This window comes from Notolabrus celidotus, chromosome 8 (assembly GCF_009762535.1).
Source record: "Notolabrus celidotus isolate fNotCel1 chromosome 8, fNotCel1.pri, whole genome shotgun sequence".
NCBI classification, from domain to species: domain Eukaryota; kingdom Metazoa; phylum Chordata; class Actinopteri; order Labriformes; family Labridae; genus Notolabrus; species Notolabrus celidotus.
The window spans coordinates 30,075,730-30,364,087 of NC_048279.1; the positions used below are offsets into that span (position 1 = coordinate 30,075,730).

The 288,358-nt window shown below is 40.5% G+C and overlaps 4 protein-coding genes and 1 long non-coding RNA gene across 23 annotated transcripts; 3 read left to right on the top strand and 2 right to left on the bottom strand.

Annotated features, from left to right (window-relative positions):
* The first annotated feature begins 1,251 nt into the window (after window positions 1–1,251).
* Window positions 1,252–21,079, top strand: etfdh (electron transfer flavoprotein dehydrogenase). The gene is made up of 13 exons (XM_034689732.1): window positions 1,252–1,485; window positions 2,181–2,339; window positions 4,086–4,315; window positions 5,203–5,284; window positions 6,781–6,899; window positions 7,433–7,510; window positions 8,022–8,168; window positions 9,098–9,238; window positions 11,076–11,219; window positions 13,556–13,724; window positions 17,699–17,881; window positions 18,299–18,520; window positions 20,403–21,079. Exons 1-13 carry the CDS (start codon window positions 1,455–1,457, stop codon window positions 20,564–20,566), a joined length of 1,869 nt encoding a protein of 622 aa, XP_034545623.1. The 5' UTR covers window positions 1,252–1,454; the 3' UTR covers window positions 20,567–21,079.
* On the bottom strand, window positions 21,070–30,710 carry ppid (peptidylprolyl isomerase D). Its single transcript, XM_034689733.1, has 10 exons — window positions 30,552–30,710; window positions 28,783–28,923; window positions 26,961–27,067; window positions 26,388–26,576; window positions 26,172–26,294; window positions 25,052–25,158; window positions 24,570–24,711; window positions 24,261–24,347; window positions 23,078–23,120; window positions 21,070–21,568 (listed from the first exon to the last, which is right to left on the bottom strand). The coding sequence occupies exons 1-10, from the start codon at window positions 30,634–30,636 to the stop codon at window positions 21,480–21,482; spliced, it is 1,113 nt and encodes a 370-aa protein (XP_034545624.1). The 5' UTR covers window positions 30,637–30,710; the 3' UTR covers window positions 21,070–21,479.
* A 1,440-nt stretch (window positions 30,711–32,150) lies between these two features.
* Window positions 32,151–40,909, bottom strand: LOC117817195 (uncharacterized protein C4orf45). 2 transcript variants are annotated; one of them, XM_034689734.1, is made up of 5 exons: window positions 40,492–40,909; window positions 36,492–36,721; window positions 35,378–35,607; window positions 35,025–35,083; window positions 32,151–33,096 (listed from the first exon to the last, which is right to left on the bottom strand). In XM_034689734.1, the coding sequence occupies exons 2-5, from the start codon at window positions 36,661–36,663 to the stop codon at window positions 33,027–33,029; spliced, it is 531 nt and encodes a 176-aa protein (XP_034545625.1). In that variant the 5' UTR covers window positions 36,664–36,721; window positions 40,492–40,909; the 3' UTR covers window positions 32,151–33,026. The 2 variants fall into 2 exon arrangements, with proteins under 2 accessions (XP_034545625.1, XP_034545626.1); XM_034689735.1 differs by lacking the exon at window positions 40,492–40,909 and adding an exon at window positions 39,121–39,140.
* On the top strand, window positions 40,266–182,841 carry rapgef2 (Rap guanine nucleotide exchange factor (GEF) 2). Of its 18 annotated transcripts, XM_034689714.1 has the most exons (30): window positions 40,910–40,978; window positions 83,028–83,098; window positions 88,344–88,400; window positions 100,930–101,013; window positions 118,563–118,638; window positions 122,486–122,653; window positions 150,953–151,084; window positions 156,179–156,356; window positions 158,633–158,769; window positions 159,597–159,755; window positions 160,393–160,545; window positions 160,663–160,827; window positions 161,109–161,216; window positions 161,307–161,510; window positions 163,137–163,245; window positions 163,656–163,932; window positions 164,822–164,979; window positions 165,970–165,984; window positions 166,432–166,672; window positions 167,108–167,491; window positions 167,616–167,827; window positions 168,332–168,455; window positions 168,898–168,921; window positions 170,174–170,397; window positions 170,861–171,028; window positions 172,289–172,438; window positions 174,774–174,975; window positions 175,263–175,792; window positions 176,792–177,082; window positions 179,549–182,841. In XM_034689714.1, exons 1-30 carry the CDS (start codon window positions 40,910–40,912, stop codon window positions 179,572–179,574), a joined length of 4,896 nt encoding a protein of 1,631 aa, XP_034545605.1. In that variant the 3' UTR covers window positions 179,575–182,841. The 18 variants fall into 18 exon arrangements, with proteins under 18 accessions (XP_034545603.1, XP_034545613.1, XP_034545612.1 ...); XM_034689712.1 differs by lacking the exon at window positions 165,970–165,984 and having other exon boundaries at window positions 40,266–40,978; window positions 176,792–177,213; window positions 179,549–179,842; XM_034689715.1 differs by lacking the exon at window positions 165,970–165,984 and having other exon boundaries at window positions 40,322–40,978; window positions 179,549–180,664.
* Window positions 182,842–195,816: 12,975 nt separating this feature from the next.
* On the top strand, window positions 195,817–198,426 carry LOC117817600. Its single transcript, XR_004632165.1, has 3 exons — window positions 195,817–195,914; window positions 196,009–196,137; window positions 197,885–198,426. It is a non-coding gene; the product is annotated as an uncharacterized LOC117817600 (long non-coding RNA).
* The last annotated feature ends 89,932 nt before the right edge of the window (window positions 198,427–288,358 follow it).

Consider the following 288,358-nt stretch of genomic DNA (forward strand, 5'->3'; position numbering starts at 1 on the left):
CTTCCAGTCGTTGATGATTATGGGCAACGTGAAGAAGAGAGGACAGGTAGGGAGGTGTCTTGCCCAGGATTGACTTATATACCAAATGAAGCCAGTGGTGAAGCCGCCAGGTATGAAGGGTGGGCCACCTCGCCAATTTATAGAGCTCGCAGACTGTGGAAGGGTGCATTAGTGGCAAAGCGGATAGCTGAGTGATAAAGAGTGTCCAGTTTCTTGATACAAAGTGAATTGCCCCTCGGGGACAATACAGTTATACTCTACTCTAATAAAAGTAAAAAACATGACTAGTTAAGACAATAAAAAAGGTAAGGATAAAAGTCTAGGATAAATAAAAGCCCTAAAATAGCAATGACAGCTACATCTAATTTATAAATGTCTTCTTGGCTCGGTACTGGTCTGCTTTCAGTCCCTAAAGTCAGAACGAAACATGGTGAAGCAGCGTTTAGTCATTATGCACCACATATCTGGAACTCACTCCAACTCTCACCTCTTTTAAATCAAAGACTAAGACTTTTTTATTTGCCACTGCCTTCCTATCTTAGCTCATTTTAACTCACTTTAAATTACAATTTTAAAGTAATTTTTAATATATTTCTAATTTTCCTTTTCTTTTCTTTTTTATTATATTTGTCATTTTAATTGTGTTCTTTTATGCTTGTCTGAATGTTTCCAATGCTTTTAATCTTTTAATGTAAAGCACATTGAGTTACCATCGTGTATGAAATGCGCTATACAAATAAAGCTGCCTTGCCTTGCCTATACTGTATGTTCCATGTTGTTGAGCTGTGCTATTTATTTTGACGTGTGCTGCTGACCTCTTGGCCAGGTCGCCCTTGTAAATGAGGTCTTGATCTCAATGGGACTCATCTGGTTAAATAAAGGTTAAATTAAAAAAAAAGAAAAATAGTAATACGATTATACAAATTTAATTTAATTAAAATAAGTTATAAAAACCCTACATAAAAGTCAGACTACACATATGTGTCTTTAATTGACTTTTAATAGGAATAAAGCAGATATTTCACACTGTTTCAACACAGCTATGGTTTATTTTTGTAGTCTCACCTCCAATTGTCTGTCTCTTTGATAAGACAACGTGTACACCGTTACCTTAGACGACTTATTTTAATGCAGCAGCTGATTCCCAAGCTGTCCAGTCTCAGATTTACCTCAGCTGCCTCAGACTATGTGGTATACAGATCTACAGTCACGCAGTTACCGCTCTGTTCTGCTCACAAGCGGTTCAGTTACATGAGCGCCGCCGCCGCAGCTTTTGACGCTCGCTGGTGTGTGTGTTATGAGACGTATTTTGTAAGGTGTCGCTGCACGTTATTTGTTTTCAGAGAGAGTCGGTTACACAAGCCGAGCACCAGCAGCGTCGTGAGGATACTGCGACTTCACTTTGTCCACAATAAGAGGCACATCTCTGAGCTGGAGAGCTTTCACTAGCTGTCATGTTTCCAGCCAGCAGATACTCGAGTAAAGGTACGTCAAGCTAATGGCTAGTTAGCTGGGCATGCTTTGCTAGCAACTTAACTTACAGCGTTATCAGCTGTCACTGAAAATGTCTACATTTTAACTGCTGCCACTGTTTCTCCACATGTGTGCAACTTTATTTTAAGGTTTTCTAACAGCACAAGTGTTAGCATTATCCCAAACAACATAGCATGTCAGTTAATGTTAGCATCAAGCTATAATGTAGGTGAAAGTTGAACCAGAATATAGGTCGAGTGGACGGTGTCCTTGTCCTGGGTTATATGTCTAAAACACACGTTAACACGTATTCCCATATTACACATACATTGCCAGTGTTTCAAAACATTACAAGCAAGTTTGAAGTTGTTGTAGGAGAAAGTCTGATGACTTTGAAGTTAAGGTTAGCTTCGCTCTTCTTCCTGCTGGCATGGTGCTGCAGTTTCAACTTCACAAGTGACAGCTGCTTGACGCACAACTGTATTCCCTTGAGTATCTCCCACTTAACTTTTAATATTCTGCTTAATATTTGCTGAGGTAACACTTCTTCACAAGTCATCTGATTTATTTTTTCACATGTGAACTTTATTGAATTGTGACCAATCTGTGTGATGTAATTTAGGAACTAGCACACTTCTCAGCTGATAAAAACACATGTCCACTAGTCTCAGCTGGTCTTGACTGGTCTTGTTGTTTCTCTCCTGCAGCCCACAGGTGTATCAGGGCATTGAAGACAGTGCAAACAGAGTATGCCACCCCACAGCTGTACACCAGACTACACAGACGGGCATGCTCCTCTGTGACCACACCCCAAATCACAACACACTACACCATCCACCCCCGAGAGAAGGATTCAAGATGGGAAGGTAAGCTTCTGCAGGGGTTCCCAAACTTTTCTGCCCACAACCCCCAAAATATAGGTGCCAAAGACTTGTAACCCCCACTGTCCCTCCAAATGGCTAAATGTTGCCTCATACTTCATAATTAGTTAGCCATGCACATGTGGTTTTGTTTCCTGTGCTGCTGTGGATTAACCTGCTGCAACTTATCCTTTTGTTAATGAACTGATAGCTAACCCATACTCTAACTTTAGGAGTAAGAAAGGCAGAAGACTGATGAAATGTTCTTATTTGCAGGGTTTTTATTGCAAATGTAACCACTATTTTTGTCTTAATTTGTACAATTATTGGTAAAATAAGAAAATTTAGATTACTTAAAAAAAAAAAAATAATAATCTGGAAGACATCTCGTGACCCCCCATTGGTTTCTCGTGACCCCCAGGGAACCCCTGAGCTACTGCACATTAAAGAAATCCATCAGCACTCTTAAATTGGTTCACATTTTAATCTGCAATGTATTGAGTCAATATAGTTTATACATTACTATCTTTGCACTGGATCTAAGCCTGCACACTAAATTGCAAATATATCAATATAGCATTAAGCATAGGCTCACAGTCCTTGGTCTTATGTCCTTGCTTGTACACCATTTCAATCAGTCAAATGAAGCTTTCGCCAGCTGTCAGCGGACTTCATATTAATTTATAATATTTTAGTGATTAAAAAACAACTATTTGGATTTATCTTGGATTAAGGAGAAACGTCACAAACACAAGTAATGTGTAAAAAATGAAGAATAGCAGACAGACACAAGAAACTGTGAGTTATGTTAGCTGATACACACTCTAGTATGTTTATTTAATACACTTCTTATTGATATCACAATGTTGAACAGTGTTATTGCATATGGGTTATTTTATATAGTATTATAGTATTATATTTTATATAAATCCTCCTCCTCACCCACAAAGCCCTCCACCACCAGGCCCCTTCCTACCTCACTGACCTCCTCCACCATCACACTCCTTCCCGTAACCTGCGCTCCTCACACGCCAACCTCCTGTCCCCACCTCACAGAACCAAGCACCGAACCCGGGGGGACAGATCCTTCTCAGTAGCCGCTCCCACCCTCTGGAACTCACTCCCCTCCCATATCCAAAACTGCTCTGACCCTTCAGCATTCAAATCTCTTTTAAAAACTCACCTTTTTAAGTTAGCTTTTCATTTGTGATTGTACTGTTGTTTTGTTTGATCTGTGTTATTTTTTATTTTTTTTGCTTGTATTGATTTTAACAACTGTACAGTGTCTTTGAATTTTTGAAAAGCGCTATATAAATAAAATGTATTATTATAGTGCAGACCTGGTGACAGATTTGCTGAACCAAGTATGGCAACATGGGAGATGCTTTTTTGTTAGAGGAAAATAGACTTAAAGTAAATATATATATATCATTATGATTGTTAGTTTGTATTTGTATAAGTAAATTAAAAACGCACTACATTTATATGGTTCAATTTGCTGTATATTTTATACTTCAATAAATATCTCAGAAAGAAATCATCTCAGAAAGAACATTTTTTTAAATATCCTGCAGCCTGAACTCAGTCACAACAAAAGTGATCCCTTACAACTGTTGAATAATTTAACAAAAATCTCAGGATTAAAACTGATTATTAAATGTACAGGATTCTTAATGGTAATCTTATTTTTTCATTGACTTCTTCTGTTTCTGAGGGGAAGGTCTTAAATCTCTTCCTTTTGTCCTTCCTCAGGTATGGAAATGGAGAGGTTTGCAGATGAGGCAGATGTGGTGATAGTAGGAGGGGGCCCTGCCGGTCTTTCAGCAGCCATCCGTCTGAAACAGCTTGCCAATGAACAAGAGAAGGAGCTGCGGGTGTGCCTGGTGGAGAAGGCCTCTCAGATTGGAGCACACACTCTGTCAGGAGCTTGTCTGGAGCCCACTGCCCTCGACGAGCTCTTTCCTGACTGGAAGGAACGAGGGGTGAGCGTTCTACAAAGGTGTATTGACTTAAAATCGTTAGGTCAGGAATAAACTGTGCAAGTTGAGACCGATTCTGTTCCAGTTTTGAGTCATGTGATTGCTTTGGTAGTCAGGCTGTGATCATCCCTATCGTGCAGTGTACAGGGTTCAGACCAGTCAGATTACTTTCTGGCATGCCGGATATGTTGGTCCGTTGACTGCTCTGTCATTGAACATAGATGCAAACTGATCAGCCTCAACATTATGACTCCCTTTGCTGCCTAATACAATCTAACACAACAGATCTACTAGAAATTGTACTTTTGCGATGCTTCTACATTATCTATTTTTGTTGACATGACAGAACAGTGATAACTGTTGAAGTCATATTCAATTTCAACTTTTCGTGTGTTGGACTTTTCAAAGGAAGCTTTATTTTCGATTGTCAAAGCTCCGTCCTGATTTAACACATACAGTGGGAGCACTCAGGTGGTGTTTGTCAGGTAGACTGCACCACGTGAGCACACAAATTAACAGCTACAGGTGTGTGTCGTAAATGACTCACTCGTAAGGTGCGAGTTCACTTCCTGCACCACATTTATAGAATGGTACAGTTTATGCCCAGCCTTAGGGATGGTTACATCAGGTGCTCCAGGTTGTCATTGTTTGTTGTGTCATACACTGTGTGACTGTCAGGAGAGTTATAAATAACATAGACACAACACTTGTCTTAGTAGAACAGAGTTCATCATGTGTGAAGCTGCATGTATCTGTGTAAATGTTGTACGAAGTAGATCTGAATATTGATACAGGGTTTTGTAAATTTAAAGTTATTATTTGTTTTATTTCAACTTTCAAATCCTCTTAAAGTCAAACTCTCAACAACACAAATTGTGCTCTCGTCACAGGCACCCCTCAACACTCCAGTGACCGAAGACGTGTTCAACATTTTAACAGAGAAACACAGAATCCCTGTCCCCATTTTACCAGGTAAAAGCCTGCTTTATTCTCTACACTATTAATCTGAGAAGATGTTTAAGACTCTGACTGAAACCACTGAAATGTCAATGAAAGGCCATCTTTGAAAGGCAGAGGTCGGAATTACATCTTTAACTTTCTATGTTATTTGGCCTTAGAGGAGAAAAAGCTGCAGATAGGTGAGAGCGTAGAGAACATGCTTTATGGCTCAAAGGTGAAGGCTGAATGAAATCATAGGCGGCACCTATGAAATTGCAAACAGATGAAACTCGCTATCAGGAAAATTGTGATCAGTTGTAAACACAGTTCTTTATATCCATGTGTTCGACCTATTGATTCTGTTATGTGGAGACTGTTTGTAATCTGTCAATGTTAGTGTGTTCAAACCTTATTTTTCTGTACATTTTCAATTATAGTGTCATATACTTACACATCACACCAATTTTAAAGTCTCTGCATTGGCTTCCAGTATCTTTTAGAATAGATTTTAAGATTGTTTTATTGGTTTTTAAATCTCTTAATGGTCTTGGCCCTTCTTATTTATCAGATTTGCTTTTATCATATGAGCCAGTGAGAGCACTCAGGTCTTCAGGTAGCGGACTTTTAATTGTACCAAACATAAAAACTAAGACCTACGGTGAGGCAGCTTTTTATTATCACGGCCCACGCCTGTGGAACACCCTGCCTGAGGACCTGAGGGCTGCCCAGAGCATAAATATTTTTAAAGGCAAACTCAAGACCTACCTTTTTAGTCTTGCTTTTAACTAAGTTTTATTTTTATTCTTAACAGTTTTATCTATTTATTTATTATCTATTTCAAATTTAGTCACTTTTATTCTACTTTATTTATTTGTTTATTTATTTTATGTCTCACATCTTATTTTATTTTAATGGTTTAATATTTTAGTCTTTTATTATCTTAGAAATGTATTTTACTTTGGTGATTTTAATTTCCTGTTTTGAGTTTTAACATCTTATTTTACCTCCAGTGTTTCCTCATTCAGATAACATGAGAGTGTTTCCTCAGTTCGTTCAGCAAATTATTTAGATTTTTTTATTTATTTATTTTATTTTTATTGTTTTCAATACTATTGTTGCATATTGTGTTGTTAACCTTAGGATTGTGGGGTCGGGGCTGGGGCTGGGATCTTTTTCTTAATTTATTCTATTTTAAGTTATTTTTCTTGTACAGCACTTTGTGTTACAATGTCATTGTATGAAAAGCGCTTTGTAAATAAAGTCTGATTGATTGATATATTTTTCCATAAAGAGAACTGATGCATGCAGGAATATGACAATGTTTCATGGGATGTTATGATATACATGGAGCTTTTTTTTTAAACCTGACTATATACATTTCTTTGGTCATTTTAATGACAAAAATATGGAATAATTACAACTGAAAATTGGTCTGCAGGGTTATACTAATGTTATCAATTTAGAGGATGTGTTGATCAATCAGCAGTGCTGTTATAATTTAGTGTGTTTTTTTTCCTCCTTGTCCGTAGGTCTGCCTATGGTGAACCATGGTAACTATATTGTGAGGCTGGGGAACTTTGTACGCTGGCTGGGGGAGCAGGCAGAGGAGCTCGGGGTGGAGATTTACCCTGGTTATGCTGCATCTGAGGTGAGTCATCCTTAGAGTTGTTGTGTCTTTTATTTATAAGCTGCATGCAATATAAATGTGTTGGAACATTTTTATTTTCACTGTGTGATAAAGTCAGGTAAGTAGGGGAGCTGTGGATATTTAGATCATCTTACATCTAACACATTTTCTCAGACACAGGTGTTCTGATATTGCAGAGCCTTGTGCATTAGTTGTCTCTGGCATTTAAACTGTGTTTTATTTATTGTACAATGTGTGTTTTTAGGTTTTTGAAAACCTAGAATAACTTACACCACTGTTGTGACTTTGAGTCCTGGAACAATTGCAAAAAAGTTGCTTCTCAGACTTTGTGCAGCAGTTGACTTATCGATCAGTAAATTTTCCCATAGTGTCTTTTATAAATTTTACCAGTTACACGCCTTACGTTTCAATCGATCTTCGGCCGGTCAAACAGAGACCACTGTCAGAGTTTGTTCTTGGTAAACTCTTCTAATCAATACAGTTTCTCTCCTCTCGCCTCCAGCTGTTTACCTTGTCTGTATTTCTTTGTCTAGGTTTTGTTTCATGAAGATGGAAGTGTGAAAGGAATTGCCACCAATGATGTCGGCATTGCCAAGGATGGTTCACCTAAGGTACTGACAACACAAAAGTGTGTTTGTTATACAGGTCGGCTGTTGTCTGTCAGAGTTTTCCATCCCACGCTTTGGTTACATGGAAAATAACAAATAAAGGCCAGTCTGTACAATGTTAGAACCATAAGTGGCGTAGATACAAAAAGCCTTTTCTGAAAGACACAAAGGGGAAACAACCAACAGCTCAAGCACTTAACCAACCTCTTTTTTCAGAGAGCATGGAAAAACCGTGCTTGTGTACAGCAGCAAGAATAACTGACAGGTTGAAGTCTTACAGCAAAGATGTTCTCTAACATCTTACTCACATTAATTGTACAGACCATTTTAGAGTATCAATTTGAAAATCAAAACCACCATAAAGGGAAGTAGTTTTTCTGTTTTTGGTTGAAAAGGTTGAATGTCATGTTTCTGTCTGCTTATTCTAAAGGGGGATGTTCTCAGTTGTATTAATTCAACTTGTGCTTTTCATTCATGAAGTACATTCATGTCTCCTCTTCTGCTTCTGCTTCAGGATGTTTTTGAGAGAGGAATGGAGCTCCATGCTAAGGTCACGCTGTTTGGAGAGGGCTGTCATGGTCATTTGGCCAAACAGCTCTACAAGCAATTTAACCTGCGAGAGAACTGTGAGCCGCAGACCTACGCCATTGGCCTGAAGGAGGTAAGTAATGCATACCGCCCACAATTATATAATACTGGTTAGAGCAGGGGTTCAGGGGGTCCCGAGACACAAATCAGGGGGTTGTGAGATGTCTTCCAGAATGTTGTTTTTTTTTAAGTTACCAAAAAAAAGTACATTTTACCCATTATAGTCAAGAATATCTACAGAAACAGTAGCTAAACTTGAATTAAAACCTTGAAAATAGAAAATGTAATGAGTTTTCTGCCTTTCATGTTGCCACGCGATTCCTAAGTTTATGGTTAGTGAACAGTTAATTATCAAAAGCATCAGTAGCAGCAGGTTAATTCATAATGTCACAGGAAACACAGACACATGCTTATATAGATGGGCTAATTTTCAACAGACCAGCTAAATGAAGCCGCATTAAATCACTTTGAGGGACAGTGGGGGTTGCAAGACTTTGGCATTTATATTTTGTGGGTTGTGGGCTGAAAAGTTAGGGAACCCCTGGGTTAGAGGGTTTGTGGTCTTTAATTTGGTTTTGCCCTGATGTGGTATGACTGATCGTGCCAAAGGACTAAAGTCCAACCAGAGGAGCTGAGCAGGCTGTAATGTTTATTTATTTACCAACTAAATGTACTTTAATCTTTACTAAACCTGAAGTAGAAGTAGTAGTTGTACAAAAATAAGTATTGTTGCCCTGTGATAGCTTACAAATTGCAGATAGTTTGTTTAATCTTGACGTTGGTTAAGGTTCCTTTCTGCTGTGTTTCTTAACAAAGCAACTTCTCCATGTGTTCCAGTTGTTGACATAATTTAATCTGCTTCCTGTACACTATAATTTCATGAACAAAGGGACCCATCACCTGGCCTGTCAGGGAGTGAATGGAGAGGAACACAAAAAAGAAGTGGTGCTAAAAGAGGAACTGTGGTTGATAACTCTTGTCCCCTCCGTGTTTTTTTTAAAGGTGTGGACGATCGATGAGAAGAAATGGAGGCCGGGTAGAGTGGAGCATACGGTGGGCTGGCCCCTGAACAGGAACACGTATGGAGGCTCTTTCTTGTACCACCTGAATGAAGGAGAGCCACTGGTGGCCTTGGGTTTTGTGGTGAGTGCCTCTTTGTATACATTTTGTCAGTGATGTAAACAGATGTGGCAGCTGGGTATCGTGCAGGCAGTCGATCAGCTCCGGATGATTCTTCCGCTTCTGAATAAATTGTGAAGTCTGGGCTGTCCGCCGTTATTAGAGAATTGTTCATGAAGATTGAATTGATTTCTCTGTATCTTTAGTGCATATAATCTGCAGAGGAGAGTTTTCAACCCTTTTCATCTTTAATGGATTTGATCCAAAGCAGTTTATGCACGTCTCTATAGGTTATTTTGATGTCTGTCTACTCACAATGCCAATTAGAAACGAAATGAAATCGCCTGTGGACGTTTGGCGTAGATATTTAAAAAACTCTTCAGTTTAAGACGGTGAGAATCTCTGAAACTGACAACAGCTCAAAGTCTTCTTTTCCTTTGATTTTCCTCTGTTCTTTAACGTTCATCACTTTACATCAATTAGAGCTAACACAGCTTCGTCTTTGTGTCGCTGAAAGACGCTGAAAATTGAATCTCAGATTTTTTGCCAACTTATCCTTGAGTGTTTTCCGTCTGGCTCCAAGACGTCTGCACTCAGCTTTGCTTTGGTATTCTCTGCCAGGCCCTCCTACACCACGCAGGCACAGATGATTATTTGGAAAAAATTGGACTGAGTCATAACCCACAGATAATGAAAAGGCATAATAAAGACAGGTCTTAACAATTTTTCTTCCTATGCTTCTGTACAGACACTAATTACTAACCAAAGCTGATTTCACTTTATTGCAGCAGCTGATTTGTATTTGCCTTCTATGCGTTGACATCCCCACTTCATGCAGATTTATTCTAAAATGCAGAATCTGGGCGCTGATGGCTGAGCGGTCTAAGCACCCCACATACAGAGGCTATAGTTCTCGTTGCAGAGGTCGCCGGTTTGAGTCCCGGCCTCGACCATTTGCTGCATGTCTTCCCCCACTCTACTCCCCACATTTCCTGTCTCTCTTAAGCTGTACTATCTAATAAAGGCACAAATGCCCCCAAAATATAACTTTAAAATACAGAAGATGAGACAATATCTTAAACTCCCTCGTCAGAGTCTGAAGGTGGATGCTGTGGTGGCTGAAATTCTGAGTGCTGCTCTTACCCAAGGCAGTGTCAGCGGTGGCAGAGCAGGGACAGACTGAGCATGTTGCAGCTTAAATAGATCCCCACATGGGAAAATACATTGGTCATGTGATTTTGAGGATTATGTATGTGACATGTGAAATCATAGTGGCTCAAGTTGCCTGCCTGGACTAGCTTGCAGACATCGTTCTATTGATTTAAGTCTGAGTAAAGCTGTAATTATGCTAATTAAAAGCCTCCCCTTGGCATGAAGCTGTCGTCACTATGTTATGTTTGTAGCCAGGTGATGAGTCATGAGGTTTTCTACAGGATTTACTGTCCAAATTAGTTTAGTAAATTAGACTCATCTGTTCAGAGTAATTAAGCCTCATAAATCACTTTCAGTGTTCCCCTCCCAGTCCAAGACCTTTCTTATCCAGTCCAAGAATTTGTCCGGACGTCAGACTGAGAGAGTCTCAATGGTTACAGTTTTCTTCTACTTGGAGACATGTTGATGCAGGTGTAAATGACATCCTGTGATTTTAATTTACATATATGACCTCCATACTTTGTCACTTATTTAAGGTTTTACATTAAAAACTAGTACACAAATATGATGAGTGATTCAGCTCCATTTAATTCTTCTCACAGCAGCTCCAGAAAACAAACGAACACATCCTACATTTTCCACTTTGCATTTGACTTCCATATGTATCATACTTGTTTTTTCTAAAGCAGCAGTTTTTCTCTCACTCCAGGTGGGTCTGGACTACACCAACCCGTACCTGAGCCCCTTCAGAGAGTTTCAGCGCTGGAAGCATCACCCCTCTGTCGCTCCCACACTCGAGGGAGGCAGCAGGATAGCATATGGAGCCCGAGCACTGAACGAGGGAGGATTACAGGTATAGAATATTTTTATTTTAACAGTAAGGACTCTTGTTTGGTATAAAACTTGAAAATACAAACTTTCTTGTTCCTGTTTTCATAGTTAAAACTTTGAGCTGTGAAGAAAACAGGCTTGTGCTACCTCATGTTGAACGAAACAAACTCGAACACTGACTGAATAGAAATGTCAAAGTGTTGCTATGTTTCTATAAAAATCACAAATGTTCTTATAGTTTGTGTTTGTGCAGAAAAGGCAGACTTATATTTTATTAAAGTCATCAGCAGAACTCTGCATTTAGAATCAAATTTACTTAGCAACCACATGACTGATATTACAGCAGAGAGAAGAGAAGTCAAGCCATGAAGTTAATCAACAACTCACTGATAAGTAAGTGTGTCAGGGTTATTTAAGTTTGAGCAGTGAAACACTTATTTGTCTGCATCATTTTATCATGGGCTTTTTTATAAAACTGCAAATCCTAATGTAAGAAAAGCTAATCTCAGGGCGCCGTTGGCCTATTGGTTTCAGCACACGGCCCATGCACAGAGGCTATAGTTCTCATCACAGAAGTCATGGGTTCAAACTCCTGGCCTTGACCATTTGCTGCATGTCTTCCCCCACTCTCTAGTCTCCACATATCCTGTCTCTCTTCAGCTGTCCTATCAAATAAGAAAAAAAAATGCCCAAAAATATGATTTTTTTTAAAAAAGAAAGAAAAGCTAATAACCTCTGATCCATTAGTTCCATAATATTACTCCTAACTAGACCAGACCATATTTACAGAGAAGAGTTAGGGCCACTGAAAAATAAAAAATCAGGGCAGGCGAGAAAAAAAAAATAATTACGGTGTAATTTTTTTAAGTTCTGAGACTTTCCTGACTTTAATTTCAGAATCCTGACTCTAATCTTAGAACAGTGACTTTAAACTTAGTATCCTGACTTTAATCTTAGTATCCTGACTTTAATTTTACATTCCTGACTTTAATCTTACAATCCTGACTATAATTTTACAATCCTGACTTTAATCTGAATATCCTGACTTTAATCTTAGTATCCTGACTTTAATTTTACAATCCTGACTTTAATCTTACAATCCTGACTTTAATCTTAGTATCCTGACTTTAATTTTACAATCCTGACTTTAATCTTAGTATCCTGACTTTAATCTTACAATCCTGACTTTAAATTTACAATCCTGACTTTAATCCTACTATCCTGACTTTAATCTTAGTATCCTGACTTTAATCTTAGTATCCTGACTTTAATTTTACAATCCTGACTTTAATCCTACTATCCTGACTTTAATCTTAGTATCCTGACTTTAATCTTAGTATCCTGACTTTAATTTTACAATCCTGACTTTACTCTTAGTATCCTGACTTTAATCTTACAATCCTGACTTTAATTTTACAATCCTGACTTTAATCCTACTATCCTGACTTTAATCTTAGTATCCTGACTTTAATTTTACAATCCTGACTTTACTCTTAGTATCCTGACTTTAATCTTAGTATCCTGACTTTAATTTTACAATCCTGACTTTAATCCTACAATCCTGACTTTAATCTTAGTATCCTGACTTTAATTTTACAATCCTGACTTTACTCTTAGTATCCTGACTTTAATCTTAGTATCCTGACTTTAATCTTAGTATCCTGACTTTGATCTTACAGTTCTGACTTTAATCTTCGAATTGTGACTGTTATTTCAGATTTTAAGTACACCTTAAAATTTTTTTTTCCTTGCCTGCCTTCTAAGGAAGTTTTTTTTCAGTGTCCCTAACCTCTCTAATATAAATTGGATTATGAGTATACATGACTTTATTAAATAATTAATAATTTCTTATGTATATTCTACACTTGTGTCAGAATCCACTGCCTTACATAACAGATAAGTTACCGTTAACTTAAGACAGGCGGGTGAAGTAAGAATAGCAAGCTGATTGTAAATCATGATGACAGTTTTTCTTTCAGGTGTTAATATAATTTCTGACACTGCTGCAGCGTAGTTTCATTGTGTTCATAACAAGTTTTCTGCTGAGGTAAAATACTTCAACATGTTAAAGGTTATTTGTAAGTAACAGGAGTATTCTAGAAGAAGCACGGTCACTGCTCACTCAAATCACACGGGTCAGTTGAGGTAGTCAGGAAATAAGCTTGTTTCCTCTGGAGGATTTTCATGCCCCAGTTGAAGAAGACCCAAAACAAGCAGGGATCATATATCCCACATGGCCTAAGAAAACCTCAGAATCCTCCAGGAAGAGCTCAGTATTTGTTCAGGATGCACTTTAACAGACGTCATGGTTCTTAGGTCTAAGTTAACATTCTCGACATCTCTCCTCTTGCTCTGCAGTCCATCCCAAAGCTGACGTTCCCTGGAGGCCTGCTGATCGGCTGCAGCCCCGGCTTCATGAACGTCCCAAAGATCAAAGGCACTCACACGGCCATGAAGAGCGGCATGTTGGCTGCTGAGGCCATCTTCCCCAAAATCACAGCTGAGAACCTTGAGTCAGAGACGACAGGTACCAAATTTAACACCCTCTGATTATCATGATAGAAGCACCTGTAGCTGCTTTCAATTCCCTCCAGTTACTCCATGAACAGTCATAGTGGACAGAGGACTCACCTGAGCTGAAGATCCATGAGAGACAGGGTGTAGACAAAAGATAATTAACATGTGAGATGCATTGAAGACTTACTTCTAAGTTACATAATCACAAAGCACCGCAGCAAGTCTTCACTGTAGCAGATGAACTGCCAGGTCGCAGCATTTGTCAGTGTAGAAGATTAGACAATAAAGTTGTCTCAATATGCTTTCAAGACGTACAATCAGGCGGAGCGAAACTGGATGAAATCTTCAATCATCAATCAAAACATTATACAGATGTCAGCAGGAATCACCTCACAATCATGCTTCATTCAAGCTGCTTCCATAGAGAACAGCCACAGAGGGAAACTAACCATCAGGGGCGTTTTTAAAAATGTGTAAGTTGTTGGCGGCAGCATATGATCTATTTTTCATTTACATCTAGTTCTCTGAAGCATGATGGAAAAATAAAAATGTGATTTATTTGATACAAATTTCCTATAATCTGGAAAAGATGAGTGGACAGGTGTAATAATCTTAAAGGGTTAAATCCCCCCAGTTCTGTCATGATAGATCAATTTCAAACTGCGATACAACACCAGTGAAAAAGTAACTATATTGATACATTTCTTGTTGCTGGGGTATCAAAACGTGTAACTCCTGGGCACTGTTACAGATCTAAGCTGGGGAATTTTGGAAATATTCCAAGTTGGAAACTTTCCATGGGAATTAATGGGAATTTAATGGAAAAGTCTCATAAATATTTGTTTGGTTATAAGCAGACATCCATCCAAAATAATCCAATTAAAACAGACTTATTTGTAAGTAGAACTTTATCAAGTGTTAAATATTTGATTGAACAATCAATTCTTATATTGAAGAATAAAAACATGAATGTTGAGTTAAATATTAATAATCCCCCCCCAGACGCAACCCATTCAAAAATGAACAAAAATGCAATCCCAACAAAGTTCCATTCAAAATGTGAAATGAAAAGAGCTCCTCTCCCTCCAAAAAAAGTCCCATTCAACATGCAAATACAGAAGCATCTTCCCTCAAGCTTCTCAAGCCTAGCCTCTGCAGGTTTCTAGGAATCATCTGTGCATGTGATGGAAGTTTGCATCCACTTGTGATTTAAAAAGTTAAGAAGTGCTTTATGGTGAATTTAATAATTTTCTCAGAGTTCCCCCTATCAAAAAAGAAGAGAAAAGAAAAAGTGGAATGAGCGCTGTGCATTATGGGAAACAGTACGTAAGGTAGACTGGTCCGATGCATACTGTGAGATTTTCCCGAATCAGTAGACATCCGGGGAGTTTTGGCATACTGCAGATTTTGCTCTTGTTCACATACTACATAGTACATACTAACTTTTGGCCAAATCAGTATGTACTGCTAGTATAGTAGGTGGTTTCCAAAACAGCCACTGACTCTTCATCAAAAAAGGAATTAAAATAGCATATAAAACTAGGGATGCTCCGATCGATCGGCCACCGATCATTATCGGCCGATTTCTGTGAAAAAGTATGTGATCGGTGTTTGCCGATCAAAGCCTTTCATTGCCGATCACAAAAAAACATCACCTGTGGCTCATACTTTGCAGCCTGCAGCCCGAAGAGGACCTGTGTGTAATGTGCCCCCTCCCCCTTTCCTTCACACTGCGCAGGCGCCCAGCGGCAAACCACAACAAACATGTCTGCCGTGTGGAACTTTTATACAGTCTGTGAAAGTGATGTAAAGTTTGCATCCTGCAACACATGCAACGAAAAAATACCTTGCAGGGGAAGCACGTTAAAAAAGCCTCAACAAAACCAATTTAATAAGACATTTAAAGAGCAAACACTTGGCGGAGTATGGTGAGGTTTTGAGGCTCACGGCAGTGAATGAAAAGAAGACAGCCTGAGCAGCATCAGTCAGACGGCAGCTAACACAGCCCACGGTGGCAACACTCGCCTGTATGAGCGTGACAGTCAGAAGGCTAAGCAAATAACCCGAAAAATAATTGAATCGGGCTAGATGAGCCTTTCTCGGGTTCCGCCGACTGCTCTCTCACTTGGAGTCCCGCTACGTGCTACCGGGATGTAAATAATTCACAGACGTAGCGCTGTCAGAGCTCCACCAGACAGACAAACTTGTGAGACATATTGTCTTTTATTTATTTGACTTTCTGCACTATTTAGCCTGTTGAGAGCCTTAATGTTTCCAATCTGTTAAAGATTGGGTTACTGATAGCAGGTACATTTAAGTGTGTCTCAGTTGTCCTTTCGACTGAATAGTTGCTGCATTGTGCTTGCAAGTTGTTTTTTTTGTATTTTTTCTCTTGAAGAAGTTAGTAAAAAGACCTTTTTTTCTAAATTAAGGTGATTTTATGGTTCCTTTTTTCCCAGATGATGTAGCACTCAACATAACTGAATTGAAAAATGTACAGAAAATCCATGTGATCGGTATCGGTGATCGGCAGTGATCGGCACTCATGGCTGATCGGTATCGGAATCGGCAGCATAAAATCTGATCGGAGCATCCCTATATAAAACTATACTGTACTATGTATAACTTTGCCTCATACACAACCTGCACATTGTGCTGGAACAGAAACAGTCACAGGAGCAGACCAACATTCATCAGACCCTTAATCATAATAACAAGCAAACATAATGATTTTTCTTCAAATTAACACTAACTGAAAATCAAACATTTCCTCTGAACTATAATTCATAATCAAGTGGAGGTGTGTGGTGCCTGTACCTGCAGAGTGTGCACACTGTGTTTCTAATTTACTCACAGGTAATTTTATTCATTGGGCATCAGTCATTGTGTAGTGATGTGAAGCTCCCTGATAACAGTTAACAGAGTGCGACGAATAAAGAACATGGAGACCTCTCCTCTCGGTCTGCAACACACATCAACTCATTAGACGCTGAAAGGACTCCACGAAACGTCAGCACCTGCAGACGTGTGAGGAGAGTTAGTGATGAAGTGACTGAGGAGAGAGCAGAGAGACACGGCACGGCAAGACTTCAGAGGCACATTTACAAAATCAGCACGATACTGATTGTTTGTGCCGAGGTGTGGACGTGTTTTAAAGTTCTTCAGAGAGACGCTCCTGTGAAACACTCTGACAATTAACTCTCATTTTCACTTTGGCTGCTTTTTACTTTATCAGCGTTTTCTCTTTGATCTTTGTCTCTCTGTCGATCGACCACCCACCCACGCTCACTCACGCTCTTCTGTTGAAGACATGGCTGGAGATTTCATTTATCAAAGGCTTTGGTGCTTTGTGATACTGTCGGACAAAAAAAATATGCTTCAAAGCACATGGAATCTACTATCATCCTTAGCTTTTTTCAAACAGTTCTAAATTGAATACAGGAAGCCTGTGTATGTTGGATTTAGTTTTTTATCTGCAGTATATATTTATACAAATATGATGGTTCTAGTTTTATGAGCCTGAGTTGAAGTCACTTCTGAAACAGCTAACGTGAATGCCGTTCAGTGAGTGCCACTATAAACTTTTCTGTCACAGTTTTGGTTCCTGCTGTATTTCTTTCCAGTGTGTGTGTGTGTGTGTGTGTGTGTGTGTGTGTGTGTGTGTGTGTGTGTGTGTGTGTGTGTGTGTGTGTGTGTGTGTGTGTGTGTGTGTGTGTGTGTGTGTGTGTGTGTGTGTGTGTGTGTGTGTGTGTGTGTGTGTGTGTGTGTGTGTGTGTGTGTGTGTGTGTGTGTGTGTGTGTGTGTGTGTGTGTGTGTGTGTGTGTGTGTGTCCTCGTAGATAAGCACAGTCCACTAAACTGAGTGTGAAACGTTCATACGGGTTATTTCTTCAAGTGGAAACCTCAACACTCTTTGAAATGTAGCGTGGGGGAGTACACCTGACCGCATTTGAGACACTTAATTGAATATTCTGAATCCTCACAGGACTCCATATATCTGAGTACAGTGATAACTTGAAGAGCTCGTGGGTGTGGAAAGAGATGCAAGCAGTCAGAAACATCAGACCGTCCTTCCATAATTACTTCGGCCTGTACGGAGGGATGGTCTACACCGGGATCTTCTACTGGATCTTCAGAGGGAAGGAACCCTGGACCCTTAAACACTGTGGTCAGTATGAAGGAGCTGAGTCATTGTCTTGAAGTGCATGCAAAGAGCTGATTCCCATAAAGATTAGAGAAGAGCAGAGGGAACACAGGGATCATGTATTTCTTGTAAGCTGATTCTGAAGGAAGAGATGTAATCAGCAAATTAAACCAAATAAACAAAGAAGGACATTTTCTGTTTATCCCACTAGAATATTTCATCCCAAAGATTTGTATTCCTCTTGTGAAAACTAAATATAAGTTTGAAAACAAGCACTCAGAAATCCAGTTTTGACTCTAGGCGTATAGTATGAAAAACCTATTAAACAGCACAGCACTAGAGCTCAATCGCAGTGGTTTGTCTGAAGGTCATGTTTGAGGTCATCTTATCAGCGAACAAAGAATCAACATTTCATAACCAACTGTGCTCCATCTGTATCAGGCCTTGATGCACACCAGCTGAAACCGGCCAAAGAATGTACTCCGATTGAATACCCCAAGCCCGACGGCAAGATAAGCTTCGACCTGCTCTCCTCTGTGGCCCTGAGCGGCACCAACCACGAGGGGGACCAGCCCCCCCATCTGACCCTCAGAGACGACAGCGTGCCGGTCAACAGGAACCTGGCTGTCTTCGACGGGCCTGAGCAGCGCTTCTGCCCCGCAGGTAACAACACGGCGACCCCTGAGCAGAGTCCTTCTCACTATTGTTATGTAGCAGAGTGCAAAGTGAGGTTCAGCAACAGTGAGAGAGAAAGTTCTCTGTCTGTTTACACTGCAGGGTTTCGTACGTAGGAAGCAGGGTTGACTGAGTTTCAGGCAATTATCTAAGAGTTTAGGAGGCTGAAATTAAATCTAACTATAGATGAAATGACTCATGAGGAAGCGGAAATTAATTAAGGATCTTTTATAATTATGCATGTCTTATCAAGCAATACAGCTAATCCTGCTGTGCTTTCTGCCGCCTCACCTGTGACTCAGCTTTTTGATTTGGACCTTTTAGAAAGACCAAACACATCGTCTGTATTTATCAGCTTTAATTAGAGGGACTACATACTTTTTATTGTTTCCTGACAGATATACCAAGCAACTGATCAGGATCAAATTTATAGTTTGAAAGAATACCTTAGTATCAGCCCCAAGATCTAAACTGCTACATATTATGGAGGTGTAGTCTGTGCTTGTTTCCAAACATTCAAACTTTGGCGCTCATGCTCGGTAGACCCGGCTGCAATTAGCCCAGACCACGTTTCAATATACTTCCAATTAATCAGTTTATTAAACAAAATCCTGATCAAAATTTTCCACAGCTCAAGGTCAAATAATCACGTTCTCTCTTTTGACTAAAGCAGAACCATTTTTTTATTTTCTCACACACACTTTAAAGCTCCTGTGAGGAACCTAGTGTCGACCATGTGGCACCTGCTGTCATGTGGCTGATTTTGTCCTGTATGTTTCCTCAGCGGTGTGTTCCGACAACAAACTCATCTTGCCTTCTGTGAACAGTCGAGTGCATCACACACTGTAGATATTAGCTGTGGAAAAAAGTTTTTCAAAAAGACACTTGTGCCGTTAATGATTCTGTCTGACACCTAACCCCCTGGTGTTGCTCATGTTAGTGAAAGTTAATGACCGCTGTCAAGGGGTTTTGACCTAAGGAATTGTCATTAATGACAGATCTGTAGTTTTTTCGCTCACACACATAGACTGTATAAATAATGGAGGTAGTACCCGTGACGTCATCCATCTGTTTCTGAAGCACTGCTTTGAAGCCAATCGTTGGCGGGAGCCATATTGAAAACCCTGAATTCAACCAAACTTCTGTCATAATCTTAATATCTTCTGAACTGTCACGTTATAAAAAAAATTCACCCCTGTACAGTGTGTGCCGATAGAGAAATTAGTTACGTAGACCGAAGCTGTTTTTTGAACCAGGCTATAAACATGTTTATTTCTGCTGCAAAGATCGTCTTTCTGAATGGGTGTGTATGTGGTTTCTGGTGTTTCTGCTGCCAGCCTCAAGCGGACCCTCGATGAACTGCAGTTTATAACACTTCCGCATGGGCTTCATATTTTGACACCGGAGGTTGCCGCTTGCTCAGACACTAACGTAACAAATGTATTATTACAGGCTTCCCTTACTTTCCAAAGACCTTTTAAGGACTTCCTGTTAAAGTTGAGGAAGAATAAAGAAATAGTTGAAATAGTCGATAAATGAGTCTGTCTGGAACTGCTGAAGGTCTTGAAATCCTCAGGTATCGTCATTTAATATGCAAGTGCTTCACAGTGACTCAGTGTTGCATCATTGTGAGTCACTTTGTTAGACATTGAGCAGATTCTGAGTGGGGGGGCTGTATTTGGAACACATTTAAACCTTGTCCTTGTACCACCCTCATTTTTGTGATTAAAAAAACTGGTTCAAAGTCAGGAAAGTTCTCTTTGAAAGAAGAAACACTATCCATCAATGGTTCAATGTCTTTTAAGATGTGTTCATAAGTTTTGAAACTCTTGCTAACATGTGAACTTCCTCTCTCTACCGTCCCTCTCAGGTGTGTACGAGTATGTTCCCATGGACACAGGGGACGGGATGAGGCTACAGATTAACGCACAGAACTGCGTCCACTGTAAGACCTGCGACATCAAAGACCCGAGCCAGAACATCAACTGGGTTGTGCCTGAGGGCGGCGGTGGACCTGCCTACAATGGAATGTGAAAGTCTTGTTTGTTTCTAGAGTTGTGTCGTGAAAGATGAAAGTATCATGCATTCAGGGCTACAGTATTGGCCAGTGAGTGGCAGATGTGCCTCAGTATGGATCTGAAAGTAACTATATAGCTGTTTTTAAACTTAAGAATAAAATCTGCAAAAATGAGGATAGAGCTGCATTTTTGGATAGATGGATTCTTAATGTATGCAGAGGAACAATTAAGTTATGTGGTAGCGAGCAAATTACAGGACCATGACCTCTGAACAGAAGTCAGTTTATAGTTCTGTATGTTTTTCTTCTATGAATTTCACAATGAGCATTAGAGACAGAAGAGGAGGATGTTCATTTGTTTGTTTTTGCGGGTGCTAATGGTTAATGTATTCACCAAACTGTAACTGAACAGGCAACATGTCCTCAAATCCAGACTCATATCAGGTACAATGACAGCATCTGATCTGCGCAGTATTGTACATATCATTAGATAATGATGACAGTAATTAATAAAGAACACTTCACTGTTATTGTTTGTTTTATTGACCTCTGTAAAAAACATAAATAAGAACAGACAGATGTTTATCAGGGCACTGTATCGAAATCCATTCCATGAAACGATACACAACTTTACCAGAAAACACTCGAGTGATAATCAGTGTTGAGTGTTTACCTTTTCTTTTTTTTTAGAGCAGTGGATTGAGCTGTGCATCACATTAACACTCAAACTATCATTACAGTGAAGATACTTGTCAGAATTAGACAGGTCCAAGCTTACAACACTTATTCCCTTGTAATACAGACTGTGAGACACATGTCACCTGGTTTCAGACTCCATGTCAGAGGAGGTGCAGCTTCCCACGCCGACATGACTTCAAATATTTAGAACCGTTAACAGGCAACAGTTCATTGCATCGGGAGGTAAACTGTTCAAGCAAACATTTTGGCATAGATCTTCTTCTCTTTCTCCTTCTCCTCCTGGATCTTCAGCTGCACCCTCTTCACCTCGTTGGCGATAGCTGTCAACAAGAAAACAAAAACTCTAAGTTCAGGTGAAACAAATGCAATTATCTTTACACTGAAGCTTGTCTTTTAAACATTTTCACTCAGTCGAAGACAAATGGAAGGTGTAAAGCTGCTGACAGCTCCTCTCTCATAGCAAGAAGCCAATTAAGCGGAGCCCCAGCTTTGTAGTAACCTCACAAACCTTGCGAACACCAGCTTTTCAGTATTCAGGGAATATATTACTTTCACATTGTACCTTTAAACCTCAGAATAAACTAAATACACCAAGTAATAAAGCAACCAAGAGTAAACAATACAATATATACGCTTAATAGGCAGGCTCAATTGGAAAAAAAATACCATGGGTTCCAGCTTTTTGCATTAATTAGGCTGTCATACAAACTTTCCATCACCCTATGCTCTCATTAGCATGTTCCTAACTTCACTTCTTACAAAGGTTTACACCAATTATGAATTGTATGTTAAACTGTGTGAATATGGTTACTTTCACGTGTCGTTTAAAATGCTAAGTTTTCACACATTTCAAAGAAACTTGTGAGCTCAAGCTGACGTGTCTCTGAAGAACTTTTTCACAAGCAACCCTTGAAAGCTGGGGTTGGTAGTCAGATTTAGATCAAAGTTTTTGTTAAACTGGTTAAAATGATCTTTATGTCCCGATGGTAATCAATACATAATGTGTTCTTAAAAAAGAGAGAGAAAAAGCTGCTATCTACAGCTGGAGTAAACCTGGGATTATGAAACCAACATTTCACGACGGAGTCCTGAGGAAATGCTACATTCAAATTAATGCTAGTTTTCTGTGACTACCAACCCTAGCTTTAAATTAGCTCCATAAAGTGTCTTCTGCTCACAGAAATTATTCAGTCAGTTAAAGGGGATTTTGTCTCTAGGTGGTTTCAGTTGTTTTGGCTTGTAGCTGGTATATGAGGCCATTTTTGTGCAATATTCAAAATAATGAATAACTGAACATTTCATCCAGAGGTAATTTAGATTCTTATTTTGTTGCATAACACTCATGAGGAATGAAAAGTTAAGTCAACATTATGCTTACAGGAAGTTATCTTGGAGGTTTTCCTCCAAGGAAAACTGTTTTAACAACAGCAGCTGTTTTTACCTTAACCCATATACACTCAGACTGAAGCTTAAACACCAGCAGTGTGTTCATTTCAACACACGACTGAAGTAACAGATTTTTCTAACACTTAACTTTCACCAAGCTCGTGATTTTCTTGTCCAAATGGGAAGAACATGAACCTTGACTTCACTTGACCCCCTGTAGCCTAGCTTGAATCAGTCATTAAAGTGAAAGTAATGAGATTAATTGAGGTCCTGCTTTTGACTCTCGGTGAGTTACTCGTCTAATTGTTCTCAATTCAACCTCAATTGAGCCAATTATGAGGAACAACAAACGTAGAAACAGTCTTAGTTGGAGTAGTGTGTGTGAATAAATGTGCTGCATATTTAGAGACAGATACAAGCTGAACTAACAGAACATGACGTACCTTTGTCCTCTGGAGTTATTCCCTGAGCTTTTTTCAGATCAACCTGAAAAAAAGAGCACAAAAACAGTTTCTTAAATTCAGCTGACACTTGACTGTTCTACTACCAAACATCTTTATATACAAACAAGAACCCATATAGACTGTATAACCAAGAAGATAAAGGGCTCCCCCTACTGACGGGCTGAAGTTAATACCTCTTCCATCTGATCAGATTGGACATGGGTTCAATTGTGAAATCATAACTCAAGTCAGTTTCTTCAAATTTGGTTTCTGTCATAATAATTTGTTCTTAAAGCGGGACCGACATCGCCTGCATGTGTCAACAGGGCTGTCAATCAATTATCTTTCTAACATCAAATGTTTGAGAAAGTAATTTGTCTTGCATTCTGATTTTCTAGTTTGACCATAGACTGTATAAAATATGGACGTAGTATCCGTGACGTCACCCATCTGTTCCTGAGAGCTGTTTTGAAGCAAATCGACGGCAGCAGCCATATTGGTAATGCGGAACTCAACTAGGCAGAGTGTGACGTAGTGTGAGTCTCTTAGCCAATGGCTGTGTGTTCCCGACCGGGAGTCACGTCAGTCATGTCCTTATTTGGGCAAAACTCATAATCTTAATATCTTCTTAACCATCACGTTAGAAAAAAATTCACCCCCCCGTACAGTGTGTGCCATTAGAGAGATTAGCGTTGTAGGGCCAAGACGTTTTTTGAACCAGGCTGTAAACATGTTTATTAATGCTGCAAAGATCGTCTTTTTCCCATTCATATCTATGTGGTTTCTGGTGTTTCTGCAGCCAGCCTCAAGCGGATTTTCGATGTATTGCAGTTTATATCACTTCCGCATTGGCTTCATCGTTTGAGACCGGAGTTTGCCGCTTGAGTTTGACCCATGTCCCATCTGCTAGAATGGAGGAGGCAGGCTTTAAGACTGATACTGCAGCCAGTCACCAGGGGGAGCTCTAACAGTTCTGGCTCCACTTGGGATAGCTGTTGTTCTGTGATGGGGAGGAATTAGCATTATGTCTGTATTACAGGAGGGGGCAGAGCCATAGTGTCTGAACCAGAATACAGTATTGCACAGAGTCAATAATAAACATGTAATTTCTATCTGTTAGTATTGAATATTTGAATGTTTCCATCAGTGTCTTTGGAGGAAGAAGTGTGTGTGCAGACGTTACCATGGCTGTGCTGTAATCTTTTAACCCCTGCCAGGCCTGAGCCCGGCGGAAAAGTGCCTTGGTGTTGGCTTGGTCCAGCTCCAAAGCCTGGAAGGCAAAACACAAAAAACACATCTAGTCCTTTTTCTTTGTTTGATTCAAGAGTTTATGAGTGTACGATCTTCAAAGGGCCCAAAATATTCTCCCTACCCCATGATCAGAAGAACAGGTCTCAAGAATATTAAGTACCCTTTACATTCAAGTGATGTGTGCAGTCATCTTCATCCTGCCAGAAATAAACCACCACAACAGGAGTATTATTAAACATACCTCATTGCAGCTCTCCAGAGCGTCCTGCCACAGCTGCATCTTCAGCTTACATGCTGCTGTGTTGAGGAAGCAGCTGAGAGCAATGGGTTCTAACTTCAGCTGAGCCTCCTCCTGAAGCAGCTCTCCACTCATCTCCAAGTACCTGCAGAAGAAGAGAAGCTCATTGTTGGTATAAAGGCGTGATGATGTCGTGTACTGCACAAAGTCTGAAGTGAAAAACAACGGGACCTGAAGTTAGAGCTCGACTTGATCTTCTTCTTTTCCTACTTCTATTGTTAAAGTCATAATGTTCAGGATGTTTGAAACAAAACCCTTGAAGTCTAAGAGCCTGCCTCATTCTACATGATTGTACATCCTGCATGTGATATTCTTTAGGACATTCTTCAAGGACATTATTTACACCATTTCTAGAATTGCTTCCTAGATTCTCTTTCACACTAAACAAAGCAGCTGTGATGAGATGAAAACAACACATATATTACCTGAGGGCTTTGCCGTACTTCTCGATGGCTCCTTTCCAGTCTTGATTCTTAAAAAGACTGTTTCCAATATTCTTCACGTCCTCAGCAACAGACAGAACTTGGTCAACCTGAAAGCAAATACAGATAAAAATGATTGAAATGATGAATATAAATATATAATACTCTCACAACTTTCATCTCATAGTTGATGTTATTTAAGATCAGTTTAAGATATCAGTTATTATATGACAGCATGATAACAGTGTTTAAAGTTCTGTCTGGGACACAGAGAAATTACAAAAAACAAAGTTCACTTGGCGGGAAACTGAATCCTCCTGACATCCAGACAGTTTGTAAACACGATGTTTAGCCCGGCTGTCTGAAGGACTATATTTGGAGGAGGGATCGAAAGTCAGCAGACTCAAAACACTGAAAAGAATCCATCATCCTCAATTTTCAGAAACAACTCTTAGAAATGTTGAGTTGAACAGTTTTTTTATGCACCCGGTGTTTGCTGTGCCGGTCCTGAATCTTGATATTGAGTTGGTATTGATCTTCAGACATGGAGTGGCATCTAACAGAGGAGGCAGGGCAGTCTGATGCTTGCTGTCTAAAGGCCGGTTTATGCTTCTGTGATGCCCATACGCAGCAGGGGGTTGACCCGCGCGGACATGAGCACCACATACTTGTGCGTCGAAGTGTCCAACTCGAGGGCAGTGTGGTCTCTCTGATAGCTGGTCGCCTACGATCTCTGTTATCTTTCCACAGCGATTCAGAGCGTGTTATGTTAATCTACAGCTGATACGTGTTGCTGTTTATCACACAGACATAATTACATGAAGAACAGAGAGGATGTGTAGGTACAGGAGCTATGCGGACCTCCGGCGTAGGCTACGCCGTCGATTCAACGCAGAAGTATAAATCAGCCTTTAGTCTGGTTGCATCCTTGAAAATCCGAGGAGTGGGGACCCGTTGGCCTAGAGGTCTAAGTGCATGCCCCAAATACAGAGCCTATAGTTCCTCGTCGCAGAGGTTGGAGGTTCCATTCCAGCCTTGACCATTTACTGCATGTCCTCCCCCCTGCTGTCCTATCCATTAAAGGCGAAAATGCCCAAGAAAATCAGAGGACTCAGATACTTACATCTTTAAAGTCAACCTCAGAGTCCTCAGGGAAGTCTGGGTGGGCGTCTCCTGATCCATCAGTTGCTGGGACACCCCAGCTGTCCCCGTCCTTATGCTCACCACAGTCTCCGATGGCACATGGCTGCAAAGGGAGACGTGGAGGAGAATACTTAGACACAGCGTACACAAATGTACAGACATACAGAATATGAGGCATTAAAGTGTACGTGCTTACCTTCACAGGAACATCCTCATTGGTTTCAATGGTCTCCAGCATCTTTACAACCCCCATCCCTTTCAACACCTGTCCGAAGATTACGTGCTTGCCATCTAAATGTGGCGTGGGAACGGTGGTGATGAAAAACTGAGAGCCATTGGTATTCGCACCAGCGTTGGCCATGCTGAGGAGGCCCGCTTTGTCATGCTGCACAAAGAGAGGAATTCATACAGAGGGCCAATTTATATAAGACTGCACTGATACACAGAAACAGTGAGTAAATATACAGCTGGAGGTGGAATGATTGATTCTTTCGGTCTGCCTCTTTTGGGCCAATTAAGCAAACGCAACAGAGATTGAGAGTGAGTGGAGAGACGGTGCAGTTTAAAAAAATGACAATCATTTGATGGGTAACTTGTTGGATGGCGAAACCCCTTAAAATGTTCCAGCTCAGGGCACCGGTTTGGCCTCGCAGTTAACAAAGCACCCTATGTACAGAGGCTATTGCCCTCAGGTCTGATTGAGCTGCCCACTCTCTCCCCACTTTCATTCTAGCTCTTCATCAGAATAATCAGGGCTCTAAAAGTTTACCTTGTAGTGGAAGTTTTCGTCCTCAAACTTCTCCCCGTAGATGCTCTCCCCACCGGTGCCGTTTTGGTTGGAGAAGTCGCCTCCTTGGATCATGAACTTCTTAATAACTGTCAGAAACAATTAAAGAGGCAGAAAACAGTGTAAATTAAACAGCCTGAACATCAATAGTGGGTCGGACTGACTCATTAAAACACCCAACGTTTCAATTAACCTATGATGATCCACTGAGTGAGTGCATTTTAACTAGGACATTAGTATTCAGAAGGCTTTCATAGGTGCCTTTACACACACAATATCCTGTTTACCTCCTTTTTAATTATCAATTGTGACACTTTTGTAGATTTTGTGTCCCGCTCTTATTCTGTTTATAAGCTTACGAGCTACATGCTCTTTAGTGTTAACTTCTTGTCTCTCTTCTTTGTGTATATCAGTCCTTTTGGGTCCCAACTTAAAGCAATGATCTCAAATCTGTGACCTGTGATTACAGTCAGATCACCTCAATGCAACGCAACACGACACCCTCTCTACTTTTAAGATCAGGCTTCAAACTTTCCTTTTTGATAAAGCTTATAGTTAGAGCTGGATCAGGCTTTTACCAGGTCTTGGTTATTCTGCTATAGGCAGAGACTGCAGGGGGGAACTGGTGCACTGATACACTGGGATCCTGTTTCACCCCCTTCCCCCCAACCCACCCCCCTCACTTACTTTAACTCTTCCTGTCCCATTGAAAGTTATTAACCATAGATCTTTCTGGAGTCCCTGAGCTCCCTTGTCTCGCAGGTTCCTCTGAGCTGCTGTAGACATCCTCCTGCTACAGACGTGCTGGTGGCAATACCAACAACTACTGCTGCTGCTGCTGCTACTACTACTACTCGTCTTATCACTATCACTGCTCCCTCTCTCTCTCTTATTCTCCTCTATCCCTCTTTCCAACCCCAACTCGGTCGAGGCAGATGCCTCTAACATGAGTCTGATCCTGCTGGAGGTTTCTGCCTGTTAAAGGAAGTTTGTCCTTGCTGCTGTAACTTGCTAAATGCTGCAAAGTGCTCTGCTCATGGTGGATTAAGATGAGATCACACTGAGTCCTGTATGTAAGATGGGACTGGATCTGATCCTGTCTTGGTGTTGGGTCTTTGTTAATAATTTAACATAGAGTACGGTCTAGACCTGCTCTGTTTGTAAAGGCGTCTTGAGATAACGTTTGTTGTGATTTGGCGCTATATAAATAAAGATTGATTGATTGAACACAAAGCTATTAAAAGTCTGACATGTATTCAGAGTTCTTCTTAAAGATTGAAGTAATCCAACAACAATCGATGGTGTTGATTTGAAAAAAGTAGCTCATGTCCAAGAAGCTACAGACGCTCAAAAGTGGTCAGAACACATTGACATTAATAAAAAGGATATCTCCTGCAGATTTCATTAAAAGTTACTTTTCTATTTTATTTGCAGTTTTTGGCAGAGTCCATTTTAGTTGTGATAACACCTGGGGACACAGTGAAATTGCTTAGCCAAAGTCCACTTGGTAGGACACTAAATCATCCAGACGTCCCCACTGTTTGTAAACAGAAAGTCCAACCAGACTGTCTAAAGACCTTTATCTGGAGGAGGGATCCAAAGTTAGCCGACTCTAAATATTGAAATAATCCATCATATCCCATTTTTGAACATCCATTAAAGATGAACAGAGTTTTATGCTCCAAGTGTTTATTGTCTCGATACTTCCTTCACATGCACGTGTGTGTGTGTGTGTGTGTGTGTGTGTGTGTGTGTGTGTGTGTGTGTGTGTGTGTGTGTGTGTGTGTGTAACGTGCATATTTACTTCTGTGGAACGGGCATCCTTTGAAGTGCAGAGGTTTCCCGGTGGATTTGCCCGTGCCTTTCTCTCCTGTGCAGAGCGCCCGGAAGTTCTCAGCCGTCTTAGGAGTGATGTCAGCGAAGAGCTCAAAAACTATTCGTCCGGCTGTGGATGTAAAACAAAGACAATGAGGGTGGAGGCCATACACAAGTTTCAAGTCACCTGGGGAGTGGGATTTATTGATTTGATATTAAAGTCAGTAAACTGTGAGAAGCTGATGGTTGTTTCCTACTCTTACAATGATCCTCAAATACAGATACACAGATGTCCAGGATGCTCTCACAGAATTAAGGAACCAGAGAGTAGTCCCTGTTTGCTTCTCTTAGGAATATTGCCAGCATTATATATATATATATATGTGTGTTGTTTTTTGTTTGTCTTCCTTGTTTCTGTTTTAGTTTTCTGCATAAGCCAATTACAGCAAGCTTGCATTTCACCATTGATAGATGATATGTAATTGTACGTTTGCTACTATGTCTCTAAAATGTGGTTTACATACATTTCTCTTAGTTACCTGAAACCCACTTCCCTCAGTGCATAGGTGTGTGTGTGAGTATGTGTGTGTGTAGGTTGGGTTATGGGTTTTAATTCTAGTTTAGATCAGTTGTCATCAAAAATATGCCTCTAAAATAATGTTTAAAAAGTACTTATGTACATAATACGTCGTTTTTTTCTGACGACTGCCAGTTTTCACTGCTGTTCAACTCACTAATTAATCTTCACAGCTCTTAAATGACAAACAAACATGGCAAATTGTTGTTTTCTGTTAGTCTTCCTTGTTTGTGTTTTTGTTTTCTGCATGCAAATCACTGCAAGCTTGAAAGTTTGCATTGAACCATCAGTGGACATGAAATGTGCAGATACATGCATCTTAGTTATTTGAGACCTACTTCCCTGGGTGCATGAGAGTGTTAGTATGTGAGTGTATACATAAATCTGTAGGTTGAGTTATGAGTTTGAATTTTAGTTTAGCTCAGTTGTCATAAAAAATATGCATCTAAAATAATGTTTAAAAAGTGCTTATGTTGTTTTTTTCTGAAGACAACTAGTTTTCACTATGGTGCAACTCACTAATTCACCTTTACAGCTCTTTTATGAGCAAAAAAAACATAGAAATACAGCTTCTTTAAACAAGATCTTCATGGATCTGTCACATAGACTGTATAGATAAGATCTGTCACTTTTAAAGATCCAGCTGAGATCTGTGAGGACTATGAGCCACCTGACTCAGCTCTATTTATTCTTCACAACAGGCCTCTCAGGCTGCAGTGACTGACCATGTATTGTTTCTTCCTTTAAATGTGCAAAACCAGTGCCAATGTTGTAAAAACCCTACTTCGGCTAATAGGAAGAAGCCTATATTTACAATCATGTCCACGCATGCTATGGTCACAAACTCTCCCGTTACGTTACAATGACTTGAAAGTAAAGCTATGGTTGAAGACAGCTAAGTGAAAGGCTTACTACAACCGCACGTGGTTAACACACTCGCTGCACAAGAGACAAGCTCAGTGAAAGAAACATTTAGCTGACTCAAAACTAGATTAATATACACATAATCCACCTGTGTGTGATGATACTGTAAGTTAGTAAACCAGTTAAATGAACCAGTCTGTGGAAGTCACCACAACGAGCCTCGTCTGAGCTAAGCTAACAGGGGTAACGGTCAAACTAGCCCCCAAAGAAATGTTAGCTGGCATTAAAAAAAGACATGAAATGAAGAATATCCAGACCTTTCTCTCCTCCTATGTCTACATCGAAGAAGACACGAGGGTTTTCAGGCTTTGAAGGCTTCTCGGACGGTGCTGGGTGAGACATTTTGAGGGTTAGAGGGTTTAAGACACTTGTTTCTGGTAACCGAGCGAAAACCGGCCGGTTCAACGAGGAGGAATGAAATCATTGACTTCCGGTTATGATTTTCACAATAAAACAGCTCTGCTTAGAATGAATGGGGTAGTGTGCGCAGTGTATGTATTTTTTACAGTCTATGTGTATGACCTATCAAAATAAAAAAGTTAATGTTGCATTTGAAAGTGATCAAATCAAAATACAATCAGTTGATGTATTGATTTATTGATGTATTTATTCATTCATTCATATATATATATATATATATATATATGTATGTATGTATTTATTTAATTATATCTTTTTAATTCTGTTTTAAAGCTGCTGTTGGTAGGAATGGTGTAAAAATCATTACTTTTTTCGTGCTGGGTTTGGGAAAAAAGTCATAATTCCCATCAAGAGGTAAATAAATAAAGAAAAAGAAAAAGAAAAGAAAGAATAAGGAAAATAAAATAAACTAAAGTAGTGGAATAAAAAGAGTTAAAGTTTTTTTGTTTTTTGTTTTTTTCCTCTTTATCTCACTACTTCCTTATTTCTTAGTGTGTTTTTTGGGGGGCCTTGGTCCACGGTATCCTGTAACCTCTTGAGTCCTCTGCCTCCCTCCTCCTCCTTCCACCACAGATCAACATGGACAGAAAAGGGTTACAACACCCTGAGCTGTCCCACCAGGTTCAAGAATCACCTTAGCCTGAGCCTGTACACGCCGACCTGTGTTGGGGGGCTAAGAGGAAATCTAGTGGGGAGGGGTAGTGTTGATATTCAAAGTCCCTCTCTCTGAACAGATGTTTACTCTGTGACTACCTACAGCAGCTTTAATGTGATTGACAGTGTGACTATGTGCTTTATGTTTAATGTATTTATCTGTTTTTAATCCTGCTACTTTGACAATATGTGAAGCATTTTGATAAATCATGTTGTTTTTAAAAATGTTCTGTATAAATGAAATTGATTGGACTTGTTTGGATGAAATTACAAGAACATACAGTATATTGTATTTGTTTCCCCCCAAAGTGCCTTTTGACTGGATATTATGGTACATCTCAGTGTCTTTTGTGGTCCTACCAAATAAAACCACATCCAGTCAACAAAAGCAGAACTTTTACTTTGACAAAGCATATTTACTTGAGTATGTAAGACCAAACAAAGAGAATACAATCCCATATGGAACCCTTGTCATAGATTTTAGTGACATTAAACTGTGCCATATAGGCGATAAAAGCAACACATTTTCTTGGTAATCAACTAATATTTTTTCTTCTTTGGCAAAACTTTGATTTTTCTATTTGAACAAATGTAATACATGACCAAAAAACACTAATTCTAAACTCTAACAAATGAAACATTTTTGAAGTTATTCCTCAATGATAATTGGCTGTGATGAAGAATTTCTTGCACTATACAAAACACTCACTCAATTCAACATCCTGTACGATAGAAATGTTCTTCAAATGGATCCTCATTTGAAAAGATTTTGAACTGAGTCAAACCTTTTTAGAGGTTTTAATATTTCATCTGTTGATGGTAAACATTAAGATGATTAGACCCCAAACAGGGCGTCACAAGATGTGTGGTGGATCAGATAAGATTAAGAGAACAGGAAAGAAGATATGAAAACTGTACATCTATATGAATACAAGGTATTTACCTCAACATGCCTCAGACTGAACAGGAAAACAAGTGAAGGAAAACAAATACACTCAATGTTCTGTCTCAACAGAGTTAAACCCCCAAATCCCTGCAGGTGGGCGTCAGACTGAGAGCAGCCCATTGCAGAAAGTATAACCACCAAATAGAGTCTGACCTCAAGAAATGGATGTCTGTGGGACTCATTATATGAAAATTGGTGTCTCCTCTCTCTGGGTAAGAAAAAATAGAATAAATTGTACTGTTATCTGCACCAGACATAAATGGGTATGATTGCTAGAGCGGAGGGGAAGGATTACCTGGTGCCCCAATACAGGAATCAAACATCTATTTGTGACCCTGTGAGAGGTCAGGGGAGCCTCTAATAAACAACACCAGCCTGTTCCTCTTATTTTGGAGACAATGTTCAGTTTGATGACTTGGTGACATATCTGACATGTACCTCTGCTCCAAGCAGGCGGCAAAAACTTTAACAAAAGAGAATTCATCCTTTTTTTTCTGTGTGGATATCTTCAGATGTATTCGAGTTCCTGATTGTGTTTAGTGAACTTGTGATTTTTCACATGCGCAAACAGTTCAATTGTTCATTCTATAATTGATATCAGAATGTGTGTGAGGTAAGGTCTGGATGGATTGGGAAATAAAACAATCAACAAGATGCTGGATTACAAGGAGCATCCCAGGTTTGTGTCATGGGAAGTAGAAGCCATCTGCTGTTAGCTCTGATGGCCTCTTGGACTCTTGGTGTTGACTTGGAGTTGGAGGGATTCCTCCATTGTGTTGTTTCTGTAAAGGAAACATACAGGAAACTATAAGAGGTATTTAGAGTTTGAAAGGTTTCAGTTTAAAATATTCCATATATTTATTGTAATAAAAAATGATGTTAATTGTTGCAGACTCAAAGTGCCATGGATAGATAATACTTGATTGTTAAAGGTGCCTATTTTACTCATAATGATGTTCTGTCTGATAAACACGGTGAAACATTATCCATCATTTTTTGATGTAGTTTAGTTAAAATCTACAGATTATGACAGACATTATAGTATTCTAGAAAATTAAAACACAGAACAATTGAATATGTTAGAGATTGGTTCTTAAAATCTGTGTGAGCCCTTGATGCTTTACAGAACCAATCCTCTTCAAATGTACTCTTTCTTTAGTGTGTGTTTGAATCATATGGAGTCTCTGAAGTCCCAAAAAGTACATTCATTTATCTTTTGCGTCTAAAATATTAACTTGTGAGCGCAAGATAATTATAATGTGTGATCATCTTTGGGAGCAATGAGTTTGACATTTGGGTTGCTGACTCCCCCTGCTGGTTTGAATGAGTGTTACTTTGACTCATGATTTCTTGTGCTCTCTCCTGAGGTGTATCTGCTCCGTCCTGACTCAACGTAAACTAATAAACCCAGGACAGGGATGTTGGTATCATTCTCTACTCTACCTTCCTCTGCCTGTGGGAGCTGTCTGAACTGCTGTTGCTGGTTCTCTGTTTTATTCCGGTCTTATTCTCTGATCATTGATTAAGACTCATCTTTAATGGATTTAGTCTCTGTAGATTGAAGAACCCTCATCCTCCCACATTTGTCTCTATGTGTTGGGGTGGTCTTGGTGGTAGTGTTTTCTGTTGATCTTTTTTTTTTTTTAAGTCTTTAGTACTTGTATCAATTGTTTCTATTTTCAGATGTTATTTTCAATCTGTTTGTTTCATATTACATACTTCGGGCTGCATGCTCATATGAAAAGTGTCATATGCTGCATATAAAGTTGAACTGAGTTGAGTTGAGTTTTATCATTCATTATAAAATGTATTACTTTTCTGCAAACAGGCCCTTACGTGATAGGATTGCTTTCATTCAATAACCGTCTACTTTTTTATTCATTCCTTGTCTGTGTAAACTTACCTGATACCTGATAGTAAACCTGATTCTGCTTCTTGACTCATAAACGACTTCTAAAGGCTGTTATATTGTTTGATCGGGTTAAGATCTGGTAGTATTACCATTGCTTCCCTTGAAACATTGCAACATCTGAGCTTGTCTTTCTAAAATCCTTGGTTCATCGCTTTGCTTCAATTTTTTCCCATCTTTAGTTACTGTCTCTGAACTCTCTGGTTCTTAATTCTCCAAACTAGTGTGACACAGGCTCTGGATTTGGCCTGATGGAGGTGCCAGAGTAAATGCCATGGTATCACAGGATAAAAGGATACATACTTTTTACAGTGGCTTTTTGAGTGCCCTTTCTTCAGGATCAGCACAGGCTTCAAGGTGAAGACAGCAATTATTCAGAGTTTTCCTTAATTAATTAAAAGCTGAAAGGCTCCTTAAGAGGAAAATGAGGGTCATATAATTAATGTTACATCCTGCTGAGAGAATACAAGCTATTTTAGAATTATTTTTATTAAAGGAACTGGTCTGAATAGTGAGAAATAAACCAGAAACAATGATTTTGAGGATATTTTGTGTGTTCAACAGTGTGCCTGTGTCTCTGCTGCAGGACGCGGTGTGTATTCCTGTAAGAGTGGAAGTGTTGCATTATAAATTAGGGGAGCAGATAACCAGCAATGCAGTCACTCAGCACTGAGCACACCTGAGATGTTCTCACTAATCCATTTGACAGAGCACACAGCCTCATGTAACACGATTCCGATGGAGGGAAACTGAATACACTCCACATACATGTCCATTGTGAGGGTTAAAATGTTGTCTTACTGTTTGTTCTGGAACCTCTGAGTCACCCTGTCCTCCAGCGCTGCCCGTATTTCTGTTTTCTGTTAGAGAATAGGAGTTTAATGCCGTTTCCTTTTATTTATGCAGCATTTAAAGATATTATAACTTAAGCACTGAGAAAAACAGGTGATTGTTTATGTCTGGTTAAGAATTTATGACGTTTTTGAAGTCCTAAAAACAACATTCATGAGGTCATGGGTCAACAACATGGGAAAAAAATGGGAAAATAGAATTTCTGCACATTATCAGAGTCAATTTAAGCGTGTTTAAGTGTCACATTAACTCAAGGATAGAGTTTCTACATGCCTATAAACAGTATAGGTACTCATGGTTACCTTAATTTGCATATCACTATGCAGTGTCCCACTGTTTAGCAGCTGGTTGTACTGCCAGCCCCAGCCCACCTCACCCACATGGCTGTGCCTGGCCGCAGGATGGGGGGCGTGTGGTGCAGCTCGACACAGGTAACTCAAATCGCCTGTGGCCTCAGGTGATGAGACGCCCACACCGATGTACCAAGGGAAATAATTAGATCTCGGCCTGTAGTCTCCGATTCCATCTGGACCTTGTTAGAAAGAGTGGAGGTGTGAGAGGAGAGGATGAACACAATAATACAAATCCTTCGTTCAAAATTAAAGGAATGTGGTGAGTTGCTGATAAAAAGAAAGACAGAAGTGAATGATTGTGCATCTTACATTAAAAAACATGAGAGTAGTATCTTTGCAGCGTCAGTAGCAGATGTGTGAATCCAACAGAAATGTAATTAAAAATGAAGGACAAAGGACTAGGTTATTTATCATGAGTTGCAGAAATGAAAGTGCTTTTCCAGTAGTTCTACACTCCGCCTCGGGTGATTTATTGAAATTAATTATCTTTAAGAGTTGATTCAGCCGAGAATCACACTTCTTCTCTCCTTCCTTTTTGCTCACAGTAAGAGCCGTGACATTATTCAACCTTTTAAAATGTTCAAGGGCAGTGTGTGGTTATATTATCATCATATATATCAGTCAATAAATCATGCTGTGAGTTTGCTTCATGCACGTAATGTTCAAGTTTAATCACTCATCTCTCAACAGTGAAGTGTTGTTTTGCATACAAAATAAGTTTCTGCACACTAACAACCTCCCGCAGGAACACAGGCGCTCCAGCAGTTTGTCAGTTTCCATTTCTCTCTGGTTAGAGTGCCATCATGCGTCCAATCACAGTTATATTTGTTTGGACATACACCATATGCTTGGATATCATGTCATTGTGGAACAATGCTGTGAGGAGTTCCATATGATCCTATGAGTCAGTCTCCATATAAACCATTTTCATCTTGAAAACAGAATATCTCAGATTTATTAACAGAATAATTACATCAATTTAAATCTAAAACATATTTAACCTCTTCAGTTTCAGCCTTATATCACATTAAAGCACTGCACATCCCCTCCATGTTCCTCCTACCTGTAAAAATCATCCTCTGTCCATACTGGGACCCTCCTGCAGCTGCGTTGCTGTTTTTCATCATCTTCTCCCCTGATATGTATAGACAGGTAACAGGCTGGATGCACCTCTGCAGTAGATGCCCCTGGATGAAGAACCTGAGCCCAGCGGTCTCCTCTGTCCGTGGGGCCATGGATGGTTGTCATGCAACAACTGGTTGTCATGGTGTGAGTGGTTGTGTCCTGGTTACACTGTAAAGACAAGGGATGCTGCTAATGATGCATGACCACTGCATATCACTTATGCATTGTAAACAATCCTACTCTATTTACTTCTCTATAAGTGAGGAGTCAACTTTTGAAAGTTATTGCACTGTTTTTAAAAACTGGGTTGTTTACATGTTTTAATTTGTTTTTATCATTTTGTTCTTAACCCTTTTTGTTTTTGTTTTTTTTACCTTTTCTGCTTTAATGATGTGTCTTGTAGCACTTTGAGATTTGCTCCAGTGCATTATAAATAATGTGTATTATTATTATTATTATTATTATTATTATTGAAATGTTCTGGTTTTTTTTATGTGTTTCTTTTATTGTATTGCACATATAAAAGAACAACACAAAACATTACTTCTCAATAACATGAGCCAAGATATAGAACAGGTAAATTCAATAATAAAAAGGTAAATTCAATAATAAAACTAACCACTAACTTTAGTGACATGTAATGTGCAGAAGGAGCAATAAAAACCCTAACAGGCTTGTTGAGTGGCCCTCCTAAAGAAAAAAATCAACACAAAGACAAAGCATCAATGTAGAACAGAATATCTTCATACAACTAAAAACAAATCATAAGGGTTGATAAGAGGGATTAATATTAAAAACAATGATGTCAATCATTAATGTGTGTTGGAGTGCACTATATGACTTGTTTTGCATATATATATATTCATTACTCACTTAAAGTAATAGATATAATACAGAATAATACTGTTGTTGAATGGTGGTTATGTGAGAGGCATGTCTTCATCTCCTGTCCAGGGACTACAGATGTAAATTAGCTAATATCTAACTCTGGTACAGCTAAATGGCTGTGCACTGTCCCTGTTAAATAAATAGTGTCATAATAATAGTCTAATTCATGTGTCATCAATGCCATATGCTCTCCTATGAGCTTTAAACGTCACCCCCTGAATGTCTTTAACTTTCCTTTGTTTCCTTTTCAACCCAGCAGCTCTCTGTTTGTTTCAGCTCAAAGCTTTGAGGGAAACCCTGGATGGGCTTCCTCTGGAGGATCAATAAAGACTTATCTAAGCTGATCTAATCTGACATTTAACACCCGATGCTGTATCTGTGTGTTTAAGTCAGACCCTGACAGTTCTTGTTGACTTGAGTTGTAATTATTGCAGCTTCCCCTAAAGATGAACTCGGGGTTGTTTTTAAAGCTGACTCTCACAGTTCATTGTTTCTGTTGGTAACTTTGTGCGCCTGATAATTTACATAACCTATACTCTGCACTTTTATCTTATTATGCATAATATGTTGTGTTATTATTCCATCCTTGCCTGATTAAATATCCAAGATAGTGAAAAGTTTCTAAGTTCATTTTAAGGTCTCTACTCATAAACATGATGCACTTGAATTACAGCTTCTTTTTTCATTTTTTAAAATTGAATTTAGAAGTCAATACTGATCTTTTACGCAAATTGATTTATTTTTCAACACTTGTTGTTATGGAAAATTGAGGAGGTGGTAAAACATAAATTGCATTTAGATTTATTGTTATGGACTCTGCAACATTTTAGTATATCACAGGGCGCAGCTCTCCGGAACCTGGTGCAGCATTAGTGATGTTTGCACGTTAATGCATCATCTATAACCTATGTTATCTACAATCTAATGTATTATCTATAATCAGATGGTAGAATATAGTGTATTCATTGATGGGCCATTATGCATGTTGTGTACTTTTTGTACTCTTTGTACTTTAACAATGTTTTGATGCAAATACTTTCATATTTTGACTTAAACAAGGACTCTAACTTAAATGAATTAGTTTTGTTGATCTGAGTACTTCTTTCATGATTGAGGATTACTACAAATGTCAACAAATCATGCAACATTATAGTTGCATTTTGTGTCAGCCAATGTATGTAGTACCTGATAATGTCAATAGGTGGCCCCAAAGCATTACTTTGCCACATGGCACTCCTCCCTCCCTATCCCACTTTTTTTGTTATATGGACTCGCCCATGAGCCGCCTCTTGTGACTGAGCCTCTATCATGTCAATAACAGTTAGAGAGGATATACAATTACTGCGCCTTCAAAATAATGTGACAGAATTAATGATACTGAAAATGGCTAATTAAAGGGACAAAATGAGAACTTAGCCATTAAAGCCACTAAAAGTATCCAGTAAATACCCAAACTATTTGAAATCAGACTAAACAGAATGGAGTGGTTTCAAATGAGACGTTCCAATGAATGATAGACTAACTGCTTTTCATGTGGCCATCATTAAGTCATATATTATTTAATCAGACCGCTTTGAAGTGAAAGGCAACAAATGTTAAATGCAATTATTCAATGTTTTATGTATTTAGTATTTAATAAAGCAGGCTTAAAGCATAAAAAAAGCGTGGGGTGGCCTTACTTATTCAGGGCTTGTATGGAGTAGGCATGCAAAAACATTAATGAGAAGCATACATTTGGCCCTCTGGTCCCTGCTAATTCTATGTGTTTGGACTACACACTTCAAAGTTTCATGAGATTTTATATATCCGTGTTTATTTTCTTATGCACAAAAGTAACATACAAAGTGGCAACTTAAAACCCTCTATGCTTAATTATCAAGGGACTGTAAAAGAGGACATTTGTCCAAAGTCTCAATTCTAAAAATGTTGCACACAATTTTTGCTGGACTGATATCTCTTCCAGCCTTTTAAGGTATATGTGTTAAGTATTTGTCTCACATTCAAAGTAACAACAGGAAAAGTATGCTACAATTAGGACTTAATGCAAAAACTAGCAGCAGCCTGTTGAAACACAGTCCAAATAGTTGATTTTAAAGCTAGGGTTGGTAGTCATGGAAAGCATTTCCTCAGGACTCCGTCTAACCCCCCCTCCCCTTGGAGCTCCTCCAAAATGACACCCCCGCTCACATGCATGAGCGCTGCTGATTCGCGACCATATGATCGTGACTCATCAAAACCTGTCCTCAGCACATCGTTTGTGTTTTGCACAGCGTCAATTCATGTCTCACTCAGCGGTAAGAAAACACCAAAACACTATCATAGTGAAAGTTAAAAACACAAACAAACATGAAATGTACGCGCAGGAGGCGGGCAGAACGGCAGGACGGGATTTGATTGGTTTCATAATTTTGCTCCTGATGGCAGGGATTGGTTGGTGTTTTCCCAAGTTTACTCCGGCTGTAGATACCAGCTTTTTTTCACTCTTTTTTAAGAACACATTATATATTGATTGCCATCGGGACATAAAGACCATTTTAACCAGTATAACAAAAAGTGTATCTAAATCTGACTACCAACCCCAGCTTTAATGCAAACACTGCCAGCAGCCTGTTGAAACACAGTCCAGATAGTTAATTTTAACATAGGTCTAAATTGTGCATATGACCGGGCATTGAAACGTGTAAGATTTTAGGGTGGCACCAACATTGGCCAATCAGATAATAAGGAGCCCTTTGCCACCCCTGACCAGCTCTATACACGCCTCTGCAGGCTGCTCTCATACATCCTTGTATTCATGGATTGGTCCCTTGAGAGCTTTATTTTGAAAAGCCTTCCCGGAAGTAGAAGTAATGTCTCCAGCTGACTTGACTCTGCTGTGTCAGTCACCATGGTGGCATACAACAGAGCACAGCGGCGGCGGACCTGTCTCCACTTTTCGACCCAGTAAAAATGTTAAATTGAGGCTTGATCTCAGTGAGTGTGCCCGGGTCTACCTCTCATGATGGACGCCAGGTTGTTGTTGACGGGATAACCATTAGCCCTTAGCTTACTTTTGTGTTGGTGTGCTCGTGGACCCTGCACGGGATTTCTTCTTCGTCGGTAGCAAAAATGCTGAAGACACAAGGAATGGTTTTGATGAAGGCTGGCTCGAATAAAGGAGCGTTTTTTACACCGAGGAAACAACTCCAGGAGACAGTTTGAGTCCTGCTTCCTAAAGAAAAAGTTTCCTCAGACGGTTCAGGCTTTGGTAAACACACAGAGAGACAGACTCTCCGAGGAGACTGCTCGGGTGTCTGGCTCCAGTCGTGGCCTGGCTCCGGGCACTCCCAGCTTATCCGTTAGCTACGGAGCTCAGGCGACGGGAAGAAGGCGAGGACAGCAGGGGGCTTCTTTTGTCTGCACCAGTGTCTCTGGATATCTATAAACATTCTGCAAGATAAGACATTCAGCATCCTCCAGACAGAAACAATGGCGTCTTATGTGGATAACAGCTTTCGGCAGGCTGTGATGATGAATCCGGCTGAACGGACGCAACAGGTCAGAAGAAATGTTCCATATGTGCATGCGTAATTTGTCCTCATGCGTAAAATGAAGGGATTTCCACTCTGTTGCTCCATTGCCACACTTAAACATTGCAACCTTCTTAACCCTCCTGTTTGTGTTCGTTTCTCTGGAACAGCAATAATTTTCCTGGGTCAATTTGACCCAGGGCATATTGAATTATCCAAAAGTGTCAGAACCCCCAAAAATCCCAATACACATACTCCTTCACTAACCATTTAAATCAAGATTTGGCCCATTGGTGTTCTTTAATTCTCACAGATCATTTTTCATTCAAATTCATGTTAAAACTTTTTAAAATGTACATTAGAAAGCCTTAAATACAAAAATACAATAGTTTTACATGACAGATTTTTGTTTATTTTTTATTTTTATTTATTTCTATGAAGTGATGATGATAAATTAACACAACTCCTCTTCTGTTACATGCTGCCCAGATTTTGATTCTGCATTTATCTGCTTTGGAAGGCACATATTGCCTAAAATAGACTTTAAAAAGGGCCAATTTGACCCGCAACATAACAGGAGGGTTAAATTGCAACAGTGTTTTCTGTACATGCAACTGTTGCCATCCAGGTTGTGTGAGTGTGGCTACATCCCGCTAAGCTCTCTATCAGCACAGATAATCAAAGCTACTTAACATAACAGGAGCTGCAGCCCTGCATGGGAGGCTAACCTTAAACAGCCTCACTTTTGTGCCTCATGTTTTTGCATGGGACACTTGTGTATTTCCCGTTTCGGGGGAAACTTACTTTTGCATTTTGCAAATAACATCTGAAGAAAAGGTTAAGTAAACATCAGGGACATAATGCTGCTTCGAGTCCTAACATAGCTGCTAGATAGCACTAGCCTACCAAAACAAAACCATCATGATGTTGAAGTTTATTCTGGGGGTGAGGAAATAAAGAAAATAAACTATAATGCATAAGAAATAGAAATATATTAACACAAACATAAAGAGCCCAAAACACAAGAAACAGAGGAGCTTTTAGATGCAGGAAGGCAACATGAGGGGAGTCAGATTGAATAAAGAAGAGGAGGAGTAAAGATGTGAGAGCTAAATAGAGCAGAGTTTTAATTAAAGGAACAATCCCTAGAGATTGCAGGGTAACTTGGGATATTATACAATACCTACATGGCCCACGATTAGAATAAAAATACAGCAATTCTGCAGTACTGATAAATTGCAATACAATCTTATAATTGTACATCACACTATCTGATATGCTGAAGAAAACCAAGCGCCCTTACAAGGTAAAGTGCAGGATTAATGTCATTCCCCCACCAGAGGAGTCAGTTGCAGTGGAGCAGTAAGTCTGTGTAGAGCTCTGTATTAATTTGAAATTAAAATATTAATATTTAGTCCCCCTGATCTGCTTGTTAATAATATATTGCTGTATTTATTTTTTGTCCCACTTTTGGATTTTGCACACCACATAACAAAAACACCTCAGTCTTTTGATGTAGCACTTTTCTTTCTGTCTTTGTTGATGATTAGGACATTACTGTAAACTTGTATAAAGGTAATATGTTATGACCTTTTTCACCTTAAGACCTGTAACAGCATTTTCAGACTGAATCATACATTTTAGCACATCAACAACAAAAAATACATCCTGCAGCTGATCAAAAAGATGATTTCACTTTGCTCTGCTATTACTGGGTTATATTGATATATTGTTACATCATCTCTAATGATTCCTCTAAAAATAGAGGGACTATGGAATATGATGTAGTATGTGTCAGCACTTATTTTGTCGTTCATAAGTCAGTGAACAATATCTCTGTTGTTCTCTCTGATCCATGCCATCAGGAATGTTTGCTGGGCCTCTGGTTTGGCTTTGAACATGCAAATCCTGCGTCCTGTACTTATCGTTAACCCTGAGCTGTTCCCATACACAACAAGCTTACATGGCTGCAGACATAAGCAGTTATGCTTTGCAGATATACGCACAATAAGTCCATCTTGGCAATTCATTTTAGCTCTGCTTCCACTGTTTGCAGCTTCTCACACAACGGACACGCGATCAATCGGCCACCGCTTAAAACCAGTGGACTACCGTTAGTGGCACGGCCCTCTGCTCGTCTATCTGACATTGAGGAAACAATTATGGTGTCATTGGCTGCTTGTTAGCTGGAGTAGGCTCGTAGTCTTTACAGCTTTATGAAGGCTATAATTTAAGCGAGTGACACATGCCATCATGGTTATGGAAACAAAGAGTGGGATGCAGGATTTGGTTCTTGGCATCTGTAACAGCATGATCCTCTAAGACTGGGTTTAACGGTGGAAGTTAACACAAGGGCTATACAACTGGTGGTTATTTTCACGAGTGATTGATCCGGTGATTGATTTATTGAAGAGTTTTGTCCATGATGTCAGAAGAAATCTTAGAAATGGAGCTTTTGAGGGTGGGGACATCTTCACCGTGTTATTTTCTGCCTTTTTTCAGTCTTATAATGTTGAATTAAGGCTGGCACACATTACAGGATTCTTCACACATTAGGAGACCACACACTTGATGATAAGAGACAGATCGCACAAGATCTCTCTCTTCTGATCTTATAGTGATCACTAACGGATTCTTCAGCAGAGTATCAGGTTCTTCACACTCAATATTCCAAATCCCACGTAGTAAAACGTGACTGGCGGATGAACAGGAAGAAGCACGATGATTGTTTTCAGGGCCTCTTACTTTCCGAAAACACACACAAACAAGTGTTGGTCTTCCATTTTGGACGTCCAAGATACTTTTGTTTTCACCGGTGCCATGTTTTTGTTTGTTTTTACTTTCTCTTCCGTCAGTCAGCTGAGTCAGCTCGTGTCTTGATTGGCTTTTGCTCCGGTACAAGTGACATTACACACTCTCAGAGCATCCCACACACTACAGGATTTCTAGTCGCAAATATAAAACATGTTCATTATTTCCGATCTCTCCTTCTGAGGCCTTCCAAACATCAGACGATCACGCCTGTGCTGGCTCTGATCGTAACGGGGAGATCAGGGCAAAAATCAGCCCAATTATCCTGTAGTGTGTACCTGCCTGTAGTGTTTCATAGAGGAAAGTGGAGGTGATCTTTATAAAAAAAACAACTTGCTGGTAAATGGAAAAGGTGGTCAGAAAAAACAGCAAAGTGTTTTTCAGCAGCGTCCCTTGTTGTTGTGTGGTGTGATTTTAAAGGTGGCAGTCTCTAACACCTGTGTACTAACCTGTCTCATCCTGCTCCAGCTCCCCCCTGTGAAAGGATACATCAGCAGTGTCATATTAACGTCTGAACGCTTTCCAGCCCTGACAAGAATATGTGAGGGGGGGAATTAAGCTCCGGGCGTTTCTGAGCTGGAAAATAGTCCGATTAAAGAGATACTGAAGCGTGCATGAAATAAGCCCAAATAGGAGATTCAGGGAGAAATATCATCTGTGGTCCTTCGTCAGTGTGGAGCATTTATGTGAACCCATGCAAACATTTGAATCAGGACGTCTTTGAAGTGAGGAAAAACAAATGAGGATGACTACTTTGTTTGAGAATGATTCAGCCAAAGGTAAAAGTGTGAAGCCTCAACAGGATGAGGAGGAGTGCTCACTCTGCTGAATCATCAAGGAATTCCCACTTTTTTCACTCCCATAAAAGCCTGAGGTTATTTAGAAAAAAGAGAACCTTTGGCATCAGTCTTTGTGGTTTTATTCAGCATCATGTGACTGTGTGGCCCTCTCTGTCTCCAGCAGCACCTTCAGTGTTCTTTTCAAATGTCTGGCGGCTGACACAGTTTATCCTAATGCTGTTGGCAGGGTCTCTCTGTCAGGATTAGCTAACGGTCTCAGGGATCTGTCTCTATCGCTCAAGACTGACCACAGCGGGATTTGACCCTGCACCTCAGCCCCCATTGTCACATGGCAGGTTAAATGACTGACCGCTTGACAGCGAGTGTTCACAGCCGCTTTGTTTGTGAGGTCTTGGACTTTAACTGGAAGTGCAGAGAAGACAGTGTGATAGTGAGGAGAGCAGAGGGAGGAGGAGGAGGACATGTTCGTTTTTTTTTTAAGCGAAGCACAGCTGCACATTTTTCACTGCTGATATGAATTAAGATAACATGACATGGCTGTTTGATTTCTGGCTGCATGTCCAAATTCATCCTTTTGGTTAAAAGAGAATTCCTTAATTGCTGCAGTGTGGTTATCAGAAGCTCCATGTTGTGTTGTTTCATTGAATTTGTGCAGAGTTTTAATTAGTACCAGCATTATATGATTACCTACCCAACTATTCTGCAGCATATTCAATCACATTTCCCCCAACCCAGCCTCACATTGAGGCTGTGTTTTAATCTAATCCTGAAGGGTTGTGGAGATGATGTATTTCATCATGTAGAGACTTAATCAAGTAAGGAAGGGTTCATGGGGTGTTCTCTTAAAATAGCTTCTCCTCCTCTGTCTCGCCTGAGGGATGTCTTCTTGCTCTCTGCACAGATGTCTGCAGGAGACCGTACCAGGACAGACACATTATCAGATTTATGGACAGTGACAGCGAGCCCGCCTCAGCAGCGGGACGCTGATATGAGCTTATATTTAAGATGTCATGCAGTCATATTTAGAAGATTCTTAAAACTTCACATGGCATTAATCAAAGATGTGGCTGTACTGAGTTTATCAGGCAGATACATTGATATCAAATGATCTACTTTTACCATAATCTGTTGATCAAACGTAACAATTATGAGTGGTTGTTCCCCTTTATCTCGTATTAATTTATATTCATCACCCTGAGCTTTGACTTCTCCTCTAAAACCATCCATTCACATTCTAAACGTGCTGAAATCATCCTCTAAAGCCAATTCTATCTGCCTCTTTAGACTGTGTGTCCATGATTTATGTGAAGTTGGTCTTTGTGCGTCTGAGAGTGGCATCCAATGACACGTTTGTTTGTCAGGTCACTCAGTGGGGGATGGGCTTTCTTCTGCTGTCTGCTTGCTGTCCATGCACTGGACCCTGAGATCTGTCCCCTCCTATCAAGCTGTAGAGTATAAACAGAGACTGGTAGTACATGTAGAGAAGCTTGAGTTTGCATACCAAGTTTTTCCATCTCCTAAAAGTGTTCTTGCTTGGTATGATGGTTGAATTTGTATATTGAGAGTTGCTTGTGTACCCCAGATTTAAAGACTTTATTTCAGAGCATACAGGCATTTAATGCAGCATCTAAATATGTATCCATCATATAACTCCTGTACATGAAGGACCCTAACAGCCAAATTCTACCAGATCCTCGTCCAGTCCGTCTCTGATCCGTCACAGCATGGCACCGGATCTGAAAGCTTTCTGTTTTAGTCAACGTGTTAACTTCCTCTGGATCCGCTCTGTTGCGTTCCAGCTCCATCTTGCTCCGGCTGCGTCTCTGACCCGGCAGATCAGAGCCCTCCTGATCAGATACGCAAGACTTCTATTTTTGTCGGATGCCAGCGCATGACGCATCAATCTCAACAGAGCAGATCGAGCCGAACAGGAAGTCAGGCACCAAAATAAAATGAAAACTTCTGGTTAATTCTCAGAATAAAACACTCTGTGTTATCACCAGATTGTATTTCACTTAACTACATCAATAAACCGTCATGATGAGCGTAGCCCGGCCTGGAGTCAACAGGTCAGAGGTTTTCAGATAAAGACAACATGGATAATCCTTGATTCAGTGATTACTGCGGCAACATGACTCCAGCTGTCCGGCGGTCCTGCTCCATGCTGCGTTCTTAAAACTCAGAATGGATGAGAGAGAGCACAGAGCAGGACTGCAGCGGATCGTAGATGGACCTGACACCAATCTGGTGGAAGTCCCTTGTAAAAAAGCAGCCCAAATACGCACCACTGATTTAGCATTAAAGAAGGACTCTCACCCTCCCTCTCAAGTCGTACAACCTCTGCACACATTTGTCTCCTCCTGCTGCATAGATGAATATTTCTGCTCTGGTTGCTTTGTTTATCTGCAGCAGGTAGCCTGACTCACTGCAGACTTCTCTGCTGCTGTTTAGCTGCAGGTGGCAAAGCTTAAAGGCCACAAACAAACAGTCCTTGGTTTGCAGTGAACCTGTTTTCAGGGCCACATCACTGGAGGGATAAGCTGCCTACTTTACATTGTTTCCACATATTCAGGACCAGGATGAAGGGACTAGGGCCCTCTGAGACTTGTAGTGTGAGCAAAATGAACCTAAGATCCTTTATTTGGTCATTACTCAAACTCAAACAAGACCAGTGAGCAGCCAAACAGTAAAATAACATGTGTAATGAACAAGCATAAGCACAGATCTGCCATATATCTATAAAATGTTGACTTGGGTGAAAATGTCTGTAATTTTGCTCTGTATTTTACAGTCCTAAAGCACTGCAGGGTGTTTGTAATAAACCAATAGAGGAGGCAGTTTGGACTGTGTGTGATTGATGAGCACAAAGCCGCCCTGTCTCCCAGTCTCCTGCCCAGTGGACTCAGCAGGAAGAGGAAAAGCGTCAGGAAGCTTTTGAACATAAGCCGGAAAAATGGCATCCTCCCTCTTCCCCACCGACGCTGGATTCATTTAATGAACCTGGGTGTTGTTTTGCGACAGTTTCCTATTTTTGTCCGCCCATCAGAAGCATGTGAACGTCTATTTCAAACATAAAACATCTCTGCGTCAAGAAGTCTGACGGGAAGTTTTTTTCTTCTGGAGTCGTGATTGCTTTATTTTTCCCATCAGGCAACACAGTGTTTTCTACTTCACCCAAAAAACTCCCATCCTTCCTTTAAATTTAGACGCTGCTTGCCTTGGCATTTTGCTAGTGCTGGAAGTTAAAGTGATGTCACATGTTATTCTTGTGTTGGAAGCGGAGGATGGGGTGGTTACACACACCGCAGTTTGTCACAGTGACGTAGTCGCCCCAATTTAAATACAGGAGAACATTTCAGGAAGAAAGAAGCCCAGCTCAGCTCCTGATTGGCTCATTCAAACAAACCCTTTTATTCCACATCAACAAGCCGTGATGGCAATAAAGCATAGCATTGCCTGCTGGTCAGTGAACCCAAAAAAAGTATTGATCAACGTATTAAAAGTATTGACTCCACAGCATCATGAGTGTACAGGGAGCAGCAGACGTATCGGTTAAATCTTGAATCTTACGCATAACTTCCTCACCCCTGAGTGATGACATTTATGGCTGTTTTACAGTTTTAATTGCTGCAGATAAAAGTCTGAAACCATGGTCGACTACGAGCCAGTAAGCATTCCTGAAACATTTCCTTACTGGACAGCATCAGGATGTTTGTGTAGCTCTGTGCGCCTGCTGCTCTCTGAAATCTAATAATGAAAAGACCAATCCGGTGTAGTTTGTGTTTGAATGCACCACTAAGATTGAAGTTGAACACACACTGGCCTGATTTATGACTAGTGGAGCACAAAAACAAGGTTAAGCTTCCAAATGTTGGCTCGCGTTGGCTCTGCTTGGTGCTTTGATACGTCTTTAACGGTGGGTAGAATTCTGTATGATTTTTTGAAGGATAGATTAGACTCTTTGTATGTCAATGTCTGACACCGGTTTTAGATGTTTGCTTCTTTTACATTTCATTTTTCTGTGAAGGACATATCTTCAAGTGCACATATATAGAATTGTTTCCGTCTAAAATAAAGGCCCTGTGAGGAGTTTTGAACTGGCTGAGAAACAGAATGAAAATGATACTAATGCCTCTTTATGACCTTCAATAGCAAACAAGACCATCAGCAACACTGACACCTTCTCTGTTGTAATTTTTAATGCCTGAAACCGCCCTGAGGGGGTAGGTGTCAGACCAGATGATGGATATCTTGCTTCAGAAACAGCCTTTATTTGACTGTTTCATGGAAACTAATCACATTGCCTGATAAAGTTGACTGGTAAAAAAAACAACAGGATGAGTTTTTTGTTGAAAACACTACTTTTGCATGTTTAGGACAAGAGATAAGAGGTATCACTTTGTACACAAGGGGTGCCAGAATCGATACAAAACAGAAGTTCCTCACAGCAGCTATAAAGTTTTAGAGAATGTAGTTTCATAATGTTGCCTGCTTAACTCTTGTTTCTATTTTTATGGCACTAGAAATCTGCAAAGATTGTATCGGTTGCATGCCTTGTTGAGCGGCAATTATAGGCAATCAGCTTTATTTTAGCTATTATCTATACAACATTTCTCCCTGTTTGGCTGTTCCATGATGCACATACTTGAGTTGCAAATAATAATTGTACTTTTATGAATTCTCAGGTGTTATCTTGATCAAGTTGTTTTAAAAATGTAAGAAAACAGTGAGAAAAGGCCTCTTGTTGTTTAAAAAGAACATGACATACTCTTACTGGATTATGAACGTTGCACTGACCGAAAAGCAAGGTTATTGAGCTCAATGTAAGACCTTATACTGTATAAATAATGGACGTAGTATCCGTGACGTCGCCCATCTGTTTTGAAGCCGATCGTCGGCAGGTGTCATATTGGAAATGCTGAACTCAACCTAACTTCTGTCAAGCTAGTGTGAGGTAAAAAGGCGGGCTTTGAGCCTCCTCGCCAACAGCTACAGTGTTCCTGCCTGTCATTCAAGTCAGTCATGTCCTTAAATGGGCAAAACTCGTAATCTCAATATCTCTGAAATTGCCGCATAGGAAAAAAATTCACCCCCGTACTGTGTGCGCTGATAGAGAAATGAGCTATCCAGGTTTAAACCATTTTTTGAACCAGGTTGTAAACATGTTTGTTATTACTGCACAGATCGTCTTCTTTGAATTGGTGCCTCATTTGATTTCCTGTGTTTCTGCAGCCAGCCTCTATACAGTTTTTAGCACTGCCGTATGGGCTTCATATTTTAAGACTGGATGTTGCCGCTTGTGTAAGGCCAAAGAATCAAAGAATCTCCTAACCAGTCTTATACAATGTGCTGAGTGAGTGAAGGTAGAGTCTGAGGGCCCGGCAGAAAACTGTCAAGTCACAGTTTTGGTGCAGTTCTCAGAGGACTATAAAAAAAGTTTCTCTACGATAATAGAAGATTTGTTGCTAGCGTTCGAGATGGATCCCTCCTGAGTTTGCAAAAGTATCCTGTATATGATGTAGCTCATTCCTATCAGAGTTCCCTCATGTAACAATAGAGGGTGAGGCGGTGTTTAAAGGAACATCGTTTCTGAATTATAAAACAAGAGACGACCTCATGCTGGATTTTTACTTGCTTACTCTGCAGTCTCCTCTGCTCTGCTGCTACTTTGATACTCTGATCTTGGTTGGCATATTGAGGCCTCACTCCAGGTTAGATTGTTAATACACTTTTTTTATGCGTCTGAAACTTTTTGCATGAAAAGTGAACTCTTTATTCTGACAGGTTGCATGTATTGTTCCTGAGCTGTAGCACTCATGTCTCCACATATAGAGTGAATGATTGGTGCTTTCCTGAGGATGTATTGCCGTCAGTCTTCTATCAGGATGCTGCCCTCAGGGTCACACTGTACATTTGTTGCATCTGAATCACACACATCATAATGTCAAAGGCATGTTTCGGTTCCTTATGTTCACATTCCTTGAGATATTTTTAAAGCAAAGAAAAACAGCTCTGGAGTCAAGGCTTCAAAAATTCCATTGGCCTTCACAGCAGAAGGCAATAGACCTCATGCCACTGAGCGACCACAATCTTTACATAACTTAGTCCGAGACCCACTTGGCTGCCAAGGAGGCTCAGAGAATAAACTGTTCCCTGACGTGCATTATGATCATGGCTGCTATTGAGTTACGCTGCTTGCTGTGGCTCTTATTAAGAGCCTCATTCCTAGATGGGATTTTGGAAATTCCAGCTTTTGGAAAAAGTGACGCTCGCGGTGAGGACAAGAAAAAAAATGCTGGTAGAAGAAAAAAGTTCACTCGGCTTTGATTCTAAAAATAGAGCTTTGAGGTAATATGTTTTATATCTGTAAGGGTTGTAATGTTGTTGATGTAAACAACTACCTGACTTCTTTGAGTGAATTTGCCCTTTAGTCTCGTCAGCCTCCCACACTGTACCGGCTCACTCTGCTGTATAATCTGCTGTATAATCCTCCCTCTTGGTGAACTGCTCAGACATGAAGTGGATCAGATTAATTTGTGTGATTAGAGATCTCTAAATCCCAGAATACGGGTTACAATGCAGCTAATACTTGTTTACAGTATTTGTAACAATGGCACATAAAGACGGTTTCTGTAGCAGGAGCAGGGTTGAGATCAACGGGAGATCTTTTATGACAAAGGTAGGTTAGAAACAACATTTGAATGCCATTGTGTTTGCAGGTTTTTAAACACAGGTTTTTACATTTTCAGGGTTTAATAATTCAAAGGGAGGTGGGATGAATTAATGCAGTAGAACTTGTGTTTGTGTAGGTTGAATACGATTCTCTCTGACATAGAGCATCAATCAATCAATCAATCAATCAATCTTTATTTGTATGGCGCCAAATCACAACAAACATTATCTCAAGACGCTTTTACAAACAGAGCAGGTCTAGACCGTACTCTATGTTGTATTATTAAAACAGACCCAACATCAAGACAGGATAAGACTTGATCCTATCTCATCTTAATCCACCATGAGCATTGCACCTTGCAGTATTTAGTTAGTTACATCGGCAAGGAAAAACTTCCTTTAACAGACAGAAACCTCAAGCAGAACCAGACTCATGTTAGATGGCCATCATGCAGAGAGAGAGAGAGAGAGAGAGAGAGAGAGAGAGAGAGGAATCTGGACTCCAGAAAGGTCTATGGTTAGTCACTTTAATGGGACAGGGAGAGTTAAAATAAGTGTTTAGGGGGTAAATCTGATCCTGGTGCAGACCACACAACTTTTTCTGCAGACCTGATTTTAATCACTAGCGTAACTTTTTATCTCCCTCCTTGTGCCCTGCTATAGAATCTGAACCAGGCTCATTAGCACCACGACTCTATGTATCTGACACTTGCAGCGACCAGACTCAGTTTCATTAACAGTACACCTTCAGTGAAATGCTCGCATGCTCCAGTTAAAGCTTTCAAATATTCATCAGGGAGGCACAGGTAGACTTCCCCAGTGTAATGAAAGCACTCTGAATATTCTGCTGCACATGTTTGAGACTCTATCGTGAGTTCTATGCGCCCATCCTGTCTTTTAAACATTGATGAACATACTGAAATTAAACATAATCAGCATGAGATAATAGATTCAAATGAGTGTTTCACATTTATATCCACCTGCGAGTATTTCATTGGTTTGGTACTGACTGAGATCAGAATTGATGTTACTGCAGCAATGCCACAGGTGTGTTTATGTGGACTTAAGTATCACAGTTTTTACCTGTTTTTTCATCCCCTTTTTGTGTTTGTGCATGTTAGCATCATATTCCAATTTCAGAAACCAGGGAAACTCCAGTGACATGGTGACGCCTCCCCAAGTTTCTGAGCTATCCACCAGCTAGCTTCTGTGCAGGCGCAACCTCGGCCAAGTTGACCCATCAACAAAACAAACTCCCTGCAACTCGAGATGGGCATTCAAGCCAAAATACTACTCGATAGTCACTGGCATGTATTCAGCGATTAGACGTAACCAAAGCACACAGTCCACTCTGAATCTGTGAACTCTGTGATGATGACCCTGTCCCACCAGTCAGGGCATAACCAGTCATACCACACCAGTCATAACCCATTGCTCCCTTGTCCTACCCTGTGGCAGTGACAGTCAGAGTTGAGGCTGCCGCTCTTTTTCCTCTCTGTGGAAATGAGGTGGATATGCCGTATCTGCAACATCATGTTGACATTTAATAGTGCTAAGCTCACAGTAAGCTACAATGGGTCTCAGATTTCAAGATTGCAGTGGTTTGTGTTGTGAGAAATAAACATCACAGGTACCTGCACAAATATATGCAATAATCAGAAACAGGAATACAAGTATTTATGGAGTCTACAGGGGTATAAATACATATGCAAACACCATATCCACAATATGATCAAAACCAGGATACAGCTTTAACTAGTATTACTCAAGTCCATGTAAACACACTATGTTGTACTGGTAAGACTCTCTTTGAGTACCTCATTCATTTATAATAGTTTTCTAGACTTCTAGACACAACATCCTGTTTGGTGACACACAAATAGATCACACTCAGACAACTTGTACAGCATTTATTTTCATGAAGGTTTTTAGAGTCAGAGACAAACCTGCTAAGCCTGCCTTAGTGGCACTGATGTTATTATGACAAAAAATAATTACCCTGAGTTACAACTGTGCTTCTGAGTAGACGCTAACACCAATTTGAGCCCACGATGTGTTCAGACATGTTTCAGCATTCTGTTAAAGCATACTTGAAATCATTATTTGAGGAAAAGGAATATTATCATCTTTTAATGTCTCCTAATGATTGCAGGTTTCAGGTAGCTGAACGTTTGACATCATTATTTTCTGATGCACAACCGTCTGAAACAAACACTGGCCCCATTTAGAAAAAAAGATAACACAAGCTCACTAGATACGGGTCTTCTTCTCATCTTTTTCTGCCACCCTTGAACCTATCACATCAAAGCAACAAAGTTAATCTCCTTCCAGCAGCCAATTATGTGTCTGTATGCAAAGGAAATCCACCCTCCTCCAGTGTAAACAAACACACACCGCAGAGCAGAGGAGGGCTGCGGTGTGAAGTGAAAGTGTGGCACGGTTGTGTTGAAAAGACGTGTTCCTGATAACACTTTCAGTTCCAGCTCCCAGCCCACATATCTCTGACCTGAGGGCTCATTTGAAGTCTCTCCACTCTCCCCGTGTCAAGCTGTACTGTTGAATCCAAACAACACTGTTTGCTGGTTACGTTTCTGATCCTCATGCAGCCCGTCACGCCTCATACACACTGTGGTTTATTAACAGCTGTGCTGGTGGTAGGCAGGTAATTACTTGGCCATGTGAGCTAAAAGAGGTGATTCATTACAACGCTGCTATGAGCAAAAACAGCTGTCTGTGCTAATGGATGCTGTTGTCAGAAGAAAAAGTGCTGCAGCAGCAGTCCTTGAGTTGTGCCAGTGGGAAAGTGATGCATGGTGGACAGCCCAAAAAGAAGGGGAAGAGGGGGAAATAACCGGACAAATAAAACATCATGATTTCCCCCCTTTATAAATGAGTGATTAGGGATACTGTTGGTTCTCTTCTGTGTTCAGTGGAGCACATTGCTGTACAATATCTGTCTTGTTGAAACCTTATCTTTGTAATTGGTCCCTGAGGGTTTGTCTAACCTGTGGTTGGTCACGTTCCTAGCTCTGCAGCTTTCTCTCCCTCTGCTGCCCATCAGGGGAAAATGTCCGTTCATTACCCGAGGCCTCAACCGTAATCTGATTCTCCCTGGAATGTTTGACAGTTTCTCCATGCTTCCTGCTTTTTGGAAAAAGGGGATAATTATCTTTTCTTCCCTGAACCAAGCCACCGATTACATTTTCTTCCCTCCAGAGTCCGCCAGTGGTGCCAGCCTTAGATTATGAGGATGCTGTCTCCTGCTCCTAAAGGGGGAGGAATGTGTGTGCCCAGATTTTTAAGGCTTTTACCTCTGGGACACATTTGTGGAAATATTATTTATTGCCGTGATGCAACATTCCCTGTTCGGCCCAGATGACTTTTATTTCACCATGTTGACATTGTGGTATGCTTTTCTCGCACCATGCAAGCAGTCATTTCTCACTAAACGCTGTGATGTCACTCTCAGCTAAGCATTATTTATTAAACTGCATTAGTTCTCTGGCGCCTCAGACCTTGACCCGGCTAATTGACACTTGCCTCGGTCGACCTCAAACTGCCGTCCTCTGCCAGACGTTTTCCCATATGGCTCTATATTTCCTCCGCACTTAAAGCGTTCCTGCTGAGAGCAAACCCTCTTCATTAATCATTCTTGCCACGATTAGTATGCAGATCTCCTTTATGTGTTTGGAAGCCTTCTTCCTGGTGAAAAGACCAAGTATCAAAAAACAGGCTTACATAACGCCACATTAGCAGCTCTTCAGAGGGGCTAATGTGTGTGAAATCTTCTTATGGCAGTATTTGCTTACTTGTGATTGAGTAGTGGGGTTAGCTCCTCTGCTATGTTTGTCGGCAAACACTCAAATGAAAAGGCTGCACAGTACTGAGAATTAGGACATGAGTTTGAATTGTACAACAGCACACAATGGACACGAATCGACTGCAGCAACAAAGCAGCCTTCAACACGAGTCTGAATGAGAGAGCTCTAATGAGCTGGAAAGTTTATTTCCTGTGAAACCTTGGGGTGTTTCGCAATTTGATCATCCATATTGTGAATGTGATTCTCCGTCGAGAGTATTTGTAAGTGTTGCTCATCACGGCCAAATATTCCGACACTACATACAGTATGAGTGAAGTGAAAACTCAAGATGGTGTGCAATGATTCAGCCCGAGGGGGTTATGTGTAATGCTGTGTACAAATCTCCCACTTTGTGAAAGTTCTCCCTTTAATCAGGGATGTGATTCTTCAGGGTTTATCTGGGTTTTCAGGCCTGAAGAGGTGACCCATGAGTCACAGATATGTGTAAAAATCAAGTGGCAACTTCCGGTTTCAAAATATGAAGCCCATGTAGAAGTGTTATAAAATGCAGTTCATTGAGCGTCCACTTGAGGCTGGCTGCAGAAACACCAGAAACCACATACACACCCATTCAAAAAAGATGATCTTTGCAGCAGAAATAAACATGTTTTATAGCCTGGGTCAAAAAACAACTTCAGTCTGAAGAGCTCATTTCTCTATCATACACTGTACAGGGGGTGATTTTTTTTTTTATGCGACAGTTCAGAAGATATTAAGATTACAAATTTTGCCCAAATAACGACATGACTGGTAGCTGTTGGAGAGGAGGCTCAAAGCCCATCTCTTCTTTACCTCACACTAGCTTGACAGCAGTTAGGTTGAGTTCAGCATTTCCAATATGGCTCCCGCCGACAATTGGCTTCAAAACAGTGCTTCAGATAGACGGGTGACGTCACGCATACTACGTCCATTGATTTCAGTCTATGGTAAAAACACATTTTAAAAAACAATAAAGGGGTGATAAGGTTACAAGTTTTGCCCAAGTAAGGATATGACTGACTTGATTGACAGGCGGGAACACTGTAGCTGTTGGTTAGGAGGCTCAAACCCCGCCTCTTTTCCTCACACTAGCTCGACAGAACTTAGGTTGTGTTCAGCATTTCCAATATGGCTCCCGCCGACGATTGGCATCAAAACAGGGCTTTAGACAGACGGATGACGTCACGGATACTATGCCCATTAAACATACAATCTATGGTAAAAACTCGTTTTAAAATAAAGGGGTGAAACTGTCTCCACTAAAACTGTTTAGTGAAGTGAAGAGAATTTCTGGACATCTACAGGTTAAAGTGTCCATGCTAATGTTTGGGTTGAGCTGGGACCAACTGATTCATTTTTATATTAAAGAAAAGTCAGAAATTGCAGTTTTAAGCCTCTCAGATATGAATATGTTCTGGTTTCTCTATGGCAGTAAACTAAATATACAAGGGTTGAGTACAAAATAATACATTTGAGTGCTTCATATAACACACTGGGAAACAAAATGATAGCTCAAACAACTAGAATCAATCAATTCTCCTCAACAATGTTTAGTTATAAGACAACAAAACTCTTCTGACTGACTTTCTTACTTCAATTGAAACAGACTCCGAATGAGCTCTGCAGTAAACGTCATATTTCTGATGCTACTTATGAAAACCAGTTAACAGTATAAAGAAATATTCACAACTTTAACATTATGAAACAAAAGAAACTTGGAGAGAGCTTGTCGTTCTTGGTTTGTATTAGTTTATCAAGATGCTCGTCGTGTCTCTGAATCATTTATGGCGTATCAAAAGTGAGTTTGAACTGACAAATACGAACAATCAATGTGATTGTTTCAACTGTTCTGAAGCAGTTTGAGTAAACGCTAAATGTAATTTAAAGCGATGTCTCACACTATGACTGTGCATTGTGCCATGATCTCTGAACCTGTCTGGATGTTGTTTTTTGTAATCATCATGAAACGTGTGACTCACTCGGGGACATCGCTTTAATGCGCCGTCTCTGTTTTACCGCCCCACAACTTTAGGTCTGACTGCCCGCGGCTGTGTTATTATTGGGCTAAATGAAGACTGCATTTGATTATAATTGGAGGGAAAGATGCTGGCCATTCATGCATGCTTCCCTATAGGATGGGGCGCTTTGAATTCAGCAGTAAGTGTAGTGCAGACCCAACACAATAACCCCCTGTTCCAACCAGCTTCTGCTTGTCAAAAACACTTAAAATCACACCAATTATTTAGTCGCTGCTCTGGGAGGAGCTGTTTTAACTAAATAGTACCAACTGCAGTTGTACACATGCCAAGCAGACTTACACAAAGACTTGTGTTATAGCCAGAAACCCCATGAATTACAGGCTAACAGCTAGCTTAATTTTATGGAACAGTTTGTGAAAGGGTTAATTGGAGAAAAAAAAAGAAAAAAGAACCTTTTTTTATGAGGACGTTTAAATAACTTTCACTGTAGATAAACTCAATTCATTGGAGAGTTAAATGAGGAAAACAATTAAGTTGCAGAAAATGTTTTCATCTTAAAGAGATTTAATTCATTTAATGAGCATAAGCATGTTGTCCAGGTAAGCTAGCTGCTTACATTTTAAAACAATGAATATCAACTTTTCACAGATTTGCCACAGCAGCCATGACTAAGCTTTGTTTTTATATATTTTAAAAACGCAATAAATCTAACATTAAACTAAACATTTAGAGTTAAAAGCTGTTCAATCATGCAAATTTGAAGCATTACACGCTTAAATACAAAGAAAAAGATCTGTGCTACTTTTCCCTTTTGACTTTCAGTAGTTCAACCATACAAAAGGAGGGAAAACTTAACTTGTGACTGAAGTCCTAAAAGATCACAATGGTTGGCCATGTTTTCTTTTGTAAAACATCCTCAGGATATAGCCTGAAATCCCCGTCCTGCTGGAGCTGAGGCTGTTTTTAGTGTGAGGGAAGTGAAAGGTCTTGGGTGGGATCATAAGTCAAAACTGTAAACAGGAAACTTCCATTCAAGACCCGGCGAGCTGCTGGGCGTACCAATCAGATACATGTGCTTAACACAAGAACACTGTGATCACTAATGCATCTGTGATCAGCGATGCATCTTTCAGATCCTAAACACACCTTAAGACTCGACAATCCTAACACCACAGATGCCTCACATAGCAGATGTTGATGTTTATTCCAAGATTGAATTAAGGGTTACCATACACGACCTTCAGGCAGCAGCCGTGGTTGATCTTATAAGCTTAAGTGGCTCTTTGTCTTTGTTGTAAACCTTATCTGGCAGTGAACCAGAGACATCATCAGCTCACAAAGATAATTCTTCCTCAGGCTTTTGATATCAACACTTTCATTGCCTCCTTTTAGACGGATCGTTTACAGTGTGACAATCAAAGCCACAGAGATAAAAGGTGAGGAATCGCACCTCACACAGGCAGACGCTCAGAGCACCTCTCCATTGTGATGGGAAACTATGAAAGAGCGTGATGGCGCTGTCGTGTACTTACTAACAAAGGCGTCGTGCTGACTCTCTCTCAGCTCAGGGGGAACATGCTGTCCATGTGCTGATATAGAGACCCTCTGGAAACACTCCAAACATGAGACCACTGGCACTGCCAGGGCTGCATTCAAAACTAATTTAGGAAGCTAGCTCGGTAGAGCAGCACATTGAAAACAGAACATGTATTGGCTCAGGTTGATGGATGCACGTTTTTATGCATCCAGTTCATTTTGTATGCTTTGTTATGAGCTGTTTGCTACACAGTAATACTGATTGTACCTTATGGGACTTAATGCACCAGTCTAACGTTTGAACATCGGCCTTGTTGACAGACACATCAGCAAAAAAATGTGCCTTGTATCAAAGTCAGTAGCGGATGATCTTCTGTATCTTAAAGCATCTTTACCCTTGATGAAATGCTAGTACAGCTAACTGCTGAATTAAAGCAGGGGTTCCCAAAGTGTGGGTCGGGACCCCTTGGGGGGTCATGAGATGTCTTCCAAAATGTATTTTTTTAAGTTAGCTAAAAATAGTACATTTTACATGTTATAGTAAAACATATTGACAATAATAGTAGCTAAACTTGAAATAAGACCTTGAAAATAGAAAACGCAATGAGTTTTCTGCCTTTCTTTTTACCAGATGATTCCTAAGTTTAGGGTTAGTGAACAGTTAATTATCAAAAGCATCAGTAGCAGAAGGTTAATTCATAGCAGCACAGGAAACACAGCCACATGCTCATAAAGGGAGGCTAATTTTATGCAGACCAGCAAAATGAAGCCACATTAAATCACTTTGAGGGACAGTGGGGGACCTAAGTCTTTGGCACCTATATTTTGGGGCTGAAAAGTTTGGGAACCCCTGATTTAGAGGAGAGGATTGGCAGAAAAGTCACCTGTTAGACACACTTTGCTTTGTTGTCACAATCAAACGTGGAAGTAGATGTTCTTGGTGAAGTCTCTGAGAAAGATCAGTGACCTGCCGTTTGTACGACGTGTTCCAGTGACATTTTAAGAAGAGGGACTACTTGCAGCAGAATACATCAAATCCCATAGCTGAAAAATATCACTACTGTCAAGATTTGAAACTTTACTATCCTTCCTGATTTTAGCAACCTGTGCATTTTTTAGACTTAAAGTGTGCCGAAGGCCAAAACTTCAGTTCCTGAACTTATCCTGCAGCTAAAGAGCAAGGTTGTTGCAAGCTCCCTTTCACTCACTGGACACTGTATCCTTGTGTGTATCCTCGCGTGTATCCTCGCGTGGATCCTCTGTATCTATTTTGGCTACTTTTTTCCTTTACAAAGTTCAAAAAACAAATTTTGCAACATCAACATGACATGCTCCTGAACTACTGTGCTTCGAATTTCCCCCAAGATGCTTCTCATATACAATCAAACTCCAGCTTTCCTCTGGGGACCCGGGAGTTTTTGTGGCTTTGGGGTCCTTGAAAAGAAATCCGGCTCGTGTGAAAGCCGCTCTGGTGGTGAAAGAGTTTCTCCGGTTGTTCCCTAGCAACTGGTCACAAGAGTAGAACTGCAATGCTGGAATGACTTCATACGGAGGGCCGGAGGAGAAAGCAGCAGAGATTTAAAAATTGATTATTGAATTTCATAAATGTTTGAATAGGATTAATGGCTGCTCCAGAGTCTAGGACTCAGATGAAATGGATGCAGTCACAGTGAAATATTGAACTGGGGCGTCGTTGGGAATCTGTGTTATTTTTCTCCCATTGTGAGACTCTGGGGGATTTCATTTGCAACTCTCCTCCTGCCTTTGGCTTCTATTTGTGTCAAGTTAATTGGACAGAAGAGGGGGGGGGGGGGGGGGGGGGGGGGGGGACGTTGCATTTTTGGATCATTTAGGCCACCAAGCAAGCCATTTGTCCCAGGAAGATTAAAGCACATCCCCAACCCCACTTTATCCACCCTACTCCTCACTCCTTGTTTTTCCGCTTTGAGCTCCCATGAATTGATCTTTATATGATGTTGCGTAACTTTGTGATGATTGCGCTGCACCTCTTTGAGGCCTTTGTTTGAGCGAGATGGAGCGGGTTTCATTTGGCTGGACAGTTGGCTTTGTTCCCGGGAAAGAACCTGCTACGATGAGGTTCAATGACAGAGCTGAGAGATCCCTTTGTGCTCCATGCTGGTCAGAGTCCACCGTGGAGTCCACACGGAGCCATTGTTGTTGTTACGGCCTGAGTGAAGTAGAAGCGGTGACTTTAAACCCAAGGTATCATGAGGAAAAGTCTTTATTAGAGTAACAATAAGAAGAGTTGTGTTGCTTTTACGCAAAGTATGTCAGTAATTATTCTCAAATATTATGTGCAACCAAAATAAACTAAATCAGTACTGTAGATTAGATTAGATTAGATTGGATTAGATTAGATATACTTTATTCACACCCCCATTGTGGGAAATTATTGTGTTTCGGCAGCTTACAACACGGGACAGGATAATACAATAATGTACTTAAAAAAAAAATCAGAAAAAAAAAATTATATATATATATATATATGTACATACATATGTATATAATAATGATAAAGGTAAAAATTAAAATTAAATTAAAAAAATATATTAAATGAAATACAATAAAATAAAATGAGATAGGATAAAATAAAAATAGATATAAAAATGAGATAAAATAGTAATAAAATTAAGATAAAATAGAACTAAAATGTGATAAAATGAAATAAAAGTAAGTAAATAAAATGAAATAAAATACATGTAAAAATAAGATAAAATAAAAATAAATATATATGAAAATAAGATAAAATAGAAATCAAATCAAGATAAAATTGAGTTAAAATAAGATACAATGTAATACAAATAAGATAAAATAAAATAAAAAACACAAAAACAAGATAAAATAAAATAAATAGGTATAAAAATGAGATGAAATAGAACTAAAAATAAGATAAAATAAAATATAGAAAATATTACAGATACACTATGTACACTTCTACACTTCTATCTTATGAACTGATAGTAAAGTAAGTTATTGCATGGATAAAATTGAACTAGGTTTTTATGAACACGCACACAGTATAAAAAAACACACTCAGAGCCATTCAAATATGGGATGTTTACAGTCAGTCTGTGGATGTGAATCATAAATCATGACCCAGGAAGACAGACATACAAAGGCACCAACTGTTAGTAAATATGTCTTGATTTAAAATGTCTCTTGCACTCCATTAATGCTGCAACTATCAGTGAATGACCAGTAGGTTTTAAAAATCAAGAAAACTAAAAAACTTACAAAAATACCCAAATTATAAATAAACGTTGGGACATATTACTGTTAATCTCCACATCTCTGGACTGGCGATCAATCACTTTGTAAAATCATGATGTTTAAACTCCTTGTACTGCAGTTTATAGTGTTATAAAGCTGCGTCTGTCTTCAGTCTATAAACTGAGATCGAACACATGACTTTCTCCTTATTGTTATTACTAATTGTGCAGCTGTTGGAGCTGCAGTGAGAGTGTTGCAGCTGTGTTTACTGCAGTGTACAGTGGTTGACTCTGAATGAGGTTGTGGTCAGAGTCGTGGTTGTCATGGTGCAACGCTGCGGTCACAATCTGTGTCAAGAGGCTGCCGTGTGTTTGCTTACACTGAGTGTGTAATTTGTGTATTTGTGTAAAAATCATGACTTGTCCTACTTTCCTTTGTTAAATAGGATTGGTTGGATTAGCGCTGAGCAGTATCGCAACCCCTACTTTGTTGAAACTCCAAACAGTTAAAGGAACAATGACACATTTAGACCACTGTTTCACTTACTCCCCTCCTCTCTCTGCTGCAGAGTTCATGGGTAATGTCTCATCCCAGATCTGTAACTTATTCCTGTGAAGCTGTTAATAGCTTTGACTTCTTGCCCTGTGTGACAGCGCTCTGGCATTATGGGGTGTGACTGAGCCTGCAAATATCATACAGTGCTAATTAGATCGCTGTGAGATCCTGTATTAGTGTGGCATGACTAATACCATGTGTGTGATGCTAATATGACACCAGACGTTCACACAAAACTTTTATGACATAACTGAGCTTGTTTTTACTCTCAGGGCATCAGGGCAGTGTTGTCTTCTTGCATTGAATTAGGTATTTGTAAATGTGCTGTGTAACTTTACTGGGAACAATGCTCCTCTCCCTTAATGCTGACCAAACGCTTCCTCCTTATTCTCCTGATAAATTATATCCTCTCATTTTCCTCACCTTTGAAAATCTATCCTGAAACTAAGGCACAAGCTGGTAACTCATATTGTTCTCCTTCTATTGAACCCTCCATTCTTCTTAATATCCTCATTCATTGAAAAATGAGAAGACAGAGAGAAGGTAGTGACATAAAAACTGAGAAATGACATTGCATTACAGTGATATCATCCTGTCTTTTCCACTGGAGGGTAGTGGAGGGGTGGGCGTTGTACTCCAGTGTCACGATCAGCCACGACATGGATTCTGCAACACATTCATCACCAGTTTAAACGCGTGTTTTGATAATTGTTCATACACATTTTGGTTTTAGTGCACCCATGACAGAGATTTACTTCCCCTACCACGTATCAGTCAAGTGTAGCGGGTCAGAACAGCAGCGTAGCAAAGTAATGTGTGACCGACAACAACGCAGAAGTGACCCTGGTCCTCTTTGGTCCTCTCTGTCCCTTGTTCTACTCTGACACATCAGAGCAGAGCCGTGCTAATCAAAGAGCACCGCCTCCTCCTTCTGTCAAAGCAGGTGATGTTTTTTTAATCGATGAAATTGAGTCGTGGCTCAGCAAGACAAACCTCCATGTTTGATGTCGGCAAAAAACAGCACGGCAGGGATTTGCATCTTTGTTACGACTGATCTACCTGCTTGAGAGTGTGTTTCAGCTGATGCCTCGGTTGCCTTCATGATAAGAGGAAGTGGATTGTGGGTGTTGTCTTGTGGTCAAAAGAGTGACTGTGACTGTGACTCCTGTCAAACGCTGCAAATATGTCCCTGGAGAGTTACTGTAGGGCGCGTATAGCAGATGTTTTTTGTGTGCCGTGTCTGGCGATGCACATGTGAGTTCTACAATAACATTTAGATCATGGCGTGAGGTCTACGTCAATTAGGGATGGTCAGTGATTAGCGAATATTCAAATATTCGTTCACTTAGTAACAATCAAGATTGAGAGATTATTCGAATAATCGTTGAACAGAAACCAAAGATTATCGAATAGTATTTTGGCTTGAAATGCCCCCTAACGTCAATGTCCCATTTATTATTTTCTCACTATGTATACAGTTAAAGGTGACATATCACGCTTTTTTCATCAATATATATTGGTCTAAGAGGTCCCCAAAACATGTCTTTAAAGTTTATGCTCAAAAAAACACTTTGAAATCAGATTTTGGCATGCCTGTAAAGCCCTCTTCTTCAGCCCTCCTCAGAACACTCTGTTTTCTCTCTGACCACGCCCCCTCAGGAAGTGGATGTGTCCTCGGCTCTCCAGCACGTTGATCTAATGTTTACATGTTGGCTGAAACACGGTTGCTCACAGATCACGTTACTTCAACCCTCTGAATCGGATCCAGAATCTGATCCTGACGGAGAGGCGCCTGCAGCAGGACCTTTCTGAACGATTGGTCACATCACATGTAGCTATGTGGCTATGCTAACTAGCGCTAGCACTTATCCATGATAAATAAAAATCATCCACTAGATCTTCAAATCTGCAGACGTGGGGAGTAAAACCGACCTCTGCCAGAAAGGCAGCGGGACCTTTCTGAAGGATTGGTCACAGATTTAGTGTTTCTTGTTGTTTTATTTGTCAGTATGTCGACCTGTGTCTTGGTACACAGCTACAGCTATGAACATGTAGCTATGTGGCTATGCTAACTAGCGCTAGCACTTTTCCATGACAAATAAAAATCATCCACTAGATCTTCAAATCTGCAGACGTGGGGAGTAAAAAAAAATGACCTTTGTGTTTATTAAGACAGCCTACAACTAGCATGCCTCCCTCCTAAGCTCCTTGTTAGCACACGTGTGCAGGGAATGAAAAACGGAGGGGGGATTCAGTATTATTTTATACAGTCTATGGGCTGAACAAGCTCCGAGCTCTGACTCCGTGACAGACCAGATATTGTTGTGACGTAACAAAAACACGGGAGTCTGAAACGGCTCGTTTCACACACATTTACAGAAAGGTAGAGAAATCAGAACAAGGGCAAAATGGATTTTTTTCATTCTCGGTGGGTTTGTAGACATGCCAGGGACACATATTTCAGGTGGAGAACTGTTAAAAAGTCGATTTTTGCATGATACGTCACCTTTAAGCAAACTCAGAACACTCAATTACACTTGTGCGTAAGCCTTCAGTTGTAAATTGTGTTCAGTGACAGCGGACGTAAATGATCGGATGAGATGATTGGCTCAAATGCCGATCAATTAAGAAACGTCCAGATCGGCTCTGATCCGATAGTTGAGATCGGAATCGGGACATCCCTAGTAGTAATGTGACACAACACAAAATGGTAAAATAAAACAGATGTCTAAAATATAAAAACAGGTACGTAGGAGGAAAACAAAAACGGATCGTATCACGGATCGGATCATTTTTCGGATCAGCAAAAAAAAAAAGAAAAAAAGACAAATATAACTTTGTCCTCCATTTATTTTTTAAAACACTTTTGCCCATTAAATAAAAATAACATTCAATTCAAAATGTACTGCATGTGCAAAGCACCCTATCTGTGGGCCCAGTCCTGCCTCACTGCATTTCATGGCATGGCAAGTGAAGGAGCAGAGGAACCTCAAAAGTTTCACTCCATTCTTCTTTCAATCGCTGATTTTCACCTCCCACTTTTCTTTGAGCTGCAAACTTGGAACACAGTTTTCATGCGCTCTAGGGTCCTACAGCTGGCAAAGTGCCAATATGTGAACTGCTCCAAAAACGAAAGTGAAACTTAAAATTGCATCGCAGCATTGGACTCTAAGTGACCCAGTAACAGCCTGTCTGCGTATCGTTGACATTGAGACAAGTCCTGGTAAACAAACGGTTACCGGACCAAAACACAGAGTCAAGGAATAATTGAAGCTCTCTCTTCGTTGTTCGTTTTTCAACTTTTTTTCATATCTGTTTAGTTCTCTTTGTATGTAGAGCCTGTCATGTCTTTTAATGACTCATTTGTTAGCCATTCACACCAAACTGGCTACAATTGCAGTGGTGTTTTTAGTTATTTTTGTTCCTGTCTGTGTCTGGAGATCCTGCGTGTATCCATGGTAACATTGTTTACATACCAGATCACCTGTTAGCTGCCCGTAGCATGTTGATGCTAAACGATGCTAGGCCTGATGTTCCCTGCGAGCTGAGGAGAAGGAGGCAAGGACGACGTGCTGGTTCTGAGGTGCAAGCTAAGAAAAGACGACATGGACCTGTCCTTCCACCCACCGTTATGGGGAATGTAAGATCTATCTACGATAAGGTGGATGAGCTAACCCAGCACCAGAGGAATACTGGCAGAGTAGCATCATGCTAACAGAGCTAACACCGGACACGAACGCCACATTGGAAGTATTAAACCTGCTGTGGGCGGACAGGATACAGGAGAGCAAGACTGAAAACACTGGGGAAGAAGGCCAGCTCAGTCCTGGACCCTGTGGAGGTGGTGGCTGACAGGAGGATTATGGCCAATCTGTTGTCGCTGATGAACATTTCTATTTTAGATATATATTCTGATAGATTAGATATATATTGACATAGTGGTCTAGACCTCCTATGTTTGTAAAAGCGTCTTGAGATAACGTTTGTTGTGATTTGGCGCTATACAAATAAAGATTGATTGATGATTGAGTGATAACAGTTCGGGGGCCACAAATAGGCGGCTGGATGCAGCCCGCGGGCCACCTATTGAGGGCCTCTGGTCTAGTGGGTGCGGGACTGAATTTCATACTGTGGCTCAAGCACATTCAGCATTCACTGTATTTCACAGGGAAACCAAAAGGCTCCCATACATGTGACATAACAGATGCAGGAGGTTTTTCAAGTTCCTCTGCTCCTTCACTTGCCATGACCACCGCTGCGCTTGATGAGTGAGTGGGGATTGAACATGTGGTCATCACGTGAACACTCGCAACTTTTTTTTTTTCTCATCAACCAATGCGCGGACCACATCCGTGCCGAACTATGGAGAGGCATCCTTACGGATCACGGGTCAACGATGATCCGTTGCACCACTAGTGAGAAGCTTCAACATCCCTAGTATTAATGTGACACAAGTGAAAATAGTAAAACAAAGTAGATGTCCAAAATTGAAGAACAGAAAAACTCAGATCACACAGATTCAGTAAGAAGCTTCAACATACTGAGAACTGAAGGAGCAGTGGTTTATAAAAAGGCTCTCTCTTGTCTTTGGCACAGACGTGAGTTGAGTACAGCATTGCAGGCTTGTTTGACTGATAAAGAAGGGTTCTAGCAGGTGAACATGTATTCACAAGCATGATCTTCTTCATTTGGTAAGACAGTAACATAAAACCGTCACTGTAAAAACAACAACAAAACAGTGATCTAATGTTTGATGGTATAGCTCTGCAGGAGAGGTTTGAGAGAAAGATGATAGCTTCTCTCATTCTCTCATGGAAACATTATTTTTGTAATCCCTGGCTGTGGTATGCGATGCATCGTGCAGCCATATGAGTGAGACAGTAAGCTGCAGCAGTAACTTCTTCTTCTCAACACATTCTTAACACTGTGAGACATATTTTGACATGCCTCGATGCTGACACCAAAGCTGACTTCTAATATAACATGATCTTTATATAAGAAGAGCTTTCTGAGAATTTGGCTGTCTCTTAAAGACACACACACTCACCTCCAAACTAACATCTGTGTAAGCCGTCTGCAGCGCTCATCAAAGCAGACAGGTTACAGAGGTCAGCATTCATTTACCGCTAAGTCAAATTAGCTTTCTCCTTGTGAAACATGCACATTCTCTGTTTCTTAAAGACCTACGTGTTAAGTCTCTATAGGGCGCTTCCAAGAAAGTTCCACTAAAACTCAATCTTTCTCTCCTCCTTGTGCAGCCTTGCATGAACCTAATTTGCATGCCTCAAGAGACCGAGTTCTTGAGGGTTTTATACTGGCAGGCAGCTCAAGTAGGTGCTGCTAAGCTCATTCACATGCCTGCCCTGATTCCTGTTCAGCCAGTCCCCTTGTCCACCAGCTGCATGGCCACGGTGGGAAATAAACAGCAGCTCCAAAGTGCCTTTAAATCTAGTCTTCGACTGCCCCACCAGCCACTCCAGCCACACAGCATCATTCAGAGGTGCAATTCTCCTTAATGAAGTCCTGAAGAGAAAGTTGTGGATGGCTGGGTTTTTTGTGGAGGCCTTCCTGTGGACAAAAAGAGGCCGGTGTTGTTGAACAGTGTGAAGTGTGATTGTTAGGGATGTAAGGATATATCGCAAGACGGTAAAAAATCGATACAAATAAGGGTGGATTAAAATTGATTCAACAAAATGTGTATCTGGATGTTATTTTTAAACAGTAGAAGGCGCCATCTGCATTTTACTCCGCTTGTTCAACATCATTAAGTCTCTTGCGCTGCTCTCTCTCATCACTCACTGAGTGGAGGTGTTTTAAGTTTAAAGCATGTTTCAGAATCAGCTGACTAAAGGTGTTGCACACAGCGGAGACGCTCAGCTGGGGTCTGCAGCTGAGTGACCGGTCTCCATGAGCGCTTTTTTTCTCCATCGCTGGACTGATTCTGACCCGGTTGCGCTCCCGGGTGACACCTTACTGCGTTTAAATGATTATTTTTCTCAATAAGAACGAGAAACTGGACAGTGTGAGTCTAAAATATGATTCTGTTCAGTTGTTCTGTTGCAGTAAATCCACATGTTGTAGTCTGAGTCTTCACTCTATGACCATGCGTCCACAGAGATTATTCATAAGCCTGCTCCTCACATATTCAGCATGTTAACAATATGATCCGTACCTCTTTAATACCGTCAGTAATATACACTGTGTCATCAAGGAAATTTGATTTAGGGATTTGGCATTATTTAAGACAAGATAAACTTTTACGTTTTTTATATGACTAATTGATAATTGATCGTTAACATTTCCAAAGACCGATCACAGAAAACACTTGAAATTTACATCTATTTATATTTAATACTTTCATTTGGGAATCAATCACTTCCCATTTCTCTATAATTGTTCTGAAATTTTCCAACAAGGTATTTTTGTATGGTGATTTTAGTTTTTTTGCAAGTTGTGGAAAAAAAGTGTGCTGTGGTTTTATTTGAGTTACAACACACCTTAAAAATGAAAAAGGATTACTTTGTTTACAAAGAAATATAAGAGAACAAATGAAGAGTTCATTTGCAAAAACAGTTAGTTTTTGGTAGGATCAATCAACTGAGGTTGGATGGCTTTGACAAAGTCAAAATGACTTTATTAATCAGAGATATCTTGAAAATGTAACTTTATTATGAATCTATAGAATCTATATGAATCTATTTTGCAAATGAACTCTTCAAATATATATTGCAACTGTCCGTATCTGAGAATTTAAATAAAATGATAGTAATTTAAATTTTGAGTTCAATCCAGTTTTCTTGAAAATCATTATAGCATCGTGAGTGAATCGTAGCATGATCCAAAAATTGGGATTCGAATGGAATGGTGGATTGAGTGTATCCTTACATCCCTTGTGATTGTTGTTGCTAGACTTAATTCAGTATTTGAGACAGTGAGGAAGAATGAGCAGGGCCATGTGCTCTGCTAGCTTAACACCAAGCCCTTAATGATAATAAGGGCTGCTAATTAGCTTTGTGTGGTACATGCCAGCTTCATTCAGTGGGCACATGGTTTAAACACAGATCGGTTAAGCTGTGTTGTTGTTTCTTTCATTAACAGTTTTAAAGTTTGACGCGCTGCTGTTGGAAATATGTGGAAATAGTTGGAGAACAGCATAAATCCTCCTTCTACTGCCCTGCTGTCTTTAATATGCAGGAGTGACTTTCTGCTTTATTCAGATGAATGTGTCGTTTTGGAAACAGGCTCTTTCACCCCGTCATTGAACCTCTTTTCTATCCTCCCATGCTGGGTCTTTGTAGCAGCGAGCACCCAGACCCTGACGTTTGACCAGAGCAGTCACAGATAGCACTGTGTAGCGGTTGCTCGTCACTGTGTGACCTTGTTGTAGTCCACAAAGCCTCCACCTGCTCTCTCACGCAGGCTAATGGATAAAAATACCCAACAGATCCCACACTCTCTGTCAATAGAGACTCAAGGACAGCTGCCTGGCCACCCTGTTAACACTGGGAATGTACAAACAAAGGCAAGGGAATACACACACACACACACACGATAACACAAACATAGACTGACGTGCACACACACACACACACACACACTGGCACTGGCACATCACACCACTGCCCCCTGAGGTGTATGACGAACACCGTGCACATTTGGAATAAACTGCCGTCGCTGCTGTTTTGTCTGCTCCAGGAGGGCCGGTGGTGGGGGTGGTGGTCGTCTTCAGTCCCACTTGGCACACTGACACAGACATGCTGCGGCGTTTGTGCTGAGATGACAATATAATGCAATATATTGCCATTAGCGGATACTGCACCGTAGGCAACATGACCTTCCAACCTTCAACACGGGCTGTCTGACTCCCGATGGTCTGTTTACCTCGTTACACGGCTCCAGGCTGTTTATCTCCTCACACAGCAGCTCTGTCCTCTTCATTATCCTCACACACTCACTTTTAACTTGTTATTCTGCAAATGATGCAGCCATATGCTTTTATTACAGCACCACACATCAATGAGAGTGACGCTTTTTTAATGCAATGCTGTTTTCCAAGTCCAAGCTGGAAAGTGTCCGTGCTGGAGTCCAGTTTTCTGGGAGTAGTGGATGCATGGGAGGTTTTTCCATGCAAGTGACATTTAGCAGTTTAGCTAATGAACCCTGTTTGACCTGAGGGGTGGTGTGCTTTGATAAATCCCAGCTGCAACCAACACTTGCATTTCTTGTAGGGATGGGCATTTCAAGCCAAAATACTATTCAATAATCATTGGCAGCCGCGTTAACCAGCAGCAGGATGAGTTGCTGCTAGTAGCGGGCGCTGACAGCGTCTGTCTCTACCTTCATGTCGGCGTTTCTGTAACGTGGCGTGGCATGTGTGTTTACATTTTACAGCCATGCTCAGTCTCTGGAAATCCGTGTGTAGTACTGTGAGATTCAGAAACAGTACAAATCACAACAACTGTCTGTTAACTCTTTTCAAACAACCCGAACTGGGTTGTATTTCCGGGCTGGTGCTCGGGCTGGTTCAGAGCTGGTTGAACCAACATAGCACCTGTTTGTTTTCCGCCTTCTCAAGCCCGTGGAAGAGGCATGTCATGACTATAGACTGTATAAAATATGGACGTAGTATCCGTGACGTCACCCATCTGTTCCTGAGAGCTGTTTGGAAGCCAATCGACGGCGGCAGCCATAATGGAAATGCGGAGCTCAACCAGGCAGAGTGTGACGTAGTGGGAGCCTCCTAGCCAATAGCTATGTGTTCCTGACTGGGAGTCACATCAGTCATGTCCTTATTTGGGCAAAACTGGTAATCTTAATATCTTCTGAACTGTCACATTAGAAAAAAAATCCTCCCCCGTACAGTGTGTGCCATTAGAGAGATTAGCTTCATAGGGCCAAGCCGTTTTTTGAACCAGGAAAGATCTTCTTTTTCCCGTTCATGTCTATGTGGTTTCCGGTGTTTCTGCAGCCAGCCTCAAGCGGATTCTCGATGTATTGCAGTTTATAGCACTTCCGCATTGGCTTCATCTTTTGAGACTGGAGGTTGCCGCTTGTTCTAGACCAGCAAAGAGTTGAAGCTGCTCTGGAACCGATTCAGTCACAGTTCGAAACATGACACAGTTCTCAATTGAGCGTTGGCTCTGAACCAGCGCTGAAACTGCCTTGGTCGAAAAGGGGTATCTGAGGTTTTCTTCTTCTTTTGCTATTGAATGCATTTAGCATTCTTCTTCTTCTGTTTGCTAATGCGGTTAGCAAACAGCTTTAAGACGCTCTGTAGCCACCTTCTGGCGGGAATACTGTATTACAACCAGGCACCGGTAGAAAGGATGAAAATTTGTATTTTTAAAATGAGAAAATATTCAAAGTAACTCATCTATTTTTACTAAGTGAACGAATATTCGAATATTGCAAAATCATTGCCCATCCCTAGTATCTTGTAGATTCATAGACTGACGTTTTAAATTCATCGCATTTTTCCAAAAACCACAAAATAAAAAAAGCAAAACGTCAGAAACACAAGCTCTAAAACATATAATTGGCGTTTCTAGCAGCCATGTCAGTGTAAAAATCTGAACATGTCATGCAGCCTCTGTTTCTTTGAAGCTTGGCAGTATCCCTGCAGGTCCCCACACATGCACATATGCATCTCACACAGTTGGCCCAGATGGCTCCTCCTCTTGGTATGCTTTATGGTACCTTCATAGGTTAGCGAGCAGCAGGGGGTTAGACTGAGACGGCCTCTTCCATGTGTCTGTTGGTGTGCAGACTGAGACGTTATCTAGCCGGTGTCATCTGAGGAATGCACGCCTCACCCCGACCTGACACACAAGACGGCCCCTCCGCTGTCACGGTAACAGGATCCAGGAATACCGACACGTCACTGAGTGAGGGGTCGCCGGTGTAGAAAAGCAGAGCTGGAAAAGGTCAAAACTTCAAAAGGGGAAGTGTTCTGGATCACGCCGTGGTGCGGAGCTGCATGAAAATGAATTCATAACCACATTTAAAACGAGTGGATTCCATTACACAAGGCTTAATTTGTTTACGTTTAAATATGTTGCTCCATTTTTTGATTACACTGAAAATAAGCTAATATAGAAAATCCAACGCCCACATGTTTTGCAGTTCAAACAGAAAGTATAATCCGGCTTCTTTAATCATGGTTATGTCACCCTAATGAGCTGCTTTTGCATCATGCATGAATCTCAACCTTGAAGCGGCCACAGCGAGGTTCGGAGGGTGAAGGTATGTGCAGTTTAAAGCTCACCCCGCAGTGACAAGTGAGCAATTGTTGTAGAAGTAGGTCGTCCTCGCTCCAGAATCGCGGGGGATTAATTTGTGCTTTTCACAGCTATTTTCTGAAACAGAACGACAACAAATCCTCCCCGCGCAAAGTGCCGTGATTAGAACGGCCATTCCTTCTTTGACTGCCAGGGATCAAGGTCGTAAGCATCTTAGTCGGGAAGGCTGTAATGAGCCGACTGGAAAGAGAGATGCAGCTTCTCCCCTGAATGCAGCGTCTTACAAACAAGAGGCTGGAATCACAAACTGCAGATTTAATTTGATGTTTAATTGTATTCAAGCATGATGCAAGATTTCCCCCAAGTTGTGTGACCTTAATCTGCACTTCCCTGTCCTGATCTGCTGTTTCCATCGAAAGTTTTAAATCTCAGAAGGATTGAAAAGTTGGCTGATGATGGTTAGTTCATCACATGTAATGGTTTGTCATATTTCAACCAGCAAATGACAGCCGCAGCGGACAGACGGAAGGGACACAATTGCCATTTTACCCAATTTGCTGGTGAGATGTGACTCAGTGTGAACATTCATCAGACAAGTTGCCTGCCAGTGCTGACAAAAGTACATATGCCTCACAGTCGGTGGCCTCCCTGGTGTCTTCTTCACTCTCTCTGCCTTTCTATTCGTCTGCCTGTTGGTCGGATAAGAATAAAGAGGAGTGGAAAGACACTTGTGGCGAGGGAAAACTAGACATGAGGACCATTTTCTTCTTTTGGACATTTTATATTTAGTGATAGGATTTTATCTGACTGAAGAAGTCCTAGATGAATTGTATTTGATGTGTAACTTTGATTTATACAGCTATGCAAGCTCTCTAACATGAAATCTAGACATGCTTGGAATCGCAACAGACTTCACTACTTGGTAATTTGCTTTTTATTGTAACGAAATAAAACGTACAGAAATTTCAGTCATAATTTTCTACTCCCTCTGTTTGTATCATAGCTGACTTAATATCTCCATAATTTGACTTTTAATGCACATTACAGGAAAATGAATCATCAATCAATCAATCAATCAATCAATCAGACTGTATTTGCAAAGCATTTTTCATGCAATGACATTGAAACACAAAGTGCCGTACATAAAAACAACTTAAATTAGAATGCATTAAAAATATTTAAAAAATAAAAAGACTCCCCCATCCTAATCCCAACCTCAGCCTGACCCCAAATCCATCCCCCAATCCTAAGGTTAAGAACACAATATATGAAACAATAATGATAAAAATAAAATAAATAAAAATTAAAAAATGAATGAACTAAGGAAACGCTTTCATGATATATTAATGAGGAAACACTGGAGATAAAATAAGATGTTAAAACTCAACACAGGAAATTAAGCTCACCAAAATAAAATGCTAAGATAATAAAACCCTGAAGGATTAAACCAGTAAAAGAAACGGAGACGCTATACTTAAAAAAATGACTACTATTTGAACTAAATAATAAATAATTAAAGTAAGGTGAAATAAAACTGTTGTAAGAATAAAACTCATTTAAAAGCAAGATTAAAAAGGTTGGTCTTAAGTTAGCTATACAAAGTGTTTGCTCTGTGCAGCCGTCAGATCTTCAGGGAGGGTGATGAAAAGCTGCTTCATTGTTCTAACTTTTAGTACATCATGCCAGCGGGACTCACAGAACCTGTGGCTGGTGCGTGTCACAGCATCTCAAGTTCAGAGTCTATCATCTTTGTTGCAGTCCGATGGTACTGGGCTTTCTCATATTTACACACAAGAACCATAAAGGTTGAAATGTTGCTCAATGTCAACACTTACTACTAAACTTTTCCCCGACTAAATGTGGGCAACGTTTCAAACTGTGAGGTAAAGGTGTGTTGGAGTAATCCCTGGATGAGACTGCAGGCTGCTCTGATCGGCTAGTTCAAAAAGTCAGGTGAGAATTAACGTAGGGAGACACGAGGCTTGTTCAGTCTATGGGGTCACTGATCGGGGAAGCTCCTTCAAAGAGGAGAAAAACAGAAACATCCTGCTCTGACCTCTGTCACTGAGGACTTTCTTGTTACCTTTCCAGTTAGCATTTAAATAGAGAAACACCGGTTCACTCATTACAACTATTTTAAAGCATTCAGCTCTCTGAAGAAAGGAGGTGCTAAAATGGTGCATATCAGATAGACACTGAAATTAGAGCTGGGCGATATTAAAAATGATATTAAGCAAAAAAAAATTCATATTGGTCGATATTGATAATTATCACGATAAAAATCTTATCATTGTTAATTTAAGATTAAAAGCAGATTTTTGCTCCTGAGTGAAAGTTGAGGACGGTTTGTTAACTTCTTGAATCCCTCATATCTGACCGTGCAAACAGGAAGCAGGTCTTCTGTGTAAGAGGAGGATTTTGTGAAGTTTTAGTTTGTAGATTCTTATTATCTCAGGTTGAGATAATTTGCATAATCTGATTTATTTACCCACATCCTGAAAGTATATTTAATTAAGTGTATTAAGGTAATAGTTAATGCAGAGTCCACACAGTGTCAGACTAACGGCTCTGCTTTGAGTTGGCTGGTGTTGAGTTTTCCTCTCTGTTGCTGTCGCTCGTTTCAGCTGCGTTTACATTCTGCTCCAAACGTCTTTAAGCCCCTCCTACCTCTTACCCTGCGACATGATTGGCTGTCTTCTTCGTCTGTTAGGTGGCAACTAGCGTTTAAGATGCATTAAAGCCCCCTCCCTTTCCAGTGGTTGGTGGTTTTAATTACAGGTTTAAATATATCACATTTTTATCAAACATTTATGTTTACATTGACAAAAATTTACCACGATAATTATCACTATTGAATTATCGCCCAGCCCTATCCGAAAATCAAGATTTTAAAAGACACCAGACTGCCATGAATAGAGATTTTGAGCTGTAGATCAGCAGACAGCTCAGAAACAAAATGTATAAATTCTACCAATATATGTAGCACCCATAATGCTTGGCTATATGAGGCTTTTGAGTCTGCAGAAGTCTTGAAAATGCCTCCCTTGTAGCCACAAAAACGTACAGTACATCAGCAAATAATAAAAAAAAACATTAAGGCAAAGGGCAGAGAAGAAGAGAAGGCAAAATCTTTATTAAACTGTGCACTTAGGTGAGAAAAATACTGTCCTTATTCCGCCTTTGTCTCGTATTGTAGTGTCCACAGCTCTGCATTGCAGTAGCAGGACCTTTCTTGCAGAGACAAACATCAACAGACCTCCATTGATGCTATGTGTTAAAGATAGAAGTCAACATGTCCTCCTGCCCTGACAGAGAGTAACAGGCATGAGATCAGGATAAGGATTACCTCGACAGCAGTCAGACAAGCGCCAGGCTTGCATGCACACATGCAGACGTCTGGAGATGCTAATGTTGTCAACAAGGGAGACAGGATCATTGATTTACTGAGCTGGATGACTCAGTGAGGGCAGAGCATCACTGAAACAGCCATCCAGTCGGCTTTTATGACTTTATAACACTTAATCGCTCATTCCAGCACCTTATACAAACATAACCTCATCATCTGCTGTTTGCTCCATCGCTCCCTTGACACACATTAACGAAGTGCTTTTTCTGCTTTGTGAGTTATTGCTCAGATTAATTGGTGCTGAATTCCTTTTGACATTTCTTGAACTGCTGCAGAAATATGCAGACAAGATAATGGCGGGTGAAATGCATTAATTGAATTAAAAGTAATCTTGATTTTTGATTCTAACTAAACTCGTGCAAGGTGTCAAAATATTGAAATCTTCGCTCATTCATCAGAAACAGTGGTGGTAGAGGTCATCAGAAAGGTCCTCCTCCTCCTCACCTGAGACTCCTTTGTTTGTCTCTCTCACAGTGTCCCATTGTACTTGAAAGGTTGCAGCCGCTCTCTTTGATGTTTGTCTGCAGCAGGGTGATAGATGCATGCGAAGGTCTGCTATCTGCTCTCAGCCACAGCCAAATGAATAAATGGATTGACCATTTGTGCCACAGTGAAAGGGCCAGAGCAGAGGGAGAGCATGCTATCTGGCAAACAGACGCTGTGGTGTGTTAGGAGATAAGAAGAGAAAAGGTGGTTTGTGACTGTAGTGCAGGGTGACCTCAAACTGGTGAATTGATTTGAACAAATACTGAATTACAGAATCTGTAATATTCTGATCATTGAAATACACGGTGTTCTTTAAATACAATAGAAACCCACGATCAGTTATTTCCACTCATTCATTGAATGTGTATTGATAATATCTTAACAAGTAGATAACATGCAGGGTAAAATGTGGTGAGAACACACTGGCTGTGGGAGGTTGTTGTCTGTATAATCTAAATCTAAACTCTAAATCATAATGTCAGCAGTGTAATCTACAAAAAACAGCATTATTAAAGTTGTAGAGATTTTAATGCTCCTGTGAGGAACTGTCGATCTGCAAGATTTTTGCGCCCCCTGTGGACAGAGCAGTCTTTGCCGATTCTGTCTTATATGTGCATTTAGTTTCTTCATGCAAAATCTCACCCTGCTTCAAATGTATCACTCATAGAGAGTCTTTGCCATTGAACATGTGAAAGGCTTTATAACAGTGTGCAATTAACCACTTGGTCTGACACCTACCCCCGTCATTAAATATCACAATAAGGAAACAGACGATCTTCTTGTTGACAGTCTAGTTAGCTTTTTGGGGTCATTAAGAGATGTAAGTATTCATTTCAGTCCATTTCACAACAGGCTAAAAACTCCTCACAGGAGAGCTTTAAAGATATAAAGTGTCTGAAAAAATGACATCAGATTAAAAGACAACAATTGTAGGAACTCCACTCAATTCAACTCAACTTTATTTATAAAGCACCTTTCATACGTACAAGCATGCAGCCTACAGTGCCTCATAAAAGAACAGAGACCAAAAACAACAGAAATGTTAAAATAATAATAGACATGATCATAAATAAAATATAAAAAAAAAAAAAAAATCAATACAGTAAATACAGTAAAATTATTAAAATAAGTAAGGGTAGAAATAAACATAAAAAAATATTTTAACTTAAAAAATATTGTATAGATACAAGGAATAAATAGATAATAATAATAATAATAATAATAATAATAATAATAATAATAATAATAAATATATAATAATAAATATATAATAATAATAATAATAATAATAATAATAATAATAATAGTCCAGGGATAAAAATAAATTACTCAAAATTAAAAGCCAGATTAAAAAGCTAAGAACTGTACTTCTGAGAAAAGGAACCTAAACGTTCTGACCTTTATAAGTACTTATTCCCTCAGACCCTGAACATTTGGAAGAGTTTGAATAATGTATTTGCTGTAAAAAAAAAAAAAAAAAAGTTTAAACTGGCAACTTTAGATCAGTTTGTTTTATACATTTACTAGATGAAATTTGATGAAAAACTTATCAATTTTAAATGTTTTCATTTTATCTATGACAGCATTCAATGTCATTTTGTACTGACTATGCCTTGTTGCCTTTGTTAAACCGTTTTTTTAAATTGCACGGATTATTAGATGGAGTATTTGAAGATCAAACATTAAAAAGACACAATTTTATGCACTTGACAGACCTTTCTGCACAGTTCTAAAGTTTGACTTTAAAGGTATTTACATCTATGTGGATTAGAGGCTGGACGTCTGCAGGTTTCTTAATGTTGTTGGACAAAACAAAGCATCTCAAAGTTGTCTCTGGCTCTAGAAAATTGAGAAAAGTAAATAAACTTCTTTAGCCCGATAAATCCATTTTAGATTCTGATATTTTTAGAACAAACACAACAATCGATTCACTTTCTTCCCTCGTCTCTCTTTCTGTTAAGCCGTGTTTGTTTTGACTGCATCCTGAAGCTCCTTTGTTTCCTCCTGCGTCTCAATGAAGACAATCAGCACAGGAAAAACATCACAACTTCCTTGACCCCTTTTTGCCCACTGAATGCTTTGCCACTCAACATGCTGGCACTGTGCCTAACACTGCACCCTCTCCCTCTGGGGCCTAACATAATAGGTGGAAAATGGAGGGATGTTTCGGTGTGTGTTTGCATGTGTTGCGGTTGTGTGTGTGTGTGTTTGGGCTACAAACAGGGGAGACAAGGCGTACTATTGTTTCATTTAAGAGAGGAAATGCCTCCACTCGTTTGGCTGCATTGCACTGCTCCCATCTGTCTGACACACTGAGGTGTTCAGTGATGACAGCGCTGCGCTGCATCCAGGAAACGACTGCAGGAGTTTACAGAGAGGTTGTATTGACGGTATGTATCTGGTATGAGAGGAATGCAGTCGGTAGTTTTCAGTAACTCTGAATGAACCATGAGCTTTTATCAAGAACAGCATCTTGGTATGTTTTTCCTTCCGCGGGGGCCACCTGTGTTCCTGGAAGGATTAGTCCAGAAAAGGAAGGAGGAGGGATTAGAGGGTGTTACTAGTGTTGCGTTCATGGGAGTCTGAGTCCACCCAAAAGCCCAAAAGCCAGCAGTAGAAAAATAAATAAAAAATGAGTGCGCTTTGTCTTTATTCAGCAGAAACAATGAGATGAATTCTGGCTGGATGCTGCCTTCATCAGCATGTCCTAGTTTCTGCCACTCATGTTCTGATCTCCTTCCTGTTTCTTGTCCACAAGAGGCTGTTCCTGCTCCCAGGCAGAGACGTGAAAGAAAATGAAGCAGGCATCACCTAGATGATCAAACACCCTCTGCTTTTGATCTCTGCACAAACTCAGCTGTTATAGTAACTTAAGTCCTTTATTTTTTGCATGTTTGAATGGCATGAACAGAAACGCTCAGAGACCCAGTTTTGAAACCGAGAGCTTTGTTGTGATTCGATGATTATGTCTCCCCTCACTGTGCACTTTGTGGTAACTTTGTTTGGCTCCAACCAAAAAGAGGGCAGACGGAGAAAAAGAAAAACTGACCAGAAAATGTAAGGCCCCAGGAGTGGAAAAGATGGGGTCCTGTACATTCCTTCCATACAGTCTATCTGAAATATTTGAGACCCAAGCCACAATTGATGGTTTTGCATATTTCTCCGTGTGAGGCTGCTGTTTGAGTGCTGCTGCTTTATTCACTGTGATGTCACGGGGGAGTAAATAAACTTGCAACACTGCCACCTAGTGGTGATCTTATCTGTGGATTGATGCTTTGTGTAAGAAGGGTGTTTCTTCCTTTGTTGGCCAACACAGCCAAAAACATATATCTGATGACACTTTCCTTTTTTTTTCTTTTGTTTTTTGCTCAAATTCTTTGAACAAATCCCCCAAAACACACGTCACACTGAGACATTGGTATGTGGTGAATTTTTCTTTTCATACATTTTGTCTTCATAGCCCAGGAGAGTTTTAGGGTGTGGTGGTGACATAAGACGGGATATTATAGGCTTAGGTGAAAATATTTTCTTTCTGGTGAGGTTGTCTCTCCCCTTCTTGTAACAAAACACAGTTTTTTTCACATAGCATTTTAGGCCTAAACTCTGTGATTGAGCTTTACAAAAAAAGCATTAAATTGAAAATATTTTAGTACTAGAGACAGACTATTAATCGGTCTGTGCATTCAGCATTTTTAAATAATCAGTGTCAGCCAATGCCATCATTCACAAGGCCAATTAAAGAAAGATAGATAAACAATAATATCTTCAGACGCTGCAGGCAGCATCGACAGTGTGGCTGCTTTTGAGCTGCTTAAGTCAGAATAAAAAATACATAATATATTCTGGGGGTGGAAATTCAGTACAGTATGCTCTTAAAACAGTATGTAAATATCAAAATATTAAAAAAAAGAAGGAATGAAATAAGATATAAATACGAATAAAATAAAACAAGATAAAATAAAATATATAAATACGAATAAAATTGAATAAAATAAGACATAAAATGAAATATATACATATGAATAAGATAAAATGAAATGCAATAAAATAAGATATAAATACAAATAAAATAAAATAAGATATAAATATGAATAAAATAAAAATAAAATAAAATAATTATATGTTCTTGAGCTCTTAATATAAATTATGTTATGATGTCTAGAAATGCAATTAAATATTACTCCTGACATAAATCAACCAAAGGTATAAGAATCCCTGAAAGAGTACTCAACACTAGTTAACATTGATTGCACTTAAAATAGACTCGTAAATCAGGGCCAGCCTTCTTAATGAGTCATTGATTAATCCAACAGTGACTTCTTCTGATCATTCAATGACCCTTTTGGGAGAAATAATATAAGAAACCATCAAGAATGCATAAAAAGTCTCACTCTTCTTGTTTCCTTCAGCACAACAGGCAGTCATGTTTGAAAAGTCAGAACCAGTGATCATCATTTACATTGAATGAAGCCTGCAGTTCCTCAGAACCCCAATAGGTGGCAGTAAGCACCTTAACATGGCCTCTGTGAAAGCATTGCACTGAGTCTGCCGTTTCAGTGACCACAGACACATTGTGCATAAGGATCTGGTTAGTGAGGATATCACAGTGTGATGTAACAGGGCCCGGCTGCCCTGAGGACGCTTTCTCTCTGTGTCCGCTTCATAAAGGCTGAACCCAAATAACAAAGGAGAGTTTAATTCAAGAGACCAACACCCAGTTACGTAACACAGTTTGGATGTCACTTAATAGTCTACAGCATTGTGTCACATAATAGTTCTTAACAGGTGGGGACCACAGATCTTTTTAATCAAGTGTGAACTTTTGTTCTTTAATGTTGAGCTAATAGGGGAGCTCTAATTTAGCATCCAGAGACTTGGGGCCTGCTGTGATTGTGGCTCTTTGTTGTCTCCTGACACCGTCTGAAGAAACCAAACCAGCTCAAAAAAAGTGTTATTTTACTTAGTGTGGTCAACATTTCATAAAATGTCAATAAGCTTATGATTGCTGCCCCCTGAAACACAACCCAGAGACAGGCCGGCCATCTGTGTGCTGTTCCTGTGTGTGTATGTGTCTGGCGGGGTCCTAACACAGGGTCTCTGTTGTTGCTCAGCTCTGCTGTCGCCACATCTACCTCCAGTTGCAGCCGACAAAGGCATCCCAGTAGCTGCGACCAGCAACACACAAACACACAGAAGTATACACACACACACACACACACACACACAGACACACAAAAAAAAATACACAGACAGATTCAGTGAGCCTCAGTGTGTCCCAGCAGACAGTGGAGGAGCTGTGCTGGCTGCCAGCTCGCAGAGAGGGCCACTTTGTTTCACCTCTGACTTGGATTCAGGCCAAACAATCTGAGAGTCGCTCACTGGGTCACTTGATGAAGTAATTGAATGGGGAGTTCATAGTTGTGCAGTGTACTTCCTTTATTTCTCTCTGCGAGGTGCTTTATTGCCCTCTACTCTGATAATGAGTCGCACAAATCAACCTTGTGGAGGTTTTCTGTGGGATGAGTAGTAGAGAGTTTGTCCTCTACTGCGGTGTGAGCGATCAGTATTTGAAGCATCACTGGGACTTTTGGCTATATTTGAATTCTTGAGTGTGTTTTTGTTGTCTTTTTTCTTGCATATTGATGGAGTATAGTAGTGTTCAAATCGTGTGTTAACTTTGGTGATCAAAAATGATTGGAATATTTTGGTAACTGACTTTTTCAGTGGCCAAACATTCCTTGCTTTTGCATTTCTTCTTGCTCTATATGCTGACCAGTTAGATGCAACTTTATCTGCCTGACATGTGATGGTGGACAGGTAGAGTCCAGTGGATTATTGGAGCTTGTAACTTAAAACAGCTGACTGCTGCTGCTAGAAAGAGAGCAGTAAGAGTGAATTATCACAGTAACGGTTATAGTTGCGGGCCCAATAACCAGAGCATCACTGAGTTGCCCTAAAACAGGGGTTCCCAAAGTGTGGGACACAAATGGGGGGTCCTGTGATGTCTTCCAGAATATATTTTTTTAAGTTATCTAGAAATAGTACATTTTACCTATTATGGTAAAAAATATTGACAACATTAGTCGCTAACCTTGAAATAAAACCTTGAAAGTAGAAAATGTAATGAGCTTTCTGCCTTTCTTTTTGCTGATAACTCCTAAGTTTAGGGTTAGTGAAAAGTTGATTATCAAAAGCATCAGCAGAAGCAGGTTAATTCATAACAGCACAGGAAACACAGCCATATGCTCATATAGGTAGGGTAACTTTCTGCAGACCAGCTAAATGAAGCCACATTAAATCACTTTGAGGGACAGTGGGGGTCGCGAGTCTTTGGCATCAGTATTTTGGGGGTCGCGGGCTGAAAAGTTTGGGAACCCCTGCTCTAAAATATCATAAAACTGAAAGAAGGTCATCATTTTCTGTTATTTTGTCTTCTCTCATACATTGTCTGTGTTAAAAACATGTACCTGTGAGGTCTAGCTCTTCTCTCCTGTATCTAACAACCCGTCTCCTCTGTTCCTCAGGACCTGGAAATCGTCTACTCATATCTCCACGGGATGGAGGCCTTATCCAACCTGCGAGAGCACCAGCTGAGGTGAGCGTCTGCACACATTCCTGGTTTTTAATTAACACAACCTCAAGCTTCTTCTCCCCGTCACGTGAATTGCAAATGCAAATTGAAACACAGTGTCATCTCCCCAGTGTGCGCTCTATAACGGCTTGAACATTAACACCAAGCCGCCAGCTGAACGGCGCTGTAGTCGTCTGGTTTTCTAATCCAGGAGCCACTTTGCCCTACGACTAATCACTGGAATTATTCTCTCTAGAAGGCAAATCTGGCTGCTAAAAGTCAAAGTGATTGAAATCTAGATTTCCATGTGACTGGCGTTTGTAAAAATACATTTACCTTTTTACTCTTAAAGATATAGAAACATACATGAGTACATTAATGACACAGAGCTCCTCAGGCTTATCACTTTCAGGGTCAAGTCTATGCAGATCCTGGTAAGGGTCCCAAATCTGGAAGCACCCTTAAAGCTGAGGTTGGTAATCAGATTTAGATACACTTTTTGTTATACTGGTTAAAATTATCTTTATGTCCTGATGGCAATCAATACATAATGTGTTCTTAAAAAAGAGCGAAGAAAAGCTGCTATCTACAGCCAGAGTAAACCTGGGAAAACACCAACCAATCACCGTTTTTGGGTTCCAAAATTTTAAACCATTCAAATCCCGTCTTGCCGTTCTGCCCGCCTCCTGCGCATACATTTCCCCGGCGTGCACTCCGAGTCCCTGTCCCCTGCTTCTGCTTCCCCTGACTCTATTTACTGACCCTCTCGCTCGACCTCGGGCCTGTCCCCTCTGACCTGATGAGGTGCTTGCTCAGGACCGTAGAGTCTAAAAAGCTCTCACCACGGGGGCTCTGACAAGCAGAAGAATGAATGACATTTAGTAAGTCCTACAGAAAATGTAGATGTACTGTAGCGTCTGTCCGGATGCTGTAGGGATGACAAGCTGATTGGTGAACACGTTGAGCTTTACTTACCGGTCACTGTCGGCCGTGATCACACCAACCAACAAAACAACAATCAATGTTTGAATGAATGAAAAACTTCTCCTCTTGTCTCTCCTCTCTCCCGCTCACACACTCTACACCTCTCTTAATGCCTTCACTGACTGTCAACACTGTAGGAATTAAGAACATCTACACTGAACACGTTTAACAAACAGTAGAGCTGTTACAGTATTATATATGTGTTATAACTTTTCTCCTGATATCGTGTCACCAGTACAACTGGATAATGCTAGCATGACAGTTGTGAGTACTAACAGCAGCCATGTTTGTTCGTGTTTTTAACTTTCACTATGATAATGTTTTGGTGAGGACCGGTTTTGAATCAGTCACGATCATATGGTCGCAAGTCAGCGGCACTCGTGCATGTGTCGTTTTGGAGGAGCTCCGAGGGGAAGAGGGGAGGGGTTAGACGGAGTCATGAGGAAAAGCTACATTCAAATTCATGCTAGTTTTCCGAGACTACCAACCCTAGCTTAAGCCTAGTTTGTACTTCTGCAACGAACCTACGTTGACACGGACGCTAGCACTACTTACTTGTGCGTCGATGTGCCCGATGTGACACGCAGCAATTCTCCGCCGAAACTCTTGAGGGCAGTGAGGTCTCTCTGATAGTTGGGTCGCCTGCTTCCAGCCCTGCTACGATCTCTGTTTACTTTTCCACAGCGGTTCAAAGCGTGATATGTTAATCATGTCACTGTTTATCATACAGACCTGATTACAGGATAGAATAGAGAGAAGACGGACAAGGAGATTAAATACACGGACGATGTGCATGTATTTCCTGGATGTGCTGTAAATGCGAGAAATACAATGCAGCCGAGTGGACCAATCACAGGTGTTGTGGTCTGTGTCGATTAGACACGTAGTTACATTGTGGAGGAGGTGCACGTCAGCTACGTGCGTAGGCCTCTGTGAAGGTACGGGAGCTACGCAGACCTGGCGTATGCTACGCCATCAATTTGACACAGAAGTATAAATCAGGCTTCAGATTCATTAGTGTGTTTTCTAAGGCGGCTCCGTCATTATCAAAGAATTAGACAAAGAACTTGACACATGCCCCTGGGTGCTGTTGAAAGGGGAAACTCCACCAATTTCACACATTGAGGTCTGATCACAAATATAGAGCAGTGATGTATCAGTGAAAAGAGTCATATAAATCTTGCAGTTCCAGAAAATGCTGCATGAAATCTGTTAAATTGCCTCCAGTGAAGTCGTTTTAGTAACTTTTGTGTTCTTGTTATGAGTCCAATGCAGTATGGGTTAAACTAATAAAGTGGACTAATAACTAATAAAGTGTAGTGTAGACTCAGTCCTGGCAGATGACTGTTCAACACAAGTCTGGTTCTGCTTAAGGATTCTGCCTGTTAAAAGGAAGGTTTTTTTGCCACTGTTGCCAAATATTGCCAAAGGATTGCTCATGGTGGGACATGATGTGGTCTAACAGCATCTGAAACCCCCTCTCAGATGATAGGATTTGGGGGCAGCTGTGTATGGAAATCCATCAGAAAGGTGGAACAGCATTCCTTTCTTTCTGTCTTTGAGATAAGGGACAAATTCCCACTTTTAACAGACTGTAAAATGTGTTACTTCCTCATTACAAGAGCTCTTCTTTGCACGTTTTCATGACAGTTTGATTGTTAATTTAATTTCTTTGGGGCTTTAAAAGCTGGAGCTGCAAAATAAGGAGTGAAGAATGTTGCCTTGATCTTCAGAGACCAAATGATTCATCACAATCTGAAAACCCACATAAATCATTTCAGCTCTCACATTTACAAGTCCAAATCTGACCTTGGACTTTCATTTAGGCAATAAAAAGCAGATTCATGGCGTCCATCTGGAGTATTTATTTCTGCTGAAGCAGACTTAATGATTGAGACTGAAAAAACAAAGTACACCCTCACTGAAAAATCACACACATGACCAAACTATCCCGACGTGAACATGCAGTTTGAGTTTCTCTTCATGCTCCTGCCTTTCACTCTCCTGTCACCACATCAGCTTTCCAGTCTTTTCTCCCTGGCGCAGGTTTCCCAAACACTGCGGGTCAGAAGTCTGTTCCCAGCATGCCTTGTGTGCATACATGTGGATTATGCTGGCGACTGAACAATGTAGCAGTGCACGATTCGCGAGCTGGAACATTCCACCGTGTGACCCCTCTGAGGCCTCCCACCCCACAGTAACCCTTCTCCCTCTTCCCTGTTTGGATCCTGAGGAATGTCCCCATGGTCCCACAGAGCAGCACAGCGCTGCGGCCAACTTTGGTTTTCCTAACTTAAAAAAAAAGAAAAAGAAAAAAGGAAAAACTCCCAGCCAGCCAGACATCCCACTAACTATGGGATTATGTTATAGTTCTTTGTTTCTGCACTTTTCATCCGGGAGGAATGTGTTGTTTTCCCTCAGTTCTTCTCTTTCACAGCCACTTGTTTTTTAAAGCCAGGATTGTTTTTTGGTCGTTGTGCAATTGGGGCTGCAGCAAGAAGGCCGCCCCCAGCTATTTTTGAAGCCTGTTGTGTTTTGATCAGCCACTGTTTACTATAGCTGCCTGTCTTATGTTGACGTGCACTCAGAGGCGCCTTCAGAAAGCCTGATGTGGAAGACTTTTTCACACTTTGTGTTTGGGGAGAAAAGGGGGGTTCCAAAATCAAAGATGTGTGATTTGAAAAACATGTCCCAAAATTTACCCTTATGAAGAAATGAGTGTAATGTGTAATGTCCTTAAAAAGCTTTAAAGTTGAATAGTCGACTACTACTTGAAGAAAAGAAAGCCCAGTGTTTTACTCATGTGGGAGCACAAAGAGAGGGTGTGCTTCATTAAGGAACTGCTGAATAATCAGCCTAATCAATCACCTGAACCCGTGCTTTGTGAACCTGGATTAATAACACTTCTTTTAGGAGCAGAGGGCTACCTATTACTTAAATTCCACATGTGATGCTACACCTTTATAAGTGCAAATTTTTTCATCTGTTCCTTTATTTTTTGTTTCTGTGAAACAATATGAAGAAAAATTGTTTTAAAATGTTCTGCCCAACCAAACCAAGGACAGATGTGCAGATCAAGCATAACTTCATCCCTGAATTATATAACGTCTTGTCTAGAGGGCAAAGATCTTTGGTTGCATAGTTAATAATAACAATAAACTTTATTTATGTAGCACTTTTCTCAACAAAGTTATAAAGTTCTTCACCACAAAAAAAGATCTGGTATTTATCCTCTGGCCTTTAAGGTTGGTCGATTCAAAAAATAATCCAGAGGAAAACAGACTCTGTGAGTTGTGTGATTTCATAGAGTGGAAACAGAGTCCCATTTTTTTGCACTGGACAAACTATGATGACCTCAGAGAGATTTTTTTCCCCCAGAAATTGCCTTTAAAAAGCCTGAAATAGGGGCGCAGGTAGCCTAGTGGTCTAAGCGCCCCACATACAGAGGCTACCGTCCTCGTCGCAGGGGTCGCCGGTTCGATTCCCGGCCAGTCGACCATCTCCTGCATGTCTTCCCCCGCTCTCTACTCCCCACATTTCCTGTCTCTCTTCAGCTGCACTATCAAATAAAGGCAAAAAGGCCAAAAATATAACTTAAAAAAGCCTGAAGTATTGTGGTGGACAGATGTGCAAACTCAACTAGAATGGATGTTTAATTCTGCTGTGTTTAAACTTGCAAATTCTGTCTCAAAAGCCTGGAAAACTCACTCCATCTCTCTCTTAACATGTGCAATACATTTTTATACCAAGCTTCTGAGTTCTAAATGTTGTTTTTTATTCACCTATGTTACTTCTGTGCACATTTCTTACGGTATCTCTGGTTTTGTAAATATACTGTAAATTTGCTTGTTTAGTTATGTACATAATTTTCATAAGATATGCTATTTTACTCTTTTTAATTGCTAATATTTTTTAAATAATTACTACTATATATGCTCTTGTTTACTCTACACTGCTTTGCACTGTCTTTTGCTGCTCTAACACTCTAAATTTCTCCATTGTTGGATGAAAAAAGGAATATCTTATCTTATCTTAAAAGAAGACAAAATAGTCTTTTTAAGAAGTGTGCAATTTTATTTTTATTTTATTCTGTTATAATTTGCTTCCTCATACCTTACAATGAATGACCGTGCTGGGCGCTCTGACCCTGGACTGCATGAGTTTATGGTGTCTTGTAATATGATCATATGCATGACACACTAATAAAATCAAAACTTCAAAACTTCAAACCTCTGTGATATTTCCTCCTGACATGTTCTGACCGTATCTCTTCTCTTCCCTGCAGGATAATGTGCGAGACGGTGCGCTATGAGAGACACGAGGCCAACGAAGTGCTCTACTAGTAAGTACCTTAAAGCCTGGGCCTGCATGGATGTGGTGACGGCTGTGTGTAAATAGATATTTATGAGGCTTGGTCAAATGCTTACATCTCTACCAACATAAAAACATATATAAACAATAAGAGGCAGTGAGTGTAACAATAATTCAGTGGTGTGTGGTCGAAGCCCACTCTGACCGGGGCCGTTACTCACAGTTATTGATGAGCGATGGCATGCCGGGTTCACACAGCGGAGCGACCTCAGTGCCTATAAATGAAAATAAATGTTCACGATGTACAGAAGCAGTCAGACGATGCCTTTATAGAGCTGTGTGTGTGTGACACAGAAACACACATAAACCCTGCTTCAGAACCACTTAAGACAGAGAACCAAGAAAGGGTTTCCACTTTGATTTCAGTTTGATTCAATAAGTCTTTTTGCACCAGAGTGACACAGGAAAACTGGAGCTGAAGCAATTCCTTCAAGAGGGAGAAAGCTGGCGAGTCACAAGTGGGTCTTTCTAAGATGCTTTCCCCTGAAAGTGGGAGCTGAGGAGGTTTAATATGATTGGAAAGCTGTATTGACAGCTACATGACAGCCTCTGCGTGTGTTTGGACCCCTCCTGAAAGGCTGCCACAACTGCACTGAGCAGAGATCACACACAGTGTTTGACTGCTGTCACATGTTGACGTCTCAAGAACACCCATGGTGAGAATTAAGACTGTTAATTAACTCTATCAGGCTCCGAAGGGGTTAGAGAGGGTGCATTGTCCCTTTTGCTGCCTCCTGATCCCCCGTGTGGGACTCTGTGTGTGTGTGTGTGTGTGTGTGTGTGTGTGTATATGTGTGTGTGAGTGCTGGGGGTGATGGGGAAAGAGTTAACACCTCATTAGGAGCCCACTCAGAGGTGTGGGAGCTGATTAAACAAAAGGAATGCAGATTAAGTCGTGGTCATATTATAGACTCCAGCTTCAGCAGGATTCCCTCGGGTGCCAACCACCAGTTACTGCACACTCACATGTGCGTAAACACACACACACACACACACACACACACACACACACACACACACACACACACACACACACACACACACACACACACACAAACACCAAGTCTGGTATTTAGCTTGTGAGCACACTGTTTTAGTCAAATCTTTTGTTAAAAAAGCTCACATACAGGAGAAGTAATTTGAATAATTTGTCCACATAAATGATTTCAGAGTTTCCCATAAACTGAGATAACTCACAGAGGATCAGTCACATAATGGATGTTACTACAGTCAACAAGCCAACCTTCTGTTGCCTCTCTTCTCCTCTGATTACTTTCTTCTTATGCCAGTATAGCGAGCTATACCATTGTGTTGTCAATCTTTAATCCAGTGATAAAGGAAAAATTTGGAAAAATCAGGACAACTAAATTGGCTTTACCAAACAACAAGTCCTGTGTGATTGGCTGTGTTGACTTAGTAAAGGCGGGATGGAGAGCTTAGGGTACTAAGAGTGTGAACAATCTAAAGCCTGGTTACATTGACTCTACACATGCCATGGTGAGATCTACCTACTTGTGCATTGGAGTGTCAGTGTAACTCTGCAATACTCCACCTTAATGCTAGTAGGCAGTGTGATCTGCTGGTTCTGCTACATTCTCTGCTTGTTGATGACTTAATCTGAACATATTACGTTGGAGTTGGAGCTGACACATTTTAAGAAGGATTTGATCATACTGCAGTTATTGGAAGAAGAATGGAGAAGCAACTGAATCAGTGCAGGATATGTTGTAAACGCAGGAAATTACAATGCTGCCCAGTGGACCAATCACAGGGCTTGCGGTCTGCGTAGTTTTGATGAATGGTTATTTTTATTTTAGGGCTTTTAAACCTTTATATTTATAGAGGAGAGGACAGTGGATAGCGTAGGAAACTGGGATAGAGTGGGGGAATGACATGTGGGAATGGAGCTGCAGGTTGGAATTGCACCCAGACCGCCCGCTACATGGGTGTGCAACTTAACCATTAGGCTAAGTCCACGCCCCGATGCATGGTTACATTTTTGAGGAGTTGCACGTCAGGCATTGTGCATAGACTCCGGCATAGGTACAGGGGTATGAACCTACGGCATATGCTACGGCGTAGATCGACTCAAGGTGTAGACCAAGCTTAAGACTGTTAAACTAACTCGGCTGTGTTTGTCCCACTACTTGGTAAAGGTGGCATGAAACAAGAAATTAAACACACTAACTATTGTCCAATCTAAAGAAGGTGTAAAAAGATGGAGATCATTTTTCCTGTCATTTGGGAGCTTCACAAACTAAAAGCTACTCACAAAGAGAGCAAGAAAGAAACTAATCAGAGAGAGGGAGCATGAAGGAGCTTTAATGAACAGGAGATTATTAGAATCAAAATGTTGTTTTTGAGTGATTGATGGGTTACATTGTAGTATTTTTACCTACTCTAATCAGGAATATGCAATGATCTGCATAACAGACTGGTGCATCTATTTCAGCATGGACAGAAACAAATCAATCACTTAACGGGTTCAATGCAGGGTGACCATGCATTCACTCGACTTCATGACCCGAGTAAAGGAGAGTAACAAAGTCTGCTCTTTTCTAAGTTACCCTCCGGGCTGCAGCATCAAAACACAGCAGGTTGTTGTCTTTGTGGTTTATTGGTTCATTTAATTTTACACAAGTGTCTAGTTTCTGTTTGTCCACATGTATTTCTCTCACTGTTTACCAGTGTACGTGTGTTTGCGTGCACGCATGTGTGAACCTATAAAAGCCTGCTGGGGTTCTCCCTGATAAGAGCCTGGTGTTAAACAGCAGCAGATCAGATTGACTTTCCTCCTCCCTGAGATCTTTATCAACCCTCTCTTGTGAAAATACAAGCTCTTAACAGTCTGTCTTCATTTCCTGCTCTGTTTATAACAACGGCAATAATCTGCCGGGAAACTACGGCTCTAAAAGTCAATGGGGGAATTTAATTGTGATAGTGACTCAATTAGGTTGTAAAAATGGTATGGCCTTCACATCGAGACATATTTTACACAGCTGTAAAGAGAGTTCAGCGCTTTAAAAGGGAAAATCCACCCTCAAGTGAAACATACTTCTGTGGATGCTACTATTACTTTAGTCTGAAATCACCTTCATAAGCAGGCTGACAAATCCAAATAATGGTCTGGTTTGAGTTTGAGTTACTGTGTACAAAAACTGGATAGAGCTCTTTCAAACACTAAAACATTTCAGTCCACATTAGCATTTATAGTTGACATTCCTTGTCACAGTATAACTCCAGTCTCTGCTTTACTTGGTCCTGAAAAGATGCAGCATGATTCACTCCCTAACTGTAACCTAAATTACACAACTTCTTCCAATCTGACAACTTAATAGCTAACCTTTCCCTCCGCTCGGCTCCCGTCTACTGTCACTTTCTGCTACTCGCTCTCTTTCTCTTGCTATGCCCACAGAATACTCAGCAGGCAGTCTGTAGTGTGATCATGACACCAGTAAGTCTCGTCACATTGGAGGCTCACGTTGCCCGGAATGTACACCAAAGTGATACCCCCAAAATAGCTGTGCTCTCCTCAAAAACGGAATATTGTAGTAGAAACCAAAAAAAAAGAAACCAAGTAGAGTCAAGGTGAGATGAGCTGTGATGGGGTGAGTTGCAAAATACATTTTGGAAAGGAAGAGTTCAAAGGTGAGGTGTTATTTTTGCGATGGGGGCTCAGCAAGAACACAGTTTCAGTCCATAAAAGTTTAAAAAATATATTATTCTGATTTCCTGAAGCAGTCATTCTAAATGATTTTCTTGTCCATTCAGCAGTCCACAACCCAAAGATATACAGTGAACTCTCACATAAAGAGACAGAAAAGCCTTAAAGGGATATTTCAATTTTTTTAAAGTGAGGTTGTATGAGTTTTATTTTTTTGTACTATTTTCAGACACTACACAGACATGCTCCTCCGCCTGCAGAGCACTGATCAGCTGTTCTGGTCTGCAGCTTCAAAGTGACAGAACTACAACTAAATTTAATAATGAGTGATTCTGACCGCGCCAATGTCATGCCATTTACTTCGGACACATATAGAAGACTTTATGAGCAGGAGCTTACAGAGGAAAATGTGATTCAATGCACCGGAGGAAAAAATAAAGAAACTTCTGAGCTAAACTGGAGAGCAGGGGAGATCCAGAGTTACCTGGTGGTGCAGTCTTAACTGCTAGTTAATGCCTGCATACCGAGAAAACTACTTAACAGAGTTAACAGCAGTGCCTCTGGACCTTTTTGGAATTAAGATAAACCAGCCGATCAAACAGGGCTGCAGTCTGCGACACTCACCAACCAGAGTCCACAATTACTACTGACATAAAACTCAAACAACCCCACTTAAAAAAAAGTGAAATATCCCTTTAAATCCTTTAACTGAGCAGCCGTAGGCCTAACTGGTTTTCCCTGTTGATGTCAAGCAACTAAAAGGTGATTCATCTAATTTTAATCTTTTCATTTAATTGGAGATTTTCAATCTTTAGTAAAAGCCTGGCAGATTGTGTGTCTCAATTTGAACACATGGAAAAAAGACAACCTTTATTTGCCAAGGTATGAATGTGTGCTGTTTTTGATTCACATGAACCAGAGCAAAGCGTTCCTGTTTGTAAGCCACATTTCTTCTGATCATTTCTGGATAATGACACGCCAAAGAAACATTTTACATAGAAGTCGATCCTGGCAAACATATTTACGAGGTTCTCTCTTCCTTCCAACACATGTAATGTTGCCTGAAACTACTCAGATCCACACTAAATGACCTAGTTAATGACCCGCACACTCAGAATCTCACTCTGCCGATCTCGAACAGTTGGCAGTCCTGGAGTAATGATAGGAGGATAAGGGTAATGGTTAGAAAAGTACTCATCTTTCCTGCCTGGAGCTCTAGATTGCTAGAGTGCTAACACTTCATGCATGGGCACACACACTCAAACACACACACAGAGACATAGTCACACACACAGTCACACTTGATATCTCATGAAAACATCCCATACTGTGAGAGGCTGAACCTCTCAGGATTTACCACCCAGAGATTATAGAGCTAAAGCCCTCCTGAGATGGAGGCTGACCCGGCACATTTTACACTGACTGCTGGAGAGGGTTCGTAGCTTCTGGTTACTCTTTAACCTTTTACATGTCAGCTCTTTCAATGCAACGCTTGAACTTTGACCTTCATTGGATGGCTGTGGTCCAACTGAGAACTCTTTACTCATAAATGAGTTTATAATGCACAGGTGTTTTTCTTCATTATTGAAAGTGGAGCATTAGCTTGTTTGGAAGTCTTGTGAACAGTGAATTAGAGACATGGTGAGTCAAAACTGTATCCAATAAAAATAGAGGATATATTTGAAATGTTAAAATATTTCAGTAAATATTCTGAAAATCATTTCAAAACAAAGTTGCTGAAATGTGATGGGACTCACTTTCTTTTTCTTTTTTTCACTTTCTTTTTATTGATTTTTAGGCATAGATAAGACAAAAAGAACCAAGGCAAACACTAAGGTCATAATGGAAATAAATAAGCAAATAAGAATAAAAGAAAGATGCTGGACTCACTTTCTTTTACATAAATACATTTTTACCATTTTTTTAGTTTAAATTTTTTGGTTTTTGTACTTTTGAATTGATGACGGTACTTAGAGATCTGGAGATTTGCTTTTTCTTTCATTTCTTTCAACGATATTGACAACTTAAATAATTTGGTTGACAACTGGTTCATTCATTGGTAGTAAGTTGCAGCCCTATATTTATCTAATAGTTATTTATTTTCTAATAGATTTTTTAAGTACTCTCAGTAATGCATTTAAGTTCCAAAATTAGTGCATTGTTATTATTATTTTTTTGTGATCAAATGTTTATTATCATATATGCAGTTACATACAGACATATCAGCAAGTGTCATAGAGAATACAAAATAATAGTAACAATAAAAAAACAGCAAACTAAATATAAACTAGTCAAAGGTTGTTGTGTATGCTGTGGTAATGTATTGAAGTGATGTGGATGTAGTGGTGGGTGTATGTGGGTAAGAGAGAGTGGGTGGGGTGTTTGCTCAATGCAGCAAGTTCTAAAGATCGTCCAGTGTTACAGACCATAGCTGAGTCATGTCCTCTTTTGCTCCATGGATGCGAGCTGTGGAAACTTCCAGATACACAACATCAATAAACCTAAGCAACCATTGTTTCAGGTGAGCAGTAGTTGGTGTTTCCCTCTAATGGCAACCTTCTTCTAAGCCAGCTAAAAACACACATGCTTCTGAGCTCTATGAAGCTGCAGCTGATGCAAGTCATTTAAAATCAAGAGGGAAGGAGACAAAGGGATAGGCATGTTTAACAACCAGGACAAATTTGCATTAACCATTTTTACTTTTTAAATTTCATGCTATTTTCTCCTTTCATTGAAATTAAGCCACCACAGTGTCTTCCTGCTTCCTGTCATGAAGGAAAATAGCAACACCACAGCGCTTTTGAACGCCATCTTTCACTTTTAAATCAAGAGTGATCATTAAATCATTAAATGGAATCAAAATATCACTAAAGTACTTTGAGTTTGAGTGACCCACCAGCTAAGCAGAGGGGTGTTCCTAAGCAGAGTGATGTCAGTGGGCGACCACATGACAAAAGCCAAAGTTTGAATGTGTCACGGTGTTATCCTTTAAAAAGATAGAGGTATCACTTCAAAGAGTAAGAGCTTTGAAGCTGTCCCCTGCCTCAACCTCATGGTGTCAGACCTCACTGATGAAGCAGAGCAGCATTTATTTGAATAATAAATCTGAAAGTCAGGGTCACAAAGTCAATTCACTGCATCCATCTGATTCCCACTTATAATGAAGTCTCGTTGGAGGAATTTAAATGTTAAACTTGCCTTATTTAAACTCTAGTGGAATGCTTTGAAATGTACCTTTAGTGTGTTTCAAGACAAAGAAGCAGCTTGATGTTCTGATTGCATAATATCTACTATTTTTCTTCATTGTTTGATAACCACTGGAGGTCAATACCCCCGTCCATCCTGTGTTTGTTGACTTTGTTGTCATGAAAACTAATATTTTACACACCCTCTGTGACTGCAGCCCCACCTCAACCTCACACTCAGAGTGAAAAATCTGAACAGAGGAAGAAGAAATTGCCTCTTTAACTGCTGATGACATGGTCAGTGTCAAACAGCTGGAGTGAGTTGCCTTAGAGATAATAATAATAAAAATAATCTCACAGCTCTTACTGCAAGAATCAGGCGTGGCAACCAATCTCAAATTGGCCACCAAGCGCAAAAAAAAGGCCAAAAGTCTCTCGTGACGGTACTAAAGAAAACATTTCACAATCTTTGATATTTGAATCCCTCGTTGAAGTGCAGAGTGAGTGACGCTCCTGTGCAGCTGTTGGAAAGTTGTTTGCTTCATTCAGCACCCTGTGATGACATCAAGCTTCTTGAGACGGCACTGAAGAACTCTTCACATCCCAAAGACCAGCTGCTTTATATAATAGTGAATCTCAGAAATGGAGACCTTTATCATATGACAAATATCAGGCAGCTTCTAGGACTGGTTAAAAAGGTGTAGCAATGAAAAATGATGTCATTAGAAAGATGTCATATGAAGAAGACAGACAGTTTTTGGACCTGGTGGTAGTATGATGCAAACTTGGCCAAAGCTGTTGAATAAAAGTGACAGTAAAACCATAGAATGTATAAATAATGGCCGTTGTAGCCCTGACGTGACCCATCTGTTCCTGAGCGCTGTTTTGAAGCCAATCATCAGCGGGAGCCATATTGGAAATGCTGAACTCAACCAAACTTAGTGTGAGGTAAAGAGGTGGGCTTTGAGCCTCCTCGCCAGCAACTACAGTGTTCCCACCTGTCAGTCAAGTCAGTCAAGTCAGTCATGTCCTTAAATTGGAACGCAAGCTAGGCTACCGTTTCTGCAGAAGGGGTCATTTCTGCCATGTAATTTAGCTGATTTTGAAAGATTCCAACCCGAGCACTCACTTCGGTTTACGCTATACTTGTTTTTTTTTTCAGCACTTTACTTTGCCAGAAAACCAGTTTGTTTTTGCACTATTTGCAGACACAATGCGCTGCAGGCGGAAGAGTACGTCTGTGTTGCGGACGCAAATAGTGCAAAAATGAACAGGCTTTCTGGCACCTAAACCGAAGTGAGTGCTCGGGTTGGAATCTTTCAAAATGAGCTAAATTACATGGCAGAAATGACCCCATCTGCAGAAACGGTAGCCTAGCTTGCGTTCCATTTCTCCCTGCAGTTTCTCATTACAGGGGATGAGCTGAGCAGCATCCGTGGTGGCTAGTACAATTACTAGTGATTTACAACTCATACAACCCCACTTCAAAAACACTGAAATATCCCTTTAACATCTTCTGAACCCCCCGTACTGTGTGCCGATAGAGAAATTAGCTATTCAGACATTTTTTGGCGGCAGCAGAAGCTCAGTCCATAGGGACTTGGCTTGGGAACCGAAGGGTCGCCAGTTCGAGTCCCAATATGGACAAAGTTTGGTAAGTGGACTGGTGGCTGGAGAGGTGCTGGTTCACTTGCCTGGGCACTGGTGAGGTGCCCTTGAGCAAGGCACCGAACCCCAAACTGCTCGGGGTGCGCTGGTTGATGGCAGCACATCCTCACTCTGACATCTCTCCTTAGCATGTTCACTACATGTGTGTGCATGATTGTATGTATACTCTGTGTGTAGCATGTTCAAAAAATAGCACGAGTGAAAAATTAAATATCCCCCCCCTGGGGATTAATAAAGTGCCTTTCTTTCTCTTTCTTTCTATAAACCGTTTTTTTGTACCAGGCTGTAAACATGTTTATTTCTGATCTAAATATCGTCTTTTTGTAATGTTGTAATGAATGTAGGGAGTACAAAAAGTTAAGTATTTTGGAAGAGTAGGTGCGTAATCTGCTGTATTAGAAATCTGTCATCATGATCTAACTGTGCCAATCCTAAATATGAACCAGTAAACTCTCAGTCCTCTCCCACCCTCCCCTCCTGATCTATATTTGGTCTTTTGAACTATTGCAAAACTGTTCTGGATGTTTTGTTGTGTAACGTCACCCAACATGGTGCTGCTCACAGTCCCTGGAGGTCTTCATGGTGAAACATCTCTACAGTAGCTTTCAGTGGTCTTGGTTTAGATTGGACTGCAGAATATGCATGGCAGACACACCCCTCTTATTTGAAACTCAACAACCCAATCACTCCAAATCCTGTGCACACATTTTTTGTATCCTGTTCAAAATATCACTACGTTTCTGAGCCTTCGAAGCAGTCTTTCAACCAGCGTGCGGCTCAGTTTCAAATCCTTTAAACTGCATTTCATTTTAAAATAGAACTCTTGATTTTGTAAAAGTAGATCCTCATCGCCGGAAAGTATTGATGCTACATTCACCCTCATTTTACCCTCTTTCACCCCCTCCAAAGCACTCAGATAACCCGAATCCACGCTGTTAAACACTCTCCCTGGGGGGTTTTGGTGGATGATGTTTAGCGTTAGACGAGTGCTTCCAATACGCATGACCCAGTTCAGTCAAGCTGTCTTGGCGCATAAGAGACTCCTATCTCCTGCTTTTTGGGGTGTTGTATCTTCTCCTCCTTCTCTTCCTCCTCCTCATCATTAGCCGTAAGAGGTGCTCCCCTCGCTCGGTGCATGTGCGTGCCAGCAATTAATAATTTAGCATTTCGTTTGTGTCATCTCTGAATGTGTGGAAGAGCCATGAGAGGATGGAAGGAGCTCAGAGGGAGGCGTGCGGAGATCAGTCGGAGGAATAGGAGAAGGAGAGCGGATGCTGATGAAGATTTTGCTCTGTGTCAGTAGGGTGTGCTGCTGTCTACAGCCTCATTAGATCTGCAAGGAAAGTGTGGAGAGGAGGAGGAGGAGGAGGAGGGGTGAGACTTTGTTCTCAGTGATTAGGGGAAAAAACTCGGTCAGCACAGTGATGCAGGGTGTGAGTGTTGGTGTCGGTGTGAGGGCAGGTATAATAAGAGCATCCATCCTTTACCTCTCTGTAAGCAAAAACCAGTCCCAGCATGCTCATACATGACCGGTCAGTCGTTTAGTTTATCTGTCCCGCCTGGTTTCACTTAAAGAGTCTCTGAAATCAGACAACGCTCTACCTTTGTGACACCAGCACACCTTCAAGCTCAGGTTTTGATTCGTGCTTGATGAGCAGCCTGCGCTCTCTTTCTGCCACGAGGTGTTTCAAAGAGCATGCAGATGAACTGACAGGTGGAGGATTCACACAAAGAAACATCCCTTCCAATGTTCTGAGAGGCTGATGCTGTGTGATAATTACAGGTTGTCTGTACCCTCAGGTGGAAAACTGATGCTAACTCACTATAAATAATTAGATATCTCATTTGTTGAGGCTTTATTAAATCATGTAACGACTCTTCCTCTAACATTTGAAAATATGTTGTTTATTATAGTTGGGTAAGAAGATTCAGTGATCGGCTGCAACTAACATTTACTCTAATTGTTGATCAATGTGAATTTTTTCATAACACTGCAGTTTTGAAGATATTAAGAGTACATGTTTTCCATAATGAGGCACAGCTGACTTGATTGACAGGCGGGAACACTGTTGGGGAGGAGGCTCAAAGCCCGCCTCTTCATCTTACACTAGCTCGACAGAAGTTAGGTTGAGTTCAACATATCCAATATGGCTCCAGCAGACGATTGGCTTCAAAACAGCGATGACTATGATCTATGATCAGAACTGATACTCTCATAACTGCATACAGACATTCATAAACCCCCTTCATAAATCTCTCTTCTCCCTCATGAACAAATCTTATTTCTCTTCTTGTCTTTATCTTTTCTTTTTTCCTCCTTTCTCTCCTGACAATTGAATTTAGTTCTTCTTCTTCTTCTTCTTCTTCTTCTTCTTCTTCTTCTTCTTCTTCTTCTTCTTCTTCTTCTTCTTCTTCTTCTTCTTCTTCTTCTTCTTCTTCTTCTTCTTCTTCTTCTTCTTCTTCTTCTTCTTCTTCTTCTTCTTCTTCTTCTTCTTCTTCTTCTTCTTCTTCTTCTTCTTCTTCTTCTTCTTCTTCTTCTTCTCCTTCTCCTTCTCCTTCTCCTTCTCCTTCTCCTTCTCCTGATAACTTTCATTGATTACTGTTCTCCAACACTCCTTTTTCTTTTTTTAATTCCTTTTATTGTCTTGCACTTGTAAAAAAAAAAAAAAAGAATCATCAGAAGAAAACCAAAATAGTTTTTGCTCCCTGGCATGATTATTTTTGTCCTCCTGTGAAGTAACATCTCATATCACGTGACCTGACTCAGGTTTTGTGACATGAGTTTAGTTCCTCATGTTGTTTTCTAATTCCTCTTTACTGTCAGAAAGCTCACAGGTGGAAAAACTAACACACTGCTGCTTCATTTAACTCTAGTAAATAAATAAAGACCTCAAGCAGTCTTCTATCAAACAAAGTCCAGGTAAACACGAGGCTCAAACTGGAGCAGTGTCTCTGTGATGTTTGATCTGACCTACACAAGCACTGCATATGTTGTACTTGTCCTTTAAGCCCTCTCTCACCAGATGCATATAAATGAAATCATGCATTATGTTTTTGATCCGTCTCCAAAGCATTTATTTACATTCTGGATGCTTTAACATACACGGCCTCTTAGATAATCCTGCATACGGAGCATATAAAAGATTCAGAGCATCTCAGCCTGGTGAGATTATCGTGCTGCAATCCCTCTGATAGCCATGAAAGTCCTCAGATAAGCTAGATGAGAAACCCAACTGATGCATTAAAACACACTGTTGTTCGCCATGTTTAATACACTGACAGCCTGCATTAAGATTCAGCACTTCATATGTAGTGAGTTGTTAAAGTGAGGGCAGACTCTCCTCAGAGAAGGTTCGATGTGTTCTTAGCCTCCGGTTCTCTTGTAATGCCACAAATTACATCAAACTAAAAATGAAATGTCTAAAAGTGCCGTGTAAGTCTGGTGGAAGTGTGTATGTGTGTGTAGTTGTGCGTGAGTGTGTGTGTGTGTGTGTGTTTAGCAGTTATGTTGTAAGAACTTGACAGCCAGCAGCATCATCCAGAGGTCAGCCAGAGTTTACATCGTCTGCGATGCCCAATTTCCTCGTCTGTGAGTTTCAGCAAGGCCACGGGTGTGGGTGGATGAGAGATGATTCCTCGGTTCATTCATAGTTCTCCTCGTCTCTCTCCACTCTCTTGTTTTCCTCCTTTTCACTCTCTTTTTTTTCGAACTAGTGATCTTTATTTGGCACAAGGAGCAGTGTCAGTTTGCTGATGCATTAAGTCGCCTCACCAAAAACAGAAAATGACAAAGCAAATATCAAGATTAAAGAAAAAAGACGATGTTCAGTATTGAGTTATCATGCCTTCATTGAAAATGAGGACACCTTAAAGGCTGATATCTAGCCAATTTCCCTTTCTCCTCCTAAATAAACAAATGAATGAGACACTTATTTTCTCTATTTCCACTGTATTCTCTAATCATCCTTTTTTCTGTCTTCCAGTCCTGACGACATCGGGAGCTGCTGGTACATCCTGCTGTCTGGCTCAGTCTTCATCAAGGAATCAATGTTCCTGCCCAGAAGCAGGTAAGATAAGGTCATCCGCCGGTTTGGTTCGGGGTGCGGTTTCAACTCTTGACTCTGAAACTTCCAAAGAGCAGCTTCCTCGTCCTCGTCCTCCTCTTCAAAGCTAACTGAGGAACATGAAAAACTAATCCTGGGGACATCGCTTGAGCTCAGTTAGACACAGAGGCAAAGACCTCACCTCATAAGCTCTGGGTTTACCTCCAACCCTTGGCCATTTGGTGCATGTCATCACAGGTCTTACTTCCTGCCTCTTATCAGCTGCATAGTGAGAAAGAAGAAGGCTGATTTATTATCTGTGAATACATCAAGTTAATCCTGGACTGGAAAAAGAGAAACATCAGCTCTAATTTAAACATTCTGAACCTGCTGATAGACTTATCAAAAGGAGTCAAAAAAAAGTGTTTTGTGTCAACTTTTATGTCCAAAGGTAACAGACCAAACAAAATACACATGTGTTCACATCTTCAATATTTAACAGCAAACTGGTACACATGATTCCAGTTTCCTCATCTTGCTGGCATAATCCTAACACACATGATATCCCAGTTTGTCCAGTACACAGTATATTTGCTTCTCTCAGCTAATAGATGACTGCAGGAGATTGTGCGATGCATTTCACTGCGAGGAACCAGAAATTCCATCAGCATTACTTTCCCACGATTCTGGAGAAACAAAGACATCCACAGTGTCTGATTGCTGTGACTTTCCACGGAGAAGTCCTGAATGAATGGAGATAAAGGAACAACATAGCATGGCATGTGCAGCCGTATAGCTAAAGCGATGCACAGAAGATCTCAAAGAAAAACAGACTTTCTTTGCAGAAATATTCTGAATGTGTGTAACACTAGTCCCAAAGTGATCTCTGCAATCCTGCAAATTCTCAGCACTTCACTCTTTGTAGTGCAAACAACTTCCCTGCTGCTCTGCAAATGAGTGAAAACAGTTATATGACAAGGAGTCACTGCACATTTATAGATATTGTGTTTAAAGTGAATTAACTTCACATTATTAAATAAACAGAGCAAAGAGGATGTGAGCCAGTTCAACAGAAGAGATGCTTGATGCTAAATACTGAATGTCAAATAAGGGGTTATGTAAGGTTAGCAGGTTTTAGTAGCGTCCAGTAACCTAAAGTTTCTCTCGCCTGCTCCGCTGCCTTTGCTAATATTGCTTATTGCTGGACAGGATCCAATATGAAAATGTACATAACCTGCCGTTTAGCATGCTAACCAAAGCTAACGTTTTAGCCGCATTGTTTTGATGCTAAAAGAAACTAACCATTTTACATTACCGTATGGTCTATGGTGTCAGCAAGCAGAAGCAAAAAATGCCGGATTGATTTGACATGACGTGTGATCAGTTTCCCTCTGGCGTAGCTTGTGTAAGTGAAAGTTAATAACCATGGTCAAGGGGTTTTGACCAATCAGGAATCAAGCATCTTACACAGCCAGAAGATCAGTAAGAAAGCCGGGTAATAAAAGAGACTTTTTAAAAAAAATTATTATATTTTCAGGGCATTTTTGCCTTCAATGGACAGCACAGCTGAAGATAGACAGGAAATGTTGGGAGTAGAGAGTGAGGGAGGACATGCAGTGAATGGTCGAGGCTGGAATCGAACCTGGGACCTCTGCGATGAGGACTATAGCCTTTGTACATGGGGCGCATGGTTAGACCACTAGGCCAACGGTACCCCAATAAAAGAGACTTAAAATGTCATTACAGATATTTAGAACTACATTATAACGTATTATTAATTAATCATTTATTACCCTGCTTTCTTGTTCACCATGTCTGAGTTCTATTTCCAATAACTACCTGCTAACCATACATGATCCATTACTTATTTAAAGGTTATTAATAAACAAGCAAAATAGATCAAGTTACATTAACCGATTCACCTGAATATATGTCCCTTTCATACTTTGGAGGATCATCACACCACTTTTAGTTGGAAGTCAGGTTAAAAGCATGGTGATGTATAGTGAAGTGGTGGTTCTGCTGAATAGAATCCACATCCTACTCTGTTTAACCTCCAGCTGATTACACAGTATCCCTCATTTACACAGCACTTCTTCTCAAATATGTGATGGTCAAGATTTTTTCTGTCTCTTCATTATGTAACGAGTTCATTGTTATCAAATATGTAAAATGACTTGAATTTAGTATGTAGTATGACTGTTTTGTTGGATCTGATCTGCAGTATGCTGGGCCAGACTTCACTGGATTTCCGGTTTTCGGAAAGCAGAAGGAAACAACGGCCAAGCTCACGGCAAAACTGCTTCTTTGGCATCACTCATAATTTAAATAGCTAAGAAGTGGATTATATGGAATTTAATTATTTTCACAGCACCTAAAAACGGAGTTCCCCCATCAAAAAAGAAAAAAAAAAGGAGAAGTGAGATGTTAGCGCTGTGTATTGTGGGACACAGTATGCAAGGAGACTGGTCTGCTGCATACTGAGACATTTTCATGAATCAGTACGACATCAGGAAGTTTTGACATACAGCAGATTTTGCTCTTTTTCACATACGTACATACTACATACTGAATTCTGGCCAAATCAGTACATACTGCTAGTATAGATGGCAGTTTCGAAAACAGCCACAGAGTTGCCACCACAGTAACTCAGGGGATTCATGCATTACTTCATCTATCATTTTCTGAAAAGTTCTGATGTTTCCAAGAAACAAATATTTGAAGAATTTGAAGAAAGAAGGAAGGTGGAGATTGATGTTGTCACCATAGCTCAGCTTTGATGAAAAAAAACATATCGATGACACCCTGAGAGGATTCAAGGTTCCGGTTCCCCTCTCCTGCTCTCAGCTCTCAGCTCACAGCAGTGATCAGCACCTCTGAAGCCAAGATCCAAATGTTAAAAAGCTGTGATTTCACAAGCAGATCTGTTACATGAACCATCTCTGTGGGCTTCTAGAAAACAATGAACTTTTCATCCATTAGGCTTGCATAACACACACCTACGGCCACTCAGAGCTCTGGGGCCGTCCCAGCAGCACTGTGGGGGTCGGCTGCGGTCATTCTGTGGATTCAGATGAACGTGGGAGGCATTTAAATCGGAGGACTCGATCGGAAATGTGCCACAGAGCTGCTCTCTTCTTAAATATAACCTTCTCAGTTTTGACAAGGTGAAAGTGTGTGAGTGGGATGCTGAAGGGGGATTTGCAGGTATTGGCAGATTAAAGTTAATGCCCCGCTGAAGTCGCTGGGGACAGCCGGGCTCTGGAAATGTTTACGAAGCATATGTTGTAAGGAAGCTTGGGTAAGAATCCACTCTGCTGCTTAAGACTACACTTTGTTTAGACTGACACTAATGGCACTGCACATGACTTTCTTGCTTCTGTCAACTGCACTAAATTATACATTTGGTGCCTGCACTGCACTTTGAGCATTTTCATCCCGAATCACTTAACTCACAATACAGAGCAGGACAGCTTTTCATATCAGTTTGACAGAGTGTAGCAACAGCTTGAGCAGCAAAGTGCTAACAGGCACAAAAGTCAGAGAAATACTGAGACATCTGCATGTTCTTCTATTTGTAATTATTCATATATGCTATACATGTGGAGTCTGTCTTTGATAGTAAAAAATGACGCCAGCTGTTCGTTGAATCTTTTAAGTTTTCTTCACAAGCTTCATGTGAACGTGTCATCAACCCCCTCCTCTTTGAAACAAAGGTAGACAATGTGATGTTATATTACTGTGCATCATTAAAACCTCTTTGTTGATGATTTTAATCAAGTGAAATGTGCACAAAGCTTGCATCTGTATCCTACAAACATTTAACATAACCACTTTAACACATCAATCAATCAATCAATCAATCAATCAGACTTTATCTATAAAGCGATTAACGCCTCTGTGCTACTCGTCGTGCTTTACATGGATGGCGACTTCACCCCCCAGCCCCTCGCCCCTGACGTAAGCAGTTCATGGTTCTAGACCAGCAGAGAGTTGGTGCTGCTGTGGAACCTGTTTTCCTGGCCGGGAGCTGATGTCTCTCAGTTTGTTAATGTGAGATTTCAAATAATCATTTATTGCAATCTTCCTCGACTTTTCCTTTGTTAGTTTTTCTATTCACACTTATTGTGATGTTGGTCTCTACCACATCTCTTTGTTGCAATACCATCATTCTGAGTAGAAATGGAGTGAGACTTCCTCCCCCAGTGACAAGAAAAGTCATTTTTTGAAATGACACTCAAAATGACACATTCTGATTCAAGTGTTCAAGGACGTCTGGTGTCATGAAACTCACTCGGCTTTCAAATGACAGATGAAACTTTCAACTCAAGGAGAAACAGAAGTCTGTGAAACCATTTTTCAACATGCTACAAGATTAAGGATGTGCAGGTTCAGTGAAATAAACAATCATCACGTCATCACACTTGCTAGCTAGCACTAGAATCACTAATCTGGAAACGAAATGATTAATATTTGTGTTGTTGTTGGCTTGAAGTGTTGAGCATTGGTTGGTAATGAGATTAAGTATTGTCCTCTCAAAGCCTAAACCACTGACTTGACATCACTTCCAGTTTACAGTTATCTTAACATCCTCTACCCTCGCAGAGTTCCTCCCATCATCATTTCTCATCACCTATTAGGTAAAAAAATAAGTGAGGGGAGAATGACTCAAAGGGGAAATTGGTTGTGACACGAGGAACTGAACGGAGTCCAGCGGGACTTCCTGAAGCTTTTAAAGATCTGGTGGCGTTGGGTTTCAGAAAGGCCCTGCCCAGAAATGGCTGCTCATATCTAGTCTGGCAGGAAGGTTGAAAACCTGATATGCTTCCATCATTCTCAGGGTGCTACTCTCTCTCTCTTTCTCTCTGCTGCTCTCCTCTCTCTGCTCGCTGTAGTGAGATGTGATCTGGGGGAAGAGAAATGACTCAGTCATTAAGCTGCAGCTCTGTTCTGTATTTAACCCAGCAGCCTGTGTGAACTTTAACACAACCCAAATAAATAAATCTTAGTTAACAGGTGACACAGATTTAAAACCAGTAGGAACATGTGCTGTATGAATGAACTAACTAAAGGAAATCAGTCAGTCAGGGCTCTTAATGATTACATGACAACGCTTTTATAACATAAGACAAAAATAGAGTGATTCATCTTCTCCATGACTTTTAAAGGAGCCACAGTATACTACAGTTTGGACTAAGGCCAGCACACACTGTATGATTTAATGCATGTCACAGTGGAAAATGAACTCACACTGTACGAGTGAAATGTTCATAATGCACGACGTTCAAAGCTCATAATTTATATGCTAACAGTGTCAGGCAGGACCTGAGTGCTCACAATGAAGTGTTACATGTTATGTGTTATGACTTCAATCATAAATATGACTTACAATGGACACCTTTCTGACGTGACAACACAAGCTGAAAATGTAGAAGCTTAGTAATAGTGTGTTACAGACTGCCCTGAGTAGACGTATGAATTAATATAATAACCAGCCCTAACACAAAGAGTGAAACCATAGAGAAGAATGAAAGGAAGGGACTGGTTCTCATTAATGGAAGTGACTGGGTCAGCTCACCTGCACTGGATGGCGTGGCAGTGGGTTCAAGTTTCTTTCTTTTTTGGTTGGGTTAGATTTTAAACACTAACGGCAGACTGGTTCTCCAAAGATCATGGTCTATCGGTGGTTGAGTCTTGTCTTAGAAATACCTGTCGGCGTCTTCACATCACAGCTGCAGCTCATCACCTCAAACGTGACATAATTTAAAGGAGACCAACCCCTTCTTGGGGCATGCCCAAGCGGCAACCTACGGTCTCAAAATATGAAGCCCATGTGGAAGTGTTATAAACTCCAGTTCATTGAGAAACTGCTTGAGACTGGCTGCAGAAACACCGTAAACCACGTACACACCCATTCAAAAAAAACGATCTTTGCAGCAGAAACAAACACGTCTCTTCAGTCTGAATAGCTCATTTCTCTATCGGCACACACTGTAGGGGATGAATTTTTTTTCTAACGTGACGGTTCAGAAGATATTAAGATTACAAGTTTTGCCCAAATAAGGACATGACTGACTTGGCTGACAGGCGGGAACTCTGTAGCTGTTGGCTAGGAGGCTCAAACCCCGCCTCTTTACCTCACACTAAGCTTGGTTAAGTTCAGCATTTCCAATACGGCTCCTGCCTTATTGTCCCCCAAACCCCATGTCCCACATGAGAACCAAACAAGGAACAAGTAACCTAACAAGTACAATTAATGGTGGAGCTGATGTAGTGGAGTACATAAGCTTTCAGACGCCGTCTTGCATTTGCACGGGCACAATCAGGAAGAAAAACCTGGTGAACTCTCGTAGCCCGGCTCTCAATTTACAAGAGTTTGCGGTCAGACGACCAAAACTTCCAACATGCCAGAATTTCTTCAACCGGTCAGCATCAGATGATCAGTTTTTTAAAACTCGAGTACCCTAGAATGAAATACCAGTGAAGACCAGTGAAAATCTAGTTCATGGGTTTTCTTAAATGGGCTCAAACAAAGCAGTTTTCACACTTCATGTTCATTATCTGTCCAGATGTCAAACATCCATTGGGTCTGTATCAGGCTGGTATTGTTCAGTCTCATCTGGGTATAATTTGTCACAGTTATTCGGAAAGAGGACGACCTAAAACTACAGATATTTCCCCCAGAGTTGCCTTTAGTTGGGAGGTTGAAGAGTTATTTATAGATGGATGTTGCTGACGCTGCAACTCTGTTTTCTGCAACTCTGCAGTTTTTGTAAAGCAAGGACAGACCCCTTTAAATATACAAAACACAGAGCCAGTACAAAAACAATAGATGTCTTCATCACCCCACAAAGCATCAACATTACAAGTGTAAAAGTCTGTTTTCTAATGTTAAGTAACACACTTCTTCAAACATATGAATGTAGTTACAGTTTAACTGTGAGGAACTTCCCCTATGACATACACTTGATTAACCCTTTACTGGTTTTACTTCCCCTCCTCTGTCCTACTGCTGCCTTCATGTATCATCACCGTCAGCTGTCAGGACTTCACCTCCGGTCATTCACTGAACTGTGTCCTGATCATGAGCTGTGTATTTGCTAACCAGAACCACAGCCCCTAACTGAATTAGCTCATATCAGCAGTTGCTTAGCGGAGGGATGTCGGCTTCATTGTTTGTCTTTGTGTTTACTGCGAGGAGAAAAGGTCAGTAGAGCTCAAATCAGTTCTTGACAGACCCAGACGGATTCATCTGTGACTAATGCTGACAAAGTGATCCAGAGATAATGTATTTTCTAATCACACTAATACAGATCTTACACATGTCTTTGCAAAATGAATCCTTTACTGTATGTTCTGTGAAATCTGGCAGACTAACAGGCTTGAACGTTTCATTAATACCTCAGATTGTCTAAGAAGACACTCAGTATCACTTCCAGTTTTGTGGTTTGTTCATTTGAAACTTAATGAGGTTGGTGTCTCTCCTTTGAGGACGTGATATATGGTTCAATGATGCCTCAAATAGTTAAAAATAACTTTTGTGGTTGTTGCAAAGAGCAGTTCATATGACTAAAGCATGATCATAAATCCATTCACAGTCCTCTGTGTGTCTAACTTCTACAAAAGGGACAGTCCACTGATTTTTACACATCCAAATCAGTGTAATAGAGATGGTGGTACTGTCTATCTCCTGGAATCAGCTGTACATGTCTTTGAACAGTTTCGTCTGAGACAGAATAAAACTCTAATTAAATCCGTTGGCATCATTTCAGTAGAAAGCCTGCAATCTAAATTGTGATTGTAGAGATGAAGTTATTTACAGCACATACCAGGAAAGTTCAATAAAGACACATCGTGAAGCTGCATTCTGGGAATTGTAGGAGAAACCTCTTTGGAGTTTCTGCCACATGAGAAAGTAAAAGTAGGGATATCTCACTCTCACACTATGACTGTTTTTTAAAAGGTTATTTTCAATCAATAGGAAGTACCCAAAATGAATTGAAAGTTAAAAAACAAACTCCACATCGATGGCTGAATATTTACGAGTTGCCAGTAGCCAATTATGTTTGTTTTTTTCTCCAGTAAAGCAGTCTTAGGTCTAATCCTTCATCCGCTCGCTGTGCTGCCTACTCATTAAGTCCTGAGCTGCGTTGTGAGCTTGCACATTCAGACGAGGATCAGCACTGATCCACGAGTGTGAAATCTGAAGGCTGAAGTTAGAAAGTATGGGAGAAGTGGGAACTTGAACCTTACATTACATCCACTCATTTGGTAGACCTGCAGTAAGGACATCCCTTCTCTTTAATTTAAGAAATTTAAGAAGGGTCAATGTGCCGTAATCAAAACAGTGAAAGTAAGGTAATGTACCTTATGTTACGTAATGGACTCATGTTAGCTGGAAGGCCACGGTTTGTTGGCAGTTCCTTTTCTTGTGGTCTTGTTGTTGGGCTGCTTGAATTTAATAGAGGAAAAAAAAACCTAGAAAATGTCAAAATACATTCTTGTATCATGTTTGTGGAAACTTTAATCAAAGTAAAGCTTGTTGAAGCATTTTAACTCAAATTCAAAGCATGCAAGGAAGTATGCTAATAGGCTAAAAACCCTAATCTAATGAGTTCAATGAACAATCAGCTGGATTGTGCTACATCAGAGTTTGAATAACAAGAGCTACTCATTTTCATTTATTTATCTGAATGAGGAAAAGTATTTAGGATGTAAATGGATGCAATACATGCAATACAATGTATAGCCTGTTGGGTAATTTGCATCACACGAGTCTAGACTGGACATGCTGTAATTTTAAAACGTGTGTTTTGTATTATGGAAGTACCTGTTTTAGGACAACGGATTAAATTGAGCTATTGTGTTAATTCTGCATATTTAGATTAATGCATACTGCTGAAATGTTGATTAATGTGCATTGTCCTAATCAAGTGCATTCAAGTTAGATGTGCCTTTAAAATGATTAGAAATGGACAGCTTTTACAAGAGAGTAAGTACAAACACAAGCTTAACAATAACCATGAGTATAAATGACAAAGAATAGATCCAAAGGACAACGACTCAGGCAGAGGAAAAAGGTGAGATGGTAAATTAAGGGATGCATTCATTGTAAAAATCTTGACAGATATTGATTGCTCATTTTATTTATGTTCTTAATAATTCCCCCATGTGTGCCATGAACCCAAATTATTCTCTATTTTGATAACAGCAGTGACCTTTGTTGAATTATTTCAGTCCTTCATTCTACGATCTTAGACTGAACCACAAATTCAAATTACATTTTTCCCACTTTGTTTCCAGAAGTAAAAACCTCACAGTTAGCTAAGCTATGGGGCTAACTAGCTTTATTCCTTTATTCAGATCCCCATTAGCTTCCACTAACGCAGCAGCTACTCTTCCTGGGGTCCACATAAAACAAACATAACATACAAAAAATACACGAAATACAACAACAGAAAATACCACAACCATTTCAAAGAATACACATAATAGATGTAATGTATTTATTTATTCATTTTATTTATTTATTTATTTAAAGGGACAATGCATATTAATGAACATTTCAGCGTCGCATCAATGTAAATATGCCGGAGTTAGCTAATTAAGTAGTAAGGCTAATTTTGGAAACAGCACATCATGATAGCATGACAATGAAAACAATAAAACATCACAAGAGCACATTTAAGTTATACAAAAGTGCAAGTTAGCGCAAATGTACACGTGCCCATGAATTGATATCAAGAAGCATTACATAACATCACATCTAATTAAGATCAATCATATATGTTCACTGACATCCATTCATGTTAGGGTTAATGTGAAAGTGTTCATTTAAGAGTCTTTTAAAACTGCTTGCTTTTATTAATTTGATGCAACATAACAGATTTGTGTTTATCAGCTGCTGCAAACAGTGAATGTTTACTTATTTGACTTCAGCAGACTTCTGTCAAAGGCTTTACATGATATCGGCTGAAACTAATACTTGATTGATGCAGTGGTGCATCTCTTCTGTCATGAAAAAAGGTGTAGCAAGAAGTAATCTATTGTTATCAAAGTGATGATGAAAGTTCATGAGAAACTTTTACCGACAAGGGAGGAAAAAAAAAAAGGCTGTCCACTCCTCCTGCCCGGCCATATGACACACGAACACACCCCTCCCTCTCACTCAGTGTAACTCTGCAACAGGAAGTGAGTCGTACGCTGGAATGCTGGCTCCAGTCAACTCACCATATTACACTCATTGAGAGGGAGAGAGAGAGAGAGAGGGAGAGGGAGAGAGAGAGAGAAAGGGGGCAGAGCCATTGGACAGGGGCTGATCCACACACACACACACACACTTCCAGAGCCACTAACTCCCGTTTCTCACACACACACACAAATCTCCGACAGCAGCACGGGGGACGATATGCCGCAGCCACACCAAAGTGTCAGGACTTGGAACGCGCTTGTTGGACTTACTGTGGACTAACAGCGAGGGGATATCTTAGCGGGAGACATCCTCTTATCTTATCAGGTGCTGGTGTCACTCTGAGGGCAGTGTGGAGCGACAGGGGTGAGTGACCACACAGCCAGCAGCAGCACTTCAGTCGTGTGTGTGATTCACCAGAGCTCTGCCTAGAAACTCCCGTGTGTGTGTGTGTGTGTATGTGTGTGTGTTTTTTAAAGCTTGTAATTTAAAAATCTGCCTCGTCTCCAAGCGAGGAGCTGGCTGCAGTAAAACCTTCAAGTGTGGAATGTGAAACACGTCTTTGATGTTATTTTGGATTTGACAGTCTGCGGTGTGTGCTGCCAGTTAAAAGGGGGTGTGTGTTCTTCATGTTTGGAGGGTTAGACAAGACTTTTGGCAACTTTGAAACCAAAACAAAGATGGAGCCCCGACTGAGGGGAGAATGTGCGTAAAAAGCGGAGCAATGATTGATTGATTTATGTCTAGGAAAAGTTTTCAGGAGCGAGCTTTCGTCACTCATGCCTCTTTTAAGTCTCTTCTTCAGTTTCTCCTCGCCTTCAAGATGTCAGTGAAGTCGTATTTCAGGAAGCAAAAGGCACATTCTTGTCCTCAGTGTCATCTTCTATTTCAGAAGTGGCAGGGCAAAGGTTCTGGGTATGTGTGTGGTGCGTCCACGCTGTTCCCCTGAGGTATTCTGTTTATGTTCGCAGGGTGAGAGGTTGGTTTGATGGCCAGCTGCAGCACCTCTTCGGGGATGTTGTTGGTAAACCCTTCAAGCCTGGCTGCTGTTTTCGTATACTTAACATTCATGGATGATCACTCCTGGAGCTCTGACCTTCCTTTCCCTCCTTCTCCCTGCTCGGTCTCAACTCTTGCATAACCGGAGAGTTTAATCTTTGTCCTTCTTAAGGGTCTGGTGTGTTAAAAAAGCCGGTGTGCCCTCTCGCCACTTACTCAGTTAAACGGCTTAACAGTGTGAAGCCCCCACCCTCCTCCTCCCCCCTCCAGCTCAGACCAGGGGTACAGATTAGGGATTGCACTGGTTCACTCAGACAGTAGAGTGGATCTGAGGCTTTGGCGGTGGGCTGCCGGGCTCGCTGAGTGAAAGGCTGGTGATGCATGTGGAATGACATTCCAGACGCCCGGGCTTGTTGTATAACGGAGGAGGGGTAGCAAGGCCACTGAGGCAGGGGAGATGTCAGTCAGACCGCCCGTCTGTCAGTCAGTCAGCCGAGTGAGGATGAGCTTCAGGGATTCATTGGAAAACCAGATACTGAAACCGAGATACAAAGTGTCTCATGGCCAAAGATGTGGGACATTTTTTAAAGGGTAGTAGATGTAGAAGAGCCTTGAGTAAATGTTTATCTTATTTTATCTGAAGTGGCGTCTAACAGCATTTTAATCACAGTAACACGTCTGAAAAATGTTGAATATGGTTGCAAGTTCAACAAATTAAATCAAAGTAGAGCTTAGAAAGCCACCTGCCCTCTAAACACAATGTGATGAATGCAGACACAGGAGGGAAGGACATGTTCTCCAAACCTTTCATTGAACTGCTGCCCTCCTTTTTCTTTCATTTCCTGGTTATGAATATCAAATTTAAAAGACAGGCACAGGTAAGACCGCCTTATGAAACCTGAAAGTGGGTTAGAGACCCAAAGATGGCGTCTAAATGTCACCTTTACACAACGGGTGCTGCACCAAACCAATATTACCACCCTTACCCTTTAGTAGGGATGCAAGAAGATACCTAATTTTTGGTTCACAATACAATTCACTCACGATTCTCTAACATTTTTCAACATTTTAAATAACTTATTTTATTTCAATTCTTAGATTTGGACAGTTGCAATATATATTTTTTCTCTTGTATTTCTTTGCAAACGAAGTAATCCTTTTTCATTTTTAAGTTGTGTTGTAACTCAAATAAAACCACTGCACACTTTTTTTTAGCACATTGCAAAAAAACTAAAAATGACCGCACAAAAATAACTTGTTGGAAAATTTCAGAACAATTATAGAGAAATGGAAAGTGAACAATTCCCAAATGAAAGAATTAAATATTATTATTTTTTATATATATTTTTTGGGCTTTCTCGCCTTTATTGATACGACAGCTGAAAAGAGACAGGAAATGTGGGGAGTAGAGAGTGGGGGAAGACATGCAGTAAATGGTCGACCGGATTTGAACCGGCGACCTCTACGACGAGGACTATAACCTCCTATATGTGGGGCGCTTAGACCGCTAGGCCACCAACGCCCCAAAAGTATTAAATATTAAAACAAATAAGGTCAATCTCTTTAAATAAACTAAAGTGCAGATTATACTCCTGGCTTGGGGTTTACATGTTTTTCTTCAGGAATATCAGGGAAAGTCAAAATGCTGCCATACCTCAGCCTTAAAACACAAAGTGCATCCTGAACTGCTCGGTCTTCACCTGCTGCCGCCATGTCTGTTACGCTCTACTCAGCAATGACCAGAGAGCAACGCAAGAGACTTAATGATGTTGAACAAGTGGAGTGAAATGCAGATAGCGTCTTCTACTGGTTAGAAATAATATTTCAATACAAATTTTGTTGAATTGATTTTAATTTTACCGTCTTGTGATCTATCCTTACATCCCCTTACATCTCTGTGCACTTTGATAAAAAAAGATAAGATAAGATAAGATAAGATACTTGTTTATTCGTCCCACAACGGGGAAATTCTTGGAGTTACAGCAGCAAACAAAAAGGTGTATAGAACAAGAATTTCAACAAGAATATATACAGAAAAAAATGTCCATGAGAGACGACAGCTTGGCCATAATTCTCCTGTCAGCCACCACCTCCACAGGGTCCAGGACTGAGCTGGCCTTCTTCACCAGTTTGTTCAGTCTTGCTCTCCTGTATCCTGTCCGCCCACAGCAGGTGAAGCATAAGTCGCCTTTCTACGAACGTAAATCAACATCGTGGAGCTCCAGTATTAAAATTGAATACGAGTTGTTGTTGGACATGAAGTATCCATGTTTTCTTGGATTTCCCTTTTAGGACTTTGATTGAAGAAGTTCTCAGAAAAGTTTCCCAGTCATAATTATAACTGGAATGCTCACGTGATAATTAAGCTAACTATGGTATGATGTGAATGCAGCATTAAGCAGATTTCCTGCTGCACTTAGTTCCTCATATTTCATGTGGTTGTTGGTTTAAAAGTCTTGGTTGTTTATGTTTGTTTGTGTCTTTTGAGGTTAGGTATGTCTATATATATGCTACATATCTGTATGTATTTATGCACACTATGTTGTCTGGGTTGTTAGTATCTGTTTGAGCATCCTCTGAGCTAACTCTGTCTATACTATACGTCTCCATGTGTTTATGCACTATTTATGCGCTGCATGTTGTCTGTTGTATTTTTAATGCTAACTGCTGGGAGAATTCTCCTCCAAGGAACTCTAAAGAGAAGCGAAGCAGAAATAAGTATATTTTAACACTGCTTTATAAGATGGTGTCCCACATATAGCAGCATATTTGTGTGGAAAGTATGTCAGAGATAATCTTTGCTCTCTGCAGCTGTGCGCTGTTTGAAATAAGTTAGATACCTGTTCAAGCATCTGGCACCTCCTTATCTTTTCTTATCTGCTTTTGTAAGTTTGTGAGCTAACACACACTCTCCAATTCTCAGGGAATTTACCCTACGTGATGTATTGGACATCTGAATTCCTCTGCTGCTGAATTATTCAGAAGATGAAGATTGGTGCACACTCCTGCATCATTAGAGGAGCTAATACAATTTGAATATTTGCACGGGTCAAACTTTGCAGAGTTGATTTCCTGCAGAGATGCCGACTCCCAATCCGACCAAACATCAGCTGAGAAAATCAAATGTTTGTTTAAGACTTCTAATATTTGTTGTCTAATATACGTTCGCCCACACGGCAGGTCTTGTACTTGATATTTGCTGAGGACTAGTCATACAGCCGCGGTAGCTTTAATCTCCAAACAAGACACTTTTTGTGTTAGAAAAACCCTCCCACCCCCTCACTCTGCACTTCCATAATCCCTTCTTTAATATCTCACATTGCCAGTGGCTTTGGCCTCCTGCAAAATGGAGGATTGGATTACTCATGTTAGGAATGTAATGGAGGAACATGACAGAACATGTCACTTTGGTGTTTGCATTTGGTGGCCTAACGTGTTTTTGTGTTGCACGATGGGCGGAATCACTGCTCCCTTTTCCACTGAAGAGCCAGCCAACAGGATCAGAGCCGGGGAACCGACTCCAAACGCCTGTAACGCCAGATCAAAAGCACTTGCTCGTTTCTCTGAAGCTGCTGCCCAGCTGACAAATCATCTTTGCTGGAAATAAGTTGCAAAAGAACTCATAGCGTTTGTCTTCTTCTTCTTTTTCTGAGGGTGTGAAAATACAGAGTAAGCTCTCCGTACTTTGGCCCCTGCGGTGGAATTCAAGCTTGTGCACGTCGGGGATGTAAGCAGAGTTAAAACGCTTTAAACTGAAGCAAAGCAAAGGCAGGCAGAGCAAACAGCCTCTATCAGCATTAACCCTCTCTCTGCCTGGATTCACTCAGCTCATTGTGCTCCTGCGAGTCTCTTAGTTTGATTTTAGGTTACATGTCTCTGCAGTAGTTAACTCTTCACCGTGTGGACACACACTGTTGTTCAGGAGGCATTCAAAATTTGACATATGAGTCCCGTTAAAATTTCAGCTCTGGCAGAGAAACAACAGAACGGCTGACAAAAGAGGAAAAAACACAAGAACACAACAAAGGCCTGTCTGTGAAAGGAGGCCGAAAGAGAAGAGAAAAGCCAAGCAAGCGAAATCAACTCATAGAAAATAAAAGGCAACACACAAAAAAAATCATTATTTGCTCTCAGCCACGTATCACCAGCTCTTTGCAGCTGGCTGATGTTTGTATTCCAGCCTGGCTTAGCTGTCTGCCCACAACATGCAGCCACAAGCCCAGAGCTCCAAAGCATTTAGGCCATGCTGTGCCTGAGGTCCACACCTGTCCGGGAGATTGATGAAAGCTGTCACCTCCACAGCCCCGGTCAGGTAGCCACGTACCACCACTCACTGCTCACTTCAACTGTGAACAATATGGAGAACCTTCTACTCCTAGAGATACTCGCTTTGTGTTAGACACACAGAGAGGTCTGAGAAGAATTGTTTTAATGCCTCCACTGCCCCACTTTAAATGATCTACTTTATGAATTCTGAAACAAAAGCAAGTCACAAATGTTCTGCAAGCAGAGATGTTTTGATCAACTTCTATATGCTCGCTTTTTTGTATATAACAGAAGTCTAGTTGAAGATTCATCACAACTTGCAGTGCTCAGAAAGAAGTCTGACTATTCCTGCTTTTGTTGAACCAGCAGTCCAAAACTAAAAAAAGACTTCAGTTGGCTCTTGCATCCCACCATTACATCCTGTTACGTCTCATCTTCAGTGTGTAACGCACAGAGGTGTAATGTTGGGGCATAGTCGTTCCTTCTCTGATCCTCCCTCTGAGGTCGTGACAGAGACGGGATGGGGGGAAGACTTTGGGGATGTGTGGCCTCAGAGCTGGCAGGGCGGACCAGTGCTGTGCCTCTCACACTCCCACAACACTGCCATGGGATGTAGAATCACACACTGTGACAACAATATTGTGCCATTTCGGGGAATGCAAATTTTGAGTAAGGCGTAATGATGGTGTGTTGTAGATTTCTGAAGTGTAAGAGGCTCATTGCTGACTTACATGCTCAATAGCAGTTGCAAAAATATTATATTTGAGAAGCTCAACCATCACAGTGACTATTTTTTTGTGTGGGGAAATTCCTCAAATGATGAATTAATTATTAAAATGTCCGTAGAATTCATTTTTGCATTGATTGTGTGATTAATTGTTGCAACTTGAAAAAGAAGAATTAGAAAAAAATGTTAAATTTCATCAAATTTTTTGTCTCTTCAAAATTTGTTTTATCTAAAAGGACAGTAGAAAAATAAAGGTACAGAATTATCTTCAAACAAATTTGATATAGAACAAACAGATAAATAAATGATCTGTCCTCAGTTTTTTGTATTGCTGGATCAATAGTATGCGGCTTGGTGAAATGTTAAGTGTTAAGAAATGTTATAAAAAATCCCCAAGGCTTGTGCCCTTTTTTTAATATTACTCAAAAACTCAAAGGATTACTTCTCCTTTCTCCTTAGAAATTAGATCTGAACTGTTTTTCCATTAGTAATCAAAGTTGTTGCACAATTTTCTGTTAATTAACCATCTGTCCACTTGATTTTTTTGAGCTTCAAAGATGTTTAAATTTCAATTTCCACTGTAAGTCTTTTCTCTATTAACTCAGCTCTACAATGATAAATAAGAAATGTTTCAGCTTGTAGACCACCTCTACTGAATATGAATTTAAGACTGAATCCTTCTCTTGCCGGTCTCAAAGCCAGTGAGTCTAAATAATGGAAAACAAACATGAACAACACGAGACGCGAGATCACAAACCAGACAACAGCCTCTTCCTCTGGAGTCACTTGAGTTTATCTTTTCAAACAATCTGCAAACCAACAAGATGTGGGTCACGTTTTCGATCGAAAGATGTTAAAAATAACAAACAAGGAAGTCCTTGTGTGTGTGCATCGAGGGCGAAGTCGGACAAAGACTCCTTTCTCACAAGACTCACAAGTTGAATCTCCTCATTCTCAGAATTTCCATGGGTGCAGCTCCGCTTTGAGACATTTTAGTCTGTGCTGCTTTTAATATCTTCCCCCAATGAGGTCCCCCTCCTCATTAGGAGCGAGGCGTACTGTACGAAACTGTGATGTCACGAAAGTGGACTTTTCCAGAGGCGGGTGTTTCCCTTCAGGTGGGAGTGGTGATAGCTGAAAGGAGGAACTGTCCACTGAATGCTGCTCTGTTCAACATTTTCATACAGATATTCCATGCTGCATATTTCAGATGTTGGGCAAAGGGTTATCTCTGTCTGTGCTTCTCTGGCATCACTGTGAGGCATGTATGTAGAGACTGTCAGTGTGGAGAAACGCTTTAAGAGGAATTTTGTGCTTCTAATGTGTAAACATTGAATTCTCAGAAGTTATTTTTCTCATCATTTTGTTCTTTTTTTTTTTGTCTCTGTCCAGTTTTGGGAAGCGATCAGCGGGCAGCCTTCGACGCGGATGTGAGTGTATCGTCCTGGAGCCATCAGAGATGATTGTGGTGAGTCCTTTTTTTGAGCTTTTAGCACAACAGTGTCAGAGGTAACACCTCATACACACAAACACTAACTCACCACATAAAGTACTCAACAAAATAATGTGTTTCTCATGTGACAAAGGTTGTTTCTGTTTTAAAACCACAGTGGAATTGAAGGAAATAACAGGATAACACAGAATTTATGCACATTTAAACACCCAGAAAAGTTTACCTCCACCTTTAAACCAATTTCAAACATCCAGCTCACATATTTGTAAACCTGTCTTAGGGGGAATGTTAGTGTTCTTTACTTCTGTATGATAATTCCAGTGTATAAAATCCCATTCACCTGTTTCCTTATCTAAAATGAGTTTTGAGGCTTCAGGTAAACCAGCCTTGCTCCAGCTCGTAAAGACAGTCTAGCTGTCTATAACGTTAGCATACCAGAAAATTACAAAGACTATTGATCAGGTAATTTCTTCATGCAACAAGCGTGAGCTCAACCATCTGGGTCACCGGTCCAGCAGCTGCAGTATGGACTAACATCCTTGAGAGTCAACCCTTTGAAGTTTGGTGCTAATCTGTGTGAGTGCCACCTATTGACATTTCATCCCAGCTTTAAAGCACAGCTGTATTTAACTGTGTCTTTGCTGGAGTCCTTCCAGTATGTGCGAGGTTGTCTGAGTCCAAGGCTGTTAGAAACTCTGACCCAGTTTTATGGTAAATCAAATTGTTGGCTCGTTGGAGAGGTTTGCCGAGAACAAATCGTTCCCGTCTCGGAGGGGCACAGGCGCAGAGAGGTAACAGCACAATTCGATCATGTGTTGAGCAGAAGCCCTCTGTAGACTGCAGGTCAGAGCACATGCAGTTCAAGTGATGAAGGATGGCTGTGTGCTGGAATAAAACAAGGTGATGTGTAAATCCAAGAACAGCTGATGTGCAACTTCATATTCTATTCATGTAGAGATGGACTTAGAATAAGGAGACCTTGATGCTAAAAAAAATAACAGTATATAGAAGTTTATCAGAGCAAAGACAAATTTTACTACTCTCATGTTTTGAGATGTTTTTTTATTTTCATTTGTGGCTCTTTCAGTGGAAAGGTGTGAAGAAATCACAATGATAGGTTTAATCCAAGCGGCAACCTCCGGTCTCAAAATATGAAGCCCATGGAAGTGTTATAAACTGCAGTTCAATGAGCGTCCACTTGAGGCTGGCTGCAGAAACACAACAGTTCAGAAGATATTAAGATTACGAGTTTTCCCCATTTAAGGACATGACTGACTTGACTGACAGGTGGGAACTCTAGCTATTGCCTAGGAGGCTATGTTTGGTTGAGTTCAGCATTTCCAATATGGCTCCCGCCGACAACTGGCTTCAAAACAGCGCTTCAGATACAGATGGGTGATGTCACGGATACTACGACCATTATTTATACAGTCTATGGCTTAATCACAGACTCTTTTCTTTATTGACTTATCAGCATTTTTTAAATGCCATCACTGGAATAGTAAAAATTATTCCCATATATATAACATCCCTGAAGGCCTCTTTTTAAACAGAAGTCAAAACATGGAGGCATTTAGTCTAAGATTCTACTTCAAAGGGAAAGCAACTTTCTAAAGGAGAGAAGGCCATGATCAATTGTTGGAGTAGTGGTTGAGCTTCATAAATATAAGGTTTTTAAAACTACGTCAGTAATGAGCCTCGTACACATTAGAAATCTGCAACAGTGCCATCAATACATCTTACTCACAATTTGAATATCCTGAAATGGCACAGTCAAAAAAAGGCAACCATTCTTTACTAACACCATTGCACATTTTTAACCCTACAAGCGGAGATTTGAATTCAGTCTGTATCACACTTAATTTGAATTGAAGAATTGAGTTGGGCCTTCTCATAGTAGAAGAATATAAAGTATATAAGACAAAAGGAAACCTGATTTTTAAACTATGTATTGGGTCCTGTCGTGGATTTGACAGCTGAAGAGAGACTGTGCATTGACGAGTCTGGGTTAGATATGGCTCAAAGGGTCAAGGCCAGGAGTCAAACTTATGATAAGTCCATCAAGGACTTTAGTCTGTGTATGTAGGGCACCTACTCCAACATCTGAGCTGAACTGTAACCTCAAAAACGAGTCTATTTTTACAGTTGAAGTCACGCTTGCTGCATCAAGTTAACTTCCATAAATCAATCCTCAGACAGACTCATCATGAAATACTTTTTCAAATAGAACCACATTACTTGGAATTTAATCAGGAACATACAGACTTAAAGATACACATGAAACTCCAGTACTTCTTTTGTCTATGTGTTTCAGGACACAGCGTTCTGTCGGACAGCGAACAAAGCTGAGCAAATATTTTGACTACTTAGGCCTTCAGGACTGCACACACTGAGGAAAGTGAAGCAAATACATAACCACTTTCAACGCTGAATGACCGTTCTGTGCCTTTTATATCATTTTTGTTTCCTGCAGAGCACACCTCAACCTTAAATGCAACACATGCATGTACTTGCACGTTCATCATTAGACATCCCTGGCACATAATAATCCACACTTTGCAATCATTCTTGAAGGAACACTTGAAATGGAGCCCACATCTTGTCAGTGTAATAACAGCTGGTTTGTGCAGCCCTTGCAGTCGAAGAAGATCTCTCCACTCTCTCACATGCTGTAATTGCTGTGTCTCCGTGTATATGCATCTTAGAAGGGGGGGCTCTCTGTAAACTGAGCTTGTATCAGTTACACACAAACCCCTCTGTAATAACACCCTCTGCTCTGCTCGCCGCAGACACTCTCTGGCCTTTCACTGTAATAGGTGCCAAGCCACCCTGTAATCACTGAGGAGGGCTGTGTGCTGGGACACAGATACACATAGATTAAGCCTTGCTTTAAGATTTAGCAGCACACTGAAGAGATGCACACATGCACTCAACGACATGAGGAGGAAAAAATAAGCCGTCTATGCATCCCAAAACACCGAATGCATGCACACGCCGCTCTGAGATTCGCAATTAGACACACAATCACACTTATGCTCTCACTCACACTCGCACACAGCTCCCCTGCCGTTGTCATGGCAGCACTTGGTACGGCAGAGGGAGATTTTAGTGTTGTAATCCCAAAGGCTGAGCGCTGTGAAATGTGAAGCCGCAGTGAAAGTAGCGAGAGTGAGGAACGGGGTCCAAAAAGAGAGAAACAACAAACAGAAGATGAAGTATGTCGTTCCATCATGACCCACAAATTGGTCCCATTAAAGTAACCAGAACTGTAAATGTGACTTCACTGCTCCATGTGTTGTTGAGGCTTTCACTTGGAAATTGTGCTTTTCCATCTTTCCTCCCTCATTAAAAATGGAAACATGGATTTGATCTTGTTTGAACGTGTAATTTCAGTGTGCTTAAAAGCTTTAACAGAGAGCTGAGAGACTCCATGTCTTCTGCACATCTCTCCTTTCCCTCCATCACTCTCTCTTTCTGTTTATCACCATCTGTCAATCAGCTCTCCATCCTCCTCTGCCTCTCTCTTCCTCTTTGACACTAGCCTGATCACTCAGCTGTGTGCTCTCTCTCTCTCCTCTCTCTGTTTCTCTTTTTGTGTTTCGAGCACCCTTTGACGTAGGTGTGCATGGTGCAGCCTACACACACTTCTATTTTTACGCAATAAGGGGCGGGAGGCAGGGAGGATGTGGAGGAGGTGGAGGAGGAATCAGAGAGAGAGTATAGGAGGGTGTTTTTTTTGTTTTTTTTTTGAGGATGTGTGAGTGTTTTGAGGGGGAGGAGGAGTAGGGAAGGGCGTGAATGAAAACCAAGACAGTCACTCCCCCCCTCTCTCTGCCTCCCTCTTCCTCCCTATCGTTTGCAGGTGGACTATATGGATGAAAATGAGGAGTACTTTCAGCGGCAAGCCTCGCACAGACAGTCTCGCCGGCGCTTTCGGAAGATCAACCAGAAAGGGGAGCGGCAGACAATCATCGACACCGTGGATCCGTACCCCGCCGGAAAGCCGCCCATAGCCCGGGGATACCACACGGTGAGTTTCACGATGGATTCAAGCTACAGCTCTGTGTTTACCCCTGCTGTGGTGCATCGCTCTGCGCTCCTGAGGCGGCAAAGTGTCACTCTTTCACTGCTGTGTGTGTGTGTGTGTGTGTGTGTGTGTGTGTGTGGTGCTGCTGCTGCTTTTAAAATCTGTCATGCAGATCTTAGTTGTGTAGCTGGGATATTTGTGTGGCCTCATCTGATCCTCTGTTGTGAGTTTTTGTGTGTTTTGATGTCCCGGGTAAAAGCTCCCTTTGAGTTTGTCTTCCTAATCCTTCCCCTGAGTTTCCTCCCTGTAGTGGTTAATTGTTGTTTCCCTTCTTTGCTAAATGAAAGTTCCTGTGTGTGTGTGTGTGGTTGTGTGTGTGGTTGTGTGTGTGGATTGTTTGTTGCTTCTGAGGGCCTTTGGGTGTTGATTCCCCCTCTTTGTGATCAGTGTTTGTAGTTTGGTTGAGCATCCTTAATCCTGTAGTGTCTCTGCTCTCCCTGAGTTCTCAAAGGCTTGTTTGTCTGTGCTTGTTTAGGTCGTTGATTGCTCCTCTGTTAAGAGCTTTTAATTCTTATCAACAATGTTTGCTGCTCAGCTGTCTCTCCTCATCAATGCATATCTTCAGTTCCTGTCTTCTGTTGTCTCTTCAGCATATTTCAAAGCAAAGTGGAGATGCACAAAGTCAACTGGCTGCTCTCCAAAACTTTTCTAATGTGTATTTTCCTGTTTTGGTCATTAAGCTTAAAAAAATCACTTCTTATGTTTTGGTGGGTTGCTCCCAACCAAGGGATGAAGACCCAGCAAAGGGTTGGAGATGAATGTAAAGAGTAGTGATGATTTGTGAGGTAGACAAAACTCTGCTAACCAAGCTGTCACCATTTCATGCCATTTTCAATCATTGAATTCTGTACGGTAAGTGAGTTCACAGCTTTTCATCAGTCACTGCAAGAAAATCCAACTCCATCGTACTGCTCATAGTTTTTATTACATGTCTCATGATGCATCCCTTATCATTCAATCAATCAATCTTTACTTATATCGCACCAAATCACAACAAACATTATCTCAAGACACTTTTAAAAACATAGCAGGTCTAGACCATACTCTATGTCAAATAATGGGCCCAACACCAAGACAGGATAAGATCCAGTCATACCCCACCTTAATCCACCATGAGCATTGCACCTCGCAGTATTCAGCTAGTTACAGCAGCGAGGAAAAACTTCCTTTAACAGGCAGAAACCTCGAGCAGAACCAGACTCATGTTAGACAGCCATCTGCCTCGACCGAGTTGGGTCTGGAAAGAGGGATAGATGAATAATGTAGAAGGTTTTTAGCACAGGGTAATCTGAGTTACAAATATATATATATATATAAAACATTATAAACATTGAAGCTCTTAAAAGTAGAGCAGACTTTTATAGACTTTTTAAAATCATCATTTATATTTGATAATGCTCCTGAACGACACTTAACTCTGTCAGCTTATGGAAGGATGGATGCTTAAGTGAACATGGCATGTTAGCAGACAGTTCTGACTGATAGGATGAACAATGTCAGCAGTAATGTGTCTAACAGTGCAAAGACTCATCAAATCACAGTGCCATATTTGTGGAGGAGTGTTGACTCTCTTCATGTGAAGGGATTCGACTCCAGCAGAGGAAGAGTTTCCCCTCTGTGCTCTCTTTCCCTGGGAACAGGAGGCAAAGCATTTTCACACTAATGATGCAAATACCCAGCGTGCAGATTTTACACACAGCTTTTCCTTTTCTGCACAACTTCACTGCATTCCCTTCATTCCTGGCGCTCCCTCGGGGGTTCTGTCAGTGTACTGAGTTCTTCTTGGAACATCGTGCTGTAAAAAAAAAGAAAGAGAGGCAAACGTCATCGTCCTCCTGCCCCACCCTGATTCCTAAATATAGACTCTCTGTGTTTTTACTTTCAAAAGACCGCACTGAACTTTCTCATGGCCCAACATCTCCCGTCACACACTCGACTCTCCTCGCTCCAGCGCCATTCCTGTGGGAAGGGATGGAGCCGGTGCCATGGCAACCAGCAGTCCCAAATGGGCTCTGCTTGAGTGCACTCAGAAGTACAGTAGGGAAGGGAGCTAAGTTAGCAGGAGCGCAGAATGCCGCTGCTGCTGCTGCTCTGCTGCTCTGCTGCTGAAGGAGGGGTGGAGGAGAGCACAGCGACACAGGAGCTGAATCTGGGCGGATGCTAAGCTGACATAGTAAGCTAATCTCCAGCTTTTAGCATGCCAGGCAGCGCTCAGTCTTTCCTCCACCCTACCCCGAGGCGTATTTAGGAGGCGAGAAATGCACCGAGGAGAAACTTTGGATTGAAGAAAGGAAATCTTTCCAGCAGGCAAGGTTTTTATTCAGCTTAGTCACTCCTCTGAAGGCTGATGTGATGCTAGGAATGTAAACATCGAGGATGCACTTAACTGGAGGTTTAAAGGTCCTTCAATCTGTGATGGACTGTAGAAAATCTGTTTCCTTTGTGAGAGTGATGTTTAATTTCATTGTAGATTATTTGGTTGTTTACTTTGTGAAATGGTTTAAGATGGGAAAGGTGCCTATCACTATTTGCAGAGCTGGAATAATCATGTATGTTCAACCAAAGCCCAGAAGATAGATAGTGGATGTCATTTTTTATTAAAAGGAGCTGCAGCCAGACCTGTTTTGCTATTATTGCTTCATAAGTGACTTTATGTATTAATTGAGACTAACTATTCTACCTTGATTGCTGTAAGTTGATTAATTGTCTAGGTGCACTTATCAGCACTTGACTTTAATTCAATAATAATCTAAGGGCCTGTGCCTTTTTTCAACACTGAACCTGCCTGTTAGCCAAAAAAGCATTTTCTAGTTCACAAAGCTCGGGCACAAGAGCACCACAGGCTGCACTGCAGAGCAAACAGGGTCACTGTGTTGTTTGCATACATTTAAATGAACCATTGAATTGATTTGGAGCAAAAGAGGCCTCTTTCTATGCAAATTAGTCTCATTGCAGATAACACTTAACTCACTAACACCAGTGCTAACTACGTAAGCATATTGCATTCATGTGAGGAAAAAAAAAAATCTGCTGTTTTTCTGAATTGACGAGTAATTGGGAGGCCTACCTGAAAATCAACAGCTGCAAAGTCCTCAGCTGCCTGCGCAATGTGTTGGCAAGGTAATAACAAAACCATCTCTGTTACTTGGAGGCACTATTATATCTCAATGTTTTAAACCCAAAGCAAAGTAAAACTGGATTGAACTGAACAACCGGGGCATGTTTACTTCCTTGTGTGGCCTTGAGGTGCTAATAGGATTTTACTATAGTGGTATGTCGTTAATTCAGAAACAGAGCAGAGATTTTTTTATTTACAAAAACTTTTCTCATAATTCAGAGATAGATTACTTGTTAAGTCAGAAAGACAGAGCAGAATGTTTTATTATTATTCAGAAAAACAGAATACTTTCTCATAATTCAGAGATAATTAACGCGTTGAATCAGAAATTCTGAGATAATTAACTTGTTAATAAAAAAAAAATGAAAGAGCAGAATGTTTTTATTTTTTCATGTGAATGCAATACGCTTCCATAGATAACAGCCAATCACAGTTAGAGTTAAATTTGTAATGTCTGCTGAGAGCTGCTGGTGTAAACGCTGGAGTATTTGCAAGTGTTGTCAAAGTTACTGCTACTGCTCTGGCTAAGTGCTAACAGAGAGATATGGTTTCCCATTTGGAAAGAGATAAAAGATTATTCTTATCGTGAAAAAGGAGAGTTGAGCTCTTCTTTTAAAACTTAATAGCTAAGATCAGTGTGTGAGAGCATCCTGACATGTGACACATCAATGCCAGACGACCCTCCGTGCTGAAATAAGCCCCGGATCGCTAACGCTTTGCCAACGGCCGTCATGTTGGCGGGAGATTGTTCTGCGAGTCCAAGGTCTCATGTTGGATCCCGGCGTGTCTGCGAACAGCTGTTGTCCCTGAGCAACTCTCTGAACAAAGCTCAGTCATTGTGAGTTCCTCTGGAGACTAGTGCCAGTTAATACCTAAAATATAGATGTAATGCTAACCCAGGAGTGGAGCTCCCACTGGGACTGCTGACACACACACAGCTCCCCCACTCTCCAGCACCATCTGATGCAGAGCTATTATCTGTATGAAGAGAGGATTATTGGGTTCAGATGCATTTCTAGTTATTTATTGAACATGTAAACAGGGAGAGTGACCTTAGAACAGAATACATGCAAAGAAATAGCTTCCTCTAGACATGTTGGGACCAAAACTTGAACTTGTATGACTTTGAATTATTAAATAAGATGCTTTAGATGCATATAGTGTTTTTTGCTGATTAGATTGATAGCCAATTGGCCAGTTGGTTTGATTTTGGTAGTATAGACATGTAAACATATAGCATGTTTCAAATTCTACAGCATTTCTTTTTATGATATTATTGTAGTTGCTGTAACGTTTGTTGTGTGTTAGCAGCTCATTGCCTCAGGGTGTGAAAAGTTGGCAAATGTTCTTCTTGTTTTGTGATTCAGACATTTAATCTTGAAAGGCTCTTCCTTGACCCTTCCTTCACCCTCTCAGATAGTTTCATTCTTAAAAATCCTGCCAGTAGCTTCCCTAATCCTTCTGACAGAGACACAAACAAAGCACCAACAACATTATCTCCTCAGCCGAGGTAACAATAGTGAGACTCAGACAGTGTGGGGTGAGAGATTAAGTGGGATAGTCAAATTATGATGGGTTTTTTTTTAGTAATCTTTCAATATCTGCCAACAGTCTCATGAACATTCAGCTTATTGTTGTTGGGTTGACTGTAGACGCTCTGAGCTTGAGTTCTTGTAGCCTTTGAGGTTGATCACAGAACATCACCAGAAGATAGGTAGATGTGTGTCTAACATGAGTCTGGTTCTGCTCGAGGTTTCTGCCTGTTAAAGGAAGTTGCCGCTCTAACTTGCTAAATACTGCATCGTGCATACTCATGGTGGATTAAGATGAGATCAGACAGAGTCCTGTCTGTAAGATGGGACTGATTCGACATTGATCTGATGGTCTACTGCAGAGTCTGTCCATGGCTTCCCAAATCTCTCACGAGTCTGATGGTGGAACGCGCCACAAATCCCCTGCATCCCACCTCCACTGGATAGACTTTGGTGTTCCTACCACGTTGTTTCACTTCTGCCACCAACTCTGTTGAAGAAGCCTACAAGCGTAAGAAACTCTGTTGCATGAGTCTAACACGAGTCTGGTTCTGCTCAAGGTTTCTGCCTGTTAAAGGAAGTTGCCGCTCTAACTTGCTAAATACTGCATCGTGCATACTCATGGTGGATTAAGATGAGATCAGACAGAGTCCTGTCTGTAAGATGGGACTGATTCGACATTGATCTGATGGTCTACTGCAGAGTCTGTCCATGGCTTCCCAAATCTCTCAGAAGTCTGATGGTGGAACGCGCCACAAATCCCCTGCATCCCACCTCCACTGGAGAGACTTTGGTGTTCCTACCACGTTGTTTCACTTCTGCCGCCAACTCTGTGCAACAGAGTTTCTTACGCTTGTAGGCTTCTTCCACAGAGACCTCCCATGGGACCGTTAGCTCTACAGTGAACCTTCAGCACAGGGGACCAAAGAACCAGTTCTAGCCTAAAGTTGTTGGGGGGCTATTTTCAGGTGGAAAGGTTTACTGCTGCCCGATATCCACCACCATCTTCCAGTCACGGGCCCTGCTTAGGTGCCCTGGTTCTGGCTTGGTGGAGCGATTTTCAGGCCTTTCCTGTCCACTTCGGATGAATATTACTTTGTGATATTTTTGGGACTGGATCTTATCCTGTCTTGATGTTGGGTATTTGTTAATAATACAACATAGAGTACAGTCTAGACCTGCTCTGTTTGTTGTGATTTGGCGCTATATAAAAAAAGATTGATTGATGATAACACATCCAATCAGTTGTTGTGTACTCAAAGGATCGTACTTTTTTTAATCCACTTCAGTGTGTCAGTATGTTCATGTACTGGTTAGTAAGGCGTTTTAATGTGCCCTAACCAATCGCCACTATGATTGGCGAGTGGTTAGGACCCCAGCTTCCAATCGCCACTACCATGGTTGAAAATCACAGGTGTCTTATAAGCTGGGTTAACGCTCTTACTTAAACGTCTTAATCAAATAAATATGTTAATCTAAGAGTTATCGTCATCAGTCAGTCAATTCAACTTTTACGGGAGCTTCAGTCTCCTCCATTGGGCCATTTTTCGGACACCGTTCTTCTCACTCTGTCACAGTAAGATTGATACGCTCTTTCTTTATCACTCCTGTAAACTTGTGATTGACTTGCTTGTTTTTACAATGGGAGAACTGGCAGCCTGTGAATCACTGAAAAAATGTAAAATGCCAGAATATCGGCAGCCATCAGAGGAGAATTTATTCACAACTCAGGGCAGAGTTGTGCTTCAGCTTCTGTCTGTTTTACGGCCCCAGAGTTCATTACAATAATGCAGGCTCCTCGTGTTTGGGTTAGTGCTTCAAGAGAGAGAGAGAGAGAGAGAGAGAGAGAGAGAGAGAGAGAGAGAGAGAGAGAGAGAGAGAGAGAGAGAGAGAGAGAGAGAGAGAGAGAGAGAGAGAGAGAGAGAGAGAGAGAGAGAGAGAGAGAGAGAGAGAGAGAGAGAGAGAGAGAGAGAGAGAGAGAGAGAGAGAGAGAGAGAGAGAGAGAGAGAGAGTGAGAGAGAGAGAGAGAGACTGACCTTTGCAATATTTCTGAGGTGAAAGATGGCAGCTTTTAGCTTTACTCCTGAGGCGCTGCGCAGATTTATTATCAAAGTTAAAAACCACACGTAATACTGAGGATTAAAATCTCCTTTGATTTACGGTGTGATGTAAGAAAGCCCTTCATGTCTGAGAAACACCAGCCAAGTTGTATTTCTCTGTATCTCAAGGACGTTACGCTCTTATTCCATCAAACTTCTGCAAATAATGTTGATTTTACTTTACGATTCTGACTGATCCTCTCATTTTACATCACATCCTTTTTTAAAATAAGCTTTGATTTGTAGCTTTCTGTTTTTAAAGAAGAGGTCCAGCAATGTAAACACCAAAGGATCTAGATACATATATAAAAATACATATATAAAAGAACAATCCATTGTGCGTGGTTGTGCGTGGTTGTGTCTTGGATAAAGCAGAGTAAAGGAGGACAGTGTTTAGGATTCAACACATGTCTCCTGTGTGCTCGGAGCAGTGAGTTAACACTTAGATGCCTTGTTCCGAAAAGACACTCAGTATTTCTAGCATCTCTCTCTCTCTCTCTCTCTCTCTCTCTCTCTCTCTCTCACACACACATTCACACACTTGATCTTTCTATATTCTCCCTTGCTAAGACTCACAATCCCCCTTTCTCACACTTGCACTTTATCTCACACTCTATCTTCTCCTCCATCATCAACAGCACACAAACACTGATCTTTCACTCAGCCACTTGCTATTGTCTTTGTGCAGATTCTGCCTCTGATATGAAATGTTGATGTGACTGCTGTGAGCGCTACACCCCTGATTTTATCAAAAACACCTTGTCATGAATTCCAAATCTCTTTTTTTTTTACATTAGCTTTTTAACTCTCTCCTCTCCGCTCCTGAACACCCCCTCAGACGCTCTGAGCAGATGAGTAATACTCCTCCTCTGGGTTTACTCAGTGGCCAGTGAGGCATCAAAGGCCCCAAACAGCTGTTCTATAATTATACAAGCTGCAGGAGGCAGACAATCAATACCCCTCTCACCCCTTCCATCCACCCGGGCGGCCTGACGGTTAGCAAGGCCGCCCTGTAATCAGAAGGTCGCAGGTTTAATCCCCGAAACGGCTAAAGTGTCCATCAGCCATCGCGTGCTCTGTTGGAGTGTCCTTGACAGTCACATTGCTCACTCATTTACTGACCGTTTTAATTGCTTTAAGGTATTTATGGAAGGTGAGTAATGCAGATAAGGATGGTTACAGTGTCGGATTGAGAGCTATGGAATGTAGAAAGTTATGTCCATCCTTCAGCAGAAATAAACATGTTTACAGCCAAGCACAAATCAAGGTTTTGGTCTCTATACCTGGTTTCTTTATTCATGACAAATTTGTAAGGATGAGTTTGTATATAACTCACATGTTTGATTATATTGGGTTGGACTTAATTAGGCATGATAACCAATCAATCAATCTTTATTTGTATAGCGCCAAATCACAACAAATTTTATCTTAAGACTCTTTCCAAACAGAGCAGGTCTAGACCGTACTCTATGTTCTATTATTAACAAAGACCCAACATCAAGACAGGATAAGATCCAGTCCCATCTTACAGACAGGACTCAGTCTGATCCAAGTGGCATCCTCCAGTCTAAAAACATGAGTCCACTGCAGTTCATCAAGGATCCGCTTGAGGCTGGCTCCGGAAGTACTAGAAACCACATACACACCAATTAAAAAAACGATGTTTACAGCAGAAAAAAACATGTATAGCTCATTTCTGTACGGAGGGTGAATTATTTCATAACGCTGCAAATTCAAAGATATTGAGATTACGAGTCTTCCAATGAGAGGCACAGCTGACTTGATTGACAGGCAGGAACACTGTAGCTGTTGGCTAGTATACTGAAAGCCCGCCTAAAAAATAGAAGTCTTGCAAATCTGATCCGTTGCATTCTGACCTGCCAGATCAGAGATGCAGCTGGAAGGCAACGGAGCAGATCCAGTGGAAGTTAACACATTGACTAGAATAGTAACCTATCAGATGCGGTGCAGTGACGGAGCTGTGGAATTTGGCTGTGAGAGCTCCCTCCACCCTGCTCTCCTGAGGTTGTCCCAGAGGTTTTAAAGTTAATTTATGAACGATAAAGTGATTCTTAAAACCTCTACATATTGCATCCTATAATTGGAGTCTTAGTTTGTGTTTCGAGGTCAAAAATGTCCAGCAGTGGTAACGAGAGGGTTCAGGAGTTAAAGTGATCTGCTCAAGAATCTGCAGGCCTGCTGAAGAGAACAATGTGTGTCCCTGCTCTGCTACCTGTCCTTGAATCAGAGCTCTGAGAAAGTAGAATTTTCGCCTTGTGCTGAAGTGCTGAATCTTGTAAGAAGGCTGAAGCAATCTTTGTTTTTGACATGAGTCAATCTTTTCAGCACCATAAGAAAATGACTGCACACCTAAACACTCTGTGAACTTAACGCTCAGGTCAAAGCAGCAGCAGCATAAAAACATGAGGAGCTAATCATAGTTTTATTCTCACAGGTACAAAGTTACATTTACAAAGTTGGAGTGTCTTTAGGCAGGTTGTGGGATGCTGCCACCTTCACTATCTGTCTAACATGTTTTCTTTTCACTGCATTTAACCACACCCTTCCAGCTTCCACTCACTCTTCCTCACACCCTCAACTCAAGAGTGGCATGTTTGATAACTTTCATCTCCTCTTCTTCTCTCCATTGCTCTCTCTTTAACCTGGCTCCCAGGAATGCAATAAACCCCAGGTACCGTATCTATCAACACTGTTGTCTGTTGTGTTTTCTATATGTGAGTATGTGTGTGTGTGTCTGTGTATGTGTTCTGCTTTCTCTAGCTGTCTGTGTTTGTGTTTCTGCTGCTGGGTTTTATCTGCGTCTGTTCCCCATTTGTCGTATCAGTAGCTGCTGCTGCTCGACTTCCTTAATAAATACCTTCCATTTGCTGATAAAGAGGGAAGCCTGCATCATGGTACTATTGTATTACTGCGGCATCAACGGCAACGTGGAGTGAATTCTTTCTCTAACAGCTCAGATAAAGAGCTCTGTCTTCTTCTTCTTCTGTGCATATCATCCTGCTTGATCTTGAAAATAAGCACGCTTGGTGGAGAGTGGACCTCATCACGGTGCTAGGTGATGACAGAGGGAGGATAAACATCGCTCTGGTGCAGCTTACGGGCCTGTAAACTGAGATAATGGTGACAATTTAGCTGATTGAGGTGCATGGGACCTCAAACTCTGCCTCTCTGCTGATGTGCTTGATAATGGTATTGACTGTCTTTAGGCTTTATGGATTATTATCATCCCTGCTCTGTGTGTGTGTGCGTGGATGTGGATCTGGTGAGTCTTGGAGACAATCTGCTGATGGTTAATGTGCTGAATGTTTGATTAAAGAGGCTCTGAGTGACATTTATGGAAGATTAAATGAACTACCATATGTGCTGCATGAGAATCAGACATTAACATGTTATTATCAGTATGTTTCAAATCAGTCAGCTCAGTATTTCTCATCATGGAGTCTGTGAGCGTGCGGGAGAGCAGAAATACGTTGCTAGAAGAGGTTGAAAAGATCAGAGCTCAAGGTGTGTTGAGCAGTCAGACCTGCTGCTGAGAAACGAGAGAGCAGGGAGAACAAACCTGCCACTCTTCAGCCGCAGAAAAAAAAAAAAAAAAAAGAGAGAGCTCCTATTTTTAGAGCTGTCCTTTGTGACAACCTGCTCTGCTTCAGCTGTGCACAGATACAAAAGCCTCAGTTTTGAATAGACATTGTGTAGGAACTGCTGCGGTGAAGGAAGAAACGGTTCATTGTACAATCTTTTGTTTTGTTTTTTTGCTCCCCTCGCTCTTCTCGCCTCGTGCATTCCTTCATGTTTTGGCGTTTGTTCGAAATTATGCAGGGGAGCTTCTTGGAGCTTCAAGTTACAATATTTTCAGTGCAGATTAGTGAGCCAAAAATGTATGCATCATTCGTTTAGTATCAAAAAGAGCAAGTACATACAGTTGTGCTCATAAGTTTACATACCCTGGCATAATTTATGGTTTCTTGGGTAGTTTCTGTTGTCATCATGATATAAAAAGAGTAATCACAGTTGTTTGATAAAAATTTTGCTTCACCCAACCACTAACCATGAGTGGAAAAAAAGTTTTTCTCCTAACATTCATATTCTCTGAAAAATGGCCAAATAAATTCTGCCAGGGTATGTAAACTTTTGAGCACAACTGTATGTTGAAGTTGCAGTCTAAATACACTGATTGAGAAGCGTTGAACCCAAGCAGCAACCTCCAGCCGTGAAAATTGAAGCCGATGGGGAAGTGTTACAAACTGCAGTTCCACTTGTGTCCACTTGAGTTCTGGCTCAGGAAGTACCGGAAACCACACACACATTAATTCAAAAAAGCTCATCTTTACAGCAGAAATAAACATGTTTACAGCCTGGTACAAAAGACAAGTGTAGTCTGGAAAGCTCATTTCTCGATCGGCACACACTGTACGGGGGGCAAATTTTTTCATAACGCTGCAATTTCAAAGATATTGAGATTACGAGTCTTCTTATGAGAGGCACAGCTGACTTGATTGACAGGAGGGAACACTGTAGCTGTTGGCTAGGAGGCTCAAAGCCCGCCTCTTTACGTCACACTAGCTCAACAGCAGAATGTTGAGTTCAACATTTCCAATATGGCTCCTGCCGCCAATTAGCTTCAAATCAGCGCTTCAGAAACAGATGGGTGTCGTCACGGATACTACGTTCATTATTTATACAGTCTATGGTTGAACCTAAGAACAGTTTAAAGTTGGGCTTTATAAATGACTTAAGGGGGCGGGGTTTGTTGGCTATGGAGTAAGGTGTGTTTCAAACAGTGCATCTTTTTCCAAAGATACCCAAACATCTTTTAAATTAAGTATAAAGAAGAAGCAGGCCCGCTGGAGAACAAAGATGGCATCAAGCTTGCAAAAATCTAAATACACCGGATCCTCAAGCACTAGGCCCAATACCTCCTCGGACTTAAGTTTTGCCAAGAGCCCGGACAAAATGACCCAACTCTCACCTGACACGAAAGAGAAGGACGTTTCAGACCTGAAGTCATAAACCCTTCTTTCTTTGAAGGCTGATATCTCAGCAGTGATAAAGTCAGAGCTAAAAAACACTCTCGCTGATGACTTTGGATTTCACTGCTTATAGTTTGTTTTTTAAAAAGTCAAAGTAACTAATAAATGACTTTAAACATTGTCAGTTTGTTATCTGTCCATTATCTCATTAATGTATTGACATTAGACCTTTAACATTATTTTGAAATCAGAACAGACCTTAATGGCTGAGGTTATTAAAGAAAGAAGCAATAGTTCATCATTTTTTTTTTTTTTTAAAAAGCTTAAAATCTGCACTTTTATTTCAGTAGAAGTGCTCTTTCTCTTTTCATTGAATGGATCACACAAGTATCCTTTGCTCTGCACCAAATACCCAAAGCAAAAATCAGTGTTTCTAGTTATAAATAGCCAGATGTCAGATGTTTGCTTTGATGAAAATAGAGCAGATATTTTTGGACATTGTGCTGCCGTTGATAATCCAGTTGAAACCGTTCATGTGAGAGTGAGAAAAGAGAGCTACTCATTTACGCCCGGCTGTGGTTAATTTCTCATCCAGGGTTCCAGGACACTCTGCCTGACATTTGATGTGCTTTTCATGTCAGTTTTGACATTCAAAGACCTTTTTGAGGGTTGAGTGTTTTTCAAAAGGCTCGACAGATGACATTTATTTCATGGTAATGAGGCTGTATGGAGAGGATAACACAGTCTGCTGTTTTTGTTGTTTGCGTGTCACTTAAATTTGATCAGAATCTCTCCTAATAAGTCATCATGAGTCTGTTTGATCCGCTCAAAGTGGAGCTAGTGTTTGACAATGCTGGAGGCAGCTGGAGATACAAGATGCTAATAACCATGCTTATTGTGCTTGTCTGTTTAGTTAAGGGTTAAAATGAGTTTTGTACGAGTCTAAAAATAGAATTTGTGGAGCTGATTGCTTCACTGGGTGCACAGTCCCATGAATGTGTGTGGATGTTGAAAGAGTGGAAAGATAAGGACATGATGAAAGACTGAGATCACAGCAGTCTGGCTCACACTTTTAAACACCCATAAAACTGAGTTCTATCTGATATTGTCCATTAGCAGCCGTGAGTAAAACGTGGAATAAAATCAACTTGATGTAATGGCATGAAGTCACATTAAGTTGCACACTGTGATGAACTGCTAAGCCATTAGCCATAAAAAAGCCATAAAAAAGGGATATCAATTGACACATCAGTTTGAGGAAGAGCACGAGCCTCACCCAGCGATCAATTTCTATCTGTCTTTGCAAACCGTAAAAAAAGACACAATGAAAAGGAGTTTAAATCCTGTGAAATGACCTCATCTCGTATCTCTCTCATCTTTAAACCATCTGTGATCATCACTGAAGCTGTGTCGTAATGAACAAGCAATAATTTGCTGGATTTAAAACTGAATTTTGCCTGAGATTTTCTTATCCCACTTCTAAATAACCTGTACAACTCCAGTGAGTACTTACTCCAGTATTCAACTCAACAAGCATGCAGCCCAAAGTGCTTCAAAAAGGAACAGAGAGACAGAGAGCAACAGAAATTGTTAAAGTAATAAAAGACAAAATAATTTTTAAAATATTTAAAGATAGAATAAAATCAATACAGTGAAATTGATAAATTAAAAAAGGGTAGAAAGAAACATTTAAAATCAGTTTAAGTTGAAAAAAGCTCAGGTAAATACAATTAATAAATATATATAAATAAATAACTGTTATAAATATATTTTAAAACAATAAGAAGAAGAAGAAAAAAAAATAATAATAATGATAATAATGATAATAATGGTAATATTTATATTTATATAGCACCTTCAAAAACAAAGGGTTACAAAGTGCTTTGACAAGCCAATCATATTTCATTAACAGAGTAAACCTTTTCACAGACAGAGAGGAGGGTAGGAATTTTAACAATGCAAAAACAAAATACAAAGCAAAAGGTTAAAAATAATATATGTAAATTAAAGAGAATGAAGTGGTGTGTCAATAGACCAATAAATCCTTGTTAAAGATGTTTTCAAAAATAAATAAATATGGATGGATTAGTAAATAAAAGCATTAAAGGACAATAAAGAGGTTTTCAGAATAAGAGGACGACATCATATCACAGAATATAGAAAATGGAAAAGGATGAATAAAGAACATTTAAACAATACATGAAAAAATAAATTATAAAACAATAAATAATCAAATAAAATAAAAAACATTTAATTAGTTAGATAAAACTTAAAATAATAATAAATACAATTAAAAAGCGGTGATTAAAATAAACTCGCCCAGGGCTCAAAATAAATGACTCCAAATTAAAAGCCAGATTTAAAATGTAAGTCTTAACTTCACTTTTAAAATCACCCAGAGAGCTTGCCCTTTCAATGTCCAGAGGCAGAGAGTTCCACAGTTTGGGTGTATAGAAACAGAAAGCTCTCTGGTTGATGCTTTTGAGACAAATGACGATCATTTAAAAAGGAAGCATTCGAGGACCTCAGGGATCAAGCAAGATCATAAAATGTCAGGAGTTCTGTGATGTTTGAAGGAGCAAGGCTTTTAAGAGCTTTAAAAACAAGTTGATTAACTTTAAAATCAACTCTTGAAAGAAACACGTAGTGCAGTCAGAGTTTAAAGAAGTGGAGTTATGTAATCAGCTTTATTTTTACATGTCAGGTCAAATATTCAACCTGTCTGATACTTAATTTAACTTTTAAAACGACTGATGACATGATGCCTGATAAAGATCAGTACACCACATTCATTTCCTGAACTTTGCACGTAGCTCAGGTGTTCTCTTCAGTTATTTCTGATGCTGAATGGAAACATGAACATTGTGCAAGAACAGGAAGGATACAGACAGTGACACAATCATTTAAAAAGTTAAATACTTCCAGTTCATAACCTTCCACAGTTACTCTCTAACGTGATCCGGAAACCTCAAATTACTTATCAACTTCCTACTCACATACCAACTATCCTGCTCTGCCACTTATTCTCCAGGAGCTCCTCTTTGCACTCTCCTGTGTGATGGATGCACCTTGTCGCAGGTGCAGGGGCACGACAGATGTTTCGCCCTTGTGAACCTCCAGGTGTAATCTTTTAAACGTGCCTGGCTGCCTGTGTTCGTGCCAAATTATTTTCAGAGCCGTGTGCAGGTGTCAGGAACAGCTTGATAAATGCAATCATCCCTCGGGCTGCAGCAACCATGAGAACGTAGTCTCTTGATTAGATCATCTTTCGCGTTCTAACAATGCTATTTAGAGCCGTCGTAATGGGACAGACGTCGAGGATTAATGCACTGAGCTGGCAGTCGGGAGAGCTTTCTACACCAGCCCCTCTGCTGGCTCACAAACACGTTCAGCGCACAAAGATAGACACAGATCAATGAATCAGAGTATGTTCAGTTTGATCCTGTAATAGTCGGTGTGTGTGGGAGCAGTCATGTGTCCTGTTTTCTTGAACAACAGTATACTGAAAGAGTACCAGCTCAACCAGTGTCTGATCTGATCAGTGTTTTAAACTCAGAGGTAATGAGAAAATACATTCAAAGGATTTCTGCAACCTGTTCAGCCTCACCTTGAGTGAAGCTTATAAGGAACTTTGAATTCTCACAGCCCTGACTGATGGGAGACGAGCTGACGGACTGGATGAGGAGTTGGACTTAAGATTTGTGCTCAAGACGTGACAAAGCTTGTTGGTTTCTTTGTGCTTTGAGTGTGTAAATCTTACTTTGATTTCTTGTGTTTTCGGACTGTTGTGTTGTGATGAACCCATCTTGCTCTGCTGGCTGTATTTTCAACTCAACTCAACTCAAGCTTTATTTATAGAGCACGTTTAAAACAACCAGGGTTGACCAAAGTGCTGTACAGATCAAAAGCAGCACAAATGACAAACATAACATACAATACAATACTAAAATACATAAACACAGTGCAAATACATAATAAAATAAGATAGAATAAAATAAATTCAAATTGAATTAAGATTGCCAGATGTCCACTCAACATTAATTATTCTCTCTGAGTCACTTCGACACAATGCTTGTAAAGGTACCTGCTCTGTGAATTTGTATCTAATGAGCTGCATTGCAGAGTTGTAATAAGAAGCTTAAGGAGGCAAATGTTGCCTTGCTGTGATCAGTTCTTCTTTCCTCCTTGAAACACTTGAGTCTGTGTTTGTATGTGTGTCATGTGTTTATGTGTGTGTGTGTGTGTCATGTGTTTATGTGTGTCATGTGTTCGTGCCCCAGTGTGTCATCCAGCAGTGTAATGAGATTTTTATTGCTCTAATGCTACGCACCAGCAACCAAAACACCATCACATGGCCTGTCCGACAGATGCATGGAGCACTTACTGCCATGCCGGCTTCACCGACTGTTTACAAATGGCAGACGAGGCCCCTCCCCCTCCTCCTCCACCACCTCCTCCCCCTCATGCATTTAGCTCACTCTGCAATTGAGAACGAGTGCATTATGTGATTCCCAAGTGGAGTTTTTCACGTCACTGTCACACTCCCGTAAGATCGATGCTCCCAGACCCTCTGCCTTCACATTCAGCTCGTGATTAGTCAGTAAAAAAATGATTAATTGGCTTGTTTGTTCCTAGAAAGCCCTAAACGATGGGGGATGGGCAGGAAGGCCTGATATTCCCCAGACTCGACCTCCGCTTGCCGCGGTGATGTAATGATGCCCTCGTTGTATCCCCCCCGGCAATTGTTGGAGACGTTAATGATCGGGCCGCACAGCAGAGCACCTGAGCTTTTTTTTTTGTTGTTGTGATCCATTACATCATGGCTCAGGGCGGGAGGGGTGATGTCATACCGGGGCTCCAGCCTCCCTCCCACTCACCTCCTCCCACTCAGCCTCCCCCCGTTACTTTTACTGGAGCTGCTCCAAAACCAGCAAGTAGCAGTGTGCTGCTTTCCAGGCAGTGTCTGAGGCAGAGAGGCTAGGCTGTCATACCAAAACCTGCAGCTTCTACTGTCCTCACACAGAAGAGGAAGAATGCTTGACTGGTGTTATTTTAGGGAAATGAGTGTGTGTGTGTTTGCAGAATTGTTACAGAATTTATTCATGATCATGAAGAATTTAGATCAAGTATTATTATAATCTTCAGGGTTGTCAAAACATTATTTTTTAGCATACTCCAGTGCTCCTCCAGCTTTTGTGATACGACGCTAGCATGGACGCCGTTCACAATTAAGCAGGAAGGTTAGAAGAAAGAGTTTGATCAGTCTACAACCAAGCATAAACCTCCAGCTGCAAGGATTTAAGCCAATGCCGAAGTGTTAAAAACTGCAGTTCATCAAGTGTCCACTTGAGGCTGGCTCCGGAAGTACCTGAAACCACATACACACCAATTCAAAAAAGCCGATCTTTACAGCAGAAATAAACATGTTTACAGCCTGGTACAAAAAACAAGTCTAGTCTGGATAGCTCATTTCTCTATCGTCACACATTTTAAGGGGATGAATTTTTTCATAACGCTGCAATTTCAAAGATATTGAGATTAGGAGTTTTCCATAATGAGAGGCACAGCTGACTTGATTGACAGGCGGGAACACTGTAGATTGGTGAGGAGGCTAAAGCCCGCCTCTTTACCTTGACAGAAGTTAGGTTGAGTTCAACATTTCCAATATGGCTTCTGCCGATGATTGGCCTCAAAACAGCACTTCAGAAACAGATGAGTGACATCACGGATACTACGTCCATTATTCATACAGTCTATGTCTACAACTCTACCCGCTCAGTTACTTCTGCACATGCTTTGACTCCTCCAGCTCACTGTGTCGGCGCCTATAGAGGTGGTCATTTGGCTTCAAAGCTCATAAATGAATGCACGTTGTCCATTTTATATACAGTCAATGTTGCCAGCTGACACCAGTCTGATCGGCTGGACCTGTATGCTTAGCTCTTCCTTGTAATGTGTGTGATCAGGTTGTCCCCAGTGCTGCCTTTGCTATTCAGAGTTAAAAATCATAACCAAGAGGTTTCAACCAATCAGAATCAAGTGTTTAACACAGCCAGGTAATAAATGTGCTAAAATATTGACATGTCACACCTGTTATTCTTACAAAAATGGAACGAGATGGCAGCAAATGTTTGACATGTCACAGAATATCAAGAAAAACACACGGCAAAATGAGAAATGACAGAAATAAAAAAATAGACGTTCATTTCTGCGTTCTGATAGGTGACACTTCAGGGTGATGTGTGTCTTCCTCTGTTAGAGATATTGAGATGATAACGGCAGCTCTTTGTGTCTCGTCTGTGATCTGATTGGCTGTTGATGGTTATGAACTGTAGCAGCTCTGTTGTTGATCGTCTCTGTTGGCCTTTAAGCCTCCATTATTCCCTGTGACACGTTTTTGTCATTTAAAGTGCCGTCCTCATATCTCCGTCTGTCAGGAGACCTTCATGTATGTATGCAATACCCTCGGTCTCATGAGGCAAGGCCTGCAGCCTGAACACACACACACACATTTATTCCCCTTCCTTCTCTCACTCTATCCTGTTGTGTATTTGTTGGTGACACTGCTCCTCATTCTAGTACAGCTGAGTGAAGGTGAAGTGGATGTCTATTGCCTCTTTTACACACACACACACACACACACACACACACACACACACACACACACACACACACACGCTCATCCCCCCCCTCATCCCCCCCTCCCTCCTCCATCTCGCTGTGTCTTGCTGCCTCCGTCACCACAGCAACTGAAAGCCCTGGAGGGTGTGTAGGGGGGTGGATGGCGGTGTGGGTGTGGGGGGCTCGTGCTCACCGAGTTGCCATGGCTCTTCCAGCTGAGTGACAGTGACGGAGTGACATCACTGCTGCCACTCTCTGTTTTTCCACCTCCTCTCAAACGATGATCCTCCTCCTCTCTCTCTCTCTCTCTCTCTCTCTATCTTTTGCTCCCTTTTTTCCAGGAATTCGATGCTCCTCTTTCCCTCTTTCCCTCCATCTGTGTATCTTTTTACTCTAACTCTCTCAAGAGGAAGTGCTGCTGTCTCCGTTTCTGTCTCCCCGCCCAGGAAACTGCTCTCCTCCATCCCGTTTCTATGCCAACACCGGCTCCAGCCTCGGTCTTGTGCTGAAGTGAGCGTGATAATGGCATTACTCCCACTGTGCTCCTCTCCTCCTCGCATCCCTCCATCCTTCAATCATTCATCCATCTATAGCTTTCTATCTACCTTTCTGTTTTTTTTTCTGTCATCTCTTCATCTCTCATTCTTACTTTCATTTGCACCCCCACCCTCCTCCTCCTCCTCTTCTTCTCTGCACTGGGGGAGCTGTAAACCCCTCCGGAAAAGCACAGCCACAGCGGCTCTGCTCTTACAACATCACTGTCTGGCAGGGAGGAGGTCCTTACCCCCGCCACCCCCACCTCCAGCACCACCACCACCACCACCGCCGCCGCCGCCCTCCTCCTCCTCCCCTCCTCCACCCCCTGACACACATACACACACCCCCCCCCCCCCCCCCTGCTCCCGTTACAAACAAACCTCTGGGTTGAACGTACAGTATCTCTGTGGAGGCTGCAGGCGTCTCGGTCTTCAAATAACGTAATGGTGCATAAAGGCGTTTGTGCGCGCGTGTGTTTTCGTGTGTGTAGCTTCACTTTCGGTGGAGGGAGGGGAGACAGGGAGAGAGAGAGCTAGAGAGGAGAGAGAGGCGGAGGGAGCAAACGTGAGTGAAAGTGTTGTCAGCCATTTTTTCTCATCTTTTTTTTTTCCTCTCACTGTTTTCTGCTTTATTATCGGCGCGCCGCTGCTCTCCGGCTGGAGATGTGATTGTCAAGCGCGCGTAAAAGAGAAGCTGGCTTGTCTTCAGCTCGGATAAAAGGATATTTCCCCCTCTCCTCTATTCCTCCCACTTCTCCTCTGTGGGTTTAAGATATTTCTGCGGGGAGGCAGAGGAATAAAACGCAGAAGCTGGTGTTGGTTTGGAGTGTCTGATCAGGCCAAGAAACAGCGGATACTCCCAAAACTGTCAAGCCGCCGCCTCCTGCCAGAGAGACGGCGCAGCTGAAGGGAGGGGAGAGGAGAGGAGGGCAGGCGGCTTGGACGAAGATGGGGGTCTGTGCTTTGGCGTATGAGCAGGTCCGGAGATGTTAGATTTTTTAGCCCGGAGAACATTTTTTCATTATGAAACCATTAGCAGCATCAGACAGCAATGGAGTCCCGAGCCAGCAAGATAAAACCCCGGTAAGTAGCCCTATCGACGTGCAGCGTTTTCTCTCCATCGTTCTTTTTTTCCCCCTCCCTCCCTGTCTGCTTTATGAGCCATAGATATGATTACCGTCCCTATAATGGATGTGCATCGGATTTCTATCGAGCCTCTGCAAGATGAATGAACACAGGGCAGGCCAAGGACGAGACAGGAACCCAAACGAGCTCACCAGAGGCTGCTTATCGCCCGATGTGTGTCAGTGTGTTGTACTAGAAACGGCCGCCATGTGCTTGCTGTCAGACGCGCGCACAGACGCACGCACACTCGCATTAATGTTAAAGAGTCTTCTGATCTTTTTACCGTCAGGGTTATTGATATATCGCGTCATTTTCATAATATAGCAAGGTGTTACAGAGTGTTCTTTTATCATAGAGGTATCACAGTGATCTTCCTTCAAAGTCACACACACACATCCAGATGTGTGTGTGTGTTTTACGACCGACGACTGTGCCCTCATTATGTTTTACGACGCACTTAAGTGACAATATTTGATTGTTGGTCTATAAGATGTGCCCATCAAATTAACTACACTGCATCAGAGGAAAAATAATCGGTACAAGCAATAAAGCAGAGTGTTTAGACGAGAGGTGATGTCATGTGCACAAGGATGGAGCCTGTGCCCTAAATTCAGTTACCCCACCTTTGAATCAGAATCAGAATCAGAATCAGCTTTACTGGCCAGGTATGCTTGAACACACAAGGAATTTGACTTTGGTAAACTGTGCTCTCTTTGTACAAGGCATAAGAATAAGACATACAAATAAAAATATAATAACAATAACATCAGCTTTAAATACAAAAGAACAACAAGTAGGCATGACTAATATGTACAAGCAAAATAATATGATAATAGTGCAGTGGTGAGTAACAGAGGTAGTTTTTACATGTAAAAAAAACTCTGAGAGATGCAGCAGCAGATCATTGTAAAGTCAGATGAGGAATCAATTCAGCAGACAATGACTATAAGATGATATTTCATGCGTTTTGTGCCTGAAGATGAACACCAGCTGTAGCAGTGTCAGACCCTCTGGTGTAGTAGTGCTGCTGCTGCTGGTGGCGCTGTCCGTGGTGCTGGAGGCGGCCGGCTCACAGCTCCTGCAGACACTCTCGAGGCCTGAGCTGATCTGCACTTGAACGGTAAACGGATTGATCGGCTGTCAGCGCCTCACACAGCGGGACCACACACACACACAGACGTCCAGAGGCAGGGCTGTAAATCACACTGATGGACAGGTCCTGGTTCGTGGAGCACATATGCCGAACGAAAAATACTCTTAATATTCGTATAATAGTCATAGATGTGTCACTGCTGAAGACTGATCGTCAGCTCTCCTCAACATTTGTGCTGCTTCCCCTCAGGAAGGCTTCATGGCATAAACAGGCCCCCAAGAGCTCTATTCAGGAGTGATTATTGTATTGAAATACATTGCATAGCAACAAAAACTACATAGTTACATTTGGTAACATGTCTTAAACATGAAATATGTGCTTTATTGACTTGATTCAAAGAACTACACTTTGCAATATGCTCTTTATTTGATGCTAATTTGCAGCCAAATGCAACTTTTCAGTTTGCATAGTAGTGTTCTTTTTAACCACTTCATATAATCCAGTTAGATCCTACTAACTACACATAGTTTGATGCTCAACTGATTCTGAACATACCTATACAACACACTTTTAGCATTTCATGCAAATCTGGTGTGAATCTCTGGTCCTCAGTCTTGGCTCCTGTTCCAGTAATGCACTGAAACAGATATTTTAAAACAGATTTCACAGGTTTTCTAGCAAAACAATACTAAAGTATCAAAGTGTTGCTACTTACTTTATGAAAACAAGATGAAACATCATGCAGACAGTCAACCAGCACATCATTAAAACACATCATTTGTTTTTGGCAGGGTATTTTAGTTTAGTAGCCAGAATATGATGGAAGCATATGCACCTCGAGTAAGATAAAACAAGCAGAAGAGCCAGCAAGTTAACACAACTGGCAATTATGTAAAACACAGACAAACACGAGTGCAATAATCAATGTTTGGCTCATTTTATAATTGGCTTTCTTTCAGCATGTGGAAGTTATTTACATATTCTGCACCGAGGGAAGAATGGAGGAAAGTTATTTTTGTTTCTGTTTGTGAGGGAAAATCTGTAGAAGAGTACGTTAGAGCACTAGGTCTCATTTTCCTCTTCTCCCCCCTTCATTGCCCCCTTCCTTGCCCCTCCATTTGGGTTTGTTTTCCTATGTTTTTAGCATACAGATTGAGCCTTGTGTAAATATTCATTAAGCCCAGCAGGAAACCCACTACAGGTAGAGTCAATAACAGCTCTTATTACTGTAATGACATCACCATGGTAGGCTCACAGTCATTGATAGCTATATATGAAATTCCCTAATTACTTATCTCTTCCCTGTAGACCGTCTTACAGCTGCATTTTATCTTTACAGCAACAAGACACATGTTGACTTACAGCCTCACAGTACACTTCATCCGGATTTATTAGGTTGTTATGGACATTTATGGCTTTATCTTTTGGCGATAGCTTGGCCATGAATGGAGTCTCCTTATCTTGGAGCATTTTATGGGGAAAATGATTTAGCCGTGTTGGGCTTGGATAATAAATCAGACAGGATTTGTAACCAAGGACTACTGAAACCCTTCTCTGTAGCACAAAAATTACAAGTCTTTTTTATATCCTTGAAATATTTCCAGCAGTATGCCTGGTTAAAAAACGACAGTAAATTAAAACGACAAACAAACATACTGTTGGGAATATTAGTGATGCACTGCACATTCAATAGAATACTTTATATAGGAGAGGAGCTTACTTTTTAAAATGACTGACAACTGGAACAGCAATGTTTGCAATTGCAGTATAGGGGGCAATATTCTACGTCATAACTCATCATATCCTTTTCAAACCGCTGATTTATGTGGCATTGACTAGTAAAGCTGTAACCAGGGAGGGGAAACCCCAGAGAGCATATAAGGCCCTTTTAATGGGACACCCATCCAAGAGGGTTTTAATCTCTTGATCCACCAGGCTCAGAAAGCGAGAAGCAGCCACCATGGACACGAGGCACTCTGGGATGTCCCTGCTGTTTCTTAGCCGTCCAACACTGGCAGCTGTCCATTTTTTTAACAAGTGAACAAAGTTAAAACCACATGAGCAATAGTGATGCAGCTTTGAGCAGCCTTTACTGGTTACAATCAGGAAGAAGAATAATGTTGATGTTGTGCTTTTCTCTGCAACCAAAACTTATTAAATCAACATTTCTGTTAAGTTGAAGTTTGAGGCTGTTCTGTTTTTAAGACTCTGCAATCCTTTGCATCATTCAGGGTTGCATTTCTGAGCTCGGCCACCCATAGGAGACGTTCAGAGCTCAGCACAGATTCACCCCCTGCATATGCAGGCAGCAAAGAGATTGAGAGGCAGCCAGTGCTTCCACACAGGGCTTCCACCCAGCAATCTAGGTCATTAGGTCTACAGTGTAATTCAAGTAGCGCCACATCTGCTCGCATGTAGGCAGGACTGGCTGTTGTGGCCGGAGCATTAAAGTGATGCATAATCCTTCTGTCAGCTGATAGTTCGTATTGTTGGCTTGTAGTTCGGCCAAGCTTACTTCAAAGGTGTGCTATCGAGTATTTGTATCAAAGAAAGGCAGAGAGGTGTTTTAATCACAATTACATGCTGTCACTAACAGACAATAGAATGCATGCACAGTATCTGCAGATCAATGTGGGTAATGATGCATTGCACATGTATTGGCGTGTCATTGTGCAACTGATTGGAAAAGCTTAATGAGTGCATGTCACTATTGTTGTCCTGGCATCCATCTTGGCCTAGTATCTTGCATGCCATTGGGCCGAAGAGGTCAATGGACCACATGCTTATATACTGAACGGACCCTGGCTTATTGACCGACAGACGGATGACCCAAATGAGTAGAGAGAAAGGATTAAGTGTTTATTATCCTCTCCCTTTATCCCTGTTTCAAGCCCTCCCTTTATCTCTCTTTCTGGGGGGAGGGGCTTGTAGTTAATGGGGGGGTGGGCTGAAGGAGGCGGGAGCTTGTGGAAACCAGTTCGGATGTTATTATTATTGACATGTGGACCACCAAGCCACATCGACCAAGTCCATATGACCAAACTTCTACTCTCAGTAATGAGAACACTCAATTGAGTTAACCCTTTATAACCTGATGATGCAGAGGCGAGCTTTCATCCCTACATGGAATCATTTAATCTTTAGTATTACTTTGATCTAAAAGGACTGTCCTGCATTTTCAAATGAAGAGCTGCTGATATTTTAAAGTTTAATTTCTCACATATTGAACTTTAATTAAAAGCATTTTTTTTAGCATGCTTTCATAAGCCATATTTTACTTGCATGAGCAGGTCAATTATCATTGTTCTTTGTAAGAAATATTAAGAAGCTACAGAGGGAAGATTCCTAGCTGTTCGCCTCTCAATTATTGAACATGTTCATGCAGGGAAAGCATTCAAATGTGCTTCATGATGACTGAAAAATGGCCAGAATAACACTTAAAGCAATGCTTACGAGGAAGTAGTTGATGGTGAATATGACTACCTTAATAAAATGTGTTACTTAGATTTATTTGAAGGCACTGCTCTAATAAAAAGTACAAGTTAGAGAAGGTAAAAATAATCCCTGAAACAGTGGGGATACTGAGCAGACTTTTGCTCTTATATGAATGCATATGTTTGTTTTTATATAAGTATGTACAGCTGCAGGACTGTGCATCTTTAATACACTAAAATAACCCTGCAGTGTCTGTGTTAATCATACCAGAGGAGCATGTCCACCATGGCAGCAGAGCAGCTCATTCAGGCTATCTCAGACAATACTTGCTTATTCTATCATTTAATTGGATTTGGATAGAGAATGAGTATTGTCCTTTTAATGCAAGTATAATTACTTTTCAACTCAGCATTCATGTAGTTGCAGCTGGTTGACGAAAGTGATCTATACGGTCAGTTTGCTGGAAACCAAATTCCCTTCAGGATTGCTTTAGAGTTGATTCCTCTGTGTGCTTACTACAGATATTTAGTAATAAACATAAATGGTTGTAATAGTTGCTCCAACGTAACTTCACTTCTGAGCTTTGAGTGATTTACTGCACCTTAGTCTCTGTTGGTCCCAAAAGTCATCAAAAGGAAATGTGATGAGGCTTTGTCACTGCAGCTCCAAACAGACAAAGAGATTCGTCACAATAACATCCGGCCGGTAATAATGATACCGTGGAAGTCAGCTGGAGGCGTACAGAGTGAAGTGGACCAGATGAGGGGATGGGGACCAGCAGCCCGAGGGGGGGTTAGTGACTGACTGGGCCCTCCGGTCGACCATTTTAGTTAGTGCAGCCATCCAGATAATTAAACGTGATGGCAATCTTTGACACAGTGCAGTCACATCACACCTCAGTGCCACAGGAGCTGTAATGTCTCACTCTCACTCTCTTTCATTGACACATAATGGCACCTTTTCAATACATATCTTCTATTTTTCCCATTTTCCCTCAAAGAACCAACAGAAAGGTCCCTAAATGTCTCACCACATCTGCTCCTGAATCACCACATCACTTTCAGGCTCTTCAACTTTATTGTGAACTCGTCTTCATGAATGTTGAAGATTTTTAGTGAAAACTAGTTTCCAATATTCCTCGGTGATAACTCTGGCAACCAAAACACTTTTGATCCCATTTCCAAAACTCTTTAATTAAGTGGTAAAGCAGATGAGCGCTTCAGAGGCTGTGACGACAAGCATTTACTTAGAGCATGTTCAAGAGCAGATGACGGCTCAAATCCATTTAATTGCAAATGAACTTCCCAAAATGCATTTCTATCCAATCTATTCCATTTGTCATCCAAGTGGGACTTCACGCTGCTGCTGCTGTTGAGGCTGATTTCCAAAAAACTATCTGAGGCGGTGTGGTTATTTACAGCCCAAACTGACACCCAGTACTTCAGAGACCGTTTTACCTTTTACAGCTCAGACGAGAAGAGCTGAAAGCCTGGCAAACGGCTGCACTACTATCCATCCAATGTCACACTAACACCAGGATTTATATCAAGAAGAACATGCATCTTTTCCCTTTAAAATTCAGTCTGACCTTCCTTTACTGGCACTCTGCAAACATGGATTAAAAGTTTTTACCCTTCAAAATAGACCATCCGCATGTGAAAGCGAACATTTTAAAACACTGTAACATCAACATTTAGCTCTGGTACCATTAGATGAATGAGGCAACCTAGTTAAGTCAGCCATATTTGACTTTTCGGTGTAAAAATGTATTATTTATGATGATCCGCTCGAGCCAGAAATGGAGGTTGGAAGCGGCTGAGGGTGATCTCCCTGCTGAGAATCAAATATATATTGGTAAATAAAACATTCAGCCATAAAATATTCAAGTCTATAGACCCTGTGAACCAGTTTACGTTATTTGATTAAATTTATAATGTACCCCTGTGGCTGTCTGTGGTCAGATCTGAGGGGTTTGATTCAGAAACACTTAATACTGTTCATTTAAAACAATACACTACGTGCCAGATGAAATAAATTATAAACACTAATGTTTTCTTGACATTTACAGATTGTAGATTAAACAAATGTTAACAGAATTTAATTAAAGGGCCCAAGATGGCTTGACATTTCTAGTCATAATAGATTTGATTGCCCACTTGCTTCTAACTGTGTTTACCTCAGTGTGAAACCACAGTGTTGATGCACAGCACAGTACTGAAAGGAGCTGTACCAACAAACGCAGCTATTATTTTATCATTTAACTAATAACCATGCTATAACCATTGTCAATAAAGTATATAATATGTGGGTGCAGACATAGTATGTCATTCCCCCTACTCTCTCCCAGTTTCCTACACTATCCACTGTCCTCTCCTTATTAAATGAAGTTGTAAAAGCCCAAAAAATATAACTTTAAAGTATCTAATACTTGAGCTATATATATGTATAATCATTTCAACTACCCTTTTTTTACTAAAATAGACTTAAGAGATGTCAGAAACATACAGATATTTCTGATATTTTTGCATCAAACTCAAACATTAATCGATTATCAAGTGTACTTTAGCTGCACATGAATTTCCTGTCATATAAATGTTTGTTTCAGCTTAAATACCACACTAATACACACAGTACATCATTCTGTTTGAATAAATCATAGGATTTTGTTGCTGCACTTCTTTATTTTATTCATGTGCCCCCTTAAAATCCTCAGCAGGGGGTTTGTGATGTGTTCTACATTTTGGGGTCAACTCTATACAGAAGTGGGTTGGCTCATTTACGATATGTTAAATTACAGCGGGGCTTCCTGCTACTTTATACAGTATGAATTACTCAGAGGGGTTTCCCTCCAGTACTGCCTGGTGTTCATTTAGGTTATGAGAGTTGCCTGCTTTAATTAGGGAGTCTCCTTAATGTATGCAGAGCTGCTTGTTGGTTTACTGCATTCATAAAAGAGTGTGGATAACAGCTAATATCAGGAGCTGTATCAGCAGACTTTGCATTTTTCAGTCGCTGTATCATTTGGACACTTGGAGGTTCATAACACCTGTCAAGCTCCTAAAACTTTGTAATAAAGGTACATTACGTCCTTTTACTAACACACAGACAGAGTACAGCTGAGGGGACATTTTTAGTCAGTCTACTGTTGTATTAGAATATATTTGACAGACCTAATGTCACCCTGATGATTTAATTAACATCTTTATGTTTGCCTTTGTCTTGCTTTGATAAGAAATTTCAAATTAAGTTGAGCTCTTCCCGTCAGACTTATTACTATATTCTGTTCAGTTAACATTGTTTGATCACAGCTGTGGAACAAAGACAAAGAGAGTCCCTGGTATCCATGAAGAGAGTATTATTAATAAGCTTTCTTATTCAAATTCCAACTGCATTTTTAGTTGTAGCCTTTGTGTACATCACATGGGAAAAGGACACATGTTATCCTGTTCATGATTAAGAAAACAAGAATGCTGTGATTATACTTCAGAAAGATTTGAAGAGAACAATGAAAGAAAACTGCAATAAAGTCCCTGCAGAAGAAGAAGCTCCCTTTATACTTTTAAGACATCATACCGCGTAGTGTGTCCGTTCAGCTGGCAGTCAACATGAGTGTTAGCATGAGTGACCAGCGATGGCGGCTGAGCTGGCTGATACTGACCATCTGTGTGTATGTTGTGTGTGTGTATGTGCAGCTCCCTGCAGACTTCAGCAGACTTCACCTGGCCGACGGCTTGCACCCACAGGTGACCCACGTCTCCTCCAGCCACTCAGGATGTAGTATCACCAGCGACTCTGGAAGCAGCAGCCTGTCAGACATTTACCAGGTAAGAATGCCCCAAAACTGGTAGTGGATCCCCCAACCCTGGACTCCCTGGATAGTTCAGTAGGTGTGCTAGTTTGTCAACCAAATGAAGACTAATAAAGTTCCTCATTGTAGATTTAATCTCCCGTAGGTCATCAATGTTTGATGGCTTTAGCTGGTGTGTTTTGTTTTAACCCTTGAAGGGTACAGTGTGTAGAAATGGGAATATTTAGCGGTCAGATTGTAGATGGAAACACTCCCCTACTCACACATCACGTCGGTGAAGCAACATTGGCCTTCGAGGACAAGAAGCTCCTGTGATGCATGATAAGTATGATCATCCATTTGTCAAGATTTGACCATCAACCAATCACTCTCTTCTTCCTCATCTTCCAACTGGTGCATTTTGCGCAGCCATTCACTAAATACAAGAACTTAAAGAAACTTATGAATACTATATTCCATTTCTACCAAGTCTGCTCTGCTATAGGCCGCTAAATACTACACACTGTATCTTTGAAACATCTAAACTACAACAATCAGAGGCTGGGCTGTAACCACATTGATTAATTTGGGTCAACTTTTGGACAATGGGATGTGGTGTTGTTGGCTTAATTTAACACGTGTGACCTGAAACTAACAACGGTGTTTATTGAACTGTAAGCTAATGTTGCTAACCCAATTCAATCTTAATTCCACGTGTATAAATCAGGTGAGAGACTTGAACTGAAGCCCAGCTCAAATTATTCAAAGTCTGTACCTCTCTGCTCGGTGGAACGACAATCATACCTCTGGGAATTTAGGTTAGTCTCATTAAGTAGAACCAGAAAATTTGGCAAAGCAAAAAGCTTGGCACACAAAAAGGCTAAAAGACCCACTAATAGGACACTGTCGCTGCTCAGCGGGGGACGAGCAGACAGGCTGGTGGCTGCGAGCAGGTGGTCCAGCCTACTTCCTGACTCCAGCTCGGCGTCTCATCACCTCAAAGCAGAAGTGAAGAACTCCCAGGGAGCTGTGACGTGCGGTCTGGTGTGATAAAAAGCTTTGTGAGCCATATTTATGCCTGAATATTACAGGGAGCAGCGGTAGACTTTGCAGAATCCTTTCATGACAGTCAAGTGTGACTAAGGTAATCAATATAGAACCCTGACTAAAGAAAGAGAGACTGAAGAAAGGGGTAATGTTTTTCGCAGCCACCTTAGCCCTGTAGAGGTAAATAAAACACGATTCAGCTCCAAGGAACACACACACATGCTCACACACACACAATCCCGTGACTGTGGACGTGCCCCAAACCCTGTAACTAATCCTCTTAACACTGAGCACCCACCCTATTGGCTCCTAATACTGCCACCTGCTGTGTGCCTATTTGTGTGTGTCTGTTTGTAAGTGTGTCTGTGCTCAGAGGGCATCACTCAGAGTCTCTGTGTTTAGTAGGGAGCTCCTCTGCGTGGTGTGCGCGTGTATGTGGGTGCTGTTGCATTAGATCAAACTGTTTGAATATGGCTTTATAATGGCGTGTTAGGCCTGTAGGAGAGTGTGTTATTGTAGAACCGTGTGTGTGTGTTTGTACATGTTTGGCCCTGCTGTGGCTGGCTGGGGCAGGTTGAACAGGCTCTACTGTCCCCAGTCAGTGATCCTGGTCTTAGAGCCATCTGCTAGCAGCTCTCTGTCTCCTGATTCCTCTCCCTCCCTCTCTCTCTCTCTCTCTTTCTGAAACGGGCTGTCCTGCTTTCTCTTCACTCCTTTTGTTGAATCTCTACTTTCACAGCCTTTAATCTACCTGTAGCAGCAGCTGCTCTGTCTCTGGGTGCTATGTCTACTACTCTCCCTTGTCTTGCTTTGTCTCAGTGTAATATTGTTCTAATCAAACTTGTGATCTTACCAGCTGGGAAACATGTTTCTTCAAAGTCCCAGGATTCCTGTCAAAACTGGAGCTTCATATTCAATCATTTGATGCCTGTGGCCAATGTCTTGCTGACTCAGGTGTCCCACATTGAACATTTGCTGTTTTATATTGTATATGAGCACAAACTAAATACTTTGGGGTATGGAAGTAGTTGAAAGATAAGCCTCAAAGCTCTTGGGGAAAATAATTCAACGTATTGTTTTATTACAGAAGTTAAGCAAAGGAGAAACAGATGAATTCTTAAAAGACTGGGGAGTAAATGGTAGGGTTGCCGTTGGCCCAGTGGTCTCAGTGCGTGCCCCATATAGAGAGGCTATAGTCCTCATCGCAGAGGTCGCAGATTCCAGCCAGAGGTTCAGTTCCAGCCTTGACAATTTACTGCATGTCCTCCCCCACTCTCTGCTCTCCACATTTCCTGTCTCTCTTCGGCTTTCCTGTCCATTAAAGGCGAAAAATGGCCAAAAATACATATATGTAAAAAAAAAAATGTAGAATCACTAAGAACACAGTGGTTACAGCCCTGTTTCAAATGCACCACAGTGAACTTGCAAAAAGAAACGTGTGCTGGTGTTATAGTTCTGGTTAAATGGTACTGCCATAATGATATAATGCTGTACTACCAGGATGTAAACAAGCACAAATGACAGATGAATCTTGTAGCGCTGCATGGTTTGGCAGTATTTTGATCTAGAAAATAGAGATAAAGTAGCATGGAGGCTGTTTCTGGTTAAACTGGGATATAACCTGGCATGTGGATGTTAACCTGCAAGGAAGACCCACACTCAGTAAACCAACTTGACGTCATTTACATGCAGACTGTGTGATCCAGTGTGATGCCTAGTTCTGAGTGTCTCTCTCACCTTTAGACCAGTCAGTTCGTCTGACTGAACCCTGCCCTTACTTTTTGCAACCCTCGTTCAGAGCACACAAAACAATAACAAAACTGCACAGATAGTGAAAAGGATTCAATCTCATCTCCTGGCATCCTAGGGAACTCCCCAAACTGTTTGTTTTATGCAACATTACTTCTTTATGGTTTGCTAAAGTTGCTCCCTGCAGATTTGAGAATTAATAATGAAGCCCGTTACGCCCCGAGCAATCTTAGTGGTCTCCGCTTGGGGTGTCTTTGAATAAAAAATCAGGGGAGGTCTGGTTCTTTACACTAGAGACCACAGGAAGTTTATGGTACAAAGAAATATGATGGCAGTTATTTAACGATAACATTTAGCATGTGCTGTAATGAGGGGCTGCTGAGAAGATTGGGGTTCAGAATTCTAAAAAATGAAGCATTGAAAAGCTTCACCACTGGTCCCTCCTGCTGCTCTTTTCTCCACGGCACCCTTTGGTCTCCACAAGTGATGCACCCCACGAGGAGCCGCTCATCACTGTCACGTCACCGGCAACATGGCGCACTGTTTTGTGTCTGAATAAATCATGAAATTGGTCCTTCAGAAGGACTTTGAAAGCATTGATCCAAGAATAGCACTGATGAAATATTAACAACACCTGACTTACCCACTGACTCTTAATGCTTACTGCACATTTATGGATTTCTGATGCACAGATGACACGAAAACAACACTGTGCAAGAACACAAAGGCGTATGGACAGCTTTGGTGCCAAGATTTCAACAAGTTTTCTCCATATGGCTTGTTGAGTGTCTATACATACAGATGAAATCAAATTAAATCAGTGTAGGAAGAAGTTCCTCCTTTTTATGTTTGTTGCATTTTTTATTTGCTGCAGAAAGAAGAGTTGTGAACTTGTCTGGTGTGTCCTCTGTCCGTCTGTGGGCATTGGAAGACGGGCGATGAATATTCAACTCTCTGTTCCTTCAGGACAAAGACTTCAAGAGCACTGCCGGCCACATTTATTGTGGAGGACTTATTTTCTTATTTGTTACTGAAAGGCAGAGTTTTCTGCAGCCAGTTTTATACTCTATTGATTTTATTCTGAGGCGAGATATGCTTTGCTGCTTGCATTGTTTATATTCTCCTTTCTCTTAACTGTTAAAAGTCCTTACACATACACCCAGATCTTCAGCCACGCCCACCAGGGCGTTTGCTCCAGTGATGCCCAAATGGCCACTCAGACACAGGCCTGAATCATTAATGAGCCTTCTGCACATGGCATTTGAGGAGAAATGACATGGGTTTCAGTGAAAGACCTCACACGAGGACTCTGAGCCTTGAAAAATTAAAAGCAGACTGACAGTCTGGAAGGTGAAGATGCGTCTGGCTCTGGGATTTTGTGGACAGTTTGCAAAGGCGACCCTTTCTTCACTTTCTACTAAGAATCTTGAAGTTGGGCACCACTTCGAGGTAAGAAGGACTGTGTTTAGCTTGTTGAGGCTGCAGCCGGATGATGCTTTATCGCTCTGTTTTTCTCTGAAGGTTTCCGTTTCATCACTGAGAAGGTTTCATGTAGCGTGCAGGAAAATCAGGCAACACGGCCCCTCTGTCTTTTGCGGAAACATTTTCTTTGATGATAGCAGAGGAACCACAGAAGTATCACTCCTTCACAAGTAATTGCATTACTTTCGCCCCTCATCTCCGATCATTTTTTCAGCTCTACACATATTTCATCTTGTGCTTTCAAAGAAGCGGATCTGGCTGCGAGGCAGGCGCTGGAGTTTGCTGAGGGGGAGAGAAGAGGAGAGGAAAGTTGGGAGTTAATTAGCTTGTTACTATGCATAGCAGGCTGTTTGGTATGCAGCGTTGACGCCTGTCTCTCTCATACTGTACTGAATACCTTTAATCTATTTTATGAAATGGGTCAAATCTGCACAACAGTTTTAACAGAAGCTCTTTGTTTTTGTGTTGCTTGGATTGCATTATTCTGCAGCTGATGTTTGTTGGAGATTGATTTGAAAAGTGTGTTTGTGCCGTGCAGCCTCCTTCTTTGTGTCCTCGTTATGCAAGACTTGTACACTGGCTGTTTTCCAATCAGTGTACTCAGGCTAAGTTTTGAGAGTTGGACATGAGTTGGTCGCTGGCTTAATTAGCAGTCTTAAAGTTTGTAATGAGCATGCAGGTATGTGCTTCAGACGTGTGGCTGCAAATGAACATCTGTACTGTGACTTTGGTGATGGACGGACAGCTGCAGTTCAACAACTGCTGGTGTTTGATGGGAGACACCAAATCCCTCATTTTGTTTGCCTTTAAGTGCAGATAACTAACCCATATTCTATCTGTTTGCTCTTCTCAGGCCACAGAAAACGAACCAGGCGACATGGACCTGAGTGGCTTGCCAGAAACGGCCGTCGACTCTGAGGAGGACGACGATGAGGAGGATATCGAGCGAGCGTCTGACCCCCTCATGAGCCGGGACATTGTGCGGGACTGCCTGGAGAAAGACCCCATGGACAGAACTGACGATGACATAGGTGAGCACCTTGTGTTTGCTCTTCAATGCAGCTTATCAACACCACTATTAGAATTAAAATCTATTTTTGTGTGTGCCATCTTTTCAAATGGGAGCAGTTTCTCAGACACTAGTTTGAGGCACAGACAATCATTGTCCCTGTAGAGACAGTATTCTTGTCCCAATTCTAAAATAATAAATTGCTCTCCAAAAGCCACACCCTCATTTCTTATTCAAATCTCAAACTACATTTACATTTTTTTGTTTGTTTTCTCCTCCTCTGCGCTCATTTGCACTGTAGACTTTCGAGTAATTCTAAAAAACCACATCAGGCTTGCAGTATCATATCCCTTTAAGCTATGACTCAACTCCAGTGATAATGATAGGCATGTAGAAAAAAATTTAAAAAGTAGACACTGTCAGAGCTTAGCTACAGATGTGGACTGGGGGAGGATGATTCTCTGGATGCAGAGAACGTCGAACGAGTGCCAACCGTCCTCCCCCTCCCCCCATCCTCTGATTCCCCCCCCCCCGCGGCACACCCCTCCCTCCGCCGGCAGGCTTTTCTAGGTCACTCCGGCACATCATCTCGCCTCACCTCTCCCTGCACATTAAAGTTTCAGTGCTTCCGCAGCTTCACACACGACGCTGTTGCCATGCCAAGTACAGGTCAGTCAGTACACCAGACTATTGCCAGGAGGGAAGCACTGGTGGTGGATGTGCAGGGAGAGGGGTAGTTTCCCACTTTGGTGCAGAAGACACTGGTTTGCTTTTAGCGACACACCCAGTCAGATACAACCAGCTTTAGAGACATCCACACAAATAACAAAACTTAGGTGCCTTTACTTCACCCTTCTTAACGTGCTGTGGTTTAGCTTTGCCTTGAGGGACGTCCCTGTAAACTTTTCTAACAGAGCACTGTAATGATGAAAATGTACCAATATTCATCACCCTCACTGAGGAGTTTGGATCATTAGGTAAAAGAGGGAAAGAGTTGCAGGTAAAGCTGAAGTAATTGATTGATTTTGCAGGTATGCTGTTAGTTTGATGATTAATAATATGTGTAAGTCAGCAAGAAAGGATAGTTTCATCCTTAATACCGTAAGAACTTGCAGCTATTCTTTGCCAAATTAAAATAAACTGGATATCTTATAGTTGTTGAGCTTTCTGTCGGCTGGAGCAGGTTTTTTATACATCAGGAGGTAGAGCAAGTCATCATCTCTGTGTCTCTAATTTGCCCTGAAAGGCTTAGCCATCCATGAAGATGTGTATCTGAGCTTGTACCATTGGCTCTTAATCAATCTTTATTCACATTTTTTGCATGATCACACTAAATCTGTTGGAAAATGACACGATTATGACCATCAGAAGCGTTTCCAAGTTGAACTGCCCTCTAACTTGTCAGCCAGCTTTGATTGTATGCAGGAAAAAAAGTTCATCCAGAGTAAAAGGCATTGGCTTTAATGCAATTTAGGATCCTGTTGGCAGTCATATGAGGCCAATTTGTCCATATATAATCTATTTAAAGAGGTACCTGCATGCAAGAGAAGTTAACAGTCAGCTGTTAGATACTGCCTCTCAAATCCAGTTGACTCCAAGTCACTCGTCAGACTGTAAATAACAACCCGCACGTCAAAGGAGGCTGTTGACAGAACAGCTAAGTACACCAGAAGACTGAAAAAGTTACCCCTCTCTCTCTCACACACACTCTCTGGGATGATTGGTGACGGGTTCAGAGATTTGATCCTAATGCATAGCAGGATAGCAGCCTCTGCAGTCAGTGTAGGGATGTGTGTGAGAGTGGGATGAAAGTAATAAGAAGTTGTCCTCAATCAGTGCACAAGAAAATCTCCATATTACAGTCCATTTACCATTCACACTAGATTTAAGGAAGTATGACTTTATTACTTTTATGTGAACTGGCCCTTTAGACCTGATTGCAGTAGACCGAGTTTAAATGTAATTTCAGCTCCAATGTCTGCATTAAACTCACCCCGAGGTCATCGAGCAGAGTGTCAGCAATTATTCTTGGCCAGCCTTGAACGTTTATATCAATGGAATTGATATTTGGCTTTATGTTCTCCAGATAATGATTTCTCTGTTGGCTATTCACTGTGCTGATGATCTGTTCTGATGCTCAGCCTGCAGCTCGTGTCATCTTGGCTGAAAGCGAGGGCAGTGCAGGGTTGCCAACAAGGCTCCCTGCATGCATTCTGTCTCTCCTCTGGGTGTCAAGGCTCTGGTTTGCTCTTTTTCTCATCCTCGTCCTCTTCTGTCTCTCCTCTGTCCATCTCACAGAGCAATTACTGGAGTTCATGCATCAGCTGCCGGCATTCGCCAACATGACCATGTCGGTGAGGAGGGAACTCTGCGCAGTCATGGTCTTCGCCGTGGTGGAACGCGCCGGCACCATCGTTCTCAATGACGGAGAGGAGGTGTGTGTTGGTGGCATAAATAAGCACACATAAGCCCGGTCATGTGACTCTGTCTTTCATCGTATTTATACTCCCTCTCTCGTGGAACTGAACCTCAGTTTCACCCCTCCACACCGACGAGTCTTTCTTCTTCCATTTGGTGTTTTTTCTACTCTATTAAGTCTGAATGGTGGACCGCCCTTATCACCAGGCCTTTCCTGGAGCCCTCAGGCAGCTAAAGCAAGCATCACTTACTCTCTCTCGCTCTCTCTCTCTCTCTCTCGTTCCTGAAGACGCGACACGAGTTTCAATGCAGACAGTTTGCCCGGCTTTTGCGGTGATGCACCCAAACAATAAAGAGCAGAGCATGCCTGTGAGGCCGGGCCGCTTTAGTAAATGTCCGGTCACAGAGAATTCAGGCTTCATTTGGCATATTGTTGCTGCCGGTGAACAAGATGTGAATCCAAATACTGCCTGCTTTTGAGAGATTCTTAAAAACAGTCCAATAAAATGAATATTTTTCTTAAATTGTACTAAACTTGTATTGTTAACTGTATTGCAACCTCACATCCTAGTTGATCCTAATACTTCTCTGCTATTTATGTATCCCTCTGAGGAGAGTAAAACCCATCTGTTAGAGCAGCAGTCCCCTCGCAGTCACTGCATATGCTTTTTTTTTCTTTGACAAAAAACTTTGACTCATTAGGGGACACCAGCTGTTGGGAATATCACTAGACTGAACAAAGTTATTCTTAATGTAGTGTTTTTTTCCATCGTACTCTTTTCCTATGTTTGTTTGTTCTCCTTTATGTACTCCACTATCTATAACTCGTGTGTTGTTGCTCCAGCTGGACTCCTGGTCGGTGATCTTGAACGGTTCAGTGGAGGTGACGTACCCTGACAGCCGAACAGAGATCCTGTGTATGGGGAACAGTTTTGGGGTGTCACCAACCATGGAGAAGGAGTACATGAAGGGAGTCATGAAGACCAAGGTGGACGACTGCCAGGTAGGACACTGTGTAGCCTCACTGAGTTAGGATAAAAGAGTCGGTTTCTTCTCTATAAAGCAATGCATGTGAGGATATTCAGTCCCACTGTGACCCACTCATTCTACACAGTGTTTGCAGTCATGGCATAGAAAAAGGCTTTTGGCGACAGCATCCACTTTAATGTGAGAAACAACCCGTTTTAAAGAGAATAGGCCAGCTCATGTAAAGATCACATTATTTTGCATCATGTTTTTTAATGGGAGCAAAACACTAAACACTGCGAGTACAGCCCCAGATTTTTACGCCTTTAATCATCACGAGCGGGATGAGAGAAGCTTTTTGCTCCTAATTGGTAACAGCCCCTTCTTCATTATTTAGTAGTGGAGATAGTAGTTTAGTTTCTTTGCAGACATTCTTCTAAGTCTGTTGTTAACAGTTGTGTTCAATAAACTTCAAATTGGACTTTTTTACACAGTGCAGTCAGTTGCTATGTCATAGATTCGCCAATATCTGATCAACTAACTTATATAGATTTAACAACAAAAATATAATGCGATGCTAAACTGGAAACATAACTGCTGTAGTCTTGGTTCCTTAGGGTTAAAAAATGTCTCCAAATGGTCCTCTAACTGTTGTGTTCTCCTCTCTTGTCCAGTTTGTGTGTATAGCCCAGCAGGACTACTGCTGCATCCTTAACCAGGTGGAGAAGAACATGCAGAAGGTGGAGGAGGAAGGAGAGATCGTTATGGTGAAGGAACACCGTGAACTGGACCGCACCGGCACCAGGAAAGGACACATTGTCATCAAGGTAACAAAAGCAACATTCAAGTTATTTACATTTTAAAAACACTTAAGAGAAGAGAAAGTAGTCCCTGTTCCTTGGGAGCTTATTCTAAACCTCTCACACCATGGTTTCAAACCTCAGGGCACATCAGAGCGTCTCACCATGCACCTTGTGGAGGAACACTCAGTGGTGGACCCCACCTACATCGAGGACTTCCTGCTGACCTACAGGACCTTCCTCTCCAGCCCCATGGTCGTGGGCAAGAAGCTCCTGGAGTGGTTCCACGACCCCAGTCTCAGGGACAAGGTATGGAAGAAGAACCATGAAGTCATTGAATAACTCAAACAGTCATCAAATATGTTACCTAAATGGAATTAAGACTATTTAATTGTAATAAAGACAATGTTTAATAATTAGTCAGCGTGCTTGCATGACCTTAAAACATGCCAGAGACAGTAGGAGCTCAAACAGGCTGAGACACCTCATGAGCACATGAGTGTTTTTAGGTCATGATGTAAACTACATAATACATACTCTACTAGTCAAACAGTAACCTGTGTGTTGACTTGTGCTGATTATTTCCCCAGGTTACACGGGTAGTCTTGCTGTGGGTAAACAATCACTTCAATGACTTTGAGGGAGACCCCGCCATGACCCACTTTCTGGAGGAGTTTGAAAACAATCTGGAGAGAGAAGTGAGTACAACGACTACGTATGCTAAAAGATATTTATAATGTGAACCCCTCTTGGTGCAGTTTCCTTACACCGTGTTGCTTTTGTTCCAGAAAATGTGTGGGCACCTCAGACTGTTAAATATAGCGTGTGCTGCTAAAGCCAAGCCTCGTCTGGTGACTCTGACCAAGCCGTGCAGGGACTCTCCGCTGGCCTTCAGCCTCCTCGGAGGTCAGGAGAAAGGTTTCCGCATCTTTATCGATGCGGTGGATCCCGGGAGCAAGGCAGCAGAAGTCGGCCTTAAGCGTGGAGATCAGGTAAGATAGCTTCACCATTTTTACTTCTATTGCTTTCTACGCTGGGTTCCCACTCTTACATGATTCAGCATCTTTTCTGTATCACCACGTCATTTACATACAGAGCTGTCAGTCAGTGTGCTCCGCTTCTGCTGTAAAAAAGGTGTCTAAAGTTGTTTCATTCTTGGGATTTCCTCCTCAAATGTGGTGGAAAAACTTTCTGTAAAGCTCCACAAGTGATTTCTTGTCTGTAGGCCTCAATTGTGTGGTGAAACCCCTCCTGTCACACAGGCCAACACTTGAATTGATCCTTTTTACTCGTGTTGAACTTCATTTTCGATGTGAAATTGGGTTTGAATTTTGCTCTAACTAGCATTAAAAGGCTTCTTTAAGGTAGTCTTAAATTGAACTCCTAAGTAGCTGCGGGCATCCTGTGTTAGCTTTCTCTCCGCGAGTTGACTTCTCAACAATTTTCACACTCTGCAGTCCTCAGAGCTTTAAGCAAAGTCCCTTAATCCTTGAAACCATCTTGAGAGTGTCTGGATGAGAGTTAAGCCCTTTTGACTCCAAACATCCCCTGCAGCTGTTTCCCCCAGAAGGAAGCAGAGAAGCTGACATCCTTGGAAGCATTCACGCTCACCCTGCTCACACCTCCCTGCTTTTTTTTTTACACATTGAGTATTCACTCTGGGTCTGTCATTTCAGAGTTTTACTATCAGTCCGGTTTGTTTGGTCATCTGGTGATTAGTGTTAGTGCTTTAGAGGTAAACTCTGAGCCAAGTCTCATTAATTGCTGCTGATCCTGAAACAGAATTGTGGTCTTGTTAGTCAGTGTTTACAGGCCTCACATCAGCAGGGAATCACTTCCTCTCCCACTAAGAAGGAAATGGCGCAGGCTGGTGAGCAGATAGTGTGTAAAAGCAAATATCCGTCTCATAGACAAAGATCATGATGTTGAAGTTTCAAACATTTCCTGTACAGATTGACATGAGATGCAGTTTCAGACACGTTGACAACTTGAGGCGGAACACAGACTGAGTTATTCCTGGTCAGGCTTTTGTACCAACCAATCCACATCGATCTAAATTTATATGCAAGACTTTTGGATCAAGTTGCTGAGTTGGAATGCAGCATCGCATACAGATTTCCTCAAGTTGCTGATTCACACGTGCCCCTCACACTGTGCAGTCGTCCCTGTTGGACATGAGAGAAGGCGTCTCAGGAGGCAGGATGTGACTTGAAAGAATCCTGCAGCAGTCATCGTTGAATGTTTGCAGGATATCTAAGAAAGCGAGTGAAGCTGTGTCTGACACCATGATGGCAGATTTTTGTCTTTATACTGACGCTATATGTAAACGGATGTATTCACAGTATCTACAAATGAAGAAGCATGCTGACAGGCAGGAAGAGAATGAAGCAGCTTAATTTGGTGCACAAATATCGCAGCAGTCTTGTTATGTATACGTCATCCTGCCACTTGAATTTACCTGCTGCATCACACAGCCCTGAGACAAAAGGATGCAAAGGCTAAGTCCTTGTGAGATTAATAACTGTAACACATATCTTTCTTTATAACATATGAAGTCCTCAAATATAAGGAAGTTTAATAAAATGTGCCTGCTTTGTTTTGTCTTTCTTTTCCTGCAGCTCTTGGAGGTCAATGGACAAAACTTTGAGAATGTCCAGCTCAGCAAAGCCAACGAGATTCTGAAGAACAACACTCACTTGTCTATAACTGTGAAAACAAACCTTTTAGGTAAGTTGATGATCAGACAAACCTTTTGTTGCATGGGAGAATGGTCAAAGATAAAGTGGAGAGTGGTTGAAAGGTTGTGAGATTACTTACAGGAGAGCAAAGCTAGTTGAGGACCTAAGACCAATCTAGTGTAACAAAAGAAAGGAACTCCACTTTAAGCTTGAAATATTTCATGCATAGAACCAACAGAGAGGAGGTGCATGTATATGTTCCCATCTCTGAAGTGCTTACTTACCAAAAGACTTGACAACAGGTTTACTAACAGCCTTAAATGCCTTACATTACAAAAAGGAGAGAGACAGACTGAAAGGGAGATGACATTCTTGAGGCAGCCATTACTTTTTAAAACCCTTAAATGATTTGCATTAAAACATCTTCATTGCTCTCCTCTTTACCATTTCTTTATCTAGTGTTTAAAGAGCTGCTAACCAGACCAGAACAAGACCACGATCTGGACGGTGAGGAGGAACACGACAGAAAGAACGGTGCACCCCACCTCCCGAAGATCGGAGACATCAAGAAGGCCAGCCGTTACTCTATACCCGACCTGGCGGTGGACGTGGAGCAGGTGATGGGTCTGGAAAAGGTCAGCAAGAAGGCGAAGACCAACACGGTGGGAGGACGCAACAAGCTGAAGAAGATCTTCGACAAGACGCTCACCAGCATCCTGCCTCCGAAACCGTACAAGTAAGAGGAAGAGATCAAATGTAGAGGGCAGCTTCTTTATTTAGAAAGCTACAGAGATATAAAAACTACACAGGTCCGCTTTTTCTGTTGACAGCTCTGAGCATGCTTATTATCAAACTAGTGGGACTGTGATAGTTATATATCAACATAACACTGAAGGCATGAAGAAATTGGCGTAAACAAGTCCAAGTTTTTGGTTTTATTATATGCAGTGTGCAGAGAAGAAGCAGTGACGTGACTGATTGGACTGATTGTCCCTCATTTTCCAACATTTTTACATCTGGAAGGTTTTCCTCTTCTTTCTCTCAGAACAACAAGTATTGCATAAGTCATATTACCTGTCAGCTGCAGAGCTGACTCACACATCGTTATGGTTCTTATCTTGTTCTCACTGACCTAACTAGATAAAGTTTGGCAACACTGATAACACACATAACTTTTGCTGTGTGTTTTGGTGCTGCTGCTTTCTCCTTTAAGCTTGATAACTATCAGAAAATACTTAATAACGGTTTGAGTCATTGATTTAGGACCTTTGTGCTACAATGGTGTGGAGCTAATGAACCTTGAGACTAGAAAAAGTAGAGGAAAGCACTGATGCAAGTGCTGGAGTTTCCATCTAATAAGAGACAGTGGGATTCTCTAACGATCTACCTCCATCTGCAGATCTCACATTGGTTTCTCAGCTCACTGACCTGCATGTGAACCTGTCACAGAAAATCAGCTGTAAAATGTGAATGTATGTCACCTTTATGCACACTCTAGTCAAAGCATTGCCCAACCAGAGTGTGCTCACAGCCTCTACCTCCCTCCAACATCGCCCCCTGCCTGTTACTGAGAGAACTGCTGTCTTACCCCCTCCCAATGCTCTCTCTCTCTCTTGTTTCCATAGCGACGTTTGCGTGGGCCAATCACAGGACGACAGCATAGTGGGGATGAAGCAGTCCAAACAGATCCCACCACCTCTGCCCGTCAGCGGAAACCTGTCGTCATCAAACCCAGACCTTCTGCAGTCTCACCACCGCATCCTGGACTTCAACAACCAGCCTGGTGTGTACCAAACTGCTGTGTGGATGAAATACACGTTACATTACATCACTGGGATTATGTTTTCTTTGAACATCAGTTGCAGAAAAATACCCAGAAATTATTTTTATGTGGATTAACATTAAATATATGATGTCTTATTTGCATTAGCTGCAATTGAAAAAGCTAAAAATGAGTTTCATCATGCTAAATCTTTGAGCTTGGACACAACATTATGACTGAATGAGGAAGTTATATAAATAGAACCTAAAATCATGTTATTTGATATGTTGAAAGTCAGTAACAGAAACCTAGTGGGAACACAGTTGCATTTTAAGATCTGTAATAGCTGCTTTTAGCTTTGGATCATATCACAGGGACCTAAGTGTGGTGGTTGAAACATCCCAATTATATTTTTGGGGCATTTTCACTTTTATTGATAGGACACCTGAAGAGAGACAGGTAATTTGGGGGAGTAGAGAGTGGGGGAAGACATGCAGCAAATGAGGCAAAAGTCCTGGACTCAAACTAGCGACCTCTGCCACAAGGACTATAGCCTCTGTATGTGGGGCGCGCTTAGACTGCTAGGCCACTGGCGCCCCAAACATCCCAATTATTAAGGTTTTTCAAAAAATAAAAGCTCTGAAACGATGACTGCACAGAGCTTTAGAATACATTTTTTCTCAAGTGAAGGATTTGCTTAGTTGCTCAATTGGAGCTTAAGTTAAAGATGACAAACAGGTGTAAAAGTTATTTTGGAGGAAATAAACTCCCAATAGAGTCAAGTACTAGGTCACATCAACAGTAACAATCATTAAATCTTCATTATTTAAAGAAGGCCTGCTTATTAGTCATGTTTTGCTTATAAATCCAGCATTATATAACAGATAGCTACTAAAACAGTTGATTGATGTCACATCATTCACTTTTATGACTCTACAAACTGTGATAGAAACAGTCTCTTCACTGCTACCCTCATTAACAGTCCATCACATGTTGTTTGTGTTCTTCCAGTCCTGTTCATACCAAGTGAGTATGTCCCTCTTCCCATGATCCTGCTTCTCTCAGCACAGTCTGGTCTTTGTGGATGCTGTCAGCCTCCATGTCAGACTTACAGATATTAATCAGCTGCTGCTCTGCAGTTTGTACACGTAACATAAACTCGGTTAATCTGCGTTCATGCTTGGGAAATCGAATTGAGTAAAGCTAACGGCGCTGCATTAACTGCTGACCTTTACGTTTACTGTGGGCTCATGGGTGATGGTTGTGTTGTGGAGATTTTGGGGTCATGTGATCTGTGGGTTTGTGTCTGATAAAACTAATGAATGATGGGAAAGAAGGTTTGAGGTGAGGTGAAGGGAAATCTGGGAGAATTAAATGTCTTTCATTTTACATAACTTGCTTAATACAATGAAACCAGCTCACGCCTTACAGTAAAATACTTGTATGCTCATTCTGTGTTCTGCTCCTCCACAGATATGTCGGACCAGGTATTACGAGTCTTCAAGGCCGACCAGCAGTCTCGGTACATCATGATCGGGAAGGACACGACAGCTAAAGAGGTGGTGGCTCAGGCGATCCGGGAGTTTGCCCTGACTGCAGCAGCAGACGCTTATTCTCTGTGTGAAGTATCTGTCACACCTGAAGGCGTCATCAAACAGAGGCGGTTACCGGACCAGCTGTCCAAACTAGCTGACAGGATTCAGCTGAGCGGAAGGTAATGAAACATTTTGTCGGATGGGGAAACTTCAGCCAGTTTTGCACGGATTCTTTCTTTCCCTTTCTGACTCTGCCTCCTAAGAAACACTTTTCAATCCCCAACAGAGTGTCTAATGGGAAGAAGGTCCAGTGAGAATGAATTTGGGCCTTGAATTTTAAATAATTGCATTATCTTTAAACCTTCATTGACCATTTAGATCATGAAGTGTCAGAAATGGCTTTCAGATCACAAGCTGATGATCCTAAATAAGAAGAAAAGGCCTGTAAACAAACACAATTTCTCCTGTTTATAAAGATATCAAATAAAAAAACGTACATCCTTGTATCAAAAGAGATGGAACCAGCTACTGTTTGCATTGTTGATCAATTTAAGTGATGTTTATGCAACAAAGATAAAGTTTTTGGCTAAACATGCAACCTTCTTTATCCTCAGATACTACCTGAAGAGCAACATGGAGACAGAGACATTATGTTCAGACGATGATGCTCAGGATCTCCTGCGAGAAGGCCAGATCTCCTTGTTACAGCTCAGCACAGTGGAGGTTGCCACTCAGCTCTCCATGCGGGCCTTTGAACTGTTCTGCGCCATCGAGCCCACGGAGTACATCGACGACCTGTTCAAGCTGCGCTCCAAGACGGGCTCGGCCAGCCTGAAGCGCTTCGAGGAGGCCATCAACCACGAGACGTTCTGGGTGGCCACGGAGGTGACGCGGGAGCCCAACCAGCTCAAACGCATGAAGACCGTCAAGCACTTCATAAAGATCGCCTTGCACTGTAGAGAGTGCAAAAACTTCAATTCCATGTTCGCCATCATCAGGTGAGTCAGGGAATGACAAACAAATATGTAGGAGAGAACAACATACTGTAGCTTTTTATTAGAAAATGAGTCAAAGTTATGAAGAAGATCAAGCATGAACTGGTATCTGTGCTCCCTTCCACAGCGGTCTGAACCTGGCTCCAGTCTCCAGACTGAGGGGGACGTGGGAGAAGCTTCCCAGCAAGTACGAGAAGTTGTTCTCAGACCTGCAGGACCTCTTCGATCCCTCGAGAAACATGGCCAAGTACAGGAATGTCCTCAACAATCAGAACCTCCAGCCTCCAATCATCCCCCTGTTCCCGGTCATCAAGAAGGACCTCACCTTCTTACACGAAGGTAGAAAACAACTCTAAAGTCGTCTGTGTGCAGCCGATCCTTCGTAAAGTCGGCCCCTTTGTTAAGTGTACACCTGGTGAATTGGTGACTGAAGTTTTTCATGTCATGGTTGTCTGAGTTTAGAGTTTAGAGGCTTACATATCAACCTTATTAAACCAAAAATAATTCTGCCAGCATGCTCGTTTATGTCAGATTATTTTACCTGAAAATCCTTTGCATAGACCAAAGATGAAACCTGTAATATTCAACAGATACAAAGTGAACACTTTAAGATAAGCTTGGCTAGCTGTAGGTATATAATCCATAAGCTTTAGCACAAAAAGCTTTCTTGTGATGATGGTAGTCGTCTAGTTTACTGACTTTTATATTCTCATGCAATACAGTAAACCGTCAGCTTAAGGTTTTTATTTTTATCTAAATTTGTCATCACGTCTTTGAAGGTCATGCTTGGTCGTGTAATATGTTATTAATTGGTCTTCACTCTCTTCCATCCTCATTTCGCAGGCAATGACTCTAAAGTGGATGGCCTGGTGAACTTTGAGAAGCTGAGGATGATTGCCAAAGAAATTCGCCATGTTGGCCGCATGGCCTCCGTCAACATGGACCCTGCTCTCATGTTCCGTACCAGGTAACGCACCTCTCAAAGACAAAGCCGTACATCAGATTAATGATCCATCCCTCACCCTCTATGTAGGTCAGTCAGCACTCCACTGACTAACCAAGCTCTGCGGGGTTAGCCGGTTCACATAGATACAGCAGAGACTTCTGCATCACGCTTTCTTCTCTTTCAAGCAGCTGCTCCCTCTGGCAACTGTTTCCCTAAACACATTGTTGGCTTAAGATGTGCACAGTGCTTCTGTGAAAGTGTCTTTGTCTACTGATGTCACTTCTTAGCCGTGTTGCCATTTGATTTCCTCTTCTTTATGACTTTCACGTGGGACTTTGGTGAAATTCTCTTTTGTGATCTTGGTGGTCTTTCCTGTCCTAAGCTTTGTCTCCTTCTCTCTTTTCTCTGTAATTGTCCACCCTTTGCCCTCCATGCTTCTCTGTTCATGGCACCCACCCACTAGGAAGAAGAAATGGAGAAGTTTAGGGTAAGTTTGGTGACCCTAAAACCCTTTTGCACTCCCTGCACCTCCTGGCTCTATGCCTGCTTCTTTTTCTGAACACTTTTACTCCCACTAACAAGTTTGATTTGAATCCTCCCACTAACACTGTTTGAGCCTAACCAAAGAGCATGGGATGAAACAAAAGGTCACTTTTCTGACATTGGGGTTGCACTGCACTATTTTGCGTCTTCCAAATTTAACACCAAAGCAGCCCTGTGCTACAAACTAAACACAGGTGATCAAAAATATATCTACATTTGAAAACGTAGTAAGTGAATGCATCTTACATAAGCACATGTGACCTTTCTTCATGATGTTTTCACTAAAGGTGTGCATGCAGCTTCAGTATCAGACTTTGGCCTGTCATTGAGGTTTTATCCAAACATCTTATCTCCAGATTCTAGACAGATAGTGTTTTTATCATGCTTTACATTCTTGTGGTGAAATGGGATGTTATTGTTCATGCAGTATTTACTGGAACACTTTGTGAGAAACACTTGGAAACACACTGTGCTGAAGAAAAATGACACACATGTTAACTCTTTTGGTAATTGTGACTTCTGTATCGCATCATTTTGAGAAAACATCCCTAATTTACAACGTCTGTATCCCTATCTGTGGTGTTATCATGAGATCTTAATCACTGAAGTACACAGTGCTGAGTTCAAATTACAAGATACGAACAAGATAATAAGAAGAGCATGACTTCTCACCCTCTGAATCCTCGTCAGTCTTTTTAAAAACAACCCACATTAAGAACACCTTGCAGGAACGGAAGCTTTCCATTGATAAGAACAAACATGAGTCACACTTGAGCCCTTTGTTTTCTGTACTGTTTGACTCAGACCATGTGTATGCAAAGCTTTTACTACAACTTGTATCTGCTATGACTCAAGCCACAGAAATGTAAACTATGACCGTGCTTCACTGGCAGAGCTCCCCCTTTTCTCCTCCCTTGTTGTTTCTACTACAGTCATGATTCCTCTCCCCCCCTCTGCAGCCTGGAATGTCTGGAATGTTTTTTAGAGTTGAGAGAAATACCTCAAGCTGCTCTCTGCATGTCTTAGTTTAAACACCATGCTAGCACTGTAGTGTTACCTTTTTAAATACACTCAGAATACAGCTAATTCTTAAAGCAAAGCCATGTGCTAATTCTTCTCTTTCTGTTTGTTTGTCGTTGTCTGCGTTCCTTCCCCTGCACACATTTTTCTGCACGGCTGACTCTTAATGTGACCAGGTCCCTCAGCCAGGGTAGTGCCAATGCGGCAGTGCTCGACGTCACCCAGACAGGCGGGCACAAGAAGCGGGTGCGGCGCAGCTCCTTCCTGAACGCCAAAAAGCTTTACGAGGACGCCCAGATGGCCAGGAAGGTCAAACAGTACCTGTCCAACCTGAGCCTGGAGACCAACGAGGAGAGCCTGCAGACGCTGTCCATGCAGTGTGAACCCTCTATAAGCACATGTGAGTTAGAGATGTAATAGAACATAAAAATGGAGTTGACCTTAAACTCATTACCTCCCTTTTACAGCTGCATCCTCCTAAAAGTACTTTAAGGAATCAAAACACTTTTTTTAAAGCACATTTCTCACAAATATTTCCAGGGCTTAGAGCAGAGACAAACAGGGTGGGAACACAGAAGAAGCCAGACACTCTGTCTTGCTTAAGGACTAATTGGCACAGAATACAAATAACTGAACCACTAGGCCAGTTTCCCATTGGAAATGCCAACTCCACTCGCTGTGACTACGTTGATAAACAGAGGAAAGCACAAGTGGTCAGAGGGACTTATGCTTTTGTAGGCCAACTCTTCATCACTAGTTGTTTTATTCAACTAGAAGAAAATAGACATCTGTATGTGTACACATTTCCCTTCATAGCCTTTAATCTAAATTAACTTTGATTTAATCACATTTTCTTTCTCCAGTGCCCAAGAATGCCGGTGGGAAGCGACCAGACACCTCGCCAGTTGTGTCTCGAGCTGCCAGCCAGCAGAGGGGCCAGTTGGCTAAAGGAAACCAGGCCCTCCAGGTCCCTGCAGTCGCCCTTTACCCATCCCGAAAGAAAGTGCCAGTCAAGGATCTGCCGCCTTTCGGTAAGATGAATATTGAGCTTTAAGAACATGGAATTAATAGTTTTCTTATAATATATAACCCCACTAAAAGCAAATTTAGACACCCTCATTTATTTTTATATTATCCTGTTTTTTTCTGTCTTTGTATAGAGGGACTGTTAAAGGACATTTGCACTGAGAAACTTGCATAATTCCAACTACTATAGCACAATGCATGCAAACATTCAGATGCTTTCTGGTGGTATCAGTTCTAGTTTGTATACATAGTCGCTGTTTTACTTTCAGTAGTTTTACAACTTATAATCAGCAACATCAGGTAACTAAGATATGAATTTAATCTGACGCATCAATAGATGACCCAATCAGCTCTAATAAATCATAATTATGTAATTAAATGACATAAAAAAACATGAATTGATCTAAAAAAAGTTCATAAAATAACATCGTAGTAGTTTGTCCTGTAAAGATAGATTTTTTTCAACAATAAGAGCACGGATGGTTTGATATTTTTCATCTAATTTGAGCAAAAACAAACATTTAACCTTCAGTATACTGTCATTGTTTATACATATAGAATATTTTATTATAAATTAATGATTTTATTCCTTAATTTTGTGCCTTTTTAGTTGGTTGTATTCATGTTAAGTTTATGTACACATTAGATACCCTTGTTCATTCATCTATCCCGTAACGAGTCTGATTTTGCTCTCCATACACAGAACATAGAGTTTGTTTTATTTGATAAAACATTCATTCTTTATGGAAACACATTAAAAGTGATACATCTTTATTTATGTGTGCAAACCTGTGTTGTTTCTGATGCAACATGCCCCAACAGTCTGCATCAGATCAGATCTGTAGTCTGTGCTGGAATCACTATTCTGCATATTGATGTTGTTAGCAACATGTCAGAGTTAATTGAGCTAAGTCTCTGTATTTCAAAGCTGCTGTCACTAGATGAGTTACTGTCGTCCCTACAAGATCAAACTGTGTTTATTGTTGTTTTGATACTTGATTGAGTGAAATCAGCCTCTTGACTGTTCATTTGTCTGCCTGCAAATCACCATGGCCTTGTTTTTCCCCTTCATCCTGTTATTTGCAGACAATAGCACAGCCAGCTTCTTAATGACAGTGCTGCCACCCAGAGGTTGTCTGGCAAACAAGCAAATGACAAAAAAAAGCAAGAAAATCCCAGACAATGCAGTTTAGCATCCCGGCCCCCTCGGGGAATGGCTGTGTTCCTCGTGTTAATTCTGCTCATCTCCTCGCAAATGTCCACAGGCACCAGTTCCCCGCAGTCTCTGAAGAAGATCCTGTCTCTGTCAGAGGAGGGGAACGAAAGGCACCGCAGGCAGCCAGAGGACACCGTGTCCAACGCCTCCTCCCAGCTCTCCTCCCCGCCAACCTCCCCCCAGAGCTCACCCAAGAAGGGTAAGCCAATAATCCCCCCCCTCCCTCCACCAGTCTCCAGGCTCCTTCCTGCTGTCATTCCATGTTCCACAAATGCCTCCTGGTGGCTGCAAGCGAGCACTGCATACGTCTCAGAAATGTGGAGACAGACTTGTGTTTTCCCTCCAAAATCACACTCACCTTATTTCTTATTCATGACAAACCCAGATACACTAGCTCCTGCTTTGCTACCTGTATAGTAGGAGGTGACAGAGTACAATATTTCTCAGGTGACAGGAAGTGGGATCGTTTCTCAGAAAGACATTGAGAGAAGTTCAAGAAACTCTTGTTGTTTCCTGCTTCAGAAAAGACAACAACAAACCAGAAGTTCAGGCCACACCAGGAACTAAACTATTAATACCATGATGTGTTTATCTTGGTCACAGGAGACACTCTCAGTCCACAGAGTGAGGCTGTGTTTTCGTTGTTAAGCCACTGCAGCTGTCCGTAGGTACACTGATTCTGCTGCTGACTCCTCTGGAGGTGCAGACTTTCACCTGAGCTGGTAGACTTATATTTTAAGTTAAAGATCTGAAACTTGGCTTATTCTTTCAGAGAGATCCTTGCTGTAATATTTTCACCCCACATTACCCAGACACCCTCATGTCATTTTAAAATGAATTTCTGGCTGATTTAATCGTCTTGTTTCCTGCCAAGGTCTGTTAAGTTGTTCAGTCAGTGTCAGCAGTTTGTTTAGATAACTTTTCTTGTTAATGTCCATTAGACACTGATGTTGCTACTGCTTGAAGAGTGAGACTTAAAGGGATAGTGCGTAGAATCTAGTGGCATTTAGCAGAACAGGCTTGGTAGAAATCGAATATGATGTTCTTAAGTGAGTTTAAATTAGCATATAATTATCTGAATATCAAAATCTTTCTGTTATGTTAACTTAGAATTAGACTTTTAGGAGGATGCCATCTTGCAACGCCATGTTCCAGTAGCACAGATCGGACAAACTAGTAACATAGTAGCATTAACCTTTAGTGAATGGACATGAGAAATGCATCTGTTGGAAGATGAAGTAAAAGAAGAAGAGAGTGGTTGTAGTTGTGCACAAAATAACTTGCATTGATAGACTTTGTTGTTAGGAAAACTTGCCACATGGAGGATCATACTTATCATGCATCACAAGGAGCTTCTTGTCCTCAAAGCTCACCGTCGCTTAACCAACAGGAGGGGTGAGAAAGGGACTATTTTGATCAAGAATCTGACTGCTAGATGATGCTAAATATTCCTGTTTCTACACACTGTGCCTTTAAGATTAAATTAACTCTAGTGGCATTAAAGCACACATTGTTGTAGGCTCTCCTTCGGTAGCTCACGGGACAAAACCAGTCAGGTCGATGATACCACCAACAAAAATGAGACATGTAACATTACACAATCAACCCCATAAACAAAACTGAAAACATGATACTGTTACGTATGAAAGTTAAGATGGATGAACTTTAGAAACTAGAGTTTAAACTTTCTCATCGTTGACTCCGTAAAGCTCCTGGGAGTTTATGAGCACCCCGGTCTTAATTGTAACATCACCTGGTGTTAGGTAATCCGGATCACTCTGCACTTCCTCTGACTCATGTTTGCTTCTCATCTTTTATTGTTTGACCTTCCTGAAATATTCATTTTAACTCTCTCCTTTCTTCAAACTCAGACATCGGCATTAAAGAGCTTACAAGGAATTTTTTGCTTAGAGCAGCAGGGAAATATGACCTACAAGCGATTCGGCTGTACAGCTGAGCTACTGTAAATGCCTAAGTGACAGTCGCCTATAACTAGAAAAGATCTCCTTACATGTGTCAGCAGTCAGCTCCAGTCATTTCTGTACTTACAGGACTTTGTTGTTCAATCCCCAGTCACTTCATGCTTATTCTTTTACTTTTCCACACGGCTCAGCAGCGTCTTCAAACCCTGAACGATGTGTTGAACTGCTGTTTCAGTAAGAAGCTCATGCATTCATCCCTAAAGAGCCGGCTGGCTAACTTGGAAACGCACTCTACAATTACCCCTGCAGTCTTTGTGATGCCTCGTTTAAAAACACTTACCCAACAAGAAATGGAAATAGAGCTGATTTATGTTGAAGAATAAAAAAAGTCTATCCACTGTAAGTTAGTTCGAAGTTTAGTATGTTGTGTTGGATCCAAATCTTTATGCAGGAGTCAGTGAGAGGGCTTTATCATCCCTTTTCTCTTTATGAACATTATTGCTCAACTAACTACAAGATGTGACTGTAAAAAACAACATTTTGAATCCCGCTAAGATGCTGAAATTCCCTTTCTTCAATTGAGATTTATTCCTTCTCTCCTCTCACATCAAGGTTACAACCGGATGGGAGACGCCTACTCAGACTCCGGTCACAGTGAGATCTCCTCTCGCTCCAGCCTTGTCAGTAACTCCTCCTTCGACATGGCCCAGGAGGAGCGGAGGCTCCGTCACTCTGGAGGAGTCGTGGAATCGCACATCGTAGGATCACGGCTGGAGCGAAGAGCTACCACTGATCCCGACCAGTACAGCCTTGGGTAAGAACACTCAGAAGTTCATTACCATATATTTTACGTCATCAGTGTTAGAATAGAAGCTGGTCTTAACTGGCTGTCGACTGGACTAACAATCAAATGAAGCCTTGTATGTTAAGATGACCAGACTGAGTTCATCTGAAATAAATGCTGACCTCTAATAAAAGCCTGGTTCAAATAAAGGCCTGGTTCCTTCTGCAGTAGATTAACATAACGGCTGCATAGTTTCCTTTGAGTTGTCTTTGATCTGTTTTAAATATCTGACCTGTAAACGTTTGTTCACCTCACAGGTCGTACTCATCAATGCAGGACTGTCGGGGGATCTACACCGGCTGCCCCACAGTGCTCTCCTCACCCAGCTCAGAGGAGCTGACTCAGGATCAGGGGGATCGTGTTTCTCTGGATGCTGCAGACAGCGGCCGTGGCTCCTGGACTTCCTGCTCGTCTGGGTCCCATGACAACATCCAGACGATGCAGCAGGGCCGTAGCTGGGAGACTCTGGCCTTTGGCGGTGGAGTAGGCGGAGGTGGCATCGGAGGCCTCCCACCCGGAGGACCAGAGGCCTTATTAGGAGGGCCTGCTGCTCTGTGGGCAGCACAGGCCAGGGGGAGCTGGGCGTCTGCCAGCTCCTCCTCGTCCTCAGCGGCGTACTGGGGAGAGGACTCTGAGGGAGACACTGGCACCATCAAGAGGAGGGGAGGAAAGGACGTCAGCGCCGACCCAGAAACTAGTAGCATCACATCCACTGGGTCAGAGGAGGCCAAGCAGCTCGGCCGGCCATCTCCGTCACCCATCACCGCTGGGGGTAAAGGACTCCTCTGTGAGTTTCTGCAGCTCACAGCCCTGATTCATTGATCACTGTTTTAAAACATTTCATATGAAACACGTTGAGTTACTTTGAATTTCTTATCACAGGCAAAAAACAGTAACAACCTGTCACTCATGCACTCCAGGTTTTGTATGGATTAAATGAAGATATCACATGTGAACTATCAGTTTAAACCCAGGCTCAGACCACAGGAGTTATGTGCTGATTCGACCCCCGACCCCTTCATCTTTGATTCTTCCAACTGATCTCTGATTCTTCAATTCCAGTAGAGTCAAAATTGTTTTGTATTTCGAGTTAAAATCGTAGCTACAGCAACACTAAACATCCCAGGCCTTGAAGCTCAAACCAACAAACACAATCTCACCTCCACTTCCTGCTGTAGAGAGGAGTTGTCTGTGTTGTCTGTGTTGGCAACGTCTCCCCAAACATCCTCTCATCCAGAAATCTCAAGCATGTTTCTTTTGTTTTTACCTGCCTGCAAACCATAACTACAGCAGGTTTTAGTCAGTCTCATCTTTGTTTATATCTCCCTCCCTGTGAGAGGCTCACAAATACCCTGAAGTTGAAGATGCCTCTCTATTTTTAAATCTTTCCTGTGTTCTGTAGTTTGAGACATTAGAACTCCTGTGTTCTGAGTCGAGCCTTACAGGTGCTGGTAGGTGGACGTGTTCGTGTTTGGGTATTGTCAGGCTAACTCTTTCCAGCTAAACTAACAGACCTCTCTCTCACATGCTTCAGATTCACAAACATGAGAGGGGTTTAACTTTCCTTCTAATGCATCAGAGTAACAGAAAGGATTCCTCTGGTGCATTCTTGTCACCTGTGGGTTTAAAACACTGACTTTGTAATCACAGTGTTGACGCCCTGAGCAGAGATGCTGTGATTATTTTCAGTAACTTCTGAGCTCGTCTGTTTTTAAAAATGGATTGTGTGTATAAAAGTTTTAAAGTCCCTTCATCATCCTCATCGTCATCTCTTTTCACCCTCCAGCACGGAAAGAAAGTCGTTACCGCGAGCCTCCCCCGACTCCCCCCGGCTACACCGCCCTCACCATCTCCGACCTCGCCGAAGGTCAGCACCCGACCACGCCTGTCCCCGCGTCCACGACGGCGCACACAGGCCGCCGGCCGCCAGACTACACTACAGCCCTGCAGCGCTCACGCATGGTGACCCAGTCTCCCGACTCCCACCAGGCCCACCAGGGGGCGAAACAGCGAGCAGGCGGCCTCCATCGCACACGCTCACCGGCAGAGGACGAAGAAGCTGAGGAGGAAGAGGAGGGTGAGTCCTTGTCTCCCAAACTAATCGCTCTGAGGAAGCCAAAGCCAGTGGCACGGCATACACCTGAGACTCCCAGACCATGAGAGTGTGTGTGCGGAGGTTAACAGGCAGGGCCCCTCTCCCCAAGGCAGGTAAAAACTCATTTATCAGGTTGCCCCCCTCCAATGAACCTGCATGTGAACAGGAACACACACACACCTGGACTGAGACTGACCATTTGTTCACACAGCCTCACACAGCACCAGGAGGACCGGTCCCACTCTGAACCACAATTCTCCATCATGTTCCTAATCAGAGAGTGAAACTCACACATTCAGAATTCATGATGTGGGAATTGTTCATTTGGAGTGGGACCCTCACCTTTGACCCACAATATGTCATCATGCATGAGTCATACTGGTTAGACCAGAAGCTCACTTCTCTTCTACCACACACTGTGCTCTTCTCTCTGTCACACTGTGCTGAACAGCATCCATCAGCAGGCACAGTGCCGTTAGGACACGCTCACCCATGCAGTCAGAATCAATGCCTGAAAACATGCACCTCCATCCTCCTGCACCAGCACGCACCTGGCTCGTCCACTCTCACTCTGGATGAATATTTGTTGATGTAGACGCACTTTTTATATATTTGTAGGTGTGATGTTTGCAAACGTTTTCAGATCCTGATCGATTGTGAGTACTAATAATAGCAAACAGACATGATACAGTACTGTTACTTTGATAAGGAAGAAGTTTTAAAATATATGATCAACAATATTCTAAATATTTGAGAACATTTTCCCCCTTTTAGAACAAAAATCAAATCAGGACAGGCTTAAAATTAACTTGAAGAAGTAAACGATACATGGAGCTTTTCTCAATGTTTGGAAAATGTTTAAAGGCTAAGGGAACAGAGATTCTTTTTCACAATGTCAGTCAAAGTTTGGCTGCTTCTTACACTTCAAATTATGCTGTTACACAGTTGAATTTAGCCCCCAAGGTCCTCTGATTTCAGCTTATGCTCTATAACCTCTGCTAACAATGAAACACACGCGCTGCCCTTTTTAATCAGTCTGCCACCGTCTGCTGGTCATGTGAGCAGAGTGCACACCTGCGCCTCAACACTTTAAGCTCCAGTGAGGACATTTCCGCTGCTCATGAAACAAAGACAATAATAGTGATGCTACAAAAGCTTGCTAGACCACTAGCCACCATTTCTGTAGTTCTCTTTAATGTATGTGTACGCTGCCATTGCAATATAGGTATCAGATGAGACCTGCTGAAGAAGAAAAAGCCTTTAAAAATAAAGTTGGACAGCAATTAATCTCAAGGATTGATACATTTGATATTTACAAGCAAGCAGGATGAGATAAGTCGTCGTAAAACACTATTTAGACATCAGTTATGAACTCTGTTTTGACCTGCTGGGGTCTACGGATGAAAATTTCCCTTATGACTAACTCTGGCATATTTACATTGATGCAACGCTGAAATGTTCATTAGTACGCACTGTCCATTTAAATAAATAAATGAATAATAAAATGAACAAGATAAAGTCAGCAGAGATAAGACTCTCCACTTTTTCACCAATATCGACACAAACCAAAAGTTACTTATAGGAGCTTTAATGAGCTGGATAAACTCACTCTCACATATTTTAAACTCTCTCTCATAATCTAACATTTATGCATTATCAATCCAAGATCTCCTTAAATAATCCTCAGTAGGTCATTCAATTCTTACTGACACTGTCAGAAACAGAAACACTGTTTTCATATTTACGTAGGAGAGAAAGTAAAAAAGAGATAAGTTAAGGAGGTATAAAAAAAGAAACTGGAAAGCTGTCGGTATGTTTGTCTGCTGCTGACGAAGTAGAGCGCTGTGCCCTCCAGAGCGTCGATCATGAACTATCATCAAGTCTTCACAGCAGAGTTCTGGCTTCAGTGTCAGCCTGAGCCTTTCTGCACAGAATCAGGTCTCTCTTCGACTCCTCCCTGTCCCGTTAGTTCAGTTTTTATGCAAAGGATACAAAGAAACAGAGAATAAAAAACCTCAAATCACCTCACCTGATCTAAACGAGGGTAACATCATGGCTGTCCAGGGTTTCATGCTTCATGACGGTGCAGATAGATCTTATACCACCGAGAGTTCAAACAGCCTCTGTCAAAAACACACTGAAGAATAATCAGACTGACAGAGTGTGTATTCGTCAGTGTCATTTCTTAAAGTCGCTGCGAGTTGATTTTCATCTCAAAGTGACACGAATGGAAGGCAGGAAATCAATCTGACAAATGATGGCGAGCGCTGAGAAAGGGGGCATGATTCATGCTTTGAGACCAATGAGAAGACAGCTTTTCATTCCAACTTTAAAGTGCTGCTCTTTTCACCTCTCTCTAAAATAAACACTCTCTAGATCTTTAGAAGAAACTAAAAACAGAGTGTAGCCACACTCCTTCTGACCTCCGTCTTCTCTTTCTCTCCACAGAGGATGAACAGGTGTCAGCGGTCTGAGGGACGAACATGGACCATGTCCCTGTTTTTTGCAGTAACTTGAAGTCCCTTTGGTAAAGGGCGGGCAGGATTAAAGAGACTGACAGACCAATGGACTCATCATCAGTTACGTACGTGCCTGCCTCCTCCACACGGCTCTCCCTCCTGATCGGTAGACTCCTCTGCTCGTCTCCCTCCCCTGCCTTAAAGCATCACAAGGGGGTTGAAAGACCCTGCATGCAAAAAATACTGTGAAGAAGAGATGGAGAGAAGGTCAAAGACGACATAGAAAAAAAAAAGAAATAACGCCTGGCACTTTGGATAAAAAGACTACAGGAACCTAACCGGTGCTGGGAGGGGGTCGACCTCGCCTCATACTCATCAAACACAGAGACGTTGCTGTTTGAAACGGGCGCAGCTTCTTAAAACGGCGCGCTCCATACAGCAACACATCCCACATGTTAACACAGCAGCATCATGACGTGTTGACCTCCATCTGCACTTTCTCATTTTGTACTTTCTAAGAAACAGAACAAACAAAAAAACACACTTTCATTCAAAGACGGAGAGAAACAACGGTTGACTTGACTCTGAAATTTCCCACTTTTCTTTTTTTTGTTTTGATTTTTGTTTCTTTTAGTTTGTTTTTGACTGATTGCACTCTGGGGGCCGAAAGAGAGACTCTCAAGTCAGCTCATTTCTCTGCCTGGACTGAAACAAGCCGCCTGTTGTTTGAGTGTTTGAACTCTTAAATCCAGTATTATCTCATGTGTCACATGTGAAAGATTATCAAGTGTTGGTTCAAATCAAAGCTACATGTAGGAGGAGAGCCGACACGCACAGTGTACTGACACACCTACACGCACACACACACACACACACAAACACACAGAGTACATGACATGTACCAGAACATACACAGAAAGACACAATTTACTTCTAAGAAAAGCACTTTCAGCACAATCCTAGATGTTACCAGACGTTTGGCCTGGATAGCAGGGTATGAGTGAACCATATCTGACTGTCAGCCCGCCTCGGAGCTCGTCTGGTTTTATTAGTCTTTCTATCATCCTGTTGCTCGCTGTTTTGTAACTGGCCCAAAGGTGATATCAAAAAAAAAAAAAAAAAGCACAGAGGTGATGGACCACCTGCTGAAAACTGAGCAAAACATGTCGGACTCCATCATGTTGTTCTCTGCAGAGCGCCAGAGGTACAAGAGGTAGACTGAAGCTAAATAAATACAGAGTGCAGCTGCAGGAGAGGAGACTGAATCCTTGAGGTTCAACCTTTTTAAAAAGCCGGGTAACATTTTACACAAAGGCACACATGCACTGTTAATTAGCGGCTTGTAAGCATGCATATTAGTAGCATCATGGGCTTTTTGAATGCTAATATAAAGCACTCATTGATGCCTTATTAATGCGTGACCCTATTTGACAAACACTATGTAATTAAGTCAGTTTTCCTTCAGCAGGCTTCTCATTCAAACGCTGAGGAGGTTCATATTAACCAGGATGTAGTATGTTTTGCTCTCGAAGCAAATTAAAAGACGGATGTGCAACAAATGAAAGCACATTGATCTGATTTACTTCCTTATTTAAGATTAAAAGGCATTATAGATGAGTTTGAAGCATAAATAATGCCTTATATAACAGGTATAGAGCCAATATGATGCTATCATGCATGCAACAAGCTGCTACTTAGTGGTTAAATGTGTGCTTTAAATTGAAGTGTCACCAAAATCTGATGTTAGGTTTTGGACATTGGTTGAAAATGTTTTAACCACAAAGGTCGATGACTCGAACTCGAGTTACCTCTCGTGCTTTTAGCAAACATCAGCATATTTCAGAAGCTGCCAATGTGTTCAATACGAGCGTGAAACTACCCCTACCTTTACAAATGATCTTGTACAGAGTCTTATAACAATACACACACACACACACACACACACTCGTCCCCTTCAAAATAAAAGTCTCCACATATTCAGAAGAAGTTTTTCTCCTCAGCCTGAACATACATCAAGTGTTTTTGTGAATGTCCAAAGCGCCTTACGATGCCACGAGTGCATCCATTTCTTTGCATGGTCGTTCCCGTCACAAATCACCTTGTTTATAGAGCAGTTTGAATCAAGTGATAGTGGAGAGAAATGCCTTATTCAAGATACTTTCCCCCCCGTCTTTTTTTTAACACATTAAGACTCAGTACAAGATGAAGCTACGTGTTCTGTTTGTGTTTTGTTTTGGCTTTAGACGGCATCATGTTACAGTGAAGTAGATGTTTGTGTCTACACACAGAGCGACGCTGCACCTCTCCTCTGTGCTGATGTGCTCACAGATTTCATCCTCACCTGTTACAGAGCTTTTCCACCACATCTCTCCAATCCGTGGAAGGGACTGAAGAGGTTTTATTTTATTTCTTTGACTCCGGTGGGAAGTTGACAAATGAAGACGTGTTTTTTTTTCTGTTTTTTTTTTCCAAGGCTGCCAATCAGAACAATTCGAGAACATTTGTGAAAAGACACTTTTGGTTTCCTTCTATCACTGAGTCGCACTGATCACATTGATCAGTCTCAGAAACTACAGACTGAGAAAAAGATGAATGAGTGCAGTGTTTTTTCCACTGTGTTCTGTGACTTCACACTCATGATTTCATGTTGGTTTTTTTTGTTATTGTAATTTTTGTAATGGCTGCAGATAGATTGTTAATAATAATTTGTTTGTAATACAGTGGTGACATGCATCATTCACTTTCATTCAAACTCTTGAAGATTATGTGCATATTAGCAGGCCGAGTCCTATTTGGAAAAACAAAAAGTTGCACAAAAATGTACAAGCGTAAAGATAAGTGTAGTAGGTAGAACTGCTACTCCGTTTGATGTGTGATGTCAGTGAGAAATGTACATTTAGCTGGTGATGACCTTTTTTTTTCTTCATTCTTTCTTGTACTACTTTGACCTGTATGTCTTTTAAAAAGACAATTGGTGGAGTACGTATCAGTTGTTTTTGTATTTTTAATACAATAATTGTAAATATTGGTTATATTTTTGTTCAAATGTACTATGTTTATGCCTCAACATCCAGTTTATATGAAGCTGGGAATCAATAAATACTGCATAAAGAATCAACACCTAGGTTTAAAAGCACTCGTTCCTTTCTTCTCATTTGTTTTTCTTCTCCCCCAGATACCGTCTAGTGTTTGCACAAGTCATGGAAGCAACTTGAAAAGTGTAACTCATCTCTTTTCTATCCGACCGCGGTGTGTCAGAGTTAATAAAGAAGACATATTGAAGTCTGCCCTTTCTTTCATTTACTTGTTTTCTGTTGTCTTGTTATCCAGAGCGGTGAGAGTACTTTCAGTCCCAGCTCTAATTTTTTCCTCTCCTCAAACTTATTTCATTCGTTTCTTATATTAGTCGTTTCATTTTATTATATATTTCAAGCCCACTGTGCTCCACGTACCTTTAATGAGACAGAAGTATTACACTGGGTGAGAGTTTTGGGGATACACGCTGCTACAGCTGCAAGGAAGATATTTAATTTGAGCCTCATTTCTCTCTGATTTATTTTTATTTCTAATAACTTTGAAAAAGTTTACAAGTCAAATGAACGAGACATGGGAAGTGTTTATTTGAAGCAGCTGTAAAGAAAAGAAGAAAGGAGTCGCCTCTGGAATCAGAACAGGAAGACTGAAGTGATAAAATAAGGACACACTTGAACGTTGATTTGGAATGATTATATAGCAATATTTAAATCCCCTCTCCTCACAGATCATGTGTAACTTACAAAAAAAGGGAGCAGCAGTTTAGTTTCTTTGAGTAGAAATGTTGCTTTCTTACACAAGGGGGCGCTGTTTCCCTACAAATAGCACACAATCTGCTCTCGCACTGCCTCAATGATGTTCACTGTACAGCAGATTTCATGCAGCGAGCGAGCGAGCTGCTGAGCATATGTTCATTAGGATATTTATGTAACGTGTTTAATTGGCTGTCTCTGTTCTAAAAAGTACTCAACACACAGTTTCTACTTTTAGTTTTTATTTAAAAAAGAGGAAGCAAACTCTTTCCCCTCTCCTGCCTCCAGAGACACAGCCTCTTGATTAGTATGGCCCAGAACACTGTATCCTCTGCTGTTTCTGTGACTGTGTGGGTTCAGATGTGGAGATGCAGAAGCCTGCACAGTTTGACATTCAGTCTGTAGCTTTGTTAAGCATGTCGACACCATATCACAGCCCCACATACCCACTCCTCATGAATTATGCAGGCTGGATGGTCCCAGTTCCCTCCATCATGAAGCCGAGGGCTCCAATTTGTCACACTCTCCAAAAAATGAGGCACGCTTCTGCCATGCCCTCACACACACACTCACACACTCCCACACCAACTTTTAACCTGGTAAATAAGGTGAAACATGTCTGTTTTACTCTCTCTATCCGTACTCATTCTCCCACATACACAGAGAGAGAGGAACATTAAGGAGATCAGAGGGTTTTTGGTGGAAACATGCAGGTTTTGGTTACCATATTCAGATATTTTGTCAGAGCAGTAACAGGGATGCTGCTGCTGCCTCCAGCATTTTGTCACTTTCAATTCTTTTTACAAATTCAAATGTGAAGAGGAGGAACCTCAGGCAGTATTTAGCCACTGGGACTCTTGGAGTTTGTACTAATTGTCTGGTTTTGTTAGCAGTTTCACCAAAGCTCAATTATTTCACAGATTGAAATGATGTTATATAAATCATTACCCAGCTGTGTCACATGCTGGATTCTGATTGGTCAAACCCTGCAGAACAATGGTAAATTACACTCAATAGCAAAAGCAACACCAGGGACATCTTGATTACACAAACCAATCCACGTAAAGTAGTCCATCATATTTCACCTCTGCCTGTCGACACTGTGGCAAAAACAGGTATTTCTCTCTTAGTCTGGTCTTGAGAATCCAGAACAGGTTCAGCTACCTGGCTCAGATGTCAGAGCAGCTTGAGGAGCTGTTGGGCCCCATACATCTGTGACAGGGAAAAGTTAATCTAGATCCTGTCCTGCAACCCGGGCAACAGTAGCAGAGCTGGAGAGTGTATCTTTAAGGTGCCAATCCTTATGTGTCTGAAAATTACACTATACTTGCCACACTCACCCCACTGTGAAATGTTTCCCCATGTCTCTTCACATGATGTATGTGTGCACACATCCCTCGGCCACCCATGCCCTCAGTTGGGCCAGCCCAGTATGAGAAGTCTAGACACACTGTTGGTTATAGATGAACGCATTCGTGAAGAGTTATCCCAATACCAAAACCAGAACTTGAACAGAAACCATGATGTTAATAACCCCTTGAAAAAATATCAACTTATTTAAATCGCCTTCATTGCTCAGCTGTCCCTGATTTATGGATTCATTATGCAGCCAGCTTTTGTTTTGTAACAATAATAAGAATATCTAATTTGAGGTATCTTGTCACATGGCTTTTGAACAGGATTTAGAGTAAGAAAAGCATCATTGATTTTGAAGTGGACAACCCCTCCAGAAAAACAAAGATGTGTGTGGTTCCCAAGACTGTGGAGGCTAAATTCAATAAAAGATGTTGACCCAGATTAAAGTCAGTTCTGTGGATCTATTCGAAGACTCTATCCAAATACAGCTCACGTGAACCAGTCAAGCTGTTTTCACTTGTTGGAGTCTCTGGCAAAGAAAAACTGCACAGATCTCAGTGTTTCACATATCGATCAGGTCTTCACACTTCACACTTGTGCATGAGTAGGAGCAGCTCCTGCCATGTTCTTATTATTAAATGCACCGAGTATTTCACTGTGTTTGAATAATAAATGTGGTAGCTGCTGTCCAACATGGATGTGCGAGCTCAGGAGCTGCTCTCTCATGGTATTTTCCACTCAAATCTGTCAGCACTACCAGACCTCTGACTGTAGCTGTCACCAAATGTATATGAAGTTTGACACAAAGTAATGGTAAAGAAATGATTGCATATGAAATGGATCAGGGATTCATAAAAATACAGAATATAATTAAAGGTCAATAAAATGTTACATGTAACCACAGCATAACATTTGAAGCACTGGAAATCCAATGCAGGGTTACCAAAAAGGCCCTAAGCTAATACATAATAATATGTGCATGTTATTATGACACTGGGCGCTAAGTTTGATCTTAATACTAGCTGATACACATGTTCAGATATTGGACCTGATATCTAGAGGGGAAAAAATGATATCTCACATGTCTACTTCAGCCATTTGTCTCACCGCAGAGAGGGAAAGATAAAATGCTCCTTCTCTGAAGGAAAATGTTCCTGTTCACTCTGGGCTGTCAAAGAACTGTTTATGGGTTAAAATCAAAAGTTACTTAACTGTCTTAGTCACACACCTTTCAACACTTACTTAAAGTTTTTTCCATTCAATGTAGAATATGATTTGAATAAGCTTCATTGTTCTAATTTCTTTATTCCTGAAGTTTAACTACAGAGTGAAAAAAAGAGACAATAATCTCAGGGGAAAAAAAGTGACCTTAAAAAGTTCTACATACTTTTCTTTGATTCCCCCTCAAAACAAACTGAGGAGCCCCAATGCTGACAAATCATGTTTCCATTGTGATAAAATATTCTCTGTGCAGCCGCCTGCATTAGAAAGATAACTGTGACTGACACAAGGATGGAAGTGGAACCAAAAACAACAAAAAAGTACCTCGAGCACCGCCGCTGCATGAAATTAGAGGAAACACGGCTGTAATCTGCGTCTGACAGTGAAACCACCCCCTGACTGCAGCCTCTGTGGCTGTGCTGTCCCCTCAAAACCACCAGGGGGCACTCTTCGATATGAAATGCAGCCAGATGGACATGTCCACTCTTTCCCTGGGCAATGGGCCTTATCAAGGGGTAGCAGGCGGCCAGTGGCCCTCTGTAGATAGCCGGCCGGTTATGTGTGTGAAGCCCAGGCCCGGAGTCGTCGACCGTGTTCAATCGAGGCAGCCGTGGGTCATATTATGGGACTGTCTGGATTCCTTTCATGGTAAATTGGATGAGGGCTGCGGCTCTGGAGCTGAGGGGGAGTGGAGATGTCACAGCGTTCAGCGGCCTGTGTCTGGGGCTGCACACAGGCCCGAGCAGACAATTCAGTTAAAAGCTGTCAAGAGTCGAAGAACTGAGAAAAAGAAAGATGAATAAAAACTGTACGCTCCTCTGCCCAGGTGCTTTCCTGCACATTTCACTGTGGCGAAATCCCGTCAAGGTTTTGGGGGAGCAGTTTACACTAGATTTGAGTGCTTTTTTTTGTTTTGATTGAGAAAAATGTTTCCCACTGTAGACAGTTCATAAGAGGAGAGCTGCTGTGTTACTCTCAAACACCCTGTAGGGAGTCTGTAATGGAATATCAGTATGACATTCTGTAATTACTGTAAGTTTCTCCTCTGGGTTATCACACTGTATATCTCTGTGAAATATTTTACATTTCTCTATTAAAAAGATCCTCATAATATCACAACTACGTGAAATACATCAGAACAATGTACTATCCTGAAACATGGTATGGTAATACATAACATCATGGCAATACTTTGAGGGCTGTATCTTTCTTGAGAGCACCCATTGGTTCCTGAAGAGGGAATATAAAACCATAGGAGGGTAATCAAAGATTTCATAGATACCAGTATAAGATAATCAAAGAGTTTCTTTAGCTGAAAATCTGTCTCCCAGGCTGACATAATGAAAGGTGAAATGAGTATAACAGGTCTGCTTCAATGCCTCATTTATTAGCCCTAACATCTTCAAAACGGATGACTCATAATAGACTCAAAGACCCGCCTCCCCCATAAAGTGTGTATAAATAGTGAGGTGTGAGTTCAAGACCAACACAGTTTTGTGTACCAGGCTGTAAACATGTTTATTTCTGCTTTACAAATGGGCACCACATTGGTGATAATAAAGTCTTCTTGATTTTTTGAGCCAGCCTCAAGTGAACTCTCAAGAAGCTGCATTTCCTTGACAAGTTTATTTTTGGGGTTTTTATGCCTTCATAAAGAGGATATGATGGTGGATGAAGTAGGAAACAAAGAAAGAGAGAAATAGAGAGAGAGAGAGAGAGAGAGAGAGAGAGAGAGAGAGAGAGTGGGAGGGCTGCCATGCTGCTAAGGACTGCATGTTGGATTGAGGACAACAGCTTCTGTACATGGGGTGCAATTTAACCCTCCTGCTATGTTCATTTCTTAGGGACAGCAATAATGTTCGTGGGTCAACTTGACCCGGGGCATGTTTAATTATCCAGAAGTGTCAGAACCCAAAAAATCCCAAAAGCACATTTTTTTAATGTAATTATTAACTCCATTACTTACCATTAAAATCAATATTTAGTGCAATGGTGTTCTTTAATCCTCACAGATCATGGTTCAATGAGGATAACTCACTTGTTTTTATGAAAATTCATGTTAAAGCTTTTTTTAATGTACTGTACATTGGAAAGACCTAAATATAAATACAATAGTTTTACATGACATAGATTTTTGTTTATTTCATTTTTATTTATTGTTTTATGAAGTGATGTTGATAAATTAACAGGAGACACCTCTTCTGTCACATGCTGCCCAGATTTTGATGCTGTATTTAGCTGGCTTGGAAGGCATTTATTGCCTAAAATGGAAGGAACCTCTGAATGCCACTAGCCTTTCATCCACTGTGACATTAGGGCCTGGGTTATGGAGGAGTGGAAGTTGCTCTACCCACTTGTCCCTCACTGTTCTAATGGCTGACAGCTTGTCTCTATTCGATCTCAGCTCCTGCAGTCAAATGCCGAAGTGTCCTTGGGCAAGACACTGAACCCCAAACTGCTCAGTTGTTCAGCGGTGTATGAATGTCTAGAATGAGATTAGCTAATACTGCTGGTCCCTTACTATAGCAGCCTTGATGTCTGTTACACAAGTCACTAGTATTAGTATTTTAATCATTTTTTTTTATTGTACAATTTAAAAAAAATACTGCAAACATATCCACAGAACCAGAACCAAACTCAAGCCAACAGAAACAAGAACCAAACTCAAGCAAACAGAACCAGAACCAAACTCACACTGCAAATATGTGAAAGGAACCATTTTTATTTCATATATTGATTACGCTAATTAAGGCAAGTAGAAGAAGTTTCATATTGAAAAAAAACAACACTTTTAACACTTTGAAAAGGGTCAATCTGACCCTGAACATAACAGGAGGGTTAACCACCAGGCTAAACCAGCCTTCTGGGACAGCAGTTTGTAGCACTCCCAGCACCTTCATTTATGACTACCAGAGGCTACCACTTGATTTCTCTGTATGAGGGCCTGATCCCAATCCTAATGTCCACACTCACAGACTTTGAGATGCATTTTTGCTAAGTGATTGAGTGTTAAGTGCTGTCAAAACATTAATAATGTGAGTGCTCTGATACAGGCATTAAAACACTAGATTAGGCACTTTCAATGAGTCTGAGTGTCTGCAGACTTTCCTGTAGAACTTCTCAAGAATTCATAGTAAACTAGTAAAGGACATAGTTATTCAGCCCCAGACTAAATATAAGCAAATGTTTGTTTATTGAAGTAGAATTAAGTTTAAAGGGTAATTTCCAACCAAACTCAGTCTCAGCAGATGTCTCTCTAACATGAGACTGGTTCAGCTCAAGGTTTCTGCCTGTTAAAGGAAGTTTGCCCTTGCCGTCGTAACTAGAAAAAACTTGCTGCAAAGTGCTCTGCTCATTGTGGATTAGGATTGGATCAGACTGAGTCCCGTCTGTAAAATTGGACTGCATCTTATCCTATATTCATGTTAGGTCTTTGTTAATAATTCATCATAGAGTACGGTCTAGACCTGCTCTGCTTGTAAAAGCTTCTTGAGAAAACGTTTCTTGTGATTTGGGGCTATACAAATAAAGATTGATTGATTGAAACCACATGACAGGTAAAACCACAAATGGACGGACCTCTGTGAGCTAGTTCAGGCAGGAAACTCCAGCTGCACTGATTCCACACTTGACATGCATCCTTCTCACAATCACATGACAAACACATCCTCCCAATGTGGCTGTCTATTTGAGCTGCAAGTTTCCCGGTCTCTGCCTCTGCTCTGTCATTGCAGCCACCACTGCCCTGTATCAGCACAGGGCTCAACTTTCAGCCCCAGCACCTCCTCGGCACTCACCTGCAGGCTCCAGCTTTAAGGGGGTTTTAGATATTATTTCATCACTCCTTAATTTCTGTACGGAAGAAATAAAACTGGGAGGAGTGAAGAGGTTGGAGCGTGGACACCAAGCACAACTTTCTGCAGCTGCGATTAACATTTGAAACTATTAAAACACAAGTTGTCTGACTGAAGTTAGCTCATCTTTAATGTAACTGACAATTACATACTAGAGATCGGATTGTTCAGATTCTGTAACAGCACATTTTCTCTCAAGGCAACATGTTAGGTCATGATAATGTGTCCCATTCCTTATTTTTAATACCCTCTCAAACTTTCACAGAGTCACTCACTGAACATCTGATGTCATTAAAGTCCATGAAGGTTCAGTGCTCAGGCTTTAGAGTGCAGAATTGAGTTGTGCAAATAGAGATTCACACTCTATCCTTCAACTTCTCAAACTGAGATACACCCTTCAGTAACAAATTTCCAATTGCCACTTTAAGATATCTAATAAAAACCAGTGCTTTAAATCAGCATGACACCAGCAGTTGTTGCTGATAAGCAGCCCCAAACTATTCACATATCTGATTATCTCTCATTGGCTGTTTGGTTATTTTTCAGAGAGGAACTTGTTTCGTCTGTTTTGCTCCAGTGTTGCGTTTCCACGACTCGATTGCCTGGCTCTTGAGTCCACGCTGCAGATCTGCTGATAGTGAGGTCTGACTCTGACAGAGCACCTGCAAATGTGAAGAGATAACAAGAGGAGCTGCCCGATGACAAAAAAACCCAGCTAAGAACTCATTTACTTCCTTTAAAATATGATCTTTCTAACTTTCTATCTATCTATCTATCTATCTATCTATCTATCTATCTATCTATCTATCTATCTATCTATCTATCTATCTATCTATCTATCTATCTATCTATCTATCTATCTATCTATCATTAAAGTCCCCCCCCCCACGGCTCCCAGTGTCTCTCACACACTTTTCCCATAAATGAATCCGTGCCTCCCTGCTCTCTGCCCCCTGTGAGATATGAGTCAGTGGAAGCCGTCGCCTGCTGCAGTAATGACTCTCTTGTCATTCATGGTGCTCGCAGATGAAATCACAGAGCGGGAAAACATCCCCTCAGCATCTGCTGTGGGGTAGAATAAAGAGCAGGGGCATTACCTAAATGTAGACACACATGACTGCTGGCTACAACAGTTTTACAGTGATAGAAACATGACATGGGCATTTTGAAATAGTATTATTGTTATTGTGGATTAGCATCAAGACTGGGACTGGAGACATAGCTATCTTCATTCTGAGAGAAATAGTCCAGTCAGCCCTGCTTTACTTAGTGTACAATTACAACTACTGGTTTTAAGTTTTGTTATTTATAGCATCTCAACATGCTGCTGTAGTTTAAACCTGAAAACAAGGCAAAGCCAACTTCATTCAACTAAGGAATCTTATTTACTAACCTTTGGACAGCAGCACACAGCATGTGAGCTTAGCGGAGCACAAAGACAGCTAGCTTCTATTGGAGTTTTATCCAAAGGTAACAAAAGCTATCGTTCAGACCACAAAAACTACATATTTAAAGCTGCTGTGAGGAACTTTTAGCTCGTATCGATTCTGGCGCCACCTTGTGGACAAAGTGATACCTCTTATCTCTTGTCCTGTACATGCAAAATAAGTGTCTTCAGACAATAACCTCATCCTGTTGTCTTTTAACATTAGACTTATCTTACAATGTGATTATTTGCAATGAAAACAGCCAAAAAAAGGGTGTTTCTAAAGCGAGATGTCAATCATCTGTTCTGACACCTACCCCTTCAGAGCAGTTTTAGACATTAAAATGACAACAGAGAAGGTATCAGTGTTGTTGTGGATGGTCTTGTTTGCTTTTGAGGGTCATAACGAGGCACCAGTATCAGTTTCAGTCTGTTTCTCAGCCAGTTAAAAACTCCTCATAGTGCCTTTAATAAATAACATACAAACGCATATTTAAAAACTAAGTGCCATACTTTTTTTCCCCCTGGGGTTTGCACATTTTTGATCTGAGCAAGCTGTCTCCCTGGGTCCAGTCTTTGTCGTCAGCTAGCTACGATAGGCTAACCAGCCATTGCATGTAGCTATACATGATAGGCTACCAGCTAGTTAAGCTATAGTAGGGTTGCCAACTTTCTCACTACTAAATAAGGGACAGGTTGTTACGGATTGTAACCAGGACTGGACCCAAAAGCAGAACTCAGGCAAAGAGGGTTTGTGAAAATACAAGTCTTTATTTGGAGTTCACCCTGTGGTAACGTGAGTACAGAGCGGAGCAGTCCCTCTCTCTCCTCTCTCTCTCTCTCTCTCTCTCTCTCTCATCTCTCTCTCTCTCTCTCTCTCTCTCTCTCTCTCTCTCTCTCTCTCTCTCTCTCTCACCACACACACACACACACACACACACAGAGGGTAACTGGAGCTCAGGCAAAGGCAGGCATGTTCAGCAACAGACAGGGAAGCGATCAGCACGAGAGCAGGACGCATGCACGGCAATCTCTGAAGCAAGATGGAAACACACAAGGACGTCAGCTAAACACACGGACTCAGAATACCACTGAAAACTGAAGTACGATCTGGTGATGAGTAGGAGGAAATCCAGAGGCTTTATAGTAGAGGGTTGATTAGTGAATAGCTTCACCTGGTGCTGCCTGTTGATTGGAAACCCCGCCCACATTCATCCACAATAAACAAACAAGGGGAAGAGACACAGGAGGAGGAGTAACAGACAGGGAAATGACAAAACACACACACAAGAGGGAGAGGGCTGCCATGATGAGGATCATGACACAGGTGCCACGGTGCCATGGTGGTGTGAGCATGATGTGTGAATTGAGATATATTCTGATTCTGATTCAACTGGAAATGCAGAAAGTGTGTATATTCCCTTTAATCCTTACTGTATCATTATGTTACTTCATATGAATAAACCTCAAAGAAACCACAGTTTGGCTCTTTACATCAAAAAACAGGCAAAACAAACATTAAATGCAAAGAGGAGTATGACTCACCAAATGTTACTTCTTCCGTGGATACTTTTTGCTGCTCTTGACTGACTCAAGCTGTCTTTTGTCCTTTTGCACAGCCAGAGAGAAGTCCACATGGCAAGTCACAGTTTACAGATATTTGAAGTTAATTTGTGATCAGTTCTGTGCTGCATCTGTTTCTTGAGTCTGACCATTTATTGGCCATCAGAGAGAAAATCCTCTCCACACTTTTTTGCTTTTTTTTGGCGCATCTGCACTGCATACAACTGATGAGTGTGAGGGGGGCTGTGATTGGATGACAGGAGTGTGATTGCACATGATCTGCCACTGCCGATTTATCTGATCTAGGATCTGTAGAGTGCAGTCTGCTGTATTTACAAGATTTAATAATCAATATACCAGACAACTGAGGTCCCGTATGAAACAAACCATCCATCCATCAATCCATCCACCCATCCATCCATCCATCCATCCATCCATCCATCCATCCATCCATCCATCCATCCATTAACTTGACCGCTTATCCCGTTAGGGGTCACAGGGGGGCTGGCTTCGGGCGGAAGGCAGGGTACACCCTGGACAGGTCGCCAACCTATCACAGGGCTAACACAGAGAGACAGACAACCATTCACGCTACACTCACACCTATGGGCAATTCAGAGTGATCGATCAATCTGGTGAGCATGTTTTTGGACTGTGGGAGGAAGCCGGAGTACCCGGAGAGAACCCACGCATGCACGGGGAGAACATGCAAACTCCACACAGAAAGCCACCTGCCTGGCTGGGGACTTGAACCAGGAACCTCCTAGCTGTGAGGCAACAGCGCTACCCACTGCACCACCGTGCAGCCCTGAAACAAACCAATTAAGCCCAATATTCGGGATGTCCCGGCTAAAATGGGACAGTTGGCACCCTAGGCTAGTGCTGTAGTCCAGTCAGCCCTACTCAACCTGATTGTAACAACCAAAGGAATGGTTTCACAACTTTGGTATCTCTAGCTAGCATCATGCATCATTCAACCAAGGAATCATTCTGGAAATCACTACCAACTTTTGGACAACAAACAGCCTGTTAGCTTAGCAAAGCACCAAGACAGCTAGCTTCTATTCAAGTTTTATCTACAGGTTACAGAATTGATCTTTAAGTACCACCAGAATCTATAAATCTAATGTATAACATACATGTCCCGAGCAAGCTATGATTGGCTAGCAGGCTGTTAATGGTAGCTTTGTATTACTCTAACTTTAAATTCTGTGACAATGCTCAGTAAAGAATATTTCCCCCTGGCTCTCTCCAGCTTAAACAACACAGAAAGTCTGAAAATGTGTCACCTGACTCACTGATACAACAGATCTGACACTTTATATCCTGCAGAAACTGACGAACCAGGCTACATGTTGAGTAGATGATCAAAAACTTGGTGAAACTATCAGCTATTTTCCAGGTTCAGTCACCTTCATCAGTTCTGAACAATTCAGTGAAACACGTTTCGTGCTATTTCATGCTGTTTCCATATTACAGAACAAAGAATGTAAAGAAAAATGAGGCCATGTGAGGAGCCCATGAATGCAGCGTCATTGAAGCTTTGATACTCTTCACCTGAGTTTACAGGCAAAAAAGAGTACATGGCATCATTCACACAAAAAATTTGAATCTGTATTTTTATTTTCAGAAAAAATAATAAGCACCTATTTTGATTTGATAAAAGCTTTTGAAGGTGAAAGTAGAAAATTAATTCATTTGAAGGCAGTTGGAGTAGCACCAAAGTCACGCTACGTTACAAAATATAGTTCTCAACAAGTTCTCTTGGCTGTGTGTAGTTGAATCTTGTGTACTGTACACTTGCGTCGCTGACATCTTAAGTATAAACACAAAAGCTTTACATCCAGCCAAAAAAAAATCAATGCTGGAGGGAAGCAAATGTGTAGGAAGCATGAAACTCAATAAGTGACTCATTCCCTTGTGTGTTTCAAATGCTGTGTTCTGCTGCTTTTCATCCAGCTGAAGGATCTCATTTGATCGCTATCCAAGCTGTAAATATAGCTGTGAGCCATGCTTTGAGATGCTTTAGATTCAAACGGTTCTTTTAAGGGAACCACCGCCCATGGATTTGTGCACAACCTGACTCACAATAAGCTCGTTGGCATGCAGAGCAAAGGGGGCTCTCCGTTTTAACAGCCTGCATCGGCTGAGTGTGTTCGCATGTGATTAAAAGCACTCAACCTACTGGGGAGTGATATTTCAAATGAAAAAACAAAAGGAATAAGGAGTCTGTTATGAAGTAATAAGCCATGAGTTAACTGGGTACAATCTAATGAGTCATGTGAATTTTTTAATCTTTGGATGAATATTTCAGTGATACCGAGGGATCACTGCTGAAAATGTCAAAAGTAAAACTGCTAATGTCGCAATATCTGATTTTCTCCACGGGGATCATTAAAGTCCCATTATTCCTCTCCCAGATTGTGACTGCAGTGTAAGCAAAGGCATTTAATTTCGTAATAACTTCAGTATAATCCATGATGACATTTACTTCAGCCACACAGTTTTAAGGAGGAACGTGGAAAGCATAAATTCCAGGATTTGTGTTGGACTTGAAATTTAAATAGAGTGTTGTAAATGCATGAAGCTCCTTCTTTTTATATGAAAAAGCCATTCAGTGTTTGACATTGGTGTGGCTGGAGACAATGAATGGTACACAGAGTGGATTTATTGTGAAACATATTTATACATGGCCAATTAAGCTACAGCAGAGCCTCGATTTCCATTCCAGCATTAAGGTCATGGGTTCAGAAATACTGACACTGTTATGATTTAGTGGAAATAAAGTCAGATTGAGACTAAATGAGATATAATGCATTGCTGTACAACATTATTGTAGAGTTCCCTCACATAACTGACTATAAATATTGAATTATAATTGAGTCTTTTCTAATTTAGGCTTTACACTGTCTGAACTACAAATGTTGATATTGTCATGATTTGGATTTTTAGTTGCATGTTTAGAAGTCTGTTTCCCTGCTGTGTATGTGTGGTTTTTTTGGTTTCCTGTGCTCTTTTTCAGAGGCTGGGTATGGTCACCAGGTGCTGGGCTCTCCACTCACCTGTGATCCATCTACTCCTGATTAGCCGCCTCATATACGCTCCGGTCTTCTCCCCACATGCTGCTAGATTGTGACCATTCCTCAAGTGGTATTATTGGCTCCATAAACAGTGATTTTATTGTCAAAGATTGTGTTACCTGTAGCTTTGTCCTGTGCCTAACTTTTTGCTCTTCTGTCTCCAGTGCCTCACCTCTTGCTGCCCAGCCTCAGCCACATCCAACGCATCTCAACCGCCTCAACCTAGCCAGCTTTGACACTTTCATCCACACCTCTACTATCCAGCCTCTGGGCCTAGTTCTCCTCCAAACCCTGTATGTGGTTTGCATTTTGAGTCCGGTTGACATACTTGGGTACAAACCATAACAGATATTAGGCTGCAGTGCTTCTTTCCTTGCAAAGCAAAAGGTAGAACAAATCATATACCCTTATTTCGGGTGAAGATTTCCAGCTATGCCGGGTTGGCATTACCATTAAAGGAGATTTAAGACATATGTTTCTCCAGCCAAAGCCAGAAAGTATTTCTGATGTATCTTGGTGGCTGCTGTTTGGAGCATTGATGCAGGCTCACTTTATTTGCAGCTTCAAATTGTCAACAAAATCATAAAGTACCAAACTTCTGTTGTTTTATGGCTCTCTATAATTTGGTTGTTGGAACTATAAACTAGTATATAGCAGCTTACAGCTACTTGACACATCTTGTAACAGGTTTGATGTTGTGGGAGTCTCCATGGGTCAGTGGAGTTGCAAACAAGACTCAAACAACTTATTAAAAAAGCCGGTCCTCCGTATAACATCCCATGGATTTGTGTTCACTAGATTTGTGAGCTGTAGAGGTTGTCATGGTTTGGGGATTTTGTTACTTTAGACAAGCCAGGGAAGCTGTGCCCCCCGTGTTTAAGCCAAGCTAGACTTGCTGGTCGTAGTTTCTGCTGCTCCTGCAGGTTTTCAAATACAAACATGTCTGCAATGTTTCCAGGTATGAACGGTTCCACCTAGCCTTGCACTCTAATGTGTTGGTCAATAACACCATCTTCAGCACGATGGGCTCTACACATTTTATGATGCTTGTTTTGACACAAATCAAGTCAATCATAAATATATCCAGTCGATTCCTCATTGTGTCGGCAGCTTGTTGATGGCAGCATCCTGGGTAGATGCCATAACATTTGAAATCCAATATTCAGTGTTCCTCCCTCGGGCTGGATGCTGTATTATCCAGCTGCTGTGACACTCATCAAAACAATGAGCTGACATTCACCTCCCTTCTGAACCTCTAATTGGCTATTAGGTCTAACTGGGTTTGAAGGGCCACAGACATTTCCCTCTCACATCACGTCCCACCTCTCATAGGTCGGATCACCAGCACACTGTCTCACCGCTCTGGCAAGCGGCCCACATAAGGGGGGTCACTCATGCTGCTCGTTATTTGGAGCAGAAGTGATTTGAGGATAAGCAGGCAACTGTGTCAAAGCTCAGGTGTTTGTTTTTTTCTGTCACTCTGAGGCTACACTTTATGTTTGATTGATTATTGGCTGACAGAAAACATTAATCAGTTTTTTTTAAGTTGTTTGTCGAGCAGCACAGCTAGTATTTCCTGGCTGCAGCTTCTCAAATATGGTTTTTAGGAAATTTCAGGAAAATATTCCTTAGTGTGAAACTGCAAAGAATTAGGAGGTTTCTTCTTCTTCAGTACTTAATATCATTAGAAGATTAACAGCATCTGGAGAAATATCTGCATAAAAGGGACAAAGCCGACAACTCATACTGGATGGCCGTGATCTTTGGGAACTCAGGCAGCACTGCATTGAAAACAGACCTGACTCTGTAGTTGAAATCACAGCATGGGTTCAAAATCACATCTAAATACCATTGTCTGTGAAAACTGTTTTTTGCTGCATTCGCAAATGCAGCTCTCACCTATTCCCTTCAAAGAGGAAAACATATAAACACAATCCAGAATAGACGTCCCTGGATTTCCTGAGGCCATTTAAGATTGACAGCGGCAAAGTGGAAAACCTTCCTGTGGTCTAACAAATCAAATTCTGTCATTCCTTTCAGAAATCATGGATGCTGCATCCTCCACTCTAAAGAAGGGAGGGACCACCTGGCTTTTTATCGGCGCACATTTTGAAAGTGAGCATCCGTGGTGGTATGATGATGCATAAGTGCCGATTGCACACTTTTTAGAACAACATATGCTGCCATTCAGACAATGCCTTCTTCAGGGATGACCCAGAAGATGCTAAACTACATTCTATATGCAGCATGGCTACGTAGCAGAAGAGTCTTGGTGCTAAACTAGCCTGCCTGCAGCCCTGACTTGTCATTTGAAAACATTTAGTGCATCAAACAATGAAAATATGACAAGTGAGACCCCAAGCTGTGAGACAGCTAATATCCTCTTTCAGGCGAAAATGGGACAATCTTGCACTTTTCAAACTCCATAAACTTGTCTCCTTTGTTCCCAAATGTTTACAAAGTGTTGCTAAAAGAAGAGGTGATGCAACACAAAGTTAACATGCTCCTGTCTCAACTTTTTAGAAATGTGTTGCTGAAATAGAATTTAGAATAAACATATATTTTTCATAAAACTATAAAAATGTTCATTTCAACATCTGATTTACTTTCTTTGCAGTATTTTAAATTAAATGTAGAGTTTAAATGATTTTGAACCATTAAAATTAGTTTTATGAACTTTTACAGTGTCCAAACTTTTTAGAATTAGGGTTTTAAAACAAAATAAACTTAGCTCATCTGATAATCATTATATTTGTCATATTCTAAAGTGTTAAAATAACTGTCTAGACTTTAATAGTGGTACGTCACAGGAAAAATAGCAAAATTACCCATTACTAAAATTATTTATTACAATAAGTATTCTTATTACAGCTCCAGAATATTCAAGGCTGACAACAGATGTCAATTATTTGTATTAATGCAGCTAGAAATCAACCTTTAATGATTTATTCACTGTGGAGGGTTTTTAAATTCAGTTATTTCAATATATATAGGCCTCAGGCATTTACAACAGTACTGTAGAAAGTGTGTTGTTGTTTTCACATCACATTTCAAGCTAAATCCATTTAAACAAACAGGGTTTCAGCTTGTGCTCAATAGAAAACAAAGGTTACAAATATAGATCAAAGCATGAGAGAATCAAACACAGGAAGGATCATGATGGAGGTTCAGAACTGTAGTTTTTCATGGTCGGATTCACTGAAAGACCAGATCAGAAGAAAGCATGCTGCGCATAAGAACACATAGTTCAGAGAGAACAAAAGGTAAACTCACAGGTCAGAACATCAGACAGCTCTTTCATGTCTGTCAGTGCTCAGAAAGACAGTTTGGTCCACACACAGGGACATTATGGAGGTCTGAGTGTTTCTGCTGCTCAGTACATCAAACCATATTAATCTCAGGCTCTTTCTGCCCAACATAAAGCCAGCATTAGTTCTGCTGCTATTTTTGTTTCTCTCCATGGACACCAAAAACCATCACAGCCAGGTTTAATTACAGGCTTATTAAATGAGTGATCCTTTGTGGTGGAAAGAAGTGAGCTGGGGACAAATAAATGTACGAGCCAACATGTTAAAATTTGAATCCTTTCACATTAAATATTAGCTCTGCCCCCTGATGGTCCACCGCTCAAATTCTGAGCTGAAAAAGGTCCAGAGTCAGTTTGCAGTTTGTTCAATCTGTGTCTTCCAATGATATTTCAGTGTCCAGAAGTCTCCTTTCCTAAACAAAAGAAATAAACATTTTATTTGACACACTGATAAAGCATTCAAAGGTAAATTTCAGAGTTTGTCCAACATTTATATTTGGTGTACAGGACTTCAGAAGAGGCAGTGGAGGAAATTAGTAGCTGTTGGCTAGTAGTGGTTAATAGAGTTTCTCCAATGTTGATCTTCATAGGGATTTTGTAGCCAAATTATCAGCAGGGATCCCCTCTTAAATCCAAAGTGACCTGGTAATTTAATATAGATAAAACTTTTGACATTATAAAACTCTGTCTTCTAAACTCTTCAGTTGAGCTTTGGGGCTGAAAGAAAATATGCTGCCTCATTTCACTTACTGTAATAAATCCTGAAGTTGTTAAAAATTCAACTAAAGATCAACGGTGACCTGATTTAAAACACTATGAAAGCTGTCACATGAGTGTTTTTATATTTAGGGCAGCTCTGACAAACTGTGTCTTGAGGGTTTAAGTGAAGGTTGATTTAGGACATTTGTGAAACTTTGTATTTAAGTGTAAAATCTGCTTTATAACAAAAAATACTGAAGAAAATACAGGCCTTTAAATTACATGACTGTATATTCTAAACAGGTGTGACCTCATTTTTAAAGGGATAGTTCGGACGTTTTGATGTGAGGCTGTATGAAGTTGTAAATAGTAATTGTGTTAGCCACAGGGGCAGCTTGGCCCCTTTGTTGCCGGAGAACTGGAGCTGACATGGTCAGTTCTACCAACTAATTTAAACTTTATTCAATTGCAGTCCTTTTATTCTAAAATTTAGACACAAGCAAAGAGCTGTACTTTATGGTATTTAATGACAAAAGCTGGTGAGTGATGGTAAGTGGGATTATTAGCACGGCTGCATTTCTAGAGGATAATATTTTGTGCACACAAGATAACTTCCATAAAAGTGGGTGTATATGTTGCACTTTTATATATTTTTATAATCTAAAAAGAGAGCTGCATACTCTAGACTTGTGCAACAAATATACCAGTGTAAAATGTTTTGTGTTATTTAACCTAGAAGATGCCTCGCAAAGAAGCAAGTGACCGCTGTGCTGCCAAAACATACTGGATACATAGCAAGGCACCACTATTTAACGCTTTACTCCCTCAGCTTGATTTCTCTAATGCTGGTGTAATCACAGTTCTTATGCCATCTTTGAGTTAAGTAATCAATATCATATGTAATCATGTAAGTGTGAGGTTTCTCCCAACCAAAGTAGGAGCACACTGATATTGAACACTTTAAAGGTGTGCACAGCAAGACTCTCCCAAGCAAAGTCTCATCATGCACCAATTTCATACTCCAAAACTGTCTCATCTAGATAACAATAGTTCACAAGGAACAGTAAGCAGTGACAGACACTTCTAAAATCCATACTCTTTGCATGTTTTTGAATACAATACACCGACATTTCAAGAAGTGTCCAACAGAAAGAGGAGTAAAAGTGAGCTCATAAAGGTAAGAGTGCTGCTGACGGTTTGGAGAGCTGAATGTTTGAAGAATCTTCAAACACCTTTAGGGAGGCATGTAAAGTCTACTGAAGATCTTACTCTGCCCTCTGGCAATGAAAGCAGTCAATATAGCCCGTGCATGTATACATGCTAGTCAACATAAATAGATTTAGTTTGTGCGTTTCTTCGTTGACACATTTCAGGTAAATAGATGGATTTGGATGCATCTGGTGTGGTGTTGCCTCAGAGAAAGGTTAAAAACACCATTCCACATCATTTTTTCTTTAATTTGACTGAGACTGTAAAGCCTCTCTCTGCAGGATGTATCAGCTGTGTTGTGTTTTGTGTTGTGCTTGGGAGGCAACATCACAGCGGAGGAGGTAGGCAGGATAAACAAACTGGTGTAAAAAAGCTCTGGACAGCCTGGAGGCACCAGCAGAGGGGAGGATGAGGAAACTGAACTCTCCATCTTAAGCAACATCATCTCCCACCCCTCTGTGGTGGGCTGAGAGCTACGGACCATCGCCAGCCTCTGCTAAAGCTTCACAAGGTGCAGGACTTAGCTCTTGTTCTCTTGTGCAATAACAGCAAACCTGTTATGTGTGTGTGTTCCTCTCCTAAAGGTGTAGTGTGGCCTGAGAAAATGAGAAGGAGGAAAATAAACTGATTGAACTTCTAGAAGTATACACATCAACAACAATCCTAGTACTGATGAATCATTTATTTCAAGAAATATAATGTTTAATAGAAACTGCCAATTCCTCTTCTAGACAAGAGTGCAGATCTTTCATCTGGAGATAACATATATATATATACAAATAGTGCGTTACAGCAAGCATGTTACCAGGAAAGAATTACTCTCTTTGTAAATAAGCCAGAAAAATCTAGATATTATTTTCCCAATTATCTCTTTAATTTGAATTTGTCTGTCTGTGTTGCTCTTGTTCTAGCCTCAGGTACAGCACAGGTAATTGGAACTGAACATTAGTTTTGCTCCAAGCAAGAATTAATGAAGTTTAACTTTGTGGACAGTTTGAAGACGCCTCCAAAATTACAAAAAAAAAAAAAAAATGCCCAACACAATCTGTAATGATTTAAAGGAAAGTGGAATTTCTGAGCTCATTGAAACTTTTATCTAAGGACAGGAAAGTTAAATTTCACTAACGGCCCTCTTCACTATTGCAGGAAAAAGGTTCTGTAAACCATCAATACTTTTTTTTTCAAGATAAAAGTCAACTATCTTGAAATAATGAGCTGTCTGAAAAGGATTACTTGCAGTCTGATGCCTTATTTATGCTGTAACAATTTGAAATACCCATAATACTCATAATTTAATCATTATCGACTAACAATTAGTGAGAGAGTAACTTTGAAAACAAGAAAGAAGCAGACATTAAAAAAGCAAAAATGGAAATTTAAAATAGAGACAAATGCACACCAACAACAATAAAATATGTATAGCCTAATTAAAATAAGTTAAAGCATCAAATTAGAATATAAATAGTTCAAATAAAAATAAAAAAATGCTAAGGATAAGAGTTGAAGATAAAATAAAGGCTAAAATATCATTTAAATTGAGTAAATAAATAAAAAACAGATAGTTTAAATTAATAAAATAATAAAAAACATTAAAATCAATATACAACATTAAAGTGATAAGAAGAAAGGTACTTTATTGATCCCCAGGGGAAAATTAAATTTTTTCACTCATGCTATTTTGGACATGCTACACATACAGTTTTCTTGGTATATTCATACAAATTCACACACATGCAGTGAACATGCTTAGGGAGAGATGTCAGAGTGAGGATACTGCCATAAACCAGCGCACCCAGAGCAGTTGGGGGTTCGGTGCCCTGCTCAAGGGCACCTCGGCAGTGCCCAGGAAAGTGAACCAGCACCTCTCCAGCCACCAGTCCACTTGCCAAACTTCAGCCATACTGGGACTCGAACCGGCGACCCTTTGGCCCCTAGTGTTTACACACTACACTAACTCAATAATTTGAAATATCAACTTATTTAAAATATTGTTGTGATAATCTACAGTTGTTGGAGGATGAAAAGTTTCTTTTTGGTGCTTACAGGCTTCCGTACTTCCTGCAGGTTGGTCTCATCACAGGTGTGCTTGATTAGGTAATTAGCTGCACTCTTGGCTCCACCTTGCTGTCGACTGCCTGCACATTTGAATTATCAAGACTTCTCCCCTACTATGTGCAGTTTTACCATAAATTTGACTGGATTAAGGATTCATTTTCATTAATTTCTCGTCTTGTATTTTGAATTCATGATAGCAGTGGCATGAACTGTATCCACCTGACTGCAAACAAGCTGTCCTGACCAGACAACCCATCTGTGAGCCAACTCTCTGGGACTCTGCTGGCTTGTAATACCTAACCTTAATGTTTCCCAGTTTATTTATAGCCTACTACCAGGCTTGGACTTAAAGTTGACTTCTACACCATTTGCTCACACAGCTTCTGCTATCCCTGTCTGTGTAGCAGCATCCCATCAGTTAACTTTGGTGCTAACGACACCTGGCAACTTCACAATGCTGTCACCTCAGGATGCATCAAGGAGGAAGTAATCCGGTTTTGATTTGCACCCTATGGCTCTGATGATGGATATACTGCTGAAGGTCCTGGCTTCACCTTGCACTGCTGTTGGCACAACTTTGGACCTTCATGGACCCATTTCCTCCTGAGACATCATGGCCCATGCTTCACTTCAACAAGCTAAGTTGCTGCTGCTTATGATAATTGTTGTCCTTGCTTATGTTTTTGCAGCTGTTGTTTGCACTTTGTGATATGTTATGATGCTGCTGCCACTGCTGGCTGTTTTGCTGCTTCTCAAACATGCTTTTATTTTTCTCTTCTTTTTAATGCTTTCTGTCAACACATTTAAGCTGCTAATTTGTGTTTGACTGCTGCTGCTTTTGCTATTTGTGCGTGTTTGTTTGTATTGAATTAATTGCTAATGAGCTTATTTTGTTGTGGCTCAGCTCATTGTTCATCGGTGGTTGTTTGGCAGGTGCATTGTGATGCCTTCATAGTGTTTGTTGACATAGTGGGAATACCCATATGGGTCTGATAAAGAAAACAGGCTTTGCATACTTCCTGCTAGGTTTTGTACCTTTTGTTTCTGAAGGGGTCTGCTGCAGAGGTTGATATTAAAGAGTATATCAGCATGTACTGTTCTGCACACAAGCAGTTCTCATAATTATTTCTGGGGAATTTTGACTTCCTAGCAGTCCTGAATGGCTGCCTGTCACACATGGCATTGACATATTACTCGCACAGTTAATATTCTAGAAAAATAACAACTCAAAGCAATGTGACACCTCACTTCTCTGTTCTGCATATCATAATTGCATCTAAAATACCAGGCGGCTGTTGGTTTCCTATTCCTGCAACATTTAACGTAACTGATTTCCATGTTATGATGGTCATCTGCTTATCTGGTTTACATTTTAAATGTGGGAATACAATTTATGTAAAAATGTCATGTCATTAATTATCTCCTGATAACTCCGGCTGCATATCAGTTGGATGTCTGGCTTTGGTCCTTCTTGATTCACGCTGTAGATTATCCTCAGCTATGTGCAGATGCTTTGTCAGAGAAAGGTCTCACAGTAGATTCAACATAAAAGCTGTCATTGCCTGCTGTTTGTAATTTGACTTTAAGTGGAAAGTTTGTTATTGCCACTGCCTAGTCTATTCTAGCATGAGGTGATGAAGTCTAAGGCATTACATCATCTGGTTTCACATAAATCAGTCTGTACATCTGAGGTTGCTGAGTGTAATGGCGAGCGTTGTGATTTAAGCAGTAGATTTTAAAACCAAACTTCTAAACCAAAACCACATTTTTTTGAGTGTCTGTACTTTACTTGAGTATTATTTTTTGAGGTACTTATTACTGTTACTCCACTACATCTGAAAGACAAATATCATACTTTGACCCCACTACATTTCTATCAATGCTCTAGTTACTCACTACTTTAGCTTTGAAGTCAGCTGAAAATCAGATCCCAAAGACAGTTTGGTTTGTCTCAATGGTGTAGCCGTACCTTGGTGAAGTGTAGCACAAACACAGATCAAATGTTATTCAGATCAGTCCGTTCACTTAGTCGTGGTGATGATGGCTATGACTGAGAAGGATGATGAATCTCTACATGAGCACCATGGCTATATTTTAAATGCACGTTTGAGGTTTTTGAAATAAAGAATGATTGGCATTATTGTAAATCTCTGATCTGTTTACCACACAAACTTCATCACAGCTGACAAAACATCAGCATCTAACCTGAGAAAGCATGTGGAGGTCTGTAGCTAACATACTTGTTTTATTCCAGATGAACATTTTACACTTGTCTGTGCTTGTAATAACTTAGTTTGTATTTCATGGTAGACTTTTTAGATATGAAATCATGTTTTCTAGATAAACAGAACTTATGCATTCTTGGCTGCATTCATGCTTCTTGAAAAAACGATTAGAGATGTTTTAAAAAGTACTTTGAATATTTTTGAAAACCAAGAACTTCAGGACTTTAACTCGGGTAATAATTTGACTGAATATGATAATATAGAATAATGTTTGACCAGGAGGATCTTTACTTTTACTTCAGTAATGAAGCCGTGTACTTTGTCCACCACTGTCCAATTCATGCACTTTGGAGGGTAAACATTTGTGATGGAAGTCACAGGCTAACAACATCCAATACACTTCCTAGATCTGTGTTTCCCAAACTTTTCCAAGACCCCATTTGTCATTGACCTCTAACTGGAATCTCCCCTTGCAAAGTTTTTTATTTTCCTTGTACATTACTGTGGCAAATAGCAATAATTAAAAAACATAAACCTCCTTATATATTTCCTTAGTTTCATTTACATTTATTAATCTCATGATTATGGTCAAGTTCTCTTATTTGTAAATAGTCTCTTATGATTCTCAAAATCAACAGCAAAAGTAACACTGATCATATTTTTCAGCATTTCTCTCTTGTTATTATTATTAATTTGTTCCATTCATTGTCTTCTCCTGTTATAATCAGTCTTTGTAGTTCCCTTTCAACAACATTTAGCAGTAACAGCAACTATCTGCAATCATCCTATCATCATGTGGTGCCGTTGTGTGATACATGCCTCTCGGTATGGATGCCAACTCCTCGGTTAACCTTGTGAAGCAGGCGGTTAGCATTCAACGACTTCCAGCCAAGATTTCCTTTTCCATGTGGTGCATACATCTGCAACATTAAGGCGGTTTACATCTTACATCTGCAACATTAACGCCATCATTTATGGTCCATTACCCCCCAAAGTTGTGCCCAGTCATCTGTTTCAAGCAGCTCTCAGTTCAACAGAAGACTGAGTCCTTACACAGAGGCTTCAGTCTGGCTTACTTCAGCGGTATGACCCCAAAAAAAGAAACCTGCTTTCTCAACATTTACTCACAATGAATGGGTCTAAAGTTTGCAAAAATAACAACATGATGACAATGATTTATAAAAAGAAAAAACACAAACTTTGTCAGGTCTGTCCTCCAGAAGTGAGGAAACATTTTAGATGTTTGTGTGTTGAACCCCTGATCGATCATTCCTGATGCATTCAGATGCGTTAGGAAATGTAGGCCTTATTGCTGATTGACTTGTACAACACAGTGGCAGGTAGATCTGTCACTCAGGTTTAACTTCTGATCGAGAACAGTTTGTTAGATGCACTTGCAGGAAGATAATTGTCCATATAGATAAATAAATCAGAGTTAGATTACTGTCCATGGTGGCCGGGATGTCATGGGGTTGGATTGTGTTCTGCCTTTTTTTTCCTGCATTCACCAATACCTGCCGATACCTGATTCTGCTCCAAAATCCAGACCATTGAGTACAGACTCCACATTTTTATTTGGAGTCTATAAATAGAGGTTGTAATTATGATGAAAAGTGAACACTCTTGATTTTGATTCTTGTTCCAGCACCCTTTGTCCTTCAGGTTACCTCAACCCCCCCGGTGCCTCCTTGTAACCCCCATTGGGGTTGGGACCTCCATGTTGAAAAGCAGTGGCCTACTTAACCATAATATCACAATACAGCCATTCTGCAATCAAAAAACGATGGTAAGACAGTTATATAATGATCATGATATCTGAACAACTTAAGGATACATAATGCCCCAAAAACAGGTCAAGTAGAGGATCAATGTGACATCATTAGCACCACTGAAAGGAGACATAAGATAAGATATTACTTTACTCTAGGGGGATATTTGGTTGTTGAAGAATCCAAGACACAAGTACAATCGAGAATAAGTTTAAATAAGTAAAATGAAAAAAAGATGAATAAATAAAGAATAAAATGATATGTACAAATGGTGTAAATAGTAGTAATTAAAGGCAGTATTAAAAAATATTCAGTAGTGACAGGCTGACATGGTGTGATTATGGTTTGGTTTTGACAGATTAAGCTATATTATAGATAAATATGGTATAATGACTGTATGAAGAAAATACAGGATAGTAAAGATCATTTGTAGTAAACAATAATAATGAAATGACACACTAAAATATAATAATTATAATATAATGTTATATGCATTATATATCATCAGCAGCCAGAGAGTCAGTACAGGATGAGATGATGGAGGTGACAGACAATGGTGGGATGTATGAGTGATGATGAGTTGTGACTTAGTAGCTCAAATATTCAATCTCAGTGATCTGATAATTGTATCTGACAAGTTGGTTTATTGTTTATATCTCATGCAGTTTTAGTGTGTTTTTTGTTGCACATGTTCACCTCCAATGGGTATAAAAACATAAATTATAATGCAGCCCTTACATATTGTACTTTTGGACATCCAGATGAAATAAATGCTGATTTTGAGGTAGAATTAACATAAATGTATATGGCATCCTTTAACATACCTTTACTTTAACTGGGCTGCCAAAAAGCCACAAAACCAAATCTGATGCATGTCAGTTAAAAGCTCTGTTGATTTGAGTAAATAAAAGTCTCTATATCACTTGTTTTATTTGCCATTTTTATGTTTTCCAATACGAGGCTGACTGCCACATATTCCAGTAATGCATTCAATATGTTTTACATTAAACATGTCTGCTTTTCCACACCTCGTTAAGAAACGTTTCATCGACGCTCTTGAATACATATTTTTCTGCTCATCATGGTATAGTCTATTCAAGGCCTACATTTCCTGTCTGTTCCATGCTCATTATTCAATGCTTTGTTGCTGTTGCCTTTCATGTTGACTGCTTTAAAGAGTCCTCACAGCTATAAGAAATAAATAGACTATTACTGTACGTCAGTTGTTAAAAATAAAATGTTGACACCTGTGAGAAATATAGCACTAACGCACGGCTGGGCTCACAACAGCTTTGCCATGCATAGCTTATAATTACATTCCTTCTCCTGATGCTGTGAAAAAAGTAACACCTCTGCTTTATTTAATTATTGAGACCGGAGTGAGTGATGGAGGATATTCAATTAAAAGGAATATCTGATACTCTTCCTCTCTACTGCTTCAAAGTTTTATATGGTTCACATCAGATTGAACAAGATGCCTAATTAAGTGGACGGTGAGAAAACATAGATCATATTATCTTTAAGATTCACCCTTTATTTTAATGTTCCCACATCAGGTGTGTTTCATGTTGCTGTCAAAGTGTGCTCTCGAGCAGAAACTCCAGTGTGATGACTGGGAGGGAGTTATTTTTCTAGTGTTGTCTTCTGATATTAAGCTGTATTACTGTTGTCAAATCATGCTAATGTGACTTCACGTTAGTTTATGCTAATTTGACCATCGTATGAACTGGGTATAAGATATCACATGCTCTTGAAGTGACTCAAAGGGCTTATTTAGTGATATAAATAATATTTAAAGTTTTAAGATATCAACATAAAATCAGATTGTGCTGATTGACATACACTGCTTGCACCTTGTTTCCAAATAGCTCACAAAAACGTTCACCCCTCAAACACCTGTTCTGTTACAAAGATAGTATTGTGCTTTTTTTGTATTTTACATACAGGTGTTAAGTTAAAATGTTGGATGGCAACACTTAATGTGGGCAGGGTTTCAGATTTTGAGGTAAAAGTGTGTTGGAGTAATCCCAGGATGAGATCACAGGCTTTTCTGAACTGCTTGTTCAAAAAGTCACACAGTAAAAACCGAAAAGGATTACAAGATTTGCTCACATCATGACATACATATAATGATAATACTCTTATGTGTATAGCACTTTTCAATACAAGTAACACAGTGCTTCACAAAAACAATAAAAACAGACAATAGAAAGAGAGAGGCAATACAAGAAACAGAGAATAAAAGCAGAGGTAAAACATTAAAAATATGAAATAAACTCACAGAATAAAGGTTTACTATAAAGGTGTGTCTTGAGTTAGTGAAATAAATCAGGGACTGACTCTGCAAATCTGATTTCAAAGGGGCAAATCTCCTTAAAGCATGTAATGAATGTAACACTAACTAAACAGAGATGTCTTGCTTTTTTCTGCACTGGGGTTTGTCACATTCAGGGACCAAACATATGACTATATATCATAATCTATCATTTTAGATGGAGAAAACACTGATAAACCTATGAAGACAACTTTGTAGCATCGCAATAGTGGAGGAGGCTTCTGGAGAGCTGGGGTGGGTTGGTGCTGCAGTAGAGACAGCTGATATTAAGCAATTTAGACAAAAGCTTGAAATGAAGACACCAGTCCTGTGATTGACTAAAATATTGTTGTGTGCAGTTAATCATGTAATGCTAAAAGCTATCAAAATGACAACATAAACATAAGATAACCCATAACACATAAACATAATTCCCCCCTCCTTAAGAGCTGGAGGTACTTGTGTTATATAAGAGGCTCTTTATAGATAGACTAACAGATGGAAAGACTTAAAATTGTAATAAAAAACAACCAGATTTTTATTTCCAAGCAGGAAAAAAGCAGATTAAAAGCCTAGAATCCATCATTGTCTCTTCTGTTCAACTATGTATTATTTGAAACCCAGGAGCCTGGGGTAGATGTTTTGAAATTAATGTATTCTGTATTATTGCTGTCAAAATGACAATTTAAATTACAGCAAAACTGACAATTATTTAATTAATTCATTTTACTTCAGGTGTTTTTTTCAGCAGTATTTAGTTACAAAGAATGAATGAGAAATGAAACAAGTTAAGGAAACAAATGTGACAAATATTCGCTTAATTAATTACTTAAATGTACATTCATTTTTGATTCTGTTTGAATGTTAAAATAAGGAAAGACAAAATAATTGTACATCAGTAGAATTTCACATTCAGATGCCATGTGACCTCTCATACAGCAGGGGGAAGTGGAAGTTCAGTGACAGCCTCACAACCCCCACATGTCCCCTCCGCTCTCCCTAGAGAGCAGCCAGTCAGCTCTCCTGATGTTAGTCTTCCTGAATCCTGCCTTGTGTTGTTTTCACCAGCTGCACAACAAATATCTGCGTCGACGTGTGCATTTACACGGTGTCCACTTGAGTTATCTTGAGAACATTAGTATTTAGACTGCTGCTTTCACACAACATTAAGCCAGAATCAGAAAATATTACATTAACAAAGTCGCCATCACCAGGATCAGTTATTTCTGAATACCTGCTGTGAGGTTCTGAAGTAATCTAGGTTGGTCTAACTTGGCCTCTCATCTTGGTACAAGTACTTTAACTACAGAAATAACTCTACAGCTACAGAAAATGTGGAGTGACGGGAGAGGATGAAGGAAGGAAAGATGAAATATTTACTGTATATCCCCGAGCAAAAATTAATTGACTACCTACACCCCTAATGTTCTCATTTATCTTTACATATCAAGGGCTTGAGGCAGCTCTGAGTCTGACAAAGTATTTTACATGATCACCTCTGTCACTCAAATGTGTAAAATGAATGAGCATGCGGCAGACATTTTTCAGCTATGCTTGAATTTAGTGATGTTAAATCTTTAGTTACAGCATAGGGGAGAAAAAATGCTGCTCAGTTAGAATTGGGGATGATTGAAAGCAACTCATTTCTTAGTCGTCTTTAAACAGAAACTTGAATCCAACTAATTGACTAGTCTGAAGGTAAAAAACACTCAAACTGTCAAAATTTAGCTTAATATAGATTCATAGAGTGTGCGATGTGAAAGTAGTTTGATGAGTGTGGCTACCATTAGCAGAGCTAGCACCACCAGCTTTCAGGTTAACATCCCCATGCCTGTGCACATTGCTCAGGTCAAGTGGCTTTATCCCACTTGAACCAATCACAGCCTACTCACAACTTCATTCTCTTTCTAGATCCAAATACTGCCAAACGGCCTCACGATACGAGACGCCATCTGTCCACTGTGCTGGGTAATATCCAGGTAGTGGAGCATTGCCATTAACTGAAGCCACAGCTGCAGCTAGTGACAGGTGGCAGCTTAGACACAATCTAAGACTCGCATTTCAGGCCTACAATAATGAACAATATTAATCATTTCTTCAACCCACTAGTAATTCTGGTGCTGAGGATGATGTTTAATCATTAAGTCAACAGAATGTAAACATCCTTACTTTAGGCTCTGTTTTATCCCTTACAGTATTTAAAGGGGGTTGGTTTTTGCTCTAGGGCACCCTCACATTGAAATACTGGCCTGAAGTGTTTTTCCGCGGTCATAACCAACAACAGATGAAGCTCTAATAACTCTCCTTCAGCAGTCCTCCTCCTCCTTCTCCTCAGCTCTCTCATATGAAAGAAGAAACCAACATTTGGGAGTTAAAGTGGCATTATATTAGCTGCTGCAGGAGGGTTCACCCTGCAGCTCTTAGCATAATGAGGAAACATTATTAAACATGTCTGCAACTGTTTACAGAGCTGTGCAGTGTTTTTTTCTGCTAACACTCCATATTAATTCATGACACAATCAGTAATCATACAAACAACACAGAATAATTAGATATTCTCTAGATGAATTCTCCACAGTGCTGCAGCTCTTCACTTTACAACATCGTGCCAACCAGCCAAGGAGGCTGAACACTGAAACCGTATTAGGATGCAACACTTCCTAATGTTTCAGGTGAAAGGAACGTGTGAGGTAATGACATCAACAGACGAGTCATGTTAGTTATGCCACATTGCTCTCTAGTCACTGAAATGATCAACAACAGCTATTTCTCCCTATGGTGTTACATTGTGTACTGCTGCTGCAGCCTTGATTATCTATATTATCTATAGATGGTTTCATTGATTCCTTGTCAGGCCTGTAAACAGTGTAATAGGCCATCACAGTTTCAAATTACTCGCATGTAGAAATTGACTGAAAAGGTTTGTCAATGCAAAAAATAATTGCTTGTTGTTTTTGTCTCTAGTTCCAGCTCAAAGGTGTTGTATTGATGTTGTGTTGGCTTCATGGTTTTCATTCCTTTCCAGATGAGCATTTTATCGTACATTCAAATAGTTAATTTTTGATCACTGTATGATCAATTCATAATTTTTTTGTCCATGACATGTAATACTATTATAAAGAAATAGGGCTGCAACTCACAATTAGTTGGATAGTCTACTAGTCACTGGTTATTAAAATGATTGATCCATCCATCAGAAAATGAGTCACTTGTTCAGCTATCAGCTTTTGAGATCAATGTTACTCTTTTAAACTCAAAACATGCTGATACAATCTTCATTCAAGACAAATGTTTGTCTTGTCTTTTAACAGAACTAGTGTTTTTTTTTTTTTTTCTACCTTTTATTTAACCAGGAAAAAAACTAATTGAGTTTAAAAAATCTCTTTTTCAGGAGCTTCCTGGCCAAGATAGGCAGCACACAGTTCAGAGTTTCAGAGAGAGCAGCCACTGTATACAAACACTATACAAGGCAGCTTGAGGACACCCAAACACACATCATTACAGTATAAAACAACAAAATGAGTGTTTAAAATTAACCAACATCATAAGTACATTCGGCCGAACACCTGTAGCCCAGAGTTTCTGCCTCCAGCTTGTCCAGCATCACCTTGCAGGGAGCTGCACATTTAACAGCCTTTTTACCTGTTTTAGTGTTGATGTAAAACAAATGGCTTTGTTTGAATATGTAGCATTGCTACTGCAGTAAAATTGTAAGAGTTTGCCTCATTGTTTAGTGGTTGGTAAGATGTGAGAGGGAGAGAAAAGGAGAAGGTGTTCTCAGAGATTTTAAGGTGGGAAATGTAAATCAGAAAAATCACATAGTATGTCTTTAACTTTGAACTGTTAAAGTTGAACAACACAGGTGATGTTTCAAAGAAAGACATCCAACAAACATGAGCACATTACAAACATGCTCCCATGATTAGCAAGGCCCCGTTTACACTTTTTGAGGTGTCCTTGTCCTTTTTTTTTTTTTGCAGTGCTGTAAGTGAATCAATCCCAATTTTAAGAAGTTTTAGGACATGATGGTGATGTGTTTACTGCCACCATTTGGCTATGGTTTGTTTATTCTTCCCTTTCTCCCCCTGCCACCAAAAACTCCCCGTTCCTGTGGAGCAGCTGGTTTTGTGTGGCCCCGGCACTGTCCCGTGTTTATCACTCCTCTGACGGGTTACCCGTCCAGACGGGTTACCTCTCACTCCCTGTTTGTTGTTGCGACTGTCATTTGAGATAGTTAGGATGGGAGATGTCTCACTCCAAAGCAATTCTAGTCCAAGAAATTAACTAATTATTGACTATGAAATGCAATGGCAACTATTTTTCTTTGGATATTGGTAACAACTAAGTAAATGTAGGTGACCTAAATGTAAGGCTTTACACAATGATTGTTCAAACACCACTCAGGGTTTCCACTAATTTGCCTGATACAAGTCATTAGGTGGGCATGTGTACCGCGTTCTTAATTGAAACCTTTCTGCTCTTCTATTAGTTTAATGCAGGTTAGAGGGTTCATTAAGTCTGGTGACTGGTCCCTGTGATTTCAACAATCAATCCCAATTTTAAGAAGTTTCAGGACATGAAGGTGAGGTGCTTGCTGCCACCTATTGGCTACAGTTTGTTAACCTAACACTTCCTGGTTGTTGTTGAGATAGTTAGGATGGGAGATGTCTCATTCCTGAGCAATTCTAGTCCAGAAAATTATATACCCACGAAAAATTTGAGAACACGTGTGACGATGCCACAAACTAATTATTGACTATTAAATTTGTCCTTGGATATTGTTAACAACTAAGTCAAGTTGTTGCATCCCTTCTCTGATAGAATGATATAAAACAGATGAAAGCATGTAGTGAATCATACTTAAATTGAATCCCAACAGATTTCCATCCTTGCCCGAGTAAATGTTGGTGGCCTAATTGTCAAGGCTTTACAGAATCATTAGTTCACACCACTCAGGGTTTCCACTAATTTGCCGGATACAAGTCATTAGAGAGGCATGTGTACCGCGTTCTTAATTGAAACCTTTCTGCTCTTCTATTAGTTTAATGCACTTCAGAGGGTCCATTAAGTTTGGTGACTGATCACTAGGATTTCAACAAAGTTTATCCAGACTTAATCCTGAAGTCTGATCAGCAACTTAAAGTGAAGAAGAAGTGTGTGAGTATGTAAAGCCTGTAAGCATAACCTCACTGAACTGCATTTTGATAATTCATTACACCTTTTGCTTGTTATTTTAGTCATAAAGAATTCACCCATGGCCTTGTAGAAGTTTCCAGCATCCACTGTAGTGTTTGTTGGATGGGTTGGTAGAATCCGGTCGTGTTGGATTTTGTTTATTTTGTAGAAGCTGGACTCTAATGACGATTAATCAGCTCAAACTTAACTCCAGTATGACCTGCCAATCAGCAGTAGCTCATTAGCAGAGTTTTGGCTTATGTTTGCTTTCAGATAAAAAGCCAGCGAAGTCTTGTTTTTCTTATTTCCATGTCTGTACTCTAAATGAAGGATTGCATGTATGTGTAGAGAAAAAAATATAACCCTCACTGAATTTGAACCATCCGACTGAAGGCCAGACTAATTACAAAGTTGACATTTTGGAAAAGCAGCCAGTACCCTTGTTAGGAGAAATGACTCACCAAACAACCTGACAACCTACAGATGTAAATACATGGACACAGAATAATTCACTGTAAATACAATGCAGCAAAAGCAAATGTTCTCTTGGGTGTCTTTACTGCATCAATAAATCCATCAAAACAAGAAAGATGTTTCCACCCGCACGTCTCTCATTAACAGTCTGTATTGACAGAAGTGGTGTGACTCAAATTTCAATCAAATAATTGACTGGCTGAAAACAAACATTGAAGTGATGACAATGATGGAAGCCTCTCTGTCTACTGTGAAATATTTTAGTTGAATGAATGATTGTTTTAGCTCCATTCTGAGAAAAGCAGCTCAGTGAACATGAGAAATCCAGTGAGCATTTCCAGCAGATCTTGGCCCTTCTTTTCAAACCAACTTGGAAAAACATTTTTCATCTGTTGATTTCTGTATCTCAAGGTTAGTTTGCCAGCATTAAATTCTGTAGTTGAGTTTATTCTAAGGGTAAGGGTCTCAGAAAGAGCATTGGTCCTTGACTCTGTCCAAATATTCAGCTGCAAAGTTGGTTTTGAAATTTGTATGAGCCCTTAATCAAAGTCTAAATTAAAGTTCGAGCTCCTCTACTCCACACCTTAACATCACTAATAAGAGGTCCTGCACACTGCAGGAATGTGGCTCTCAGTTATAATGAATGCTTGAGTCCAAATGCACTTAAGCATCAGCTCCTTCACTGTTCACTGTGCAGCCGCAGAATACATAGGGACGCCTATTTGAAGGATTAAACCTGGTGCATGAAGTGATTGTATGATTTCTGTTGAAGGTCTGTTTGAATATTTACATCATGTAGTGTCATGGTCTCATGATGTCATACTGGGCCCTTAGTATATTGATATATGACTACATCTCTTTCAGCTTTTGCCCATTTGTGTTTTCACCATTTCACCAGAGATCTTCACCTTTTCAAACTGATTGTGCATACCTATCAAAAAGTGTTTGTAAATGTTAAATATGTAATACAAACAACATAAAAGTAGAAATTACATGCTGATCAAGGATATCAGTCCAATGATGACCCCAGAGCTTGAACAGGTATCGGTGGCAATGAGGCTGATGTGTTAGTTCAGCTCAATACAGTCTGATAAAATATGGGATGATACAGTATGAGATTCACAAAGGACTTTTATTGTGCCCATTAGGGAATGTACTTTTACCCTACCTTTATATTTAGCTCAAATATTGATAATTTGTTTGATACTTAAATATCAACAAAATGAAATAGTGTCAAACAACTTCAGAAAAAGATTGCAAATTAATAGAATATTTTATGCATGTAAGTACTCATTTAGCACCTGCTTGAAATATCTACAAATGAATACATTTTGTTTTGTAAGGTCAGAAAAGCAATGTTAAAGCCAAAACTGGTGTTGCAGGGATTGAAATGAACTGTTTTACTTGTTAGCGCTGGTACTTCCAACTTCAAATACTTAGGAGCAGCAGCAAAACTTTAGAAGCACCTACCATACCAAGTGAACAAATCGTGCCATCATTGCAGAGCCATTTCAAGTCTTTCAGCTGCTCTCTCCACAAGCTGTGAGTCTTCTTTGCTGTTGATGCATCCACATACATCACATCACCATCAACAACTTCAGGGGTTACATTTTCCTCAATATTCAGCAACCTCCCTTCATCTTCTCTCTTCAGGTCTTCTGATTTGAAGCGAGTTAGCTCTCTGTCTCGTGACAATGAAGCACAGTAAAAGGGAATTATAAAAGGCTTATATTTACCAATCTAAAATCAACACTGAAGGTTTGGAATGTCAGGCTGACGTTTGATTGGTCATGGTTATTGGTTAAAAGTGTTTGATTAGAAATGCCTGCAGGCACAGGTTGCTCTTGACTGACACGTCTCTTAGCAGGCATTACTTATTACCCACAGGCCACTGGATTAACAAGCATTTTATAAAGTAATGAGAGAAAAAAAAAATCAATCAATTGCACTTGAAAAAATGCTCCCAAATATATTCTGAGGGTATACAGATTCAAATTTAGGAGCATGTGACCAAAGTGGTGCAATTTCAAGCCCTGTATCTCTTCACATGTTAAAGAATGACCTCAGCATGTAGCCCAATATTCACTTTTAGCTCTTGATTTGTTCTCCACTGGCTGCTAAGGAACATATATTTTTGTTTCACTTGCCAACTCTCTGTCCCTATGCCATGCTGGGCTGGTAACAAAGAGTGGGCCTGTTTTGATTTAGCAGAAAACAGAAATGGGTGATGGCATGATGATTTCAGGGAATTGGTAGAATGAGGTCATCATTGGCAAACTGAAGTATCTGAATTAATCTAATGCTAACAGTAGAATAAGAAAGGGCAATTTGCTGCTTTTATAGCAGAACTGAGGTTAGTAAGACTTCCAGTTAATTCAGTTTTCTTCTTAATGGATACATTAGAAGACGAAAAAAGAATCTGAGATGAGAGCAATGCAGCCATCTGTTCCTGACGTATGGGCTCCTACGACAACTTGTAAGTGACATCTTATTGTGACACATTATCTCAAGTTAAGAAACAAAGTTCAGCCAGCATCTATACTGAGTTTAATGAAATGTCATGTTCTGTTGAAGATAATGTGGTTGAACATTTTAGGCTTCAGCTGTAACAGCAGAGAGTAGTGGCTTTGTTTTTTAAAGACAGCCGCATGCCTGTAGTCCTGCTGCCAAGCTTGGAAAGAAAGACGACCCAAATTTTGATATGGTATTTTTCCAGCACGATTTTGATTCCAGCATCCCCCCTACTGGGCCTAACATTGTACAAAACACAACAGAAAAACACACTACACCCTGCCAATGTGGATGCAGGCATGTGGAAAAAGGCAAATCTTACCTTTTATTGCTGCTGTCAGCTGTGACCATTATAAGGTTGGTAAATTTCACAGAAACTGAGAGTGTGTAAAAGAGCTCATTAGTTCTTTGCATTTCCTTCAGTCTGACCAGCAGATGGATCCCTGTGGCTACAGCTTGCATGTTTTCTTACCCTAGTTTGTTTTTCTGGGTAAAGGAGTGCAGTCATGCTTCATTAGGAGGAAATCGAGAAACTCCCTTGGCAGGTTCCTTTCTTCCTTTATCCAATCAAAGAGAAACCGTTGGAGCTGGGAGCAGCTCGAGGAATTGAACACACACAATAGACACCATCGGTTTCTTAAGTTTTAAGGGCTCACTGCTGATGTGTTACAGCAAACACAATGCACCAGTTTTCTTAAGATGTTGGTTATACATGCACAATGATGATATGTGAGTGACCTTTACTAGAGTTTTAACTTTTACCAATATTCACTAACTTGCGGTATTACAGCATTTGTTTTGAAATGAGAATAACTACAACATTAGTATTTAGAGGACGCCCGTTTGGCATAGCGGTTAAATTACATGGCCGTAGCCCTCGAAGCAGGTGGCCCAATTACAACCTGCTGCCTTTTACCACATCTCATTCTCCACTCTCTCTCTCCCAGTTTCCTGCTCCATCCACTGTCCTACCCTCTCTGAATAAATGCATAAAACAATAATATAACACAGAGTATGGTCTAGGCCTGCTCTGTTTGTAAAAGTGTCTTGAGATAACGTTTGTTGTGATTTGACGCTTTATTAATAAAGATTGATTGATTGGGAAAAAAAGGGGATAAAGCCCAAAAACTATAACTTAAAAAAGAAAAAGCTCATCATTGTCTTTCAAGGTTTAAAGGTGGTAGAGCCTCCACCACATAAACTCAGAGACGGGATGGGCGATATGATCTTACATTTAAATCATGGTGTTTTTGGCTTGGACCGTCTCCAGCTCCCACACAAACCTGAAGGGGATAAGTGGTCTAGATGAATGATGGATGGACAATTTGCCTAAAAAAGATACCCATGTAGGTTCTTTCATCTAATAACAATGTATCTATTGTATTTCCTGATACTTAACTACATTTACTTTGAAGTGGCAGATCAAATGATAGTACTATCCATGGCTGTAACAAGGAAAGAGCTCTTTTGGAAAAAATACACTGAATTTGAATTTACCTTAAGTGCTGTATTTTACCCTGCAACAACTATAAACACACACGGATCACAGGTGCAGGGACCACAGATGTTACTGAGACTGCAATAATCAAAATTGAGCCTTGAGTGTTGCAATTTCTTGAATGAGCATGATGCTGGTAGATTTGGTCCACTGAGATTTACCTTACAAGCTTTTTCCAGTGTTGGATATTTTCTGAACAATGTTTAATTTACAGCTGTGTGGTTAAGGTTTGTTGCGGGGTTCCTTGAACACAACACAGACATTTTGCTTATCACAGTTTAGAATAAATCTGTGTTGTTTTTGTCTGATCCTTCAGCATCTGTTCTAGAGCAAACTTATAAGCTGCTCATTTTACTTCATTTTATCCAACCCCCAGAAGACGTTTTTCCTTGCCCCTGCTGATGTTGGATCTTTGTTAATAATATAACATAGTGTATGGTCTAGACTTGTTTGTAAAGCACCTCTGGATAGTATTTCTTGTGATTTGATGCTGAACCGTGGTCTCAGATATTAGTCTGGTGTTCCTGCTAAATGAGTACTTAAATCAATTTCACTCACTGTTTGTTTTTTAAAAGTTTGTTTGTGCTCGAGTCATCTTTTAATACAATTGAATTTTAATTTGAAAAGTAATACCCAGTAAATCACACTACGTTTTCAAAGTGGTACTGAGTGATCTGTTATTGTAATTATCCTACTTTGCTTCTCAGGAATCACAGCATTGACGAACTGTCCCCATCCATTGTTCGTTACGGTGGCCTGTAAGTGACACTAATAGTTAAGTGTCCTTTTAATATTCCAGTGAGCAGAGAGTTGTTGTTTGGAAAAAAAAGGCTAGGTCAGAATGTGAAATAACACCAGGTGAACTGAGAGTTATTGCTATTGATCAGCATTTCCCTTTAGGTGTATTACAGTCGGTTTGTGCTCTGGTGCAGTAAATATCAAACTTATTGCCTCTTGAAGAAATTTAATGGAATCTGTGACTCCATTGATTTAGGGTATTAAATGCACAAGCTGGATCTTAAATATTTACTTAATTCTTATGGATTTTTGTTAGAACTCCAATAAAACTGCATGTACTGCGCTCTCTGTTTACATGCTGTCATGCATTTCATCTCACAGCTCCAGACTAATCTGAGCAGTTTTTACCAAACAGTAACTGATATCAATTTTTATTGATTCTGTTGGTTCTTATTAATTTCTCTGGATTAATCATCTTTCATAATTCTATATAAAGCCAGCAGTTTTGATGCTTTAGATTCATAATTTCACACAATGTTTGTTCAAGCACAAGTTGTTTCTGTTTGTCAGACCAGTGATATGTCAAGCTGCAGTATTTATCATTTTTTATAGCTACAAAATAGTAAAGCTATTCTCTGACATTTAAAAACTGAATTTTCATATTTTTATTATTTTTCAAATTTAATATAATAATCTTTAGGGATGCCTAAACGATCGGTGTAACATTAAAATCAGCTGATATCTGCCCTGTTGACAGACATTGACCCATTTGCAGATATTATGCCATAGACAGATGTCAGTAGTTGATGTTTATCTTTATTTGGCTGTTGCAGAACTCTACTTTCAAAACTCACAAAAAGTGGAAAAACACAGGCATAGTGGGAACATAGAAAAATAAAGAGATGGTGGGATTTATTTGCAGCTTGCCTCTCAAACTGCGGTGCAAAATGATTTATAAAAATGTCCAAAAAGGTGACAAAATTAACTAAATAATTGACTGATTGGCCCAACACAGCCCTCTTTTTTTACCCTTACAGCCCCTCCCACTGGGCTCTATTATTGATTAAACAACTGTAAACAAAAAACATGAGTATTTTAAACTTTCAGCTGGAATTTTACCCAAGCAACAGTTGATATTTATAGACAAAACAAGTAAAAAAAATGAATTTTCTGCACCACGTGACCACTACTGCACACCACATCCCCCAATTTACCAAGCTAAAATGATGTGCTCCGTTTCCTGGTTTGAACACTCAAGCTGGAAATGGCAGAGCCCATGCAACCACCCTCAGCAGGTATATGGACATGCTGCTGAGTAAAACGTATTTACCAGTGAAAATAGAGCTTCCAAGGGTGCACCCTTGGTTGTGTTATAAAACAGAGGGAAAGAGAGATGATTGGGACATTTACCATGTGATAAGAGACACTAGCTGGGAGAGGAAAGTTTGGTGGGTGCATGAGAGTGTGTGTCTGTGTTTGTCCTGCTCTAGAGCTAGTATACCTAATTTTTAAAGATGTTTTCTATTGGGTAGGAGAAGTCCCTTGTTAGACAAAGTGGTTTGTTTTCATGGTCAAATGTGAAAGAAAGTGTCTGCAGTGTGGGAGTATTACACCGTGTCTGAGGAAGATCAGCGACAAGCAGTTTGTACGACATGTTCCAGTCCAATTTAAGAGAAGGGACCACTGGCGAAAAAAATCTGAAAATGACAAATCTCATAGCTTGTCGGTATCAGCCCTGATTTTCACAACTGGTGCATCTTTATAACGGATTCATGTTTGTTTTACATTCCAATGCTGTGTACTGAAACCATTTCCCTCTGAATTCATTCAAAATCGTCTCACATCAGCTCAAAGCTAATGTTTTCTTGTCTGCTTACTCAACAGCAAACAGCTCCAGTACAAAAATGTGAAATGTATTTTTATAACCAAAAAAGAGAGGGAGTTGTAAACTGTTGTTCAAGGGAGCAACAACTCAATCCAACTCCACTGACGCTGCCTCAGAATAAATCACCCGAATGTATGAAACGGTCAGCCAAAAGATCAGCTGTGTGTGTGAATGGATGTGTAGAGTTGAATAGTGTGCAATAAAGATGTGCTGCTGAAACAAACTGAACAAAAGAAACAATGTGGTGTGAGGGAGACAGCCGGCAATCTAGTGGGAGGGGGAGAGAGAATTAAGAAGGCTGGAACATTATGCACGCTGGGTGGACTATAAATGCATGAAGGGAAACACAAACACAGGCAGCAGCCCAGAGTGAGACGAACCTACAAGCCAGGCCAAAGCTGGAGGGCCATCAGTATGTTGCCAGTGTTGACATTGCACACGGCACTAGTGTTTCCTCCACGGACTACTTTCTCACTCTACACATCATAAATGGACAAGATTTATGTTTGCCTTTCAACAGTCCCTGATTTTATTTGTTAGTATTAAAATGCTGCTATTACTGACTGCTTTATAAATGACAATGTTTTTGGTATGTTGTTTTATATTATGCTAATGTGGGGGGTGTTTGAGTTACTACATGAACCTGCATGTAAAGTGCTTTATATTGGTTGATAAGAAAAGGTCTACTGAGTCCATCCATCTGTTGCTGGGTGCTGGAGCCTATCCCAGCTGACATTGGGCAGAAGACAGGGTACACTCTGGACAGGTTGCAAACTTATCACAGGGCAAACATGGAGAGACAGACAACCATTCACGCACACACTCACACCTACGGGCAATTTAGAGTGACAAATCAACCTGGTGAGCATGTTTTTGGACTGTGGGAGGAAGCTGGAGTACCAGGAGAGAACCCAAGAATGCACAGGGAGAACATACAAACTCCACACAGAAAAGCTCCTGCCCAACTGGGGATTCGAACCAGGAACCTACTTGCTTTGAGGCCACAGTGCTACCCACTACACCACTGTGCAGCGTCTGCCGAGACATGAGGGTTTAAAAAGGAAAGGGGCTGAAGGTGTGAGATCCTGTGAGATGACAAGACCACCACGATGAGATTTCAGATCCTGCATGGCAGAGTCTGTCTGCCAGATCAGATTCTTCAATTCTGCAAAACTTTACCAGGAAGTTACTGACACTGGTTTTTTGAAACATACAAAAAGGGGTCACAACAGCACATTTTTAGCATTGATGACTTGAAGAATTTGATTAGAATATCTAAGAGTGTGCAAAGGAAACCAGAGATCCAAATACCAAACCCAGCAAAAGGAAGAAGGAACCAAAGTCATTCTCAGACGTGAAAACTATTCCTGAATTTACTCACCACCAAATAACATGACCGGGTATAAAATGCACAAATCACAGCAGTCTGTGTTATTACTCTTCTTCCAGATCGACAGAGTCAACATTCAAAACAAACCCTGAAAGAAACTATCCTCAATGTACAACAAGAAACATGACAACGACAATTACATCTTATCTGGAGTACTTCTCTGTAGCAACCAGAAACTTCAAGGAAATATCTCACACTCACTGAAACTGTCAGTAAAACAACATCACCGGTTTTACTACTTCCTACCTCGCATAGAGAACAGACATTGAAGACAGTTTTTCTGGAGGTCATCCACCACACGCTGGCTCGACAAAAAGCATAAAGACAAACTAAAAGCCCAAACTGAAAAGGCAAGAGATCCTTTTCAAAGTCTTGTTTCTGTTTGATAAATAATATTCAGACACTTTGAAATCCTCTTTTTAAGAATCTCAATTATAAGTGTCAGTGTTTCTTTAAGGGAACATAAATTGCAGGTTTTGTTACAGCTGTTTTTCTTCCTCAGGCTGTCTTATCTAAAAACTAATTTTTACAAAGCGTGTTTGTTTTACTTGAAAAAAGAAGTAGTGGATTTTTTGCCCACATGAACTTAATTGGGGCAATCTTTTGTGAAACATTGCTAATGAGCTCCTCGATGTTAGTCATGTGCATCATTAAAACTGTAAAAAAGTCTGAACAGAACTTGGCTCCCCCATGCAAAATGGCCGCCCATTGCTCGGTGGTTTGTTTTGCAATGTGGCGAGCAGGGGTCCGCCCGATGAGGACTGTGGGTAATTAGCCACTGGGGCAGCAGCTGAAAGTCATGGTCTCCCTCAAAGCTGTCGTCTGTTGCATGCTGATAACATTGACATGTCCTCCTCCTCGCGCCACATTCTGCTGCACGCCAGACAATGGGAGGGGAGCCGAGAGGAACAGAAACTCACAGGAAAGAAAGGATGGAGAGGAAGACATTGACGAATGAAGAGGAGGCCGACCTTCGCTCATTAGTGAGGTGACCTTCTATAATCGATGAGTGGTGCAATTGAAGGCACAGAGACCCAGCTGACCACAGTCTGGCTTCTGAGAGAGACGGATTGAAGAGGACGGCTCAGGGTCTCCATTAAACGCTGACTTTTCTCTTCACTATCATGACTTATACTCATTTTACTCAACATCCTACTGTATGAATGAAGGAGTACACTATATGCAAAAGATGAATGAACTTTGTCTCCATTTATCAGAAATATGGTGTATGGTAGCACAAAGTAGTGATACTAGATTGATCCTTGCATTTACTTTAATTTAGACCAGCTGCTGTTTCCACATCTGGTTTTCAGCCCTTTCTTTAGTCTGTGGCATCCAAAATGTGATTAGAAGATTTGAATTACAAGTAATGTATTTAATTCAATACCTTGGAATGTAACAGTACTTCAGGGAATAGTGAAAAATTGGTTTAATGGATATTTATTTATAGTCAGTTTGGCCCCTATGTTGGGAAAATTGCCCAGAAGTTAGGCAGTCAACCACAGCAGACACGCACCATGTAATTTAGCTAATTTGAATACACTCCAACTTTTAATTAAATCCAACTAAAGCACAGTCCTTGTTTTAAGTGTGCACTCTTCTTCAGTTTAGTTTCATCCACAGGTCTGTGATGATTCTCACACTCCCAAATAGTGCTCTGCTGGCTTTTGTGATGCGATTGCCTGCAGACATTGGTCTCATTAGCTGCACCTGCATGCTTAGCTTGTATGTGTTAGCTGATAAGTCAAAGTACTCGACAGATATTTTGAGTTTGACTTGAAGTGCATATTATCTTTGACTTGTCAACTAAGGTGCCTAGGAGTTTACTGTACAATTTGAAAACACACTGGTGTTGTTTTCTATCATGCAAGAGCAGAGAGACGCAGCAGTGATTTAACGAAGGTGTGCTGAATGGGAAATAAAATGGCATGTTAAAATAAAGTTCTGCATTCATCTCAAACCTCAATCGTTCTGTGGTTAATCTGTTACCACTGACAGGCCTTGTTGTTAGTAAATAAATCCCAAATACTCAGTTTACTAACTTCTAATACTGATGAATAAATGTAATATTCATGGGGTTACATGGTCAAATGAGACCTGGCTCAACACTGCCTGTGAAGTATGTTCAAACGGTGAAACATAAGGAATATGTTTGACACTTATCTGACACAGTGGATTGAACAACTGAGACTGAAAGTGAGCTTTAATGGAGAAAGTTTGAGTGGTTTAAGCAAACTGAAATAAAATGACCTTCACTGGATCTGTGGGGAATACAAGCTGCTCTTTTATGTAATCCACTTTTCTGGAGCAGTGACGAGTGACGCTGAATCCTCTTCACCTGACCTCAAAAGTTGAATGAATGAAAAGTCGTGTCATTTTTCAAACCAGCCATCTCAAATCAAAGCTTTGTTTGGCTGTACCTGACTGTGTTGTGTGCCTTACTCTCAACATACTTGAAGATAGTGGTAAACATCATCAACCCTCATTGTTTAGTCAAAGCTGCTTCCTGCTACTTTATTATCAGAAGTATTCCTGAGTTTCCGGGTTCCTAATTAAACTGAACGCTTAAGAAGAATAGTTTTCTTAAACAAAAGCAACATTTTGCAGTGAGATCTTCCTGAATCTTTATAAACAATCGTGAACTCTCACCCATCCCTAAAGATCTATCCTACTTTGCAGAAGGGCTCTTTGTCTTGGTACGCTTTCTTTCTACAGCCCTGGAGACGAGTCTGTGATGAAGGGCTGAACAAATAAATTACCGTGAATTTGAATGACAATTAAGATGCTTGAGTGCTTTTGGCCTTGCTGCTCTGTCACGAGAGACGAGTGCATCACAGCATCGACTGAGGGCTCTGAGATTAAGATGGAGAATATTCTTACACAACAGACCAGCTCTTTCAAACTTATGTGGTGATAGTACATACGGCTGGCCAGAGGACACAGAGTCCGATGCTGAGTGATCCCGTTTGCGGCCGGAGTAAGTTAGGAAATAGGAGCACTCTCTGAATGCCTCGGAGGATACCTTGAGGGATGCCTTCATGTGATGCTGGCTGGGTCTTGTCAAAGTTCCAGGACTAAAACTGGCCTAACCATTGTCTCATTGGAAAGATACAGCTCCTTCTGTGTAATAAGCAGCTGATCAATCTATCCAGGCTCTCGCACACATTGCTTTGGCCTCATTGGGCAGCTCTGTGATGTGTGGAACATCAACCAAATATGTCAACAGGCAGCACAGTAATGAGGTCTGAAAAGTCAGACTAAATTGAGACATACAACTCTCCCTATGACCTATTATTTTGAGATCTGCTGGTATTTTGTTTGCCTTTAGTGTCTAGTCAGAGATGTGATTAGAGACAAGGGAGTCGAATCTATTGACCTTACCCTGTCAGCACTCTGATATTCTAACTATGGGGAGAAGAGCGGGCAGTGAAACTCTGCAGCTTACAGCACTTAATGGAGTCTCAAGTTGATGGTCAGATTGCAAACCCACAGAGCTAAGTTTCCTCATTATTTCTCAAGCAGTCCCTCTCCTGCCATAGATTAAACCCTCTAAAATGATTTCTAGTGACCAATAATTACACATTTAAAGGTTTTACATGAAACGGCTTCAATTATATGAGAATTTTATGAGACTTTGGGTTCACCTCTTAAAAAATCATTTATTCTGTCCAAACTTTGTTCTGTAAGCCAGCTCTGAAAACACAGCTACACCTCCCATGTCCTCTCATACCCCTTGATTTCCAAAGCATTATAAAACTGTCTGTATTAAACTTTATTCAGATTCTGTTTGTAAACTGTAAATCTATTTTGTTTCCAAGCCCGGGTCCTTGATACGGTGTATAGTTATCAAGGCCTGATTTTCCGGACTCATGACTCGATGTGGGCTTGAACACTGATGACATGGACTTTGACTTAGACTTCAACATGGACTGTATATTGACTTGTAAGATAGAGAGGAGGACTTGGACTTATTTATTGATGTAGACTTTTATTATATTCTTTATCAGTCAAGTGTTTGTTTTTTTGATAAGGCCCTAATAATTTCAGTTTTTAGCAGAGGCCGTCATGTGTGTTCAACTGCATGTTCATTCACATTGTTGCTCATCAACAGTTACTACCAGGATGCTTAAAGATGCCACAAATTGTAATTTTGCTTTCCCAGATATTGATATTGTTGTATGTTAAAAAAAAAAAACATTGCAGAGAAAATACGGATTGGCTCCAATTTCAAGGATGCACCCAGTCTGAGTAGCTCTGGCATCTCTCTTACTTTTCTGTTACTGTTTTCAGGCTGCTAGGTGTGCAGGTAGGTTGCAGGTATTTGACACCTTTAGTGATTCCACCGCAGCAAAATTGGTGACTGCATCTCCTGTTAAGAGAGGCGTGGTGCACATTTACGCACAGCGCTGTAACTTCATTGATAATTTAGATCTTCAGACTCACTGACAGGGTCCATCAAAGTTTAATTTAAATTACATTTGTAACCTACACATCCAAAAGGTCCCATAACGCCATTAAGGCTTCATACAGTGAAATAGTTTTCATAGTAACTAAACAGATTTGACTGGAACACACCTTGGATTCTCCTCTGGTGATTTGGACTTGATCTGGGCTTGGACTTGGGGCCTTTGGACGAGACTTAGACCTAAGGTTTGCAGAATCGACTACAACACTGCCTCAGTGTTCACCTGTAACTGCTTGGACATGTTGGTATAGGTAAAACATTATTTTCTTTAATTGAGCTGGAGTCAGAAAAAGAGAGTTTGAAGAACAAAAGAAAGAATCAGAGTCAGAGATATCAAAGGAGCCAACAGGAGTCACATTACAAATGCAGAGTTAGCTTCTGTTAGGAACACAGGCAAAGAGATAGTGGCAGGCAAGGCTGTTGGCCAGCCAGACCGCCAGGGCAGCTGGGAGGTTTTGGATCTGGACAGGTCTGACCGGAGTGGAGCAGCATGGGATGCCAGCTGTTGTTCACCACCTGTCACCTTCACTGAAGGACCGTAATACTACAATGCACTGCGTGTCCCTCTTTACCTCTCTGTGCCCTAACAAATGTAAGCTAACACTCCAATTACAGCTCTCATTTGTGGATGCAGACCTGTTAAAGCAAGGAAAGGCTCATCTCTGCCTGACTGATGCGAAATGGCAGAGTGTGAAATGTTCTGTTACTAGAACGTTAGACCACCAGCTAAGGCCTTCTGTTTTTGTGCACAGGCCTGGAATCTCTTTGAAATTCCCTTCTCTTTCCACAAATTCTCCTTTGTTTTACATGCTGCTGATTCTCATTCTGGAGAAGCTGTTCTCTCACTGGCAGACAGGTTGGACACAAGCCAACCCATGCCACCTGTTGCAGAGAAGCAGCCTCCTAACTTAAGACATGCAGGTAAACATATTAATGTCACCAACAATAGTGAAAGTAATAGCTCTCAAACATCTGGGTCACCTGCAGGCAAAACAAGATGCAGCTGCTGTCATTTCAATTTGAGTGTCTTGTGTCTATTGCTTGAATTTCAAAGCAGCTGTGTCCATTTAAAGCATGTTCAAGTTTGTTCTAAAAGACCACATTTGAACGCACGACAAAACAATTGTAATCATCACACGTAGAAGGTGTTAGTCTTTCAATGTGAAAATATACACTCCATTAATTGACAGTTGTTCCTTCCAGGTGTGTCTGTTATGTTGCATGTTGTTTGACATGCAAATAGACTACAGTGTTATCACACAGGTGGGAGATTGTAAAGTGAGTCCTAACATTGTTTGATGTGACACCTCTGCACATCTCTAATTGGTTGATCCATAAAGTAAGCATGCCTGCTGGATACTAGAACAGGGGTTCCCAAAGTGTGGGTCGGGACCCCCTTGGGGGTTGCGAGATGTCTTCCAGAATTTTCTTTTAAAGCTATCTAATATTTGCAGATTTTACCCATTATAGTAAAAAACATCGACAGAAATAGTAGTTTAACTTGAAATAAAACCTTGAAAATAGAATATGTGATGAGTTTTCTGCCTTTCTTTTTGCAAGATGACTCCTAAGTTTAGGGTTAGTGAACAGCTCATGATCAAAAGCATCAGTAGAAGCAGGTTAATTCATAACAGCTCAGGAAACACAGACACATGCTCATATAGGTAGGGTAATTTTCTGCAGACCAGCTAAATGAAGCCACATTGAATCACTTTGAGGGACAGTGGGGGTCGCAAGTCTTTGGCATCTATATTTTGGGGGTCGCGGGCTGAAAAGTTTGGGAACCCCTGCTCTAGAACATACTGTAGGTCCCCGGAACCAGAAGCCCGTCCCATACGGACCATGACCTACAGCCAAAACAGAGACTGTGATTCAAAACCTTCTATTTTAACCGGTGCAGCTTTTGTAGTCTTCACGGTAGTGGTTCAGCAGATGAAGAAACGTACAGACCAACTGCATGCAAATTAAACCATCCATTGTGATACTACTCAGCCAATTGAGTCCGTGCATTCCAGGCGGTAAAGCTTGTGGTCATACAGTGCAGACAGAGAGTTAGAGGCAAGTTACACATGAAACGGCGGTAGACAGAAAAAGAAACATAGCAATGCAGATAGAGAAAAGAAAGGGAGATATGTTTCAATACTGTCATATAGTTTTTGAATCGTACTGAATTGATTTGATTTTACAGTCAGGTATTGATTACATGCTGATATATCACACAAAATAGTTAGACATTATGATCTTAGGGCCCTTTGCTTCAAGAAATGTTGGTTGAATACCCGTGCTCCAGAACTACTCTATTTAATATAACATAAAGACCAGGCTGTGTCAGATTATACCAAGGATATTTATTATCAAGATAAAAAAAATACATGTTGGGGCCAAGCACTGATACTCAGTATCTTCTGAGCGGTTGACCAAACTGTCCTTGTACTAAGATGTAAAACTGATCCATAGAAAGCACACCTTCATTTGAGCTGGATGGAGCAGACAATATTCATGGATTAGTGGGTGAGTGATTGGCCCACTGTTGCATCAGCTATAACCCATAAAGTGTCTGTTTTGTGAAGTGGTGTGATGTAGGCAGAAGAAATGTTTCCTAAAAGATCATTTCAAGGAGGAGTGGTGGCTTTTTGAGCACACGTTCAGGTAATGGGTATTGAATGAAGAAGAAAAAAAAATCCTCTAAGGTATTTAGCTTTAAGTACGCCGGTATTGGTGCTGGCATTATTTTTTAAGTGAAACTTTGCTGTGATAGATGTCTCTTTGAATCTCTGAGACCACTCTAAATCCAGCACTTATTAAGAAAATATAATTCCTTCACATTTTTTTTATTTAATAAGCAACACATAATCCACTTTCCTGTAGTCTCAATATCCTTTTAGAAGCTCCAGATATATTTTAAGGTTATTTTAAGTTATACTGTTTGAAAGAACAGCTTTAGAGAAACAGGAAACGGGGGGGAGACATGCAGAAAATGGTTGAGGTCAAGAGTCGAGCCATCGACCGCTGGGATGAGGTCTCTGTATATGGGGTGCACACTTAAAACCACTAGGCCAACAGCGCCCCCGCTCCAGCTATTTTTACCTTCTTGACAACAAGAACACCCTGGATGTAATCCTTCCTGGTCCACTGTGAAGTCAGTCCTCAGCAGATTCCAACCTGTTTCAGAAGTCCCTGTGTGGGCAGTTTGAACCAAAGGAGAAACATAGTCATTAAACCATGGAGCCACCATCTGGTCCCTGGGTGCTGGTTTAATATTCCCACCCTCCAAACACCCACACCTTACCTATTACTGGTGGAATCTCAATTTATTTCTTGTTTCTCTTATAAATAACCTCCTCTACACAGCAATTTAGGGAGAAAATTGGCAGATTTACCCACAGGACGAGGAGACTGATGGTGAAAAATTCAGCAGCCACTTCAGATATTTGTTTTTTGGATGATATTAGTGTTAGTCTCCCACTGTGTATTGGCTGAAATCTTCTCGAGTACAGACTACTCTCCCCACAGTGAGCTCTCACATATTCACAAATATCTGCAAAGGATACAGATTAATTACGAAAGAGGTCAAGTTTGGATCTCAGTTTACGTAAAACTCTATAAGGAACTCCAGGAGCTCGTAAAAAAAGATGGAAGACAGGAAAGAAACAGTCATTTTTATTTGGTACAAGCTCAGACCTTTCTAGCTTGGGGCAGAAAACATTTGCATGCTTTATGCAGAGTGATTTATTTACATAAGGCAAAAGCACAACAATTTGCATACAATTGGGATAGGAAACATTCGGCGGCTGTTCATTTCTTATTATTTTGTAATTTTTCAAACTTTCCTTAATCTTTGAAATGTTCTTTGGTGAAATGTTTACTTGCCTTAAAGGTCAAATGTAGGATTTCAATACCAGCGATGCTATTAAATCAGGACAGCTTGCATAACCAGAGGGCTACACTCAAAGCAGAGCATTCGTTTTCTGCTCAGAAGACGTCGTATAAGGACGTAGATAAATACTCTTCTGAATTACCCCATAGCACAATATTCAACAAATATGTTATGCAGTTCCAATAACATTTTTCTGTTGCTACCAATAGCTGGAGACTTCACATTCTGCCTTGCTGAGACTGTTTGCTTTATGTTTCCAGGTTTGTCATTACAGAGAGATTCCTCTGCAGATATTGAGACTGAGATCTGCTGCAGAATACAAATCATGAAATCTGTGGTGTTGTTGAGAAAAATCAAACACATTTGTAGAAGTCACATTGAAAACCTTTTGCTACTGTTATTTGTCTCTACTGCCTGACATTTATCAAGAAGAAGATTGATAGTCATAAGGGGTGTGAGGATTCACTGATCCAAACCAATAACCAAAAACCATAACCGATCTTAACATCCAAGATCTGAGTGCACCAGTCCCTGGGTTGACAGACTTTGTGACATGTTTTAGACGTTACAAGATACCAGACAATGTTAATCTGAGTGTGCCTGAAATGTTTCTCAAGTTGAGCAAAAAGTTAAACAAGAACTTTCAAATTAAAAGCACGTTGCAACAACAACTAATGCAGAGGTGCCATGTGTAATTCATATGTGACAATCCGAGAAATTAAGAGATGAAATTAGCTTTAATTGTGTCACTTTTGGAAATAAATACTTTGTTGTCAGTGCTTTACAGAGTCCATGAAGGTAGATGTGCAGATTAGTAAATATTTCTGTGTTATTTTCATATTTCTCCACCCAACTCCAGGTCATAGTCAGACACCTTGGCATGGGTTCAGTTTAGGGCCATAGACTGTTGCTGTTTTGAAGCCAATTGACAGCAGGTGCGATATTGTAAATGCTGAACTCAACCTAACTTCTGTTGAACTAGTGTGAGGTAAACAGGCTGGCTTTTAGCCTCCTAGCCAACAGCTACAACAGCCTGTCAATCAAGTCAGTCATGTCCTTAAATGGGCAGAACTCGTTATCTCAATATCTTCTGAACTGTCGAGTTATAAAAAAATTCACTCACCTACAGTGTGTGCCAAGAGAGAAACTAGCTCTTCAGACCTAAATTGTTTTTTGAACCAGGCTGTAAACATGTTTAGTTTATGCTGCAAAGATTGTCTTCTTTGAATGGGTGTGTATGTGGTTTCCGGTGTTTCTTTAGCCAGCCTCAAGTGGACACTCAAGGAACTGCAGTTTTTAACACTTCCTCATGGGCTTCATATCTTAAGACCGGAGGCTGCAGCTTGTTTAGGACATGCTATTTTGAAAGTCAGATTGTTTTTAATATTTTCTAAGTCACGTTAAGTTAAATATTAGGAGAGAAACTCACCCTTTATAATCACTGAACAATGACAAATAATCAGGGCAATATTTGTCATTTGAAGCCCAAACATTGTCATGCCCAACACATTTGTCATATGAATAATCTCATTGGATATGCATGGGGTATGATATCATGTTGCTTGAAAAATTCCGGATTGCTGTAAATGTTTGCAACAATCAACAAACTCCCATGGGTGCTCAGTGTCTGTGTGAGTATGTTTCCCTTCACCTCCCCTCTTATCTTCAGCCTCTGATTTATTTTCCTCCCTGCTTCGCTGAATACTGAATGCTGGTGGTTGCAGTATTGCTCAGTACAAGGTCATGACATGTTTCACAACAACTCAGACTATACGACCCATCACAGAAAGCACACTTCAATGCAGACTGGCTGTTGTTTCTTCACAGATTTTAAAATTTGTCAGTGTAAACTAGAAGCACTTCCATCTACCCGAGTCCTGGGGCTCAGCGAACACTAAGTTGTCACTGAGTAAACCAGCCGTGATCACACGCCGCCCATTCTCTGTCATGTCTGACCCATTTCTCAACCGACAGTCATGGTCATCAATCCAATCATTCATTTTGCTGTGCAGGCCTCAATCAGGTCAGTGTTCTTCACCAAGACACAAACACACACACACACACATTTTCTGCACTATATGACAGCCCTCTGTGCATACTGTATTTTGTCAGAACTATGGAAGGCATTTTATTTTCAAGGCATTTTTCTCCAGTATTTTCCCCTGTGCACGAACTGAAATGGATAGTTTTGTACATGATGCTGTGCACAGAGCAGATCACTGGACTTAAAGTTGATAAAGTCATCTCTGTACGAGGTATACCTCTGTCAATGTAATGTTCTTCTGAAGAATATGACAGCATCATTGTTAAGTCTCAATCAATCAATCAATCAATCTTTATTTGTATAGCGCCAAATCACAACAAACGTTATCTCAAGACGCTTTTACAAACATAGGAGGTCTAGACCACTCTATGTCAAATCATGAACAGAGACCCAACTTCAAGACAGGGTAAGACTCAGTCTGACCCCACCTTAATCCATCATGAGCATTGCACATCGCAGTATTTAGCTAGTTACAGTGGTGAGGAAAAACTTCCTTTTAACAGGCAGAAACCTCAGGCAGAACCAGACTCATGTTAGACAGCCATCATGCCTCGACCGAGTTGGGTCTGGAAAGACAGATAGAGGGGAGTAAGAGAGAGAGGTGATAGTGATGAGACGAGTCGTAGAAGCTGTTGCCGCTGGAGTCCAGCACGTCCGTATCAGCTGGAGTCCAGATCGTCCACAGCAGGAGGACGTCTACAGCAGCTCAGAGGAATCTACGAGAGTCTCATATGTTGAGAGTAGGAATAAGTTCTCATTCAATCTGTGGTCATTTTTTTTTGATGCCAAAATTTTTCTCTGAAAATGTATCAGTGTGTTGTTTAATTGAAAATTATGAAAAATGTACAGTATGTTGAAGCTTTTTGCATAGGCTGCACGGTGGTTCAGTGGTTAGTGCTGTTGCCTCACAGCACACTTGCCTGGTTCGAATGGTGCTTCTTTTTGTGGAGTTAAAATGTTCACCCCGTGCATGCCTGGGTTCACTGCAGGTACTCCAGCAACCTGCCAAAGTCCAAAGGTGTGCTCGTTATGTTAATTGGTCATTTTAAATTGCCTATAGCTGTGAGACTGAATGTGTCTGGTTGTCTGTCTATATGTTAGCCCTGTGATAGGCTGGTTACCTCTCCATGTTATACCCTGCCTCATGACAGCTCTGATTGACTCCAGCCTTCCTGCGACCCTGTACAGAAGCAGAGGTATGGATAATGGATGGATGGATGGATATTCTGCATTCAATCCAAAAAACACAAAGTAAGGGAAAGAAATGAAGATTGAAGGTGTATGACATACTTTTAGAATAATAATATATCAGATGGCAAGTTTCTAATAAGCAAATTAAATCAAATTTAAGCTCTTTATCTACCTCATTTAGCTAAATGCTAATATTTGTGTCTGCTCCACAGTTCCATTTGTTTGTTTCCTTCCCTGTAAATCTGTCTTTGTGTGCTCAGCAGCCTGATGGTCACATGTCTCCAGTCAATGACACCAGTAATGAATGTTTGCAAGGTAAACCGATATAAAGCCCTAAAAATGATTCACAAATACTCCGAGGTCCGTCTGTGTGCAGCTGCACTGCAGAGACTGAACATTTGGAGGAAAAATAAGATGATATTCTCACTCAGCTTATCTTTAAATGTTTCTCACCATAAGAAATATGAAAATATTTGCCTTATTTCCTGTCTTCTGATGGTTAAATATATGCTGAATCAGTCTGACTAGAACAAGCTCACCATCTTATATTGCCTGAGACTCACACAACACTGCACTGTGAATGTGCTGCAGGTGTAGCCACTAAAAAGTAAGTCAGTTCCCTGGAGATGGTCAGCCTCATTGTGATACCAGACTGAATTTTCCTGTAGATTAGTCAACAAGCAACTAGCTTGTTTTCTTTTTTGGTCAAGCCAACTTTGAAAAAGTTTTATCATGAAGTCCGGGTCATTTGCTTGAAATTTCAGGTCTAACGATGAGTGCATTGCAGTTGCGCTAGTTAAACAGTTTACTGCCCTAGTTCTACATTTACTTTCTTGCTGACATGAAAACTGATGTTCGTTAATCAGCCGCTGAAAAAGTCCCCAGACAGTCATTTTTTAAAGCTATTTTTGGGACATTGATTGGACTGGACGGCTGAAGAGAGACAGGATATGTTTGGAGCAAGAGGAGGGAAAATGCGTGCAGCTGGGAGTCAAACCATTGACTGCTGCATTGAGAACAATACCCTCTGCGGGGCGTGTGCTATAGCTGCTGAGTTAAACCTCCTCCCCACAAGAGCTGTTCTGAATAATTAACATTTTCATAAAAACTACATTACCCAGCAGGATATGCCCAGAGATAAAAAAAACAAAAAAACAACATGTTTTAAAAACCAACTTCATGATTAGGAGTTGATGATCTTGGGCCACAGAAGACGATATGCTCATAGCAGCTTCTTGTGACTTCAGACTCAGGGTGGGACGCTTGAATATTGTGACCATGTCTCACTCCTGTGTCTCAGGTCGTAAGTCGTATAAGCAATCATTCGTTAACAATCAGATGAATAGTTGTCATTTTACTGCTCCACTTTTGAATAAATTGCTACAAAGACAGTGGATACTGAAAATCTGGAGGGGCATCAAAAAGGTAAAGTGTTTGTTTGACTACTTTAGTAGCACTAACATTTATTTGTTGCTTTATTTTTTAATTATGTGTAAGCTCTCCAACAGTATCAAGCTTAAGGGCCATTATGGTTTAAGGAGTGACCTTGTTAACTGGAGACTGTAGGCCTTCTAATACAACGACCAATTAAGTATTCAGGATCACTTGTTGAATGGAAACACTGTTGGTCTTTCTTTCATTATCGGGGATATAAACCTTGAAGGTAGCAATGAGAAACCTTTATGTGCACCAATAATTTAATTTGAACAGATGCTAAGATTGCTGCTGTGGAAATATCAATCAATCAATCAATCAATCTTTATTTGTATAGCGCCAAATCACAACAAACGTTATCTCAAGACGCTTTTACAAACATAGGAGGTCTAGACCACACTATGTCAAATTATGAACAGAGACCCAACACCAAGACAGGGTAAGACTCAGTCTGACCCCACCTTAATCCATCATGAGCATTGCACATCGCAGTATTTAGCTAGTTACAGTGGTGAGGAAAAACTTCCTTTTAACAGGCAGAAACCTCAGGCAGAACCAGACTCATGTTAGACAGCCATCATGCCTCGACTGAGTTGGGTCTGGAAGACAGATAGAGGGGAGTAAGAGAGAGAGGTGATAGTGATGAGACGAGTCGTAGAAGCTGTTGCCGCTGGAGTCCAGCACGTCCGTATCAGCTGGAGTCCAGATCGTCCACAGCAGGAGGACGTCTACGGCAGCTCAGAGGAATCTACGAGACAAGGGAGCTCAGGGACTCCAGAAAGGTCTATGGTTAGTAACTTTAATGGGACAGGCAGAGTTAAAGTAAGTGATGAAGGGGTTGGGGGGAAGAAGGTGAGCTAGGATCCCAGTGTCTATTAGGGTTGGGAAATCTTACTTGGTGTGACACAGGAGCAGGGTTTAAACTCTGTCTCACTTTGACAGATGAAGTTTTAAACTTTGACAATCACCTGTCACAAAATCCCTCATTCATTATATTTTGTCCAATTAACTTACTGTTTAACATTAACTATTAGAATCTATGTTAGCACAGACACGTGTGGGCTTTAAATGTGGATTTAAAATGTGCAGGCTGTCATGCTTTCTCACACATTTCCAACTTTTTCCACTCAGATTGTATTTATATTTAAAACATATAGTCCTCTGACTACCTTGGAAGCGGTACTGAGTCGGTTATCCTGGAGAAATAAAGTTCAAATGAAATGAAAGCTAGATTATCTCCAGACTATCCAAGCACAAAGTTGGATGCACTGGGTGTCTATCAAACTCAACACATTTAAATAAACCCTCTGCAGCGCAGTCTGGTTTGATAATTCTTTAAAAAATTCCACTCACTTGTGTGTGAACTGAAGCGTAGTGTTGTGAGTGTGTGGGTCGGAAGGATTGCTGGGGAGAGAAGTGCACACACAGGGTTGCTTTTTAGTTGTGAATTTAATGAGCTGGACTGTTTCTTACATTTTACTGATTTTGGTCATTTAAGTGGTGCTTCATGCTTTATGACTCAACAAATCACATGCCATTGATTTATTCAGAGCTCTGGGGAAAAGCCTCCTCTTATAACAGGCGAGGGGTCATGTGACCGGCGAATGAGCATACATCAAGCTTGGATTATTTGAGGGTAAATCAGCTTTTTACTAAACAAGGAGGATAAAAAAGTCAAATGTCTGAGTGTTTTAAAAACTGTATTCACAATTTATCATTTCCACGTTGTAAAACATTTTGATGTGAGATAGTACATCATGTTTTTACAGTACTCAATAGCTACTGCGTGTTATTACCCTATAGACATTATACATTGTTCATCACTGCACAAGAAGCAACACCTCCAGCTAATGGGCTCCCAATGAAACATGCTTCACTGACACCCCCCTGATAGCTGAGTGTAAATTGAGGCCACACATTTATTTATATCGCTACCTGAGAAGAAACAAAAGGTGTGTTTGAGCACATGATGAAGATAGACTGCAGTTCCTGTTTACACACAAAGTGTTTCAGTTTCCTCAGTTTGCGTTTAATGCCTTTCAGCAGTGTGGGAGGACGCTTTATGTTTGATGTAGTGATGGTCATTACAAAAAAATGCTGTAGTGCCAACGTGTGAAGTGTAACACTTTGCTTTTACTTACTTTAGTTCATTGCTGGACATGTGCAGGAATGTAATTCTTCTTTCCTGTCTTTCTTATGTTGTTGCTGCAATCTTATTTTGTTTTGTAGTGTCTTTTAAGTCTATACGGGCTGGACACCTTTTGTGGTGAATGACACGATGAATAAAAATAAACTAACTAATGGACTTACTAGCTACGGGGTGGCAGTAGCTCAGTCCATAGGGACTTGGCTTGAATCAGAGGGTCGCCGGTTCAAGTCCCAGAGTGGACAAAGACTGGTGGCTGGAGAGGTACTGGTCCATTTGCACCGAATATCCAAACTTCTCGGTTGATGGTAGCCTCCACACTGACATCTCTCCTAAGCATGTTTGTGCATGATTGTATTTATAACAAACTATGTGTGTGTGTAGCATGATAAAAAAAAAAAGAACACAAATTTCCCCCATGGGGATTAATAAAGTACGTTTGCCTTACGTTTACCTTAACTAGCTAACTAGCAAACTAACTTCACAGTCCATACAGGCTGAGCACATTTGGGGTGCATGACATGATGAATAAAAATAAACTAACTAATGAACTTACTAGCTATGGGGCAGCAGTAGCTCAGTCCATAGGGACTTGACTTGGGAATCAGGGGGTTGCCGGTTCAAGTCCTAGAGTGGACAAAGTTTAGGAAGTGCACTGGTGAGGTACTGGTCCATTTGCACCGAATACCCAAACTTCTCGGTTGATGGCATCCTCCACACTCTGACATCTCTCCTAAGTATGTCCATAGCATGTTTGTGCATGATTGTATGTATAACAATCTATGTGTGTATGTAGCATGATCAAAAAAAAGAATACGAATTTCCCCCATCGGGATGAATAAAGTACATTTACCTAACGTTTACATTAGCTAGCTAACCAGCTTACTTCACAGTCCATACGGGCTGAGCACATTCAGGGTGCATGACATGATGAATAAAAATAAGCTAACTAATGAACAAACAAACAACCTAGCTAGCATGCTAACAAACTTACTAGATACTTCATCAGTTAGTTACATTTGGACTCGCAACACAAATAGCTGCTGTGATGATGGTCTCTGGAAATGTTTCACATCTCTCTTATATTAGTTTCTGTTTTTCTTTAATGTTGATTTACTGTTATAAGACATTCACTATTTCCATTATATCAAATCATTTTCCCAACAGCTATAGCTGCCTATCTATTTAATATTTTACAGTATAATGTATGTATTGAGCTGTATAATGAAAAATCAAGTTCCTCTGCATCTGATTAGAATGAATACATTTGGCAAAAAGTTTCACAGGAGGGAAAGTTGAGTGTATTTTGCAGTTTTAATCACGACTGTCTGTCAATTATCAATTTAAGTGATTAATAATTGGATAATTTTCTGAAGGATTCTTTTTCTTTTTCAGAGTTTTAGTACGATTCCACATAAACGGCAGTACAGAAAATGAACGTCAAGCTCTGTTTTATACCTTGTAACCTTGGCTTGGGGCTCGCGTGTGTTTTTAATAACCATGGTTTGAAAAACAGTTCATAATTAAAAACAGAGAATAGGTTTAGCTTCATAGTGTGTGGCAGTGTTTGTGTTCCTTCTGTACTGAATGGATGTTCAACTTCACAGTTCACAAGTTTTTTCACTGGTTCCAGAGATGTAATCAGTTGTTTAAATTTCAGCATATGCAAACCAGTCGCTCAAATCCTCGCCATCACTCACTGACACACTGACACACACACACCAAAATGAACTCAAGTGTGCTCACAGCTTTCTTAAACACATCATGCATCATTTCACGCAGCACGTATCAGAATATTTTCCCCTTCACTTCCCAGAATTAAAGCCTTGCTGTCTCATTTTTAAGCAGCACAGTAAGCAGAGACTGTGAGATTCATCACTGAAGCTATTAGAGGCTAAAACCCATTTTTCAGCAGCCTACTCTGAAAGTGTTGTTTCTCACCAAGCAGCAGCCGGACCACAGCCAGGGCTGCAGACTAAATAATTAAAACAGCACACTCAGATGGTGTGTGGAAATTCAGGGTATTGGGGTCAAGCCGTTTTACAACCAGCATGAAACTTTTGCACAGAACAAGCTCTGTTTAAAAAATGGAGAGGTTTAATCACCAAAAAATCTCCACTTTTGTAGAAGATGCTCTGAGATGTGGGTTGTATTTTGGGGTGAAACACTTCATACGTAGAGGTCAGCCAGCAGGAGACTGTTATCTGGACTAATGAAAAGGTTTCTTGCTTTGTTAGTTACATGGAAGAAAAATCTTTATTGTAAATCTACAACAAACATGCTTTCCACCGTGAGAAGTAAATATTGTTGCTGCTGTAGCAGGCCGGACTGTTGGAGCAGAAAATGAATCATTAGTCAGCTAAAACACAAACTAATCATAACACTGCAGCCAGCCTTAAAGAAAATACCTCAGCTGTCACCAAAGATACCCTCCGCTGTGTGGTGCTTCAGTTTAATGTTTTAGCTTCTGAAAACCCAAAAGTTAGAACTTTTAAAGATTTGAAGCAGTTAAACTCTGCGTGTGCTGTGCTGCTGGAAAGGTCCTGAAATGCCATGTTGTCTTGTTTGGCTAATTAGCAGAGGAAGGGAAACTTTACAAAAGAAAACACGGGCTTAAAAATGTCAGAAATATGACTAATTGGTGTTTCAAAAACTTTCTCTGTAGTTTATAAAGAATGTTATTTTGGAGCAAATTCCTGTCGTAGTCTCTGCTGCCTACCTTCTACCTTTGTAACTTCACCTTAAGCTGTCAAGTAGTAGTGTTGTCCTGGACACCCTGCCACCACTTTTAGTTGTTACAGGAAGTCTTCCAAACTAGGGATGCTCTGAAGTGACTTATTTCCTCGCTGTGTAAACAGAAATTTAAATTTTGACTTAATTACAAGTCTAAAGGTGAGAAATCACTCAAACCACAGTCAAAATGAACACAGTTCTTTATTATTCTTTTTTTATAGTTATGTTTTTTTAGGGGGCATTTTTGCCTTTAATGACAGGACAGCTGAAGAGACAGGAAATGTGGGCAGCAGAGAGAGGGAATACATGCAGCAAATGGTTGACCAGCTGGAAGTCAAACCGGCGACCTCTGCGCCGAGGACTGTGGCCTCAAAGACTGTCAGCCATCTGTAAACTCAAAGGACTCTATGTTGCCCCCCATCTCATCCAGCAGCTGTATCAAAGCATGATTCAATCCATCCTCCTGTACGGCTCCACCTGCTTCTACAACATGCTATCTGTTAAAAACAAGGCCAAACTCACATGCATAACCACCACAGCCTCTAAAACAATCGGTCTCCCCATACCAAACTCACAGAATTAAACAGCAGGGCCATCATACGCATTGCAACCTCAATAAAACAGGACATCACACATCCACTAAACACCTGCCTCGACCCACTCCCCTCAGGACGCAGGTACAGGGCACCAAGGTGTAGAAGGGCTCGCCTTGGCAAGAGCCTGATCCCTGATGTTATAGCGAGCCTGAACAACAGGCCTCACTGAATGATACATCTTTGTCTGAATGTTGATGTCTTTGTGGATAGTTAGTTGAGCTTACAGTGTATGTTCTTGTGATTGTCTATGTCTGTGGAAATGCAGAAAGGTACTGTGGAAAAGAATTTACCCAAGGGGACAATAAAGTCTAAAGTATAAGTCTAGTCTCTATATGTGGGGCGCCTAGACTGCTAGTCCACCAGCATGCCGAGCACAGTTTATTTAATACAGCTACACATAGGATAATAGTCTGTAAATTATGTCTAATTGTTTTGATCAGTGTGGCTAACTTTAGTAGAGCTAGCACCTAAAGCCTTTGATCCTCTTTGCAGGATAACATCCACATGCCTATGCTAGTTATACATTGCTCTGGTCAGATGGTCATGCACCAGTTTGTCCAGACACAGCCTTCATACAACTTTATCCCCATTTTGAATATCAAATTACTGCCAAACCCCTCCATATGTTAAGATGCCATCTGTCATCTGTGCTTGTTAGCATCCAGGTAGTAGAGCATTTAAGCATTTTGGCAGGAGACACTAACAGTGTCTACAATAATAAAGGAATAAGTCATTCTTTCAACATATGATGCACCATAACTGTATCGTGGTGCAGTGTGTTTTATGGTTAAAGCTATGATCAAAATAATGATCACACTTTATATGCAGTTACAAACGGTAGCTGGTAGCTATAGGAATGTTTTACTGCCTCTCTTGAAGAATAATGTTTGTGGCTCCCCAAAACCCACAATATTGTTTTATATTCAGCAGTTATGGAAAGTCGTGGCTGCCCCGTGTCACAGGCATATAAGAAAACAACAGATATTGAGATTTCATGAATTGGAGAGGCTGCCAGCTGCTCAGCCTCCTCTTAGGTAATAAGATTCTGGACCCGCTGCCCCGCTGTCTAAACAGCCACAGGCTCAAAGATATGTGGGAAAAGTGTGTACGGGTGTGTGTGCGTGTGTCTGAGACTTTTTGATGATACACACACACAAACACACACACTCACACATGGTCTAGCTGCAGTGAGGTGATTTTTGCTGTCCCCTGTGGTCAGCAGAAGCTCATTTTAGTGTCTCACTGAAGCAATAACTGCCCGGAGACGCTCTAAGACTCCTGCAGACCCACTTAACATGAAGTTAATCCTCACAGGGTGAGCCGGCTGTGTGCTTACTCTATTCTGCTTCTGTGCACCACATAAAAAGGTGAGCAAGGGTCCTGAGGTTTTTGTATGGAAATGAGACCACCACTGTCATGACCTTCTCTGTTATTAGGGATCTCAAGTTTGTTTCCTTCAAGATTTCAGATTCGTTTGGTGCTTCTGTCCTTTGGAAATGTTCCTAACACTGAGAGTCCTGCTCACAAACTTGATCTTCTGTTGTATCTTTTTATAAACTCTTATTGTTATCTCTTCTACACCAGACACAATAACTTACATATGAGCATATTTCCTGAAGCATGTTTAGATAAACAAGAGGACATTGTTGTAGCATTTGAGTCTAGGATTCAGACTTTGAAGATGGAGAGGAGGTTTTGAACTTATCTATTGATAAAGACTGTTCTGTTGTTTTTGTCAGTCTTTTTGTGAAAGGCCCTGATAAATAATTCACTTCGGAGCAAGTGTCGACGTGTGTTCACCTGTATGCACGTTCATATGCTGTCTTGTTCAGCAACAGTTTCTACCACAATGCCTCAAGAGATGCCATGATGTGGTTGCTTTACTTTCAAAGGTTCTACAGCAAATGCAAGCAATAAGAGTGGAAAAAAAACATTCAGGTGAAGACAGAAACTGGCTCAAACTTGAATATCCATCCATAATCTTGGTAACAGAACCAAGATATTTAGTGAGATAAAGCTCAGACTAATAGCAAGTAGGTTGCAGGTATTTTTGAGTGAATTAGACACCTTCATTGATCCCACCACAGCAGAAACAATGAGTGCAACTCCCCGTTAAGAAGCGCAGTGCACACTTGCAGACAATGCAATTTAACTTCATTGATAATTTAAATCTACAGATAAGCCGACAACATTGTTCAGACTCTAATGTTAATAAATGAAATGTGTTTTCTACACAGCCAAATAGTCTTACACAGTCAGCCAAGCTTCAAACTGGGGATGTTCCAGATGAGATATGATCCCAGTGTGTCAGTGCGCTAGTTGCCCCAGCAGTCTAGGCCTATAGCAGCATAACGAAGAGATGGCATGAGTCTGTGATCAACTAAGGTCTGTTCTGGTTACACATTGCTCCTGTTGGTTGTATGCACATTTTACCAGACACGGCCCACTTAACTTTACCTTTGTAGTCTGGATCAATGTACTGCGAAACTGCGCCGGGCTACGAGACGCCATCTGTCATGTGTGCTTGCTTACATCAGGGTAGTAGAGCATTATAACATTGTTGCCAAAGGCACTGACCAAGCTACAACTGTGGCTCGTGGTGGGTTGCAACATGACAGCTTAGACACACCATATGATTAAAGGTGACATATCATGCAAAATCGACTTTTTAATGGTTCTCTACCTGAAATATGTTTCCCTGGCATGTCTACAAACCCCCGGAGAATGAAAAAAATCCATTCTGCCCCTGTTCTGATTTCTCCACCTTTCTGTAAATGTGTGTGAAACGAGCCGTTTCAGACTTCCGTGTTTTTGTTACGTTACAACAATATCCGGTCTGTCACGGAGTCAGAGCTCGGAGCTTGTTCAGTCCGTAGACTGTATAAAATACAACTCAACCCCTCCTCCGTTTTTCATTCCCTGCACACGTGTGCTAACAAGGAGCTTAGGAGGGAGGCATGCTAGTTGTAGGCTGTCTTAATAAACACAAAGGTCGGTTTTACTCCCCACGTCTGCAAATTTGAAGATCTAGTGGATGATTTTTATTTTCCATGGATAAGTGCTAGCGCTAGTTAGCATAGCTACATAGCTGTAGCTGTAGCTGTGTACCAAGACACACGTCTACATACTAACAAATTAAACAACAAGTAACACAGAATCTGTGACCAATCCTTCAGAAAGGTCCTGCTGCCTTTCTGGCAGAGGTCGGCTTTACTCCCCACGTCTGCAGATTTGAAGATCTAGTGGACGATTTTTACTTATCATGGATAAGTGCTAGCGCTAGTTAGCATAGCCACATAGCTACATATTCGTAGCTGTGTACCAAGACACACGTCTACATACTATTAAATAAAACAACAAGAAACACTAAATCTGTGACCAATAGTTAAGAAAGGTCCTGCTGCAGGCGCCTCTCCGTCAGGATCAGATTCAGAGGGTTGAAGTAACGCGGTCTGTGAGCAGTCGTGTATATTCAGCCAACATGTAAACATTAGATCAACGTGCTGGAGAGCCGAGGCCACATCCACTTCCTGAGGGGGCGTGGCTAGAGAGAAAACCGACCGTTCTGAGGGCTGAAGAAGAGGGCTTTTCAGGCATGCCAAAATCTGATTTCAAAGTGTTTTTTTGAGCATAAACTTTAAAGACATGTTTTGGGGACCTCTTAGACCAACATATATTGATGAAAAAAGCGTGATATGTCACCTTTAAGTCACTCTGGTGTCGACAATCTAGGCTGATGATGTTTAGTTGACTAAACGAGCACGTCCATTGTTCAAACACTGAATGGTTTGGAGTGGAACCATAGTCCTCTCTAGAAACCCTCAGGTAACGGGGACTCTACTTGGACTTAACTTGGATTGATCTCTGGTGACTCCGACTTGATTCTGACTTTGATTCTGGGGACTCAACCCTCGACTTGGACTCAATGCTTGGTGTCACGACTACAACACTTTGAGAAAGTCATGTTTCTGTGTTTAGAGGAAGTGATTAGTCAGGGCAAAACTTCCGTGTTTTAAACTTTCGTTTGCCGAAAATAAGTTTGCAAGGTAAGAACATAAGATGAAAACAAATCAGTTCTACCCCACAGCTCCGACTCTGTTGAATGCTTAGGTTACTGATGTCATTTCCATTTCAAAAAGAGGAGAAAACTTCCTAATGAACATTCTGTAAACTTTCTGATAATGACACTTATTTTTCATGTTTTACTCTGTTTCATAAGACAAAGTATAACAGTGTTCAGTGTCAGCTGTCAGCTTGTATTACATGTTTCAAACAATATCCATGTCCATAAAGCAAATAGAGCTATATGGCTTACATTATTATCTGTCTTATGGGATACAAATGCATTATATGATGCAGATATTAAATAATACTTGATGGAGGGTAAGGTCAAAGTACCTACTGTAAAGCTTCCTCCTAAATCACTCTGGAGAACATCTGTCTAATTTTTATTCATTTCTAAAACCCAGACTTGTTGGAGTAGCCTCTTCTAAAAGCTATCGGCTCTCCTGCTGCAGCACTCTTCAACTCCCACCCACATCCACAGATTAACAGCGATAAAAACTCACCCTCACATAATTAGGTGACGCTTTTAGCCCCTGGAAAATATGTATTTTATGAAAAAGGTTACCTTGACAAGATTCATTAACCCATCTGCTCTTTAAAAGTTTGAAAGATGTGACCTTCGGAGGGAGTGTGTGCACACACAAACACACGTGTCATTTGTAGTTAGAGCTTCATCCTCTTTTATCCTCTGAAAATGAACTCATGTACATGGACTCCGCAGTTGTGTCAGTGCTGAGGCTCACAGATCTTTTCATGATAATGTGTTGGCAGTGATAGGGCGCTGCACCTCTGCTGCCAGCATCCAGATGTGCCAGTAATAAGAGATGCCAAGCTGATGCCAGACTACCACAGGACAAACACACTGGGACACTGTGTTTCTCTTGTGAATGCACTCCAACCTGATTTATAGGCGGGTGTCATTGAAGTGGTCATCACCTTACATGTAAAAATAAATCATTGAGTTATTCTGCTGTGAAAGCCTCCTTCATCAGACACCTGTCTTTATAAAAGACTGTTATTGTCAGTGGTGAGATGATCTCATGCATCGATTATGAGATATTGAATCTCTGATGCAAGTTTCATTTAGTGTACATGTAGGTTGTTTCTTTTAGTATCATCTTAGTACATTGTGATATAATAAATTACTTGTGATACAACCAAGTCTGAGATTTATTGGCCTTCAGACAGGCGATGCTGCTCCCAGTTGTTGAGGGGATTTCCACGAAAATAACCAAAGGGTTTAGTTTGGATAACAATCTTATCTTATTCAAATCTACTGAGTGAATTCATCTTTGGTGTAGTTTAATCTGGCCCTGTGGCAACTGTGGGCCGCAAATCCCTGAAAAACAGATGTCAAGGAGACGTTCATACCACACTTGCAGTGAAATAGTTGGTGGAGAGATGAATGCCAAATCATTTTCATAAAATGGATCATGACTTCTGCTTCATTCAGATGTAAGATGCATATTTTAACTGAGAAATTCCCAAAAGATCCCAGTATGAACAAAATCCACAAAAATACATTTTATCTGGCATTGAGGGGGGTTTAAATGTGAAAGCAGCTAATTTGGATAGTTAGGAGTTTAAGACATGCTCTCTGAGGTCTACTGTGAGCGTAGGGACAATGTTCAATAAGAGGTGTCAACCTACATGCAATGAGGAAAAACTGAAATAAGACAAACGCCACAAAAGATTATCACTCATAAGTAACTACCTACATAAAAGGTGTCAGATGTCTATTGACCCTGCAAAATCTCACAAGAACGAATGAGATTCCTGTGTGATGAAGAGCTGTACAGGCAAACCAAACAGCCATGCACATATATTATCTTTATGAGTGCTTTCACGGCAATAGTGTCCTTGTGATTGAAACTTTGCAGCCTGTGGGAAGAAAACTACGTATTGAGCGTGTGCAAAACCGTAATGAGCGTGTGATTGGTTCTTCTGTGCTCATGAAACTTTATCCTGCTCGGTCACGATTAGATTTTCAGTTTTGTGTGGGCACAGTCACAGTGTTGTTCCTGAATATAATTGTCAGCAGTGGTAAAGTCCTTCTCTTTCATGATTGGACCATTTGATTGAGGTAAAAAAGAAAGTGAAGCACTATCACTAAACAGTTGTGTTACATTCATTTTTTTAGCTTATAAAATCCTAACATTAAATTCTTCCTTACAGGGAGAAGAATTAAGATAAGATAAGATATAATTTATTGGTCCCCCATTGGGGGAAATTCTTTTGTTACAGCAGCTTACAACACGGGGCAGGGGAAAACAACAATGCACTAACATAGTTAAAAAATGTAATAACAATAATAATAGCAATGATAAAGGTAAAATAGAATAAAATAGAATAAAATTAAATAGAATAAAATTAAATAAGATAAATAAAATAGAATGAAACTATTACAGATGTATACACACTATGTACACTTCTATCTAAAAAATAGATAGGTATGCTATTGCACGGATAGATCTAGTGACCTCCCGTTCTTCTTTGGAAGATCAGTATCAGGGCTGTTAACTTTTATTTACCTGATTTTTATAAGTTAATAGAGACAAATCAGGTCTTATTTGAAATGAAACATCAAACAGGGTTTCATACTTGCCAAGCTTTCATGCTCAGAAATGCAACATATGTATAGCTACTGTCAATGTGTAAACTCTCAACCTGTTATTCTCTGAGTTTGAAGGGTGTGTTAGATGGAGGCACCAAAATAAATGTAATGTGAGATCGCTATAAATAACTAAATCTCAGGCGCACCAGTTTGGCTCAGTTGGTAGAGCAGGTGCCTTATTGGCTTTACTTCCAGTTTAAACATGTTACCATCTACAGAAACTTGGTTAGTGATTTAAAACCTTCACTACACTTTTACCAACTTCAGTTTTCATTCATGCAAACATCCCCAATGTTCATCCCCAATTATCAGCCCGACACCACACCGAGAATCTGATCCCAACAAGACCAAAGAGTGACCTCTAAAGGAGCCAGAGAAGTTCTACATCTTTAAATGCAAATGAACAGAGGTACTGGCAGGGGAAGCAATGAGCCACTGATCCTCAGCATGTCCATAAAGGTTACTATCACTGTCATTTGTCACAAGTGGTTTAACAAACAACCCTAAAGTGTTGAAGGAGCTGACTCAGCATGTGTTGGTTTATCCCTTTGGGCGTGAAAAACAGAATTTTAACTCTCTGTTTGAAAAATCTATCCTGTTAGGTTATTCATTTGCACAGGTTGTCATTTTGTTCTGAGGATTTACCCTGTAATAAGCCACAAGGGGCTATATGTCTATTAAAGTGTCTTATCTGTGGTTAAGCCTGAGTAAATCCATTATTGTTCAGCATTTAAGTGGCTTTCCTACCTTTTCCACTTTCTCAGTTTAGACCAGAAACTCCGGGCACTCCAGCAGATAAGAAAGGAAGTTAGTAGCTTTTTAAAGGCAATTTACTTTGTGTTGATTGTTGTGGATGTGTTTTGGCTGGCAGGTGCAGAATAATGGATGATATGTTGGTTAAAATTGAAATTGCAATTGCTCTTTTTGTCTGTGATTTGGACATTTTCTGTTACCAGCATTAATCTTTTAGTGATCAGAATACAAACAGGAGCTCCTGGTACTTTTATTATTCATATTTAAACTTTGGCATTTTGAATAAAAATTCAAATTCAAGTCACTTTCAGATCTTTCAAACCCTCTGCAATCAAATGAGAAAAAATAAAAGGAATATAAAAGAATGGTAGCTTATATTTTCCACTGTGGTGGTGCCTTTCAGATCTGTATAGTTCCCCGGCAGACATTTGACTAATGACCCTTATTTGTTTGTGTCAAAATAACACAGAAAACATCAGAGCAGAATTAAACAAGGGAACCAGAAACTTCCTCTGCAGGTGAACACAAGCAAACCTTCGTAGTTGGAATTGAACACATGCAGGAATACTTTGACTCAGTGTTCCACAAAACTAGGCTCTGATGTCTGAATGGTCAGTTCCTACACCTCAAGACCACATCACTATTGTTGACTCACAGAAGGTCCATCCAACAAGAAGATTACACTTTTTTGTAAACTGTGAGAGAAATTGTAGAAATAACTCACATCATCACTGATGTATTGTTGTACATTTAAATTGTGATGCACAACCAAACCTTAATTCTTCTCAAATCAATGGCTGTGCTCACCTTTTCTCATGGAAAATATTATTAATATTACTGTTTATTGTCTGGAATATATTATCAGCTAAGGCTTCAAACAAGCAGGGCCTGTACAGATCACATGTTGATCAGAAAGGATCTCATGAGACAATCTTTACAACCTGCCATTCACATTTTAATTGGTGTCTTCACATAAGTTTATTGATATTCAGTTTGTTGAATAATGTTCCTTCACATATTCATGGTGTGTTGTTACAATTGATTCATCCTACTGCAACCTCTAAAAGTGAGGGAATCGGCTGCTTGTTTGTCAGGCCAATCAAAAATTAGATTCTTTTTGACAGGAAATATTGTATTATTACTATTATTATTATTATTATTATTATTATTATTATTATTATTATTATTATTATTATTATCATTATCATTATTATTATTATTAGTAGTAGTAGTAGTAGTTTTTATTTGTTATTTGTTCATTAATATTATTAGTAGCAGTAGTTAAAGTTTTGATGTATTATTATTATTATTATTATTATTATTAGTAGTAGTAGTTTTTATTTATTATTGGTAGTATTATTAGTAGTTGGATTATTATTATTATTATAATATTATTATTATTATTATTATTATTATTATTATTATTATTATTATTATTAGTAGTAGTAGTAGTAGTAGTAGTAGTAGTAGTAGTAGTAGTAGTAGTAGTAGTAGTAGTAGTAGTAGTAGTAGTTTTTATTTATTATTGGTAGTATTATTAGTAGTTGGATTATTATTATTATTAATATTATTATTATTATTATTATTATTATTATTATTATTATTATTATTATTATTATTATTATCACAGATTGAGATACAGATTTAGAAAGTGGTGCTTCAGGTCTTCATTGCTTTAGTTTGTGAAACACATAATTCACCTTTTTTATTCCGAATAAACATCCTAGAGCATATGTTTTTAATGCTGTAATATGTTGAATAGTTGTGTTAATTATTTCCATATTAACCCATGACCTCTAAAGAGTCTCACAGAAAACTGACACAATCATCAACATTTTCACCCATACGTCACTGTCAAGAAATAAATCCACACAATTATTGCTCTGGCCTCTATATAGTTTTTAGACATTTTGCACTCAGCCCTACTCTCCACAACAATACATTATCTAGAAATCTGGTAATAAACATAGACTTTAAGTAACCTAGTTTAAATCCAGCTCCAGAGTTTCCTCTGCTATTTAACTCTTATTGCAGCTCCCTATCTGCAATAAGATAAGCACCCGCTAATTGGCTGTTTCTGCTCGCCCGGATAAATGCCACAGATCAGCAGCCACAGTGGGCTCCATGAAAATAATGAGCTAATAAAGATAAGGATCATGGGAAAATTGCAGATTGGGGACCACTCATATTCCCTGTGACTGGATGAACATTATATGCCCTCTTGTGAAGTAATCGTAGACCATCAGTTCTCTCCGTGCACGTTGTCTGGAAGTGAAAGTGATTTCCACATTAAGGAACCTCAAGGTTTATAATATGATGTGTGAAGGCCTTGGTTGCTAATACTCTGGGTGCTGAATAAAAAGTTTGAGTTGAAACCACTTCTTATTCTCTGGTTTCAGCTTCACTTCTTTTCAAGGCTGGAGGACCTCATAACAGAGTGTGATAGCAGACTCGTCTTCTCTGCTGTCTTCTATTTGATACATCCATATAATGAAACTCTCTTACATCAAATTATATATGCACTTTAAAATCTTACAGAAATATCTGTTGTAAATGGAACTGACCTTGTAACTAATGCAAATCTGCAGAAAGTGTTGAACAAAATCATTACAGTTGCAGCCTCTGACAGTCGGTCGGTTTTCATCCATTTTTCCAGCATTCGTTCTGTTCTGTGTTGCAGAGGATTGCTTTTGATTTTAATATAGGAGAGCAATTATTGATGTATGTGAAACTTGAGTACCTGAACTGGAAGCAGCCAAACACCACCTGAAATAGAGGCTGTTAAAAGAACACAATTTGATTTACTCCCAACAGATCTTCTTGTGTTTTATTTTGAGTTTACTTGATGTCACAATTCATGCCGAACATAAGAGTCACCCAAAAACACCTCAATACAAATAAGCATCATATTTCAATCATTCAATCCATCTTTTTTATATAGCACAAAATCACAACAAATGTTATTTGAAGACTCTTTCCAAACAGAGGTCTAGACCGTACTCTGTTCTATTATTAACAAAGACCCGGCATCAAGAAAGGATAAGATCCAGTCCCATCTTACAGACAGGACTCAGTCTGATCTCATCTTAATCCACCATGAGTAGAGCACTTTGCAGCAAGTTACTGTGGCAAGGAAAAACTTCTTTTAACAGGCAAAAACCTCCAGCAGGACCAGACTCATGTTAGCAAGCCATCTGCCTCGCCAGAGTTGGGATTGGAAAGAGAGATAGAGGGAGATGAAGAGAGAGAGAGATGATAGTGGTGAGACGGATAGTAGTAGTTGTAACAGCTGGAGTCTGGCACTTCCACAGCAGCAGGCCGACTACAGCGGCCAACCAACGAGACAAGGGAGCTCAGGGACTCCAGAAAGGTTTATGGTTAGTAACTTTCATAAATAGATTTGTGAACCATTTTCAAACACCCCAGTCCTCTATGAAGAGTACTAGTAAAGTAAAACAGTTTTCTATGATCAGATTTTCAGACCCTTACATCATCACAAGCAGCAACATTCGGTTTTGATAACTTAGCCAGTGCAGAAGTCACCTGAGATAAAAAATCATATACAATTTGGAATATTGAAAAGTCAAGATCATAAAGTCCATCCATCCATCCATCCATCCATCCATCCATCCATCCATCCATCCATCCATCCATCCATCCATCCATCCATCCATCCATCCATCCATCCATCCATCCATCCATCCATCCATCCATCCATCCATCCTCTTCCCAAATCAAGAAACTGTTAAAAATCACTTTTTATTGTTAACATGGACTGAAAGTTTATTTAAAATTTTAAACAAGACTAAAAATGCAATTAATCATGATTAACTGTTGAATTTCTGAGATTAATTGCGATTGAGAAAATGTATCATTTGACACCCCTAGAATAAACACAAATTACTTCTCTTTACTTTTATTCTGGGCTCAAACAAAGTTGTCGCACTGACACACATTTAAATAACCTTTCAAAACAGAATTAAGTGGAATTTGTTCCAAAAATGGATTATAAAACCGATTATAAAAAATAAACTGAAGCAGCATACTTTCCACTGGTCCTGAATCATATATTTCACTTAATGTGTCATAAAAATGGCCAAAGTAAAACATCCACTGCTCTAAATTTCCTTTATAGGCCAAAAGTAATAAAATGTTGTCATATTATTTTTTATAAATGTAGTGAATAACATCTCATCCTTGGAATATTGTCATTGTGACTGGTAGTAAGCAGTTTATAGATTAAGGTTTCTTCTGCACATTTGTTTAAACCTAGAAAGAGCAGATATTTGAAATCTCTTGACTGAAGCACAGAGGAAGGGTATGCATTTCCAGAGTTTTTTCAGGTAAAGCTACCCTTTAGTTTGCTCGCTGTTATCCTGGTCTTCTTCCGTCAAGTCAGCATTCACCCTGTGATCAAACAGAGTAATACCAGTCATAGCCTGTCTGGAGGCAAAGTGAGTAGATGGACCCTGCAGCATAGCATGTAATCAGCAGGAGCTCGATTGGCAGGCAATTCCAATGAGAGCAGATGAATGGCAAACAATCGCCTCCCTGCGAGCAGAGAGAAACCCAGGAGTCAAATTGTCTCTCTGAGAGAAAGGAGCAAGATGCAACTGAAGGCGGGGATTTGGTATCAGGAGAGACAGGTAAGTAGCTGAACTCTCCTCAGAGCTCATCTGAACCAGAACAAGACCTGACCTGTGTAATCCGGGTCTGATGCCAAACCCCAGGAAGGGATGTAGTCGTTCAAAGTGTTCAGTCACGCTTGGAGATTTGGTAAATCTTTTTCATAGCACTTAAAGACGTCAATCTTTAACCCAGCTGTTCTCGGTGTTATTCTCTGTACTGTGGGAACCAGCAAAGATGAACAGAGAGGTTTTCGATTGATAGACGGCCGGAGCAAGTGTGAGATCTTTTAGACTTGCTATTGGGCAGTTAAACATGTGGTTGAATTAAATCATGAACAGTGTGCTCTTTTGAAATGACCTCTAGAAGAAACTTTATTTCAAAACTTATGAATGAATCACAGTCTAGATCATCAGCTATGATTCTTTGTGATTTTTGTTTTAATGTTAAATCAGTAAAGGTTTTGATTTTATAATTAAAGAAATACAAAACCCATACATATATACATTTTATACAAATCAAAGCAGTTATACTTGTATTTGACAATCTGATCTCATTGACCTGATTAATGAACCCATACTTCATAATTAAAAGTTGCCCATTAGATTAAGAGTGAATTGGGGACAGGATAAAGTTTCCAGGGTTGGTTCTACACTCCTCTTCATTATTTCTAAGATAAAATCCCCATTGTGAGTTCAAACTGCTGACTTTAAACTCGTTTATTGTTTCATTTCACATCCAACATACAGAGCTGCAGCAATTTGTCACTGTCCAAGTGCTTCCAGTAAAGTGCACTACAGATGTAATTGGCCTGATCTGACTGAGATCATCACCGCTGTAATGAGGTTACGGTAGCTGGCTATGTGATGTTTATTTGCTCCACAGTTGATGCTTGAATGTTTGGTTTTATCTCACAGTTTGAAGCTCAGAGTTCTTCCAAACTTCTGCACCAGATGGGAGTGAATCTATGATACTTTATAAGGCTTTGAAGTTCCTTTGAGGAGCTTTTAGCTGGTTATGAAACAGTCAATACTGATGCCTCTATATGACCCACAAAAGCCAACATAACTATTTATCTATATACATCAGAGATAACAAACTTTTTAGTCTGCAACCCCAAAAATTAGGGTGCAAAAGACTGGACACCTCTATTGTCCTGAGGTGGTTAATGTTTCTCATAGCTGCATGCAGGAACTAATAGGCTAATCCAAAAACCTACATGTTAATGCTGCTTCTTTCAAACTACAATAATTTCCTCAGGGGTGATGAAGCAATTCAATACAGAACAAAATTGACAATATTTTTGGTTTTATCTAAACTTTGGCTACAATTGTTTAAATGTATTTATAATAATGGATAAAATAATGGATTCAAAATTGTCATTGTTTTTGGAAGACATCTTGTGACCTCCCAGCAGTGTCTTTCGACCCCCAATTAAGGATCCACAGATCTACATGACTTATTATTTCTATACAATTACCTTCAATTCCTAAAACCACAGCTTGGGGTTAAGTGCTGGATAAAGAGATTTACAGCACATTGCCAAAACAGCTTTTTTGTTTTAACATTTCCTGCAGCAAAGATTCACAGTGATTGTTAAAATTCTTGTTCAAATTATGGATGTGTGCATTTGTTCACTAAACACAAGAATTACTTGTTGGTTAAATGAATTACTCATGTCTTTGTTGTTGTTGGCTTGAAATGCAGATCATATGTTGTATCTTAGCTGTAACACAACCACCCACCACTTCTACCGCTCGATGCTATAGTGCTCTGCTCCATGAATGTAAATAAGCACATATGACAGATGGTATCTCGCTGCACAGTGTGGCTACTGTAAAACAATAAACAGACACATTTATTATTTTATATGCAGGCACTCATACTGAACATACTAACATTTGACCAACCCCACAGAGCTGTTAATGCATTGGCCATGCATTCACACTGTTATCTGCAGTCAAACTGTGCAAATTGGTGGGAACTACAAAGGTGACAAGTACTTTGATGTAGAAAATGAAGACAGAGTTGTATGTAGGCTGTATCTGATTAAACTGGCATTCACCCACTCGTAGCATTGTGTAACTAACACAGGCATGTGAACTGTAAAGCACAAGGAGGAAGAAAAGTCTGGTGGTGCTAGCTGTTCTAACTTTAGCCACACCCAGAAAACCAATGTGACATTGTTTACCTGCAGACTGCGATCCTGTATTAAGCTGTGGTAAAAAGATTGTGCTCTTGTGTGTGTGTGTGTGTGAAGGTTTTCTCACCTTTAGACTAGACCATTAGCTGGTATTAATGATTCTGTTAAAAGGACTCTTGGTAAAATACATTATTGACATGTACAAGGACACGAGGTACAACTATTTTCACAAGGGGTGCAGAAATCTCATCCCTCACAGGAGCTTGAATGTTTCCTGGTAGGTCAGAGTCTTAAAAATTGATTGGAACATACTCAGTAATTGCCCACTGGAAGGTTTGTCCACTTACTCCATTACTAAAGACATGATTTAATATATTTTAGTCTGTTTTGATTGTGCCTGAATTCAGTAGCATTAGTAGAAAAACCAATGACCAGATGGAAAGCTAAATAGTCATATGTGACTGTGTTTTTTTTCATTAGTCTATCACCCAGTGTTCTGATGATTAATTATCTCTCTCATCTTCAAGGCAGGAATTCAAAACATCCTCTATATTCAACTTCTTTGATTAAATAAAGGCTCTGAAACTTTTGATGGACAGTACGTCTGCAGAGTTCACCTGATTTTCCCTCTGTGCTGTGCTTTACAACACACTGCTTCTCTATAAAAGCCACTCGTCTCCAAGGAAAGACCTTAAGCCACAGAAAATTAGTTTACCTAACACATCCTCCAAGTCATATAGAGTGTGTGAAGTCATGTGGTGAAGAGTGCTGTGACTGTCAGACTTTGCTGTAGCAGGGGTTTTGGCTGATCACTCCACTGTATTTTGCAGACGTTATCAGCTGGTTTAACCGTTATATTCGGTGTCAAAATTAAGAACCTCCCAGCCACTGAGAACTGTTAAAAAAGTGAAGCTTCCTGCCCCCCAAAGCCTCTAAACCTCATTAAGAACCAAAGCCACAATGTGTCTTCGTTGCAGTTTTGTCCTTTTATAGCTTCTCTTGTCCTTTTTTAAACTTGCCACTTTCAAAGCAGATGGGTTACACCCAAGGATTGGCCTGCTGCTATTCATTCTCATTCCCTGTTTTAGCACTTCTTTCCACTCTGGTTGTTCCTACATTGGGGTAATTACCATCCAGCACTCTCCTGAAGGCTCCGGCTGTAAAATTCAATCAGCAACCAAGCAAGATTTAACTCCCAAACTCCCATATGTTGGGGCAGTAAAGCCCTGTCCATTGATTTAACGGTAACATCCTCTCTCTCCTTCAGCTGTGTGAGGCTGCACTGGCTCTGGCTTTTATGTGTGATTCCAAATAATATCATAAATATATGGACTTTGTTAAAGGAGGGCTGTGGGGAGATCTAAAGTATACGACTCTCCAAACAGAGCTTATTGCAGATAGTATTTCAGATGTTGCTGTTAGACCAAACTACAGTGAGCATGAGATCTAATTGAAATATTTGGATGACTCTTGTGTTGAATTAATACAAAAAGCTCATTATGCATGCACTGGTCGGTTTCTTTTAATCTTACCTAACACCGGGTACAAGGTCTGAATTCATCACACAGTCGCTAACAGCAACATAGAGCTAATTTAGAGACCAAACACCCTGCACTCATCACTTAAAATAGACATATCTCATTTCCAGAGCCCCCTGGAAAGGCTAATGGCTATTCTGTTGTCTCCTCACAGCAAGCTTTGCTGCAAGGATTAAAACCCTGACTATCCATTTGCTGATGTCATCTCTCTCTCTCTCTCTCTCTCTCTCTCTCTCTCTCTCTCTCTCTCTCTCTCTCTCTCTCTCTCTCTCTCTCTCTCTCTCTCTCTCTCTCTGTCTCTCTCTCTCTCTCTCTCTCTCTCTCTCTCTCTCTCTCTCTCTCTCTCTCTATCTCTCTCTCTCTCTCGTTCTCTTTTACTCTTCACCCTGGACACAAAAGGAAATAAGAGACTTGCAAAGGCTGCTTTGCCCTCTGAAAGGTCTTTTATCAATCTGTGTTAACTACCTGCCATGAGCTTATTACTCAGGGCCATATGTGACTCAGCAAACCTATTAGAAAGTGAACAGTTAGTGTGCTGAGAAGCCCTCTGACATATACTGTAAGCCTTCTGTTAGCCTGAACTGAAACTTCAGCTGTAGTTACAATTAATGAGCTTGAAATGGAAGCTCCCCGTCTCTAATTCTCTCTCTTCTCTTAATTATTTTAGGTCAATATTGATTATTGAGCCTTACATAAAGTCCAGCCTGCTCGTTTCACTCTGGCAGAGTCTTTTGAAAGTTTACTTTAGTGCTTTTATGTCTTTATTGAGGGAGACAGGACTGGGAGGAAAGAGTGGGGAATAACTGCAGAAAGGCCTCCATATATGGCTCAAACACTGCTGCCTGCTTCAGGACTGTCGCATCTGTACATGGGGCCTGCCATTCAACTTCAGCTTTGCCATAGATACAATCAGAGTTGGTCATATTTGGGGTCGGGCTCTGCACAGGAGTAAACAATCCTGTCCCCCAGTCTTTAATACTGTGAATGCACAAATTTTAAACTCTGATGCTATAGTAACTGGAAACAAAGAATGAGACATAAATAATCCAAACAGAACAGGGTCAGATTATTGTCTGTATGTTATTAAAGGCGATAAATGATTCCGCTCAGAACCCACAGACAACATTTGCTAATCAGCTGATAAGAGATCATTTCACATTTTCTAGAGATATAATAAATTAAACTTAACATACTTCCATTAATACTAACTAAAATCACATTTTTTAGTGAATTCCCTGTACCTAACGATTATTATTATCATTGATGGGCTATGTCATGCAGGGATTTATACACAGAGCCGACTCATAAAGCATGGTATTTAGTCCACTTGCCTTCTAACCATTAATCCAACATTTAGGGCAGGGGTTCACAAACTTTTTAGCCCACGACCCCTAAAATAACTGCTCCAGAAACTGGAGCCCCCCCCCCCCTTTGTCCTGAAGTGGTTAAATGATGCTCACAGCTGCATGCAAGAACTAATAGGCCAATCTAAAACCCTACTTATTTCTTTGTAATTTAAAAAAGTCTAGCAGCATAATTTCCTCAGGGGTAAAGTGGCAACAAAGTAAAGAAGAAAATTGATGATGTTTGTTATTTACATGGTTTAATTTGAAATGTATCTAAAATTGTTTATGTATAATTTTACAACAATTTATAAAATCTGCAATTTTAAATCATTCTAAATTTGTTCTTGTTTTTGGAAAGGCATCTTTCGACCCTGGATCAGTATTTAGCGACCCTCCAGTCACTTTGGGAACCAATGATTTAGGGTACCCCCCAAAAATCATACAATGTTTGGATAAGGTTAATATAGCATTAAAGTTACTAAAGTGCTGACTACAGATGTTTGGATTTTATGATCCCACAGTCAACCAAACTCAAAATCCTGCTGGATGACTTGCAGCTGCAGTGTTATTCTTCTGGGCTCTTGGCTTTTGTTAGGTAAATAAACTTTAAGTTCAGATTTTTTAGTTTATTTATCTTGCAGAATGGTTTGTTTTCCTCTTCCACACCAACTGAATGTGACGTTTTCTGGGATACCAACTGTATCTATACCAGCACCCATAGAAAGGCCTTTCAACCATATTGTGCCTCATGCTAAATAAGATGCTGTGACGTTTGAGAACACCTCAGTGATGCCTTTCCCTTAAAGTATGTCTAGAGTCATCAATCTCAGAGAGTTGACATCTATTCCGTCAATCAGATCTCTACATGCACAGAGCGATGCAGGAGCTACAGGACGGCAGCTAGTCTAAGTGAAGTGTGCAATAACATTGTTTAACTCTTCTGTATACTTTTGTGTGAATATTACTACAGTTCAGGTCCAGTTTCTTTCTCCTGTATGCAGTATTTGGCACTGTTCATATGAGTGTAACCTTGAATTTGCTACTAATTAACACATCATTTAAAGGCAGACAACAGTGTGAATGCATGACCCATGTATCAGCAGCTCCATGGGGTTGGTCAAATGTTGGTATGCTTTGGTATGAATGCCTCCTGCCAGCATAAAGAATGTTTTCTCTTCATTGCTTTACAGGCAATATTTTGGGATAAGTTTAGCAAACTGCTATCAGTCAAATTAAGGAAAGGTAAGATACATTACTAATACATGCAACTCCCTCAACCTGGTAGAAACCAGTGAGAAGAACCACTACTGCCCCCATGATCCAACTTACATAGTATATCCATATAACAACAGGGCTCCAAAGAAGGGTGATTCTCTCCTGAGGGTCCCAAAAGCTAATTTCCCCCAAGCTCATGCTAACTGGGGTAGAAGCAAAATTATCTAACACTCTTGGTCTCCATATTAATTTATCACCTGATTCAGTTTCATCCATGATATTTCCCCTCATTTTGACTGAATGTTTCACCCTCGGCTGGAAGCTGTACTTTGGCTGTTGGCCTCAGTTATCACACAGATGTTTGAGACCTGCAGCCAAATGCTCTCCTCACAGCTCACTCTGGTGTAACTGATAACATTAATAGTGGCTGCACCCCGTTTACTGTCGGCGTGTTTGTGCCTCTGCATTAGTGGTCTGTGTGCTGCCTGGCCTGTTTCCTAAGTGTTTCAGAGCTTTCATTAATGTTATCACTTAACACCTGTGCTTTTCCCGTGATGACAAGTTAGAATATCTAAAGTGCAAACATCTGTTTGACTGTGAAACACGACCAATTGTGACAGTGAGGCATAATCTCTATGCATCTGTGGTGAGAGATGACAACCTAACACCTTCTATTTCTTTCTCCTGTCTCTATCCTCCTATGTGTTTGATATTTTAGACTCTACTTACAGCAGTCTGCGTTATCAGAATAATTTTTGGTACTTGGATTGACCATGTGGGATCAGACTGGAAAGCTGTATTTGTGAACTGTGCTAATGTTAAGCACCATAATTACACTCCTCAAAGGCACTGGCTCCTGCTTTGAACTGTGTCCCACTCTAACAAACGCTCACTTAACCTAGTGGAGAATTTCAGGTCAGCACATATTAACAGCTCTATAGAGCAAACCATAAATTTAAATTGAGTCATCTTTCTCTGTCAGAACCTGCTCACAAGAACACTCATTCCCAGGAGGCTTGACATTGAATGCCAGACACTTGAGCTGAACTTAAACCAAACACTGTGTTTGGATAAATATGGCCCGCTTTGGGGGAGAAGATTAGCATGTGGATTTGTTTTAACTTGAATTTCAACCAGTATCAAACATTTTTCAGAAGATAACATCCCCTGTAAAGGCGCAAGGAGAAATTACAATCATCTTTCCCCAAAGTTTCCTCCCTTGCCAAAAACCTCCCGTACTTTAAAGGAGCTTTGGAAAGAATCTCAGATGATGCAAGCAAAGACCAAGGCGATGAAATTATCCATCACATTGCTCCCTCCAACAGCATTCCCAAAGCCCAAGAACACTTCATGATGACATCACTTTGATCTTTAATTAGTACATCTGATGTGGACAGAGCTATAAATCTTACTTTACAATATCCAGAGGTTCTCTTCCCCTCCCCTGACAGATACACAGGCACGCCTTTATATATGTTGAACCATGCAGCTACAAACGAGTATGTAAGGAAACAGCTATGTCTCAGTTCACTTAAAATATGTATTTTCTAGTGCGCATTTCATAAACAACCTAATGCCACATGGAAAAGTGTACATTTAACAAGATAGCATCAACGAAACAATCCTGCTCTGCATTCACTTTGCACACAGAGCCCCACAGCGTCTCCCACCATGAGTCATTTTAATGAAGAGAGCTAGCAGAAGTCGTCTGTAATTACAGAGGTAAAATACGTAAATCACCTCTGCTAAAAGCTGTCAAAAGCATAAAGAAATATACATACATACATACATACATACATACATACATACATACATACATACATACATACAGTGACTGCAAGAAGAAGCAGCTGCAGCAATTATTAAAACAAAGTTTCCTGCTAATTACCTTTCTTGTTCTGACATATAGACACATTAAAGGGTTTTAATATAGCTGCTTCTGAGTGATATATATGTACTTCTTACATACCTTCACTAATGGCTTTAATTGAATCTAAGATTACGTGAAGTTTTTCTTTTCCTTGTAATCCTCCATTTCAACCCAACGCTTTAAAAAGTATGGTAATATCAGCTACATTTACTCATTAAACAAGTTTGTAGAAACCAGAAAACAGTAAATCAATCAATCAATCAATCAATCAATCAATCAATCAATCTTTATTTGTATAGCGGCAAATCACAACAACCGTTAACTCAAGACGCTTTTACAAACACAGGAGGTCTAGACCACTCTATGTCAAATTATGATCAGAGACCCAACTTCAAGTCAGGGTAAGACTCAGTCTGACCCCACCTTAATCCATCATGAGCATTGCACATCGCAGTATTTAGCTAGTTACAGTGGCGAGGAAAAACTTCCTTTTAACAGGCAGAAACCTCGAGCAGAACCAGACTCATGTTAGACAGCTATCTGCCTCGACCGAGTTGGGTCTGGAAAGACAGATAGAGGGGAGTAAGAGAGAGAGGTGATAGTGATGAGACGAGTAGTAGAAGCTGTTGCCGCCGGAGTCCAGCAAGTCCGTATCAGCTGGAGTCCAGAACGTCTGTAGCAGGAGGATGCCTGCGGCAGCTCAGAGGGACCTACGAGACAAGGGAGCTCAGGGACTCCAGAAAGGTCTATGGTTAATAACTTTAATGGGACAGGCAGAGTTAAAGTAAGTGATGAAGGGGTTGGGAGGAAGGGGGTGAGCTAAGATCCCAGTGTGTCAGTGCGCCAGTTCCCCCCCGCAGTCTAGGCCTATAGCAGCATAACAAAAGCTGGTCCAAGCCTGAGCCAGCTCTAACTATAAGCTTTATCGAAAAGGAAAGTTTTAAGCCTACTCTTAAAAGTGGAGAGGGTGTCTGCCTCCCGGACCCTGACTGGTAGATGATTCCAAAGGAGAGGGGCCTGATAACTGAAGGTTCTACCTCCCATACTACTTTTAGTGATTTTAGGTACAACTAGCAAGCCTGCATGTTGGGAGCGTAGAGTTCTAGAGGGGTAATAGGGCACTATGAGCTCTTTAAGATACGAGGGTGCCTGATTTTTAAAGGCTTTGTAGGTTAAAAGAAGGATTTTAAATTCTATTCTACATTTTATTGGGAGCCAGGGAAGAGAAGCTAACACTGGAGAGATGTGCTCTCTCTTCCTAGTTCAGACTAGACTACTGTAACGGGGTCTTTACAGGACTCCCTAAAAAGTCCATCAGACGACTGCAGCTCATACAGAATGCTGCTGCTCGAGTCCTAACAAGGACCAAAAAAGTAGACCACATTACTCCAGTTCTTAGATCTCTACACTGGCTTCCTGTCTGTCAGAGAATAGACTTTAAAATCCTGCTGATGGTTTATAAAGCACTGAATGGTTTAGGCCCAAAATACATTGCTGATCTGCTACCACTTTATGAACCACCTCGACCTCTGAGGTCATCAGGTACTGGTCTGCTTTCAGTTCCTAGAGTCAGAACGAAACATGGTGAAGCAGCGTTTAGTCATTATGCACCACATATCTGGAACACACTCCCTGAAAGCTGTAGTTCTGCTCCAACTCTCACCTCTTTTAAATCAAAGACTAAGACTTTTTTATTTGCCACTGCCTTCCTATCTTAGATTATTTTAACCCACTTTAAATTAAAATTTTAATGTAATTTTTAATATATTTCTAATTTTCCTTTTCTTTTCTGTTTTATCATATTTGTCATTTTAATTGTGTTATTTTATGCCTGTCTGAATGTCTCCAATGCTTTTAATGTTTTAATGTAAAGCACATTGAGTTGCCCTCGTGTATGAAATGCGCTATACAAATAAAGCTGCCTTGCCTTGCCTTCTAGTCAATACTTGAGCTGAGGCGTTTTGAACTAGCTGAAGAGTCTTTCGAGAATTATTGGGGCAGCCTGATAAGAGGGAGTTACAGTAATCTAACCTGGAGGTAACAAATGCATGGACTAGTTTTTCTGCGTCGCTCTGAGACAAGTGTCTGATTTAAGAAATATTGCGCAAGTGAAAATAGGCTGACCTAGGTAAAGGTGCCACAGATCACAAATCTCAAGGCTCAGTTTGGTCACGGATCGAGGGTCACGGTTCTGTTCATTGTCTGATTGACTAAAAAAATAAAAAGAGAGATGTTTACATTACTTTTCCTTTCCTTACTTAGCCATGAATCTAACTGTGCATTTCAAAGCAGAACAAACCACAATGTGTCTCCATGCATCTCAATAACAGGACTCTTCTTACACTATTCATCAAATGCTGTATTCAACAAAAAGTTATTTCATTAGGACTATTCCACTTAATGAAACCGGTGAATCACTTGAATACAAATCAATATGTTCTCCCTCTATCCCTCTTTCCAACCCCAACTCGATCAAGGCAGATGTCTGTCTAACATGAGTCTGGTTCTGCTGGAGGTTTCTGCCTGTTAAAGAAAGTTCGTCCTTGCCGCTGTAACTTGCTAATTGCTGCAAAGTGCTCTGCTCATGGTGGATTAAGATGAGTACGGTCTAGACCTGCTCTTTTTGTAAAGAGTCTTGGGACAACATTTGTTGTGATTTGACGCTATATAAATAAAGATTGATTGATTGTGTGTCAGAGATTCTGCCTCGTTCACTCTGGGGTTATATGAAGTGTTGCAGTACTCATCACCGTGTCTCAGTGAATTAAATGTCCTCGTATTCCCGCTCTGCTTGTGTTTTGGGACTTTTACGGTGCATAATTATTGTTCCCGCTCTCACTGCAACAGTGGTGTTTGCGTGAGTGGAGCAATGCTTTGCCTCTGACTTGAGGCTTAGAGAAAGAGAAGACAGACACGATGCAATGTATGTTTATATGCGTAAATAACAAAGCTGTCTGTCTTATTACTTCATCCATACATGTCTGCATGGGACAAACTTTTATGCAAACTGTGCAGGCGTCAGTGTGTTTTCTGTTGTTTACTGAAGTAGCTTGTAATGACGATCATCACTCTTAAGTGCAAAATGTAGCTATCGCCTTGTTTTTAACTGACTTGCTAATCCAACACCAAAGCCTGCGCCCCTGCCTCCCCTCACCCACACACTCCAAGCATTCAGGGGCGGGGCTTACACACACAGACAGGCATCTTTCTCAGCCTCATAGCAATATAAAGCAGAAACTAGAGTCATAGGAAACAGGCAACAGTAAAAACTAGTAAGCCCATCGATCACACATGGTCTTAACCGTAGGGGTGGTCCACATGAACACTAGTCTAACTGTGCGGTTGCACCAGTCGAAAGAGTTGGAGTTACTTTTCTGGTTGCAGATATTTTTCTGTCCTTTAAAAATTATCTGAACCTTTTGAAATGTTTTGAAATCTTCCTCCCACCACACTTCTAAAAGCTTACTTAAGTCTTTCAAGGCCAAACTGTGAAGACAGACAGACACTGAAATGTAAATGTTTAGATTGCATTTGTGTTTTTTGGCTTCGACCATCAGGACTTAAACTTGTCGTCCAGTAGTTAGTTAGCAGTAGAGCTCACACAAAATCCTCTATTGGGGCAATTACAAAACGACTCTAACATTCATCATCAGAAGTACATTCACGTTTTTTATGCAGTTTTTCTGTCACTCAGATTCTTCTACGTTCTTGTTTCATGTTCTCAAATCAATCAGGAAAGAAACTTGTGTCTCAGAAAGCATTTTCAGACTAGCTTCTCTAAACGTTCTGTGACAATGATAACTGACGGATGACTCAAACCCGGTAGGTTTCTGAAAGAAAGTATCACAAAATGCAGCGCACTCATTCTTCTCCATCAGGAGTATATTTTTCCTTTTATTGTGTGAAAGAAAAGTTTTACCTGACGGGTGACTCATTCATAAAATCTGTGTAAAGCCTGCTTCCTGACGGCGATAATGTAACACTTCATTTATGTGCATAATTATAGGTTTTAGTCACACAGAGAGTATTTATTTAGAGAGTAACTAAATAAATACTAAAATAAATGTTAAAACAATGAATACAATATTAGCATATGAAAAAGTCTAGAAAATTAAACCAGATGGATGCATTATGGTTGTATGCATTTAGAAAGTTTAAGTCAGATATTATTTTGTGTCTTTAAATACTACTTTTATACTTTTCTTTGTACTGATCTTATTTTTCTTTATAATTTAGATTAGATTTAGGTTTCTATATTTATTGCCCTGACTGTAGTTAAGTACCAATGTTCCAATCACCATGTCAAATTCCTTGTGTCTGTGAGCTCGGCAGTAAGGCTTTCTTGACTCTTAGAAAAAATAGCAATGCTATTTTTTTTGCTTGAAATGAGGGCCCAGAGTGTTGACCTCACAAACCAATATGCTACATCCACATCTTTTCAGCCTTATTGTTGCAAATAAGCAATTTTCCAGTCCTCCATGACTCCCCACTTTTGAAATAGTATTTTCTAGAAAGTCATATCACCGAAGATAAATGTTAATAAAGTCCACTGAGTGACAAATGTACACTAAAGCTAAAAGACAACACCTTATAACCATAAATAATCAGGGCTAACAGCATTACATTCCCATTGTTCTTGTCAGCCGAGGTTCTTGTTATGTGCTCTGACACCTCCTGTGTTGTAAGTTAAGAGTAATTACACTGCATTATCTGTTTCACATCTTAATCTGTTATGGTGCATTAGAGGAATCTGTGTCGCTCTTCACATTTGTAATCACTTTATCGAGGGCCACAGTCAGGGTGGAAACAAATCTGAAGGCTTTCAAAATCGTAAACAAGCTCTCATCCTGCAGAATAAAGACTTCTTTAATTTAAATTTCATATACCGTCAGCAGGCTTGAAGATGATTCTTGACATTTCTACCCTGTGTTGTCTGCAACAAAAAATGAATTAAAACAGGAGGGATTTAAACATCTGCTGAACACTAAGTACGGAATGTGCTCGTATTACATGAAGCTGCTTTCCAAAGATTTATAACCCCATCAGATTAAAGATATATTTTAAAGTATCCTGTAAATGGTTCATTTTCCAATCAAACATAAAAACAAGCACTCAAACACAGAGCATGCTCACACTGCATCTGTTCCTGCTCGAACATATCACAGCTGTGATAAGAGGCTATAACCAAAGTGATATCATACCTATACATTGCCGGAGTAGTAGAACACCATTAGCAACCCATACTGTACCATTATTTTGCACACACACTGTGGTTTAGATTCAAGCTGATTGCTGCATAATAACCCTCTCCCCAGATCCAAATTAGCCAATGTGCATTAGCAGGTAATTGTCACTGCAGCGGGATGTTGCCTTCACAGGCTGAAGACCTCATAAAAAATCTGGCAGCAGCAGTGCCAGGAACCAGATATTAGTCCCCTGCTAGCATCAACAGGGTACAAATGGTCCTCGGCACAAAAAGCTCAGTGTGGCCGAGTCTCCCTCAGAGGTGAAGATCTCCCAGAGTAAACTTGACACCATGGGAGATTTTTTAATGATCTCCAGCTCCAGCCTTATTGTGTTTGTTAGATTTATGTCTCGCTCAAGGAGAAGAGTGAAACCTCATATTTGTTGTGGGAAGTCAACAAATAAACTGTAAGCCTGCCCTCTCCACAAGGCCAATGTTGTTTGTTGATGCTGCCTCAGAAATGTGGCATTCAGCCCAAGAGTGTCTTTCAAGACAAATATATTTATTATTCTCCTGAGTGTTTTCTAGGCTTTTCAGTCACTGTTGCAGCCCAAATGTCTGATTTCACAGCCGCTGTTTTAAAACATGGCGATGCATGTCACCATGTTTGAGGCTTTATTTCAGTGTAACATGAAACACATCAGCTGGAAACGAACAACTGGGACTAAAGCTTGAATAGGACCAAGTCAGCTGACTAAGCTGTTTGACTGTTTTGCTTCTTGTGCCAAATGTAAGTCTAAAGAATCAATGAAAATACACTATATAGGCATGAAAAGCTCCTTTCAGAGTGTGTGCTTAACAATGATATCCATCAGAGCTCAAAAATGAAAACATGCTCCCCTCGGGCCCCCATAGTCCCCTCCCATACTTCCTACAGAGACACACACAACAGCAACAACCAAAAAAAAAATCAACATGACTGTCAAGGTTAATGAATGGTTTGTTCCCAAAACTCGTCAGTTATCCAAACTGCGGTGTCAGACCTCAAACAAACCACAGTGCTGCAAATTTTGTCAAAGGCTGTTGCAGCTAAAGGCTGAAACAGATGAGTTAGAGAATGTGTCTCACTGCAAGATGCACAAGATCGCTACAATCCACAAACACCGGCTAAAAAGCAGCCAACATCAGCAGAATCATTTTCCCATTGAGTTGCATACATAACAAGAAAGTGAGACGCTGCAAAGCTATTACTGATGCAGTCACGCTGCATATTGTGGAAAATATGATGCCCTATGTGCTACAGAGAATCTACATGTTACATATATCATTCATGCTGTCCTACTTGCTATTCCAGCTGCTATGCTAGTATAAAATTGATAAGAAAATGAGGGGCTCACATCTGACTAATCCCTCTTTGAGATCAGTATTGAAACACATCAGTCTTACAGCCTCTGGTTTGTTTTTTGGGGGTCAGGAACACAGCCTCTGAATGGAAGATTGGCTCAACCTTGGTGTGGCTAAAAAGACAGCCAATTGTTTTCCACACAGGATAAAGGATCAATAACCACAAGCAGACATTTAGTGTTGTGTTTTACCACAAAGATGCATTGTAAAAAGTCTCCAGAGAACATTGTTATTTAAAGCTGGGTTGGAAACTGCCCGTTGAACTGCCTAAAAAGGAAAAAGTCGACTCCAGCCTCATTAAAACAACACAGCCGTCTGCTTCACAGCAACACAACAAGGGTGATTGTAGCTACTGCGTTCCATGGTCCATAGATATACAGTAATCCATACTCTTTCATGTTGTATACATAACCTACCCCGAAGGGTTAATGTTTTGCACTACAGCAAAGGTGTGAGTGTGGTGACGACCTGTACAGAAGAAATATGGTGATTGGACAAGTTTCCCGAAGAGCTGCTATTACTGGCCAAAACTTTCAAGGCTGAGCAGAATGCACTGTGATTGGCTGAATGCAGCAGGATTGTGAGAATGTGTGATAATTGTTGGGACTGATTTTGACTGCTGTATGCACTGGAAGAATATTTTAAACCATTCGCCATGTTTGCAGAATACAGTAAGAACAAATCTACCGAACATAAGGCCCGTAAGGTTGTTTTCTTTGGGCTGGGAGCACTGTATATTAAATAAATGGTGCATGAAGAGGAGGAAAAACAGGAAGAGTATTTGCTTTTTTATAGCCCTAAAAGAAAAGTGGTGCCCTATAGTTCTGCAGTTGCATTAAACAAAGTTGAAGGCAAAGGCAGCAGTCTTTTCTCCTGCAGTGGTCCCAGAGGAGCTGTACACAGAGTGAGGAGCGGTGAATAAGGTGAGAGTGGAGCCTTTTTTTACTGTCAAAGAGAACAGCTACAGTAACTAACTTAACCTAAAGGGTAGGGGGAGGCTGACACAGGTGGAACATCTCGTCTGAGCAGGGAGAGGAATGAATACTAAGGGTGCTGTCACAGCTGCTCTTTCTGTAGTTTGATGTGCAAGGTAATAAGTAAAAGGTTTAAATCAAGATAAAGCTGAGGCAGTGAGGTCTTTAATCAGTTGGTCTCACTGTAAATGTCAATTTTCCTAGAGACCATACATTTTGTCAATTAAAAAAAAAATTGAATTCAATTTACCTTTATGCAGCTTGCAGCTCCTCCCAAGCTTGGTTGATAACAAAGCAGATGACAATTAAATGCCAGGGATGCATGAGATGGAGTATTTTGAGCAGGTGCTAATAACCAATAATTACCAACTCCTGATGTCAGACATCAGTAGATAACTGTTTTGCTGTTTTTTATTTTAAAGCGTGTACTTTATGCACACCTGAGGGTAAGAAAGGCTAATATTTAGTAAGCATAGATGCACGTGTATTAATATTTTATACCAGTTCTAATGAAAATCACTGTTGTAAACACACACAAAAAAAGAACAGTTCTTACTCCTCATGTTTAAGTCTTCATCAAGCCACTGGGCCATCAAACTGTGCATGCTCATTGGCCAAAAACAAAATTCCATATGTCCATGGTAAAACTTGTGTCCCCAATGTTACTGTGGATCAGACTGTGAATCTGTGTAGCGATCACATCATACAGGGCAGGTCTGCAAACAGTGGCAGCTGGTGATACTGTTCCAAATACGCCATTAGCTGATGGTCATCTGCTTTTGTAAAAGTCGTGTCAAAAAGTGATTTATTTCAGTGTCTCCGTCTTTATTTGCTTTAGCTCTTGGGTAGTTTGTTTAACTCTTTGCAGTACTTAAAAGCCTGTTGAATCGGCATACTGCACTTTTTTGGTGCTAAGCTAACTGCACTTACTGCTGCTTGGTATTTCTTCAGTAAATCTTTAAGATGACATTTTTTTCAGATACTTACTTTGCAAATTGCAATCGTGTTATCCTCCTCATAAACAGGGAAAAACATCCACACTGGTGACGCCATTTTTACTTCTTGGTCAGCTTGTTGTGACAGCGTTTCTTCTTTGTATGTAATAACCTTTTACTGCCACCTACTTTGTTCGACTGTAAAAGCTTGACGCTTGTCAATAAGCACCTTTATATCTTTTGTTTATTTTGGATACAATTATATTGTAAGGATAATTAATAATAATTAGAAATATCCATTAATGAACAATAATTTAACACTTATTTCACGCATCCTTTTTGAATATCTGTGACTTCAGGTGACTTTCCTTAAAAAATGTAATTAAAATCTGATCATAGTGTCATTGGCAAAAGCCCAAGTAAAGGGATTTTTCTTTTCGCCTGGTTATCCAGAGGCACAGAGGCATGTTTATCCTGCCCTACACGCCTACCTACAGTATTTTTCCTGTTTTTGGAAACCATTAAAAAGAGAGGGAAAAACAACCCATGCAAGTCAAATAATTCCTCCGTGCAGTCACCACCTTTCCATAATGATCAAGTTATGTGTACAGACCCCTGGTTTCCCCACATGCCACAGCCATCTATAACTCTAAGTTATTGTAATCTTCCCACTATTCATTAAAATACGAGGGCAGGAAAGCGTGCACGGAAATGGGCATTTGACAGATTTAATGAGACTGCCTGCGAACAATGAGCCGTTGGGGTCTCTGGCAGGGTGATTCACACTCACTCAATTTAATGGAGAATTAAATTCAACTGACGGACAAAGGTATCAGTGAGAGTTTGTCCCTCCCACATCCCCTCACACATCGATAGAAATCTGTAAATGAAATGAGGAGAAAGATTGGAAGTTGGACAAAAGGAACGGCTTCTTTATAAAGTTATGAAGACTGTTTTCAATGTAGCTACAATAATATAAGTCCTTTTGTGCCGATGTGTTCTCGATGGAGCCATGAGGTATGCTATATTTTGATTTAGTATTAGAGGAGGAGCAGAAGGTGTGGAGGGCGTCTTAATTATAATTTATAAAGAAAGGCTCTACAGACGATCCTCTCATTAAATGTTAATTAGTTGTCATACATCTGTTCAAGGTCATCATGAAAAAAAAATTTGATATAACAATAGTGATCCTTGTGTTAGATGAACTAATTTTCCGTGTCTGATCTTCACATCTAGCGTATATCTTAATTACTGCACAAATTATGCTTTCATTATATTGTCAGCCTGGCAGTCAGCAGTGATGAGGCTCACTTTCCTCTACACATTTGGGTTACAGCTGAATATGTGTGTGTGGATCAGTCTGCTGAACACTCCGACCAGATTCAGAGCTGGTTATTTGAACATTTCCATCTTAATTGCTTGAGTGTAGTTCAACCAAGTTCTACCTGTTAGCCTGAAACAAGAGGTCTCTCTTTAGTCTAAGTTTTAGTTCATTTTCAGGCACTGATGTGTAGTTTGTCAGATACAATCAGGTTCTCAGCAATTAAAGACAATATTTTGAAAATGCAAGTTTTGGATTTGATAGGATGAATAATTTTATTTAAAAAACAGTTCTTTCTCACTCAGCATGTGTATATTCTACCTGTTAGATGGAGGAGTCTGTGTGATGACCGTTCATTTAAACCATTTGGATGCATTCACATGAAGCTCAGACTTGCTGTCAGCTCACTAAGGGAAACAATTAGTGAAGAAAAATGCTTTTTCAGATTTATTGTTGATTTAGGAGGAATATTAGATTTTTAAATAATCTAAAACATGAAGAACAGCACAGACAAACTGTGATATGCAGCTCATTTGACTACTTTGATGCTTGTTTATTTGTCACCAGTGCTTTAAGTGGACCTGTACACTCAGATTTGCAGTTTCATCACTTCTAAATGTAACCTTGGGACTTTTTTGGCATACCAGGACCACTTACCTGCTGCTAGTACCTTTCCTTTTCTCTTTTATTGCATTTTCTCCAAAAATAAATTACCCACTGTGCACTTGGTGAACCTTACTTCCTTTCACGAGGATAACTTGTCTGTTTTCGTCTGAGAGTAACGGCAAACCATTGCAAACTCACATGTGATGGAGTAATGAGGAAAATCTGAGTATAAAGAAGATGACCGCATCGGCCTCACTCCAAAACAGCACTTAGAGGACTGTATGTAGTTTATCTTGCCTGTTGGAAAAATGAATAGAAGCATGGTGGCGCATAGAGGTTCTTTGTTTGTGTGACACACTGAAGTAGTTTGTTCATAAGACCTTGAGAACAAGAAGCTCCTAAGATGTATGAAAAGCATGATCCTCTATTTGTCAAGTGTTTACCATCAAAAACTTCTTCTTCTTCTTCTTCTTCTTCTTCTTCTTCTTCTTCTTCTTCTTCTTCTTCTTCTTCTTCTTCTTCTTCTTCTTCTTCTTCTTCTTCTTCTTCTTCTTCTTCTTCTTCTTCTTCTTCTTCTTCTTCTTCTTCTTCTTCTTCTTCTTCTTCTTCTTCTCTTCTTCTTCTTCTTCTTCTTCTTCTTCTTCTTCTTCTTCTTCTTCTTCTTCTTCTTCTTCTTCTTCTTCTTCTTCTTCTTCTTCTTCTTCTTCTTCTTCTTCTTCTTCTTCTTCTTCTTCTTCTTCTTCTTCTTCTTCTTCTTCTTCTTCTTCTTCTTCTTCTTCTTCTTCTTCTTCTTCTTCTTCGTCTTCTTCGTCTTCTTCGTCTTCTTCTTCGTCTTCTTCGTCTTCGTCTTCTTCGTCTTCGTCGTCGTCGTCGTCGTCGTCGTCGTCGTCTACTAGTGGTGCATTTTGCGTGGCCACTCACTAAATACAAAATGTGTATGTTACTAGTTTGTCCGTTCTGTGCTACTGTAGAAAAATGGGGATGCAAAATGGCACACTGCACCTTTAACATCAAATAATGAACATAAGCAGGCTTTTCCCCCTCATCAGAAGAATCACAATCACTGCATATCCTGCCACATGCTCTAAGATGAAGGTTGAGGGGAGCAGTTTTCTGTTCACAGCAAAGTAGTATTAAATCCTACACTGTCTGCTTCTTTAACCTGTAGAAGGTAAGACTTTGAGCAGAGTGACTAGTCGCACGATTAAATAAAAAAAGAGATTAATTGTCGGTGAACAGTCACGTTAAATCAAAACCAGAGATCCTCACTGTCCTTTAAAAGATGCTGACTTTAGTACCCCCAACCCAAACCATCAGTCATAAAGCTATCTGCACGATGACTGACAGAGGATGTGACACAGGACTTTAAAGCCCTTTATAGTCTCAGGCAGCTTCATCTACAGCTCTCACTCCAGAAACAGGCAGGGACCCAGCTTAATCTGACAAACACAGGGGGTCCACACAGGTGGCAGGTTTGTAGGCTGCAGGGGGGTAGAGATGGATTTCTGAGGTAATTAGTGATGACATTCTCCAAAGACTGTAGTCAGCATCAAAGACCCTCGCTCTAAAGGAGCTGCTAGTTCCCAGGAAAAGGTTAGAAAAGACCCCTGAAGACTGTCGGCAGCGGCTTCCTCTTCTCTTTCTCTGTAGTGAAGCAGGCGGCTGACAACTTGCTGACACTGCACATTATCACACTGTTACTGTCATCACGTGGACATGAAAGTGTGGGTTGAATCAGGACAGATATCTGGAGTTTCAGGCTGTTCCTCCTTTTGTCTGAGGGATGTAGAATAAATCAGGTAATACATATGTGAAGAGAAAAACAACACTACATGATTTATTTAGGGTATTTTGAAATCATGACAAACCAAGTGACAGAACTTTTAAAATCCTGCATTTCTTATGTTTTAATTCCAGTTTCCCAACCCAGAGCATCGGAAATATCTTCTGAAGCTGAAAAATGTTTGAACACAAACGCTGTAGAAGTTTATAATGACGGAAATGTCCTCCAACACTGCGTGTTTGCTCATAACTCAGTCTTACATAATTAAGAAGATAAAAATGTCATTGAATGTCATTGGGAGTGTGGCGCTCTCCCTCTGGATGTGAAGTTTTAGTATTTTTAAATTATAGAAGTGAATATGAGCATCTCCTGAGACCAGAGCCTTTGTTTGGTGTAATTTATTTACTGTTTTTTAGCTATTAGGGAAGAGGGGGAACTGTTAAATACAGTAAAATCTGGTGTATAAAATGCACTTTTAATACCTTTGTTGTTATCTACAAAGTCAGCTGTGTCCAATACACTGGTGCGACCAATATACAACTTTGAGATACAGAGAGGTGTTCCTTTGAGTTGCAGTATTTTACCCTGATGATGGCGCTCAAAGTAGCAAGCAACCACTGCAATGCTCAAAGAGTGCAGTCAACTTTCTAATGCACTTCTCCATCATTAGATAATAATCATAAATTGAATCTAACATAGACTAGCCCATAGACTGTAGAATAAATGGAGGTAGTATCCTTGATGTCCCCCATCTGTTTCTGAGGCTACATTGGAAATGCTGAAGTCAACCTAACTTCTGTTGGGCTAGTGTGAGGTAAAGAGGTGGGCTTTGAGCATCCTCACCAACTGCTAGTGTTCCCACCTGTCAATCAAGTCAGCTGTGCCTCTCATTCTGGAAAACCTGTAGTCTTAATATCTTCGAAACTGCCATGATATGAAAAAAATCACCCCTGTACAGTGTGTGCCGATCGAGAAATAAGCTATACAGACTAAACTCATTTAGTCATTTTTTGAACTAGGTTGTAAACATGTTTATTTCTGCTGTAAAGATCAGCTTTTTTCAATTGGTGTGTATGTGGTTTCCTGTACTTCTGGAGCCAGCCTCAAGGGGACACTCGAGGAACTGCAGTTTTTAACACTTGGCTTCAATTCTCGCAGTTGCAGGTTGCTGCTTGGTTCTGTTATGTCTCTTGTTCACATCCTACAAATCTGGTGGTTGCATACGGCCTGAGCTCTCTGGTGCGCCCGCTAGAGGTATCCTCCGGTAAGAGGCATGGCGCATAGTCAAATATGTGCAAACTTTTCCTTACACAGTTGGCTATGGAAGAAAAACACAAAGGGTCAAAGCTAGTTCATCTCTGGTTTATGGGGTTTCATCCCAAGTCCTGCTGTCCACATGACAGAGAGCCCCTGGGCAAGGAACTGGATCCCAAAACTGCCCCGGTGCTGTGCCAGCGGTATGAATGGGATGAGTTACTGATGGGCATTTAAAAGGCAGCCTCTGCCATCAGTGTATGAATGGGTGAATGTAACATGTAATGTTAAAGCGCTATGAGTGATCAGAAGAGAAAAAGCGCACAAACTACGTCCATTTCCAAGTTAGCCACACATTTCATAAATACAACTACAAACTGTATAAGTGCAACATGAACAGGTTGTCAAATTAAATGAAATTTGAACCATATCTATTGATGCCACAAGACTGGTTTTAGAAAGACTTGGCAGAAGTGGCTGCCTCCTGATGTGTATACGTTGATGTCTATCTTGCTTCTGCTACAAATGCACCACACAAAAGCAGCATCTATGAATGAAGATAACTGGAGCACAGTGAAGTAGAAAGTATAACACGCCAAAAGTGTTATTCCCTTCTATAGTGACAGAGGGTCACAGGAGGTTAAAGCCATAAAACTGAAAAACAACCATATCAACAACCTGTAGATCTCAATGTTATTCCCTCTTTTAGGTTCAGTCTGCCTTGCTTCTGTTCAGCTGTGGCTCATATCGTCCACAACAACACACACAAGCACACACACATACAGAGGAAATTAACAGAAAAAAGCCCTGTAGTAGGGTTTAGTAAGGCATCGCAAATTATCCTCTCCCTTTCCACAGAGTCATATCAAAGGTCTGTGCTCAGTGAGGAGAAAAGGCAAGAAAATGTGTCTGAATGTCTTGTCCGTATTAATAACAGATAAGACGAGGCGGTGGAAGGATAATGCCCTGAAGGCTGTATCATGAAACACAGCATATTTTACTTTGGCTCATCTGAATTGTCATGGTACACTGGATCATCGCTGGGCCAAGATAGTGCTGAGTGTCCATAGTATACTTTAAGTGTTGGGTAAATCCAAACCTGATATCAAAGCTATCACACACTGTATCTCGCCCTTATCTCTGGGACTGCTACAATTTTCAACGTCAGTTAAACTGCCAGCTTTTATTTTTCTAATGTGTGAGAAATCTTTGGGTTTGTCCAGAAGTAAAAAAAAAACAACTACAGTTTCCTGAAGAGTAAAGATTTTATCAATATATAGCCTTATATATTTGCATGAACCCATTGACCGTGTGTCAGAAGTGGACCAGATCTCCCTGATGTCACCCATTAGATTTTAGATAAAGGGTTGAAGCTTTGAGTGTAATATTTGGTGGCCATCTCGGTTTTTGGAACCATAAGTGTTATTTGGATGAGAGGGTGCATACATATTGACTCATATTGCTGGTCGACTCATCATTATGTTGGCAGCTTAAACCGCTCCAAAGCATGCCTAGATTTCTCATCTACTGTTTTATTATTTCTTCTTTTTTCTTTTCTTGAATTATTTGTTATGATTATTATTTATTATAGTCATTATATTTATTTTATTTGTCTATATATTTGTATTGTGTTTTTCAATGTCAACAACAATTAATATTAATATTAATATCGATAATAATAATAATAATAATAATAATAATAGTTAGACAGAAAATACATGCTTTAATTAAATTATATAACAAGTGGACAAATTAAAAATATCACAGGAACAAAGGCATTATAGATTCTCGGAATTCTGATCTCAACATAATTGCACAATTCTGTCCTCATTACAGTTCATGATCTTAATCCTTCCCAACATTCACTCTCAGAAATTCCAAGAAGCTCCCAGAAATGTTTTCAAAAACTTCCCGTTTACATTTTCTGATGTAAGTTTTCCATGGCAACACATGCTAATAAATCTTTAAGATATTGATTGATCCTCGATTTGTTCACATTTTTCTATAACGGAGTGATAGCTCTTTTAGCTTGCGTAAGGGATGTATCTACAAGTGCATGCTCATTATTCTTCATTGTGAAGTCTATTGGAAAGATGCCCAGAATTTGGCAAACAAGGTAACCTCAGTTTTGTAATTTGACTAATCAAATTGAGGATCTCCTCCAGGAAACTTAAGTACTTATTTATAGGCCTTTTTTGAGCCTTTATTCGACAGGACAGCTGCAGGGAGACAGGACATGTAGGGAGTAGAGAGGAAGACATGCAGGACAGGGTCAAGACCGGGAGTTGAACCAGTGACCGCTGTGACTAGGACTATAGCCTCTGTATGTTAGGTGGACTTTAACCCCAATAAGCCAAAGCAGTTCCCCCATCTCCTGTATTTTACTCCAAATGGAAGAACCATGTATTAAATCACAGCACCATTAGGGAGATATTGAGGTAATACATCAAGTAAAAAGAAGGCTTCTTTTTGCAACCCCTTTGAGATGCCTCCTGCTGTCTAATATAAATGTAGCTTTAAGGCACTGACAAAAGGGCTCTCAGTTCATGATCACATACAACAAACAAACAGTGGATTGACTCCTTTGGGGAATTTTGTGCAATATGATTGATCAATGTTTTATAAATAAGTGCTAATGTACTTTCTGATCACTGACCTGTTTATTAAGAAAAAATAGATGCACTCTGGATCATTCTCAACTTCTCTGATAGACACTAAAGACGACATGCGACCATATAGGAAGTGCATTACCTTGAAATTCTCCCACTTTATGCCTTCAGTATGTTTGAACTACATGATGTGTAACATGGGTTTTTTGTCTAAGAGAACCAGGTTTGATAATACTTCACCAAAACATGAAGTAGAAACTTGTATTCATCATGGTCTGCCATTCTCTAATACATATGAGGTCCAAGCTCCTTGTATTTCCAATCCCTGCATCCTTGAATGTGAGAGCTGAAGAGGGCTCACACTGGAAATGTGTTTTGTATTCTTCATCTGTCAATAACATTTCAAGGATAAAGCTACTGATATTTGATATTTTTGTAAACAAATCCCACGAAAAGTCCAAAACGACCACTGTTCATAACTCCATACTGTCTGACCCTTGCACCCTATCTGTGCCAAATCCCAGAGTTTGCTGAATTTATTATATATATATATATATATATATATATATATATATATATATATATATATATATATATATATATATATATATATATATATATATGAGTTTTTCTCACTTGGACAAAAATATTCATTCTAAGAGGAATTTTTTGGCTTCATTTCAAAGTCCAGTTAGTGCAGGGAGAGGGAAAGGTAACATGGGGAGAGAAAGAGGGTGTGATGTGAGTTAAATTTCAGAATGTTGGGGTTATTTGATATGCATAGAACCCTTTGGCCATTAATTTGAATCTAAACAAGGAATGCAACCATGTTTAAATGTGTGGTATTGTAGCTGTTTTAATAAACATTACTCACACTTAGGGAAATGTGCTATTATTTGGGGTCATCTTACTGACTGTGGTAATGAAAGAATATTTTGGCTCTTCTGGTCATGCTGGCGGCATGGCTCCAAGGCAGAGTTGGTTGCTGTTTTGGTGGGTCAGTACTGAACATTTTCACAACTCTTGTATGCATTGCTATTCATACAAAGGTGCCTAGAAGATAAATAACACATTGGTGATCCCCTGACTTTTCCTCATGCACCGAAGTTCTCACCAGTAGAAAGTTTTTACTGCCCCTGAGGCCATTAATTCAACATCTGCATATTTTGTAAAGACATTAATGTATTTTTGATAAAGCATCATAATGACCTTACTCATCATTTTACTGCTCTTTTAGTGATACCATGAGGTTGGCATTTGTGGTTTTATTGGATTGTTGCAGCAACTGTATGATGGATTTCCATGTCATTTGGTGCAGACATTTATGTCCTCCTTGACAAACTGTACTCAGCCTAGTTTTGGTTAACTTAGGTTGGCCTGTGCATTTGTCGAATCGTCTTTAGTCCAGGGATGGGCGATTTATCAACATAATTCTGGATAATTGCTCATTTATATTTATGTAACAGCATAACTCTGGTTGCTGCTTTTCAATTAAAGTTCATGTTTGCAGGATGTTATTTACATCACCATTGAATGGCCTGGGGCACAAAGACAAGGTTTGTCAGACATGTCTGGCACTGAAATATATCTTTGTGCATTGATGAACACAGTATCTGCAAGGTGATACATATGGAGCTGTGAGGTATTCTCATTTCATAACAAGTAATGTGTTCACACTTATTAGCACATCTTCTATTAAAGTGTTAGAATAAAAAGACCCAGATAATGTGTGCAGCCAGGACAGGTGGTGGTAATTTCTGAGTGGCTGCTCAGATTATGAGAATATTCTTCAATCTTTAAAAAAATGAAATGTCTTTAAAAATACTGTATATGCCTTTTACTTTTAATTATTACATTATTGAAAGGGTTTGATGTGCACATTACTTTTTAGATGCTTTGACAACTTTGATCTGAATTCCAACATGTCCACTTCTAATTGTATAACACAACAACATATGCTGCCATCCACACGATGCCTGTGCATATTTCAGCAAGACAATACAACAACACATTCTGCATGTATTACAACAGCTCTGCAGTAGAAGAGTTTGGGTGCTCAATTTGCCTGCCTTTAGTCCTGACTTATCACCCATTGAAAACATTTGGTGCATCCACAAGTATGCCAAAGGGAACCCTGTTCTATTGAGCAGCTCAAAATCCTTTATCTGCAAGGAATGGGACATTTCACTTCAAAAACTCCAGGAACTTCTCAGTTCTCAAACGTTTACAGAGTGTTGTTAAAAGAAAGGGTGATGCAACTCAACAGAAATGTTGCTGGCATCCAAACACACTACTTTGATGTGTTGTCTGTGCACATTTTAATGAAATACAGGCTTTTAAATGATTTGCAAATCATCAAACTCTGGACACTTTGTAAAATACTAAAAAAAACAACAAACTGTTTGGGAATTTGGGTTGTAAATTGATACATTCTTTCAAATGAAGTTCTAATTCCTCTTCTGTCTCATTAGTTCAGCTACTCTTCAATCTTTTGGTGTCTCCCCTGGAAACTTCAGACGTCTCTCTGAGTTACATGTGCTCCTGTTTGGGAATTATTGGTTTGGATTTGTCAGCCAGTAAATAATGAATGTCTTATCTCTAAATGATGCACGTCTTTGAATCGTTGTTTAAAAACCACATGCTCCATTAAAACAAAAAAAAAAAAAAAAAAATCTACACCACTCTGAGTGAGTATTCCCAGCATAGCTCAGCAAATACCCACCATGGCACTGAACAGTCTGAATTATGATGATTTGATTGTGTAAGGGGACCACTGAACCCCCCAATTAAATGATACAAAAGCAATAAATACATTTAGTCTCTGAGTCCTTTCTATCAATTCCGTCATTATTAGATTTATTCATCTCTGCTTTCCGATGGGAAAACACAGCCCCGGTTCAGAAGTTATTTTGTCTCCAATTCCGCTGAAAGTATTGACTCATCAATATATAATGCCATTGATTTTCCGGAAGTGCTGGCAGAAAACAAAACAACAGACACAAAGCTGCAGACATGCTGTCTGTAGTCTCCCCTGCTATATCCCATTAACTCAATTTGTGACACAACAAAGCAACATGGGTATGAATGGTGCGTTCAGTGTATCCTCCTGTTTCCTTTTGTTTTGACACGTATTGGAGTCGCTGCCACACACACTCTCAGTAACACACCTTAGAAACACAGCTCCAAACTCCACTACCCCAGTCAGGACCCTTAAATGCACCACTGGACTGGAGAAGCTTTCATTTGCTGATGTTTCAGTCCTCCATTTTCATTTTCCGTACAAGCCTTTCACATTTCCCTGTTCCTTACATCACTCCCTGAGAGCTATATGGTCGGCTGCTCGGCTCCTTCTCCACTCTCTGTTTGAATTAAGTAGAGACTGTGACTCAGACATGGAGTTTTGGAGTGGATAAGAGGGTTTTTTCTGAAGAAGAGCTCGAAGTGACTACATTTGTAATGTGTGGGCAGTGTGGGGGTGGACACTGGATGAAATAAATACCATAATTACAGCCAAAGTAAAATTAATTTGTAATTATATTAAATCTTTTTTTTTATAAAAACAAAGAAAACTCAAACACAAGATGTGTTAAGATACAATATAAGATAGTCCTTTACTCGTCCCACAATGGGGAAATTCAAGTGTCACAGTAACAAGGTAGACAGTGCAAAAAAAAAAAATATATATATATAAAGCAAACAAGAGCCTATAAAGTAACAATTATTAAAAAGTTATTAGCAAAAAAATATTAAAGAGGTAAAAAATAAGCATATCTTACAACATATATATATCATTGGTTATAGAGTCTGACCACTGCAGGAAGAAAAGACCTGTGGTATCTCTCCGTGAGACACCATGGGTGAAGAACTCTGTCACTGAACAAGCTACCTAGTGTTGTTATGGTCTCCTGGAGGGGGTGTGACGTGTTGTCCATCAGAGAAGATAGCTTTGCTATCCTCCTCCTGTCAGCCACCACCTCCACATGGTCCAGTGGGCAGCCCAGGATAGAGCTGGCCTTCTTCGCCAGTCTGTTCAGCTTCTTCCTGTCCGCAGCAGAGATGCTACTTCCCCAGCAGACCACTCCAAAGAAGATGGCTGATGCCACCACAGAGTCAAAGATGGACTTCAGAAGAGCCCCCTCCACACCAAAAGACCTGAGTCTCAACTTAAAGGTCGTTTCAAGATTTACAATAACATTTGGTGCATAAGAAACACTTTTGATTCCCATCGTAATTAGAAATTCACCTCCTTTCATTGTGTGTTGCAAGCTGCTGCTTCACCGTGCAAAGCATGCAGGGACACAGAGTGAAGCAGACCAGGCTGGTGGTGCCTCTTTTGATCAGCTTTTCTGCCCCATCAGGTCAAAATCCTGCATGTAAAGAAAACAGTGGTATACATACAGATAATGAACCCATCTGGAGTCTGGTTTGATTGGAAAGACTCCTCCGTTTGAGACAACAAGTGACCAGCAGGGATTGGGGACATGACTCCAAGTGAGGAACCACTGGGTGAAAAACAGATGGTGCCAGAAAGAACTCCACACCTGCACAGAAACTGAACATTGTAGACTTTGCTGAATGCAAAGGGAGCTCCTCTCAGGACATTTTAAACCTTTCCCCTCATGAACACCTCAGAAACAGACCGCTTTTTATTTAACAATGCCACTTACATTACGGATTTTACAGTACATCATCGTGCCATGATAATAGTCCAATTATTTTCTTTATAGGAGTGCTTCTGGGATTTGAATCGAGTAATGACTATCCAAACCAAAATAGTATATCAGACTGGCACTCCTTATTGTGTATTAATATTCAATTTTAGCAAAATATTAAGTTTAATTGAACAATTTATTGAGCACCATTGGCCTATAGCAGTCTAAACATGTGCTCCATATACAGAGGATACTACCTAGTTCTACTACCTTTGCTGCATTTCTTCCCTCACTCTCTGCCCCCCTTGTTTCCTTTGACTCTTCAGCTGTCCTGTCCTTTAAAGTAGTGATGCAGCAAAAATAACTTAAGAGAAAGAAAAGAAAAATCTTGGTATGCATTTTTCTATAGCCTAAATGAATAAAATCCATTTTTAGGCTCATTCACTTTACATAAAGAGACGCTCTTGACTGTACTCTTTGTTATGTTAATAACAGAGACCCATTATTAAGATAAGATAAGATTTAATCTTTCCTCACTTTAATCCACCATGAGCAGAGCTCTTAGCAGACTTCAGCAGGTTACAGTGGCAAGTACAAACTTCCCTTTGACGGGCAGGAACTCCAAGCAGAACCAGACTTGTGTTGAACAGCCATCTGCTGAGACTTTGTGAGGCTTGAAAAGAGGGGTGGATAGAGACAACAACAACAGCTCAAACAGACTTACAGTTACAGTGCCAATAATAATGGTGAATGTATGTGTATTTAGTAGTGACAGCATTCTTATCAACACACTTTCTATATTAATAGGTACAAGTTGTGTAGGGACATAAATTGCAGCATGATATCGGCTCCAACACTACAAATCATTGAGTGTTTGATTTGAGCACAACTTCTTGAATACTGCACACATACCAGGCTTTACTACAGAATCTGAAATTTGTAGGGCTGCAGTTTTAATATTGGGAGTGAAAAGGAAAACCTAAACATCACAAAAGGAAAGAAAGAAAGAATGAAAGAAGAGTCAAATAAAACATGAAAGGAGCAGCCATCAACAATACATGAACACACCTGATCAGTAGGCACAACAGAGCATTCCTCCCTCAGCCTTTCAAGCCTTTCTACCCTTTTGCACTCTATCATTATGGTTTAAGTGAAAATAATTAAAGCATGCAAAGGTCAAAGACATTAAGATGTAGCTCCCGATCGTCTCCTCTACCTTTGCTTGGAGTATCCTGTGATTGTAACCCCCACATCTAGCAGGGGTTGAACGATGGATGCCAGATGTGTTACAGTGAATACACAGACGTGTTGACATGATCATGTTTAGGAGAGGTCCAACATCAGTTTAATTTCACGCAGGTTCAAGTTCATATCTGTTCTGTTACGGCCTTCATTCTCAGCTCTGTTATCTGTAGTGTCTCTGTTTCTCCCTGCTGGATTTCTCTCATCATATCTCGCTCTCTCTCCAGTTCTCCTCTGTTTGCTTTGCTTCAGACTTTATGAATGATAAACACACTGTTGTCAAAAGGTATCAAACTTTAAGAGCTACGAGAATATATTTGATCCATGAGGCACATTTATTAGTAATACTTCTACCCAGAATAACAGCTTGTAACAAACCAACCTGAGTTTATTAGATGTCTTTGGATCTAAGCGTAAATTATTTAAAATCATAAATGAACACACCTGCTCTCATCTTGTGCAAGAAGGCTGTTAACAAAGATCACTACACCATTTCGAATTCAGTAAAGACATCTCAATACAAACACATGTAGTCGTGTCTGCAAAATGAAACATAGAGCTGCAAAGAAAAGTTAATTTTAAGAAAATCATCAGCAGAAGTGCAAAAAATCTGCAGTTCCTCAAGTGACCACTTGGGGCTGGCTCCAAAAGCAAAGTAATCCCTACTATCACCCATATTAAAATGCCCCTTTATACAGCAGATTTAAACATGTTTACAGCCTGATAGAAAAAGTCTGTACGGCTCATGTCTTTATTCATGCTTACAGTACAGGGGATGATGAGTTAAGCATACATATACATATACACATACATATACAGTGGGGCAAAAAAGTATTTAGTCAGCCACTGATTTTGCAAGTTCTCCTACTTAGAAAGATGAGGGCTGTAATTTTCATCAGAGGTACACTTCAACTATGAGAGACAAAATGAGAAAAAAAATCCAGGAAATCACATTGTAGGATTTTTAAAGAATTTATTTGTAAATTATGGTGGAAAATAAGTATTTAGTCACCCACAAACAAGCTAGATTTCTGTTTCTCACAGACCTGTAACTTCTTCTTTAAGAAGCTCTTCTGTCCTCCACTCGTTACCTGTATTAATGGCCCCTGTTTGAACTCGTTATCTGTATAAAAGACACCTGTCCACAGCCTCAAACAGTCAGACTCCAAACTCAACCATGGCCAAGTCCAAAGAGCTGTCGAAGGACACCAGGAAGAAAATTGTGGACCTGCACCAGGCTGGGAAGAGTGAATCTACAATAGGCAAGCAGGTTGGTGTGAATAAATCAACTGTGGGAGCAATTGTAAGAAAATGGAAGACATACAAGACCATTGATAATCTCCCTCGATCTGGGGCCCCATGCAAGATCTCATCCCGTGGGTTCAAAATGATCATGAGAACGGTGAGCAAATATCCCAGAACTACACGGAGGGACCTGATGAATGACCTGCAGAGAGCTGGGACCAAAGTAACAAAGGAAACCCTCTGTAACACACTACGCCAAGAGGGACTCAAATCCTGCAGCGCCAGGCGTGTCCCCCTGCTTAAGCCAGTACATGTCCAGGCCCGTCTGAAGTTTGCCAGAGAGCATATGGATGATCCAGAAGAGGATTGGGAGAATATCATGTGGTCAGATGAAACCAAAATAGAACTTTTTGGTAAAAACTCAACTTGTCGTGTTTGGAGGAAGAAGAATGCTGAGTTGCATCCCAAGAACACCATACCTACTGTGAAGCATGGGGGTGGAAACCTCAGGTTTTGGGGCTGTTTTTCTGCAAAGGGGACAGGACGACTGATCCGTGTTAAGGGAAGAATGAACAGGACCATGTATCATGAGATTTTAAGCCAAAACCTCCTTCCATCGGTGAGAGCATTGAAGATGGAACGTGGCTGGGCCTTCCAGCATGACAATGATCCCAAACACACCGCTCGGGCAACGAAGGAGTGGCTCCGTAAAAAGCATTTCAAGGTCCTGGAGTGGCCTAGCCAGTCTCCAGACCTCAACCCCATAGAAAATTTGTGGAAGGAGTTGAAAGTCTGTGTTGCCCAGCGACTGCCCCAAAACATCACCTCTCTAGAGGAGATCTGCATGGAGGAATGGGCCAAAATACCAGCTACAGTGTGTGCAAACCTGGTGAAGACTTACAGGAAATGTTTGACCTCTGTCATTGCCAACAAAGGTTATGTTACAAAGTATTGAGTGGAACTTTTGTTATTGACCAATTACTTATATTCCACCATAATTTACAAATAAATTCTTTAAAAAATCCTACAATGTGATTTCCTGGATTTTTTTTCCTCATTTTGTCTCTCATAGTTAAAGTGTACCTCTGATGAAAATTACAGACCTCTCTCATCTTTCTAAGTGAGAGAACTTGCAAAATCAGTGGCTGACTAAATACTTTTTTGCCCCACTGTACATCTGCATATACATGTACACTTACTGACAGGCGTCCACATTGTAGCTGTTTACAAGAAGACTGAAGGCTTGCCTCAGCTACACCTCTTTTTCTGTGGTTAGAATGATCCAAAGTTTAGTGGAGTCAGTATTATATAGCGATTGCCATTGTTTGACTTAATAACGCTGCTTTTGTCAACTCATTCATTTCCTTCACAGTAGAGCCAGAACATTGGGTGGCTTTCTGTCTGTATATTGAACTGATGCATAAAATCACCACAGCACCTGATGAAAGTCTTGATATTGTCTTCTCACTGAACCGGTCCGTCAACACTGCAGAGGCCTATATCATATTCTGTTTTGTGTTTGCTTCGTGTCTGTCTCTTTCATTTTGTTGACTTCTCTTTCACTCAGCTCCTTGTGTCTTTTAACCTCTCTGTCTTTGCACTATTTATCCTCTCTCTTTGTTTTTTCATTACAGAGGACTGGTCAACCATCAATCTAAAGTTTTCTAGTCTCCAAACAAATTACATGTTTAAAAAGTCCTCCATGTGGTTGATGCATGAAGAATGCCAACGGAAACTTGATTTTGCCACAGTGTGAATAGGTAGAAAAAAGCATACATCTTTTTGGTCTTTCATTATGTCTAAAGTTCCCTGGCTTTATTTTGTCTTCCTGGATTTTGTTTCAAACTAATGTTGGCATAAAACCATTACAGCTCTCAGTGTATCACTCACAGTGGAGGAGTTTATTATAGGCAACATAAATAATACAAATTCCACTCTAAACCTCTGAAATGTTCTTATAGTTAAGGACTATTTTATGAAAAAAAAACTTTTATTTTTTTGTTACCCGGCTTTCTTACTAATCATGTGTTAAATACTTGACTCTGATTGGTCAACCCCAACCATAGTTGTTGGTTCTGAATAGCAGGAGCAACACCAGAGGCACCCAGATTATACACATCTTATCTTATCAAATCAGTCTGAGGAAAGGAGTCCGGCACATTCATAAAGTTTATGATTTCACAATTTCCTGTTGTCAATGTGGCAAACGGCATCCTGGAATGAGGAGGATGATTTTAATCTCTTAATTTATTTGGAGAGCACAAAACTTTGGATTAACTTTGCTAATGGCTGATCAGTCACTGAGAAACAGCGAAGGATGTTCAATCACACAAGGAGCTGAGCGAAAGAGACGTCAAACTTAAAAAAACGTTTTATTTAACCTTTATTTAACCAGGTAAGTCATTAAGAACACATTCTTATTTCCAGTGACAACCTGGCAAAAGGCACAGCCTTTAGAGGGGAAAAGGGTCAGGGATATCAATAATGATAACAACAAACAAATTGAAGAAAACAGACAACAGAAAACAGACATAAAGCAACCACAAACCACGACATGGTACAAGCTCTAACAGTGTTATAGGACCGGCTGATTAAGAAGAACATGTTAACAGAAAAGTTACAGGCAAGGAGACTGTATACAGGTGCTGCTGTGATTTTCTGCATCTGTTGAGAACGCTAATTGAACAACGCTAATGTTTTCACTGCGCTGTGACTGATATAAAGTTTGAGGTAACTTATAACAGCAAAGCAGACTGATGTGAAGGCTTTAATGTCAATAAAAAACTAAGTTTATGTTGATTTATAAACTTGAACAAATTCAAAACATCTGGCAGCATCAAGGATTCTTAAAACTTGTATCTAACACAGACTGTGCATATGGTGTTACAACTTATTTGTCATTGATGAAAGACATCTTCAAACACACGAGGTATAATGGTATCACTGATTAAAAACACATTCTCTGAACTGAAACAGTAAATGATACCTGTCCATGCATCCAAGTAAAGAGAAAGAGTAACGGTAATATGTGCAGCTATCTTTAATCTCACAGTGTGCGTCCATCTGTTTGTCTGTGTGTTAAAACACGCTGCGCGACGTTGTTTCTCGTCTTTGAATTCAGTTTTCATCGATCACATGCCAGGAGATGCAGAGACGTTTTTCCTGCTTTTAATAGTCACACTTACAAAGAAACTTTTTCTCTGACGACAGAAGGCTTTGAAGCGCTGTTTGTAAAGCAATCAATTTCCTCATGCTGTGAAGTAGCTGTGCTTCAACCGCAGTGCTAAATAAGGTTAAATTTCTCTTTACATGAGGCTGAACTTTTGTTTTATGATAAAAAAGCTAGTGGAAATGGAAGTGTACAGAACCCCTCTGGGTTGATAACCAACCACTGTCCGG

Excerpts from the sequence above, each read along its gene's own strand:
- rapgef2 (XM_034689712.1), top strand. The coding sequence starts at position 40,910 with ATGGCGTCTTATGTGGATAACAGCTTTCGGCAGGCTGTGATGATGAAT. Across the intron at positions 40,979-83,027 it reads CGGCTGAACGGACGCAACAG|GACCTGGAAATCGTCTACTC; the intron begins GTCAGAAGAAAT and ends TCTGTTCCTCAG. Across the intron at positions 118,639-122,485 it reads AGCCATCAGAGATGATTGTG|GTGGACTATATGGATGAAAA; the intron begins GTGAGTCCTTTT and ends TATCGTTTGCAG.
- LOC117817195 (XM_034689734.1), bottom strand. The coding sequence starts at position 36,663 with ATGGCCCCACGGACAGAGGAGACCGCTGGGCTCAGGTTCTTCATCCAG. Across the intron at positions 35,084-35,377 it reads ATAGTGATATGCAAATTAAG|AAAACAGAAATACGGGCAGC; the intron begins GTAACCATGAGT and ends ATTCTCTAACAG. Across the intron at positions 33,097-35,024 it reads CAGAGGTTCCAGAACAAACA|AAACAACACAATGGAGGAAT; the intron begins GTAAGACAACAT and ends TTTCCTTTACAG.
- ppid (XM_034689733.1), bottom strand. The coding sequence starts at position 30,636 with ATGTCTCACCCAGCACCGTCCGAGAAGCCTTCAAAGCCTGAAAACCCT. Across the intron at positions 25,159-26,171 it reads CTGAGGTTGACTTTAAAGAT|GTTGACCAAGTTCTGTCTGT; the intron begins GTAAGTATCTGA and ends ATTTGCTTTCAG. Across the intron at positions 24,712-25,051 it reads AAGTACGGCAAAGCCCTCAG|GTACTTGGAGATGAGTGGAG; the intron begins GTAATATATGTG and ends CTTCTTCTGCAG.
- etfdh (XM_034689732.1), top strand. The coding sequence starts at position 1,455 with ATGTTTCCAGCCAGCAGATACTCGAGTAAAG. Across the intron at positions 1,486-2,180 it reads CAGCAGATACTCGAGTAAAG|CCCACAGGTGTATCAGGGCA; the intron begins GTACGTCAAGCT and ends TCTCTCCTGCAG. Across the intron at positions 4,316-5,202 it reads CTGACTGGAAGGAACGAGGG|GCACCCCTCAACACTCCAGT; the intron begins GTGAGCGTTCTA and ends CTCTCGTCACAG.